This window comes from Pleurodeles waltl, chromosome 7 (genome assembly GCF_031143425.1).
Source record: "Pleurodeles waltl isolate 20211129_DDA chromosome 7, aPleWal1.hap1.20221129, whole genome shotgun sequence".
Taxonomy (NCBI): Eukaryota; Metazoa; Chordata; class Amphibia; order Caudata; family Salamandridae; genus Pleurodeles; species Pleurodeles waltl.
Window position 1 is genome coordinate 930,434,282 of NC_090446.1, and position 288,358 is coordinate 930,722,639.

General features: G+C 44.4%; 2 protein-coding genes across 4 annotated transcripts; one reads left to right on the forward strand and one right to left on the reverse strand.

The window, feature by feature from the left end:
- Positions 1-40,093: 40,093 nt before the first annotated feature.
- On the reverse strand, positions 40,094-221,314 carry FAM114A2 (family with sequence similarity 114 member A2). 2 transcript variants are annotated; one of them, XM_069199606.1, is made up of 14 exons: positions 221,078-221,314; positions 168,388-168,608; positions 167,395-167,491; positions 147,095-147,193; positions 144,470-144,579; positions 132,284-132,418; positions 109,656-109,814; positions 100,984-101,107; positions 81,841-81,920; positions 80,413-80,538; positions 80,185-80,324; positions 63,273-63,345; positions 52,004-52,057; positions 40,094-42,475 (listed from the first exon to the last, which is right to left on the reverse strand). In XM_069199606.1, the coding sequence occupies exons 2-14, from the start codon at positions 168,592-168,594 to the stop codon at positions 42,377-42,379; spliced, it is 1,503 nt and encodes a 500-aa protein (XP_069055707.1). In that variant the 5' UTR covers positions 168,595-168,608; positions 221,078-221,314; the 3' UTR covers positions 40,094-42,376. The 2 variants fall into 2 exon arrangements, with proteins under 2 accessions (XP_069055707.1, XP_069055706.1); XM_069199605.1 differs by lacking the exon at positions 221,078-221,314 and adding an exon at positions 220,825-220,951.
- MFAP3 (microfibril associated protein 3) lies at positions 221,294-231,622 on the forward strand. 2 transcript variants are annotated; one of them, XM_069199607.1, is made up of 3 exons: positions 221,294-221,464; positions 223,488-223,936; positions 226,271-231,622. In XM_069199607.1, the coding sequence occupies exons 2-3, from the start codon at positions 223,645-223,647 to the stop codon at positions 227,056-227,058; spliced, it is 1,080 nt and encodes a 359-aa protein (XP_069055708.1). In that variant the 5' UTR covers positions 221,294-221,464; positions 223,488-223,644; the 3' UTR covers positions 227,059-231,622. The 2 variants fall into 2 exon arrangements, with proteins under 2 accessions (XP_069055708.1, XP_069055709.1); XM_069199608.1 differs by having other exon boundaries at positions 221,298-221,474.
- The last annotated feature ends 56,736 nt before the right edge of the window (positions 231,623-288,358 follow it).

Genomic DNA, 288,358 nt, shown 5'->3' on the forward strand with positions numbered 1-288,358 from the left:
ACCGTCATGGCGGTCAGAGTGGTACATTGGCGGGTTGGCTTCAGCCAACCTGCCAATGTCATAATGTGGCAGTAAGTACCGTCAGCCTGTTGGCGGTACTAGCGCCACATTAGCTCCGACCGCCGGGGTCATAATGACCTCCATAATGTCGACCATGACAAGCACAGAAGGCCAAAGTTAAAGGTAATGTTGGCAAACTTTACACTTTGGAATAGGCCAATGATCACATTTATCTAACAGTAGTCATGATCTTGAAGAATGTCTTCGAAGCTATCAAAAGGAAAGGCATTTAGGAAAGAAGCCACATTGTCAGATGTTAGATCGATGACAGGATTGGCAGACGGATCCACAGAGCAGTAGTGCGCAACTGCCTCAGACGTAGGATCTCCTGTGACAGCAGCGCCATTCAAAGTGCCCAAGGGAAAAAGACAGTCCACCAAGGGAATGAACCCTCATTGGGAACATCAGCAGTTAATTGTCCACAGGAGGCACTGGCGGAATGGCAAGGCACACCAAAGGTAGATGATCAAAGAGGCACCAGGTGCAATGAAAGACTGGTTGCACACACCATAGGACTGGTCGGAATGACAATGACCAATCATGCTACAACTCTTCCAGCAACGGAGCACCAAAGAACTGTACCATGCGATCACAGCACAGCTGGGCTGATGGTAGTAGCTCCATCACTCCGCTTAGCTGGGAAGGTACAACCACTGCGTATCAGGAACAACAGCAGTAATATCCCGCAATCACTGCCAAAGTCAAAGGGAAGCCGCCAAACACACTGGAAACGAGTGAATGGATGGCTGAAGAAATGACTCCGAAGACAGCCTGGAAGATGGACACACATCCAGACCTGACAGTCTTAGGGAAATGCAGAATCCCTATAGTGCTGGAAGCATTAAATAATCTCGATACTAGCACTCCAAAATGCTTGGGGAAGTTGGTACTTAATAAGGATTGTATCTCGGCGGATGATCTTGCTACCTGGAGAGCATATGTCTCTCTAGCCTATGTCAACGCAACTCGTTTCTGGAACAGTAGCGCCTTTAGTCTGCTCAGCTTGTCATAATTTGCATTAGCAGTATCAATGTGAGGCCACATTTCTGGTACTCTTATGTCTTGTGTGTGGGGTAATAAAACTTGTCGACCTTAGAGACTGAAATTGCATAAGCAATTCCTGGTCTCATACTGCAACAGCTTTGGTCGTTTAGCACCACATAGCTTCCATTTGAAAGTACATGAAATGCCAGACGAATCAAAGGGACGGGAGTACCCTTCAGAAAACAGGCCAAGTTTGCAACCCCTGCATTGCAAATGCAATGAAGGGACACCTGTTTGCAAATCATTGAATGACTAACAGTAGTCTTACATTCACCTCCGCTAAGAAATACTTCTGTTTCGTCGTTCAAACATTTATATTCAAAGGGCAACTCCCACTCTTCTTTAATATAGCTACTGCCTAGCCACTTATATCTGCCCACAGCAAGATGTTTTAGGCATTTTGAAAAACGAAAAGGTGGAAATGGGCAGATTTATAATGTCATGTATGAGCCATACTGTCGATGGACTTTCTGCAATAGTGAAAGGCTCTTCTAGCTTTTCTATGTGAAGAATGGTGAAACTTGCTTCCATTTTAACCACTGTCTGTTGCTCCCTGGATAAATTAAAAGTAATAAACAAGTTACTGGCATACATATACTTCCGTGGGACATGGCAGTTTTTTTGGAATCTGTAGTGTCCAACCTAACTGCATGATGGAACCTCATAAGGAGTGCGTCCCCCGAAGGACCTTCTTGGCAGATTATTCAGTGTTCTCTGGACCCCATATAGGAGATGAAGCCAACTGTGGCCAGAACCTAATATTCTAGCTGTCAGGGACTGCTTTAGATCTCAATTCCTCCTCTCAATGACCAAATTTCCCTTGGGATGATAGGGTGAGGAGTAATGGAGTTCAACACCCGTTGTCCCCACGGTGTCCCTGAATGCCTTAGAGGCAAAAGCAGCACCCTGGTCCGAATGGAATGCTGCAACCGTATAGGTACAGATAAAGATCAGCAAGTCTTTCATAAGAGTTCGAGCATCAGCTGACCGCTGAGTTCATACCCACAGGAATCTAGAAAAGAATCTACAGCAGCTAAGATGTATTTGTATGCACCATCAGGTTGTAGCGAACCACAATGGTCCAGGTACACACATTGTAGTGGCCTGTTGGAAACTAAGAGGGATGTCTGGGGTGGACGTTTGATGTTTGAGCCCTTTATCTGCTGGCAGATGTCACAGCAAAGGACATATTGCTTGGTCTACTTATATAGACCTGGCCACCAGAAGTGTTTCTGTAAGAGTATTATTGTGGCCGCAATACCAGCATGTGCAGAGGCGACACCCTCATGCGCTGGTTTTATTAGATCTAATCTCTGGTCTTGGTTGGGGTTCACTCAATCTCCAACCCAGGAAGTGTTGCATAAGCAACAGTCTGTGCACTGATGTGGTAAGAGTATTTTGTAGGGTATGCTTTTTGGAGAGGATTGCCTTTAGCCGAAGCTTTCACATCAGCCAAAATTGAATTATCCAATCTTGTCTGAGAACGAGTTACTGCAGCCAAAAAGGCCGTGGCTACCTCAGATTTGGCTGCTTCATCAGCCAAATTATTGCCAATAATGCATACTCCTACACATTGTGGCCCAATATATGGACTACATGAGCACTCAGTAGCTTATCCTTCAGATCAGCACCCTCCCCTACAGAGTTCTGTGTTTCATGGTGTTCCCTTTGGAATCTATCTCTGAACCCGTTCAATCGCCAATGATTAAGGTAATCATTGTAGGACTGGACGCCATAGTATGAGTCACAGACAATCAAAGTCAGTAATCCTGGATCTGTATGTTCTAGCGCTAATATAAGAGCTTTAAGTTCATTCAGCTGAGCTGTGCAGTCCCCTACGGTCTGCGCATAGGTATTGTGAGGATGGAATACACCATTCTTCATCACTCCACTCACGGCTACGCAAGCAGCTGAGTATTGATGTTTGGTACCTATGGCTGGTTGTGCTGAACCATCAGTGTAAATCATTGAAAAAAAGAGGGGGGCAGGGAGATTAACTGGTCCAGTGCACATACTCCCAATCTACTATATAACACAATGAGTGCACTGTTCCAACATGTGAGGGTTATATTTGACCTCTCCCACTGGCACACGCTTATTCAGAAGCAATAGCCCTCATGCATCATCATCGGGCTCTGCTCCACATCAGACTGGAACTGCAATGTCTAACGGGGTCCTACAAGGGACCAACAAGCCAAAACAAAGTTTTTTTGTTTATCTCAGCACCAACAGCAGTCTTGGGTTGCTAAGAAGCAACTGGAGAGAATAAAGTAAAATAAAATTGGCTTGGGTACCTCCTCAATGTGAGCAATTGTTTAATGAAAAAGAGGGTCCGGTCAAGATTAAATACACAAAAGGAAAGTGAAGGGAAAATGATGGTTCCACACTTTCTATAATCGCAGGAAAAGAAAAGATGGCAGGGGCATTCTTTTAGCCAAAGGGCATAAAAGTAAACTGATAATGCCCATCAGGTGTAGAGAATGCCGTCTTTTCTTTTGCTCCAGGTGCCATCCTAATTTGCGAGTACCCTGCAGTTAAGTCAAAGGTACTTAGAAATTTGGCTGCACCCAACTTGTCAATTAATTCATCTGCTCTGGGTATAGAGTGTTCATCTGTCTTGGTGACAGAGTTGAGCCCTCTGTAGTCCACACAGAACCTCATTTCTCTTGCCATCTTTGGTGTGAGGTTTGGGGACCAAAACCACTGGGCTAGCCCAGGGACTGTCAGAGAGCTCTATTACCTCTAACTCCAGCATCTTGTGGAGTTCCACTTTGATGCTCTCTTTGACTTGATCAGACTGTCTATACATTTTGTTTTTGACATTTTGTTTTGGACACTCCTGTGTCCACATCATGGAAACACAAGTGTGTCTGACCAGTGGTCGAAGAGAAGAGCTCAGCATACTGCTGTAGGAATAGCCCACAGTCAGATTGCTGTTGGGCAGAGAGGGTGTCTGAATAGACAACTCCATCTACTGACCCATCCTTAGGTTCTGTTGAGAGGAGGTGAGATAGAGGTTTACTCTCTGCCTCCTGACCCTCATCACTAACCATTAGCATGGTTATGTCTGCCCTATCGTTATAGAGTTTCAGGTGGTTACCATGGATCACCCTCTTGGGTGTCCTGCTAGTGCCCAGGTCCACCAAGTATGTGACCTGACTCTTCTTTTCCAGGTTTGGGTAAGGGCCACTCCATCTATCTTGAAGTGCCCTGGGAGCCACTGGCTCAAGAACCCAGACTTTCTGCTCTGGCTGGAATTCTACCAGTGCAGCCTTTTGGCCATACCACAACTTCTGGAATTGTTGGCTGGCCTCAAGGTTTTTGGATGCCTTTTCAATGTATTCAGCCATCCTAGAGCAGAGGCCAAGCACATAGTCTCCCAAATCATGCTTAGGCTCATGGAGAGGTCTCTTCCAGCCTTCTTTAACAAGTGCCAGTGGTCCCCTTACAGGATGGCCAAACAGAAGCTCAAAGGGGAAAACCCTACTCCCTTCTGTGGCACCTCTGTAGGTAAAAAGCAGGCATGGCAGGATGACATCCCATCTCCGTTTCAATTTTTCAGGGAGCCCCATGATCATGCCCTTCAATGTCTTGTTGAATCCCTCAACAAGTCCATTGGGTTGTGAAAGGTATGGTGTGGTGAATATGTAAGTCACCCCCCACTCATTCCACGTGTGTTTCAGGTAAGCTGACATGAAGTTTGTACCTCTGTCAGAAACCACCTCCTTAGGAAAACCCACTCTGGTAAAAATACCAATCAGGGCCTTGGCTACTGCAGGGGCAGTAGTAGACCTAAGAGGAATTGCTTCAGGGTATTTGGTAGCATGATCCACTACTACTACTATGTACTTGTTCCCTGAGGCTGTTCAGCAGCTTGCTGCCTCAGGCCTTTAAGAGTGGGACAAATCTGTTTTCCCTGGCATAGCTGTGCCCCAGAGGGTCCCTCTGGGCCCAAGAGTTCTACCTGATAAGGCTCCAGCTCCATGGACTCAGTTCCTTCAGGGGATAAGACAGCTTCCTGGGAAGAGAGGTCTTGTTTTCTTTTTTTGCTGTTCAGAGGCTGGTCCCCCAATCCTCTTACCTTTTCTCTTGGAAGGTTGGGCCATTATTCCAGGCTCCAACATTTCTTTTTCACCCTGTGCTCTGCTCTGTGCTCTGGTTTTCACACACACCAGTTCACGGACTCCCAGCATGGCTGCATGGGTTTTTGAGCTGAAGACTCCAGATTATTCCCTAGCAAGCATTCCACTGGAATTGCAGAAGAGACCATTACCAGTAACCCCTCCCCATTCTAAAGTCACTATAGCCATGGGAAGGACCTTAGTCACATTGTCAGCATTGGTAACTTTATATGTTTGTCCAGCCAATTAATGTCCTGGGGAAACCAGTTTCTCTGTCACCATGGTGACACTGGCACCTGAATCCTTCTGGGCTTCTACCTTTGTCCCATTGATTAAGAGCTGCTGCCTGTATTTTTGCATGTTAGGCTGCCAGGCAGCCAGTGTGTCTATATGAACCCCACCCTCAGAGACTAGAGTAGCTTCAGTGTGAACCCTGATTTGCTCTGGGCACACTGTTGATCCGACCTGGAGACTGGCTATTCTAGTACTAACTGGAGTAGTGCTAGTGGGATTTTTCTTGCAACAGGCTTCGTCTCCAGTTTGGTGTCCATGCTGTTCACAGTTGTGATACCAGACCTTCTTGGGATCAAAGCTTTTACCCTTATAACTATTTGTGGACTGTGAAGAGGCTCAGGCCCACCCTCCTGAGCAGGTTTTTGGGGCCCTTGCAAAGACTCTTTGTTTTTGTCCTTAGGTGTTGTACCACCCTTTCCCTGGGAGGCTTTGTGACCCCTTTCTTTTGCTCACCCTCTGTGGAAGTCTTGGTCACCCTAGTCGTGACCCAATGGTCTGCCTTTTTTCCCAATTCTTGGGGAGAAATTGGACCTAGGTCTACCAGATGTTGATGCAATTTGTCATTAAAGCAGTTACTTAACAGGTGTTTCTTCATACACAAATTATAAAGCCCATCATAGTCCTGCACTCCACTGCCAGTTATCTAACCATCTAGTGTTTTCACTGAGTAGCCAACAAAATCAAGCCAGGACTGGCTCTAGGTTTTATGAGCCCCCCTGAACCTAATTCAATACTCCTCAGTGGAGAATCCAAAGCCCTTAATTTAATCAGGGTAGCCTTCATGTGGTTGTAAGATTCTGCATCTTTACCAGAGAGTGTGAGGGGTCTATCCCTACACTTACCAGTGAACAGTTCCCAAAGGAGAGCTCACCAGTGAGATCTGTTTAACCTTTTAGTTGCACAAGCCCACTCAAAAGCTGTTTACCACTTAGTGATATCATCCCCCTTTTCATATTTTGAGACACTCTTTTTGGGGATTTTTAGGATATCAGTATTTTCCCTGACCCTATTTGTATTGCTGCCACCACTAATGGGTGCTAATCCCATTTCTGCTCTCTTCCTTTCTATAGCTAGGGGTTGTTGCTCCAAAGCTAACCTTTTGGCCATCCTTGCTAAAAGAATGTCCGCTTCATTGGGGCTGTCCCCACTGTTCCCAGATGAGATGGACTCCCCTGTGGAAGATCCAGATCCAGTGAGTTCTATCCTTGGAGACAGGGATTTTGAGACCCTTGTCTCCCTAGTTAGGTGAGGACGGGGAGATTATCCTCCTGATTTCTAACGTCTTCCCTGTCTGAGTAGAGTTCTTCCTCCTCAGCAGGGTGGTCAACGATGTACTTTGCCTAGAGCTCCCAGAGCTTGACCTTGGTAGGGTTGGAACCTGTTTTAATCTTTTTTCAGCTTACACAGGGACCTTAACTCCGCATCCCTAGATGGAGGTAAGGGGTGAGGTTGAGTTCCACCACTTTTTTCTCTGAGTGGATCAGTATGTTACTAAAAGTTGGAATTACTTTTTAGGAACTTAATCTACTACTTGTAACTAACTCCTAACTTAAAAATAACTTTTAAATCGAAAAAGAGATGCTAAGGGGACTTAACCAAGGCCTTAGCAGGACAAAGCTTAGAAAAATATGCCAAATTCAAAAATCAGTTTTCTAACGGCAAATTTGGAATTTAGTCATGTGATCAGATATTGGCTGATTAATCCAGCAAATGCAAAGTCATAGATCCCACTGCTGCCACCAATGTAGGAAGCTAGCTCTGTATTCACTATATCAAAATGAGATATAGTGTGCACAGAGTCCAGAGGTTCCCCAAAGGCTTAACAGAGGCTAAAGTAGATAATACAAATGCTCTCTTTTATGGTAGTGTGGTCTAGCAGTTAGGCTTATCAGAGGGTAGTGCAAAGAATTTGTTGTACACACACAGAAAATAGAAGAAGCACACACTCAATTACTTAACTCCAGACCAATAGTTTTTATATATCAAAAATATCTTTTCTCTTCAATAGATTCGTATTTCACACATGTATCAACAGGACTTTGTTTGAAATATTGGCAATAATCTGTTTTTGGACACACTGCAATTTTAAGAAACAGTTCCTGGGGGAAGAAAAGTTAGTTTATTTTACAGGTAAGTACAACACTTACAGTTCCAGTCTCCAGGGGTTAGGAAGTCCACAGGTTGGGGTTCAAGCTAACCTCAAACACCCACCACCAGCAACACGGGGCCAGCCAGGTGCCAAGGTCCAAGCGTAGGCAAAATTAACATGGACTTTTATAGAGCAAGAGGGCACTAGCTTTCAGATCTGCAGGCAGGTAAGTACTCGTAACTTTGGAGGGCAGACCTGGGGGGTTAAGAGGAGCACTGGGGGGCCACAAGTAGGCACCAAATGTACACTCTCAGCAGCACTGGTGCAGCCGGGTGCAGGGTGCAAACAAGATGTAGGGTCTCCAAAGATTCTATATGAGGGGACCCTGGGGTTTACTCAGAGGCTGCAGGTGAGGTCCAGGTGAGCGTCTCGGGCACACCACCGGTTGGACAGGGAAGAGGGCGGCCTGATGAACGTGGCTGCACCGGGTGTCTGTTTCTCCAAGACCTGGGGGCTGTGGGTACAGTGGGTCCTTTGGCGTCAGATACCTTTGTCCGGAGATTTCACCATCGGGGGGTCCTTGGAATTCCCTCTGCAGGCGTCGTCTTGAGGGGGTGGAGAGGTCAACCCAGGGTGGGCACTTGCTCGCAATCGCCTGGGGATCCTCTCTAGCTGATTGGACCACCTGGACACGAGCTGTGGGCGTTGGGTACAAAGTGGTTAGGACTTATGCAGTGAGGTGGGAGACCTTAGTAGTTTCTTCTTGGACACGGGCGCTGTCCACAGGAGTTCTTGGTCCTTCGGGTGCAGGGCAATCCTCTGGAGCTTAGCATAGGTCGCTGGTCCTGCTGGATGTGTTGCTGTTCTTTTGCAGGTTCTTTGAAGCAGGAGACAGGCCGGTAGGGCTGGGGCCAAATCATTTGTCGTCTTCCTTCTTCTCTGCTGGGCGTTCCAGCTAAGCAGTCCTTCTTCTTGTCAGTTTGTCAGGAATCTGATGACTTGGATTCAGGAAGGCCCTTAAATCCTAGATTTAGGGGCATTTTAGGGGCCAGAGGGCAGTAGCCAATGGCTACTGTCCCTGAGGGTGGCTATACCCTCTTTGTGCCCACTCCCTCTGGGAACACAAACCTAATCTTATTGGTCCCTATCCTTAAAACCAAGATGGAGGATTCTGGAGGGAGGGGGGTCACCTCAGCTCTGGACACCTTAGCAGTGTTCCTGGCTGGGTGGTGACTCCTCCCTCTTTTTCCTAATTTTCCCGCCAGACTTGCCGCCAAAAATGGGGCTTTGTCCGAGGGCGGGCAGCTCCACTAGCTGGAGTACCCTGAGTCACTGTAATCCAAGGCTTGAGCCCCTGAGGCTCACCGTCAGGTGTTACAGTTCCTGTAGGGGGTTGGGGTGTGAAGCACCTCCACCTAGGACAGGCTTTGTTTCTGACCCCAGAGTGCACAAAGGCTCTAACCCCATGTGGTCAGAAACATGTGAAAGTAGCAGGCTGGCACAGACAGGTCAGTCCTACACTAGCAGTCTGGTTAACATACATGGGGCATCTCTAAGATGCCCTTTGTGTGCAATTTTCAATAAATCCACACTAGCATCAGTGTGGGTTTATTGTGCTGAGACATTTGATACCAAACTTCCCAGTATTCAGTGAAGTCATTATGAAGCTGTGGAGTTCGTAATGACAAACTCCCAGACCATACACTCAATATGGCTACACTGCACTTACAATGTCTAAGAATGGACTTCGACACTGTAGGGGGATATTTCTCATGCAGCTATACCCTCATCTGTGGTATAACACACCCTGCCTTAGGGCTGTAGGCCTGCTAGGGGGGTGACTTACTTATGCCACAGGCAGTGGATTGTGGGCATGGCACCCTCAGAGGGGTGCCATGTCGACTTTGCCTATTTCTCCCCACCAGCACACACAAGCTGCAAGGCAGTGTACATGTGCTTGGTGAGGGATCCCCTAGGGTGGCATAATACATGCTGCAGCCCTTAGGGACCTTCCCTGGCCACAGGGCCCTTGGTAACATGGGTACCTTTTACAAGGGACTTAACTGTGTGCCATGGTTGTGCTAATTGTGGAAACAAAGGTACAGATTTTGAGAAAGAACACTGGTGCTGGGGCCTGGTTAGCAGGATCCAGGCACACTTTCAATCAAAGTTTGTGTGGGGGGTAACCATGCCAACAGTGACACTTTCCTACAGTTGTCATCTGCTAGATAGATGTCATCCACATAGGACAATGCCTCGGGATCAATTTTATGCAGTATTGATGTTACATGGGCTGGGAACAGCCCTGGGCTGTTCGTGTAGCCTTGGGGTAAATGGCAAAAGCATTTTTGTGAGCCAAAGGAGAATGCACTCAGGTCTGACTTTCGTGTGCTATGTTTTGGCAGAAAAAATCCATTGGAGATATCCAAGGTTGTTTTGCATTTTGTACGCACTGTTGGTAATTGGTGCAGTGCTGTGTGAATTTTGTATTGCGTATGTGTGGGTATGACTATTAAGGTTCTATATCTAAGACTATTCTGTATGAATGGTCGTGTTTGGCAATGGAGTTATTCATTGCAGAGGCACAGGGCTCAATTACTCCCTGGTACTCAGGCTGAGTGAGGATGTCCCTCACAGGAGCTTTAGCTTCGTGTTTGAGGCTGAGGTGTAGACCTAATAGGTATTACATGGTAAGGAGAGTCCTTATCCCAATCTACATGATTGCAGTATAGTGCAGAAGCCTGCGCTAAGGCCCAATTGACAGCGTAGGCTTGCTTTACCACTTCTGGAACGAGATCAGAGAAAGAAGGCAAAATGACATGTTCCCCATGTGGGAGCTTACGGACGTGCTTAGGTGGCTAGTCCCTCTCGGCCAGCAGGATATCATAACTAAGTTCATCCCAGAAGATCACACTAATGGTGTGCTCTATATCTCCCTCAATATGGATATTTAAATCATAAACCTTGTCGGGTGGGAGAACACACCCGTCTGCAGTCTCGGCTGCAGTAAAGTGGCTGTTTGCTGTCACATCCAGATGATCTTTCAGACTCTGGTGACATATTGTGACCTCTGTCGTGCTGTCTAGAAGTGTCACTGCCCCCGTCTTGTTCTTCAGAAATGTTCTCAAGTGTACTGGCATTTTTAATGGACAGTGCAGCCACATTTTTCTTTTTAAATTTTGGCTTTTGTTAAGGGGGACTTGTCTTCTTTATTGTCTGAAAACTGTGATGAGTCTTTCTTCTGTTTCACGTAGTCAGGACATCGTTCTGACTGGCCCACTATCACGCTACGTCTATCCCGTGCATTCTGAAAGGAACGAGAAGGACATGAATCAGTATATCTGTCAGGAGCTTTTATATTCTCTCTACTTCTGAGATTATATCTCCTGGTGGAATTCTCCGGGTGTGGAAAATCTGCTCTCTGACTTTGTCTTTAATTTGTTTTTGTTTATCGGAGCACTTTTTAGAACCCTCCTGTGCTTGTTTAGTACCTTCTTTAAGAGTGGTACTCTGTATTTCAGGCTTTTTCAGCTTGGCTCCCTAACTATCCTGTCTTATAGTGATATAGGTATCGAAAATAATTTTGTTTTCCCTGTTCCAAGTGTGGAATCGCTCTGAGCCGCTGGCGTATAGCCAACGCTACCGCTTCCCCTTTAATGATTCTGAGTATGATTGAGGAGACTGCGTCAAAATTGCACATTAATTTCATCCCCAAGTCCAGGGCTGGTGCAGCCCCGCGCATATTCTCAATTTGTTTTAACACTTCCGGTAAATTGGCAAGTGTCAGGGTATCATGTGTAGTAGTATAAATTGCAGCGAAGACTGTACCCCATGTGGCGCAGTCATCCACCGTGGGAACCATCCCAAAGGGCAAGCACATTGTAAGAATCCTATGTTTTTCCTGTGGTCCTGTATGGGGGAAACACAGCTTCCAGATGATTTGTTTTCTGTGCTATCAAGAATGGGATTTTCTCTTGTTCTGTGGGTACCTTACCCATGATAGAATGTACTATTTGTGGGTTACTCCCAGTAGTAGCCAATTGGTATCCAGCAGGAGCTGGTAGTACTGGACGTGCTGATGTTGTGTTCAGAGTTTGCATTACGAACTGAACAAGTCATCTTTGCAGCGTTACTAGCTCAAGGTATAGATTGCGCAGATCAGCTGCCTTCATGTTTTGTAGACCGGGGTGAGGTGTATTATGTGGCAAACATAGGCCATGTTGGTCCTTCATTACCTAAAGGACCTAATCTCAGGGGTTGTGTTACGTGTGGTAGGGCGCCATTAAACCAGTTCTGATGTTCTTGAGTAAGTAATCAGGATTTCAAGATACTGGTATGCTTGCTACCGCTGAGGTACGTTTGCAATTCTGTATGTATGGAACATGAATGATCTTTGGTCTTCCTCCAGAAGGGTGAGCCAAGAGTAGAATGTTTTTGTTTGGTAGGCTTCACTAGCTTCTACTATGAATGTGACATCCCCTCCCTCGTCTGTTAAGCCACGTGCTACTAGGTAAAGTGTTAATGCTTGTCTGGCATTCTCAGGAATCTCTATGGTGTTAGCCATATTGTGTAATGGGTAAAGAGATGTAACACCAAGTGGGGAGAAAGTCCTTTTAATGGTTTGAGCTCAAACAACCTACAGCCTTGTTAGGTACTCCCTGTTCAGCTGAGAAGGATCTTCCCCCAAGACCACGGATATCTCCATATAATGGTACTTAGGGTACCTGTTGTATATGAGACAGTGATAGGATATCCGTAAATTATTGCCTAAACACCATCATGGCACCATGTTGTAGTTTGACTCTTGCTCTAGGCAAGACTGCTGGTTTAAGGATGACAGCACGTTTGTTTGTAGGCGACTAGGCCAATCCTGCAACAAGTTGTAACTGTCGTCCCAACCCTCTCGGCTCACAAGCAGTACCTCACCAAAAACCCAAAAACCCAAAAACCCAAACAGTAAAAGGTGATTTGTGGCAGCCTTTACGCATGGACTCAAGAGTGCGACATATCAGGGAGGTTGTGGTTAAACAGAGATTACCCCTTTCTCACATGAACAACATGTCTCATTCAAACACAGGCAATGAAAAGAGATGCAGTAACGTTTTCAATAGGTTTTATTAACAAGACTGCAATCTATGATAAATTGTATGATGCAATGATCAGGATAACGAACAATGCAAGAAACAGAATGATCAAAATGAGAGTCATGAATACAAAGACCCCCCACCATCTTGCAATAACATAAGGTGTAAACCAGGTGTGAAATAAACCCTAATGCCCTAGCATGATGAACCTAATCCTTAACCTGAAGAGAGGTAGGTGTGTTAAACCTAATCTGCTGAGTACCATGTCCATGAGAAGAGCCCTCCAACCCTCACTACCTTGGAATGAGGTCTCTAGATAAGACTCTGTGGGGACACGAAGACTTGGTCAGCATGAAGGTGATGTGTAGCATAGATAGCGTCAATGGCATCTGGTAGGAATCCCTCTGATTATCTTGTCTATGTGAGATGTATTTATACAGATCTTGTAGGACCCCTGACGCAGGTATGTTCCCAAACAATAGATAAGACCGGATGCTTGGGGTGGCAATTATATAAACAATTCCCTGAAAAGGTACATTATGTTACTGTCACACGAAAGTACATAATGTGAATACCTACGTATCTCATTTATCTTTGACGCTGATAGTGACGCCTTTGCAGAATAGCAATGATAATGTGAAACCAAAACATCTTCTAAACTATAAACATGGCAACCGTTTTGGAAGAAAGAAAGAAATGTGCTAAAACAAAGCAAGCTAAGTAGGTTAAAGGTCACTAGGTGACGGGGCACAGGCCTGCAAGCCAAAGGCTAAGCTAAACTCCTGATTTCCATTAAAACTAAATATGATCTACTACTGAGTCTGCTTCCCTAAAGAATACTATGCTTCTATTAGCACCTTGATTGATTGTTTTGTAAAAGGAAGAATGCCCATAGAGTGAAGAATTTTGAGTCCGGTGAAACTGTCAAGGATTTTTGTCCATCTCTCGTCTTTTCACGTCAGCATTGGGCGCACTTGCTTTCAATGAGCTCGTTTTGAATTCAAAGGTGCTTGAGGTTTGGGGGATCATATTTCCAGTTGTACATTGGTGTTCAAAGATTTTTTTTAGTGGTATTGTAGTTGTGAGGAGTGTGCTGATGTTGTGCTGTGTGATGACTGCAATTCTAGGAGCATGGAGAAGTGCAGAATGCATGAGTCAAACATGTTGTTCTGTTACAGGTGCGTGCACGCTAGTGAAAGTGTTGTGCATCAGGATATTGGTGTTTGCAGGTGTAATGTGTGTGTGATTGGACTGGGTATGAACGTTGAGCTCTGATGCACATGGTGTGGACCTCAGATGCACGAGTTCTAATCCATGGCCATCCATGGCCCGAACAGGTTGAATCAGGAAACAAAAAAGTGTCTTTGGCACACCTGGCAATAGCAGCTTTCTCATGACTGAGTTGACAAAATTAAAAGTGAAACGCCTGATTGACTAAAGTGTCCTGAAGCCGGAATCAAGTAACATTCAGAAACGGCTGCTGAGGCAACGTGACACTGCAAAAGTGGTGCAAACTTATTTTGTGTGCTTTGTTGGTGTTAAGGCACCATTTCACTTTGTTGCCATACACACTTAATGGACACTAATAAAATGTCTTCTTTCTTTCCACACTTACACAGCAGCCTGCGTGTTAATTAAGCACAAGGGACAGGCGGTGCTTCTCTCTGCCTCCTTGATCCAATCAAGTGTTCCAGGCGGTATTGCTTCCTGCGTTCGCCACATGCTGCTGGTTGCTCTTCTGCTTCCAATTTTACTGCCATTCGTCTACCAAACCCTCTTCATCAATCCACTCTCCATACATCATCCATTCCCCATTCATCCACCATAATGTATCCCCACATTGACCACTCATGTAAAATCAATCATCCAAACACTCCCAATATACATTTCACCACCCATAAGTCACCATCCATCCAACTTGCAGTAATCCAAACTAACAATCAGTACACCACCCATAACCACCTATCAGCAGAGAAGCACACTCTGTACACCCTATGTCTACCTAAGCACCACACACATACACACAACCATCTATCATATACACACTGTTCACATGCACTGACAGACACACTCACCATAGGTCAACTCACGCGCACTCCCTCCATAAATCTATATATCAACTCGACCCACACAGTCACCCATTCTTCAGCGTATATCAACCATCCATTCTTTCTCCACCCACCGATCATCCATTTTTCAACCATTGGTTCATATGCTTTCACTGAACATTAATTTCTTCACTATGCACCATCCATCCATTTACCACTCTCCATCCATCATTAAATGTACTCCTTCCAATAATCCATTATGGGCCATTTATCATTTTCTATGCATTGACTAGTCTGTAAATAGGCATTCAACATTCTATATCCATTGGTCATCCTACATCCCTGCACTGACCATTCTCTAATCATCCCTCATTTCCAAGCCATTCACTATTATTCATCTATTTTCAGCATTTGCTATCCACTCATTCATCCTTCCCTATCCATTATTCATCACCCAGCCACCATTCTCCATGCATTCCTTCTCTTTCAAGCTAGTCATCATTTTTCCACCATCTACTCATCACACAGCCATTACTCACATCTGTGTGTTGATCATTTCCTATCAATCTGTCAATTCACCCATCTCCAACCACAAATACTCGTTCGACCATTCCCCATACATTCACCATTCTCTGGTCACTGCTTCACCATTTTCTATTCATCCACCATTATCCACCCATTATTCAGCAGTCCTAATCATCCATTCACAGATATCCACCTAACCATGAACCATTCACCAGCCTCCATCCATCCACTGTTATTTATACACTCACCGTCTATCCATTGTCACTAGCCATTCTCCACCTATGGGCACAAAAGTCTTACGCATGGCTTGTTAAAGCAGTGCTACACTTCCCCATTCTATATGTTGTTGGCATCCTTGTGGTCTTCCCCAGTAACCTCAACATTCATGTCAGCCTACCCAGGGTACTTCCATTTTACTGTTGTAAGCCATCAGAGTTGGGCTCTGATGATGAGGTCGCACCCAAAGAGCACCCCTCTCTATCAGGATGGCTACTGTCCCCTCTACACTGGTTATGAGAAACTGAAAGTGGTAGCAGCGTAATCTGTAGTCAGGGGTATAATCTGCATTCTCCCACAGCTAATGTCCTCTGGCTTTCAACATGCTTTGGGTATGCCTTTGCCATGTGTCAAGCATGTGTTTCACTGTGTGATGTTGGAATGCTGTTTTTTTTAGTCCATGTGTATGTGCTGTAAACTAGTGGAAGGCGCCATTTGTTAGTGCACACTCAGATAGAGACTGCTTTCTCTAACAGTAAAAAACGCCCATTCGCCTTTACTGGTTCATGACCCACATCCTCTCTCTAATGGCATCCTAGTCTGCAGCTATTCCACATAGCACCTTAGTTAGCCTAAATCAGTCTCAGAAGGTCAGCAGGATACATGCCTTGAACATGAAGTGGTCTTGCTAGGATGATAAAATCCAACTTTGGAAAGCCCTGATAATTCAAAAGGTTGACAGGTGTGGACATTAGAGGAAGAGAAGTACTGGTCCCTCAACCAGCACTCGGTTCAACCTCAGAGATGTGACAACCAAAAGGTGCTATGCACCAGCCCGGTTGAGGCAATTAAAGTATCCAGGGTTGGGTCTGGGCTGCCATTATTCCTCAGGACTAGGACGACCTGTGGAAGGCTCCTTTAAGTAAGCTGTGGAGAGCACAAACTTGCCTGTTCAGAGAACTAGAGTCCCCTTCCAGGAGGAAGTGATCTACTCCACATTTGACTCCATGCTGATTAGAACATTATACTTACCAGGAAGGGCGGGCATTTAATTTATTTTGGGTGATGGGTCTTAGGGCATTTAGGCTTTCAGGCTAGATGTGTCAAGTGCGTTCTTTAAGGCATGCCCATCTAAAAAATGATGAGCATGCCATAACGAACGCACTTGACTACTACTGCATAACGAAACTAGGAGGCCTAAACGACTTATTTTGAAACAAAATACGTCCAGACAGATTATAGCTGTGTAGGCTGTGGGTCTCCTTGTTTTTTTTGTGCTGTCTTACTATGGGTAGCTTTAACTGTCTGTCACAGACAAACTTAGAGCAGGCTCTGTGTCCGATCCCTGCACAAGATTGGCTTCCTATTCTATTTCAAATTCCTGCTGCAGGTTCAATGGCTTTCTTCCCTGTTCTTGTGTTTATCTGACGAGGGAGTATTTAGGTTTCATGTTGCTTTTTGATTAGTTGAGTGTATCATTAAACTACAGATATCAGGAAACTATTTTTGTTTTTGTTTTTGCTCCAGGAACCAACAATCTGCACCCAGAAAGAAGACTCTTCCTGCAACATTGTTTCCACGGCTCCTTCCAGCTTCTGCAACATTTCGCTGGCTGTGCATCCTCTGAGGGCGGCAAGTCTTCAGCTTGCACAAGAAGGAATCTCCCTAAGAGTGAAGGAGTCCCTCCCCTGCATCCGTAGGCATCTACTTTAATGACGACCAGCTGCGTGGATATCGTCTCATCCTGAGCTGCATCACAGGAAGTGGTCCGGAATAGTCCTCTTGGTCCTCTTTGCCAGCTGTCCAACTTTGGTGGAGGTAGCCCTTACCTTCCCACGCAGGAGGGTACCACCGTGCACCGCATCTCTTGCAGCTGCCAAGGCTTGTTCGCATCTTTTCCAAGGGATATTCAGGCTGGGTGTAGGTCCAGCCCCCAGCACTCCTTCCTGCGATGCACAGCCCTCTGCATGGTTCTCCTGCAACATGGGACCCTTCTCCAGTTGTGCTGCGTGGGCTCTTCTGTGACTCCTGTGTCCCCGTCCTGTGGGACTCCTGTGGGTGCTGCCTTTGCTCCTGTGGGCTGTGTCGCTGAGGGTCCCCTCTGACTCCCCCTCTTTGATTGAGTCCTCCATGGCCTTGCTGGTGTCCCTAGCTCCACTTTTCGCCAACCACAACCTTTGCCTTTGCCAATGCTTGTTGGTTGATTTCCTCCACCAACACCCGACTGCAATCCTTCTTCCAGTATGGAACAACATCTGCATTCCTCAGGAACGCTTCACCTACTCCAGGCCTGCAGTGCTGACGTTCTTCACATCACCTTCGACCAACTCCTGCATCCACAGCTGGGTGCGCAGTAGCTCCTACTCCTCCTGGACTTTTCTGTGACTTCTGGACTTGGTCCCCTTCTTCCACAGATCTTCCTCTTCAGGAATCCACCGCTGTTTTTTAGCAGTCTTGTCTGGGTGTTGCATTTTCTTCGTTTCCTTCCTTTTGAGTGGTATGCGGAAAACCCACTAACTTACTCCTTTTCTGCTGGTCGCTAGGGGGCACTGTGGTACTTAACTTTGGGGGTTCCTAGTACCCCCTGCTCCCCTCTACACATTCCACTTACGTACGTGGGAGTCATGTGTTCGAAGTCCACTTCTTTTTAGTATATTGTTTGGGCTCCCCCTAAGGTCACTATTGCCTAACTGCATTTGCACTCTTTTCTATCACTGTCTATGCCTAATTCTGCTAACTAATGTATATATTTAGTGTGTTACTTACCTGCTATTAAAGGGTTGCCTCTCTAGTACTTTTTGGTATTGTGTCACTAAAATAAACCTTTATTTTTGTAAAACTGAGTGTTTTCTTTCATGTGCGTAAGTTTGGTGTGACTACAGTGGTATTGCATGAGCTTTGCAGACATCCTAGATAAGCTTGGCTGCTCATCCACAGCTACCTCTAGAGAGCCTGGTTTCTAGACACTGCCTACACTACATTAATAGGGGATACCTGGACCTGGTATAAGGTGTAAGTACCTTAGGTACCCACCACACACCAGGACATCTTCCTACAATCTCTATGGTAAGCTTAATGATTAAGGAGTTAAATAGGTTTTGATCAGGCAATTTTTCTTTATCACATGCCACAAAACGTTTGCCGTTGTGCATTTCGAGGAAGCTATTTTCGTTTGGTAGACAATTTGTTTGGGAGCCGCACTGGCACTCTGTTGACTCTTTTCTTGCTGGTAGCAGGAGCCCTGAAACTGGATCTTTCTCTGCTCCCTGGAGATTTCATTTCAATAGAAGAGGCAAGTCTTTGGTTAGTTGTCAGTTCCTTTGTGTCAAGCTTTACCAAAGATAGATGCAGATGTGAATACTTCACAAGAGAAAGAAGAGAAAAACAGTGACGAGAAAGAAGAGAAAAACAGTGAAGGGAAAAATAACACAGAAACACTTGGTGAGGTGTTGCATTGTTAGGAACACCTGCATTGACTGTCATCTGTTAATGGCATGGACCTCAGTCAGGGGATCAAGGGCGTTCTAAATAATAAGGTACAAACCAAATGGTCAGTCCGCAAGCATTACAAAAGACAAGCTGGTGCACAGATTAGCATACATGCCAACAGACCCGATTTTCAGTGCTAAAAATGGCTTAATTTTGGCTGTATCGCCTGGCAATTAGCTCTGCTTCAATTGAATTAAAAGGAAGAAATACATTCTCCTGATTCTTTTTTAAATTTCCCACTTACCTCTTCTAAATGTCGGCATGTATGGACTAGTTACCCGCTTTCAGAGTTGGTAGCAGGAATTAAACCATGGAAAGACAAACACATAAAAACGTAAAGGCAACCAGATGTGATGGAAAAGGGGCTACCAACCCAAGGGGGAACTGGGAAGGAGGAAAACAACCTGTGCTATGTAGTTAAGTACTGATTAGACTACTCTTGACCTGGAGTAGACCTCTAACATAGGAAGCTCCCTTCACCACAGTGGTTTGTGATCTAGGGTTTCATAGAGGCCATTGGCCAGTCTTCCAGTTCCTTCCTTACTTACTCAAACCATGCGATTTGACAGCTAAATTGCATTCCATGGATCTAAAATGTGTTACCATGCTGAAATGTCTCTGTGACCTCTTCCCAGCTCACGTATTACCTGCAATCCTGACACATCTTGTACAGCATGTGCCACAGTAGGCCTCACTAGATATTACAGTATTAAATCGCAGCATGTAGGCAAGAGATCCTCTGCTGTCACCATTTCCCTATTATTTGATGGATGATGGGGCTGAGGTCCCAAGAATGGCTTGCAAAGGGTAAGCAACCAGTTCTTTTTGCTGTCCTACCTTGTCTTTTCCTCAACTGAAATCCCCAATCTCATGTTTCTGTATTCTAAATATTACCAGGAACGTTCAACATTAACACTAGTTTCTACTGGCACCTCGATAGCGGAGGAGCCCCAGAAGCGCAGAGGAGGGCTCCAGTGCTATCTCCCAAAGGGGACACCGGGAGAAAAACAAAATATGTGACATCAGCCAGCAAAATTGAAACTGAATCCATCAATGACACCATCCTTCCAGTGCCCCTTCAGTTACTAAAATGTTGCAGGTCAGTAGGGTTTAGAAGATCCAAGGAACATTACAGGATGTGGGCAGAAAAAGATTCTGCCTAGGGACCACAGTATTAATCAGATCCAATCTTCCTAAAGGTGTGCAATTTATTCCTTCAACAGGTACTATTTTGGCTTCCAATCTCTTTAAAAGATTACCCAGCAATACCTAGCAGACGTATTTGCAGTGCCATGCATAACCCTAAAGAGGTTTAACTTCCAAAACAAAGCTGCACCTCAAATCTTCAACACAAGGCGTCAGCTCCGAGTGAAGAAAATAATGCGTGCAAAAATTGGGAGAGAAGACCAAGTGGACATCTCGCAAATCTTTTTTAGAAGTACTCCTTTCAAGAAAGCAATGATCTCAGGCAGACTCCTACTGTCTGCTTTATAGGACTACACTCCTTTAGGCAAGTCAGGATCCAAAGTGTCTGATGTGTAATATCTACATACTGGAACAACAAACTAAAGCAAGAGTTGTCAGACCGTTTAATACTAATAATACATATGGATATGTAATAAATAAGCACTCCTTCTGGATACAGCCTATGGACTCCTTTCTCCGCTTTAAACTTTTTGACTGGGAAGGGATGTAAGCTGGCAACTGAGTAGACTTATTCAAGTATGATGCAGTCACTATCATAGATTTCACTGTCACAATGATCGTCCTTCAAAAAAATCATTGTAACACAAGTGTGCAGATTTAAATGTTACATGCGTTTGGGCACAGTATTTCTAATAGATATATAATGTTGCCAAAGATTCCCCATCTCATTAATATCCTCTACACACCAGACTGGACCAAGAAACTTCAAACGCCCTCCAAAAATGCCAGGTGATTCCATATGGCCCCAGCAATAACTCTGCCTGTTCTGGATGGTCTACCATTGGAGTACAGAAAGTGCCAACTGGAACGCTGGCAACAGTGCCTAATACTTTTTTCACACACCTTCAAGTCGTGTGGAGAGGGGCCAGTACTGCATCAGCAAAGGCAACAAATACAACACACAGTAGGTTTGCACAGTACAGGATCTTCTTCTTGATGGCACAGAATATGTTTTATGAAGACAACTCACTTATTCTTCTGATAGATACATCTTTCTGGGGATTCCTTACCTTAAGAATGAGTCCCAAAGTAATATCTTCCAAGAGGCAAGACTGAGTCATGCTGGTTAACTAAAGAAATTATGCAGTGGAGACCTGGCAGTATTGGTTAGCAAAAGTATGCAAGGATGACTAAAAGGCTATCCAGTTCATGTCTAACAGAACACCATGAGGAAAGTCAACACAAGATTCAAATCCCACTGATGAACAATAAACTGAGTGGGAAGAAACAAAACAGTAAACCTTTTAGATAACATGCAACTAGTGGCAACTTAAAAAGAGAATGTTTGTCAGGGAGACACAAGGAGGAGCATAGTGAGGTCAAGTATTCTTTAACAGTAATTCCTCCTGGACAATAGACAAGAGTAAAATTGAAAAGGCTTGACAGATATGGGGGCAAACTTCACGACTCACACCAGTGAACAAACATTTTTCAATGACCATCAATAATCTGGTTTCCTGGCTGCCATGATGAAGCCTGAAACTTCAAGTGGTAATCAAAAGGACTCTAGCTGGCACTGCAGTATCTATACACATGCAGCGATTGCTATTGGGGACTGCAGTGGAGGATCTGAGCGTCCTCCTACGAGAGCAAGTCAACCAAGTGCAGCTGAGGAAGAGGGGGGTCAAATGCTGAGTGCCAACAAACTGTTGTGTCAAATCTTCCTCGTCCAGTCTGTGCTTGATCTTTCTGCACCTTCTGTAGGGCCTTTGCCAGAAGTATTATTGATGGATATGCATATTATAGACCCATGGCCAGAACAAGCTGAAGGCATCCCCCAGAGAACCATTTAAACTGAACTGTATTGCACAGAGTTGACCACACTTTCAGCTATGGCCCATGGAAAAAAAATATAAGCAGGGATACCACAATTTGGAAAAAATCATGTATGTCACTACTGAAAATACTGAATGAAGTTCCTATTTCTGGTCCTCAAAGAAAAGGAAACTCAGAGCACAGGCTCTTATGCAGAGGATCTGCAAGGTGTAACACAACTTGGAAGCTACCCTGTTGCTTAGTCCACTGACCCAGTCGAATCGACTCCTCCTAACAAAGAGTCCACGACCCCATGCTGCTCTGTTTGCTGATATAATCAACAGTGGCGGTGCTGTCGGACAGATCCCGAATGGCGTTCTTTGAAATGAAAGCCATTTATGGCAAGGACCATTCTGAGCTCTAGCACATTTAAATAAAATAGTTGCTCCAACATGCACCAAATGCCATATGCTATCATATTAACTAGATGGATGGCCAAGTGCTAAGAAAAGGAATCCATGTCTACCGTAGCCTTTTGATGCAGAAGGTTGAAGGTACAGCCCATCAACAGGTTGGAGACACATTTTCACTAGTGCAGATCCAGATATACTCGCTTCTTGAAGATCTGCACCCTAGCTCAGAGGCTGTTTCATGCACCACTGAAGGGCTTTTATCTGCCATCTGGCATGTGGTACCAAGAAAATGTATGTGGCCATCAGCCCTAGCAGGCCAGAACTGAGATCCATGCCTGAGTCACAAACACCTGAATCATATCACTAATTGCCAAAAACCCTTAAGAAGAAAAGGCCATTCTGTGGTTCATGTTAAATACTGTTCCTATGAATGACAGCCTCTAAGTGGCTGTCATTCATAAAATTGAAAAATTAGACTGGGTGTAATTGTAAAAGATTCTTGACCAGCACTAGAGAACTCTCCTTCCCCAGCCTGTCATACAAGCATGGAAACACATGAACTCTAGATCTCTGCAGTGAAACTGCTCCAATTGTCAGGTAAAGAGAAGTAACATTTTTTAGGACTCAGGGTGGGCTGAGGTAATGGGAGGTAGGGTTTTTTGTTTAAAGTTCAGGGACAGGTAGAGGTAGGTAGGGTGTTTTCAGGATTCAGGGGTAGGTAGCTGAAACATAAACAAAAACATATATAGTTCTATAGACATGGCTAGAACATGGGACACATTATTCGGTTGTTTCACACAGCCGGAACCCTCACCACCGGGCAGTCCAGAATGAACCCTGAGGGTGTTGTTGCCCCCCTTACCTGGAGCGAAATTAGTCCTGGAGACCCTATGCACAGTTTGGCTTCCCTACGCTATTACATCCTGCGAGGACAATCGCATCCCCTCGTTCTACCTTAGCACTGTCGAACCACCAACCCACCTCAGGGCTTAGGTGACACAATATTATGCTGCTGGACTGCCCAAAGGTGGTAGATGTGGTTCGGGGGTGAAGTAGGTGTGGGATGGCAAGGACTTCAATGCAATAGACAGCGTAATTACAACACTTCGATTAGCTGTGGAAAACCACCGCCTATGAGTTGTTTGTGAATGCTAATAAACTCTGTTCCAAAGGTTACAGGAACGTTATAGTTAGGACATAGAATTAAAAACAAAAACCTTAGAAATTCACTAAAAAAACAAAGGTTACAGGGACATTATAGTTAGTTTCAGATTTTACAAGCACAAAACCATACAAATTCAGCTGTTAGAGTTATTTCAAGTAACTATAACTTGTGCCGTAAGATAACTATAACTCGCACCCTCGCCATGCACAGTTTTCTCATCAATAATTTTACAGCAAATGTTACAGTGATATTATCAAAGATGTCAAAGAAGATGTCTTGAGTGATGTAATATCTTGGTTAATTAGCAGTGCATGGCGAGGGCACGCGCTTTAGTTACCTAGGGCATGAAAGTCCCTGTTCTTAGCTGGGGTTTCTTTAATCTTCCCAAAAGATACAGAAGAAAAAACCGGTAGGAACTTAAAGGAGGGCAGGTATACAAAGAAATAAAGCTTGTGCTCTTTTACCTCTACCACTGGTTTAGGTACAAAACGCTATGCTTCCTAACTTAGTATTTTGGCCTATCTTGGTAAAACAAAAAGGTTGATACATATGTTGCGATAATATATGGTATAGTGCATCAAGAAGGTTGCATGAATAACAGTGAATGTGCCGAGAGAAAGTTGTTTGCGGATAGACCCTTTATCGTGCTCGGAAAAGGCTGTTCAAGGATATTCCTTAGTGTGCTCTGTAAAGGTGGGGAGATGCTCATTTAATGTGCCCACCATTAATTCTCCTCCCTTCAAGACTGCATACGGTCAACCACCTGGCCCAGCCTTGCTCCTCCAGGAGAGTCTAGCCAATGGGGTCCTTGGCTCTCCTGCTGCCTTCACGATCTCCTCTGTCTGTTTCGGACTCCAGGAGCTCTCATCGGGTCCTTGCTGTTCGGAACAACGCAGGTCCGGGCTGCGAGTCCTCCTCCTCTCTATCTGCTTCTTCTTGGGTGTTCAGGCCGGGTCAGTTTCCTCCTTCTGCACCTCCTGGAGCTCAAGTCAGTCATCACTTTCTCCTACCTTCCTCTTCGTGTTTGTCCTTCTTTTGTTTTTGTGAAAGCTCCTGAAAAAGTAAAAGTCATTCTTTGGTTTCTGAGCAGGTCTGGCGTTTGTCTCTGCCCAACAGCTTATTTCGGGTAATTCTATGTCAGGACCGGAGGCTCAGATTATACTTCTCTTTCTTTACTACTAAAAAAAAAGCAGTCAATCACAAAACAGAAAAACTTCAACTACATTTCCCATTATGCTTAGCACAATATGTCCACCAATCACATCTCTCCAGACCCTACTAGAGTCCCAAACAACCAGTGTTGCCAGATTGGGCGGTTTCCCGCACAAATGGGCGATATTTTTCCCATTTGTGCGGGAAAAAAACCCAATTGCGGGGACCCCGATTGTTGGGCTATTTTTAGCCCTGTGTGCGCTAAAATCGCGGCGGGGCGGCGCTGCCGCGCGCGCAGGAGGGACTGCAGCCGGCGGGGGCAGGAAGCAGCGTGTGCGCCGCGCCAGTGCAGTGTCTCAGGGGGCTGTCAATTGGTAGCGCTTTCGCGCGCTACTAGATTGGCGGCCCTCTGCCCCACTGAGAGCTCATGAGCTCTCAGTGGGGCAGAGGGCCGTCAATCTTGTAGCGCGCGAAAGCGCTATCAATTGACAGCCCCCCTGGTGCGACACTGACTCCTGGGCCAGCAAGCGTGAAAAATTACCTCAGATGGTGTCACTTGTTCTTCATTGGTGAGGCGATTACCACACTTTTGTTGGTGGCGAGCTGAAGCTGCCACCGGACCCACATATGATTCAGAGCCACAAAAAGCAACTGTGATCCAGAAAGTTACAAACTGTAAGTTAAACTATTTTTACAGCCCTTGACTGTTAGCGCTGCAATGTTGGGTTAACTATGTTGGAGATATTTGCTGCCATGTTGGGTGGGCAAAATTGGTTTTGGGAGCAGTTACCGGGGCGACTCAAATGTGTGCACAGAGGGAGAGCTCCTTATGTCACAACCTAGGTGTTTAAGCCACCATTTTAACTTTGTTAACAGGGCATTTCAGCAGCATAACCATTGGTGTTTCAGTGTAAGGTCCTGTGACCAGTAGAAACGTCGGGGCCCCAATGTGGCTGCCATTTTTAATTGGGAATGTTTTCACAATTTAACACACCATTTTAGATTGGGATCCTCAATGTGGTTGTTGGCAGCCATTATATATTTGGAGCTTTACACAGTGATCAGTGCTGCCATTTTGAGTTTGGCTCTGTCAGACATAACGCTGTGAAACTAATATCTTTTTAAAATAGAGTGACATTTTGAAGTAGCATCACAGCCATCATTGTCTTCTATGGTCAGCAGCAAGTGTACATTTGGTTACTGTGTTCAAATTATAAGCAGTCTGGATACATTGGGAGCAGTGACATGCACAGCAGTAGTAGTGCATATATGCATATTTACTTTTCAATGACAAACAACTGCAAGGCCTTTACTAGCACTATATATATATATATATATATACATATATATACATATATATATATAAGTCATATTTACTTTAAAAGGTACACTATTATATGGCGTGCCAACTTCTGATTTTCCAGTGATGGGCACACTTACATGCTCTGTTCCAACTATCTCCTCGTCCAAAATTACTGTGATACACACACTATTACAACTTTATAGTCAATATCAACTTTACAGTGATTAACCCACTTATGTATTGTGTGTCAACTCCTGATTTCTCAGTGATGCACACACATACATTTTCTGCTCAAAATAATTCCTCACCCAACATACTGTGATACGCAAACTTGGTATTTGAGTATCAAGTTTTGCAACACAAATTCCTTATGAGGAAACAACAGGTTGTGGAAAATGTGGATATGTCTGTGTCCGCACTCAGAAGACTGGTGGCAGATTCCCATTTTGCAAATTTTACAGATCAGTTGGTTCGTGACCAGTTTATATGCCACTGTACAAACAAGGCAATACAGCAGAAAGGTACTGTCTTTAGCTAATCCAACTCGAGACAAAACATTGCCTCTAGCTAAAAGTAGAGAAACCTTGCAGATCTCTATGAAAGAAATGGAAGAGAAAAAAACGGAAGTGGTAAACATTGTACAGCAGGAAGAGAAAAAACAATGATAAGGACTCTGTTTATTCCAAAGATGTTGCAAAATCAGAAAATAATTTCTTTAAGCAAACAAATATGTGTTTTAGGTGCGGAAATGTAACACATTTCAGAAGTGGGAAACAATGTCTGGCAAGAAATGTCATTTGCAGAAATTGCAATAAAATGGGTCATTTCACCAAAGTATGTCAAAGCCAGAAGAAACATACATGTAGGGTTAACGGTGTAGTAGCAATCCTTGAGGAAAAAGGTTGTGATGGCCACTTACACAAAATACAGGGAGAACTCCAGGATATGGTTTTAGTGGGTAGCAAAGGTGCAGTGAGTACAGGTGATCCTTCAACCTCTGAGGACCCATGTGCGGAAATCGAGATAGGTGACAGAGCAGTAAAACTGTTATTGGATTCGGGAACTTGAATAACTATGGTCAGACAAGAGTTACTCGATAAGCTTTGGCTGGGAAGAATTTTAGAACACCCAGATCATGCACCAGGGTAGAGGTAGCCCGCTAAAACGAATGTAGGGGTAGTGCCTGAGTACGTCCGAAGGAGGCAGGAAATGAGTGAAATGTTGGTCTGCTGCCCATTTAATGAAAAGTCCAGAAAGTAGAACAGTAGTAGAGCAGACTGCAGATACACACTGGGAATGCTAGATGGCTACTTGCATTTCACCTTTATCTACCATGTGCATCTGAAAGGCAGTGAAAAGAACAAAGGTTGTGCTTTGAATCCATTTGGGGGGTGTTGATTATCATAGGTTAATGACTGAGCTAATGTAGCAAATGTTATCTTTGCATGTTAGGGCTGACATATTGGGATTAACAGGACTTGAACTGTAAAATGCAAAGGGAAAACAGCATTGGGTCTGCTTTCCACAAACTTGAGTTCGGCATGAAAAGTTGAGTAAGTATGAGGGGTAGTCCATTAAGATGTATAACTTTTTGCTGTTATCGGTGAATTGTTGCTTTATTGTAAAACCAGTTTGAAAGCTAGAGCATAACTCTTGCTTAACCTTGAATACGAGGGAGTTGCCATCCTTTGGCTCATTCCCCATTTCAAAACATGACAAATCCAAAGAGTCAATTGTCTGCCTGAAACATATTCACATATTTGCTTACAATAGAAAATAGATTTATGCTTTAAAATGTTTGCTTCAGCCTATGATTGCATTAGTTCAGTGTTAAAAGTTTGGGCTACTTTTTGGGCTGGGACCGGTTCATTTGGGCTTACTTTGGGCTGGTTGTTCAACAGCTTTGGGCTATAGAAGGCTTGTAAAATCTGGCAACACTGCAAACAACTCCTCTTTCTTTGCTGCTCGAGCAGGGAAGATAAGTGCATCTCACTTCCCTTACATTTCTCTCTATTTACATATGATGTTGTATAGGTTTTGCGTATTAGCTCGAATTATTTTCTAGCAAAGTATTGTCACCTTCGTATATTATAATAGATAGCATTGCACTCAGTATTTCTTTCCTGATCGTGCATCACTTATTTTGTGTTACTGGTAAGGGCTGTGGTGCGTCCGCATTCCCGTGTGTCTCAATTTGCTCCGGCCGGCTGCCTCCTGTCCTGGATAGCGGAAGCAGCTGGGCTCAGAGGAGTGTCGTGGCAAGTCAGTAAGCACAGCGTGCCGTGCGCTGGGTGGTTTCTTCAAGGGATTTCCCCTGCTCACTCTGAATTAGTGCCGGCCCGGAGCCTTCCCCTTGTCAGGTCCGGGCGGAAAGCAGAGGACTAGCGCGTAGCCCTGTTGGGCTATCCTAGTAGGATTGGGCTACGTGCTGTCCTACATTGGTTTATCCTCCTCCAGTGCACTGACAGGAGGACGCCAGGAATAGCGCGCATTCTTCGCATTCCTGGCTTCCTGTCAGCGAGGTAGACACCATATTCAGGCTGGAAGAACTGAGTTGGCCCTGCATTTGAGCCGAGTGCACGCTCGCGTATATCTTTATTTTTCCTCACCTTTGTGGCTCCCTGGACGTCCTCCTTCTAGAGGGGCTGTAATAATTAATAGACAGCTTTCGCTGAGGAGCCAGTCTACTTTTCTTTGCACCAGGGGTAACTCGCCCTGAATTTTGAGTGATTACTGTACTTTAACAGATCTTTAATATGACCGACTGGGTGCCCTTCGAGGAGGAAGAGTATGGGCAATACTATGAAGGCGGTCACCTCTTGAGCGACAGTCTGTCTGAGGCAATCAACGCCTCGGCTCAGCAGTCAGTCAGCAGGGCCCTTGAAGCTTCTGTCCCTCGGCAGATCAGTCAAGCATTGGTGGTGGCTCTAAAAGCTTTAATGCAGCAATTAGAGCACTTCGCTAAAAACCAAAGTCTAATTTTTTTATCAGAGAGTAGTTCAGCGGAAGGGAGTTCTTCCCTTCCTGGTACATCTAAGGACGCCCCCCTCTCTTGGCCTCAAGATGGAGCCATGGCTGCGCTGCACCAACCCTCTTCAAATGACCACCAATATTGTTCTCCCCCTTCCACGTCCAGATGTTTCCAAAGGGGTGATCAGGCTTCATCTGATTCTGACCCCAGTGATTCTGAATCCTCTCACTCCAGCACCTCCTTGCGCAAGCGTAAAAGAGCAATGAAGTCAGTTTCCTCGAAAGGGCAAGAGATTTCCATCTCCCCTCCCAACCCATTCAGTTTAACCCGGAGGATATAGTGCACCCGCGTTCAGCAGATTGGGCCCCTACGCAAGCGGAGTATTTGCATGATAAGCTGCGCAAGAGCTTTAACAAAGAGGTCTGCAATAGGTTGCGAGCCAAATGTCCTAGGCCCGAAATCCCGAATAAGTTGGACGAAACGCTCGAGATTGATGCCAGCATGTTAACATTCCTGAAGAAATTCGCTAAAAACGCGAAGAAAAGGATCGACCAAGCCTGGCGCTCCTGCCAGGATAAGCTTCTGGATCAAACAGGCCCTCTGGTGAAAATCCTCGAGATGGCTTTGAGAGCCAGAGAAACTGGTGCCCCTATTGATCCCCACACCCTGGCCGAGTGGACTCAGAGAGCAATATGTCTGTTAGGCAACGCCAACTGCGCCATATCGTCAGAAAGGCACAAATCCCTCCTCATGAGGATCGACTCCAATTTGACAGAGCTTGCCACTGCAGACGTGGGCCCTCTGACCGAAGGTCACCTCTTTGGCAAAAAGTTCGTAAAAGACATTGCAAAATATGTCACGACATTTACTACTTTGGACAAGGTGAAAGCTAATTTAAAGAAAGTGTTTCATTTGGGTATTTTTGGCCGGGCCGGACGAGGCAGGGGCCGCTCGTCAGGCTGAGCATACTTTCAGGGCCCCCAGAGAGGATCCTTTAATCGAGCCAAGATTACACTGAGGTGGCACCTTCTTCCCCTTTCGCTCCCGCTTCAAACGGTGCAGAGGACAGCGAGGAGGCACAAGGGTTAGCCCCCCTGCAGGTTTCTCAGCAGGTAAGGCTTCTGGATTCCTCTCTAATCTAGTTAGGGGGTCAAGTGCAGTTCTATCTTCACAATTGGCTCAGAGTAACTCCGGATGCTTGGGTGTTGCAGACTATGCATGGCTTTCGCTTAGAATTTTACCAAACTCCACGTCAACAGAATCCTCCATTCCCTTTGTGTTTTTCCCTACAAGAGACCAACTTTATAGATCTAGAGGCACAGGCTTTGGTAGAGAAACGAGCGGTGGCCTTTTGCGAATCACCACCGGCCGGGTTTTGCAGCAACATTTTCCTTGTTCAAAAGCAGGGAGGAGGGCACCACTTAGTGATAAACCTCAAAGAGTTCAATTATTTCATTCTTTATCAGCATTTCAAGATGGAGGGCCTCCATCTAATTCCCGATTTACTCCAAACAGGAGACTGGTTAATATGTCTAGATCTGAAGGACGCTTATCTAACAATCCCCATTTTGCATCCTCACAGGCGGTTCCTCCAATTCAGATGGAAGGACAAATGGCTAGAATATTTGGTCCTGCCTTTCAGACTTTTCTCAGCACCCTGGTGCTTCACCAAACTGCTCAAGCCGGTGGTAGCTCACTTGCGGGAGAAAGGGATTCGGATGATAATATACCTAAACGATATTTTGATCATGGCTCAATTTCAAGAGTTGGTGAAGCAACACAGTTTCATGACAATTTCTCTATTGCAGGATCAGGGGTTTGTTTTAAACGAGAAAAAGTTGATCCTAGTACCCACCAGATAGGTGGAGTTCCTGGAGTTTGTAATCAACTCAGAGACTTTGCAGCTGATCCTTCCCTGTTCCAAATTTCGGGACATCAAAAAAGAGTTGAGGGAAAACCTAACGCAATCCTCACTGTCCCTGAGAAAGATAGCACGTTTTGTGGGCCTTTTGGCTGCCTCGATTCAGGCGATATTCCAGAGACCCTTACATTACCAAGCCTTGCAGAGGCTCAAGATTCAACACTTGCAAAGAGGTATGGCGTATTCGGAACAAGCTCCCCTGACAGAGGAGGTCAGGACAGAACTCAGGTGGTGGTTGACACAAGTAGATGCCTGGAATGGAAGGGCTATTTTCAGTTCCCGACCGGAGGCAATCATAGAATCAGGTGCCAGTCAATGGGCTAGGGAGCCCGATGCAGGGATATCTCCATGGGGCGCAGCTGGTCCCAACAGGAACTCTGGCTTCATATCAATTGTCTGGAGTTACTAGCAGGATCCTTTGCAATCAGGTCCTTGTCCTCCAGGAAAGTCTTGTGCTCCATTCTATTGAGGATAGACAACATCCCAGCAGTCCACTATATCAACAAGTTGGGCGGTACGAGATCCCCCCTGCTAGCGGAGATAGCCAAGGATTTTTGGCACTACTGCTTGTCCCACAGGCTGGGTGTGGTAGCGGAGTATATCCCGGGGCAGTCCAATGTAATAGCGGACTGAAAATCCAGGTACCTCAAGGATCACAGTGACAGGAAGCTCCTTCCCCAACTTCTCCACCTGCCCCAGGAAATTTGGGGTTGAAGCAAGATAGATCTCTTTGTCTCCCGTCTGATCCGACAGCTTGAGGATTTCTTCAGTTGGGGACGGGACCCAGTCGCAAGGACCACGGATGCTTTTTCCCAAGACTGGTCACAGGGCCTCAACTATGCTTTTCCCCCTTTTGTGATGATTCCAAGAGTAGCAACTCACATCAGGAAGCAGTCGGTGGAAGTAATTTTGATCACTCTGGTTTGGAAGACACAACCGTGGTTTCCACTGCTTCTGGAGTTAGCCTTTGACTCTCCCCTGTTCCTGCCATGGTCTCGGGACATGCTACTGGTTACCCAAGGAGAACTGCATCCTCTTGTGGTGGAGAGGCAATTGCACCTGATGGCCTGGAGGCTTTCAGGCAACAGTGGTGCTTGCCAGGCATTTCAGACACGGCTACAGTTTTATTAGTAGAGCATGGGTACCGTCTACTGGGAAGAGATACTCCTCAGCATGGAGAGCTTGGTGGAGTTGGTGCTTGGGAAGGCACGTGGATCCCGTGGCGGCAGGAATAATGGAAATAGTAAATTTTTTATCGCAAAAGGCGGCAGAGGGCCTATCCTACAGGTCAATAAATAATTTCTGTTCCGCCATCTCAGCGGGTCACGGTAAAGTCAGTAATAATCCGGTGGGAATGCAACCTGTCATTTCTAAGCGTCTTAAGGGCATTAGACTTTCTAATCCTCCGAAGCCAAAATATAAGTTACTGTGGGATGTTAGCCTAGTGCTTATGTTGTTTGAGAGATGGCCCGATAACAATTGTTTGTCTTGGAAGTGACTATCGGTTAAATTAGCAATGTTGTTATGCCTTGCAGCATGTCTACGATCTTCGGATGTGAAAGCTCTGGACCTTGCAGGTAGAGTGTTTATACCGGAAGGTGTTTTTTTTCAATATTACTAGAAGGACGAATAGAGTACTTTGCATATCCTTTCAGTACAAAATTGTGTGTAGTGAATTGTTTGAAACAGTATGAAGAATGTACTAGAGTTCTCAGATCAGATGTGGAAGGTCAATTACTGATTTCATTGCAAAATAAAAACTTTCCCACCGGTGTCTGCTGCGACCATTGCCAGATGGTTAAGAGGAGTGATGGACGAGGCAGGGATTGATGTTAAGCAATTTGGTGCTCACTCAATCAGAGGAGAAATGGCTTCCAAGTCTGTTGAGTTGGGAGTGACAGTGCAGGATATTATGAAATCAGCTGATTGGTCTTCAGATTCTACTTTGAAGCAGTTTGATTACAAACCGGTGGGTGATACAGCAACAAGAGTTTTTTAATCAGCTTTGAACGAGCATAATCTGAGCCTCCAGTCCTGACATAGAATGAAAACTTTGCTAGCATTCGCGCCAAGAATTTTCAATTCTATTAAGGACACGGAGGCGAGGATTATCCCACTCGGTTGCTGATCTGATAATGTACTACTACGTCAAGGTATAAAGAGTTATGTATGTGTAATATCTACATTTCCTTCCTTCCCTCAGGTAATGTCAAGGTGATATAGTAGGAGTTACCCTATTGTTATGTCTGATTTTCTTAGGAGCAGAACAAAAAGAGGAAAGAGAAAAGGTTTTGCCTAGCAAAAGGTTGATGTGTCCGAGTTCGATATCGGGATGGATCGAGGTGTTTCAAGGACATTTGTCACGTTGAAATCCTGCAAGTCTGTTGGAAGCAGTTTATGATCCAAGTTTTGCTCCTCTGTGAGTAAGAGGAGTTCAAGATGGTGTTAGGGACTCTAGTAGGATCTGGAGATATGTGATTGGTGGACATATTGTGCTAAGCATAATTGGAAATGTAGTTGAAGTTTTCCTGTTTTGTGATTGGCTGCTGTTTTTTTGAGTAGTACAGAAAGAGATGCATAATCCTCGCCTTTGTGTCCTTAATAGAATTAAAACTTCTTGGCGCGAATGCTACCAAATGTTTCAGTCTTCCCCCAACTCGTGTAAACCTCTTGAACCAGACAGTACCATATCTTCCTAAATTCAAAATTAATAGGTTCTGAAATACTATTTAAAACTCTGTTGTCAGAATCACTTATATTACTGAAAATGAATGGATGGTGTATACCACTTGGCAGTCCCAAGGGACCAGCATCACATCTCCAAAAGCACCCTTCCTCACAAAAATCCTAAGTGCAAAATAGCAGACACCCTGCGTTAAGATGAGCTGCACCTGTGAATATCCCGTCTTAACAATTTCGAAAAGCATGTCAGGGTAAAGATTCCACTTGGGCAGAGATGTCTGAAGCCAACTGAGAACATCCGGTTGGACACTCGTCTACCCTAACAAATGAGCAGCTCAGATATGGATGGCCCTGAATTAAGCCCTATGCCCAGCATCATAGCTTCTAAGCACAGCCCTTGAGAGCGTAGTCCAATGCCCTGTTGACATAATGCATAGTAGTAGTTTTGTCTGCCACCATCAGCTCCTGGATGCTTGCATATGCTAAGGAAAAGCTGGAATTGCCAAACGGATCACCCCCAACTCTTAACAGACATTTTTTGATCTGTTTCCTTAGGCCACTCATAACCTAGACCTCCAGATGTACTTCAGACCCTATTGGAGAACCACTATCACCACTTAAAGCTGATCATCCAGGATAATCACATATTAACCCAGGGTTATGTAAGTCCTACTGACCGACGCCCAGCAAATATTATTAGGAATCAAGGGCAATAAGTTGTGATGTTTATTTTGTCTATTGGACAAGTGGGCCAAACCTCCTGCAGCTTAAAACATTTAGCTTTAGTTTACAGTACCAGAGAGGGGAGATAGATGATTGTCTGCCACAAAAGCATGCTTTGTATCCATATTTGTAAGATGTTCCAATTTGTATATATGATACATTCATGCAAAGCTGTTACTATTAGGGCGTGTGCCATACGGAAATGCAATGAACTGCGATATTAGCTTTTATTATTGAGAGTGTCTTCAGTATAAAAATGTGTACATATTTGCAAAATGTAACAATGTAATTCAACTAATAATGCTCCTAGAATGCTTTATGACTATTACCTACAGAAGTATTAAAGCAAGATTGGCGATTGTTCACTTTTAAAAGAAAATGTACACAAAACATGCAATTTAAAAAAAAAGTTTTAATAAACTCTTGTGCACCTTTAAATACCATTTTCTTTAGTAAAACATGCTTGATGCATGCCAATTTTTCAAAAAAGGTTAATAATGGTGAATCAGTTTAAAATCATTATGGGCAACATGAAAATAAATTAGGGACCCAATTCTTAAAGAAAGTGATAAGAGTGAAGTATATGTCCTTGCATGGATGCCCATTACGACTTCTAGGAATCCACAAGTTTACAGAAACAGGCCTAGAAACTGCAGCCCTGACATACAAGTACACTTGTTTTTATGGAAATCAGAGGAGCACATGCAAATTCACTTTCCCTACTAGAAATGGTTTTATACTTGCCCTTGTCAGAAGGAAATTTCCAACTTTTTCAGCTGTATGAGGAGATTGGAGAGGAGCTGGTCCCTTACCCTTAAAGATAGATTTTTGTGGGTGGGCACAGAGTCACAGAGCATTCAATCCCTGAAACTGCTTCCTGCCTATTTCCAGCCAATTGAAATAGATCTGTGGAAAAACCAGACATTGGTAGAAGCTCTTCAAAGGCCAATCAGCTGGATAATATGATATCCCAGAAGGTAGATCTTTCTAATGTCTTTCCTAACATTTCCTCAAGATAGTTCAAAGGGACGAGGGAACAAAAAGAGTCTTACTAACCTGTAGACTGAGCTCTTGTGTGAAATAACCAGATGAAACCCAGAAACCCTGTCTATTAAAGCTCCTCAAGGAACACCTTGAAGACTTACTGACCCATTCCAAAATACATGAACGGCTAACTTTTGGACAATCATGATCTAAGCCAAAGTTTATTGCCCAGTAGTCTCTTGTGCCTTTGAAAGCCCATCCTTGTGCCAATATATTGGTAAAAAAGATTCAATACTGGTAGTCATCTAATACAAACGTTTTACAGCCAGTATCTATACTCCCTCATTCTCTCAATTTCCATGAGCTCTGAGATTCCAAAGGATGGTATCCAGTTATGGCTCTAGACCAGAAAAAAGTATGGCTGCAAGCAGTAAGCTCCAGTCTATCATTTAGTGAGAATCAATTTCTAGATGGCCACCAATTACAAACGACACTCCAAGATGGCCAACAAATGTCAACACTAATCCAGTCTGCTCCTTTCTAAGACCAGTCCCTATCAGGTAGTCCTTCTTCAAAGACCAGCCCCTTCCTTTCAGGTTGTTCTTGTTTTACAATATATAAAAAGCAACCAATCAGAGTACTGGTGTGCTGCAACTCCTCCGCTTGCTCCTGCCTTTGGATCTTTCACTCCACTTCCTGCACTGCCTCAGTCCTGTCTCCTCCAGGTGTGCCCCAGCTGTGTTTCAGTCATGCTAGCTTCAGCTCTGCCCCATTGCTGGTCTTATTTCAGCTGTGCTCTAGGTCTGCCAGCTCCAGCTTTGTGCCAGTCCTGGTATTACTCTAGCTTTCCTCCAGCCTTGATCTTACAGCAGCGCTGCTGCAAGCATTCCAGTGCTATCCCTAGCTCTGCTGCAATGCTGGTCATATCCAGATCAAAAACATCAGCCTCGCGAGAACAGTTCTACTACTGAGGCCCCGCGTTTTTCTCACTGTGCTATCTTGCACTCCTTCCTAGAGGGCTTCCTCTCTATAACCAGTGTTAAAACTGAGCCAAACAGTATGGCTTTCTGAATGGGTCCCCTTTCTTTGGAGCCCCAGAAAAAGAGGTGATGGATTGATCCTTACATTCAGCCCTTGATAATTCATCTGACAAGCACATGCTTTAAAGGTGGGGGTTAACAAAGGAGCGTGGCATGTGCCACAGTTAATCTCTCCATGACTTCTAGCTATCCTGACCTCCACCAGGGTGTCTAGTTTTCAGAAATGTCTGGGTTTGGTGGGTTCCCCTCCATGGCAGGTTAGCCAGGGCCCAAAATCCCCAATAACTCAGATCACTCAGTCATTTTTCTTTCACATTGTTTCATGTTTCCATGTCTCATTTTAGAGTGTTTTGTGTTCTGGGCTTTAGGGCCAGCCACATGAGTGAGGCAGCATTTTAGCTGAGTCACGTGTGGGAAAAGCTGGGTGGTTGGAAGTTGTGGATCCCAACAGCTTCCAGAAGTTTCTACCCAAAGGTAAGGAAAAATTGTGTTTTTAGCCTAGGTTTAAGATTTTCCAGGTCTGCTGAGTAAAAACATTGTGGGATCCACATGAGTCATACAATCCTGGGCTCCCGTGCAGTCTAGCTATCATTTAGTAGGTTTTCCTGGGTGGAAGCTGAGCTAAGGCCTAAATTCCACATCTACCCACATTATAAAAAGAAAATAAAAGTGCCAAGTTTGCTAGGTGAAATGAGAACACATTTTAGGGTGTTTCGTGTTGTAAATGCTAGGCCCAGCCACAGAAATGGGGATTGGTTTTATTGGAAGACGCATGGGAACACAGAGTAATTGAATATTTGTTATGGCTAATTGGACTTCTCTACCCTTTCGGCTTTCAAATGTAAGCAATGTCAAGAAAGAAGACATTTTGCAAAATCCACACTGAATAATATGATAATATGGGTAACCCAAAATTCAGAGATGTACAAATAGCCACTGTTCCTCAACTCAGTACTTGTGCACATTTAAAAAATTCATAGGTTTTCTCTATACCCATTTTTTATTCATTATATTTTACCATATGAATTGCTGTATGGTCAATATACAATGACAAATCTTTATAAACTGCTGCTCAGTTATTGGCTCTGGGTATCACATGTTTTTTTATATAGCCACAGCCAGAAGTGTCTATCACACATGATGACATATTGTTTTTACAAATCAGCTACTGTGACAAAAAGTTACAGATATTGATTTTTTTTTATAAATCGGCTACTGTGACAAAAAATTACAGATGAAAACATTGTCACCAAGGGCTTTTTTTCCTAATCATATTAATTATTATTTTTTATTTCAACAATTATTTTCTTTGGGAAAACCTTGAACGATCTACACAGATACCCTTTGCTGATTTCAGAATTGTATCTACTTTTCAGAAATGTGTAGCTTTCTGGGATCACCCATGGATTTCACATCTGTTTCCACCACAAACTGCGAGCCAATTGAACCCACAAACATTAGGGGACAGTTAAATACCTATTAAGAAAATGCTAATCCTGAGGTATTTTTATACTACTCTGCTTATTCTTGAAAGCTGGGAAGATGGTAATCATAGTACAGTAAACCTTTTGTTGATGGGATTTTCTTTTATTTTTATTTTAAATAACAATTTCTTTCCCAACACATTTTTTAAAAACATTTTTAATACATTTGGCTATTTTCTCAGTTCCCTCTATGGGAAGCCAAAATCCACAGAGTACCTTTAGAATCCCTATGATGTTAGGGAAAAGGGATACAAATGAATGTGGATGCCTTTTATGGACACAAGTTTTGAAGGTTTAACCACAGACTACCCCAACCATCTAAAAAAAAAGGCTCAGAACCACCAGGGGTGGGGGTGTCTGTTGGAGTCCCTGGCTGTCAATTAGTTAAAACAACAAACAGTACCCTTAGTATCCATTGTCTTAGGCCTTCGATTCTGATAGATATAATCATGTTTGGTTTTAGACAAATCTACAAAAGAAAACTTGAAACATTACAAAATATCTGAAAATGCCTTATGTACTCTTCTTTCCTCAAATATTAATTCAGGGATTGTCTGGTAGTGTGAAATCAACTTGTTTAGTGCTTGGGTTCCCCATTTTTTTCTCCATTTGAAAAATACTTTTTCACATGGAGACATTGCTTTCCTTTTTATAAATAGGTTTAAGTGTGCGTTAATGTTGAGAATACATATGGGGAATGTTTGTGAATACCCACAAAGTTCCAATTTTGTGAGCAACCTCAACATTTCCAGTGACTGGCCTTCACCAATTCCCCAGAGAACGCACACTTTCTGTCCGCTTTACTTTACTTCTGAATGTGGACAATCCTGCAAGTAGAAAAACCTGCAAACTGGCCAATTTCGCGTATATGTAAGTATGTTCCGCATTCATTAATACTGACAAATTGGCCAACCACGATCCGTCATTCGCAGACATAGGTGGCACTATCAACGCACCCTACATTTTAATTAATATGTGCACAATATTTGTTGAATGGGGCCCCCTTCAGTAATTCTCTTTCCAAGTTTCCTCCTGCACCGTCAATTAGCCACTCCACAATGTGGTACATTTCTCTCAGACATTATGTAGGAATGCCAAACAACAGGTGAGACTCAGATAACATCTCAAAGTTAAACCACAGCTTCTCTTGTCTGTCTGTGCTAAAAGGAATACTTAAAAATAATGCAGAAATGCGCAGCACTCGTATTACACAGTGCCCTGTTGTAGATAGACATGTAATGAGACTTCTGTACAGCACTACTCTTTGTGCTGTTCCATTGACCTTTGCAGCAACTCTGTGCCTTGTTGAAGATGGGTGTCAATGTTGTCAATTGCCACATAGATACCAAATGGTTCCATGGCATGTGTGACAACCTCGGACAGTCCTCTCTCTTGAACAACTCTTTTGGAACTTGTATATTTTATTTCCCTATTTTGTATGTATTGGCTCAAACATTAAAGCATACATGATGATGTTGGATTTAAAGCCAGGACTAGCTGAAGGTGTTGCAAATGACATGGGGTGACTTGGCTGGCATGTCGCATTGTTACTGATTGTGCACTGCTGCGATGCCTCTGCATACCTGGAGACCACACTGCTGTAGATCACTGTATTGACTGTGCAGTGTTTTAGTGTTTATGCTGTGAGTCATTGACGAGCTAAGCTACAGCTTATGACGGTAGGAATGCACACAAATATTGTATGTATATAGCAATATAGTCTACTAGTCACTATATTCCCATGAGCACGGTTCCCAGGTGCACTGGCAAATGATGCTGCCAACGAGCATTCTGTCCAAATAATTCAACGTGGCTCTAATGTCCTCCAGAGGAAGGACTGGGGTGGTCCAAAATGAATGCTAATGGAACAATTCATACCGAAGGTTACAACAATCAGTTTGTGGATTAATACGATAAGGATACCTTTAACTAAGAACAAGTGTATAACCACCATGAAATGTGTAGAAGATTAATAATGAGAAGAGATTCATGATAAAAGCAAGAAAGCATTAAATGGTTTTTTTCCCCACACTGGAGTCATGTTGAATTATTTGGGCAACACACTCACTGGCAGCACCATTCGCCAGTGCATGTGAGTGAGTACAGTGACCAACAGAATGACTGAAAGCGTCTTTGGTTTGAGGACACACCCAGTGAGCACGCCAAGACCTTGAGCAACTTGCTTACATTCAAGACCTTTAAGGAGTGCACAGGGATTTAATATTTGATATATAGCAATATAACCACACAAAGGCAATGTTGGAAACAGCAATGCACGATCAAAGAAAACAACAGATCTGTAGGCAAAACGAAACTCACTCACAAAAATTCAGTTTGGTTTATTTCGACTGATAATGGGAACACATGGGGAGTTGAAGGTGCAAAAGGCACAAGAATATAATATTTTAATAACAATATTGAGGAACCCGAAATGTAATGACAAAGACAACAGAGGCAACACATGTAGAAAAGGTCTGCCATCCAAAATGCCATCAGAAGGTGAGGGAAATTCCCTAGAATATGTAAACAATAGACCGAGGTTCGGGCTATCGCAGGGAGAAAAGAGGTTACAAAATGGAAAAAGAAGTTGAGGGAAATCCCACACCAGAACACTGAAAATCACTGGTCTGTGTCTTCGGGAACAGGAAAACAGTTGCATCATGGAAAGTGCAGGGCAAAAGCCTAAAAGCAGAGCAGTCAGGTGGCACACTGGCTGCGTGGGGAGCCTCTGACCAAGCAGAGATGTGAAAGATGCCGCTCCATCTCCCTCTGCCCCATTCTGCCCTCTCCACAACCCACCGTCTCTGGCAGGACAGGTCCCAAGAGTGATAGAATAAACAGGCGAAGGTGATAGAAAGTGTGACATTTCACCTCTGCTCGTGGGTGTCAAGAACAGCAATCCAGCAGGGTACAGTGTGTGTGATTTCTATCAATATCTAATGACGATTCTGTACAGATGTGTAAGGGGAAACACGTGTGATACCTCTACTTTCATATGCCTTAGCCAATGTCTCCCCAAAGGTAAAATGATTAAGATGTCATCCCCCCTCCACAAGGGTGAGGTGAAAACGAAGCACATTGTCGGAGCCCTCCAAACACCTTCCTTAAGGTTTGATCAAGTGGAGATTCAAATGCATGCACAGTCAAAAATATCTGTTCCCCACCCAAAGCACAGCTGTCAGGACAGGGATATGGTAAACACAAAGTACAATCTCTTCCCCATTCCACCCAACACTGTTCACATAGGGTGACCGCATAAGAGACATGGTGAAATACAGTGTAAAAGGTCTCCTGTTTGTCCCATCTGGTTGGCACTATGCAGGGCAAATGCTATGCTCTTCCGAATTGTCTTGGCAATGTACACCACTCGAACACCATGAATCAATTGAGTAGTACAGTCTTCCTGTTCACCAATGAGTGGGCTTGCATTTCCAGGCACACCTGAACTTAAAATGAAAGAATATCACTCCTCTGCGTCAGAAGTCAAAACCAACATGCTCAAAAGATGGAAATATGTTACAAAAATGATTTTTAAGATAGTCTGTCAAATCAAGCCCAGACAGCTGATAGTAGCAGACCATGCTGGGCACCAAAATCGACTCCATAATTGAGGACTGTGAACTTTCAGAATTCAGACAGGGGCACCAAAAATAAGGCAATCTCAAAAGAAATTATGTTCTGTAAGATTTACATTGCCTCGAATGTGAATACATGTAGCACATCATAACCCATGAAAGGAATCATTTTGTTGTATGTTAGTACAGAAAATATAAAGTATGTGCACAATCATGGACAATTCCCAACTTTAAAAGAAAATGTATCTCCAAGAATGCTACCCGCCCCCAAAATAAACACACAAACTGCCCTGACAGTAAAATTCCACCCACCAGTCTGCACGACTGAATCTCGGGTGGCAGAAGCGCCAGCAGCGTACAGGGCATGGAGAACTCTTTTTGTAGGTCATTTTCACTTGGTGGGCAGTAAAACTTAAAAGTGAGAACGTAACGTTTCAAGCTGGGAGTCCCAACTCAGCAACTCCCCCTTATTTACAGGGTTACACGTAAATCCCTGAAAGCTGTTAACAGAAGAAGTCTAGTTTGAGAGAAAGGTTCTCTAAAGTAGCGGGCATGTGACGCATGGGGCATACATCTATCTATTCTCCATGCATGCATGTCATACTTCTCCAAGTTGCAGCAACAAGAGATGATCAGCACACCTCTCATGGTGGTAGCTTGCCTTCCGCATGGGAAGAGAACAGCGTCTTTATATGTATGCACAGCAAGAATGGTGCAGGATCAAAATCTTCATGTCTGCATTACTGCAGACATTGTGGAGCAGCAACTTTCCAATTGTAGATTTTTTTGTGTACTACTGTTACCATCTCCTCCTCCCCTCACATCACATGGGCTACTTTGTTAAGTGGCAAACTACCTGCACTTTTCTGGATTCTCTATTTCTTGTTACTAAGGGAGTGGGAGCTCTCTCACTCAATACGTATGCTCTTCCTCCCACCAGGACCCTCATCAGACAAACAAACCCATATTGAGCAAAACGATTTAGTGCAAGGAACGTTGTGATTCTCTCAGGATGCTGCCTGGAGCCCTCCCTCACTGTAAGAATTCCGTCTGAGCCTGAATGTGAGAGACCTGCAGCACGGGCAGCAAGAGCTGGAAAGCATCCTGGACGTAGGAGGCACTGTTAGAAGCCTGTGAAAGAAGACAAAAGAACGCAAGGGGTCACTAGTAAATCTGCCATTCACAATCTGAATTCTGTTTGATGAACACCCTGCAATTAAGTATGGTGGAATATCAATCTAACACTCAGGTAAGTGGTAAAGCAACTGCGGCCTGGCGCATCGCGCCACAGTCGATATTATGTGAACTTGATGAAAATATGAAAACAAAATTGTTCGTGATGAAAACAAAGTAAAATACCTACGGAGCAAAGTCTGTTAAATATAAATGCTTAAGAAATCATATTCTGATCCATGTCTGACAGAGGGCAAAAGCAGCACCAGAATTGTCTAAGGGGTTCAGGGACTTGGATTTGAAAGGAGACTTTTAGGTTGCTTTTTCAGGAACAAAATGGTTCTGAAAGAATAAAATGGACGCACAGGTGTTAGGTACCAGACAAGGACGCAGGCTAGAACTAGAAAAAAATAGTATTAAGAAGGTAGAGGGTCTGGGAGTACAGTAAAAACAGATAACACAAAGACGTGTTAAAATATGCCACTAGGACAGAGGTTTTGGCATGATGAGCAAGAGGCTGGTTCTTTATATAGTATACCAAAATGAGGTATACTGTGCAAAGAGTCCAGTGGACATAGGCTTACTCTAGCAATTCCATTCCCAAGGTGCTATTTAAGGGGGTAGTGTGGTCGAGCAGCCTTAGGCTTATCAGACAGGAGTGTTAGACATTTACCATAGGCACACAGTCAATAAATGAAACACATGACTAGATAAGGAGATCAATATCAATTTATAAAAATAACAGGGATCTTTAAATATATCTTTGGGCAACAGAATGAATCCAATCAGGTAAGCACGTTTTGCTAGAAAAAAACCTTTACAGGTTTGAAAAGTCAACAGTGCAATTTTCTGAAGCTGCAATGTCACCCTAAGGGGGAGAAAACATTAATGGCAAAAAGGTACTACAAAGCAACTTAGAGGACTAATCTTCCAGAGTTAAGGTGAGTATGGGGCAGGGTTTTAGCCCACACCAACATGTCACCTCGGGCAGCACTGGGGCGGCCGGGTGCAATGGTGCAGTTCAGCGTCGGGTGCCCCATGGAAGTCAATAGGGATCGGTCCGGTCACAAACATGCTGCAGGTAGGGACTGGTGATCAGTCTGGGTGAACCAACAGTGGGGTTTAGTTCTTGCGATGCTTGGGGATGTATGGACACCAGTGGTCCTGTTCTCCTGGGTCCAGGGCAGTCAGGTGCAGAGGCTTCTAGGACTGTTGAGTTTTTGTCACTGGTGACAGTTGCATGGAGGGTGCCTACAGAAAGCGGCTGCAGGAGTGGACTGGGGGTCCAATCCGACTGAACCAACAAGTGTCAGGAGGATCGGGGATGTAAGGACACCTGTGGTCCTCTGCTCCTTGGTTCAGGGCATCTGGGTGCAGTGAACTGTCAGATTTCCGTCATCCGAGGCGCTCATTGGGGGGGGGGCTGTAGAATGAGGCTGAAGGCTGTGGCCTGAAGGGTACAGAGGGAAGACCCACGATGGACTTTGTCTCTGCAGGATTTGGGGACCACAAAGGCACTGTGGGCCCACTTCAACTCAGGCTATGGGGCTCGGGTGCAGTGGTACTGTCCGGTATCAGGTTCTGGCAGTCCAGATTCCACATAGTGTCTCTTGGGGTGCCTGCAAGATGCAGGGAAGCAGTTCCTGGATCTTGGGTGAAGGTTGGCAGTCCTCCCGGGCTTTTGGAGGGACAGGCAGCTCCAGCACTCTAACTACTCATTTTCCCACCAGTCCAGGTGCCAAATGGGCCCCGGGTAAAGGGGGTCACATCTGCTCTGAGGGAAGCCAGAAATGGATACCAAGGGTGGTGAGCACTTTGAAGCCCCCTGCCTTGGAATGCAGCTTTTCACGTCATCCTGTTGGGAGGGGTGTGCCAGAATAGGCTTTATTCCTCACTGCCCAAGAGTGGAGGATCTCACTCTTGGGTTCAGAAAAATGTCTGTTGATGGTAGGGTGACTTAAACTAGTCGGCCAGTACATCAGCCGCTGTTAGGTTTTTCTAAGGTGCACTCTGGGTGCATGTATTAATAAATACACCACTGGAATCTCATAAGAGATGTTTGATACCAAACATCCCTAGTTTCAGTGAAGCCATCATGTAGCTGCTGTGTGCCATGTCGTGTTTTCACTTTTAGATGCACCAAGACACGCAGCCTGCAATGGCAGTGTGGACGAGTTAGATGTGGGGTCCCGGAGGGTGGCACAATACATGCTGCAGCCCTTGAAGCCCCTCTTAGGTACTGATGCCCTAAGTAGCTGGGGTACCATTTTCTATGAATTTACAGAGGGGGGAAAAGGTATTGACAACTGGCGAACAGTTGTAAAGTTCTAGGGAAAGAGATCTGGCACTGGGGACCTGGATAGCAGGAACTCAGTGCACATTCAGTCAAAATTGCATCATATACTAGCCAAAAAGTGGGGGTAGCCATGTCAAAAAGGAATGGTTTCTTACCTGTAACTCCAGTTCTCTCGTAGGGGTATTTCCATGATAGTCATAAGCACTGAATAGTTCCGCGCGCCTGCGGGGACCCCGGAGCACTGTAGTGTAGTATATTCTTAAGTGCAATCATCAGCTCCTTGACAAAAAAGGTCTGTGAAAAACACTTAAGAATAACAATGTGCAGCCTATGTGAACAGCTACACAGGCCAAATTGTTAGAAGAAAAAACAGTTGTAGTGTAAATTTCACGTTTAAACCTCTATTTATTCTATAAATACATAAATAAATACATTCTCATATTTTATTTACACCTCTCATGAGAATAAAACAATGTAGGGCAGTGTAGCCCATAGGCTGCCATTATACAGAATGAAAATAGAGCTGTGCCTTTAAGAAAGTAAAGTCTTCCTGTTTCCCATCATGCACAGCAAAAGGCAGTTGCCTCAGTTCTTTTTTGGAGGCTATTAACCTGACATGAAGAAAAAACAAAACATTTGTTGGAGTACCAACCTCCATAATATTCATATTCTATGTCAACTCCACCGGGGAGGAGGGAGGGTTGCTTATGACTATCATGGAAATACCCCTACGAGAGAACTGGAGTTACAGGTAAGAAACCATTCCTTCTCTCGTAGGGGATTTCCATGTATAGTCATAAGCACTGAATAGAGTAGCAAGCCCATCCCCATAACCGCGGTGGAGTAGATATAAGAATACTGAGAAAAACATGAATCATGCAAACAAATTCTTGAGCAAAGCCTGTCCAACCTGAGCATCTGCCCTAGCGTCTGTATCAAGGCAGTAATGCTTAGTAAAGGTATGGACCGACCTCCAAGTGGCAGCCTTGCATATTTCTGCCAAAGGGACATTTCTCATCAAGGCTACAGTAGCTGCTTTCCCTCTGGTAGAGTGGGCTTTTGGCCTACCACCAAGGGATTTGTTTGCTAACTGATAACATAACATTATACATGAAACAATCCACGTGGATAAAGATTGTTTAGATGTGCCCAAACCTGTTCTGATTGGGCCATAGTTAATAAAAAGCTGTTGTGATTTTCGTAAGCTTTTTGTCCTGTCCAAGTAAAATTTCAATACTCTCTTTACATCCAGAGAGTGCAGAGTTCTCTCAGCAGGAGTAGCTGGATTCTGAAAGAAAGTCGGTAATGAAATTGTTTGGTTCACATGGAAGTCGGAGACTACCTTAGGTAGAAATTTTGGATGAGTTCTCATTACCACTTTTGCAGAATGAAAAACCGTGTAAGGTTCCTGAGCGCAAAGGGCCTGGATTTCGCTGACCCTACGCGCTGACGTGATTGCCACCAGAAAAGCAGCTTTCCATGTGAGATGCTGCAGCGATGCCTTGTGTATCGGCTCGAATGGCGTCAGCATCAGACGTGATAAGACAACGTTCAGTTCCCATAGAGGAGAAGGCTTTCTAATGGGAGGAAAAACCTTCTTTAAACCTTCTAGGAAATCCTTAATAATCGGAATCCGAAAAAAGGACGTTTGTGAAGGACTCTTTCTGTATGCCGTTATCGCCGCCAAGTGAACTTTTATTGACGACAGTTGTAAGCCCGATTTTGCCAAACTTAACAAGTATGGCAGGATAGATTGTTCTCCACAGGAAACCGGGTCAATGTTGTTGTGTAAACACCAAATGCAGAATCTCTTCCACTTGCTTGCATAGGCTGATCGTGTGGAAGGGCGTTTTGCTTCCTTCAGAATTTCCATACAGTCCTGAGGTAGGTTCAAGTGTCCATATTGCACTAGCTCAGGAGCCATGCTGCCAAACTCAACGATGAGGGGTTGAGATGAGATATCTGCCCTCTGAACTTCGTGAGAAGGTCCGGACGATATGGTAGCCTGATGTGTGGTTTGAGTGACCGGTAAAGAAGGTCTGGGAACCACCACTGGCGTGGCCACTCCGGAGCAATTAGGATCATTTTGGTCTGAGCATTGGACAGCTTCTGGAGGACCGCCGGAATCAGGGGAAGCGGTGGAAAGGCGTAAAGAAATGCTCCTGACCAGCTTATCCACAGGGCATTCCCCAGTGTCCCTGGATGGTAATATCTGGAGGCGAAGTTTTGGCATTTTTTGTTTTCTGGGGTTGCGAATAGGTCTGTAGAGGGGGTACCCCAGAGTGCGAAAATGGAATGAACGACGTCGTCGTGTAGTACCCATTCGTGGTTCTCGTTCATTACCCGACTGAGGGCATCCGCTTGAACATTCTGGATGCCGGGCAGGTGAGTTGCCACTAGCGACAGGTTCCTGGCTAGAAGCCAATGCCAGATTGTCTGAGCCTCTCTGGATAAAATTCTGGACCTGGTGCCTCCTTGTTTGTTCACGTAGTACATAGTGGCCACGTTGTCTGTCTGAAGAAGGAGAGTTTCCGTTCTCAGAGAGGGAAGGAAGGCTTTGAGCGCAAGGTGGACTGCGCGAAGTTCCAGCAGGTTGATGTGATAGAGACTCTCTCTCTGTGACCACTCGCCTTGGACTCGAAGATGTTCCATGTGCGCCCCCCATCCGAGCAGTGACGCATCTGTTACGATGGTTTGAGATGGAGGCCGTTGTTGGAACGGAATCCCCACCAAGAGATTGCTGGGTAAACACCACCACTTCAGGGATTGTAGGGTGTGAGGAGAAAGAAGGACTTTGTTCTCCCAATCGTCCCTCAGTTGACACCACTGATCCTCTAGATTTTCCTGCAATGGTCTCATATGGAGGCGAGCATTGGGAACCAGATGGATACAAGACGCCATCGAGCCCAGTAGAGAAGCTATTATTCTTGCAGTGGCTTGAGGTCTTTCCTGCAGTTGTTTGCACTTTTGGAGAATCGATAACCGTCGTTCCTCCGAAGGAAACACCTTTCCTAGCCTGGTATCTACAATGGCCCCTAAGTAATGCAACCTCTGAACAGGTGTTGCTGTAGATTTCAGAAGATTGACTTGAAGACCAAGTTTTTGTAGCAGTTGTAGAGTCCATTCGAAATGCTGCTGAGCCTCGAGACAGCTGGAGGCCTTTATGAGCCAATCGTCTAGATAGGGGTAGACGAATATTCGCTGTTTCCTCAAGTGGGCGGCTACTACCGCCATGCATTTGGAAAAAGTTCTTGGCGCTGATTTTAGGCCGAAAGGTAGAACTGCAAATTGGTAATGGCGTTTTCCGACGGTGAACCTTAGGAATTTTCGGTGTTTCTTGGTTACTGGGATATGAAAGTAAGCGTCGCAAAGATCTATCGCACATAGCCAGTCGCCCTGACGTAGATGTGGGTAAATTTGGTGTAAGGCTAACATCCTGAATTTTTCTTTGCGAATCCATTTGTTTGCTGTCCTCAGATCTAAGATGGGACGAAACTCTTGTTTGTCTTTTTTCGGTACAAGGAAATATCTCGAATAAATCCCCTTCCCTTGTTGGCTGATGGGAACGGGTTCTATGGCTCTTTTCTGCAATAGGATATTGACCTCTAACTGCAGAGCTTCGAGATGGTGGTTGGCTGTTTTGGGTGGAACAGATGGTGGAGAACTGGTGAATCTGAGAGCGTAACCATGTCTCACAATATTCAATACCCAGGCGTCTGTTGTGATGCGTTGCCACTCGTCCAGATGATTTGAGATACTTCCCCCTACCGGAGTGGGTAACGGAGGAGGGGGAAGCAAAGATTCAGGGCTTAGACGTGGGAGCTTGTCGAGGTGTCTGGGTCTGAGGTGTTGAACGACCCCTTGTCGACCTTCTGGAGAAGCCCCTCTGATGCTGCTGCTGCTGTTGCTGAGGGCGTGAAGACGTCCAATGTGGAGCCTGATACCTGTGGGTGAACAGTCTTCTTTGATATGGGCGGAATCCTTTTCGCTGTTCTTTAGGTCGCTCCATGCCTACCGCTTTCAGGGTATCCAGCTCCGACTTCATTCTGGCCATCTCATCATCGGCATGAGAGCCGAACAAAGTGGAGCCTGAGAAAGGCAGGTTCTGTATCCTCTGCTGTGCTTCGGGTTTAAGCGATGTAAGCCGCAGCCATGCATGTCTCCTGAGCGCTATACCATGAGCATAGTTATGTGCGGATAGTGTTGAAGAATCCGCTGCAGCACTTATAATCTGGTTAGAAACCATAGCTCCCTCGCTCACGACACGACCTCTAGGAAATCTTCCCTTTTGTCCCTAGGGAGATGCTCCGCGAACTGCAGTATAGAGTCCCAGAGGGATCGATCATATCTCCCTAATAAAGCAGTGGCACTGGCTGCTTTCATGGTGATGGATGCCGTCGAGCATACTTTTCTTCCTGCAGCATCGATCTTTCTACTCTCTTTGTCTGGGGGAGCAGAGGAAGACGGTGACGTCGAATGCGATTTCTTCGCTGCCACTATAACTACCGAGTCTGGTACTGGGTCCGACCTCAAGAATAGAGGATCTTGCTCTGGTGGACGGTACTTTTTAATGAGTCTGGAAGGAGCAGACTTTGTTGTAGCCGGCGTCAGAAAAATGTCCATTGCTGGCTCAATAAGTGGAAGTAAAGGTCGTGAAGATGTCCTTTGATGCAAGGTCTCAAAGATCACTGATGTCGATGGGGCCGGAGCTGCTAGCGGGATATTCAGCTTGGTTGCCCCTCTTACTAAGACCTCCTGAAATGTGTTGACATCATCTATGGGAGACACTCTTGGGGACGGTGAGTCCGATAAGGTTGGAGAGTAGTCTCGTGTGGACGATGAAGAATGTCCATGATGTGATTCCTGACGACGGTGCCTAGAGGTAGATGTACGCCTCGAGGAATAACCAGAACGCCCTGCAGATCGCGTTGGAGTCCTCGGAACAGGTTCTGGAGGAGGCGCCGGAAGAGGAGCCGTAGGTGTTACCGGCGTCTGTGGTAACGGCGACTGCCTTTGCGAGAGCTGTGGCGATGCTGGAAGTAGGATAAGCGAGGCCGAGGATTCCGAGGTTGTATAAACCCTTCTAGGCCTCTTAGATGGTCTTCTCGACGTCGAAGCACTCCTTGACGTCAAACTGCGGTGACGGCGAGTGCCTCTAGACGTCGACTCGTCTCGCCGCTGAGAACCTCTCGACGACGAACCTCGACGTCGGTGCAGTGACAGTGAACGCCTCCGACGGCGAACACTCTCTCTCGACGGCGATCTCCCTCGCCGTGTGGACGGCGAGCCCGACTCGGATCTCCTTGGCGTTGACTGTGTTCGCCGTGTCGACGGCGACCCAGATCCTCTCGACGTCGGGTGTCTTCGCCGCCTCGACGGCGAAATAGCTGTCGACGGCGAACGATGTCTTTTTCTCGCCGGCGAAGCACTCCTCGATGGCGAACATGTTGGCGCCGTTCCCTGCTTCGACGTCGACGCTCTCGACGTCGTCGGAGATCTATGTCGTTTTTCAGCAGGTCTGGAAGGAGTCATGGAGGAAACAGGTTGAGCCCTGGTAGAAGTCTGACCTTCTCCTCGCTCTGTAGTGGAATGGCCACTTTTTCTCCTGTCCTCTCTCGCCTGAAGTCGGATCTTCTCTCTATCACGAAGGGTTCTTCTAGAGAAGGTTTTACAAATGTCACACGACTCCGGTTTGTGGCTGGATGGAAGACAAATTATACAGACCCTATGTGGATCTGTTTTAGCCTTCTTTCTTCCACAAGAAGGACATTTATCAAAAAGTGAAGGCATTTCTAACTAGAAAAACCTCAAAATTCTGTCAGAATTTAACAGAAATCAGTAGAAAATGATCACTCAAAGGTAAAAACGTCGAGTGAAAATGAAATTCAGAAGATATTTCAATGAATTTCTGTCACAAAAGCTTTTGTGAGGTAGAGCTCAATGCTTCAGGGTCCTGTCAGCAGGAGCCGGAAAAAAGAACTGAGGCAACTGCCTTTTGCTGTGCATGATGGGAAACAGGAAGACTTTACTTTCTTAAAGGCACAGCTCTATTTTCATTCTGTATAATGGCAGCCTATGGGCTACACTGCCCTACATTGTTTTATTCTCATGAGAGGTGTAAATAAAATATGAGAAGGTATTTATTTATGTATTTATAGAATAAATAGAGGTTTAAACGTGAAATTTACACTACAACTGTTTTTTCTTCTAACAATTTGGCCTGTGTAGCTGTTCACATAGGCTGCACATTGTTATTCTTAAGTGTTTTTCACAGACCTTTTTTGTCAAGGAGCTGATGATTGCACTTAAGAATATACTACACAACAGTGCTCCGGGGTCCCCGCAGGCGCGCGGAACTATTCAGTGCTTATGACTATACATGGAAATCCCCTACGAGAGAAGGGGCACTTTCCTACAATGAATGTGTCATACATTTGAAAGAATAGCTTTTGTTAGGATTACATGCATATACACTGGCCTCAATCATGCTCATAAACCTTTAAAAACAGGGTGGAGACTAGAACAATGTTTCAGTGACAGGAGGGAATCTCAATGGGAGGGACTGGCAGGCATTTAATTTATCGGCGAATGTTCTTGTAATATTATTTTTTTCCACAGGAAACAATGTGCTGAGTTTGTGAAGAGATGTTATTTCAGGGAATGTTGTCATTACATAATTAATTGTCTCCCTGCAGAAGAAAGTGTAGGAGCTGTTGTGAATTTTTTTTTACTGAGAAATGTGTAACTCTGGACTATCTGGAGCTTTTTGTCAAAGAAATGTTCTGAAAAAAGAAATTCTGGAACGTGGCAAAACCCTGCTTTTAATATAGTGCACGCATATGCAACCATTATTGGCTATGATCCGCATTCTATATTTCATTTCTGATACTGGGATGTTGGTGCAGACAGCATTCCACTCGGGATTTTTCAAATCGTTTAATTACGTGACTCCCTTATTCTTTGAAGTCTTTACTTCGATTTTATTGTGACTCGTCATCCATGTTAAACGTGCTTGGGTGGGTTATAATTTATATGCATTTGATCGGACTCCACAGTGCCACTCCATATAAGACTTTTACCACCCATTGGTGCCTCCAAAGCCAACAATTTTAGGTAACCCTGTTTGCAACTGCCTTTAAACACTCTCCCAGCTTTATGCCATTTGTAGCAGATAAGAATTTTCAACATACCTCTAAAAACACTCCTGTGATTAACGGGTTAAGAACATCCGCCTTCTCCTTCGCCTGCAAGCAGTAAACAGAAATATTAAAGCAGAACATACAAGGGAAAACAGTGGCAGATGATAAACTGGATCTGCAGCTTTCTGAGAATAGCGTGGCGCGCTGCAAGACTCAAAATAAGAGCGTGTCTGAGACAGAGAGCATATATGTGTATTACAGACGGGGAGTGAGAAAGAAAAAAACCGAGAAGAGGATAAAAGCACCAGAGCGAACAAGGAGGAGAAAAAGCATTAGCGAGTGAAAAAATGAGAGCACAGGAGTGAAACAGAATTAAAAAATGAGAGCAGAGGATGTCTTCTTATGACAGAGAGATAATAGAACGATGATGTGAATGGGAGGAGTAACGCAAGGCGTGAAAACCCCGATTTGTTTATGAATACTAAATGTAGCCTCTGCATAGCCTGCCTAGGTCTACTCACATTCTGCTCTCCGATTCATAACCGAGCGTATTGGTTAACAGCGAGACACCCTATGATTTGTGCGATGTACATTTCCTTAGAGCAAATGCGTCAGTCACAGTTTCTGACAATACACCTCTAAATTCAAGAAAGAATTACGCAAGTTGTTGCTAAATGATTATGTTTGTGTACCCAGCAACCCCTAGCTCATGCAACTCCAATGCGTTCTTCAGTCGTAGTTCTTAAAGTAAAAGTATTGATTAGAGAAAGATCTAATGAAAGGGCTGACTGCCAGAATTAGCTATGGCTCCTCCCGGTACCTTCAACCTTAATTTCTGTTGGGCCCAGATCCCCCCCCAGCACTCTGGCGTTTTCAACCTCCTTCCCAGAAGTCATGGCTGCTAATCTCCTACTGGAAAACGTGTTAAAACAGACTGTGTTTAGATTGAGGGTCATATGGCCAAAATCTTCAGCGAGAACCCTACTCTCACTCTGCAGTGGGTCAAGCTGGCTTCTGGTTGTCTCCAGCTACAAAAGATTGTGCTAAGATGGCAGTATTATTTGGAATGAAGATCCTCATTTGGGAAAGTCTCTTTCACATTATTCGCCGGATACTCATCCTCATCTTGCTTCTGGCATGCTGCTCAAAATGTTGCCATTTCCCTAATAAAACATGTTCCATTTCTGTGCTGTGGTTGGCTTTCCTTTGTGTGTCAAAAAGACACTTATATGGAAATCACTGTGTTTTCTAAATTATACCAGAACATGAAATTAATGGAACACCCTGTCTTCCATGTAGGAAGGCAGGCTGAGCTGAAAAGAAAATATGAATTACCCCAAACCCTTCTGTAGCCTGTAGTGCTGTAGATTCACATTCTTTGCATACTCCTGCCACCTTCTGTTGGGTGAGGAGAAATGCAAGTTGTTTTCTTTGTAGATGTCTAACAAGAGCTTGTGGCTCATCCCTTAGTCCACAATGTACAAGGGCAAAGACTCCACCTCATACTGTTTTTCCCACTGAGGAGGTGAGTACTGTAATTAAAGCATAGTGAAGGTAAACAGAATATATGTACTGTGTATTGTGAGTACCAGCTGGTTAATGTGAAAAAACTGTGAATCAGCATTTGCTTCAGGGGAGGGGGTGAATATGAATCTACATCACTTCAAGCTGCAAACAGATAGCTAGAGGGAAAGTTAATATTTCTATTTGTAGCATGTGTTGCGGCAGATACACCTACTTTGAACACACTTTGAAGCAGAACCTATTAAGCGTAGGGTACCAAGCAGATGATGACATTTGAAAGAAGGTTCTTAAAACAGTTAGGGCCTGATTACAACAATGTGACGGATATACCACCAGCCGTATTACGAGTTACATAGGATATAATGGACTCGTAATACGGCTGGTGGTATATCCGTCACTTTACTGTCACTTTTGGAACGGATTAACACCTCCTCCAAAGTTGTAATCGGGCCCTTAGTCTGTTGATCTGCTTGAATCTCAACACAGTAATGCTTAGTGAGCATGTGTGTTGACCACATAGCAGCACTGCTAATGTCTGCTATTGGAATGTTACCCAAGGCAGCTCCCTTGTTATGAGGGGAATATGCCATAGGCACTGCATGTATTGTGTACTTAGCTTTAGTACAGTGAGTTTGAATATACTTGATAATTCATGTCGTTATGCCCCATTACAAAAGACGTTTCCTAAGTGAGACTTCGCGAAGGAAAATGGACAGTCACTCAGTGCTGCAGATGGATTTTGTGATATCAGTGTAATGCTTCAGTACACTTTTGACGTCAAGTATGTGTGTGTGCGCATGTGTCTAATGCTCTTTCCGCCACTGACTGGGAAAAATATATGTTCTCCGTTTTGCTTCGAAGTGTTACTGGAGTTAAATGAGGATGAAACAAAGCATATGTTAATACTGCCTTTCACAGATGTAGCAAGTAGCAGATGATATCCTTAACAAGCACTTCAAGTGGCCTACGTGTTTTTCTAAGTAGTTCAGAGCAAACATTTTCCGGATTGCGTAACAGGTGCATATGGTGGATTTATGTGCTTCACGCAGGTTTTGCATACACTAAATTTGGAAATTTAAGGTAATCAAGTCCTAACATCTCAAGTGGCAGATTGCTAGTTTCATCTCCCTAATATTGAAGTTGCCCCTTGCACAGTCTGAGGGGGGCTGGTCTCAGTGGCAGCTTTTTATGTAGATGGAATTACAGCTCTAGAAGCATAGGATACCATGGCTGCCTTGGCCAAGCGCCACGCCCAAGCTGGGGGTGACAAAAATAAGGGTCTGGATGTCTGCCTTATTTCCCTCATTATGTATGGGACCTGAGGAAGTGGAGGGAAAAGTGTAAGCAAAGATCCCTGATCAGTTCATCCAAAACATTTCCATTGGACTTAGGTACCGATTGGCAAAGCTCTGGCATTTTGTGTTTTTTCGAAGGTGACAAATAGATTGACCATGGGTGTACCCCATTTTTGAAAGTTGTAGTAAAGTACTTGGCAATTCATGTCCCATTCGTGGACTTGTTGATGCGTTCTGCTTAGCAGCTGTGCAGAGTCATGGTTCTCTACAGGTAGATGTGCCTCTAACAACTGAATGTGTTTGTGAACGGCCCAATGCCATTTTTTCTGAGGTAGTACTGAGAGCTGGGTCAAATGAGTCCTGCACTGTTTCTGGATATAGTAAATAGCAGTCATGTTGTCTGTCTTTAGGATTACTGTTTTCCCCTGAATGATGATGTAGAACACGTTGTGTGCAGTTAGACTGCTATAAATTCCAGGTTGTAATATGCTGATCATGTGTCCATGTGATCTGGATCATCATGTGGTTGAGGTGTGCCCTCAAATGGATAAGAAGAGCATCCAATGGTTGCCTGCAGTGGAGTGCCGAGAAATGCTCTGACCAGTAATACGTTCTTCTGTTCCACCATTTTAGACTTTGATGCACAATGGACTTCACCAATACCAGAGCGTCTCACTGGCCCTCTGCTAGTGACCACGGCCTTGTTAGACACACATGTAGTAGTTCACATTAAGCCATCACCCCCACCAGTTTAATTACCACTGTGGCTGTAATTGGGCAAGATGAATGAAAAAAGGCAGCAACCTCTGAAATGAAATAACCCTCTCCTGGTTTTTTGTAGTCTTTCCCTGATGAAGTGCTTAGCGTGGCCTCTAAAAGTGGTTGAGATGGAGGGATTGAAGATGCAAAACTTTCAAATTGACAGAGAACGCCAGGTTGAACAACAGCATGTTGAGTGTGTGCCACGCATCGTTAATGGCTGCTGCCCCCAGCCAATCGTCCAGGTACGGAAATACGTGAATGGCATTGCGATATATGTGCTGCCACTTTCAAGCATTCAGTGGATACTCAGTGGATACTCAGTGAGCCGTTGTGACCCAGAATGGGAGAAGTTTGAACTGGCGGTGTTGTCCGCTTACCACAAAATGCAGCTAGTCATGATTTGCCAGATAGATGTGGATAGTGATGGGGAAGTAGGCATCCCTGAGGTAGATTATCACCATGGAGTCCCCTCTGCAGACGAGCAGAATGATATCCTCCACAGTGGTTATTTTGGAATGCTTGAACATATTGTAACGGTACAATGGCCTGACGTCTAGGACAGTGCAAAGAGTTTCAACCTTTTTGGGGGGATGAACAAGTAAAGGAACTCATTGGCTAAAGTGGTGTGGGGACATCATATTAATGGTACCTTTGGGAAGAGCACCTGTACTTCCTGCTGCAATACTCTCAGATGGTCTTGATTCACTGTGTGCAATGATGTGGTATGTTTTGTTGTGTGAAACACCAGGCTGTACTCCTGCTGTACCACAGGAGGAACCATATGCTCAAGATTATTTCCTCCCATAACAGAAATAATAACCTTATTATCCCTGATAGGTATAGTGTTACTGGGGGCGGGGAGGATGATGGGTTAGTCTTTCTTTGGAGGTAGAGACTCCCTCACTGGAGCCATCTCTATCCCACCTCTGCTATTTCCATGGCAATCACCCCTGCAGTAGGATTTGGATGCCTGGCCTCCTTAAGATAAGTGGTGAAGTCGTAGCCTTGGTGCACCTCTGGTCTGCTGCCTGATAAAAGCAGGCTTGGGAGTTTGTGTCAACAGGGCACCCATGTCCTTAGCAGTCTCTTCTTGATTTTCGCAAGCATACTGTCTACTTAATGGCCAAACAGCTGCTCTCCATCAAATGGGACACTAATAAGGTGCTATTGCACCTCAGGCCTGAACATAGATACCCTAAGCCACACATGGAGTTGCAACATGATGCTGATACTTTAATGGAGGCAATGTCAGCAGAACCTAGGCTTGTTCATATATCCACAAAAGAGATAACTGTCTCCTCCACAACAAGATCCTGTCCCTTTCTGCAGTATGTCTTTGGAAGGTGTTTGAACAACTCCTCGGTCTCCTCCCAGTGATATTTATCGTACTAAGAGAGCAGTCCAACAGAGTTGGTGATTCTTCACTGGGTGGCTGACGTCTACCTACCCCTGCCATTCCCTTCTTTGCTTCTCCCTTGGCGCCTCGGTGCAGGCTCCTTTCGTGTGCAGAACCAAGGAGTCTGAAAGGGATGTGCCCCTTGATGAAGGCTGGGTTGTCTGAGACAGGCTTATGCTTCTTTTTTGACACTCGTACCGTGCCTGGGTCCTTGAAGGTTTTAGTACTGCACTTGATCATATTTTTGTTCAGTGGCAGGTACTGAACAGATATCTCAGTCTTGAAGAGTTTCTCCTCCAAAAAGTCATCTGCCTCCTTAATGGCATGCAGGCTAACTTTGTGGTGGTGTGTCGTTCTTTCAGTAAAGTGTGAAACGCTGTGGTGACATCTGCGGCTAATAATAGATTATGATACACTGTTCCAAAAGAATAGGGAGAAGGAGTAAAAGAGTCCTGATCATCAGGAGCAAGAGTCCTCACACACCATACTTGGTGTCATGCTTCATCATCGGACAGCTCCTCGTCAGACCGGCGCTGCAATGTCTGACGGGCTCCCCCCGAAGGGGGGCTCTTTGCCAGAGGTCTTTTGTTTGGCCGATGATGCCGCGGAGCCAAGTGTGGGTCCGTGGGGAAAGGAAATACAAGAGTAAAGGATAAAATTGGCTCAGGACCCTCACTAATTATTTTTATTCTTTGATGTTGGGAGATGGCCAAGATTAAAAAATGGCAAGGGAGTGCAAATCGAGGTAATGCTCAAGCACTCACACAAGACAATCGAATAGAGGAAGTCGGTAATTATCCGAAATTCCTTAATATGCGGTCGACATGTTTCGCGTCTTCTTATGGTCCCAAAAGGATCCTATGACGCTTCTTCAGGACCTATTAAATGATTGGACTTCTTCAATTGAAACCAAGGTGAAAAAATGTATATGTATAGACTCCTGCAATCTATCGTTTACAGTCAAGACGTCATCAGTCACTTACTAGGATGAAACAGGACTGGCTTTTTCCTATCAATCACCCATCTCCACTAGAGAAGGGGCTTCATGGGATCACGTAGGCCTGATGCCCGATACACAACAATTTTGTGTATGTGTCGGTGTCCTAACGCAGCACCTACCCTCAGGCTCCGTTCCCGGATGAGGGCGTCAGGGGCTTTAATGGAATAGGGCTCAAAGTCAACATTGTCTTGTGGGTTGACATGGTAATCCTTCTAAAGATCCTCCCTGGATGGCCGAGGCTCTAGATATAGGTTGTGTGGGTCATAGGGGACTTCCTTGATCAGAGTCCCTGTGGTCTGAAAGGACAGATCGCTGCAATGGCGGTGTCTGTAGTCATGGCAAGGTTGGGGTATGACAGGAGGGTATTGTTGTGGGAGACTGGTAGTCTTGTCTCTACATTTCTTCGGATCGGATAGAACAGTAATTCATCTTATATTTGCTCTTCAAAGATAAGCTTCCTTTCTAGCACTGGCTGCTGTGAGTGGGTGTCCTTCTGAAGGGTTGGCCAAGAGAAGGCTCATCCCTGTGGAGGGATGGATTAATATTCTATGCTACCTAACATAATTTCCCCGGAACAATGATGTAGAACACGTTGAGTGTCAGTAGGATTGCTATGAAAACCAGTTAATAATATGATAACCCTGCTGAGCCTGCGTCCAAGGGATCTGGATCATCATGTGGTTGAGGTGTGCCCTTCGATGGATGAGAGGAGCATCCATGAAAACGGTTGCTGCAGTGGAGTGCCAAGAAATGCTCTGCCCAGTAGTACTTTCTTCTGGTTCCACCATTTTAGACTTTGATGCACAATGAACTCCACCAATACCAGAGTGTCTCACTGGCCCTATGCTAGTGGCCACTGCCTTGTTAGACACATGTAGTAGACATGTGTAATTCTGCATGCAACACTATACATTAGGCCATCACCCGCAACAGTTTCAATGGCCATGGAAAGGTCTAGTGCCTTGTTAGACACACATGTATTGGACATGTGTAATTTTGCATGAGGCACTACACATTAAGCCATCACTTCCAAAAGTTTCAATGGCCATGGGAAGGCCTAGCGACTCGATCTAGGTGTCAAGACATTTAATTAAGCCAGCTTTGGGGTAGATTTGTGAGTCAATGTCTAAGTAGATTTCGACTCAGAAAGTTGTTTGTTGATGACCTGAAGCCACGCTGATGTCAATGGGTGCCAAGGATCGGCATCCTCTATGTTTCTTGGGGCCAAGGAGGTCTCCGGAGTTGAGGGTTTCCAGGGCCTGAGCCTGAAGGGTGGTGGCTCTTTTGGCTTGTCTCAGGGCTGTGCTCATCCTCACTACAGACTTTTCCCAAGGTCAATCCTACCTTCACCCCTCCTCAATCTCCCCATCTGTCCAACTCGTGGTCTTGATATTCTAGGTGGAGAAAAGAACTCATATTCAGATGGGTATCGAAGTTGCATTCTATGATGGGCACAATGGCACTCCCTGCGATACTGGATAGTCATTTTATTTGAAATGCCTTGCATGCCAAGCAGGTGGACTCTTCGTACTCTGGGGATAAGCATAGCTTACAGACCCACAGATGACTGGACCTTGGGCATGTGCTATTACAGCTTGGACAAAACTGGAAGGGCATTTTCTTTTCCATAACACCTTCCCCTACATTCATTTGTAATACAACCAGAGCCGAAGCGACCCTCTCATCAATGCACTAGGTGGTTTTTCTATTGCAGGACCAAGGTCCTAGACACCTGGCACCAAAAGAAACAGAGAAAATACTGAGGGTCTTGGAGCTTGAGCTCAACAGTGTGAACTTAATGGTACTGAGGGCTAATGAAGCTCCAATAGCTTGATATCTATAGCGGTTTCAAAGAAAAGCAAACCTCCATACCTAACACTGGATGGCAGGAGTATGCAAAGCACATGCATCTACAGCAACACATGCTACAAACTCTTTGCCTCCTGCCCTGGGCTGAAAAGGTCACAAAAATTGAGTGTAAAGCAGTATTGAGAAAAAAACATGGAAGTCTTTGACTAGAAATGGCAAATTTCTGAGGACAAAAATAGTAGAATAAATTCCAAAAAGGTGTGACTGAGCAGAGCTCAGCGGAGACTCTCTAGCACGACTTGCGGTAAAACATCTGAGGCACTGGAGATTCTCACAGGAGTGTTCTGGGGGTAGAGGTAGCCTGATTAGCTGAAACCTGGTTTGGGTCTTTTTCCTCAAAAAGACATGAATAGACTACTAATGCAATAGGCTTTAGGCCTGTATCCACTATCATAACACTGCTATTGTAATAAACCGGGGACTCCCATCTCTACGACGGGGAATGATTCAAGCATGTGAATCTGTGAAAGTTCCAATACTGGAGTAAAGAGCAGGATCCTTTTTACCAAGCGAGATGAACATTGGAAATGACAATTCACTTCAGCACCATTAATGGAGAAGATAAGCACAATAACCTCAGTCACATTGATCAGTCTAGGATTTAGACAGGCGTCCACAATAACAAGATCATCCCCTAGTGGCTAATCAGCTAACCAGTGTTCAATTAGTGTCAGTAGACCCAAATGGGACTGTTTCTGATGGGGCTGGGACACTTTGTCCTACCCAGTAATCCCACTGCTCAGCTAGGCCAACTGAGAAATGTACTGTGCTTTAGGTCCATGCCCATCCCTAGCCCACACCCAGGCATTTCCTCATGCAAAGCGTGGGTGATACAATGACATCACATCATCATGGGTGTGTCACCTACACACTGAGTAAGGTGTTCCTACAAAGTATGGAAACCAGTGCGCACATGCTGCTGGGCTGCAGTGTGCTGGGCTGTTTGGCTCTCTACAAACAGATGTGCATTCCCTGAGGAGAATGACAGATCTGTCTAACTCGCAGCCTAGTATTAGTAGGCAGCAGCTGCATAGCAATTCTCTTTGCTGTGGTGTCTGTCTCTCCATTCAAGGCTCTTTAACAGTTCTCTGTAAATAAACCTGCAAAGCTGATTTATTCTCATACCATATGAAGCCACTGCAGTCATTGGGTTCCCGTGGGTTGTCTCTGTAGGGGAAATAACCTGATGCACTAGGTCTTATGATAATTCACTTCACAGTCACTGGGGACTTCAAGATGCCACATGTGCGCTTCAAAGGGATAGTACTGGCAGGCAGCCACAGAATGTTAAGTGACATAGATCAGGAATGCACCCACGGACATGTGGTACACAATTACATTTAAAAGAAAGGCTCATTAGACACCACACAGATCAGAAGAATACTGTCTATAAGATTATGCATGTTGCTTATTATTTGTTCTGACTGTGCGTTGCACTTTACTTTGTTAAGGACTTTATTTGCAGCTTTGGGGATTGTGCAGCTGGCCAGCGGGTGATGCCACTGGTAGACATGGCAGAACTAAGAGTGAATGTCAACAACACCACTAATGGAAATGGGAGGTGCCAGGGGAAAAAGGAGGCAGTATACATATTTTGGGCACCTTATTTTTATTTACTTAGTTATTTTACAATTAAGTACTGCAGCTAAACAACACTTGACACAAGATTGTTTGAATGTATTTAATGAAGACTTTTTCCCCAAGCTAACCACTACATATTATGTGAATTTATTGTTGTCTTTTTCACTAACACGTTTTTAATCAGAATACAAATCCTGCCCCCTTCAGGTCTTTTTGCAAGGCACATACATGATTAAACCCTTCCCATCTGAATTTATTTTAATTGTACCAGTTTTATGCTCGGATCCTTCATGCTTCTAAATCAAGGTTCAACATTGTGATCCCGGGTGCCACACGTTTTTGGAGCATTTATAGTTACCTGCCTCTTAAACTACATCGGGTTAATCTGATACTGTTTTGAGTTGAATTCGGTGCATCAGTGTACATTTCAGGCCATGTTCCCACAAGGGAGGTGACTGTGTATTTTCCTTCATTCCCTGGGTCAAAAGAGCATGAAAACTTTGAACAGCGGTGTCAATGACATGTGAGACCACATGGTTTTCAAGGAATGAAATATATGTTTTAGAATTAAGTGCTTTTTGTCCGTGATCCTGAAGATGGGAAGGGTAACGTATACTGTTCATTTAAAAAACAATGTTGCAGTTTCCCTCCCAGGCGTGTTCTCTTAAGTGTAGACAGCGGGAAGCCAAAACGAGTCCTTATGTTTAAAGGTTAAACATATGAGGCGGGTGCCTCACTCCTGAAAGGACTCTTCTCTTAGCACGATCTGCTGCAGTGCTTTAAAGTGTTAGAAACAGGTTGTCAACATTGGAATCGAGTGTTTGCTAATAATGGGACAACAGTACCAACTGGAACTTAAAAAAAGATCAAGAGGGAAAACCTGGGACCCGTTTAGGTAGGAAGGACACTACAGTGCATACAAAGGTATTCTGTGCACAATGGACATCCTAGGAAAATACAAGGTTTGACTGCACTCTCTGAACTGATACATTACTTTTGTTCCAAAAAAGGTGAGGGATAAAACTGCAAAATCCTTTCCATGCAAAAGTGTACATACATTATGGGTAGAGCAGAAGAGATGATCTTTAAATTTTGGAAAGCACTTTTCAGCGTGTGTTGGAAGTCAAGTAGAAGGCTGGACAATGACCTGAAAAGGACCTAACTGTGCAACCCATTTAAGGAACATTTGTAAGCTTTTTAGTCATGATTTATCTTACATTTAATTTTACAAGGGTCATCATATTCGTTTTTGGCTAATAAATAAAATAGTATTTTTACGTTTTATAAACTGATATTTGGGAATTTACAACACAAGGTGGTGCTGCAACTCCTGATCCTAAAAAATTTTCTGGTGACGCAAATGCCACAAACACCTTTTTATTCAAGCAAGGAGTAGTAAGGTCAAATAAGCATTTATGGTATACGTTGTCACAGTGTATACGCAAGCAAGGGACTACACTCTGCAGGTTTGAGAATGAGGGGTGAGAATATGTATGTGACTGCTTGTTGTACTGAATCATCACGACTGAATCTTTGTTATTTTTGTTTACATAGTTCTTTGCAAGATATTATGTACTGTAGTCCCAGTCAGAGATAGGGGGAGGGCTTGTTACAGTAGGCAACATCCACCGTCTGCCTCATGACCATAGCAACTTTAATCATCCCAAAATGAACTAATACATTTTAACTGAGATCGTATACTGTGAGGGCTGCATTGATCTCGGGTGGAATGCTCCAGGGCTAACACATGAGAAGGGCACTAAATGAATAATAAAACTTCATGCACAAAGAGCAAGGACAATGTCATTTCACAGGCAGTTTAAGGATCCTCTGGTCAGGTCAACCAATGAGACACCTAGGATTCAGTGGTTTACGCCATAAAGTTAGCCTTACCCCAGCTGTTGTCATCTTTGAGGTGATCTGTTTTGATAGGCAGGATAATTCTTTGCACAGGAGGATGGTCATCCTGCCAAAACAAGGGTTCCATGGTTAGACTAACAAGCATGCTACATAGCTCACAATTAATAGTTGTGGTCACCTTGGATCTGAACCCCCTTTCAGTTACTAAATAAGTAAATATGCCCCCTAGTGGCAGAACCGGAAGCTGTGCTAAAGTACTCAAGTAGAAGGGCGTTGTGGTGTACTCTGTTCCCTCTCTATATGTACCTGGCTGTGCCTTGGCCTCCCCGATGACACCTGCATTTCTCATATTTCAGTTACAAATTTAGTCAGATGAAAAGAAATAACTGAATTTCCAAAGTTGAACAATAGCAAGTGGGCCTGTGCGACTAGGAGAATCAGCGCAAATACAAGTTAACAACTTACAATGAATAGTGTGTCAGGCCTCCAGATCTCCTTCCAGATCCAGGTCTCCTGTTTCAGACTCAGATGATAATCTTTCATCTTAATCTCCGACTCTGCCAGCCCCTTCCCCATCTCATGTCCCTCTCATCAACGAGATTATGACCGTTCACTAGGTCCTAGCCAGAGGAATGCTTAAACTAAACATTCCCCTGGAGGCTACACTACCAAAGGTTTCTGTGAGTCTAGAAACTTTACTGCCGAGTGCAGCTCCAACGCCCTTACTGCCTTTAGCATCGGGCCTGCAACACGTTGCAAAAGAAAAATCCCTTACCTCTGCCACTAAAACCTGCAGCTGTGTTCCTCTTGAAGACATATACGGCACCACAAGAGGATCCAGACTTCCTAAACTGAACTGAAACCTGAATTAGTTATAGTAACCTCAGTAAGGAGAAAACTTCACCTCCAGAAGCTAAAGCTCCACCAGAGCGAAAAAGCAAACGTCTGCGTGCTACTGGTAGAACAATCTGTCGTACACAGGTACACATTTAAAAAATACCCCTGCAGCACTTCTTGTAAGGTATGAGAAGTGCAAACTTATATCAATGACCTGCAGAACATCAGCAAGAACATTTTGCTGAAATGCTGCATGAAATGGCACTGGTTGCTAATCAGAGCAGTAGTTCATTCAACAGATTTGGTAGTACAGGATACTGTCATGGAGTATTTATTCGCACACCATTCTTGCTCTACCTTAAAGCCACAGGGAAAAATTATGAACCTCTCATTTTCGGAGCCTGCTTTGTTTGGACAACACACGGAGGAAGATAAAATAAAAATGAAGAGCAAAGTGGATATTCTGAGGTCGGTGAGCCTTGCAGAAAGGAAAATGTTCATCTAACAACAATTCAAGGTAAAAGATCAGAGTTATTACCAATGCAGAGTTCAACCCCGTAACCCGTGGCCTTTTCATCCTCAACAACAGCAATACCGTAAAGGTCAGAGATACCCTTACCAGAGAAGGTTGTAAAAATCTAAATCATCACAGATGAGACATTCCTCTTCCAGAGGAAGGCACTCATATGGAAATAGACAGTGACAATCTTATACCCTCATCTGTTTCCCACTACCTTCTATTAGAATTGTATCTTATGGATAATCTCTACGTTTCAAGGACATTCCAACAACGCTAGTTCCTCCAAAACCAACATTGAAGCATCAGATTCCCATTCTCAGGAAAGAAACATATATTGTATTGAAAAAGTGGTAACAAGGTCAGTGCTATCAGATCAATAGGTCCAAGGATTTTACTGTGGGTATTTCCCTGTAGAAAAAGGAGACATACAGACAAATATCAGACCTGCGGTTGACAAACAAATTTATCAAGAAAGAAACATTTTGGATGTTTAACTTGCATCAGATCGATCTGCACCTGCAACACATGGAATGGGTGTGTGCAACAGATCTACAACATGCACATTTTCACAACCTAGTTGCAAAGCCTCACAGAAAATTCCTCAGATTTGTTGTAGGAAACCACCGCTATGAATACACAGTCCTGCCTTTCTGCCTCTAGTCTGCTTCTCGCACATTCTCAAGTTGGGCAGTGGTATCAGCCCAGCTATGAGGGAAGAGAATTTTCAGCTAACGTCCACAATCCCACATTCAGAAAAAAAGAGAAATATGGCTTTGTGGCATATTTGAAACTTCTCTGCTGCAGCAAAACAATTCCTAGCATGGTGGTGCAACAATAATCTGCTCAAGGAAGTTGACTCTCTGACAGAACTACTGTCACAGAGCATAGTAACGGGTATCTCCTTGTCAGAACGGGGTACTCAGGTACAAAAAATTGACAGTACATAGGCATTGCACACTCAAGGAAGCCTAAAACCACAAACAACCTTGACATGAGTGCAGTCCACCTGGCCCTCACAGCTTTTCTACCATCCTTGAAGAAGAGAGAAAAATCCAGATTCAAAAAGACAACACCACCACTATGCCGTTACCTGAAAGCACAATGAGGCACCAGGTCAAGATTGCTTTCCATTAAAGTACAGACAATATGGCACTGGGCCCCTAACAGGGAAGTGACACTAACAGGGGTGCACTGTTAGGAACAATGAAACAGCAAGCAGACGTTTTTAGTTACTATTACGAAGAGTCTCATAAGTAGATCCTGGACAACAAAGTCTTACACAACATCTTCAGATAGTGGGGAACACTGCTGAAGGAAATCTGCCTTTCCTGCTTGGTCACTCCCAGTTGTTTGCGTTTTGGTGGACCCTATATTTTTGCTGACTTTAGAACTCTGTGCACTTTGCAACTGCTACCCATCAGTAAAGTGTCTGTGCTCCCCCTTTCAACATGGTTGACTTGGTCTATTACTGATTGGTACACTTAACTTGGCTGTACATCCCTAGTGTGTGATCTAAAAAGTGCTCCAAGGGCCTGAAAGGTAAGCCCCACTGTAAGAAATTGGGTTTTTGACTGAGGAGGATGAAACCCCTTCTCAAGCAATAACATAATTCTTGTCAGGACGAAATACAAAAGGCAATAAATTAACCTGTCCTGTGTTTAACTATCTGGTAGCTTGGCACAGAAGCAGTCAGGCTTAACTTAGAGGCACTGTGTTAATTGTTTATGTAGCAAACAAACCATGATAAAGTGGAAAAGCACAGGAAAAATCCCAAACCAATTTAGAAACATAGAGAAAATGTTAATAAATAAAATGAGACCACAATTACAAAAATCCAATCAGTAGAACCGGAAATATACGCAAATTTAAATGTTTAAGTAAAAACAGCACGACAAGCAGGAAGGGTTAATTGTGTGTGTCAGGTCGCGCCATACCAGGACAAAGTCACAAGTTCAGGCTGACTGCAATGAAGTGCTGTCTAGATACAGGGACCAGGTTAGTCCCGCTGCAACAGGTACCGCCTCAAACATCCGGTACATAAGAGTTCAAAACTCCGTGATTTCACAGGAGGAGCATAACTGTCTGCTGGGTCAGTTTCTACCTCTCCAGAGAAACTTTGCCTATATAAAGGACTATGAAGCAGAATCTGAAAACTGAAAAGGAAATTGATGGAACAAGCCTATTCTACAAAAGTGCTGAATAGGGCATATAAATGTGCTATAAAAAAACCACTATAGAGAAGCATGCCTTGAAACCAGTACAAATCCCAACAAAGACAAGTTATGTGCAACAGAACAAGTTACTTACCTTCGGTAATGATTTATCTGGTAGAGACATGTTCTAGTTGCAGATTCCTTACCTTTAGAATTTTCCCCAGGCATCAGACTAGATTCGGAGATTTTTCTTCGAGCAGTACTCTTACACGGCATCAGGTGGCGTCGGTCAACTCCGCATCAATCATTGGTGTCGTGGTCACCTTGATGACGCCGGGGTCGAACACAGGCGCCAGCCTAGCACGCTTATGTCAGTTTCTTTCAACAACTTTCCACGGCAGCAGCGGGGAGCCATGAAGAACATCTCCTCTGGCATTCAGAGAGCCTGCCAGATGTTGAACCACCAGGATTATGCCCTGATGTTCCAGCCACACCTAGAGGCGCATAATCTCTTGACAAAGAGTCAACTACCCCACTCTGCCCTGCTTGTTGCAGTACCACATGGCGGTAGAGTTGTCCGTGAACATTTGCACCACTTTCCCTTTTAGAGAGGGAAGGAATGCTTTCAATGCAAGCCTGGTTGCCCAGAGCTCCAAAAGATTGATGTGGAGTCTAAACTCCGCCAGAGACCAGAGACCTCTAATCTCCGCCTCTCCCATGTGGCTGCCCCATCCTAGAAGGGACGCATCTGTCACTACTGTAAGATCTGCCGTTGGCCCAATTGCGATTCATAAGCCACCAATGAAAGGTCTTTTGCAGTTTCTGCAGAGATCTGGACCATGCTGGAGAGATTCCCCTGATGCTGCGCCCTTTGGAACTTCAGGTCCCACTACAGAGTCCGCATATGCCATCTGGCATGTGTCACTGGCAGGATGCAGGAGGCCATGAGGCCCATCAGCCTCAGAGTCATTCTCAGCGAAATCCAGGATACAGGCTGAAACATCAGAATCATAGGCTGAATATCCTGGACTCGCTATTTGGGGGGATAGGCCCGAAACTGCACTGTGTCCAGAACAGCTCTGATAAAAGGGAGCGTCTGAGAAGGAGTTTGGCGTGTCTGCAGTTTACAGCCAGTCGTCAAGGTAGAGGAAGGCTGAAACCCCTAACCAGCGCAGATGAGCTACAATCACCGCCATCACATTTGTGAACACCCAACGGGCAAGAAGCGCCAGTGGGCAGACAAGACAGGTATATGGAAGTCGGCGTCCTGCAAGTGCAACGCTAGCATCTAGTCTCCTGTGTCCAAGGCAGACAGGACCTGAGCCAGAGTGAGCATTTTGAACTTCTCCTTCTTGAGAAAGGTCTAGGATAGGATGTAGACCCTTGCCCTTTCTGGGCACTAGAAAGTAGCGGGAATAACAACCACAACCTACTTCTGGTGCATGGGTCCCTTGACCAAAAGGCAGTATCCCCTTCAGAATATCTGTAAAACCCATCTGTCCATCGTGATGGACTCCCAGTGGGGCAGGTGATGGCAGATCCTGCCCCCAACTGGTCCGGAATGGTAGAACAGACTAGGAGGGTTTTGGGGCTGCAGCAGGGGTGGATTGGACAGCCCTCTGGTTCCCTGTCCCACGAGCCTGTGGGATTCCGCGTCTCCAGCTGCACAGTGGCTGAGTGGCATGTGTGGCTCAGTGGCTGGCAGGGAAAGGATGCAACAAGAGGGGTGAAAAGTGAACTGTGTTGGGAGAGGGGAAGCCACGAGGCCAAGGGACAGAGCTGTAGCCCGGGACTCACTGAACCGCTTGAGCGCTGAGTCCGTTTTTTCTCCAAAGAGACAGGTGCAATCGAAGGGCATGTCCATGAGAGACTGTTGGACATCACTTGAAAAACCATACATCCTCAACCAGGCGCGGTGCCTCAAGGCCACCGTTGATTCAATCGATCTGCCCAGTGAGTCGGTTGTGTCCAGCCCACAATGAATCGTGAACTTAGCTGCATCCCTCCCATCAGCAATGGCTTGGGAGATGATGGCCCGGGCCTCCTCTGGGACTATGGCAATACCTGCATGGCCGTATCACACAATTAATGGGTGTAACGGCCCAAAAGGCATGCAGTGTTCATGGACTGCAATGGCAGACTGGACGAAGAAAACATTTTCTTCCAAAGTTGATCCAATCTTTTTGATTCCCTATCCGGGGAGCAGATGGGAATGAGTCAGAGGAAGAAGAAGCCTGAATGACAAGGCTATCAGGCTTGGGGTGTAAGGACAGGAATTTAGGGTCGTTAGGGGTGGGCTGATGGTGGTGGGCGATTGTCCTTTTCACAGGAGCCCCTATGCTGGGTCTGGACCAAGTACCCAGAAGGACAACGGTGAGGGCTATATCAAACAGAAGGCGAGGCTCTAAATTTGAAGCCCCAGGATGAAGCACCTCCATCAGGAGGTTAGTCCTGACTGCTACAGAAGGAAGCTCAAGGCCAAGGACCTCAGCCGCAATACTGACCACCATGGGACATCAACGTTCTTCCTGCGTCACATCAACCAAGCAACGGGGTGAAGTTGCAGAAAGTTTAGCTTTGTTTGACTTCTTCTTGTGACCCGAATGTTCAGAAGATTTGGAATGGGACAAGGAGGAGTGGTGATGACTCCGCAAGCGGTCTCGAGCTCCGGGCCATCATGAGCTTTAGGGACCGCTCCCTCAAAGACTTCGGGTCATGGCCCGGAACTCGGAGCACGACTTTGGGTCTCGGTTGTGCTCCAGACTCCACATACACACCAGATCGAGTTCTGTCACCGACACCATGGGGTGACAGGCATCGCAAGGTATGAAGCCGGTCTTTCGAGACATCCCTCGATGCATCAAAGAAGTAAAAAAAATACGTCAAATTTGGTAAAAAAGTGACCAAGGTAGCTCTCTCCAGATCTGCGCGTGATACGGAAAGAAAAGAACTGAAGTTAGCACGCCGGGTTGGAACCTATGTATGACCACGATGTCATCAAGGCGACCATGACGCCAACGACGGACGCAGAGTCGACCGACACCATCTGACGGTGCACAAGGGTTCTGCTTGAAGAAAAATCTTCGTATCGAGTTTGACGCCTGGGGGAAATTCTAAGGTACGGAATCTGCAACTTGAAATCTCGTTCAGTTACATACTTCACAGCCTCTAACAATATCAAACAAAACCATAAACAAATACTGGCTTATTTTGAATTCAAATAAATTGGGCTTGGAAAAACCCATGTTTTCTTTAAAATAAAGTGCGAGTATCAGGGAAATGTTGGTACATACAAGACCAGGGTTATGAAAAAACACATTGGGAATCACACTTTGGGGTTTGCCTCCAATGGAAGGCCATTACCCACGTGGAAGTTGTACTTTTTGACATCTCACTAATGTCACAAAAATGGGAGACCTAGGTTTAAAATATCCATGGATACTGAAGAGACACACAACGTGCAATTGAGAGAACATCATATGCCGGATTACATGCCCTTGTGGTCTGTGGTATGTGGACATGACCACTAGGAAAATCAAGATAAGTCCAACTGACCACAGAAGCAACATTTGTTGCAAAAAGAACACAAAAAATGCAAAGACATTACTGCTTAAGTGAGAACAACTTTGGATTTACACACTGGGTGCTAATTTACACTTATTAAATGATTAAATTCAATGTCATTACATAAATAAATATAATAATATATGTAAAACAGCTAAAGGGTTATATGTCCTTCTATAGGCCTGCATTTGAAGAAGTGAAGATACTGTCAACATGGTGGTAGAAACTCATTTTGGTTATAATTGACAGCTACTGGATAGTGAGATTAAATTCTACTACGATACAATAACTAAATTACATTGAGGGAGACAGCAGAAGAGCTCTAAAAACACAGTTGTGGTAAGATATTTGGATGGCACAGTGAGCGCTCTAGCCTGCGAGTAAGTAGGACTTGAGTTAATACATCCTGCCACATGATTTAGAGAGTTGATTTGAACAATATACTGTGTTGTGCCTTGGGGCACTGTGGCAAGGATAGTGCACTAGTAGGAAAGTTGAAATGTGTGTGGCTTCAGCACAGCATGTACCCAAACACACTGAAGAGTAGGAGAACTCTAATAACAACATTTTGAGCCAGATATTCAGATGGCAGGGAGAGCACACAGGGCTGCCAAGTTTGTATGGCCAGGTCATAATACATCCTGTCATATGAATTAGAGGATAGGTTTGAGTAATATACAGTGTTGTGCCATGAAGTGCACTGCAAGGTAAGTGCACTAGTAGCTAAGTCGAGATGGGTGTGGCTTTGGCACACCACGTCCCGAGAAGTACTGACCGAGGACGTTCCCACCTATGAGAATGTCATGAAAAAAACAGAGCAGAGGATTAGCAGCATTGACAGTGGGAGATATTCTGACAGTGATGAGCAGTATCTGTCCCTTAATGAAGTAAGTAGGGTCACAATGGTTAAGAGGTGTGCCTAAAAAGGAGAAAGGGCCCCGGGGGATTGATTTTGCTTTTCTGCAGCATGGACCGGAGTAGTCATGCGCAATACACCGGTGTGTAGAATGTCTGTAAGGGTGTACCATCCTCGCTCGTGAACTGGCGGTGGATTTTAGACTACATATGAAGCCTAACATAGAAATAACTGAAGAATGCAGAATGTTGCCACAAAATTGGGAAGTTTCCCCAACATGTATAAGACAGCATGGGTTCTAGCAAACCAAGCAGATGACTTGTGTTTCAGTGTGTGACTACAGGGCAATGCCCCTAGATCTTCCTGGGTTGAGAAAGTTGAACTATTGTATGGCCTGCATAAAACGAAGAGGAAGACCTATGATTCTTTTCACGTTATGGGGAACCATCACGGATTGTTTCACATTAATTACCTATGCTGTGTACCACTAGTATTTTTGAACTGCACCAAATGCTAACAGGGAGGCATTACTATCATCGGACAGAAGTACATTTACCACTTAGTGAGGCAATGACATACGTTTCTCCCTTCTGGCCTTCACTGTTTTGCTTTTACCATTTTCATTACAGAGAAAACCTTCAGGAACACCAGCAAAAACCTATCATGAAATTGGATGACTATTAAACAGATGTGGCATTGACAGATACTGACTTGGACTAGTTCACTCATGTAAATGAAGTTATGAAGTACGAATCTCTGGTCTTTACAAAGGGCGACGACCCAAGAGGGTGGTAGGAGCATGGCTAAAACATAGTGACCAAAAGTTGAGATGGTAGGGTAATTAAGACCCACTGACTTTCTTCATTTATTTTAATCCTGCACGAAGGAATCCCCAAATAAATCAAATAGATTGGTCATCCATTCTAGCCAGTTTTAACTATACCTTTGGTTATTTAAGCCCTCTTGATGTACTACTCCTTCCTTGCCTCTTTGTACTATGTACAAATATTACATAACGTTTTGTAGCTGCTCAATGATGAAGCATGCCACCGGAGTGTGGGTGAAGGCTTTCTGAAACACAGATGAAGGGTCTTATTTTAATGTGTTAATCATAATTGTTCTATTTCATCAATGCTTAGGTGTCAGACGAGTTCAGAAGGGAGGCCGGTTGATGTCCTTTTCCTATCTTTTCTTGGTTGGGATAGGAATCTCAACTGACCACAGTCAAGTGTCCAGGACCTGGGGAGGCACTTGTTGGGGAGAAAGAACCCACTCCAGCAGAGGCCAGCAGGGCTCAGGCAGGTCCAGTAGCAGCAGTCAAGCAGGTGTAATTGCAAGTTCAGGCAGGGTCAGTTGCAGCAGGTCAACTGGGCAGTTGCAGGGTGGCCTCTGGAGCTTGCTGTATTCCTGTAGTTCAGAGCAGGAGGTTAGCCAATGACCCTTGGAATCACTCAGGTTAGCCTGTGATGAAGCTGGTCCAGCCTTCCTTCTCAGAGAATAGGGCAGTCCTGAAGAAGCAGAGCAGTCCTCTGAAGAACAAGGCAGGCTTGATGCTGAAGGGAAGTCCTCTGTGGAAAAATGCAGTCCTTCTCTGATGCCCACAGGTCCAGAAATGTACTGATGAGTATTTATAACAGATGCTACCCTTTGATGTGGGGAAATCTTCTAGTCTCCCCCTCCCCCCAACCTGGTTCTGGAAATGTACCTTCTTCCCCTGCCCATACTCTAAAAGGTCTAGGGTGAAAAAGGGCTGGTGTCAAGTTTCTTTTTGACTGTGCTGGAGGCAGCCTTTAAATCCTAAATGAAGCAGGGAACAGCTCCGGCCTTCCCATTCTGGCGGGATGGTCCTCTCCCAGCTACACCCATGTACTACTGCTCACTGTCTTGGGCCCAATAGGTATTCCTGAAGGAGACGCAATCAACAGGCCCAGGCACCTGGAAACTCCTATAAGGCCTCAGAAAGTTTAGGGCAGGAAAATATCAACTTTCTAAACGTGGCATTTTCCAAACTGTAATCTAAAATCCGAAGTTACTATTAAAAAATATTTTAAAGAGGATTTTAAATTACAACTAATTTGAGTCCAAACATGGTGTGTCTACCGGCTCCCAATCAAAAGTTCGCACTGTAGCAAATGTAATAAGGCAACCCAAGGTTATCCTGTGGAAGCGGTAGGCCTTACAGTAGTGAAAAACATATTTAGATGTTTTTTCACTACCTGGACATGTAAAACTTAAAAACATATGTACTAATTTCTAAATACAATTCACCCTGCCCTACAGGCTGTTTAGGGCCTACTTCGAGGGTCACTTATATGCATTAAAAAGGAAGGTTTAGTCCTATATTGCCTGAGCAAATTGCCAGCCTAAAACTGCACTACAGCAATGACAAGCCTGAAACACATTTTAAATGGCTACTTTTAGTGGGTGGCATAATGAGTGCTGCTGTCTACTAGTAATATTTAATTTACAAGCCCAGGGTACCATGGTACCATGTATAAGGGACTGGCAAGGAAACTAACTGTACCAATCCGGTGTAAGCCAATTGTACCATGTTTTAGAGAGAAAGAACAAACAGTTTAGCACTTGTTAGCAGTGATAAAGTGCAAATAGTTATAAAGCCCAACAACATAGGGTTCAGAAAACAGGAGTAATGAAGGCAAAATGTTTGGATGTGACCCCGCCGAGAGGGTTAAGTCCAACAGCCAATCTTGGTCTGCAGAGCCTATTGTGCCATCCACTACTGTGGAAAAGCAAATATGCTCAATGCCTGCGCAGTGTAGCCTGACTGGTGCAGTGTGACCTCTTAATATAACTCTTTTTGACATGGAAAATCATCCCTTTTAAATATAAAGGAGTCACCCCAATGGAAGCCATAGTAGGCCAAGCCAAGGTAGAGTGTACGGTACTTAAAGCGGGACACAGAGTAAAGATTAAAATACAAATACTCTCTCAAGAATGGGGCCAGCTAGAAAAATATTATAATAACTATTAACTGTATGGTGATGTTGGATTTGTAATAAATATTAAGGAAAAATAACTTCTGGAAAGTTGCCAGTCACCTGCCTAAACTGTGGGAAGGCTAATTAGCATAAGCACCTACCTGCTCTCACCTTGTGCACAGCTGTGAATAGGTGTGAAAAAGGTAAGAAACGCCTCAGAGGAACAAACTATAGTCTGGCCTGAATGGGCAGAGGTGAGCTCCCTGAACCCCACAGAATATTCAGAGTGGGGGCTGGGAGCATACTTTCTGACACTGCAGTCAAATAATGCTTGATGGGTCTATTGAGCCACATGTAACACTTGGGGCACACTTGAAAGGGAGACAGCAAGATGCCAAGACAATTCTAATGTATCCAGTCTGGTTGCTGGAGGACCCTGTTTTTTTCCAGTCTACTGACTCTGGGTTTGTTGTGAGTACAGTGCTTGTGTCAAATTGGATTTTAGTGTTAGGTGCGAGACAACACTAGGACTATCATAATATACTTCCTACACCCCCTGCCCAGGCCAAACAAATACTTTTGCCATCTTGAAAATGTAATGACAATGGCTTTTTGGGTTTGTTTACAGTAAGGCAACCAGGAATTGTTGGAAAGGTGATTAGGTTGACTCTTGGGAACTTTTAAAACATTGTTTAGCAAGGGGCCAGGAGTCACCCACACAGACTAGTTAAGGCCAACCATGAATGTGGCCCCTCCCGCACCCCCTTCAGAACACTTTGTAGACGTGCAGAAGATAAGATTACTGGACTTTCTGTCTTTGACCTGGGAGGAGCCTTGAAATCTGGACTTTTTCCCTCTTGTACTCAGGATAAAGATGTGGACTCAAAGGGTCAGTTGGCTGACCTCTTGGGTGGCTAACTGGAGACAAAATAGCTGCAAGAGGCCTTTTCCTGGAAGTACCCAGCTGATCAGTGGCAACTGGACCTGAACTAGACCCTGCTGTGGGACTCAGACCTGACACCCTGTGAGTTTCCAAGTGCCTCCAGAGGGGCTCAGAAGTGTACTTAGGAGGTTAATTGGAACTTAAAGACTAAGGGCCTCATTCCGACCCTGGCGGTCTAAGACCGCCAGGGCCGCGGGCAACGGAAGCACCGCCAACAGGCTGGCGGTGCTTCAGTGCCCATTCTGACCGCGGCGGTAAAGCCGCGGTCAGAAAAGGGGATCCGGAGGTTTCCCGCCGGATTTCCCCTGGCTGGGCTGAACCTCAATGGCGGCGCTGCTTGGGATTCCGACCCCCTTCCCGCCAGCCTGTTTCTGGCGGTTTTGACCGCCAGGAACAGGATGGCGGGAACGGGTGTCGTGGGGCCCCTGGGGGCCCCTGCACTGCCCATGCCACTGGCATGGGCAGTGCAGGGGCCCCCTAACAGGGCCCCAGCATGATTTTCACTGTCTGCATAGCAGACAGTGAAAATCGCGACGGGTGCAACTGCACCCGTCGCACCCCTGCAACACCGCCGGCTCCATTCGGAGCCAGCCTCTGTGTTGCAGGGCCTTTCCCGCTGGGCCGGCGGGCGCCCGCCGGCCCAGCGGGAAAGTCAGAATGGCCTCAGCGGTCATCTGACCGCGGAGCGGCCATTTGGCGGTTCCCACCAGGCGGGTGGCGTCCGCCGCCCGCGCGGGTCAGAATGACCCCCTAAGTCAGAAGGTAATTCTTTGAAGAGTACAAACATGGTTAGTGTATCCGAACCACGTTCCCTGTTACTTAAAAATGTATATAACCAGTTTCCTTGATTGGATTGCTGTCATCTTTGATGTCATTTTGTTTAATAAATTTTAGTCTATGTTTTTTAGTTGGTTTGGGGATTTTTTTATTGCTTTGCATATTGACTTTTTGACTTTTTCCAGCTGCATACTTTACACATTGCTGTAAGTCAGGCTTGTTTGATCTGTGTCATAGCTACCAGTAGTTGAGCGGAGGTTAATTTAATGACTCTGAGGTTCACCCTGACAAGGGCTGTGATTATTCACTGAGGTAAATAGTCACCCACCCCAAATACCAATCCAATTTCTTACAACATTCCATAGACGTCTTCACAATAGGAGAAATAAAACAGGAAATGCAGAGACTTTACATCTGGGCTACCAGAAAGGGGTCTGTAAAGAGATCCCTTTTGATCAGTTACTCAAGATGAACTTACCTTCAGTAACACTCTACCTGGTGGATACTCTATCTAACTGCAGATTCGTCACCTTGTGAATATTCCCCAGTGTCAGATTGGATTTTGAAACTTTCTAGTAGTACTCCTCTCCGCCGGTAGCTGGCACTGTGCAGCTCCGTGCTGATGCCATTCTACTTTGAAAGGGATGAATATTTGCATCACCCAGTGTTTGCTTTGTAAAAATAAATTAATGTACCAGGGCTCTCATCAGAAAGCTAATGTAGCTTGACCACTTATTGCCCGTGCCAGCGCTGCCAATGACAGTACCAACACAACTATTAACTGTCACAGTCTAGAAGTGTGATAAGTCAGTCTATTTCAGGTCCCCAGAGCTATAAAAGTGGCTTGGATGGCAATATTCATATTGAATTAATAAACAACTGTTGTTATGTTTGAGTCTAAATTAGACACCACCAGCGTGGCAAACTGTCACAAATGCTGGTCTTGACAATTAAGTGCCGATGCTAAGCACCGAAAACCAGTCTCAAATTAGGCACTGGCACCATGCATTCACATTGACATCAGTTGCTTTCTCAGGCTATTAGTGCCCTCAGACGCGGAGCCCATCAGCAGACTGGTATCACCAGTGAGCAGATCTCTAAGCTGGGACCCTTTAAATGAAAAAAAGAGTCATGTTACAGCACTGGTAGGAGGAAGCGTCAGTGGGGGAGATAGAACATCCACCAGAAAGAGTGTTACCAACTGAAAGTAACTTGCTCTTCTGATGGACACTTCTAACAGCAGATTTCTGACCTTGGGAATAGATACCATAGCAATACCACCCTAGGTAGTGGGTCTGTAAGTTGGCTCAGACCAAAAAGACCTGTAGGACCAAGTGGGCAATATGTTCCTCTCGCGGACCTGGCTGTCAAGGCAGTAGTGCTTAATGAACTTTGTACTGATGCCTATGAGCCTTTTAACAAATGTTTTGGACAGGTACTCTTTGAGCTGCTGCAATTGTAGAAAGCTTGGCTGTTCTGGAAGGAGCCTCTGCGACTTCTGGAGTCAGTTGCTTCACCGGAGCACGGGAGATGTTTATGCGGAGAATGATGCATTGGGAGATAGTCCATTTTTGCATGGATTTGCCTTTCTTCATTCCTGAGAACCCTACAAAGACATGATCACCCACCCAATAATCTTTGATGGAATCTATTTAAAAGGTTAGTGCTAAATTTGAGTCCAAACAATGCAGAATATATTCCTTCTTAGAGGGATGAGATGGAGCAAAGAATGCTGGAAGGGTTATAGCTTGCCCGATATGAAATGGAGTGACCACTAACAATAGAAAGGGAGCATGGGTAAGGGAAAAACATGTGGTATAAGATTGAATGACAGAAAGAACCTAAAAAGAACCTATACCTTGCTCACACACCTAGCCTAGGTTATGGCCGACGAGAAAAAAAAAAATCAGTGTTAAAATTGTTAATAAACTCCTGTCCAGCAGCTAAAAAGGGGTGATTCCCCGCAGGTTGGTAGTGTGCCACAAAGGACACACTAAAGTAGCCTGGAGACTGATGCCAAAGGGGAGTGGGACTGGGAAGTTTCCCACCTCTGGTGGCCTGGCCGGGGTCTGCTTGATCCCTTCCCAACCACAAAAGGGTTGGGACGCTTACTTTGGAAGCAGTGGGCCTTGGCATTGCCAGTACGTAAAACATCTTGAGTAGTCTCGAAAGGGGCAAAATTGCTAAGGGTGCCATCTTGCCACAGTGTAAAGGCATAAGGAGTGTGCCACGGCATGGCTTTCTTTGAAGTGCTCTAACATGTAATCAGCCTTCTCGTCAAACAGGAAAAAATTGTCAAATGGTATATTCATCAAAGAGGCCTGCACATCACCATGGTGCCGAAAGCACTACACTAATGCCGACTGCTCTGCTCCAATAGCTGGTAGCGGTGAGGATAGAGCAGACGATATATTTGGCTGCATCCTGACTATTTTGGATGTTTTGAGCCAGGTTGGCCCAAAATTCCTCAAGGACTGCCGGCAAGATCTCACCAATCATGTCTCAAAATACATGGGAATAATTTGGCACTGACTAACTAGAGGGATAGGCTGGCTGAGGGAAACATCTGTTTCCTGAATGCTTTGGTTGTTTTCAACTCTCTGTCTCGGGGAGTCATAGGGAATGAACAGGGGATTACCCTGCTGGTGGAAGCCTGAACCAGCAGACTTTCTGGCAGAGAGGGTTCTATGTCAGGAAATCAGGACTGCTTGGAGCTGGCATGTGGCGCTTAGCAACCTGCCTGTTTGCCATTGGACAGGAACCCAGATTAGAGCAGATTCCCATTACAGTGTCTGTCAGGGCTTAACTGAATGGTAAAAGAGGCTCAGAGGAGGTCTGTGCAGGTTGCACGTATTCCCTTAAAACATTATGTTTGACTTCCATAATTGGAAGTTATAAATCAAATACCACTGTCACATGTCTCATCACCATAGGAAAGGAGGCACTCTTATGTTGGAGGCTCAAGGGGAAAAAAACGACCTAGTGTCCTGGGAAATGTCCAACCCATTTGCTACTGGAAGTCTATGTACAGATTGTCATCATCATAGTGTTGGGGAAAATAATCCTTGTCATCTCCATTATCATCTACAAAGGCTGGATGACTCACCTTACAGTCAGACCGAAATGATGTTGGAGCAGTGGGGTGTAGCACCAAGGCAAACACATCGCTCTGTTTGAGCTGGACTGAACTTCGGCCAGATGTGTTGGTATTGCTTCAGGATGTGACCTCAGTTGTGGCCAAGAGGAATTTGCTCAGAGGCAGGTAGAAGTGTAATAAAGGGATCTTCATCCAGGGGTATCAGGGCCGGCACCATGTCTAAAGGACTGATGTCGATTTTGGTGCTAAATTGGATGTTGGCTTTGACACCAGAGAACACAAGCATGATTCATAAAGCACAGCCGGCACACTGGATGGGCCTGCATGCGATAAACTGACTAGAGCCCCCTGTGGGTAATTGAGGCCCATAGGCACACCAGAGAGAGCCAGAAGAGTGGCAAAGATTCACAACATGGTCTCTCTAAAAGCTTCCATCTGTTGCTGTGCCGACAATGACCCTTAAAATGTGATGTGCATTGGGATCAGTTACAGAATCAGTTCAGCGGCTAGGGACCAGAAGCGAGAACAAGATACATCTTAACAACCTCTGAAGCTGAGAGTAGCAGGACTGGGATGAATTCAGCTTGGTATTCTTGTGTTTACACTTCAACTTAGCAGAATACTTACACAGTAGCAAGGACCTGTCACAGGAATAGCCTTTGAATTCGAGCAGAGTAGGAATTCTGAGACTTCTTTCAGTGTTTGGCAACATATGGCTTCAATTTGCATTCCCTGATCACCTTTGGATTCGTAAGGCCACACTCTTCGCAGGGCCTGGGAATCATGCCCGATACCCAAACACCAGAGGCACACCCTGTGGGGATCTGCTGCAGACATTTGACTGCGACAGTTCCTAAAAGACTTAAACCCTGTAGTTTCAGAAGGGGAACTAGATCACTTACACACAGCCAACAAAGAAAAATCTGAATTTTTAAGATAAAACTCAACTGGCAAGGAAAAATTAGGGAGCAAGCTCTGGGTCCATGTATAAAGGCCCAGAAAGAAAGGCAATTTCCTCAGCATGTAGAGGTGACACTTATGTAGCTCAATCATCACTTTCAGGGCTGAACCAAGTCAACCCAGAGCCACATGGCATCACACAAGGGAGCAATGCTGATTAAATCTTTCTGATTCAGTCTGGTTCCTGTGGATATTATACAAGTGAGGAATCTGTGGTTAGAAGTATCCATCAGAAATTTGGGCACAAAAGGGGAAAGTAAGGCAGAGACTAAATAACGAGTTCTGAGGATGGGACTCACTGCGACAGGGTTTTTGCTCGGGCGAGTGCAGCCACTTCTTGCTTCTGTTCATGTAAGACCAAAGCAGCTGTCTTATGGAAGGTCTCAATGGAGTATGCAGTGAGCTCAGCAAGGCTTCGAATGGCAAATACATGCATATCCTGTAAGAGACATACAGACAACAAAATCACTGGAATCTCTTTCAGTTGTCAGGCTCTGTGCACATCATCCCTTAATGTACTTCATTACCTCAACGGAAACTATTGCCTCCTGTGCAGCATCTTCTGAGACTGTTTCCCTCTCGTCCTTTTGCAACTCCTCTGCTGACATCTCCACGTTCAGTGTACCCATCCAGTTCTGGGCAGAAGTCCTGGCCTGGGAAAGATTACGGAGAAATATGTGTGCTGCTCCTCAAAAGCCTGACAATCTACATAACTTCCATTTTCAGGTCTGCCTCTGTCAGATGCCACCAACAGGTGCTAAACCTTTCCTCCATTCATCAGCTACATTTAAAGACCTGAAGCAAATGAACTTAAGTCTCAGCCATGTTACTGTGATATCAGTTGTTTTTTTACCCTCATCGCCTCAACACTAGAGAAAATGACTCCTTGTGAAAAGAGCATTTGGCACATCCATTGCATTTCTGGCGTGTTATCTTCCCAATTGTGTGCTTTAATTTATTGGCACTGAAAAGCCAAAGTATGATACAAATAAAATCTACTATTGCAAAGACTCTGTTCAACCAGCATATTTGCCCAGGAACAGCCACTCTTAACTTCTGCAAAGGACAGGGCATGTTCAACTCGGGACCAAGGACAGCAGTGTAATTCAATGCTGATACACAGCAGTGCATCAGTCAGATGACCGGGACAACTATGACTTCACCAGGATAAGCAAGTCTCATCAAAGAGCTGTGGACAGCAGAGCCTCAGCAGGTGTGGGGGGCAGCACACCGTCATGTTCGGATCAGGGACAGAATAGCAGCAGCCAGAAGCAAGGGACAAAATAACTCAGTCCGATGAACAACAACCAAACTCAGCCAAGAATTAGGAAAAGTGAAAGGTCACGGAAACTACACCTTTCTCTAGGACAACATTGACTCCCCTCCACTACAAGCAGAATCAGTAGAGCTCCAAACAGGATCCATGGACTGGGCAACGTAATCCATGGAAAATTCAATACTGCCTCTGTCATAGGTCAGGAACAATTCATCTTCAGCAATGGTATGAAGGCATCATCGAGGGGCTTGTGCATACCCAGCTGGGGTCAGGCAAGCACAAAGGAGTCTCATCCAGTCATTGACCGCACCAAAGTCTCAGGACCTGAAGCAGGGACAGACAAACCTCAGCCAAAGTCCAAGGGCAGTCTTATAGGTCAGACACAGACATAACTATTATTCAGTTCAGAACAGACCCAGACAGGGGCTACAAGCAGAATAAACTCAGCCACATATCAAGACCCTTACAAAAGGAGAGAATATGCTTGAGCTCAGGGTTAACCCAGTCTCTGCGCAATTGCAGCACTGACTCAGCAAATGTCAGGAAAATGCAACAGTGGACACTAGTCATGGACACAACAGTTGAATCTAGAAGTCAGTAATATCAAGCCTCCTCTGCCAGGCATCACATAGCTAATTCAAAAAAACATTTTTATACAGCCTGGCTATGGGTCACTCACCCTTGCCAGTTTCTCTGGTCTGGTAGATACATGCAGTTCCATGAACAGCTCAGTTAGTTCACGGGTGAAGTCCTCATTCCCTAGAAGATGACAAAGTGATAATGGTCAAACACAAGAGCACAAATGTGCAGCGGAAGACACACTGTAAACCAGCAACTGCAATACATGAGTTATAGACTTTAAAATGATAGTGGACAAAATTATTTGTAACAGGCATCGCAAAATGCTCTATAACTAAGGATTTTTTACAAGATGTGGTAAAACAGCTTTTGTGGCACGAAACAGCATCTAAAAACAAACCAATTCTTCAGTGAGAGCCATTATTAACCTGGATATTGGAAATCTCAGTCATACTCATAACCTTTAATAGATGACACAATTACAAGCAATGATAAAATGAAGCAAAAACATCGATGAACACAGACACCCATGGTGTAGACACATTTTTAAACTTAATGCTTAAGGAGCAAACTAAGGAATGATTTGAATGAGTCAAAGCAGACACTTAAACCAAGGCAAGTAGTCATGTAAGTAATGCATCTACTGGAAAAACTAACCCTTACTTAAACAAAGGAACCATGACAAGTCCCCAAGCACATACATGGAAATGTTTTCATGGTGCAGATGTGCACAGGCACAAATAGCAATGAAGAAGACACACACATGAACAGTATAGTGCACTAGCTACACTCAGTAACTTTGAAAAGAATATATGTAGTCTACCCACTTGATTAAGAGACACAAACACTCGACAATGAGATGACTGGACAGTGAATTAAAACTCTCCCCCGCGGCTCTAACTGACATGTTTTCTAAGCTCATCGATGTACAAAAGTAAGTTCAGTGGAACTGATGAGAGTGGGTTGCATCTGAATTTCTGAAAGACGTCAACAATGGAGAATTACATACAATACTGGGGTACAAAATTAGTTACTTACCTGTAACTCCAGTTCTCCAGCTTTGGTAACTGCATTCTCATGCTTGAATCATTCCCAGTCATTAAGATGGGAATCCCCAGCAGCTGTAACTAGAGGTAAAGAGTGTTAAATGGTCCACAGACCTCAACAAATGTGCTTGTTATACAAGCTATACATATTGTTTGGAATAAAGCGGGAAGCAGGCTTTCTTTTACTGAAATAGGTTGCAAAAGCCTGCCTGTCCCACTCCGGAGTCAGCTGCTGTATTCACGCCCACGTAGTAATGTTTGGTGTACATGTGACTGCTCTTCCGGGTCACTGCACGACATGTCTTCAGAAGTGTAGGAAAGTGGAGTATTATGTAATGATGCTGGTTAGGCTTCACTATAATACTCTCAGAATAACCAAAAGATGATTCTCAACAATAAACCCTTAGCGCAGTCCAGAAAGTGTGGCAAAGAGCAGTCAGGCTTTACTAGAGGAACATGTATTAAGCATATCAGAGTACCAACATGGACGATAAGTAATTGACATGACTCGCACGAAACACATCATCCATTTATAAAAATCGAGAAGATTTTTATATAATTTTAGACACCAAAACAAAGCAAATCAGTTATGTTTAACTGGAGGTATGGATTTTAAAGTAGGGGTATGGCTACTAGCCCAACAGCTAAACCACCCCTAATGTGACCACATCCAGGGGCTGTGGCACCTTTTCTATCCAGAACCCTCTATTTTGCCACTTTTCAAGATGGCAAAAGTCTTCCTCGGCTGCACAGTCCAGGCTGCCACCATAGAGGTGTGGCTAGCCTCCTGAAGATGTAGGCAACCTAACTGACTTTCCTACCTGCCTGGGTGCAAATGTGCCTGGGGGCAGAGGGGTGGCCTTTGTCCTCCATTGGTGGACAGCCTGTTTGCATATCAGAGGTGATGTGCCCTTTGAAGCTCACCACCTTGATGTGCCACTTCACTAGCCTTCCTGGGAGTGTGGGAGATGTGACCTTCTTCCTGCCCAGGCCGTTGTCCTGACTCCTGGGAGTGTTAGCAACTCTGCCCAGGGGGTCAGAATCCTGTCTTGGTTGCAGCAGCTGCGGGCTGGCAGTCAGAGCACAGGAAAACATGAGTGGACAACCTCTAAGGTTGCTTTCTGGGTCCATGCTACATCACCCTCAACAAGATTTTTTTCAGGAGTGAAAAGGCATGTTGTTTCACACCAAACATGACCTACTTTGGCAGTGCCATAATGGAGTTGGCGACTTTGGGTTTGCCCGGGTGCCAGCCCATGTTATCCTATGGACCGTTGTTCACTTATAGTAGGCTTTAATGGAAAAGGCCACTATAGGGATATATAAGGTTGCACTTATATGTCCACACCTTTATTATAATGCACCCGGAGTTCTGAGCTCAGGAGGCCTACCTTAGGGGTGAATGACATAATTAAAGACAGTGCTGGGGCTGTGCCACACATGGTGTGGGCACAGTCGAGTTCGAGCAGTGTGCACTGCTCTCAGTCTGCAAAGGCGGGCCTGATGTTGTTAGTATCACTTGGGCCACTGAGTGGCACAAACAGTGCTTTCGGTACTGGTCACCCCTTTAAGAACCAGGCCCTGGTAACCATTAGTGCAATATACTAGGGACTTATAAGGGGGTTAAAGTACTCGCTAAATGGGGATAACGACTCACAGTTTCCAATTTAAGAAGGCAGTGCTGGCACTGGGGCGTGGTTAGCAGGCTCCAGTGCACTTTCAGAGTCATAGCTAACAGCATCAAGAGCAAAAAGTGTGGGGGAGGTCATCCCAAATGGGCACTTTCCTACATGGCCCTCCACTCCCCATGACAATAGGTGAAGAGCATCTAACCTACCTTCGTTGGTAGTTCTCATCATGTAAGTGGACAAACTTGGAAAGGCCGCCTGCACTGGCATGGTCAGTCCCAGGGCATGGTCAGTCCCAGGTCTGTGTTCCACTGTAAAGTCCATGCCCTGTAGGGAAATGGACACAACAGTTTGGGGTTCTCTCCTCTCATCTGTATCAGCCACCTGAGAGGCCTTTGGTAGATTTGAACACTAAAGTGAGTCCCAGACAGGTAGGGTCTCAGCTTCTTCAGGGACCAAACAACAGCAAAGGCTTACCTCTCAATGGCACTCCAACGCTGCTCTCTAGTGAGGAGCTGCCTGCTAATATAGGCAACTGGTTGATCCTGGCCCTCATCATTTGTCTGTGACAACACTGTCCCAATCCGCTGTTCAGAAGTGCCTGTCAGGACAGTGAACTATTTCCCATAGTCTGGTGCTTTCAGGATAGTGGCTGAGCACATAGCTATTTTCAGGGTGTCAAAAGCCTTTTGACATTCAGTGCTTCAATGACCTTCTTAGGCTGCTTCTTTGAGGTAATCACAGTGGAAGGGGCCACAATGGTACCACACCCCTTCACAAACCTCCTATAGTCCCCAGTTCAGCCAAGGAATGACCTAACTTGGGTCTAGGTTTTGAGAGCCTCCCAATCCAGAATGGTCTGGATTTCGGGTTGGAGAAGTCTCACTTGGTCTCCACCTACAAGGAGGCCCAAGTAAACACCAGAACTTTGCCCTATCTAGCACTTACTGGCCTTGATAGTTAGGCATGCTCACTTGCAGGGCTGTAAAACATATCTCAGTTGGACCAGGTGACCCTCCCAGACGAAGCTTAAGACAGCAATGTCATCAAGATATGCTGCACTAAAGGCATCCAGTCCTGAAAGAACTCTATTCACCAACCTTTGAAAAGTAGCAGGTGCATTTTTCAGCCTAAAAGGCATCACTTTAAACTAAAAGTGTCCTTCAGGGGTAGAAAATTTAGATCTCTCCTTTGCTCCTTGGGCTAGTCCAATTTGCCAGTACTCTGAAGTTAAATCAAAGGTACTGGGGAAATTTGCTGCATCCAGCTGATCAATAAGCTCCTCTGCTCTTGGTATGCGGTGGGCATCAGTTTCACTGTCTGCAGTTAATCCCCTGTAATGTACACAAAACCTCATCTCTACCCTTTGAGTGAGCTTTGGGGGCCAGTACCACTGGGCTAGTCCAGGGACTGTCAGAGGATTCAATCACCCATATTTCTAGCATCTTGCTTACTTCAGCTTTGATGCAGGCCTCGACTTGAGCAGACAGACGATACATCTTGTTTTTGACAGGAAGACTGTCACCGGTGTCCACATTATGGACACATCAGGTTGTCTGACCAGGGAAAAAGAGCGCTGCAAACTGTCTGAGGACATGCCTGCAGTCAGCTTGTTGCTATGCAGTGAGGGTGTCAGACAAAACAGCACCTTTCACTGAAACATCTTGTGGGTTTGTTGATAGCAAGTCAGGGAGGAGTTCACTCTCCTCCTCCTGTCCTCCATCACTGACCATCAACATGATCATGTCAGCCCTGTTGTGGTTTGGTTTCAAACGGTTTACATGAAGCACCCTCAGAGGGTTCTTAGGGGTACCTAAGTCTACCAGGTAGGTGACTTCACCTTTCTTCTCCGTAACGGGGTTGGGCCCAGTCCACTTGTCCTGGAGAGCCCTGGCAGCCACTGGCTCCCCCACCCACAACAACTGACCTGGTTCATACTCAACCAGTGCAGCCTTTTGTTCATTCCAGAGCTTAAGAAGCTTCTGTCTTGCCTACAAATGCTTTTCTCATGTACTGAGCCATGCGTGAACACAAGCCCAGTACATAGTCCACTATGTCCTGTTCAGGTTGTTTGAGAGGTCTCTCCAACCTTCTCTTACGACACTCATGGGACCCCTTACAGGATGGCCAAACAGAAGTTAAAAAGGGCTGAAGTCAACCCCCTTCTGAGGCACTGCTCTGTAGGCAAACAAAAGGCAGCATTACAGGACATCCCATCTCCTTTTGAGCTTTTCAGGGAAGCTCATTATCACGCCTTCCATGGTTTTGTTGAACCTCTCAACTAAACCATTGGTTTGGAGACGGCAGGGGGTGTTGAACTTTAAACTTATGCCACATTAATTTCACATAGCTTTTAAGTATGGACAGATTAAATTTGCCCCTATATCAGACACCACCTCTTTAGGAAACCTGACCCGGTGAAAATTCCAAGGAGGGCTTTGCCACAGCAGGGGCAGTAGCAGACATGGGAGGAATTGCCTCTGGGGACCTAGCTGCATGGTCTACTATCACTAGAATGAATCTGTCACCAAATGCAGCTGGAGGGACACGGGGACCAACAATGTCAATCCCTACCCTCTCAAACAGTGTCCCAACCACTTAAAGTGGACTTATGGGAGCCTTTGGTAGCCCCCTGTCTTGCCACTGGCTTGACAGGTGGGACAGGAGCAACAAAACTACTTCACTTTCTCAGACATCTGGGGCCAATAAAAGTGAGCGACCAGTTTCCCCCAGGTTTTGGTGTGTCCCAGATGTCTAGCCAGGGGGATGTCACAGGCAAAAGTTAGGATGAACTCTTTGTGCACTTGGGAGACCACCACTCTTCTGACTGCCCTTGGTTTGAGGTCCTTGGACTCGGTATACAGAAGCCCAGCTTCCCAATAGACCCTGTGAGTGCCAATGACATATCCTTCTTCTTGACTTGCAGCCTGCTACCTAAGGCCTTCAAGAGTAGGGCATGCCTTGTACCCTGGGCATTGGTCCTCTGTGTATGCCCCCCTGCACTTAGGAGCTGTTCCAGGTCCGGCCAGGCTCCATCAGCTGCAGATCCCTCCTCAGGTATCAGGGCACACCCCTCAGGGAACTTCTTCCCCTGATCCTGTGACCTCTTTGTAGCTGCCTCAGCTGTCTTCTTGCCCCTTCCCTTGCACGTAAGGCCTGGGCTACTGTTTCAGGCTCTAAGTCCTCTTGACTTCCCTGACATGCTGCCTGTGCTTTTGTTTTGTCACACATACCCATTCAGGGGACACTGAATTTCTGCATGAGCCTTCCTCTCTAAATCTCATCATTCGGAAGTTTCCAGCTAATTTCCCAACAGACAATCTACTGGGATGGCAGGGGACACAACCACCTTCTTTGGGCCAGTGACTCCTCTCCACTCTAAGCTTACCACTGACATTGCATGGAACTTTGTCTCGTTGTAAGCACTGGTAACCTGATGACTGACACCAGGTATCATTTGGTCTCGGGAAACCAGTCTTGCTGCCACCATAGTGATACCGGCACCTGTATCGCTCAGAGCCTCTATCTCAGTCCCATTGATTTTAGGCATGTGTGTGTACTTCTCCAAACTTGGAGGTAAGACTGCTGCGGCTTCAATATCCACCCACTACCCAGGGAAACTACAGTAGCCTCAGTGTATTTTCTGGCCTTTCCACAGTACACCTCCACCCCACTCCTATGCTAGCCAGTTCATTGGGCTGTCTACCACTGTGGGACTTCTTGGGGCATGTTGCATCCCCTTTTTTATGCCCTGACTGCAGACAGTCATAGCATACCCCAGCCTATTGGGCTCCCAGTTCTTACCTTGATTCCTTTTTTCCCTTTGAATGGGAAAAATTTGGGGCCCACCCCTGAGAAGACTTTTGGGGACCTTAACAGAACTATTTCTTTTAATCCTTGGTAGTGCTCACCTCCTTCCCCTGCTAGGAAGTCTGAACACTGTTCATGGGGTCACCTCCAGCTTGGGCTTTCTGGTTCTGATTTACTTGTCAGCTATTCTCCCCAGCTCTCTGGAAGACAACTCAGAATCTACTAGATGCTGTTGAAATTTATCTTAGCTACAATTGGTTAAAATGTGCTCTTACATTGTCATCTAAGTAAACAGCAACCAGGGGTAGGCACATTTGGATAGTTCAGGGTGCAGATTTTAGATCGAAGGATGGTGCCTTGAATTCACACTACTGTCCCTCCACTGCTTAGCAGAGGTACTCCCTGTAGTTTTGGTATATGAGTATGTGGAAAGGGCCAAGGAGTTCAGGAATTTTGCTTCATGAGGCATCAGCAGGATATCTTGGGGTTGTATTTCCATATGAAACAACTGTTTGTTCAGGATCTTGTTTAGCTTCTGGGGGTCTAGAATCGGTCTGAATTGCCCTGTTTTCTTTCGTTCTAGAAAAATCTGTAATAGAATGCATGGCTTTGCTGGGTTCTCTGAACCATCTCTATTGCTCCCTTTAGGAGGAGAATTTCCTACTGAAGCTCGCTTGAGTGATGGTGCCGTTCCTTCCTGGATGGGCAGACATTTGGACTCAGTACGAACTACAGAATGTGTAAAATTTACCACACTCATAAGTTCAATGTTATGGACTCCCATGCAGGGGGCAAAAAGGGAATTTCTCCCCCTGACCTGAGGAATTGGAGATGGTAAAGGAAGCAGCTGCCAATTGTAAAAACATCTTTAGAGTCACCTGGGAACACGACTACGTGGTACTCTTTCTTTGTCTGGCAGATCTGCCATATTCTTTGTCTATGGTTCTAGCTAGATTTGTAGTCTTGATCATATATGGTAAGATTTAGGGAGGGAGAGGGATTTGATCACTCCTGGCCTCCATAATGGTTGAAAGCTCCCCTGAATGCTTGGGCCATTCTTGAGCCACGAAAAGTACAACCAGATCATCTAAACTGTAAAGCCCAAAGAGACTTCTTAGTAACCATAGATGTGCTGATGTTTTGCAGGGCTCTAAATGCTTCCTAAACAATGTAAGCCCTTCAAAAAGAATATTCAGAATTGTGGCTTACACGTCTGGGTGGAAGGTTGTCAAGCTTAGCATTCCTTGGCTTCTTAAAACAGCTGTCCCTGCCAGATGACATATTAGCACCTTTCTTTGTGACTGGTTTGCCAGCTTTCATCATGTTCTCAAGGATGAGGTTGATTAATGGCAAGATGTCACACCACATCGGACAGTTGAAGAGGCTCAAAAATGTTAAAGCATTTACAGTTTTGATTGAGGTTGCTACCATGGAGCTAACTCTACCGCCCAAATTATCTATCTGCCGGCTGTTCCCTCAGGTGGTGCCGACGAAGGTGTGATAGGGTTCTTTGACCTACATTAAGCTGCTGACACAATGACTGGTTGCAGGTGATGTGTAGGACAGGGTGGAGCTATAACTGAGGCCCTGTACTCCTGCTTCAGATGCGGTTCTGCCGGATCCGTACCCAGCATTATTATCAGTTTTAGCCCCCCTGATCATACACAAATCTAGAATGGGAACTGACCTCATGGAGTTGCGTGGCTGTTCCTGAAATCAGAGGAGACGTTCATGCTCCACTGAAGCACTCACAAGATTGAATCACTGCCCATTACATCAAAGTACGAAAGCAGACTAGTATGCCATCCGGGGGGAGTCTGGATGAACAGGGGATTTGTTTCCTTCCATGGATAAGATGTAATTGCCCTACAATCCGCTGCCTTCCTGGTCTCACTGTGGGAGCCCACCCTCTTCCTTCAAGTCTGTGTACCACTCTGAATCCGACAATCATGCTCCCACATGTCTTTAGGTGTTGGTAGGACTATCTGCTCAGAAATATTTCTGGGAGGTGTCTCTGGCAGTGCAAGAAGTGAAGGTAGCATGGGCACTCAAGGTGGTGGTGGCCCAGATTGAGCAAATAGTAGGAAAATTGCTGGTTGCCCGATAAGCTATAGAAGAAGCAATGTTGTCATGAACACAAAAGGCATTTGCATAATTCCAGGCTCCCTGTAGCAACAATGTAGCCAATATGATGGAGGGCAGTTGTCAGCTACAAAGGATTGTGGCTAACAGGCATATTTTGGCAGCCTTTTTCTCCTTCTAAACAGACTTCTTCAAAATTGTTTATGTAGCTGTGCAGGGATGTATACAGTGTCGGAGGCAACATCCTGGTCACGACATCAGCTTACAGCTCAGATTCCAGAATCTGGGTGGACAAACTTGCCATCACTTTCATTGGTGAAAGGCAGACTGGAGCAGAAAATGTAGTCATTGGTGAGGTAATAGACATTGGTTCTAGACTTCTCTTAGACTGGTTCATTAGCAATGGTGGGCAGGATAGACATCCTTGCAGTCAAAAGACAGTGGACTTTTCACTGAGAGGGAAGTCATTATCGATGAGGACCTGGTCATCAATAGGGTGAATGCTGACAATGATCTCTTCATGATCGCCAACAAAACTTATTAGATAGGTTTTACTTGAAATGTTGTAAAAAATGGAAGTGTGTTCTTTGTTGTTATCAACAATGGAGGTTTATTCTTTATGTCAAGGAGGATGTTGGCAGTGTAGACAAGGAGGATGGCTACTCCGTTGGCAGTGTAGACAGACGGTTAAGTCACGGCATCAACAGATCTGAATTTCCACACTTTTTTCCCATAGGCTGACAGGCTAATGTTTGCCTTTTCTGCTTTTCAGGGGTAACTCCAGTTTTATGCTTTGAGGATGCGGCGGTAGGTGCTTTAGGTAGGAAGCCAAACTCTTCAATTCCATGTTTCCTCTTTTGCGTCTCTTTTGTGGAAGTGCTTGGTGAAGCACCCTTCACAGAATCATTTTCAGAAAATGGGGCATCCCTTTTTGAATGGGGTATTTCTTTTTTACTTCAGTAAGCAAAATACCTCCTCTCACTATCCTTAAGAGTCTTGGAGGAAGGAAAGATTTTAGAGGCGTTGTAGCAAGATAACTTTTGAGTTAGATGAAGGGAATAAATGCAAAGCACATACGGATCATCAGCGCAAACACCATACGGATCATCAGTATAGATCTTCTTTTGACCACAGTATAATTTGAAGAAGGATTCTTTCTGTCTGAAGGGTCTATCTGGCTTGGAAAGTTGAGATATTTTCACAGAATTACCCTCAAACACCTTACAGTGGTCTGGAAGTTAATAATAGGACTAGTTCAGTTTTGTGTAGATAAAGAAAGTATCAGAATAAAGTCACGGAGGGGAGGGAGTAGAGCTCTTCTCTGGGAGTCCCTCAAACACAACATGCAGTAAAGATCTGAGCTACAGTGTAGGAGTAGGGAAGCTTGTTCATGTTGTTTCAAATGAGGGAGATGTGCTACTAAACAAACATTGTTGTTTAGGCCGATTAGCATTTTAACACTGTTTAATACTAGTTATAGATAGATGTGAACATATGTAAGATCCAAAGTTGGAGAACATTTCTCCTCTCACTGGCTCTTTCGTAGACTGGCATGCTTGAAAAGAGATTAGCAAAGCAGTTTACCACTTACAGTGGAAGACAGAAATGGGGCGTACCTTATGCAAATAAATCCTGGAGCACTAGATATCCACTGATATCCCCACCATGGACAGCAGATTGAGACAATGCTGCTCAAGAGTGAGTGGAACTCCTTGTTGATGCTCTGTAAATGTCATTGATAGATGCTCCAGATAATAAGACTGTGGTAGCCTGACTACACTGGTGGAGAGAATTCAGACACTTCATGCAAACTGCCGTTTCTTCTGGAATAAGTTCAAGAAATACATAATAAAGTAGCTTGAGACACACATTGCTTTGAGAAGACTATCCCCTTGTTAAATCAACCAAAAGACATAAAAAGCTGGTCAGATTTTCACAAATCTCTTTAAGGTAGGATTTGAGGCTTCTGAAGCATTGCACTATATCCAGTGAATGAAATGACCTTTCTGCCAGGGAAAAAACTACCCAGAGACACTTGCTCATTCAAATGAAGGGTTAAAGGAACCTTAGAAGTGAATCTGGGAGTTGTTTTCAGAATTATTCTGTGGCTCCGGAAACAAAGGTAAGGCTTTTGTATAGAAAAGGCCAGTATCTTGCTAACTCTTCTGATGGATGTCCTAGCCAATGCAAAAACAAATGTTCATAATAAATGCTGAAGGCTGGACTTGTGCGTAGGCTTTAATGGAGTCTTCATCAAAGCAGCCAAAAAACTATTCAGTTTCTACACTGTGCTGACTTACTAATTGGTAGAAATGTCCTAAAATGTCCCTACATTAATTCTTTTGTAATCCTGGGTGAGAATAAGGACAGTGTCTCCAGTCTTCTCAAATATCTAGTTGTAGCCAATACATGAACCTTGATGGATGCATACCTGAGGCCTGACATTGGCAAGATTAGAAGATAAGAAATGAATTGATAGTGGGCCATTGACATTAGATCTGGATTGGTAGGGCATTTCCCAAATATCAAAACAAGTCCATTTGCAAGCATATGTGATCACTATTCAGGTAGCCCTAGAATCTGCCGTCAAAAACATCTATGATATGGTTAGTAGTAATAGGGGACCCACAAAGATGTATATAATCAATGTCCACCATCAGAGAGCTATCTTCAGTTGAAGAGTGATCAAAATGTCATCCAATTGGCGAATAATTTTAATCCACTGCTTGTTCAGCTACTCTTGCCTAAGCCTCTTTCAAAGATAACACTGTGGTACAAGTTGGATGCAAGATACATAGTAGTCATCACACTTCAGGATTAGATAGAGATGCTAAAGCAGCTTTAGCACTTTTGCTCTCTTTCCTTGGATGAATATATTTTCTCTTCATGAGTTACAATTCTGGCACTAAGACTTTTAGGTCTGTCAGAGGTTTAAGTACTGGTTTCCTCTTGTTTACTGCACCTAAAGCATCTGGAGTATTCAATGTCTTTCAGACTGCTTGGGGAACTTGATGAGGGACAGGGCTCATATTAACCAATCATTCAAACATGGATACATTTTGAAACTAAACCTTCATGAGTAAGCAGCTATGGGTGCCATTCACTTTGTAAAAACATCAGAGGCAGACCTGAGGCCAAATGGAAGGGCTTTGAACTGGCAATGCTGTCCATCCAATAGGAAATTAATATTCAGTTGATGTTTTTGGACATATGGCCATACTGAAATATGCATGTTCTAGATCCACCTGATGCAATAAAGAAACTCACACTTATCTTTTTAGTTTTTTGCTTTGTTACCACCCAAAACCCTTGGTTTATCAGAAATGTGTTTACACCAATGTGAAATAGGAAGGATCTTCATTCCCTCTTCTATTTTGTAATAATGGAAAGATCCTGGAATGAAATCCCAGGTTCCTTTGTGATCTTGGCACCTTCTCTACAGCATACTTGTGGCGTTGCTCTAAAATTTCTGCTTTCCGTTCTGACAGATGCCTGTGCACTTTCCTCTTTCATAGATTTGGAGGACGTATGATTATAAACAACAAAGTATGTCCTTTTGGAACAATGGCCAGAAACCAAGCATCCAATGATTCTGAAGCCATTGTTTTAAAGATATTTTTAATTGGTTCAGGGCTTGAAAAATCCACTCAACCACTCGCATTGTCGAGTCTTATTTGATCAGGTTGAGCTATTTTTAATACTTACTCGACCCTTTTGGCAAGTTGACACTGAGCAGGTGTTCTGTCCAGTTGAAAGGTGGAGGGGCAATAAAGGATGCCTTTAAATCTTGTTCTTATGTCACATTTGCTCTGTGTTCACAGACAGGTCAAAAGTCAGTTTTTCCTACAATTAATTTTCCTTCTGACTGCAGAGTTCCAAGACTTTGTAAGGCGAACTGTGTGACGTGCTGCTTAGAATGTAAAATAAAAGGATATAGTGTGTCAGGTTTTTTCTAACACACAACATTTAAATAACTAAGTCAACTGTGCAAACATTTAAAAAATATATCTCAGTAGTTGTGAAAGTCCTTTGTCAACATTTCTGTGTGGTGAAAAAATTATGTAATAGGATGAAAACAAATCAGAATACTTTACATGTTGATGTGCAAAGGATATGTTTTCTGAAACCCAATTGCTAATACACTACATAGTTGTATCAGTAAGGCTGCAAGTTAGTGGAGAGGTTTTTGGACATTTCTTGGAAGGTTACTGTGTGTATTTGACAATATTTTACCACATCATGGTTTAGTAACATATTTATTAAAAGTAAGGGGCATATTTATACTTTTTGATGCAAAGCTGCACTAATGCAGTTTTGCATCAAAACGTTTAGCACCGGCTTGCGCCATTCCTCAGCGTCAGCCGGCAGCCATATTTATGGAATGGCGCAAGCCAGTGCAAAGGGTCGGCTACCGTAAAAAAAAATATATATGATGTTGCCCGGTTGGGGTGGTAGTATGGGAGAAGGGGGTTTTGCACCAAAAAATGATGTTAGGCTGGTTAGGGGCAAAACAAATGCCTCTAACCAGCCTAGTGTCATTTTCTGACGCAAAACCATCCATACCACGTGGCTCCTGTCTTGTAAAGGACAGGAGTCATGCCCACTACCCTAATGGCAAGCACAAGGGACCAGTGTCTCCTGGGCATGGCCACTGCACCCTGTGCCAAGCAGGGGGCCCTAAGTTTGGCCCCAGATGGCACTTCAATAATAATAAAAAAAATGTGCTTACCTATACTTACCCTACTTACCTGGGGTGGGGTCCCCCATCCTCTGGTGTCCCTCTGGTGTGGGTGGGGGTGTCCCTGGGGCTTGAGGAGGGCACCTGTGGACCCATTCCATGGTGCTTAACCCATGGAAATGGGTCCACAGTTCCCCAAACGCATGGTCTGAGCCAGGCGTGCACCATTATTTAGCCCCTCCTGCCACCCGTGCATCATTATAGCACGGGGGATAAATATGGGGGTAATGGGTTAGCACCATTTTTTAGATGGGAATGCCTACCTTGCATCTCATTGACGCAAGGTAGGTTCATGCATCTAAAAAATGATGCAAATTCCAATATTTTGACGTTAGATGGGTCTAATGTCAAAATGTAAACATGGAGTTCGTTTTGCACCAAATTTGTGTAAAAAACATGACGCAACTTCAGCGCAGATGGAGTATAAATATGTCTCTGAGTGTTTAAACAAACTGAGAAACACTCCTGCCCTGATGGCAATGTTGTTGGTAAACTAAAAGTAGTCCTAGGTTATGTGGGCTAGACCTCATGGGTATGTGGGCTAGATTTTTGTGATGCATGCAGGAAGCTTTAGTCTACTTAATAAAACAAGAGGTTTTTTGTACTGCAGAAATGCTGAGCCCACATATTTGAAGGTGCAATCATATGTGAGAATTAAGAAAAATGTGACTCTGTAAACTATTTGCCTAGGATCACACAATTTGAGACCCATTTGCGGGTCAAGTACATTACAGTTTGGTCAAGTAGATTATTTAAGCTACTCGACCTGCAGGTCAAGTAACATTTTTATGATTTTTCGAGCCTTGTGGTTACATTTAAAATTTATAGTACAGAAACAAGCAATAAATGCTGTCATTCCCCAACTTTTGACATGTGCCCTGAAGTGACTGTCCGTCCTTTTTCACAAAGTTATTTGAAAAGGATTAAATAAAAAAATCCCAGTATCCTCCCCTCATGGAAACATTGTCAGTATCTGTATGTACCAAAGTCATCATCTTCAGAGGAGTCCTCACGTTTGCTCCTCTTTTGCTCCAAAAACATATGTAGTAGGACATCTAAATCGCGCAAATCGTCATCCACTTTATCATCCTTTCTGCATTTCCGGAGGTGCAAAGCCTCTGTAATCACCCACTCACTCACATCTCACACCCATCCTTCCACACTAGGGCCGTTTAGCGCCATCCAAGTAATGCCAACCCACCTCCTCTACACCAGGAGTAGTAAAAGGTGCAAGAATGTATTCTCCTTTTTCTCATACTTAGGCTTTTTTAAAGTCTCCTAGGAGGCAGACCATCAGATTGATGCTAATTACAGTCCCCAATGGCGTAGTCACTGGGTTCACCACAGCATCTCAAAAAGCGTTGACCAGGGGGCAGTGCCAGGCGAGTTGCAGGAACGAGGCACAGGTGCCAACAGCTATGACAACTTCCAGGCTTGCTAGGATCTATCCTGTGCAGTAGCACAGGGTAATGTAAGTCTGGTGAGGGTAATTAAAATGGCTGATTTAAATCTTGCATTGGAAGACACATTCTGGACTGTAGAACAAGTCCAACTCCACAGGGTATCGTCAAAGGGTGCCTCTAATTCTTCCTCCCAATCGACCCTGGCCGGGAATAGACTATGGGGTTTGTCAGCAATCAAGGTCCTGTACAAATACAACACTAGGTGACCAGTGCCTCCCAGCTCCAATAGACCCTGCAACAAAACAGAGGTGGGGGGACAGCCGGAAATGCAGGTCATATTTCTATTGCGATGGCTGTGATACTGGCATTATTTAAAAATTGTCCTGGCCTATTCCCAAATACCTGAGCTGCTTCAAACGTAATCAACTTATCATCAGGGTACAAGTCCCCTAAAGTCTTGGATCCTCCCTCCCGCCAGGCAGAGATGTCAACCATGGCCACCAAGGTACAATAGGCCGGCAGTTCCCACAATTTTAGCTCCTGGGCAAAAGGATGTCTAAACAATATTGTCTTGACTGCTTGAGGTGATCTCATTTGTTAGTAAGGTAAGCCACCGGTGACTCGGTCCACCCCCTGAAAACAGTAACTGAGTAATGGAATCATTGCGTGTCTCAACAGCTAGCAGCACCTTCTCCCAGTATTCCCCTTCCAACAACCAATGTGCGGCATGCTGGAGCTGTAATGCAAGATAGTACATTTCCAGATCTGGCACCACTAGGCCACCCTCTAACATGGGCCTAGTGGTGCCAGATCTCGTGCCACTCTACTCCTTCCACCTGCCCAAAGAGGCATCGTAAGAATAGGATGCAATTTCCAAAACACTGTTTGAGGAAGTATATCAAACGAGTGCAACACTATATACAACCAACAAGGCAACAGGACCATTTTTGCTGCAGCAACTCTTCAGTGGGACGGTGCTCCAGAAGTGGACCAAGGCATTCAGTCCATCAACACTCATTGTAGCATCGTCACTGCGAGCAGTGCGCCCGCCTTGATCCCCAAGTAATGAAACTGCTCAGTCTTCCATCACAAGGGCAGAGAAGGCAACTCGGTTGGGTCCCCCTCTGCTGTTGCACTCGGGGGGGCAAGGATTTATTCTTTATGATCCTAAGACCCGTGATCTCTTCAAATGCGTCCAGGTATCAGAGGAGTAGAGGCAAGGACTCTCAGAATGGTAAGATAAAAAATCGTATCAGCAGCACAGAGAGGGACCAGATAGTTCACATCCCCACCCTGATTCCCCAGTCTGCCATTTCCAGCCAAATCTGAATTACCAGTGGTTCTATTCTGCAGTCATTTTTGATGGAAAATTTTAATTACACCACACCGTGCTTCCCTGCAACTCTCTCACTGCCAGGGTTGATGAACAAAATTACCTCCATTTTTGGTAGTGGGCTTTATTTTGGAATTGTCGTCTAGAATAGAGCACCCTGACCTTGCACTAAAGATCCAAAAATACCTTGCAGAATCAGTAGCAGTTTAAAGCAATTGTAGTGCTTCAGCCACTTGTTTCTAAAATATATTATTGCTTTAAAAGGCAGATCCAGAATTCTTACCTGACCTTCATGCTGATGAGAAGTACATTTGAGACGTCTGTACCTTCTCATCAAAAGCACTGATACTTATGTGGCGGAAGCCCAGTGTTGTGGTATCTACTGCAGAATCAATATGCAACTGAGAGGGTTGCTTCCTTACTTTTAGATTCGCTAAGGCTTGAGCCTTATCTTCTTTTGGCAACACCTGGGAATACTAGTCAATGTCATTCCACAATTGCCTGCCATATCTGGCAAAAACTGTGGATACATTTTCTACTTTAATGCTGGTGATTGCTACAGCATTTACTCTCTTCTCCATTCTATCCTTTCTGTGGCCATCCTATTCTGGTAGTATCACAAAACGATCAGATTAGTTTGACATTTTAGCATCACTGTGAAAATGACTATGTGTAATTTCTATCCAATTTAACAGACCTGCAAGAGCTGTATCTGGTGATTTATATCTTTTCTCTATTCTCACTAGATGGGCAGAGGAAGATGTAGGACTCTTCATATATGGTAGATCCCCCTCTTCCCATAAGTGGTCTAACATGGACACAGAGCATACTGTTTTTGTAGATTTCTCTTTTAAGTCATTGAAAACATGACTGTTCAGTCGCAGTGATTTGAACCATGAATATGTGTGAAGCTATTTTAACTAATGCATGAAAATGCCTTGTATCATCTGTAGCTGAGCCTGATGGTGCAGGCTTCAGGATTCATAATCTAGAGCTGGAAAGCCATCCCATTCAGATGCCATGGTAGCATCTGGATCACTAGCATCTTGCTGGTCATTATTAAGCTCATCAGCCTCACCAACAAATTAGTCATCTGACACACTCCCATCATAGTTGTTGCCACTGCCATTATCTGTTCTATTATCATTACCATTTGCTTTCCCCATAATACATGGTTCTGCTATTGGTAATGCTGTTTAGACATAACTGTACGAGATGAAGACAGCCAGAGGTACCTGGGAAATCCATGGCACTGGAGGTACCTTTTTGACTGCTTATGGTTCATTAACGACTTCTGGTTTGTGGAGTTCTAATAGATCAGTAAACCTGTCTGGTAACTTCAGCATATAGTTTTGGGCAAATGTGCAGAATATATTCTGAAGAGATGTCAACAAACCAGAGGCACCTGAACTACCGCCAAACACACAAGGCCACTTGCTCATGGCTGATATTGAGTCAAGAATGCATATAAAGTCACTAATTCCGTATAACATATCGAAGGGAGATATCTTCAGATCTTAGAGGAGGCAAGAATTGAGTTTTAAACTGCCTGATCAGCTTACATCCTATTGGTAGCAGCGTGCAGGATACCATGTGAGCACCACTGTTTTGTTATTACCTACTAGTTGGAGTTTGTCACTTGGCCACACATTGGCTGCTCCAGACTATACAACGGCTACCAAAGTTCTTTATATGTGAAGCTTTCAATTTTAAACTTCCTGGACTAGCAGTTCAATGGTACAAGTTATCTGGGTTTGAGAAAGCATCAACCTGGTTCACATGTCCCTCCTGCTTGTCTTCAGCCTGTTCTTGATCTACAGTAACCATAGTATCCAGCAGTAATAATTCCAATAGTTAGAGAAACACAACCAGAGGTGAAATACCTATTGATTGCATGGACAGACTAACATTAAAGGAGAGCATGTCAGCAAAGAGAATGTTGGATGTGCAACCAAATAATGGCTTCTAGCCCACTAAGGAACTCTCCCAATCGAAAGAGTGTACAGTGCTCAAAAGAAGCAATGACGCACGTGTCGGCGCAGCTGGCAATGATCTGTCAGTCAGCATGTCAACAGTAAAAGTATCCTCTGTTGACAAAGGATGCTAGATGTTCTACAACAGAAATATGATAAAAACAATTAAGACGCAGCAGAGCAGGACTGCGTAGAATAGAATAAGGCTTAGTGCTTACATAAACAAAACACTAAGGGCGTCGTTTTGAGTTTGGTGCAAAGTGAATAATTAGGTGTTAAAAGTTTTTAGTACCTGTTTTGAGTTGAATGCAAATAATACTGACTTTCATATTTCTGGTCAAATAATTTCCCCTAAGTATTATCTGGAGCAGAAAAAGCAAACAAACCTAAGTGGTATGGATAGTACAGTGCATGAAATATGGAGCAAAAACCATCTCCAAACATTACCCGTCACTGATTACCACAAAAGTTAATAGTGGATGGAAAAATACAGATGATACCATCCAACCACAAACAATATTGATACCAAGATGTTTTTGTATCAGTTACAAGTGAAACACTCAGAACGAGGCCACAAGTATTTTGTTTCATAATTTGAGTTTAATATTCTGGAAATATTCTTAACAGTCCTAAGTATGAATGTATGATTTTACAATGCATGCAATTACCACACATGCATTTTCCATGCAGCTGCCTTTACCACGCATGCCAAGAACATTTGAGTATATATAATTTTTATTTTAAATAATTTATATTAAACCCCATACATAAATCTTAAAAATCATCTTTGCATCTTTTTACCCCTGCCCACCCCAAACCCTCAAATTCCCATTACCACCACCCACTCTTAAACAATAAAATTACCCTTACCTCCTTCTATCAATGTGAAACTCTAAACCCTAAAATTACCCTTACCTCTCTTTGCCACTACCCACCCCAAACCCTAAATTTACCCTTAACTCATTTTACCAATTTCCAGCACTAAACCCTAAAATTACCCTTGACTTTCATTACTACTGCCCACAACAAAACCTCTTTTTCAATAACATATTAATTACCTTACCTGCATGGTAACACTGTGGAAGGTAGTGGTACAAATACTTGCATGGTACATACCTAGGTGTTAAAGGCACTGCCTAGCAAAGACTGCGTTGTAACGACTGTCTCTCCCTAAATACAAACTAGGTAAGCCAAGCCTCTGCCAAGAAGAACGTGTGACTCTCACAATACCGTGCCTCTCTTCTTCTGCTTCTTCATCAAAGTCCACCAATGAGAAGGCTTCCTTCAACTGCTGTAGCACTAGCTTCAGATCCTGGAGTTCATCTACTGCCTCGGTGTTCAGAACAGATCGGACCTGTGCAGAGAAAGGGGAGTCTTGGAGGAATAAGCAAATTACAGGATAACATACCACACAGTTGTGAAGGGCATTCTATATCAATGGGACAGATGGTGTAGCATCTGTTACCTGAAAGTTTTTTTCTGGAAGTTATGTTTTCATTTTTCTCCAGGCTGCCACTGCTCTGTGTTTTGAGACAAATACCATGCTATTCTCTAAATGAGGGGGGATAGTCGCTAGATGTCTAGATCAATGATGGCAATAGCAATGCCTAAATTAATCTCTGTTTGCAATCTACAAATATTAATTTGACTATTTATGATGCTTTTAGAATGTTTACTGTTGATCTTTACAGGGCGATACCAACTCCGAATTACACTTCTTGTTTGTTAACTTGAATAATCTGATCTTGCATAATTGTTATATTGTCAACATTTCATATGTGAATCATGATTTTCATGAGTCAATTTTACTTCACCCCTAATTCGTTTCAGACCAATAGGTCCTTCATCGGGGAGATCCAAATCATGGTAGAAAGCAAACTGTAGATCAAAATGAAACAGGAAAAAATAACTTGTATAATCAGACAAAACAGGAAACTCGCATTTCACTTAAAAACACTTGATAAAAAAAGTATTGCAAGATGGATCCTGCAAAATGCAGCTCATGCATTACACTGAATGTTGGACCTGGCATGCGTGCTGTGGTTTTTCCCCCTCACTTTTTGTCTTCAACTCTCCTGTTTTGCTGAATTTGCTTTTGCTAGCTCTAGGGCTCTGCCCACTGTACCACTGCTAACCACTGCTAAAGTGCTTGTGTACTTAGGTGGCCCTTTAAAACTTGTCTCAGGTCTGCCATTGCAGCCTTTGTGCACAGTTTTAAAACTGCCATTTTGAACTGGCCAAAATAACGTTTGCCAGGCCCAAAACGTATTTTTTAATACACATAAGTCACCCCTAGGGTATGGCCAGGACAGCCCACAGGGCAGGGTGCAGTGTACTTAAAAAGTTGGACATGTATATTTTAGCTCTACATGTCTCAGTAGTGAAAAACTCTTAAATTCGTTTTTCACTACTGCAAGGCCTACCTCTCCCTTAGGATGATACTGGAGTTACGTTATTACATTTAATAAGCTATAACTTCCAAATGGGAACAGGTAAACAGTTCATGTTTGGTGTCTTTGGAATTATAACGAAAAATACTCTCTGATGGTAAAGTCAGTTTTTAATTAATATTTTGAAAATGCCACTTTTAGAAAGTTGGCATTTCCCTGCCTTAGCCTAGTGCCTGCAGCCTGTTTCTGGGTCACATGACTGGGTGTAGCTGACAGTTGGGATTTGTACATTCCTCCTAGACAGCCACACATAATAGAGAGCTTGGATGTGCCTTGATGGACCATCACTGGCAGGGTGGGAGAGTGTGGAACTGGACAAAGTCCTACCTATACTTGAATAGGTTGTGTCCTGCCTACATAAAAAGGGCTGCATACCCCCTGTAGTTATTCAGGAGGCAGGAAACCTGTGCACTTCAAAGGGAAACCTCTAGAAGCTTCTCTAACTACCAGAAAGCACCTGTGCTGCGACAAAGAAGGCCACTCTGCTGGATTGCTGCTGTAAGGGAACTGTTGCCCTGCTGTGTTGACCTACTGCCCTCATGCCTTGGAAAGAAGAACTAGACCTGTAACTTCATTTTGAACCCATGACCTTGGAGTGACTCAAAGAGCTAATTTGCTGGCCTCCTGATCAAAGCCTCAGGGGCATAAAAGGTCCCCCAACAGCTCCTGGACCAGTCTTCAGCAAGTTCCTGGCCTCCAAGTGGGGCCTCTCAGGCCTCTGTGACCCTTGGTGCAGCTCACAGGCTCTTTAATTCAAGCTTTTAGGTTATCTGCACCAGAACCACACTACTTGCACCAAACATAAGCCTGAGCCGCCACCCGCCTGTTCTTCTCACAGCAGCATCAACAGTCTGCAGAGAACCACCAACGCACAGCTTCAGCCCCCATTCTGTATCATGACACCCAGTCTGCTCTTCGCACCATGCCGACTAACGCCCGTGACGCTCCCCTTCTTCCTTGCGACCCTCTCCAATGTGAACAGGACTCTTGGCACAAAACTTTGGAAGGTAAAACTTCAACTGGACTAATCTGGGACTGTATCCGACCCGCACTCTATTGCGGTCAGCCTGAACTTTTGACTCTGACCCAGTCCAGAGTGACCGGACAGCCACGATTGACGCTTTCTCGTTTTGGGTGTTATTTTGCAGTTTATTCTTTAAAAATTCATAACTCTGGTTCTACTGATGTCATTTTGGTCTTGTTTTGTTCATTAGATTCAGCTCTATTTTTCTAACCGGGTGTGGGATCCTTTTTCTGTGCTGTTTCGACTGTTTTACTGTTTGAAGTGTTGCACAAATACTTTACACATTGCTTGTAAGTTAAGCCTGACTCCTCTGTGACAAGCTGCCAAAGGGTAAGCACAGGTTAATTTAGGGTAAGCACAGGTTAATTTGGGGTTTGCATCTGCCTTACCCTGACTAGGACTGTGGCTTCTTGATCAGGGCTCACACCCTAGTAAACCAGAAACCCAGTTTCTAACACTGTCATATATAATTGATAATCAAATGTATATTATCTGTTTACAAACAACTGTAGGGTTAGTAAACTATATCTTTGTCACAGAAACCAGCAGTGTTCTTCAGCTGAGTACTCATTAGGCAGAGGGGGCCTAATACGGCCTCAGTTCTAGAAACATTCTGATATTTTTGGTGGAGGAATGTCATTGGGTTTAGGAAAAGCCCTCAAACCACAGCCAAAATTAAAAGCCATGATATTAAAATGTCTGCCATTTTCTGTCCACAAATGTAGATATCTGGCAAGAGATTTTCTGTGAGAAGCAGCTGGACAAAAGCATGCTGTACCTGCAACCTCGGCAGAAAAGAAGCACAATCATAAGTAAATTAATAAATGCCCACTCTGGACTATTCTAACTCATTGTATGCTGGCCTTTTCAAGTACTTTCTTCAACACCTCCAAGTTGACCAAAACGCAGTGCTGCAAATTGTGCCTGAAAAAGCCAGAACATCTTTCTGCAAATTACAAGGCTCTTCACAAGATCCCATTTCAGTCTACCTCCAAGACAAATTGGTAGATAATATTCCTAAGAAAAATGTACTTATGTATGTACTTATATGTATCAAGCAGTCTTGTTATATGAACTGTGCGATCAATACCTCAAGGTATCAAACAACTCATTAATCTAAGCCAGACTTGATTCTCAAATCAAAATAATGTAAAATGTTACAGAGTGCAGCGTTTATAAAATTGCCACTTTGTTGCCTTTAGTCTCCTATGCCCTAAATGGGTGCACATGGTGTCTGTGCCCGAGACAGCTTTACGCTGTCCTGGGGTGACATGCTAACAACTTCCATGAGAGGATAGAATGGAGGCCTGTACAAGACAAAAGTGTTACCTTTCACCTACAGGATGTCACATGAGCTAACTTCAAAAGGAAAAGCCACCTTTAAAGGGCTAATGGGAAATATCTGGGAGAGTGGCTGCTCAAATGTTTAGCTAGACAGGCTGGCAGTAGGGACGGAAAGGAGAAACCATTCGCCAAGCAAGTTTTCCAGGGTCGTGTAGCCCCCTTGGTAGCCACACCTCTGGGTTGGGCTAAGGACCTCTGGGTGCCAGGAGAGGAGTTCTGCCATGTTGGAATTGGGCAGAATGGTACATCTTGGGATAGCCAGATGCCACACTTTGCAGGAAGTGGTCATCAAAGGGATGGAAACTGATAGATCATGGAATGCCAAACGCATCCTACGCTGAAGGCATTTTCTGAGCATTAAAAGGGTGCCCCTGGCACCCCAAACTCAGATCTTGACTGCACTGGAAGGAGAAATGAAGAAGGTCTAACATGCTGCACCAAGTTCCTGGTGAAGAGAGGCTGCACCAACTTACAGTACACCTGCTGGCTAGAAAAAAGAGAGGGTCTTTGCCTGCTGTGTCCTGCTCAGGGAGAAGTAGTTTCCAGAGCTCAGGTGAAGCAAGGGATTCCAAGGGTTAGTTGGGTGACATCCTGTTCGCAGCACAGGGCTATAACAACTGAAGAAGTCTGCCACAGGTGAGTGGTAGCCCAATGACCAGATCGCAGCTCCTCGCCGTCATTCAGTAGCACAGACCGAGACCCAATGCTCAGAAGTTGCACCCGAGTCTGCTGGACCTGGGAGAGCCATCAGAGTGAAACTTGGTTGCCCAGAAGGCAAGCTACAGCCCAAAGGATTTTGAAGTGACCGCGACACTGGACTGGTAGCCCTATACTTCTGCCAGGCTCAAGAGGTCCTCGAGGGGCGTCAACCCATGTGGCCAGGACCACCTCATCAAGCCCGTGGACCAAGAAGTAGCTGCAGGAAGAGATTCCTGTTGACTATGTAGCATCCACAGCATATTTGAGCATCTTCAGCATCCTGTAGCCATCTCATTAGGGCCACTTCCACAGGAGTCTATGGCAAGGAGATAAAGTGCCTGGAACTGACTAGAGTAACTGCTTCTCTGAAGGCCTTACTGGTCGACTTCACTCGCTCCCTGCCAGAGTTGGTTGCCCAAAGTAACTCCAACCAACTGCAAGACAACTAGTCCAACTTTTTGATGAAAACGTTTCTAAGTGTCAAATGTGTTGAATTTACCAATGCTTGTTAGCAGCTGAGTTAAAAGCTGTGAAATAACGTATCTTTTAAATTCTGCATCTCCTGGACCCTCCGGTGGATCTCTTTTGTTTTTGTGCCTAAAAATATACAAAAATCTGCTTTATTTTTTATAAATTGGAGTTGGATTTCTTGAGTGTCTCAGTGTTTTCGAATTCAATTGTTTTGGTGCTGTTTAAATGCTTACACTTGCTCCTTTGTGTAAGCCTTGCTGCACAGAGCCACAGTTAATTAGAGGTGAGCTAGAGGGGTTAGTAAATGAAACCTACTGATCTTAAAGGGGTTGGTAAGTGTATAAGATGGTGAGGTCGCACACCCACATCATATAATAAACACCATTTCTTCACAACAATTAAAAAGCATGTTCATGCCACTCTTAGAATCAGGATCTGGCGAGATGTAGCAGGTGTAACTCAACACTGTACAAAATGTATTACTAGAATTCGTTTTCTGGTACATTCATTTTAGTATTAGGGGTGGGAAAGGAATTGTTTCAGATGGTATTGCCATGCAAATTACATTCAATAACTACAAACTCAAGGGTTTGGGGGTATTGGTAAAAATCTTGTACATAATTTACCACCCTTGGAACAAATTAAAATGCATTCTTGCAAAAAACAGGAGTGTTTCAAAGATGGAAAAGAGAAGAGAACACTCCCATTTTTCACATACAGTGGAAAGGGGTTCTCAAATCCGAAAATACATTTACATTAAAAAAAAAAAAAAAAAAAAAATTGTGGTTCAAATGCACTGATCCGTTCTTTTCCTCATGTGATCCATAAATATTCATGAAATGACACGTGTGAATGGAAATCCATGAATATAACAGATTCCTATATGCGGTCCTGGGAATGTTTGTGAATCCTAAATAAGTTTGTACATACTTCTGGTTTATTGTATTCAGTTAGGACTCCATGACTCTGTCTGGTAATTATTAGCAGTTTCCTTACTGGTCATAATTTAAGATAGAAATAACCAGCAAGACAGTTGCGATGTCTGAAACTTCCATGAAGTGTCCCATCGGACAGTTCTAGCTCACACACAGCACTTTTCATGCATCAACAAATATCATCTTACTCACCATCCTCACTGACATAAGATATACTATATAAAAAAAAATCCATGAGATAGCCTTTTATTTGAATCAGCATAGACAAAAAGGATAAAATATCAGACAACCACACTGAGTAGCACAATTGCATAAATAAGCACACTGAAGGCATGCAACATCATACCATAGAAAACACATGTACTACACGCAAACCCATTTTCTCTGACTCGAAGACACTGGCTGAAAATACATATAAACAACAACAATCATCCAACAGACTCCCAGAACATACCGTTTAGGCATTTGCCACACTACCTAAAAAATCCCATAGGTACAGTGTAGGAAACTTGCCGCTTGTTTGCAGTACCACCCTATCCACACTTTTTGCCTGATATTTGATTCTAACTTGACTCAGTGTTTGCTGGGACCCTACTAACAAGGCCCCAGCACCACTGTTCTTTCCCTAAGCTGTACCATTGTTTCCACAATTGGCATATTCCGGCACAAGCTAAGTCCCTTGTAAAAGGTACCAGCAGTACAAAGGGCTCTGTGACCAGGGAGGGTCACTAAGGGCTGCAGCATGTATTGTGCCACCCTGAGGTACCCTTCACTAAGCACATGCACACTGCCATTGCAGGTTGTGTGTGCCTGTGGGGAGAAAAAGGTGAAGTCGACATGGCACCCCTTCCAGGGTGCTATGCCTATAAACCACTGCCATGGCATAGGTACGTCACCCTTCTAGCTGGCCTTACAGCCCTAAGGCAGGGTGCACTATACCACAGGTGAGTGCATAGCTGCATGAGAAATATGCCCCTACAGTGTTTAAGTCCATTCTTAGACATTGTAAGTGCAGTGTGGCCATATTAAGTACATAGGTTAGGAGTTAGTCATTACAAACACCACAGCTCCATAATGGCTTCCATGAAGATTGGGAAGTTTGGTATCAAACTTCTCAGCACAATATACCCACACTGATGCCAGTGTGGATTTATTGTAAATGCACACAGAGGGCATCTTGGAGATGCCCCCTCTATTTTACCCAACCTTTTAGTGTAAGGCTGACAAGTCTGTGCCACACTGCCACTAACAGACAAGTTTCTGACCCTATGGGATGAGAGCCTTTGTGCTCTCTGAGGTCAGAAACAAAGCCTGCTGTGGGTGGTGGTGCTTCACACCTCCCCCCTACAAGAACTGTAACATTTGGTGGTGAACCTCAAAGGCTCAGGCCTCATGTTACAGTGCTCCAGGGCACTCTAGCTAGTGGAGATGCTCTCCCCCCCCCAAGACCAAGCACACTTTGGCGGCAAGTCCGGTGAGAAAAATTAGGCAAAACAAGGACTTCAGCAGCAACCACCCCTAAGGTACCTAGAGCTGAAGTGGCCCCCTCTTTGCAGAATCCTCCATCTTGTTTTGGAGGATAGGGACCCATAGGGTTAAGAATGTGCCTCCCTCCCCAAAGGGAGTGGACACAAGAAGGGTGTAGCCGCCCACACGAACAGTAGCCATTGGCTGCTGCCCTCTGACCCCTATATCACCCCTAAATCTAGTATTTAGGGGCTCCCTTGAACCTTACTCACCAGATTCTTGGTGACCTCAAGAAGAAGAAACAAGAAGGAAGAAGAAGGAGGACTGCTAAGCCGACCCCAGCAGTGAAGATTCCAGACAACAACTGACTTTGCCCCAACCCTGCCGGCCTGTCTGCAGCTTCAAAGAACCCTGCTCCAAGAAGGCAACACATCCTGCAGGAACAGCGAGCTCTCCAAACTTCAGAGGACTGCCTGCCCAGATGAGGACCAAGAACTCCAGAGGACAGCAGTCCTGTTCAGAAGAAATCATCAAAAGGACTCCAGAACCACCCCGGATCCGCGAGTCATGTCCACTCTGCATTCAAAGCCCACAGCCCGAGTCCAGGTGGCCCACCAGTCCAGAGGAGGTTCCCCAGGTGATTCCGACCTGGAGTCCACCCTGGGTTGACCCCTCCTGGCCAACACAACGATGCCTGCAGCCTGAATCCAGAGGCTCCCCCTGACTACAACCGGATCCAAGGAAGATAACCGACCCCTGCACCCGCAGCCTTGGAAAATCCGACGGACGGTCCAGCAACGTCCAGCGTGTGCCTCTCCTACCTGTCCAGCTTTTGGTTTCTCAGAAATGACCTCCTGGACCCAGCCTCCAGCATCTTTTGTGACCCCCCCCCCCCAGGCCCTCCGATTGAAAAGCATTGGGCACCCAGCTCTGTGCTTGCAACCTGCACTTGTGTATTGGTGTAATCCTGTGCCCCCCGGTGCTGATATAGACCCCTCAGGCCTGTGTCCTGGAACCGTGGGTATTTACCTGCAATCTGCTTTCTCCCAAGCACCCCCAATCCTCATAGGATTCCGCTACAAACCCAATGCCAACTTCGACCTCTGCACCCGCTGGCCCGTGTTGCTGGTGGTGCAACGTTAACCTGTGGAAATCCTAAAACCTGAAGACTGGAATCGTAAGTCGTGTACTTACCTGTTTTCTGAGCTAACACTTTTCCCCTCCTAATACTCTATAGACTCCTATGGAAAATTGCACAGACAACACAGACCACCACAAAAGAGAGCATTTGTATTATCTACTTTAGCCTCTGTTTAGCCTCTGGGGAACCCCTGGACTCTGTGCACACTATATCTAATTTTGATATAGTATATACAGAGCCAGCTTCCTACATAGCGCACTTCCCTTACAATAAGGAAATTTCACGCTTGGTGATGGGTTGGCTAAACAAAGGTGATTATCAACTCATCCATTTTAGATGTACTGCAATGGGCATACATACCACCTTCCTACCTTGGCTTCACTTTCCCTAGACAGCATTTCCAAAGCCTCGAGGTGGGCGAGCCCCTGAAAATCATCAAAGAGCACTCCATAGTGCGCCTTCCTCTCAGCATCTGGCTCCAACTCGTTACCTGTCCGCTTCTCTTCTTTCTCCTTTGCTTCTCGCAGGACCTGGGATTAAAAGGGATAACAGGAGAAGGGAAGTCTTAACTGCAAATGTAGAATTTTACATTTTTGCTGCCCTCTCAATTATCACTTCAGGGAAAGCAGAAGACAAACTTAAATGCCCATTTATAGCCAAGAGAAGTTCGGGATTTGCAATGGCCAGGTTGTGAGTATATGGAACAAATCTATTTATTTTAACAATTATTAAACAACCGAGGTGCCATAAACAATTAAATAGCTAAAGTTAAATTATCATGTTATCTATGTAAAAACAAAACAAACAAACACTTTTTTTGGGCAGAGACTTGTGTGCCAGAGATTAAAATGCGCTGCTGGAGACATCACTGGTAGCTGGAGGGTCAAATTTCATGTAACAACTTAACAAAAACGTATAAATTGGACAGCATAAACAGACCTCAATAAAACAACTGTGCTCACTTTGTGTTTTTTTACTGTCAAAAGATCCGATTTTTTACAAACCCTGTTTGTAGTTCTCAGAATTTAAACACAAAAGCACCAATCTTGTCTATCCTTTAGGCACCTCATCTAATTGCAAGGTTAGTGGCCTTCAAAATTTCTAAATTTTATACCCAAAGCAGTATCAAACATAACTTGTAAATTGTCAGCAATGTTAATTAAAATATTTCCATTTACTTTGAAAAAAGAAGAAAACATATAGAATTTTATGGTATGTAAATGAATCCCCTTGCAATATAAACACAGTTGGAGTATGAACTACTGACACTACTGGATACAATTGAGTCCTTCTCTGGATTAAGACAGTTTTACTATTTTGAAAATCAAACATATAATCCCACTATTTGCTGGTTTGCTGAGTAACAAGATGAACGAACACACTAATTGGCTTCACAACTCAAAGAGAATTATTTGTATTCAACATGGCTGGGACTGTATCTCAGAACATATTGTAGCTTACAGCACTTACACCAGACGTGGGATAGTCCACAGTCTTCTAATGTTACCCACGAGAATTTGCAACATGTATAGGTATATTCTAAGCTCAAACTCCTTAGAAACCAGGGCATATGGATTACAAAAAAGATTTTCCCTATTTTTTTATCAAACATCTCAGTCTGGCAAGTCCATATTAGGATAGGTTAACAGCTCAAGGAATGTCATGTATACTAGGTACAAGACGCGAGTCGCAGAGATAGCTGACAGTGCATGGCGATGGTAGGACATGTGGCTAACAGCTGTATGTGCTTTAGACAAAATAACGGCCTAAAGAGGTCTTGATTTAATGTTTTGGGCACTCCAAAGATGAACATTTTCTTTTTCTTAAACCAAGAATAGGTTGACAAATCCAACCTGGAAGCAACAAGTTTGATTAAAAAAAAAAAAAAATAGGGCAATTTTTTGGCACTTTCAATAGTTCTTTTTTTGTTAGATACTTTTTTCTGCATTCCATGCCCTACTTCCACGCCCACTTTCCTTTTCTTGTCCAAACGTCTTCTGGTCTTTCCCATTTTACTCTTTTTTATAATAGACCACTAAATCCACTCCTGTTTTACTCCTTCTTACGCACCCCCTTGCTAACATTAACTTTGAGCCTTTTCTGCCAACTCCTGCTTTTCTTTTTTACCAACCCCTTACTCATTTACTTTACTTCGTTTTTTTAAATTTTTTTACACAATATCCTTACTTTCCTCCGTGTTTTTACTAATCTTTTTGACAAGCCCCGCAGAATCTCATTTCCATTCGTCAGGCTTTCTCCATTTTCAAAACTCATCAAAATGATGAATTACCATAGCCAACGATCCCCACCTGCCATTAACAGAAACAAATAACAACCTGCTGCCAGCCAAACAGCGTCTTTGTCATGAGTTGCGACCGTCTAAAAACACACACTACAAGATGTGTATAAATAATACCTACTTTGGACCCCACCTTAAGGAATGCCGAAGTTGCCTAGCAGACTGTCTGGATTTCAGAACGATTTTCGTATATAAAATTGTAAATAACAATACAAAAAAAAAAAAATCAATAGAGCCCCGAATTTTGTTTTGTGTGGAAAGAAACTTTCTGCAGTGCAGTCTGTCTGTCTGTCTGTAATCTTCCAAAAGCGCGTCTGCGTTTGCACCAAAAAAAACACATAGGCTCAAGCTAAGATATTGGTCTGTATGCTACTGAACGTCCATTATGTTCTGAAAATTACGGACTGAAATCTCATTCTTTCCAAAAATGGGTTAGAGGTAATACCTTATTGTAAGGAAATGCCTCCTTGGCATGGTTACCCCCTGACATTTTGCCTTTGCTGATGCTAAGTTATGATTTGAAAGTGTGCTGAGGCCTGCTAACCAGGCCCCAGCATCAGTGTTCTTTCCCTAACCTGTACTTTTGTTTCCACAATTGGCACACCCTGGCATCCAGGTAAGTCCCTTGTAACTTGTACCCCTGGTACCAAGGCCCTGATGCCAGGGAAGGTCTCTAAGGGCTGCAGCATACATTATGCCACCCTGGGGACCCCTCACTCAGCACAGACACACTGCTTGCCAGCTTGTGTGTGCTAGTGGGGATAAAAAGACTAAGTCGACATGGCACTCCCCTCAGGGTGCCATGCCAACCTCACACTGCCTACAGGTATAGATAAGTCACCCCTCTAGCAGGCCTTACAGCCCTAAGGCAGGGTGCACTATACCATAGGTGATGGCATAAGTGCATGAGCACTATGCCCCTACAGTGTCTAAGCAAAACCTTAGACATTGTAGTGCAGGGTAGCCATAAGAGTATATGGTCTGGGAGTCTGTCATGCACGAACTCCACAGCACCATAATGGCTACACTGAAAACTATGAAGTTTGGTATCAAACTTCTCAGCACAATAAATGATCACTGATGCCAGTGTACATTTTATTGTAGCATACACCCCAGAGGGCACCTTAGAGGTGCCCCCTGAAACCTTAACCGACTACCCGTGTAGGCTGACTGGTTTTAGCAGCCTGCCACACACCAGACATATTGCTGGCCACATGGGGAGAGTGCCTTTGTCCCTCTGTGGCTAGTAACAAAGCCTGTACTGGGTGGAGATGCTTATCACCTCCCCCTGCAGGAACTATAACACCTAGCGGTGAGCCTCAAAGGCTCACCCCCTTTGTTACAGCCCCCAGGGCACTCCAGCTAGTGAAGTTGCCCGCCCCCTTCGGCCACGGCCCCACTTTTGGCGGCAAGGCCGGAGGAGATAATGAGAAAAACAAGGAGGAGTCACTGGCCAGTCAGGACAGCCCCTAAGGCGGTCTGAGCTGAGGTGACTCTGACTTTTAGAAATCCTCCATCTTGCAGATGGAGGATTCCCCCAATAGGGATAGGAATGTGCCCCCCTCCCCTCAGGGAGGAGGCACAAGGAGGGTATAGCCACCCTCCCAGACCTAAGCACACCCCTAAATTCTGTATTTAGGGGCTCCCCAGAACCTAGGAACTCAGATTCCTGCAACCTAAGAAGAAGAGGACTGCTGAACTGAAAAACCTGCAGAGAAGACGGAGACACCAACTGCTTTGGCCCCAGCTCTACCGGCCTGTCTCCCCACTTCTAAAGACACTGCTCCAGCAACGCGTTCCCAGGGTCCAGCAACCTCTGAAGCCTCAGAGGACTACCCTGCATCTAGATGGACCAAGAACTCCTGAGGAAAGCGGCTCTGTTCCACAAATACTGCAACTTTGCAACAAAGAAGCAACTTTGAAACAACACACGTTTCCCGCCGGAAGCGTGAGACTTTGCACTCTGCACCCGACGCCCCCGGCTCGACTTGTGGAGAACAAACACCACAGGGAGTACTCCCCGGCGACTACGAGACCGTGAGTAGCCAGAGTTGACACCCCTGAGCCCCCACAGCGACGCCTGCAGAGGGAATCCCGAGGCTCCCCCTGACCGCGACTGCCAGCTTCAAAGACCCGACACCTGGTAAAGGCTCTGCATCCGCAGCCCCCAGGACCTGAAGGATCCGACCTCCAGTGCAGGAGCGACCCCCAGGTGGCCCTCTCCCTTGCCCAGGTGGTGGCTACCCCGAGGAGCCCCCCCCTTGCCTGCCTGCATCGCTGAAGAGACCCATTGGTCTCCCATTGAATCCTATTGCGAACCAGACGCCTGTTTGCACACTGCACCCGGTCGCCCCGTGCCGCTGAGGGTGTTCTTTTTGTGTGGACTTGTGTCCCCCCCCCCGGTGCCCTACAAAACCCCCCTGGTCTGCCCTCCGAAGACGCGGGTACTTACCTGCTGGCAGACTGGAACCTGGGCACCCCCTTCTCCATTGAAGCCTCTGCGTTTTGGGCACCACTTGGACCTCTGCACCGACCGGCCCTGAGCTGCTGGTGTGGTAACTTTGGGGTTGTCCTGAACCCCCAACGGTGGCCTTCCTTGGACCCAAACTTGAACCCCGTAGGTGGTTTACTTACCTGCAAAAACTAATAAACACTTACCTCCCCCAGGAACTGTTGAAAATTGCACTGTCTAGTTTTAAAATAGCTATATGTAATTTGTGTGAAAACTGTATATGCTATTTTGATAATTCAAAGTTCCTAAAGTTCCTAAGTGAAGTACCTTTCATTTAAAGTATTGTTTATAAATCTTGAACCTGTGGTTCTTAAAATAAACTAAGAAAATATATTTTTCTATACAAAAACCTATTGGCCTGGAATTGTCTCTGAGTGTGTGCTCCTCATTTATTGCCTGTGTGTGTACAACAAATGCTTAACACTACCCTCAGATAAGCCTACTGCTCGACCACACTACCACAAAATAGAGCATTAGAATTATCTCTTTTTTGCCACTATATTACCTCTAAGGGGAACCCTTGGACTCTGTGCGTGCTATTTCTAACTTTGAAATAGTACATACAGAGCCAACTTCCTACATTGGTGGATCAGTGGTGGGGTACAAGACTTTGCATTTGCTGGGCTACTCAGCCAATACCTGATCACACAACTAAATTCCAAAAATTGCCATTAGAAACTGATTTTAGAAATTTGAGCTATTTTTCTAAATTTTTAAAAGTCCTGCTAGGGCCTTGTGTTAGTCCCTATTAGCATTTCTTTTAGAGTTTAAAAGTTTTGTAAAAGTTTGAATTAAGTTCTAGAGATAGTTTTAGATTCTTAAAAAGTATTCCAACTTTTAGAAACATAGGCGGTCATTCCAACCCCTGGCGGTCCGGGGACCGCGGATGCACCGCCAACAGGCTGGCGGTGCATCCATGGGCATTCTGACCGCGGCGGTACAGACGCGGTCAGAAACGGAAAACCGGCGGTGTCCCGCCGGTTTCCCGCTGCCCTGAGGAATCCTCCATGGCGGCGCTGCAGGCAGCGCCGCCATGGGGATTCCGACCCCCTTACCGCCAGCCTGGTTCTGGCGGTTTTGACCGCCAGAACCCGGCTGGCGGTAACGGGTGTCGTGGGGCCCCTGGGGGCGCCTGCAGTGCCCATGCCAATGGCATGGGCACTGCAGGGGCCCCCTAACAGGGCCCCACTAGGATTTTCAGTGTCTGCATAGCAGACACTGAAAATCGCGACGGGTGCAACTGCACCCGTCGCACCCTTCCCACTCCGCCGGCTCCATTCGGAGCCGGCATCCTCGTGGGAAGGGGTTTCCCGCTGGGCTGGCGGGCGGCCTTCTGGCGGTCGCCCGCCAGCCCAGCGGGAAACTCAGAATTACCGCGGCGGTATTCTGCCGGTGGAACTTTGGCGGGCGGCCTCCGCCGCCCGCCAAAGTTAGAATCACCCCCATAATGTCTAATGCAGATAAGAATGTGATGGAACTCGACATCACCCCTTACCTGAATCTTAGGATGAAAGAGTTAAGGTCTCTCTGCAAAATAAAGAAGATTAGAACTGGTTCAAACCCTACCAAATTACAGCTCCAGGAGCTTTTGGCAGAGTTTGCCAAGAGCAACCCCTCTGAGGATGACCTCACAGAGGAGGAAACTAGTGATGGGGAGGAAGTCCCACCTCCAGTCCTAGTTAGGGAAGCCAGGGCTCCTCTAACCCTGGTTCCGAATGTGACAGTCAGATACTGGTTCTCTCACAGGAGAGTCCAGCAACTCTGGAATCATTGAGGACAGCCTCAATGAAGAGGACCTCCGGCTAGCCAGGATGGCCAAAAGATTGGCTTTAGAGAGACAGCTCCTAGCCATAGAAAGGGAAAGACAAGAGATGGGTTTTGGTCCCATCAATGGTGGCAGCAACATAAATAGGGTCAGAGATTCTCCTGACATGTTGAAAATCCCTAAAGGGATTGTAACTAAATATGAAGATGGTGATGACATCTCCAAATGGTTCACAGCTTTTGAGAGGGCTTGTGCAACCAGAAAAGTAAACAGATCTCACTGGGGTGCTCTCCTTTGGGAAATGTTCACTGGAAAGTGTAGGGATAGACTCCTCACACTCTCTGGAAAAGATGCAGAATCCTATGACCTCATGAAGGCTACCCTGATTGAGGGCTTTGGATTCTCCACTGAGGAGTATAGAATTAGGTTCAGGGGGGCTCAAAAATCCTCTAGCCAGACCTGGGTTGATTTTGTTGACTACTCAGTGAAAACACTGGATGGTTGGATTCAAGGCTGTGGTGTAAATGATTATGATGGGCTGTAAAATTTATTTGTGAAAGAACACCTGTTAAGTAATTGTTTCAATGATAAACTGCATCAGCATCTGGTAGACCTAGGACCAATTTCTCCCCAAGAATTGGGAAAGAAGGTGGACCATTGGGTCAAGACTATGGTGACCAAGACTTCAACAGGGGGTGACCAAAAGAAAGGGGTCACAAAGACTCCCCAGGGGAAGAGTGTTGAGACATCCAAAGGGAAAAATAGTAAAGAGTCTTCTACAGGGCCCCAAAAACCTGCTCAGGAGGGGGGGCCCAGAGCCTTTTCACAATCCAAGGGTAAAAACTTTGATCCCAAAAAGGCCTGGTGTCGTAGCTGTAATCAGCCAGGACACCAAACTGGAGACAAGGCCTGTCCCAAGAAAGGTTCCACTTCTAACTCTACTCCAGCTAACACTGGAATGGCCAGTCTCCAAGTGGGATCAACAGTGTGCCCAGAGCAAATCAGGGTTCACACTGAAGCTACACTAGTCCCTGAGGGTGGGATGGATTTAGCCACACTTGCTGCCTGGCCCCCTAATATGCAAAAATACAGGCAGCAACTCTTAATTAATGGGACAAGTGTAGAAGGCCTGAGGGATACAGGTGCCAGTGTCACCATGGTGACAGAGAAACTGGTTTCCCCTGGTCAATACCTGGCTGGACAAACTTATCCAGTCACCAACGCTGACAATCAGACTAAAATACATCCCATGGCTATGGTAACTTTAGAGTGGGGAGGGGTCAATGGCCTGAAACAGGTGGCGGTCTCCTCAAATATCCCTGTAGACTGTTTGCTTGGAAATGACCTAGAGTCCTCAGCATGGGCTGAGGTAGAACTCAAAACCCATGCAGCCATGCTGGGTATCCCTGAACTGGTGTGTGTCAAGACAAGGGCACAGTGCAAGGCTCAGGGTGAAAAAGTGGTGTTGGAGCCTGGAAAAAGGGCCCAACCCTCCAAGAGAAAAGGAAAGACAACTGGGGAACCAGTTGCAACACAACAAGAAAAAGAGAACCTCTCTTTTCAGGAAGAAGGTCTGCCCTCTGAGGGAACTGAGCCCATGGAGTTAGAACCTTATCAGGTTGAGCTCCTAGGCCCAGGGGGACCCTCAAGGGAGCAGTTGTGTAAGGGGCAAGAAACCTGTCCCTCTCTTGAAGGCCTTAGGCAGCAAGCTGCTGAAGAGTCCAATGGAAAAATAACAGGAACACATAGAGTCTATTGGGAAGATGGACTCCTTTACACTGAGGCAAGAGATCCCAAACCTGGTGCCACTAGGAGAGTGGTAGTGCCTCAGGAGTTTAGGGAGTTCATTCTGACCTTAGCTCATGATATTCCTCTTGCTGGGCATTTGGGACAGACCAAGACGTGGGAGAGACTAGTCAACCACTTCTATTGGCCCAACATGTCCCAGAAGGTCAAGGGGTTTTGTGTCTCCTGTGCCAACTGTCAAGCCAGTGGTAAGACAGGTGGACACCCAAAGGCCCCCCCTCATTCCACTTCCAGTTATGGGGGTCCCCTTTGAAAGAGTGGTCTCCTGTGCCAACTGTCAAGCCAGTGGTAAGACAGGTGGACACCCAGAGGCCCCCCTCATTCCACTTCCAGTTATGGGGGTCCCCTTTGAAAGAGTGGGTGTGGACATAGTGGGTCCACTTGAACCTCCCACAACCTCAGGGAACCAATACATACTAGTAGTAGTGGATCCTGCTACTAGATACCCTGAAGCAATTCCCCTTAGGTCGACTACTGCCCCTGCAGTAGCCAAGGCCCTCACTGGTATTTTTACCAGAGTGGGTTTTCCTAAGGAGGTGGTGTCTGACAGAGGTACCAAATTTATGTCAGCATACCTGAAACACATGTGGAATGAGTGTGGGGTGACTTACAAATTCACCACACCATATCATCCACAAACCAATGGTCTTGTTGAAAGGTTTAACAAGACATTGAAAGGCATGATCATGGGGCTCCCTGAAAAACTCAAAAGGAGATGGGATGTCCTCTTGCCATGTCTGCTTTTCGCTTACAGAGAGGTGCCTCAGAAGGGAGCAAGGTTTTCCCCCTTCGAACTTCTGTTTGGCCATCCTGTAAGGGGACCACTAGCTCTTGTGAAAGAAGGCTGGGAGAGACCTCTTCATGAGCCTAGGCGAAATATAGTGGACTATGTACTAGGCATACGTTCCAGGATGGCAAAGTACATGGAAAAGGCAAGCAAAAACAAGTTTTGGTATGACCAAAAGGCTGCTATGGTTGAATTTCAGCCAGGGCAGAAAGTCTGGGTTTTGGAATCTGTGGCTCCCAGGGCACTTCAGGACAGATGGAGTGGCCCTTACCCAGTGCTAGAAAAGAAGAGTCAGGTCACCTACCTGGTAGACCTAGGCACTAGCAGGACCCCCAAGAGGGTGATCCATGTGAACCGCCTCAAACTCTTCCATGACAGGGCAGATGTGAATCTGTTGATGGTAACAGATGAGGACCAGGAAGCTGAGAGTGAACCTCTCCCTGATCTCCTCTCCACAGACCCTAAAGATGGTTCAGTTGATGGAGTGATCTATTCAGACACCCTCTCTGGCCAACAGCAATCTGACTGTAGGAAGGTCCTGCAACAGTTTGCTAAGCTCTTTTCCCTAACGCCTGGTCAGACACACCTGTGTACCCATGATGTGGACACAGAAGACAGCATGCCTGTCAAAAACAAAATATTCAGACAGTCTGACCAAGTTAAGGAAAGCATCAAGGTGAAAGTCCACAAGATGCTGGAATTGGGAGCCATTGAGCACTCTGACAGCCCCTGGACTAGCCCAGTGGTCTTAATCCCCAAACCTTACAACAAAGATGGAAAGTGACAGATGAGATTTTGTGTGGACTACAGAGGACTTAATTCTGTCACCAAGACAGATGCCCATCCCATTCCAAGGGCAGATGAACTGTTTGACAAACTAGGTGCTGCCAAATTCTTAAGTACCTTTGACTTAACAGCAGGGTACTGGCAAATCAAAATGGCAGCAGGAGCAAAAGAAAAGACAGCATTCTCCACACCTGATGGGCATTATCAGTTTACTGTTATGCCCTTTGGTTTAAAGAATGCCCCTGCCACCTTCCAAAGGTTGGTGAGTCAAGTCCTTGCTGGTTTGGAGTCCTTTAGTGCAGCTTATCTTGACGATGTTGCTGTCTTTAGCTCCAGCTGGCAGGATCACCTGGTCCACCTGAAGAAGGTTTTGAAGGCTCTGTAAGCAGCAGGCCTCTCTATCAAGGCATCCAAATGCCAGATAGGGCAGGGAACTGTGGCTTACTTGGGACACCTTGCAGGTGGAGGCCAAGTTCAGCCACTCCAGCCTAAGATCCAGACTATTCTGGACTGGGCAGATCCAAAAACCCAGACTCAAGTCAGGGCATTCCTTGGCTTGACTGGGTACTACAGGAGGTTTGTGAAGGGATATTGATCCATAGTGACAGCCCTCACAGAACTTACCTTCAAGAAAATGCCCAAGAAGGTAAACTGGGCTGTAGAATGCCAACAGGCCTTTGACACACTGAAACAAGCCATGTGCACAGCACCAGTTCTCAAAGCTCCAGATTACTCCAAGCAGTTCATTGTGCAGAATGATGCCTCTGAACATGGGATAGGGGCAGTTTTGTCCCAAAAAAATGTTGATGGCCTTGACCAGCCTGTTGCTTTCATTAGCAGGAGGTTACTCCCCAGGGAGCAGCGTTGGAGTGCCATTGAGAGGGAGGCCTTTGCTGTGGTTTGGTCCCTGAAGAAGCCGAGACCATACCTCTTTGGTACTCACTTTGTAGTTCAGACTGACCACAGACCTCTCAGATGGCTGATGCAAATGAAAGGTGAAAATCCAAAACTGTTGAGGTGGTCCATCTCCCTACAGGAAATGGACTTTATAGGGGAACACAGACCTGGGACTGCCCATGCCAATGCAGATGGCCTTTCCAGGTTCTTCCACTTAGAAAATGAAGACTTTCTTGGGAAAGGTTAGTCTCATTCTCTTTCGTTTGGGGGGGGGAGGGTTGTGTAAGGAAATGCCTCCTTGGCATGGTTACCCCCTAACTTTTTGCCTTTGCTGATGCTAAGTTATGATTTGAAAGTGTGCTGAGGCCTGCTAACCAGGCCCCAGCACCAGTGTTCTTTCCCTAACCTGTACTTTTGTTTCCACAATTGGCACACCCTGGCATCCAGGTAAGTCCCTTGTAACTGGTACCCCTGGTACCAAGGCCCTGATGCCAGGGAAGGTCTCTAAGGGCTGCAGCATACATTATGCCACCCTGGGGACCCCTCACTCAGCACAGACACACTGCTTGCCAGCTTGTGTGTGCTAGTGGGGATAAAAAGACTAAGTCGACATGGAACTCCCCTCAGGGTGCCATGCCAACCTCACACTGCCTACAGGTATAGATAAGTCACCCCTCTAGCAGGCCTTACAGCCCTAAGGCAGGGTGCACTATACCATAGGTGAGGGCATAAGTGCATGAGCACTATGCCCCTACAGTGTCTAAGCAAAACCTTAGACATTGTAAGTGCAGGGTAGCCATAAGAGTATATGGTCTGGGAGTCTGTCATGCACGAACTCCACAGCACCATAATGGCTACACTGAAAACTATGAAGTTTGGTATCAAACTTCTCAGCACAATAAATGATCACTGATGCCAGTGTACATTTTATTGTAACATACACCCCAGAGGGCACCTTAGAGGTGCCCCCTGAAACCTTAACCGACTACCCGTGTAGGCTGACTGGTTTTAGCAGCCTGCCACACACCAGACATATTGCTGGCCACATGGGGAGAGTGCCTTTGTCACTCTGTGGCTAGTAACAAAGCCTGTACTGGGTGGAGATGCTTATCACCTCCCCCTGCAGGAACTATAACACCTAGCGGTGAGCCTCAAAGGCTCACCCCCTTTGTTACAGCCCCCCAGGGCACTCCAGCTAGTGAAGTTGCCCGCCCCCTCCGGCCACGGCCCCACTTTTGGCGGCAAGGCCGGAGGAGATAATGAGAAAAACAAGGAGGAGTCACTGGCCAGTCAGGACAGCCCCTAAGGCGGTCTGAGCTGAGGTGACTCTGACTTTTAGAAATCCTCCATCTTGCAGATGGAGGATTCCCCCAATAGGGATAGGGATGTGCCCCCCTCCCCTCAGGGAGGAGGCACAAGGAGGGTATAGCCACCCTCCCAGACCTAAGCACACCCCTAAATTCTGTATTTAGGGGCTCCCCAGAACCTAGGAACTCAGATTCCTGCAACCTAAGAAGAAGAGGACTGCTGAACTGAAAAACCTGCAGAGAAGACGGAGACACCAACTGCTTTGGCCCCAGCTCTACCGGCCTGTCTCCCCACTTCTAAAGACACTGCTCCAGCAACGCGTTCCCAGGGTCCAGCAACCTCTGAAGCCTCAGAGGACTACCCTGCATCTAGAAGGACCAAGAACTCCCGAGGACAACGGCTCTGTTCCACAAAGACTGCAACTTTGCAACAAAGAAGCAACTTTGAAACAACACACGTTTCCCGCCGGAAGCGTGAGACTTTGCACTCTGCACCCGACGCCCCCGGCTCGACTTGTGGAGAACAAACACCACAGGGAGTACTCCCCGGCGACTACGAGACCGTGAGTAGCCAGAGTTGACCCCCCTGAGCCCCCACAGCGACGCCTGCAGAGGGAATCCCAAGGCTCCCCCTGACCGCGACTGCCAGCTTCAAAGACCCGACACCTGGTAAAGGCTCTGCATCCGCAGCCCCCAGGACCTGAAGGATCCGACCTCCAGTGCAGGAGCGACCCCCAGGTGGCCCTCTCCCTTGCCCAGGTGGTGGCTACCCCGAGGAGCACCCCCCTTGCCTGCCTGCATCGCTGAAGAGACCCCTTGGTCTCCCATTTAATCCTATTGCGAACCCGACGCCTGTTTGCACACTGCAGCCGGCCGCCCCGTGCCGCTGAGGGTGTTCTTTTTGTGTGGACTTGTGTCCCCCCCCGGTGCCCTACAAAACCCCCCTGGTCTGCCCTCCGAAGACGCGGGTACTTACCTGCTGGCAGACTGGAACCGGGGCACCCCCTTCTCCATTGAAACCTATGTGTTTTGGGCACCACTTGGACCTCTGCACCTGACCGGCCCTGAGCTGCTGGTGTGGTAACTTTGGGGTTGTCCTGAACCCCCAACGGTGGGCTGCCTTGGACCCAAACTTGAACTCCGTAGGTGGTTTACTTACCTGCAAAAACTAATAAACACTTACCTCCCCCAGGAACTGTTGAAAATTGCACTGTCTAGTTTTACAATAGCTATATGTCATTTGTGTGAAAACTGTATATGCTATTTTGATAATTCAAAGTTCCTAAAGTTCCTAAGTGAAGTACCTTTCATTTAAAGTATTGTTTGTAAATCTTGAACCTGTGGTTCTTAAAATAAACTAAGAAAATATATTTTTCTATACAAAAACCTATTGGCCTGGAATTGTCTCTGAGTGTGTGCTCCTCATTTATTGCCTGTGTGTGTACAACAAATGCTTAACACTACCCTCTGATAAGCCTACTGCTCGACCACACTACCACAAAATAGAGCATTAGAATTATCTCTTTTTGCCACTATCTTACCTCTAAGGGGAACCCTCGGACTCTGTGCATGCTATTTCTTACTTTGAAATAGTACATACAGAGCCAACTTTCTACACTTATGTTTCTATAAATTATGTAACAGTGGTTAACGTCTATTTCTACCCCGTTAGCAATGTCAATTAACAAAATTAGATCGCATGCATTCGTTTTTACTGGTCTATAAAGAGGAAAAGTAACTAAACTGTTATACATATTGCATAAAGATTGCACATGATCTACTAATTGATATACATATTGATGATAAATTGTTTAAAAGTGGGAAAGGTATATGTTACTTACACTGTAAGCATCTGTTTGTGGCATGTTGTGCTGAAGATTCATATGCTGTGCATCTAGTTTTGGGTCCAGGTGCAAGTTGTTTTTATTTGAAATCTGGATAACCGGTTTGGCTTTGGACGTCCTTTTGTCATTTTTGGAAGGCCGTGACCAAAGAGTGGCCCTTGGAGAGTATAATTCTATAGCCTTCACTCTTCCTTGTTGAGTTTCCCAAGGTTCATCATTAAGTCCAGCGCTATTTATTATCTATGTGGCTATCTAGTAAAACTCATCTACTCTTTTGGTTTTGCCCGCATAGCATATGCTGTGTCTATCTCCAGAAATGTTGAGGAGGTCGCTGACTGATTCGACAAATGTATGCAACACATTGTACACTGGACGAGAAAGAACTGCCTACAGTTAAAGTCACAAAAAACGAAGTCCTTCTTTTTGAGAAAGATCTTTCATTTTGGAATCAATCCTGGTGGCCTCACTCTCTTGGTCTTCCCCCTTTATTATATTTTAAAGTTAGGAACTTAGGGGTTATATTTGATACCGTGTTATCCTTTGTGGACCAGACCAACAAAATAGCCCAATCATGTTTTTTCATCAAAATGCTAATAAAGGTATTACCTTTTATCCCTCCCGAAATACAAAAGTCAGTGGTTAGCTCTCTAGTTTTATGTAAATTAGATTACTGTAATGCTTTATGTAAGAAAGTCCCACTGTTGGCATGGTTACCCCACCCCCATTTTTTGCCTAGTGTTGATGCCAACTCTGATTGAAAGTGTGCTGGGATTGTGCTAACCAGGCCCCAGCATCAGTGTTCTTTCCCTAAAACTGTACCTTTGTTTCCACAATTGGCACAACCCTGACACACAGTTATGTCCCTTGTAAAAGGTACCCATGGTACCAAGGGCACTGGGTCCAGGGAAGGTCTCGAAGGGTTGCAGCATGTATTATGCCACCCTAGGGGACCCCTCACTCAGTACATGCACACTGCTTTGCAGCTTGTGTGTACTGTTGGGGGGGAAAAAGACCAAGTCGTCATGGCTACCCTCTCAGGGTGCCATGACCCACAAACTTCTGCCTGTGGCATAGATAAGTCACCCCTCTAGAAGTCCTTCCAGCCCTATGGCAGGGTGCAGTGTAAGGACTGACCAGTCTGTGCCAGCCTGCCACTTTCAGACAAGTTTCTGACCACATGGGGTGAGTGCCTTTGTGCACTCTGTGGTCAGAAACAAAGCCTGTCCTGGGTAGAGGTGCTTCACACCTCCCCCTGCAGGAACTGTGACACCTGGTGGAGAGTCTCAAAGGCTCAAGCCTCGGGTTACAGTGGTCCAGGGCACTCCAGCTAGTGTCGCTGCCCGCCCCCTGGCAGAGCCCCACGTATGGTGGCAAGTCCGGTGGGAAAATTAGGGAAAACAGGGAGGAGTGACCACCTCAGCCAGGACCACCCCTAAGGTGTCCAGAGCTGAGGTGAACCCCTCCCTGCAGAATCTTCTACCTTTGTTTGGAGAACAGGGACCAATAGGGATAGGAATGTGCTCCCAAAGGGAGTGGGCACAAGGAGGATGTAGCCACCCTCAGGGACGGTAGCCATTGGATACTGCCCTCTGACCCCTACCACGACACTAAATCTAGGATTTAAGGGCCTCCCTGAACCCAGCTCACCTGACTCCTGGCGACCTACAAGAAGAAGGACTGCTAAGCTGAACCCCCAGCAGAGAAGAAGGAAGACGACAACTGCTTTGGCCCCAGCCATACCGGGCTATCCCCTGCTTCAAAGAGCGTGCAAAAAGACCAGCGATGCGTCCAGCAGACCCAGCGACCTCTGCCAACCCCAGAGGACTGCCCTGCACCCAAAAGGACCAAGAACTCCTCAGGACAGCAGCTCTGTCTGAAGAAACTTACAACTAAGGACTCCCACCTCACTCCGGATGCTTGAGTCCTGACCCCTGTGCACCCGACGGCCCGTGTGCAGGTGGTCCACCCAGCAAGAGAGTGTCCCCAGGCGACTGCCAGCAACTGCCCACCCTGGGTTGATCTCTCCACCCCTCCACGACGACGCCTGTAGAGGGAATCCCGAGGACCCCCCTGACCGCGAACTCCAGACGAAGATATCCGACGCCTAGAAAACACACTGCACCCGCAGCCCGCAGGCCTTGGAGAAACCGACCCCCGGTGCCTCATCGTTCAGCAGGCAGCCCTCCTCCCTGTCGGGCCAGTGGTGTGCTTGAGACCCCCCAGACCTTGCCTGCAGCCTTTGAGTGACCCGTAGGGTCTCCTCATAGACCAGCATTGGAAACCTGACATCCTGTTTGCACCCTGCACCCGGCTGCCTCAGTGCTCCTCTAATCCCGTCTGGTCTGCCCTCTGAGTCGCAGGTGCTTTCCTGCTGGCTGACCGGATTCCGAGTAACCCCCTATTCTCCATAGGAGCCCACGTTAATTTTGCTCAACTTTGACCTCTGCACCTGACAAGCCCAGAGTTGCTGGTGGTGGGTGTTTGGGGTTAACTTGAACCCCAACCCGTGGACTTCCTAAAACACGAAGACTGAGACTGTAAGTGTCGTACTTACCTGTAAACAGATCTCATTTTTCTTCCCTCCAGGAACTGTTTAAAAATTGCAGTGTCCATTTTCAAAATAGCTTTTTGCCAATATTTCCAAAACTGTATTACTTACCTATTTCAAACAAAGTATTGTTGATACCTGTGTAAAGAACAGGATCAGGATCATAGGGATCCCAAGGGTCTGTGTCACCCTGAGGACCCTCTAAACCCCCAGTGAAAAACTGTGGAGAACCAGAGGTGTGTAATCCCCATTATGGGTGATGGGGTCAGGGGGCGGGAGGTATTTGGAAGTCGGGGTGGAGGCTGTCTGCTTGGTCCCAAGGTTCGGATCGAAACAGAAATGATCTCTAGGTCTGAAGAAATGGAAGTCACTGACGCAGCTTTGGTCGTTGTGACCATTTTCACGTTGAGTCGACAGAAACTCAAACAATTTTTCAGTACCGACCATGGCCTGGTAGCAAAGGCAAACTGGCGACCCCAATAATAGGATGGAAAGTCTATTCAAAAGTCTTTGGTTTAGCAGAAGGGGCCATAGTACGCATGTGCTGGGCAGAAGTGATTTTGTGGCTTTCAAATTTGATGTTCGACTCAGAGCTATCCTGTATGGAAAGCCCCCCCCCCCTTCCTGAGCATGCTTCTCTCTGAAGATGTCAAGGGTATTGTCCAACACTTTCTGGACTATCTCCAGCCGATGAGCTCTTTGATCCCGAAGAGTCTTCTTGGAGCGGAAGGACTTACATGCGCCGCAATCGGCCTCGCAATGGTGTGCACAGAGACAAAGGTTGCACACAAGATGTTGTCAATGTGCGGGAACTTGGAGTGGCACGGAGGACAGAAGCAGAATGGAGTCCATTCCATCACGGAACCATTCCCATTGATGACACATGGAAGGTGGGCCTGACGGTGGACGGCATCATTGTCCGACAGGGCAGCGCCTGCTGACCCTCGGATAATGATCCCATTTCCTTCAGCCATTTCCTGCCGGGTTTACCCGCCAGGGATAGGCTGGCACCTGCACTGCCCATGCACTTGGCATGGGCAGTGCAGGGGCCCCTGTGCAGTGCCCCATCGCGCAGGATCTGCGCAATGGGTGCAGCTGCACAGAGGCATTGACAATGTCCCGGCCAGGCATTCTGCTGGGCCGGCGGGTGGAACCAATGTTTCCGGCCGCCGGCCCAGCAGAATGTTTATTATACGGTGGGCAGGGTCCCAGGGGGGCTGGCGGTCTATAGAAAGACCGCCAGCATGAACACAGCGGTGTCAACCGCCGTGTTCATAATGAGGGCCAATATCACCGAGAGGAGGAGTCACTCAATCCCATGACTTTAAAGACTTCTTTGGAGAAAAACAACCTGAACCACTACACATCCAAAACTAGATGGGTAGGAGTATGCAGAGCATGTGTATCTACAGTCAGGCATTCCATTGATCCTATTATTATTGTTCTTTTTTGTTTCTTTTCAAGAGCATAACTTTGCTTTATTTTATAAATGCTTAAAATTAATGTTCTTAGGTGCCAGGAACACAGATGAATTAGCCCTTCCATCTAACCAAGACATTCAACATACATTTCAAAGGGGCTTTAACACAAGTGAAGATCCTGAAGTCACTAGCGACATGTGGGATCATAAAAACATATATAACAGTTATACTTTCTCAATTACTTAAAACAAAACACAACAAACTTAATAATACAAAAATCAAATTACAATTTCAGGCAAACGATAATCAAAGAAAGAATTTCAGTTAGGTGTGAAACAAACGTGCTTCGTGCGCAGGCAGCTGTGACATTGTGAGTGCATACAACAATGAGTGTACCACAGAAAGATACATAAATACGGCCCAGGAATTAAGAATTAATTACAATTTTATGGGTCCATCATTGGTGTCAATGTTTGGATCCACTATTAATAAGGGGGAATCATGATCTGGACTCTAATCAATATGAGCCTGTGTTTTGCTCTCTGTAACATCTCCCTCATGTATTATCGTAATAGTTATGCTTACTCTAGGAAATAAGCTGTAAGACAATGACTGATTCCTTACTTCAGCTTGTATTATATTCCTATTATTAGTTTTATTTATGTATGCCTTCCACTTTTCTGTTTCGCTATACCTTTAAGTAATCAGACGGGCCTGGTTTAGAGTTTGGCGAAGGGGGTTATTCCGCCACAAATGTGACGGATACCCCATCCGCCGTATTACAATTCCATTATACAGGGAGTGCAGAATTATTAGGCAAGTTGTATTTTTGAGGATTAACTTTATTATTGAACAACAACCATGTTCTCAATGAACCCAAAAAACTAATTAATATCAAAGCTGAATATTTTTGGAAGTAGTTTTTAGTTTGTTTTTAGTTTTAGCTATGTTAGGGGGATATCTGTGTGTGCAGGTGACTATTACTGTGCATAATTATTAGGCAACTTAACAAAAAACAAATATATACCCATTTCAATTATTTATTATTACCAGTGAAACCAATATAACATCTCAACATTCACAAATATACATTTCTGACATTCAAAAACAAAACAAAAACAAATCAGTGACCAATATAGCCACCTTTCTTTGCAAGGACACTCAAAAGCCTGCCATCCATGGATTCTGTCAGTGTTTTGATCTGTTCACCATCAACATTGCGTGCAGCAGCAACCACAGCCTCCCAGACACTGTTCAGAGAGGTGTACTGTTTTCCCTCCTTGTAAATCTCACATTTGATGATGGACCACAGGTTCTCAATGGGGTTCAGATCAGGTGAACAAGGAGGCCATGTCATTAGATTTCCTTCTTTTATACCCTTTCTTGCCAGCCACGCTGTGGAGTACTTGGACGCGTGTGATGGAGCATTGTCCTGCATGAAAATCATGTTTTTCTTGAAGGATGCAGACTTCTTCCTGTACCACTGCTTGAAGAAGGTGTCTTCCAGGAACTGGCAGTAGGACTGGGAGTTGAGCTTGACTCCATCCTCAACCCGAAAAGGCCCCACAAGCTCATCTTTGATGATACCAGCCCAAACCAGTACTCCACCTCCACCTTGCTGGCGTCTGAGTCGGACTGGAGCTCTCTGCCCTTTACCAATCCAGCCACGGGCCCATCCATCTGGCCCATCAAGACTCACTCTCATTTCATCAGTCCATAAACCTTAGAAAAATCAGTCTTGAGATATTTCTTGGCCCAGTCTTGAAGTTTCAGCTTGTGTGTCTTGTTCAGTGGTGGTCGTCTTTCAGCCTTTCTTACCTTGGCCATGTCTCTGAGTATTGCACACCTTGTGCTTTTGGGCACTCCAGTGATGTTGCAGCTCTGAAATATGGCGAAACTGGTGGCAAGTGGCATCGTGGCAGCTGCACGCTTGACTTTTCTCAGTTCATGGGCAGTTATTTTGCGCCTTGGTTTTTCCACACGCTTCTTGCGACCCTGTTGACTATTTTGAATGAAACGCTTGATTGTTCGATGATCACGCTTCAGAAGCTTTGCAATTTTAAGAGTGCTGCATCCCTCTGCAAGATATCTCACTATTTTTGACTTTTCTGAGCCTGTCAAGTCCTTCTTTTGACCCATTTTGCCAAAGGAAAGGAAGTTGCCTAATAATTATGCACACCTGATATAGGGTGTTGATGTCATTAGACCACACCCCTTCTCATTACAGAGATGCACATCACCTAATATGCTTAATTGGTAGTAGGCTTTCGAGCCTATACAGCTTGGAGTAAGACAACATGCATAAAGAGGATGATGTGGTCAAAATACTCATTTGCCTAATAATTCTGCACTCCCTGTATTTTATGGAACTCATAGATCCCACCCGTGATCTGCCAGATGGCCTTTGGTCAGTTCATCCGCTCTAGAATTCAAGGACCCTGCGAGGGAATCAGGAGCATGCCCTGGTACTACAGCTAGGCAAAGCATTCTGCCAAAAATTCCAGGACCCCACTCCGCCTGTTTGCTGAAGTACCACACCTCCCCCTGATGGACAGTAGGAAGGTTTTCTGGGCCAGACAAATGGCCCGTAGCTCCAGGAGGCTGATGTGAAACTGGCCCTCCACTGGAAAACTGAGTCCTGTAATCTCAACCTCCTACAAGTGACCTCCCCAACCTATCAGTGATGAGCAGGATACATTGTGACCGGTCAGCAACCACTGAAGCTCTTCCATCAGTACCTTTGAAACCTAGATGGTGTTGGATACGCAGCTTTGATGCTAGGCCAACTCAGACTTAAGGTTTCACTGGTGGGCTTGCATATGCCACCTGGTGTACTTGACAAAAAAGATGCACATAGCTAAGAGGAGCCTCTCTCACCTGGATCCAGAAGAGAGCCTGAAACCTTGTGATCATAGCCTGAATGTCCAGGGCTTGTCGATACAGAAGAAACGCTGTAACCTCCACTGTGTTCAGAATTACTCCAATAAACAGAAGTCTCTGTGATGAAATCAGGTGGGGCTTCAGCTCATTTATAGTAAATCCAATAGATGTTAGGAGTTCCACTGTCATCTGTAGACGGACCACGGCTGGCTGCAGTGAGCCAGCCTTCAGCAGCCACTGACCTCTGAAGATGGGTCGTGACCTCCATCATCACTGTTGTGAACACCTGAGGGTTATTGCCGAGACCGAATGGGAGCACAGAAAACTGAAAATATTCCTTGCTCACTTTAAACAGCAGCTAACCATTGTGGACTGCAGGACGAGTGTGTGAAAACACTCAACCTGCAAGTCTAAGGGCACCATCCAATCTCCTGAGTCTGGAGCAGATAGAATGCAAGCAAATGGGAGTATCTTGAATTTGAATCAGGGTCGAAGGTCCAAAATAAGTATGAGGCCAAAGTCCTTTTTTGGGATGAAGAAATAGCAGTAATAACAACCCCAGTCTTTTTTCTGAGTTTGGTACCCTATCTATGGAACTCTTGGAGAGCAACAGGTGTACCTCCTGTAGCAGGACAGACAGATGCTCTGCATAAATTAATTCTGGTGTGGAACTGGTAAAGGTTTGGGAGGCGAGAAAGGGTAGGGCATAGTCTGTCTCAACAATTATCAAGACCCATCTGTTAGATATGATGGACTGCCAACCCAGGAGGAAGTTCATAATCCTGCACTCACTGGTTGAGCAAGTCCTACTGAGATCACAGTAAAGAGGTTTGTTGGCCGTTGTAGCAGGAGAAAAGGAGTTAGAAGAATGATGCCCCTGCTGGCCTGCCAGTTCGGGCTCTAAAAGAACTGGGCAGTCTGCTTCATCACTGGCTGGGAAGGCTGTCTCAGCCTATATGCCAGCCATCCGGATAAACCCCTAAGTTTCCAGAACCGGTTCGGAAACTATTTGGCAAGGGTCAACAGGGTGCATAAGAAGCTGCACTTTTGTAATGTCACAGCACATAGGTTGAGTTTGAGCTAACATCTGTTCGAGATCCATCATGGGTGTGGCAAAGGATTATCCACTTTTGGCCTCAGAACTGGCGTCGGAGTAGCAGTAACCAATATGGGTATCTGGCCTGGGGTGGAAGTCGGTACAGGAGTTAGTACGGATGCAGTAACAACTCCTGAGGGGCAGAGAGCCCAAGGGAGAGAACCACACTGGCGGCAACCCGACTGTAGACCCCAGCAGCATCAAGGGGCCCAAAGGTGCACCAGAGGGACCCGGAAGCACAGTGAAAATTTGCAGAAGGCCTCTTTGAAGGCCTCAATCTGCTACAGGGTTACTGACAGCTCAGAAACTTGGGGGACATCATGAAAAATTGAGGAATCGACTCCATGGGCAGTCAATTCGACAGACTGCATCGGACATCTTGATGCCCTCACGCTTGACATTTAGAGTCAGAGTACTGGGATGGAATTGTGCCCTACTTCGATTTCTTTTGCTAGTGTTTGGACTTCGAAGTGGGCTTAACTGAGAGCATTGAGCTGGAAGTAAAGCGAAAAAGGCCAGTGACTATCTATGTAAAGGCAGAATTTTATTCTGGTATTTGGCAATGTACAACTTTGCCTCTCAGTGATATTGCAACACATTAATGTACCTACGATTCAGTATATGAAGCTTGTTAAACAAAAATGAAACCAGAAATTTTAGGAGCTTCAGGAGCTGAAGGCTTACAGCTCATGTAGACATACAGTTTGTGGCCCTTCATACTTCAAACAAGCAGGTCAGTCAGTGCAGTACAGATCCTGGTCAGTCAGTCAGTTTGGAGAACAGATCCTGAATGACAAGAACTTAGGGTTAAATTGTGACACAGAATTAATGAGTCACTAGTGGGAACTTTGAGATCAATCCTTCTGTTCATTTCGGTCAGGATTGCCCTTCGTTATTCACAATGCTAGATGGATAAGATTGTTTACAAAGCACAATTTGCAGGGTTTTGTCATTAATGCTAGATCTGCAGTATGTTAGAGGGTGAAAAACAAAGCAGAAGACCCAAACAGTTTTCGGACAAACATTAGCTAAGTGATGGTGGGTATCTCACCTGAGATAAGGTTGAGTTGCGGTTCATCAGGCCCTTGGTCTTCTTGAATCCTGGGTCACCCTCTGCGATAACATCCATGGTTTTCTTGCCAATAAATTCAAGTGCATCCAAACCTCCACTGATGACACTCTTACCCTGAGGGAAGTGACACAAATTCAACAGATCTGCACCGCCATCTGTACAGCATTCACAATGTATCTCTGGAATTGTCACACCTAGAACTGGAGCCAACAGGGTGCATTTTCCTTAACAACCATCTCCACTCACTGAACCCTACAAGCAAGGAGCTTCCTATACCATAACAAGCATATTCAGCCCTAGAAGAGAGAAAGTATGTATCCCCATTACAATCACTTCATCATCCAGTTAGAGATGAGATGTTTACTCTATCTAGCCAGATTCATAAACATTCACATGAATGTGGCTAACCATAGACTTGATTTTGGAGACCATCTGTTCCTAGATGTGGCAGACATCCCTGACCCACCATAATCTTTATATGAAATGCTCTGATCCCCATGCAAGTCTTCTGATCCATCCGGTGCTAGAAAAGGCACTGTATCCCTGTCACAATCTCTCTGTATACCCAGTCCAGCAGATGACAGTTTCTGTATTCTGTGCCAGGCCCCTATAATATCCTAGTTGTGCTCAATCTTCAGGACATGCCAATAGCATTGTAGCTAACAGCTATCAGAGACTGTACTCTTTTACCAGCTCCCTATTTCATACAGTTCTATGGAGTTCAACCCAAAGTGACAAAAGTGCTCTCCTTAATTCAAAGTACAAATATATATATATATATATATATATATATATATATATATATATATATATATATATATATATACATATATATATTTATATATATACACATGTACACAAAACACACACATACATATGTAGTGTATGTGCATGTGTGTGTGATCACACGGGTTTGTGGGTAATAGTATATCTTTAATTTCGTGAAATTAACCCTTTGACTGAACTAATGATTCAAATGGAGAGGCATGCAAATAAGGAGAGAAGACAAAAACAAGTGAAATTCAACTTCAGTTGTGGGAGTTAAACTCTGCAAGGCAAATAACCAATGTATTTCCTATGTATGATGAAACAAGAGACGTAAGTATGATTAGTAGGACAGAAGATGGTGTGCAATGGAAATGGTTAACTCCAGTTACATTGGACCTAAAACAATCTTAAATAATTAATGCATTAAGGACACAGTTTGCCAATTACTGTCCAACAGGGAACTTAAAATATTTTTGACTTTTAATGAAGAATTGGGATACACCAAATTATAGGATGTTAGCACAGAAAACAATCCCTTCGTATAAGAAAGTATTTAGACCAAGTACTTTGTGATTTTCACGGTCTGGCTTGACAGTGTAGCTGTCACCAGACAATTCAGTGATCATCACTAGAGAGGGGAATTTGCTCTGTCCACGTGTTGGGAGTCAGGAGTACATGTTTTTATTGGGCAAACATTGTGTGCTTCCATAAAAAAAGTGCTTACACTCCATGTAGCTGTGACCATTCATTTTTATTTATCCAACTGACTAAGCTTGAATTTCAGGGGCACACCCATGATATTGAAATGCTGTTGCAGATCATGTATGTTGTTTTTCTCTGGTAGCAACAGAGATGGAAGGGAGCAGTCATTAACCTACATGGATGTTGAGGCCTGGCTTGAGAGTGCAACTTTCCACCTGACTCTGTAATCTACACCAATAATATTCTACAGTTATCTGCTTTGGCACAAATGCATATCTAGTCCAATGTTATTTACCTGTAATGCTTCACATTACCATACAAGAGACCTACTGGCATTGCCAATGCTTATTAATCTTTTCATTACATGCCTTTCCCTTCTCGCCCTTCATAAAAGTTTAGCATTACTTTCATTTTAACCAACAGGTGACTCTGCAGAAGAATCTACCTCACTCCCTTTACATTTTATTTAGGACCAGTATGTGCATCAAAGTTAGAAAGACTTAATAGTTATTTGTTCCCAGTTTCTGGCTCTATTGTAGAGCACCCTTTTGCTCAGTACCCTTTGAATTCATTTTGCTTCTGTAAGTCTACATGTTTTGTTGTGATTATCATCTGTAGATGTATTATCTTTATTTTTAAATATATTAATCTAATTTGCATGTTACAACATACAGTACATGAAAAGTATGCATTATATGTGCATTCGGTACAACACTTTGCTATACTTATACATTATATATATTTCCCTGATGATGCAGTCCGTCTAATGCTGAAACAGCATTATTCATATTTACAGAGACTTCCCACCAATCTTAATCCATTATTATCAGCAGCAGCAGAATCTGGAAGATTTACTGGTTTGTTAAATTATTACATTATTTTATCCACATCAGTTATCTTTGGACTGGTGACCATACCTCTTTAGGCACGGTTGTGGCAGATAGCAAGGTGAAAAATGTTTCAGCGTTTAGGTGACACCTTGATATTCTTTTTAATCATGTTTTTAGTACAGCCTCCGTAGACACAACAGTATGTGCATAAATCTTTTGACGGATTCCCATTTCTGCATGGCTGGAATTATGGCTTCCGCGTTAGATTTTTTGTCCATTTTGTACAGTTTGGAGATCCACCTTTTGCTTTACTCTAGGTTTATCCTTTGGTTAGCATTTTCAATTCAGGGGTGGGGAGGTGGTTTCTTCAGGACTTCAGTGTAGTGAGCTTTAACAGTGTGTCATAATTTGAAATATGTGAATATATCCAGGGTGTCAGTGTCCCGTTCATCCAGTGCAGCTACGGCAGAAAAAACTGAGAAGTACTGAGTGCTAAGTATTTCTGTAGTATCACAGGGCCACGTAAGCAGTATGTTTCCATACAGTGCTTCATATGAAGTCATTTCGAAGTGCTGTAAATAACGTTACTAATACCAAATTAAATTCCATCCAACTTATATCGAACAAAAATATGATGAAATGCTGATCTGGCCTTGCGATTATTCCAAATCATGACCACCAAGGTCAAACCAGATGTAAGTTGTGAATGTTCAACTCATCAAACCACCAATGTCTTCTTTTTTTTTTGCAGAAATATCATGCATGCCCTTGACTTTTCAAATTATGTACATAAATATGCACTTCACATGCCACTTATCCAAATATTTGTTGTTTTGCAAGTAGATCACTGACAGTGCTGTGGTTAGGAGTTACCTCTGCTGCCATGTGCCTCATCGACTACAATCTGCCTTGATAGTGCAAACCCGTAATGCAAACTCTTGGGCAGATAGTAAGAGAACTTCTGCAGAGTTGGATGCAGAGTTTTACAAAGGCAAGGTTTATCTGTGCGATTATGAGTGGCATACCCAGTACTGGGCAGAACATTCCTGAGCTACTGAATAATATCTTTCCGGGTCTAACATGGAAAAGCCAAGTTTTTCAAAGGGAAGAATTACTATTTCTCATCTTAATCAGACTTGTTTACCAGCATATATCAGCCTCTTTATTGGTGTGTTTAATGTACTAAGCTATACATGTTAGCAAAATTGGTATGTTGGTGAATAAGTACAGGAGTTTAGGGAGGATGATCGTTTTAATTGACGCTATCCTGCCAGCTATGGACAGGAGAAGACCGTCCACAGCTCAATTTGGGTAGTCATTTCAGAACCATAATTGTCTCTTATATCAGCTTATTATTATGCATACATATCTGATTGAGTCATTAGGCCAATGTGAAGCATATTTTATTTCTACTGGTCTGTGCACGCCACTATCGATTATGTCTCAAATTTATCTTAGATTATATGTATTTCCAAATATAGTGCAGATTTTACAATTCCACGTACCAATGAAGTGAGGTTCACCGCTGGGTCTTTTGTTTTCTCTTTTAGAACTAGTAGGTCATCATCAGTGTACACTGACACTACGGGTCTCCTGTCCCTAAAAGCTAATCCCCTCTGTGAGTTATGTTCTCAGTTCAATGGTTTCATTGCAAATGAGAAGAAAAAAAAAGTAAAAGTGAAGAGGAACAGCCTAGAATAGTGCCCCTGGTTAAGTCTAGTGACGGCAACAGTTTACTACTAATTTAACACCTGCATTTGGGCATAGTAATTTGAGCTAGTGTGTACCAAGACATAATCTATTCAATAGCATATTTCGAAAAGGCAGTTCAAGAGAATCAAATGCCTTGTTCACATTAAAAGAGACCCCGATTGCCAAAAGATCAGGATCTATCTGATATATAATGGCAAATAAAGCATAGTTGTTGTATGTAGTTGACCTAGCAGGCATAAACCCGGTCTGGACAGGGTGCACCTTTCCCAACATAATGGATGTCAAATAGTTAGCTATGACTTGTGCTAGTATTTTACTGTCTTAAGAGTGGGTGGTAGAACTAGGTCATGTGTGGGTCTTTACCAGGGTTTTGACAATGTCATGAGTAGTGCTTCCTGAGCTGTTTCAAGGTGGTGTGCCATTTCGAAGGACTTCATTATATAGTGCTAATAAGTTCAGATTTAACAGGTCTGTATATGTTTTGTAAAATTCAATTGTGAGTCCATCTGACCCAGACGACTTTCTATTGGACAAACTATTTATAGCAGCTTGAATGTTTTCTACAATGAGGGGATCATTTAATATTTGTATGTCTGCAACTTCCTCCCAGGCCATGGTTAGGAAACCTAAATATTTAAAGATTCGGCCTGTCATGTTTGTTGATTTGGAGGTGTATGGTTGCCTGTAGTACTGAGTTAACACGTCTAAAAACTTCTCATGTGGTATATACACTTTCCCCTTTTTGTACTGTTTATACATGTTATAGTACTAATTTTGGAGTTCTTTTTAAGTAGCCATGCAATCATTCTGCTGGCAGTTCATTGTCACTATATCAGCAGGCCTGAGCTTTTTTACCCTTTCAGCAGAATCCTGGTTTTTAGTCATTGTCAGATTTATTCCAGCCAGCATTCAGTATAGAGAGATTTATTTCTGGGCTTGGTTTGCCTTCCAATCCTTTCAATCTGGCTTCTAATCTGTATAAATGATCCAATAACTTTTGGAGTATCTTGGTATGCTTTGAGATGCGTGTCCCTCTAATGACAATCTTGAAGGCATCCCATAGCATATTTAGCTACTGTGTTTATATTGCATATAAAATGTTCATTGATGGGTTTAACAATTCCTGCCTTGAGTGACATGCCTCTCAGTGCCTTAGAAGGGAAACTCCTGAATCTCATATGCTGGTTAGTATTAGGAGGCTCCAATCTCATCAAAGTAAGTAAATGTTCTCCAAAGAGTGTGGAGTAAATGGCATACATCTGAGATCCAGAGCAACAATGAGTGTGAACATAATCAAAAATCTATATGGCAGAACAAGTCATGCACGGACCAGTAATGAGAGTAGCCCCTCTAAACCCTCATATATCTCTCCATATGTTCTTCAGTTCCAGAGTTTCAAACTTGACCAAATAGTGTTATTATTGAGTGACCAATCTATCACAGCTTTGATAAAGTTGCCACCCCAGATAATTCTCTAAGCCTCATATCAGTTATTTCGTATAATGCATCATGGGATGTGCTAGGGCCATACACATTAATCAATGTGAACGGGTTATCCTAAAGTGTTCATATGACTATCAAAAATTGACCTGAAGAATCACATTTAGTGTTGTTGGGTTCACAGTATACAGTTTGTTTTATATAAGCAATGTGCATAGACTTTACAATGGAAAACATAAAACAACGGTTTCTATGCCATTTGTTTGCAAAACATTTGGGAGTGTTTGTCCCCAAGTAGGTTTCCTGCAGTAAGATAATGTCAATGTCAACTTTGTGCCTGCCTATAAATGCTTGCAAGAGTCTTAGTTTGTTTGCATTATTTAACCTCCTGACTTTCCAGGTCAATAGGGTGATCAGTATGCCACGCCACACAACATTTCTGCTAGTCTGCAACGTCACAGACGTACGGTGATTATTGTGTGTTGCTACCACTGGTGTCTAATGGCACTATTAAGTGTGCTTCTATCTGAATAGGTAACTGTATATAAACAGATTCCCGTTTCCATCCGCAGCTATTCATTTCTTGATCCTCTCCCCCACCCCACACGCACACTGAGTTCACCAACCTTCAGTGAGCATAGAATTATCTGGCCGGGGTACCACTTTACAGCTCCAGGTAGTCACAGTGATGGTTGCAGCAGGTAACAAATAGAGACTAGACTCTACGTACCCTTTAACCCACTAACCGCCTACCAATCAGTATTTCTGGTGTTCTTAGACTGATTACATTCAGCTGCTTAGAAAACACATTTATGCATATATAAAGAATGACTCCTATCACCTACAGTATAGTACTTGACAAGCATGAGAAGACTTTAAAGTAGTCCCTTCATCTGGATTGGAATCAGCCTTTAGGGTCAGGACTCATCAAAATGTGTCTCTACTGCCTTTATTAGTCATTGGAACTCATGTCATATGTATTGCATGACTGTTGTTGGAGTCATGGGGATGTGTGTGTTTTTTCTTTGCTGTGCTTGTTGAAGTGTCAACGGTGGCTCACTGAACATTTGTGTTTTACCAGTCATGTTTTTGAGCATAGGGTGTACAGCATGGCATAATGCATTTAGATGGATTGCTGCTTTCTCTTTCCATTGATAAATTAACTTGTGTTGTAAAGTCTTGAAACAAGGAAATCTTGGAACCTTCATACCTTACCTCTCCTTTCTCAAGTGCTAGTTTTGCGACCATGTCCCTGTCCCAATAATTTAACAGCTGAGCTATTATCAGTGACAGGACTGCCCCAGGAATTGGTTTCAGGGTCTGGGCTCGGGGGGCTCTCTCAACAGTGAGCACTGTGTAGAATTCATCCCTGCTGAATATTCCGAGAGATGAGTTTCAACAAAATATTCCATATTTCCAGTATTCGTGAACTCTGCGATCTCTGTGATGGGTATATTGTTGCATCTTGAATGTGCTTCAAGGTCTTTATTTTTGACTCTCTTGTTCTCCAGCATTTTCTCACTGTAGGTGGACCTTTCACAGTTGTGACATCATCTTCTATATGTGATATCCTTCTCTCCACTATATCAGCTCCATTTTCTGGTCACTCATATGATCTGATATACTGTCCATATGTGATAAAATGCACATCATTTTTATCATCAATGGAGTGTAATCTATGTTACATATCCTGCAAGATCATTGTTGGAAAGGGCCCTTTTTGCAGGGTTATCCACTTTTGTTTTGCCTTCTTCTTCCTATTTTTTCAGATCTGTTTTTACTGGTTTATTGTCTCTGCACACTTTACCACTCCAGATCAGTGCTAAAGTGCAAGTGCTCAATGTGTAAATTGTATTGGTGATTGGTTTGTCCATGATTGGCATATTTCATTTACTAGTAAGTCCTTAGTAAAGTGCAAAAGAGGTGCCCAGGGCCTGTAAATTTAGTGGGCCTGCAGCACTTATTGTGCCACCCACAAGTAAGCCCTGTAAACATGTGTCAGACCTGCCACTACAGTGTCTGTGTGTGTAGTTTTGCACTGCCAATTCGACCTAGCAAGTGTACCCATGTGCCAGGTCCAAACCTTCCCTTAACTACATGTACGTCACCCCTAAGGTAGGCCCTAGGTAGTCCCACGGGCAGGGTGCAGTGTATTTAAAAGGTAGGACATGTACTGGTGTGTTTTACATTCCCTGATAGTGAAATACTGCCAAATTTGTTTTTCACTATTGCATGGCCTATCTCTCCCACAGGTTAACAGAAGGACTGCCTTTAAATATCTTTTAAGTGCCGTTTCCCATTGGGAGCAGATAACGATATGGAGTATGGAGTCTCTGAACTCACAATTTACAAATACATCTTTTGGTAAAGTTGTATTTTAGTCTGTTTGAAAATGCCACTTTTAGAAAGATTCAAGCTAGCCTGGCTGATGAAGGGTGATACCCTGAAACCGGCTCCAGAAAGCTTGTTTCTGGTTCAGGGAGGACCTGGCTTGGCAGATCAGGCTGGACTGTGCCCATGGTGAACAGGGTCAAGACTGATTTGTATATGGCTGGGTCCAAACTGGAATGGCATGGAAAGCATAAAAAACTGATGGATTATACCCAGATCTGTGACTGGGGGGTGAATGTTTGATTTGTTCTTTATTCTGTCCATCATCTGTTGTTTTTACTTTTAGAAAGTGGGCATGTTCTTGCTTAACCATTCTGTGCCCCTGCCTGCCTGTGAAATCCATGTCTGGGTCACACTGATAATTGAGCGGTTTGTGAATTCCTTCTAGACAGTAACACAAAGGGAGCTGAGATGTGTCCTGCATATCCTCAGGAGTCTTCCTGGGCTAGATTGGGGAGGGAAGAGCGGACACCTGCACCTGAAAGTACTGTGCCTGTCCTCACACAACGCAGTCTCCAACCCCCTGGAGTGTGTCTGGGGCCAGGCCTGGGCAAGACAGGATCTTGTGAACAACAGAGACTTTCCTTTGAAGTTTGGGTACCTCAAAGGCAGAAATGAGTATAACTAGTGGACCCAAAACCCCAGACTTTTCTACCAAGGATAAGACCGGAAGAGGTGGAGGAGGAGTACTGCTCCTTTGCTGTGTGCGCTTTGCTGGGTTGGCCTGCAGTTGTTGTTTCTGCCTTAAAAAGGGCAAAGAATTTTCTGTTTATCCTTCTTGTGAAGTTTCTCCAAGGGCTTGAAGTAGAGCTTTCTTCCTGTTGGAAGTTTCAGTGATGTCAAAGACTTCAGGTTCATCTACCTACAGCACTGGGAACTGTGTGTTTTGTGCTGCAACAGAAGAAAAACCACCACCACGCCGTCAACGACACCGCTGCGTGCATCGTGACCTGACACCGCCGCATGAAGCCATGCTCCGCTTCGCACCACAACCCTGGTCTCACCTCCGCTGCCGCCACCACCTGATGCTGTCACCGAGCTGCTGGTTGCATCGTGACCAGTGGGCCCCGCACTCTGCGTCGCCTTGCTCACACTGCAGCCTTGGCATCCCCGATGACCATGTTCTATGCGGACTACAATGCCGCTGCCTGCACTGTGGCCTGAGGACACTGCTTGTGAGGTACACGAAGCACTGTCTCGTCCCACACCGCAACCCCAGTCCACTAGTGCCATCGACTCCAGCAACTACGATGCCGCTGCCTGCACTGCAGCCTAGAGACACCCCGCGTCACCCCGCCCAACACCGCAGCCCTGGTTATACTGACATCACAGGATGCCATCACCGAGCCACTGGCTGCAAGGTGACCGGTGCGCACTGCACATCGCATCGTCCTTCTTTTGCAGCACAGCCCTGAAGTCATCAACGCAAGCACTCCTGACTTCGTTGTAAGCCCAGAGTTCGATGTGACTTTAAGGGTCCGACGACCCCTGCACAGACCTCAGGAACCGACGCCTGCTGAAAGCAGCACCACCACACTCTGGATGTCATCGCAAGGATAACAATGCCCTACACTTCCAAGGTACTGTTTGCGGGTCTTCCTAACACCGTAGCTGGCCCGCGACCCCGTAGTCAGCCTGAACTGCTGGATTTGTTGTTCATGACGCTGTGATAGCCCCACACAGAGCTATCGACTTCAAGGAACTGTATTTTTAAGTTAATTCTTTCCATATTCATATATTTATTACTGTATGTTGGATTTTTCTTGTTTGGGATTTGTTTTACCCAGATACATATTGGCTATTTTGTCTAACACTAGTGTGGTGTGCTTTTGTAGTGTTTTCACTGTATTACTGTGTGTTATGTTAACTCCTTGTTATCTATTATACCCATCTTCGCACCTTTCAGATGTGGGATTGTGGTATATGCTTTATAGAGTTGATTTAACTAGTGCAATAGCATGGGTATCAGTTGCAACTGGTTACCACACCTCACTAGGATTCTTGTATCAGATTCCGTGGATGTGATGGCGTTTCTAACATGGATCTCCACTTCTGGGTCATAGGCTGATTATTTGGGTTCACCCAGTATTCAGAAAATCAACAGCCAGGGAGACTGTTTTACGTGTACATTTGCCATTACTGTATGAAACCCCAGTATTGCCTCCATTAAGCTGTTGTAATGGGGAGGTGATACAAATATTTCTCCCTTATGAGTCGCTTCGAGTTTCAGTACCAGGTCATAAACAATGACGGGCTCCCCCCCCCAACACCCTCCCCCCTGTCTTTGAATGGAGGACCAGCATCTAGCATGGTGTCCCTCAAACATCTGAAATGCAATCACTGCCCACCGCTGAATTCATGAAGAATGACCAACAGATTGGAAGAGGTGGGCCTCCAGAGAACACTCCTTTGCCTCAGAAGCGGACCCATTTATATGAAAGTTAGCGCCCAGGGCTCTGATTGTATGTCCAGGCTATCACCTCAGCCCATGTGGTGTCATACAGCTTCTTTTCCGTTCTGCTGCAAGCCAAGAAGCAGAAGCACCATCCATCCTGCTCATGAGCCTCTTTGTGCAGGTGGTGCCTCACCAGTTCATGTGAGGGCAAGTCCATCCTTCCCAGCATCCTCACCACACATCCCCATCGCACAATGCAGGTTGGTCTTATTTTGGGGCTGGCAATTATTATTTCCCCTGCAAGCAGCCAGGCAGTAGCTCTGTGAGTACGACCACCACAAGAGCCGCAATGCCCAGGTCATGCCCCACTCATGCATGCATTAACAAGCCCCCACCTCGCCTAGCCTTCTTACTAAATTGTGTGGCTTGGCCTATTTTTGAGGCAGTGAACAGAGCGAAGGCCTTAACCTAAGCTGCCAATGGCAGAATCAAGATGGTATGGGCACATACTTTCACCTCAACCATCTATGAACTTATAGCTAGTATCTGTATGAGCACAAAATCAATTCTGCGGGATTATAACAGACTTCTTAGGTGGTTGCAGGACCCCCAACCCCCACAGTTAGGGCTTCTTTGTGCAGTATTCTCTGTATAAATAATCTACATTGTATGGTTGGAGCCCATGTTAAAGTTCTGCATAATATTTTGTAAAGACCCACCTGACTTGTTATGTCTATAAAAAACTTACAAAAATATACATGGAAATGTGTTTCAAATAAATGCTGTGTTATAACGCAGTGTCTTCACCTAAGTAAAATAGGTAAATGTATTCTGCTCAAGGAACTCCGATGAATATAAGGACAAATTAATTACCCTATGTGATTTGATGAGTTAGTTACATTCATAGACTGAATGTTAAAAAATAGTTAGATTTATATTTTGCCTTACAATATAACTGTAAAATGCTGCATACGCCTTTTGCTGATAGTGTGTTTATTAATATGAAGGGTGTTTGAAGCCTGATGGTATGATATAGGTTTTCATGTGACTTTAGTTGAGTCAGATTTGAGATATGCAGTATGGACTAGATTCAGTAAACTTTTCACTCCAGGCTTAAATTATGCTAATTCCTAAAACACACGCAGAAAAAACGTTTGTAACTAAGCCCTAGATGATTCAAGTAAGTCCCAACGAGCAGTTCTAGAGTTAAAATATTCTATGTGCCACGAAACTCTGTTAGGCATCTAGCCTACGCATTTAGAGAGAGTGGTTCTCTCACACTGCTATTTGTTCCTGCCACACTGCATTACGTATGCATCATATAAAACATCTTAAATTAAGGCATTTACAAAAATCCTTACGAAATGCACTTAAATATACAACAGATTTGAGTGAAAATGCCTTAGCCCATACCAGAGAAATTACTGACATTAGTCAGTAATGTTTTGCTTTTTTCCCCAATGTAAAAACACCTAGGAACTATACATCTGTAAATGTGGAAAAACTATATTCATACACTTCAGAATTCTATTCTGGAGTAGTTTCACGTGTGCTGATGGGTGGAAAAATATTATGGGAATGTTTGTGAACGTCAACAACGCAACAATTGTGTGCTGTCTATATTTCCAATGACCACCATTCCTGGGATGACTTGTTCTTACCTCGGAGCCTAAAGTTACAGGGGTGAAAAAATTGCAATTTTTCACTCATGTAAAATTAAGCCTTATTAACAGTCCACTATCGCAAATGCAATTTTCATTCATAAGAATTATCTGTCCACAGCCTCATTTATAGATGGAAATACATTTTGACAGATGCACAAAAATGTAATGGGGCCCATTCTGAATATCAAAGAGACATATCACATTGCACTGACATTTTCACTCAGGAAACCCTGATTTCCTGATCCCCTGACCACCCACTCACCGTGCTCTGAACAGCCGTAGTGATGCTAGAGAACACACCAAGAGCTGAACTTCTGGGAGACGATACTCCATCCTCTGAAGTTAGACTTGAAGCTTCACCAGCAGAGCTTCCTATAATGTGAAACCGGAGGGATGGAAAACGAATCAAGTTCCAGAATCGCTGGGCATTAGTACTGTTACTCAATCAAGTGGTCCAACTGCTTGGAGTGCCAAGACCTCTAACCGAGACTACGGTGTGCTCTCAAGCCTCATCTTCAGCCCTGCTTTGGTCACACTTACCTCTCTGCCAAGGGTACATCTGCCACAGGCTTCCAACCCCTGCTGTCGTCTCACCGACTAGTGGACATCTCTCTCATTTGATCACATTTCACACTATGCTAGACACAACCACTTCCTCACTTCCAACTTTTATTTCAAGCCCACACTATCTTTTAGCCTATTTCATACTCTTCTACACTCCTTGCAAACCATTCAGGTCTTGGATATGTGCTTCCAGTCCAAAACAGCCTGCAAGCAGCCTATCATACAAACCTGAATCAGTAGGCCAATCTGTGTGTGTGCCTTAGTGACAATGAGGCAGAGCAACACAGCAGCTAGTTACTGCTCAATGCTAGAAATACTGATGTGCTGCTGCCTGGTGCAAAGGGGCGATTAATGTAAATGGTCTAAAGCTACACTGGTCATTCCAATGCTTTTTTAAGCAACAAATGACTCTAGGAGAGAATATGAAGAACATGGGCTTTCCACTGTGTGAAGATCTTTATGCTAATTTCCAAATTAGGCCACATGTCCAAAAGCAGCCTTTTTTAATCTATTTCAATGGAGAAAAGCCTTCCAGCTCATTCCAACTGTAAGGAAGCCCCTTAGTATTGGGCCTGGTGAAATCCAGGCTGTATTTTTCTCGATTCCCTGTACACAGGAACAACGTACCTCATTACTGATCTACATTCTACAAGTGGCACAGAGTGGTTGCATTAAAGTCTACTTGCTCTGCTCAATTGCAAAACATTGTCTTCCGCTCTATCTCAACAAGCCTAAACAAAATGTTTTTCTCCTCTCAAAGATGTCCTCTAATAAAGGTCCTTTGGTCCATCTCCCTTAACAACTGCCTTTTGCAAGAGTCACGAGTGCTCTTAAACAGAGCTTTTTATGAATCACCTAAGCTGAAGCCCTTTCATTCAAAGCTCAGATTACTGTTAAAAATGCTTGTGTTCTCAGAACTATTTAATCGATTTTCTTTACTTAGCAATGGGAATTGGCAGCACCTTCAGGAGCATAATGCACAATGTACTATACACGTGTCATCATCAGTATCATCCTCTTCAGTTCTCAGTCTGGATCACTGCCTTGCTTGAATCCTCATCATCTACAGATTCAATTTCTTTGCCTGGCTGCTTCCCATCTCTATTCCTCACCAGCTAATATCACCCCTTCCTGGCATAAAAGTACCACCCTTCCTGCTGCTGTGTGCTTCACAGTTCCTTCCCCAGCTCTCATCTACCTGCCTGGCTTGACTCTTCCTCCCCTGATGGTATCTCCCGATCTTCTTGCCTCACATCTTCCTTGTTGTCCAGATCACACATCATTCTCTGAACCACCTTCTCCTGCCCTATCCCTGGCCAACTGTCAAATTCTCTCCCCGACTTGCAACTATGTCAGCTCATCATTTTTCTCCTCAAGCTCTATGCCCTTCCAACCACTGCTCACCTCTCCCGAGCTCCACATTTTCAGCATGGCTCCTTTATTGCCCACAATAAACTGCCAAGTTTATACACACTTCCCTGACTCACATTCCACTTAATGTCTCATTTATTCTCCGGACCAAAGCTCACTTTCTGTCTGAATCTGATCTAATTCACAGACTCGCGCTTCCCTACCGGCAGCTGCCTAGTTCATTTCTTTCCTCCTCATTCTCTACTTTGTGCACAGATCCTCTCAGCTCACATCCTCCCTCTTTTCTGTATGCTTGGACATCAATCTGGCCTTCATCTCCCTTTCCGTCTGGCTATGACTTTCCTCTTTGGCTAACGCACCCTCTTTTCCTGATACACATATCCCTTCCCAGCTACAATATAACTCTTTCTGGCTTTCTTACCTGACTAGTTCAAATCTTCTTCATTTGAATCACATATATCTCATTGCTACAGAGTTCACAGCCCTTCCCTTGGCTCCCAGGTCCTTCCCTTGCATGCATGTTTACATCACTGTCTCTGGCTCGTATCTCCCTAGGTAGCTCACAACTGACATCACAACACATTCTATTGCTTGTGTTTCTCACATGCTTACACCTGCATCCTTTCCAGATCAACCTTCTATCCTGGCTCACATCTTTCTCCATGGCTAACATTTGTTTTCAACGTTCACGCATCATTCTCTCCTGACTCCCAGCTCCTTGCCACAATGGCTTACATTTACCTTCCTGGCTCACATAAACCAACTTCTCCTTTGACTAATAGCTTGCTCTCAAGCTTACATCTTCTGATAATTCTAAATCTGCCTCACCTTGCATTATTCACTTTTACATCCCTCCGTAGCTCGCAACCCCCTTCCCCTTTTAGCTTGTCTCTCCCAAAGACATTTTGTGTCACAGGTAATGCAGTCTCATTCCTATGTTTGCATGCTTCACCTGCTGTATGCTGGATTTGGTCCTCTGTAGAGATCTCACTTGGGCTTGGGATACCAAGGCTGGCTTCTGCCTTCTCAATGGCGCTAGATATTCCGTGACCTGAGAAACGGAATGGACACAGACTTAGGTCCAGCAATTTGGGCAAGCTGAAGGCTCTGTCCAAGGACAAAGTGGTAACAGAACACTAAAGGACACATAACTCTGGTACCAAATAATAGAGGATGCACAATACATGTGAGTGTAAAACATCAGTGGACACAAAACATAGGTGGATGATGCACATTGTTGGAGGCACAATTCAGTGGACAGAATATAATGGAATAAATGGAGCGCATTGCCGGGTGGACACATTGGTGAGTCCAGATTACTATGGTAGGAAATGCCTATAAGAAGAACATTGGTAGACAAACTACTGGCAGTCAGAAAACACTGTTAGTGAAGAACTTTGGTATGTATAAAAACAAGTTGTGAAGTACACTGGTCGGTACAGACGTTTTTTCAGGACAGGCTGCAAAGCCTTTGCGTTGAGTCTTAGGGCTGTTACTGGTTAAAGGGCAACACAAGTTGGTCGTTTAGCAGTGGTGTTAAAGGGACACAAGTACCGGTGTACTCCAAATAGACCGCCACATCAATCCCTTTTTGCACTTGACGAAACATGAGTGGTAGAGCTCAGCAATAAAAGCTTATTTCAAGAGGTAGTAGTGGGTTACAAACTCATACAGCACGATGCAGTAGTAACACACAATAAACACAATATACAGTCAGAAGTATTACTTACAAAACGAGACGCATAAATATTGCAATTAAAATAATGATGAGCATAAAAAAGTAGACACCCTACCACTTAGGTGAACAAATCAGGATTCTATACTCCATTACAGCATTTGTGCTCTAAGGTGCAATTAGTTGAAATAAGACTGAGTCATGTGGCCAGTGTTACTCTTTGCCCTGAGAAGTCCCTGAGGTTCTACAGCTTTACATGAATATCTATTATCGTTGTATATTTTGTTCATAAGTATCCTAGCAATGCTGGCAGAAAGAAAAACAAGTACTGGCAAAGACTGTAGGGCTGGCCTTGACAAGCTGGTATGTTGATTACATTTTTATTGAAAGCATGTGCCTCAAATTTAAAAAACTAAAATATATTGCTGACTAAGTGTGGCAATATTCAGACCCCTGTGAATCAAAGTAGGTGAATCCACCTGAGCGAGACCTTGATGCAAGTGGAACTACAGGCTCACCGGCCAACTGGTGGATCCATGCGACATGAAAAGCCCTTATTACTTGTACTGAATATTTTCCCACCAACTAGGTAAGGGAATTCTTTGTCACCAAGAAGGTGAGATATTCACTGTAGCATGGTCTGATTCTGCAGTGCGTATAAATTGGCGATCCAGTAATTACATCCTCTATGGGTAATAGGGATTAAGCCTCTTGGTCCTGATTACTGCCACTGGGAAGAGTGGCCAGAAACATGTCAACTTTGAGAAACAGGGGCCAGTGCAACACTAGTTTCTACTTGATCTTCCCCTTTTTTAATCTGATAGTCTGGGGACTAGAATAAAACTAGTCGTGCCTTACCAGGCAGGCATTTTTAACCTTTTAAAGAAAACCACTCTCATTTATTTCATTATCTACTTCATTTGGTATTAAACGTCCAGTGCTCATGTGTCTCTCATTGGTAGCAGCATGCCCCGTTCTGTAGTGGAATTGAAGAAACCCTATGATGAAGCATGCCACCAACAAGTAACCCTGGTGTGTGAGGGTTTTCACAAAAAACTAAGTGCTTTATTTACCTGTAGGGGACTGTGGTAGGCTATTGGCGGTACAGAGGACTCTGAGCCGTATGTATAGGGTGAAAATGTATTATAGATTTAGGCAGGTGAAGCTAAAGATAATGTAAAGGTACTGTGGTAACAACAATTCCGGTTGACTCTTCCTTGTCTTTAAACGTCTCTGTTCTTTGTCTTCTTTTAGGTCTGGAGGGCGTCCGATCATGCGGTCTCCCCGTTGGTACCGGAAAAAGAACACAGGAGCAAAACAAAGGTAAGTCGGTTGTGGGGTTTTTGTGTGGGTTTTAGGGGTTTGGCATGCAGGAAGGGAGGGAGCTCTTGATATAGAGGTGGAGGTGTAGAAATATAGGCCCGGTAGTGAGGGGTGAGATGTTCTGAGTACTTGTGACAAGCTCTCTCTCTTAGTGCTCTGTCCAAGGGTTCACTCTTCTAATTCTGTTCTCTGTGCTCCCTTTTCCCTGGCCCTCCTCAGTCCCTCCCCTCGTTTCTCTGCCCCCCTTCCTTGTGCTTTTAAATAAAAACTAGGTTGTCGACCTCCTAATAAGGACCGTACCTTGGTAAGCCACGACCCTCCAGGGTAATGGTGGGAAGTGGACGCCTCCGAGTCTCGGCTTCCTTTTGGATCTTCTCCGCAGGGTTCTGGAATCCGCTCCGGTCCGTTCTTCTCCCTTCTCGGCGCGCGGCGTCTCTGTCTGCTCCGTCTTCCGCGTTCCTGGCGAAAACTCCTCCTCCTCTCAACAGTCCGTCCTCTCTTTTGATCGGGAAACCCGGAAATCCGGGTCTGAAGCGTCTGTAGGCGTTCCCATGTCACCATGGGAATGCAGGAGTTCTCAGAGTGAGGCGCGCGAAAGGCGCCAGCCCGAGGAGCTGCAAGATGCGGTCGAGGAGACCCGTCTACAGGGACATATGTTTTTTTCTTTACAGGCAACACTTTTTCCACATATAACAGTTGGGCTCCTGTGGTTCGCAAAAAGTTATCTACATTTTTAAAGAAGTATTATTGTCCATTGGATCAAACTCATATCTTTGAAACTATTTGGTCGGAAGAGATGCTTATAGAAGAGAAAAGACCTGTGAATTTGTTAAGCCACCGAGACATTTGAATTGACTACTCCAGACACTTCCAAGGCCACAGTCTACATGCAACAAGAACAGAAGCTCCTCTCTTTTTTGCTATTTTGCATTTGTATTTGAGAAAAACAGACCTTTTCGGGGCCATTAACTTTTTATTCCATGTCCCTTTTGAGACATTACATGTTTCTTCATTCTCTTCTAATCATATGATCTTCACCTGTTTCCTATTCGGATGCTGTTATAGGTTGTATAATAGGTTTCAAATTATTTAAGGAGTGTCGGTTGTTTGGACTTTGATACTCAGTTTCACCAAACCGTATTCCTAAATACTTAGATTATGAATCTATGTGGAGTCAGTTTGTCTGCTGTTGGGGTTATAGCCCCCAATTTTTGCTTTATTTTTTATTTATTTTTAAATAAGAATAAAAATAAATATTGGAAGAAAAAGTAACCTTCATATATAATTTTAATAGAACATTACAGGTTCTTCCTGTCAGGCAGGTGTACTTAGAACAGATCTAGATTTCTCTTATTTCAATTTAATAGTTCAAATAAATGGTATTATTAGTTTTGAAATATTGTAGCATAACTTTCAAAACAAAAAGATGAGAAAAATAAATAAAAAAGGCTAAAGAATGTAGTGAAATAAGCAGAGAAAGTACTGGACCACAACCAGCTCTTTTGCTGCAGTAAATGTCTTTTTGGGTGGATGTGCACATGTGGCCAGGCAAAATGCCACCACTCGAAGTACAAGAAACTACGCCAATGGCTCTAGTGGCTCATCCACTGCCATGGACTGTATGCTGTGGTGGGAGGAAACTTAATATCAATAGCAGCTGAAGGAAAGCCCTTCTTCTTAGTATTAATTAATATATTTATATTTATGCATTTTTTTGTATTAAGTGAGACTAGCATAATAGCTGATACTGTCTCCAGGCCATACCGAGAAGCTGCTCTGAAGTGTCTGCCCTTGTCCTAATTTCTACACTGGGCCTGCTTGAAAGGAAGGTGACACTGCAGGTTCAGACCTGCTAGGTAACTTCTGCGTAAAGAACAGTTGTAAAATTATCAAAAAATCCACAAAAACACACAACCCACAGAAATACTGAAACTGACAAAAGTGCTTAGGCTGACACTGTTAAAGTTAAAGTTTCTTCAAGTGTCAAGGTACTGGGACATCCAGGCCTGGTACAGGGTGAGGACAGGTGTTTAGACATAGATTTAGAGCATGCAGTTTTGCAGTTAATTGTCTACCATGTTTTCATAATCAGTTATATCAGTACAGTTCGAAAATGGAGAAATTGGGCAAAAGGTAGATTCTCTCAGAGAGATCTAGGGTGAACGCTTCAGAATGCAGTGATCCCACCTGCTCTCCCACCAGTGTCTCCTCAGACCGTCATTGAGTTATGACATCTATCGCGCCATATTTTCTTAATAGATATACACAACATGAGCAAACCTAAACATAATTTCACTTATAATAGAGAATATGATTTTATCAGTTTTCTACCACTGATAAGATTTCTATATAAATCTGTAAATGTGTGCTATCTCTAGTCTATATTGCCTTCATAGCCAAGTATAGTTTCAACTTGCCCTATCATATTTACCCTCGCACAGGGCAACGCAATTCTTTTTAAAGCCTGCACACTTTCAGGTTTCTGAATAGAATTGGTCATTTCCACTGGATTACGCTTTGTTTGGAAAGACAAGCGTGGCTCCCAATGTTTCATTCGGGGCTATGCGGCCCCTTCAGCATAAATTCCCCATATGGCACAGTGTGTGGCGTAATTGTGCTAGTACTGTGTAGTTCTGACGGGACACACAGCATAGCACTACTTTTAGCAGTTCCCAAGACATGTGTATCAGTTCGGATGATAAAAGGATGCATAGGTAAGCCTGTAGGACACAAACGTGACAAAGTAAGCGTGGTAAAATTCATCATCTTGGGTGAGACAAATTACGTGGGTTTAATACCTTAGACACATTCTCCACAGTGGCAAATGACCTAGTGGCTACTAGTGTTTGTTTGTCAATGTGTTCTTTTGGGACTAGATTTGCTTGCAAAGGGGACTGCCCCATAAGTCCTCCTCAATATGAATGAACGTACGTTGTTTTTAACAACATGACACCACTCAGCTCACATAATTTAAGTATGATGTGGTTTCATCACTGCCACCTATGAATTTAAAGAAAATGTTCTCCAATTTAAGTAATGTGCGATGTATGTGTAAACTGCTTTGCTTGGAGCCTTTGAAAAAAGTATGCTCATTGTGCTCCGCACATGGGTGCATCTATGAGATCCATGTAGTTTTGCTGTATGTGCTAACATTCACTCCTATATCTGTCAAGTGTGTAACTACAGGGGGTGTCCCATTCCGCCAAGACATAGGCTGACCAATATATCCTAAGTTAGGATAAGTAGGATTAATGTGTGTGTATTCACTGTTTTCACAAGGGTAGTGTGTGCTGTGTTCTTGCGATTTTTCACAAACCTATACAACTACTTTTAATTTTGACAGCACACATATAGTGCATGTCCTTGTTGTAAACATATACAGAGAAAGATCCCACAACATCCAAATCCATCCCTTGCCAAATCATAAAATCCAGCCTACTAAATGGCTGCTGCTACAAACCTATGTCAGAATTCACTATGGTAACCCTCTGTCCCCTTCTCATAAAGGCATACTTGGTGAAGAAAGTGTCCCTCGACAGCAGTGCTAGGACGACTGAAAAAACATTGAAACAGGTGTCATCACTCAGATAGGTACACAGTGTCTTAAGTGTGGAATAGAGGGACAAACAGACAGTGTATGTCCACACAAGAACAAGTTGTGAACCCCCTGCTTTAGAAGCTACATCAGGGTGGGATTCTTTAAGGGCCTCTCCTGTCTGAAACTCGCAAAAGCTCATAATTAATGCTGTAAATGAATCCAGGACCAGTTGAAGATCAAGCAGAGCCAAGGAAGAACGAAAGACTGATTAAACAGGCATGGGAAATTGGGGGTGGGGGATACTGAATGAGACGAAGAGTAAAAGGAAAGAAAGATGGATGACAGACTGGGTGGATGAATGAGTGGGTGAAAGGGTGAGTGCATGGATAGGTAAAAGGAGGCAGAATAAAGAGGTGGATGGATAGGTGAATGGATGGACAGATCAAAGTAAGGCAGAGTAAAAAGATCAATGGATAACAGATTGGCTATATCGCAGAGTACATGGATGGACAGTTGGACGAGTGGAAGAATGGATAGATGCATGTATGGCAGAGTGGGCGCGTGGATCGATGGATGGCAGAGTGGACGGATGGATTAGATTTTGAAAAATTGGCCGATGGATGAAAGAATGAATGGATGACAGAATGTAAAGTTGAATAGTGGATATCAGTCTGTGTATGGAAGGGTGGAAGAATGAATGGATTGATTCTTGGACCAAAAAGTCAAGAGAGCTCTTCTAGGGAGGGTTAGGTTCACTTGCTGTGCTCGCTTGGTGCCATCAGAGCTTTAGTTCAAAGAGGGGAAGAGGGGTATTTTAATTTGCTGGCTACTCTCTTGGTCGAAACCCTTGTATAAAAGTACCACAGATGTAAGTTGTGTGGGCATTAAATACAGAAACACCAATCTTAGTAACAATATATTTCTAAGGAAAGTCAGTATTGATAGGCAAAAGGCTATGGGGCAACTGAACAGAGAATGTCTCCAGATGGTAATAAGCCCAAGTCTGCGCATGTGAAGACAGATGGAAGGATGGGTCCCTATTACTTGCAGAGGCTGAGACAAAGACAATTTCAACTCAACAAATATTTCTTGAAGTAGGCAGATGTGTTTCTTGACTGACAGTAAGAATCTTGCAGCATCTCAATGAACCAGTGTCAGAATGCACTCATTTCAATTCCGGATCCAACTAGAGCAGTGGTCTTCAAACTTTTTAATGCCGCGCCCCCCCAGTTGAAAAATAAAAATCATTGGGCCCCCCCTCAGAATTTTTCACAATTATTTTAGAAAGATGGCAATGTTTAAATAGGTCTAAACCTATTTAAACATTGCAGTTAAGTACTGTTACCTTTTTAAAACTGCAATAACATGCTTTTGCTTAAAACAAAGGCATGTTATCTGTATAATATTTCTTTTGGCCAGAGTTTGGCGCCCCCCCTGGGATCACTTGAGGCCCCCCAAGGGGGGCCCGCCCCCCAGTTTGAAGACCTCTGAACTAGAGAGATGAGCTGTTCCGCTCTATATCCACAGCCAACAATATACAGTAGGAATATGATAGTCAGCTGTGGACCAGGGGAAAGAGGAATTGGATGTTTTCTGGGCACAGATGTCTAATCAGGCTCATTCAATCTCAGAGAATATGATGCATATTTAATACCTTATCTCTGTACTGAACACACTATCACATATGATAAACCTCCAAAATATCTCTCTCCCTCAGACACTCTGGGGTACAGGTGGAAGGGAACTGAAATATAAACAATATCTATGCAATTGATAATACTGTGCTTACTGCATCAACTCACTTCCTTTTCTGATTAGACAACTACCATCTGTTTTGAGAGTACATTATCTCTGGGACTTACAAACATTGACGGTTGTTTTGCAGACTGCAATATAAATCAATATTCATCAGAAAACACAGCTCACAGCGGTACTAATAAATCTCTTCCCTACCTAAACACACAATACTACCTTAACGACAATAAATGGATCTGAAATTTCAAGTCTTTAAAGGTGAAGTGGGCCCTAACCATTTCCCCATGGAAATTACGATCGAAAATCTGAAAACAAAAAATCCTCTATAGTCGTTCGAAATGAACTCAGAAATAATAATTTGAACTATTTTAGTTTTATTTCCGCTACATAACATAAATCCTTACAATACTTATTTGCATTCAGCTTCAAAACAGCTTCAAAAGGGAAACTAATAATCTCCAGGGATTTCGCAAGTTGAGATCCTGGCTGCGTCAACAAAGTATGTTTAGTGCCCAGCAAGGACATTCTGGACCTCAAGGAAACTCGATATTTCCAAAATGGGTGATTTAATTCCCAAACATTGAGAGCTCTGTGGATTCATGTGAAATGTAGTCTCATATGCAAATGCCTATGGATAGTGTGGATGCGTTCTTGTTCGGACAGTATCTGACTCGGGCAGTTCAAATACACAAACTGTATTATCTTCCTTGGTATGAACATAACTCGTCAGTCAAGAATGTATTATATCTCTATTTCCGTGGTAGGAATCAATGCTTTCAGTCAGGAATTCATTAAAGTCTCTTTTCTTCGCAGGAACACACTGAGCAGTCAGAATGTATTTTAATGTATCTTCCCTTGGTAGGAAGAACCCTCAGCAATCAGTCGGAGTGAGTATTTTTTAAATGCCTCTCAAAGTTCATTAAGCTTTGAATCACATTCATCCTCCAAGGGAGAGATGGGGCTCTGGTCAGCGAACTCGCTGACAGTTTCACATCACCTCGCAGACTGAAAGTTTTCACCCTCTTACATTCTTATTGATTTAAATACATCCGCCCCTTTTTCCCTATGGAACAGTCCCGGGTACATATCAGCCCCCTGTATTTGGTCTTTTCATGTGGTTGGAATCCTTTTATTGGCCAAAGCCACACCCTCGCTTTCAAGAGTGCCATTTTCAAAAAATGGTGGAGGAGTTTCGGCCAAATGCTGTGTGGCCAGAAGGATCTCCCAGACAGGTAAGGTAGGCTAATTTCCATAGAGGGAAAGCGACTCTCAAGTGCTCTGAAAACCTTTCCTGTGTAAATTGGATGAGGCCATAACTTATGGTCGGGCGATGAAACCACTGTCCATCACTGCTCTTTACAATACCTCCTTTCACAATAAGTTAACTGGTCTCAAAATGCTTCTCCAGAACTGTGAAGCCTTTGTTCCAAGTAGCACCATCTCCCGGGTGCTCGGTCATCGTTTTCATCCCTAGAATGACCATAGTACTTAATAAGTTTGGATAATTATGGTGACGACAAAAGGTGAGCCTGTGCCAACTATCATGACAACCAGACGTGTTTCAAACACTTATTTTATAGCGCAGATAACCGTCATGCCTGGTTAAAATAACCACCATGTGAATCTGTACAAATAAAAGGGAATCAAATGTGACCTGGGTGCGTGGCCATGATGGCGAAGAGGTGAAACGACTCTCTCGGTGCTCCCTTGACCGACCTGACGATCAGGAGGCATCCCATGTACCCAGATCCCTCGAAGTACACAAGGGGACTCACAACGCTGCACTATGGCTGATAGTCACCAACGAAGGGCAGAGGTATGCAGGTTGCTGTGGCATCTCCCAAGTTGGCATCGTTCTCAGCTGAGTGGGCAGTGAGGAGGTGATCAGGTGCCAAAAAATAGGCACTGCTGTGGCACTCAAGGACTTCCGCTTCAAAAGAGGGGAAAAAGGATCCCGAGGGAGGAGGTGGCAGTGAAGTGGACCAAGGCTGGGTTACACTGGGCATTCCCCCAGCAGATCACAGCGTGTGGTCGAAGCGAGGTGGACAGAGTGACACCTGCTAAGAAAACATCAAGAGATGAGAGTGGCTGAAGCACTGAGCGCTGGCTTCCACGCAGATGGAGACGACACAAGGGCCCTCTTTTTTGATTTACCTGCCAATACAGATAAGGCCCTGCAGTCGGTGGCAGCCCATAATGTGGCTTAGCAGTGGCCTGGGCCACGTGTACACAAATGTAGGAAGCTGGCCTGGTGTGAGGTGAGCACTTATGGTGTTATCACCTTATACCAGGTCCCGGTACCCCCTATTAGTGAAGTGTAGGCAGTGTCTAGGAAGCCAGGGCTCTCTAGTGGTAGCTCTGGATGAGCAGCCAAGACTTATCTAGGAGACAAGCTTATGCAATACCACTATAGACACACAGCACTCTCACACATGAAAGAACTGCAGAGTGTTTAAAAATAAAGGTACTTTATTAGGATAAGACAAATACAAGAATACTGAATAGACAATCCCCTAACTGGAGGGAAGTAAACACACTATTGTATACACATTAGCAATCAGTAAAGAGCATAGAAAGCAATAAGCTTGGCAAAATTATAGGTCATCAATGAGGACCCTAGAGGAGGGTCAAATACTACACTAAAAAAGTGGAATGTGAAAGGCAGTCCCCACCAAAGGAAGTGGAATCAGTAGAAGGGAGCAGGAGGAACCAGGAACCCCAAGAGATGAGTACCAGAGTGACCCTCAGCGACCAGGCGAGCAGAGGTAATTACCTGTTTTTTGCCAAAACCAGCAGGAGGACTTTGGAAAAGGATTATGCAAGACTCAGCCAAGACTGGAAGAACCCAAAGGTGGATCCTGACAGAAGAGGACCTGCAACGGAAGGGGACCAAGTTCAGTTTGTGGTGGAGTGTCTGGCTGTGGAAGGGTCCTGGTCCTGCATCCACAGAAGGGTGGGTAGTCCACCCTTCTGTGGATGCAGGACCCGGTCGACGGAGGACGAAGAAGGCCAGCAGTGCAGCTCAGGAGTTGAAGAGAAGTCCCAGAAGTGATGCAAGTGATGTCTCAAGTCGGCGGTCTAGATACAGTCGGTTAGTGATGCTGGAAAACCACCAACAAGCCTTCGCAAATGCAAGAAATGGGGAAGAAGGTTTGCAAGGCTGAAGAGGCCCAGCAAGGTCCAGGGGACTCAACCCCAGGAGGGGACTCCGGGGTGACCCTCAGCAGCTGGGAGAGTAACAAGAAGAGAAGGCAGCCCCCACAGATAACTCACTGGTAGCAGGCACAGGAGTCGCAGTGAGGCCCACTCAGCACACCTTAAGAGAAGTCCCACACAGCCCGAGCAGCAGGCAGGAAACTGTGCTCTGCAGGAAGGAGTGTTGGGGCTATGCGGAGCCTGAAGATCCCTTGAAGGAGGAGCAAACAAGCCTTGTAACACCTATTTCCAAGGGAGAGGGTGTTACCTCCCTCTCCCACAGGAAATCCTTTGTTCTGCCTTCCTCTGTCACAGCTGGTCAAGCAGCAGGAGGGCAGAAACCTCTCTGAAGGGGGGAAGCAGCATTGGCTGCCCAGAAAACCCCAGAAGACTGGGAGGAGCAATGCTGGGGGTCCTATAAGGAGCCCCCAAAGTGCATGGAATCATCCAACCAATACTGGCAACAGTCTTGGGATATGATTCCAACATGTTTGATACCAAATATGCCCAGGTTCGGAGTTACCAACATGTAGCTGGACATGGGTAGTGACCTGTGTCCAGTACACAGGTAAAATGGCTTCCCCACACTTACGAAGTCTAGTGTAATGGAACTGGAGTTCGTAGGGGCATCTCGGCTCACGCAGGGGTGCTCTCACACACAGGGACCAGCACCATGCCCCTGGGTTGAGAGGGCCTACCATAAGAGTGACTTACAGTGACCTGGTGCAGTGACCTGGTGCAGAGGCTGCAAAGGTAGGCCTGCAGACACATTTTGCATGGGCTCCCATGGGTGGCATAATACATTCTGCAGCCCATGGGGAACCCCTGGTGCCCCAATGCCCTGGGTGCCTAAGTACCATGTACTGGGGACTTACATGGGAGCACCAGTATGCCAATTGTGGGGTGTGCAAAGTCATAGGCAACACAATTTAGAGGGAGACAGTACAATCACTGAGGTCCTGGTTAGCAGGATCCCAGTGAAAACAGTCAAAGCATACTGACAGCAGGCAAAAAGTGTGGGTAAACATGCCAAAAGAAGGTACTTTCCTACAACATATGCTCACACTCACCCATCCATAGTCACTCACAGCCATCCATTCAGAAGCACATGCACCTACAGCCACTATTCGCAAGCACATAAACACATACACCGATTCATATCACACAGTCACAAATACACCCATTCATACATGCATGCACACACCCTAACATTAAACAGGCATTGGCAAAGTGAATAGGTCTTGCCTATGCAAGAGCTATTGGCTTTACCATTATGTTTGAGCCACGATGCACACCAGCCAGACTGCTGTTCAGCATGACTAAAAGTTAGTGGGGTAAAGAGAGTATCATGGAGTTCTGTAAAGTGGAGAATATTAGAATGTTATGAAGTGGCATAGAATGGTGTAGAGTTAAGTGATGTAGAGTGAAGTGGAGTGTCATGGAGGCAACAGAGTTTTGTAGAGTGGAAGGGCATAGGTTGGAGTAGATGTGAGAGAAGTGAAGTATAGTACAATGGAGTGACATGGAATGTCGTGGAGTAGTGTAGAGCAGATGGCGTAATAGGCATTGCGTGGAATACAGCATAGTCATGGAAAGCAGAGTAGATTTTCATAGAATGGAGTAGTGTAGGAGCGTTGAATGGCATAGAGTGGAGTAGAGCCTTGTAGAGTTGAATGGCTTAGAGTAAGTGGAGTGGCATACTGTGGAGTGGTGCAGAGTTGAGTGGTGTACAGTGGAGTGCAGTGACATACAGTGGGGTAGAGTAGAGTGGCGTAGAAGGGTAATGGCATCCAACAGAGTGATATAGAGTGGAGTGGGGCAGACTAGAATGGAGTGGCACAGAGTAGAGTGGTATAGAGTGGCGTACTGTGGAGTGGTCTAAAGAGGAGTGGAGTAGGGAGTAACGTGGCATAAAGTGTAGAGTGTCGTAGTGTAGAGTGGCATGGAGTGGAGTAGAGTGTTGTAGAGTTGAGTAGAGTGGAGTGGTGTACAGTGGAGTGGCGTGGAGTGGCATACAGTGGTGTAGAGCAGAGTGGCATAAAAGGCTATTGGCACAGAATACAGTAGTGTAGATTGGAGTGGGCCTGCCTGGAATTGCATAGAGTGGCTTTGAGTATAGTGTTGTAGAATAGAGTGGAGTAAAGTGACATGAAGTGTAGAGTATCGTAGAGTGGAGTAGTATTGTAGAGTGGCATAGAGTGGAGTAGAGTTGTAGAGTGGAGTTGAGTGTCACAGAATGGAGTATAGTTTAATGGAGTAGAGGGTCATAGAGTGAAGTATTGTAGAGTGTCCTAAAGTATTGTACAGTGGCCTAGAGTAAAGTGGCGTCAAGTACAGTGATGCAGAGCAGATTGATGTAGAGTGCAGTGGTTTTGAGTAAAGTGGTGTAGAGTGCTTTGAGAGCGCAGTGACGTAGAGCAGAGTGGAGAGAGTGGTGCAGAGTAGAGGGCAGTGGCATAGAGTGCAATGGTGTAGAGTAGATTGTTTCAGAGAAGAGTAAAGTGGCATAAAGTGTAGTGGTTCAGGGCGGAGTGGAGTGGTGCAGGGTAGAGTGCAGATGTGTAGAGTGGTGTAGACTGCGGTGAAGCAGACTAGATTAGAGTGGAGTGGAGTGATGTAGAGTGTTGTGGCATAGAGTGCAGCCGAGTGGCACAGAGTTGAGTGGTGCAGAGTAGAGTGCAGTGGCACAGAAAAGAGTGGTGCAGAGAGCAGTAGCATAGAGTACAATGGTGCAGAGTAGAATAGAGTGGCATACAGTGCAGCGATGTAGAGCTGAATAGTGAAGAATGCAGTGGTGCAGAGTAGAGTGGTAGAGTCCAGTGGCAGAGAGGGCAGTCTTGCAGAGCAGTGTCGTAGAGTACAATGGCGCAGAGTGGCATTGAGTACAGGGGCTGAATACAATGGTGCAGAGTAGAACAGATCAGAATGGAGTGCAGTGACTGAGTGCAATGGTGCAGAGTGGCATAACGTGCAATGGCATAGAGTGCAATAATGCACAGTAGAGTGGTGTTGAGTTCAGTGGCTGACAATGCAGTCTTGCAGATTACAGTGGCGAGGAGTGCAGTGGTATAGAGTACAGTTTCATAGGGAGGACTGTTTCAGAGTAGAGTGAAGTGACAGTGGAGTGGTGCAGGGGGCAGAGGTGGAGGGTGGCGTACAATGCAATGGTGTAGAGTAGAATGGCATGGAGTGCAGTGGTGCAGAATAGATTAGAATGGTGTCAAGTGATGCAGAGTGTAGAGGTGTAGAGTGCAGTTGAGTGGAGTAGAGTTTAGTGGTCTAGAGTAGATTGAAATGCATACAGTGGTGCAGAGTACCGTGCAGTGACATAGAGTAGTGTCCACAGAGTGCACTGGAATAGAGTGCAGTGGCACAGAGTGTAGGGATGAAGAGTAGAGTAGCATAGAGCGGATTGTGTACAGTGGAGTGGCTCAGACTGGACTATTGTATATATAGCAGTAGCGAAGAGTGCAGTGGTGCACAGTAGAGTGGAAGAGTGTATTTGCATACAGTAGAGTATCGCACCAGACTCCAGCAGTGCTAAAGCCGGCCCAGGTGGTAGGCTGCATTTGTTTTACTGGACTACGTTCACCTATTTTATTGTTGACAATACACACATACACCAAATAGTGTAAGAACTATATTTTGACATAGGCAGGATGTTCAAGGCTTTAGTGTAAATAATGTACCTGTTTCCAGTTTTCTGGAAAGCAGTAATCTGTGTTGTCTAGGTTTTTATGGCACGGAACTACTGCACGTGTTGTTCATACTGAGGCTATTGCTCTTTAAGTGTAGTTGTGTAGGCTATACCTTTTAGCTTGCCAATGGGTGTTATTATTAAAAAGGTTTGGTACCCTGACTTGCTAACTGCAAACAGAAATATTATTAGACATTCACTAGAAGCCCCAGTGCTTTGATAGCAGAACCTCAACATGAATATTTGTTGCCACAGAAAGTGTGTGCACCTCCTTCCTGCAGGGCTGTCTTAAAGGTTATGGTACAGCGTGGTATACTGGAGCACAGGAGGGGAATGAGAAGGCTCCATCGGGAGAGTAATCTTCGTTCCTCTTGCTTATCTATAGAAGCTCTCACTTTTAAGTCTCAGAAAGAAAAGTAAATATCAGCTCCCTTTGAAAAAAGAAGGGGCAAGGACAGGGATGAACTCAAGCTGGACAGCCTAAAACAAATGAATCCAGCTGATAGTGCGCAAGGAAATGTGAGTTACAAACTACAAAGCCAATGGTAGGTAAAGGGCAGAATGTTTTTTCCAGGTAAGCTTTGTGAAGGTCCCCAGGGTTTCTTCAACAAACCAGACAGCTGTGCTTAGGCTTTGACCCAAAAAGGTATGTATCAGGCACTGGCGGTGATAGCAGGACCAGCAGTGGGGGTGGCAGGGTGGAGGACACATGGGGGAAAAAGCAAGGGAAGGATCTCGACACTTCGGTGTGGAAAACAAGAAGGTCCCGCCACTCCTCTCATTGGCTAATATTGGTGCAGGACCTTCTCTTACTCATCACAAAGAGGTATGAGTTCAGTGAGAGTTGCTGACTCCACCCACTCTGTGACAAGGCATCACCAATTGACAGTCAGCCCTGGACAAGTCAAGGATGAAAAATTAAGCACCCAGGTCAAAGAGCCAGGGCACCAAGACAACAAGCCCCAACAATGAGGCTTTGCATGCACTGAAACTGCCTTTGGTGACTGGAGCCAATAGACCCCGCTACCGGGTGGCGAAACCGTCAAGAGTGCAGAACTTCTGCCATCGCATACATCCATGTCAACAGACTAAGTTGTACACCCAAAGGAGGTGAATGAATGATTCCCACAGACAGTAAATTGCCTTATAGGGACTGGGTGACCTAGAGAGACCCATGCATATTGGGGCTACCATAACAAGAGGCCTCTGTGGGTGGAGATCTCCAGAAAGAGGCAAGAAGGAGGCATTCAAGAGAGAAAAAGTGAGGGTTGACTAGTGCCCAATAGTCATGACTGCTGAGGAGCCCCATATAGGCACCAAAACATGCAATTTAGTCTCTGAGAGTAGGACAGATCTATGTGAGAACTTACAGCACCCTACATGGGGGCAAGAAGGAAACAGACAAAACCCAACCACTCTGAGAGCAGGGGAGAGATCTGGAGTCACGATCACCATGGAGCAATGGCATCTGCTTGAATCAAACAAGACCAGTCTGTAAAGGAATCGCTTTGTAAAGCTACTCCTTTTAAAGTGGCCAACAGTCAACTCAACAAGCAAACCAAAGATCATGTCAACAATCACTTAATGGATCTGGGTCACCAAATTACAATGCAATTCTTGGAACACTTTTATGGAAGTTTCAGAGAGGACCTCATAGCACTGCACGACGATCTTAAACAGGAACAACAGGAAGCAAAATTATATATTATTAACATGTATCAAAGAGTCTTCAGCCTCGAGGAATCTAATGATGGAAGAGAAGAAGTAATAAAAGTGATCAAAGGGGAATTGCTGCCTCTCTGGGAGCAAAACATCTTCAGGAGAAACTAAAAGAAAATAGATCAATAGGATACCCTGAGCATTAGGAGTATTACGAGTTGGGGAATAGGAGCAGATATGGAAACCTTTTCACTTAAGATTCTTGGGCTCTTTATGCCCAGTGCAGTCCACCTCACCCTGGATACAGCCCGGTCCCTATCGTGCTCTCACTTTACAGTTAACTTAAAATCTTTTATGTAATGTAGAAACTTTTATTGGCGATTACCTTTTCTTCTGGTATTTTATTTTCCCAGAGTGGCGAGCACCTGACAACAAGGGAATTGCTCAAGATATTATCTCAAAAATCCACCATTTCTGGATGAAGGTAAAGATTACGGCAGTAGTAAGGAACTAAGAGAGCTGTATGTTTGAAGGCCATCGGTTCCACATCTACAAAGATTCTGCAGGGATCAGACTATATAAAAAGGATATACTTCTATCCTGTGACAATGCCTACAGCAAGACCAAATTCTGTACAAATGTGGACACCCCTGCAGATTTGATTGGACTGGAAAGGCAAACATAAAAAGGCCAAATAGCTGGCAGATGCACATAAGATATTGTTCCATTGGCACTAGTGGCAACTCTTTGGCGGGGGTCCTACTACTCAACTGGTAGGTTGAAGCCCCCAAACAAAAAAGAGAATGATGGAATGTGGTGCAACGGCAACTGAACATCAAACCCTGCCCAGAGACAATTAAAAAAAGAAAGTGACGAGGTGACTGCCACCACCGATGAACTAGAGGACCAGAACTTCAATCAACACCAGACACTGGAGTCACAGGGGAAACGGAGACGTCCCCAGGTGGCCCAGCATGTGCAGAAGATTCAGGCGTCGGGTGATGGGACAACTTTGGGCCTGGTGGGAAGAAGGGGTGAACATTTATTTTCCAAACAAAACACCCTTCACAGAAACGCATGGTATGGTGGGAGGTCTTCAATTAGAAAGTTACCAGGTTTGTTTGCACCAAAAATAATGCCTGGAATACTTTTCAGATATTCGTTGTAGTACTAATGTTTTAATAGGGGGCATACATACTGACAATGGCAGTTAGAGACGGCAGTCCACAGTCTCTAACATGGCAGGTCTAAGTTATGAACATAGTGAGATGAGCTTGCTCTTCTGAGTCACTAAGATCTTTCAATAAAGGTTACAGTATGGCTAAATAGATAAAACTCACATCTTAGATGGTAGGAGGTCTTATCACTTCTGCCAAAACAATGAGTATTGCAGGCACTCACCAATTTACAAGGGGACATTCATTCAAGAGACAAACCTACCTCAGAGAAGTGTATGGCGGATGAGTGCATGCTTTTTCCCACAACAATATTACTCCTCTACCAACTCCAAAATTAAGGAACTGGGAATCTTACTATGTCGACATGCAGGGTTCTCAGCAAGAGTGTTGGTAAATGACACACTGATAGGTCGCAACATTTCTTTGGTGTTCATATATGGTCCAAATCAGGGGCAGGAGCAGCATTTTCGGCACATACTCCGCAGGTTGATAGGTTTAGCCTCAGGCCACCTTACTAATGGCAAGTGATTAACATATGGCTCTGCATGGCATCCTGGACTGCTCTGATACTTAAGAGAGAGACACCCTCATCCTTTCGGTAATGGGGCGCCCCTGGCTCAATGATCAAGGGCTGGTGGGTGACTAGCATCTCTTACACAGAGATGACCAAGATTACTCACATTACTCAGCAGGCCACAAATTCTATGTCCGAACATATTTTGTATTTTGTGACTGCCTTTTGTTGCACATGGTCAGGGAGGATGGGATTGGGGTGATGTCACTTTCCAACCACACTCAAATAATTTGAATTCTCAGGTCATGGGCCGAGGTAGGGAGGTAGATTTGGGTGGCATTTCAATGGTCATCTACTTAATGCCAGGGTGGAAAGCGAAACCGTTCAAACTTGAATCAAAGAGTTTATAGCTTTCACGGACACTCAGGACCGTAACACAGAGACCTTGTGGAACTCTTATGAAAGTCATAGTGCCGACGATCTCCAAGCTAATCTAAGAAAGTTGGAAGGGGCACAAAGACAACTCACTTTAAAAGGATGTTGTGCCAAATAATCCATGCCAGGGGCCAACTAAGACCCCTCAAACTTAACTGAATATTACCTAGCACAAATCCAACAAAACTACTACGAGAGAGTAAAAAGGTCGGGAGACCACTAAAAGCCAAACTAAGAAAGAAGCAGGTCCAATCCCACAATGTGGCTATTAAAACCCCAGATGACAAGCTCAAAATGGTGAGAACAACAAACGAAAAGCACTGCACAATTTTACCAAGTGCTGTACTTCGCTGATCAAGGGAATAATGCTGCTATTGGGCAATTCCTACAGGAGTCCAACCATAGCAAGGTGACTGCAGACCAGTGGACCAGTCTAGAATCCCCCACAACAGAGAAAATTAGCTTAGCTGTCAAATGCCTTAAACTTTCCAAAGCACAAGGCCTAGATTGATTCACTCTTGTCTTCTATAAGAACATCTGGCCAGGGCCAGTTTTAGTGCTGGTGGTGCCCAATGAGACTATTCTTTTTGGTGCCCCCCCCATGATCTCCTTCTCCACGGATTGCTTCACTACCACCCTCCACCAGTGCCTCCCATCTCTCCATAGCCCCTCTCTCACATACATTTAATCTATTTTAAAGTGCTGGTTGGAGTTGGTTTTACTAATAAGAATGTATTTCTACTCAAACAAAGCCTTTTCAGTAATATTAAGAATAGATAATGAAAGACAGAGGAAAAACACAATCTATACTATGGAGTTTGCATACAGCTTTTGAAGACAGTTCATAAGTTATTGTGCTATAATAGGATTGTAACTTAAACTGCAAATAACGAAAGGATCTCTGTGACAAAAGCAGCAACTTACTGAGCTATCCACATTAAATAAAGTCCTGTTATCTGCGTAGTACACATTCTTTCTCCACTACTTTATGATGAGTCAGACTGCCACAATCTCTCTCCTACAGGATCATTAATCACCAGAATTATCTTGAAAGTTTATTGTTGCCAGAAATCTACTGGACTCCCGGAAAATTCTGCAGCAGCTGCTCATAAACCCTTGTTTATTCTAAAGACAGCGCCCCACAGGGTCAGCACCCAGTGCAGATGCACCGGTTGCATCACTACATAGTCGGTCTTGCTTTTAACCTATCTTGTTGCCCTTAATGGCCAACGTTGTTAAAGACATCCCAATCCAGGGCGCAGTGACGCACTCCATGTCGGCGACACATGTATCGGTTATACTTAAGAAGAGGAACAATTATAGGCCGCTTTTCTTGTTGAAAGCAGATATTAACACCTGCTCCGAGCAGACGTTAAAGGGAGGCATCTGTTGATTACAATGGGCTTCTGGGTGCTTTGCAGGATTAGCATCAACATTTTTTAAGCTAATCCTGCAAAGCGCCAGACTAGCATCCAAAATTCTGACACTAGTCCCCTAACTACCGCCATGTAGCGCAGTATTTTAAGTACAGCACACACATGGTGGTGTTAGGGGAGCGCTAATGGGAGCAAGAAAAGTGGTGCAGCACTGTGTGCAGTGCCACTTTTTTTCAAATATGCCCCATAGGGGCATATTTAATAGCCCCTAGTTCCATTCCAACACCACGTTAGTGAATGTTTTTTAAGCTAATGTGGCGTTATAAGGCCAAAAATGCTGCGCCCTATTCACAAAGTGGCGCAATGCGGGCACTGCGCCACTTTGTAACCCCTTTGTGCTACATTATGCCTGCGCCAGACATAATGTATGCAAAGGGGGCATCCCACCGTTAGTGGGGCCAGAAAATTGACGCAAAGAAATCTGCAGCACCACTTTTCTTAAATATGCCCCATAGTTCTGTTTTTTGCAGCTGGCATATTAACCCTCTATGCTACTTCATGTTGAGTCAAAGCTGCCACTAGGCAAAACTCTCATCTCTCTACTAGCAGGAACATTAATCACAAGAGGTATCTTGACATTTTAATTGTTTCTTGAAAGCTAAACACAAGGAACATTTCAGCAGGTGCTTTTAAATCTTAAGTTTCAGAAGTTATTGCTAAACACAGCGCCCCCTGAGGTCAGCGCCCGGTGCAGTAGCACCGCTCGCAACGCCCAAAAGCCGCACCTTCTTGGAGGCTTGGTCATTAAGGACTACTCATACAACAAGACTGTCCTTGTGACAACACCATTTGGTACAGAACCTTAGAAATTACTATAACGCCTTTACCTTACATTACCACACCTTACCTACTGTAGCCACTGTGGCTGTAGCAGACGACAATAATGTCTTCCCCCAGTTCTCCCAGTACCCCCACGCAGTTGGAGACGTAGAAGAAGAGCAATCCTAGGAGAAAAGCCAACACAATAATCAGCTTTCACCAGCAAGCAGGCCAAAGTGAGTGCCTTTGTTTAGCAAGTCAAAACATTAATATGGGAATACCTGTAATAAAGAAACCATGAATCCTAGTATAGATATAAGCACTAGCTAGCGTACCGTGCTGCTGGAGAATGCTGTGCAAATATATCCAGTACGTACAGAGATGGATATTTGATGAATAATTTTGAGTTTATAGGCGTTTATAGGAACTTTCTTTTTTTCCAGCGATACACCTTTGAGAATACAATATTTCATGTTAAAGAAGGCTTCATGAAAATATTATCAAGAGAATGAAAATGGTGTTTGTGGCAAACATCTTGTGCTCATAGTCTTAATATGGTTGGTATAAAAATGTACTTGACCATTTCCGTTAGGTCACTTGGGTATGAGTGTGCAGCATGAAACTTGTAAAACTTCATATAACTCCTTTATTTTTATGTATACTGTGACAGCTAATGTGCATTCATTGTCTTTTCTATTAGATTTTATGCTCGAGTTTTATTGAGTCTTTGATGAAATCTTTATCAGAGAAACCACAGCCATTCAGTGTCCTCTGGAGGGAGATTTTCAAAGACTGGGAGATATCTCAGCACTCAAGTGGATTGGGATAATCACACAGCCCCACCAGTTCGTTGATTACTGCAATGTGCTGATCAGATGCTGCACCACTAACGAGTGTTTTGAATAGTAAGGATGCAGACAATATTGTCCTTATGTGTTTTCAAGCTACTGTTGGCTGCTACAAAAATAACTGAAACGAAAAAGGGAGTGGGTAGTCTTGTTCTTTCATGAAATGTACAGCAAGCCATGGCTAATAAAGGAGGTGATCGGGTATGAACAATGGATATATATGTGCTACCTGCCTTTTCAGAAGCTTTTGAGGTGTCCTCTAATGGTGCTGGGTCAATGCATGCTTTCACATCAGGCCTTTTTCGAGTGCTGCTCACAAGCTCATAGTCACTTGTTTCAGTAGTCAGGGTGCTGCTGCTGGGGGCATCATCTGGGCCATCCATCTGGCTTGTCCTGTCAACAGAACTTCTTAATTCCTCTGGGCTGTTCTGCTCAGTCATCGTGAGCACATCTCCTGCAAGATTTTTAAAGCAAGAATGGATCATCTGGTAACCGTCACACAAAGGCTCTACACTTCCACACTCCCTAGAACAACATATGAAACCAATTCAATACTGTAAATTAATAAGTCTGCCTTTAAATGATCCTGTCTCAAGACTACAGCTCTTCTGTGGTCTCTGGGTCTGCTTTACAATACCGATGGAAGTATGGAACCCTTAGTTATGATTTCCAATGCCTACAGTTTCTCTGTACACATGGCAACGATTCCCAAAATCCCAACAACAATTAGCCCAACTTTATACACTACAACTCTAAAAATTCCAAAATTGTCTGCTGTCTTTAGGTAGGAAATACTCTCGCCTGTGACTTGCCTTATTTTATGAAACTTGCCTTGTGCAGTTAGTTCATGCAGCTACTTGGAACTGCTTATAAGCAGAAAGTAAGTGCCAAAGGCTCTCTTTTGTGCATTTCGTCCAGTAGTTTTCTCTTACTCAGGGTTGAGTATCACATTTTACCACGAAGGTAGTGGCATATTGCTGATTCTACCAGAGCTGTTTTCAAGCTCCTATAAGTTCTAGCTTCCGGCAGCCTTGGCGGTCCTGGTGGAGAGCTACTTTATGCTCATCTTTCTATGTCATGTGATGGAAGCTTTCAGCTCTCTTTTCCTGACTCTTGCCAATAGTTCTGCCTCAGTGTTTTACATATGTCCCACTACCCCCATCCTTTTAATGGAATCTCCACCTTCTGCTCCTGTTTTATTTCCTGCTCCACAGATAGTTATCTACAATCTTCTGCCAGTTATCTATGCTTCTTTCCTCACGTCTGGTCATTTTCTGTCCATCACTTAACTACAGTAGTTTACCTCAAATAATTATTTTTGTGCTTTAAGCCTTAGGACCTTACACAAATTGCACAACTCATGCCCCCTGAAACGAACTTCCCTAGTGTTCTGTAAATTCACATAGCTATCCAGTGAACAGTCAGCCTGTTAATTTTGGTCCATCGACCAACTTCTCCTTTTTTAGTCATAGCTTAGGACTAACACTCTCTCCTCCTCCTTGCTCCACCTGTTACACAACTTTACTTCTTGCTATGTTGGACCTTCTGTAGTAGGCAAACTAGTGTTGTAAACACACCACTGTACATTGGGAAATAATGCTAGATATGTGCGCCATGGTTGGGCAGAGTCTGACGCAGAGAGCGAACTGAACAGAACAGAGTGCACAGCATGCATATAACATTTGTGTTCACAACAAAGCGACTCCAAAGTTCCCCCGCCAGAAGACCGTACCGCGGTCAAAAGACCGCGGCGGTCATTCTGAGTTTCCCGCTGGGCTGGCGGGCGACCGCCAGAAGGCCGCCCGCCCTCCCAGCGGGAAACCCCCTTCCACGAGGATGCCGGCTCCATTCGCGATTTTCAGTGTCTGCCAAGCAGACACTGAAAATCAATGTGGGGCCCTGTTAGAGGGCCCCTGCAGTGCCCATGCCAGTGGCATGGGCACTGCAGGGGCCCCCAGGGGCCCCATGACACTCGTTACCGCCATCCTGTTCCTGGCGGTGAAAACCGCCAGGAACAGGATGGCGGTAAGGGGGTCGGAATCCCCATGGCGGCGCTGCAAGCAGCGCCGCCATGGAGGATTCCCTGGGGCAGCGGGAAACCGGCGGGACACCGCCGGTTTCCCGTTTCTGACCGCGGCTTTACCGCCGCGGTCAGAATGCCCCCGGAAGCACCGCCAGCCTGTTGGCGGTGCTTCCTCCGTCACCTACCCTGGCGGTCTATGACCGCCAGGGTAGGAATGACCCCCATAATCTTGTTTAAGGATATTCAACTAGGCATACCAAGTGAAAAAGGTTTTCAATACGTACAGAAATATAAGAAGGAATAACAATCCATTTACTTTGCCAAAATTCACCATTTCAAAACACGATTATGCTTCATCAAAATGATTGGCCAGAAAAAAGCAGAGATTAATAGTGCTATGTCCTTTCTGATTTAGCAGACCAACTCATTAAAATACTGCAAACATTAAATAGGAAGTATAGAACAGTTGTGGGAAATAAAAATATTTGTCCATGTAGCAAATACTATATAAACTGAACTCTTTATAGAAGGCCAGGTTTCAAACATATGAGCTGTTAGTATATCATAAGTGTACGTACTCTATTCACTCATCTATCTTTCCAACTGATGTAAGGGTCAGGATCTTTATCTCTGTGCAACCTGGACCTACCCAAAGCTTTTCAACACTTTAACTTATACGTTATGAAATTAACTCAAAATGCCAATGAAACACGTTGCATCAGGCTCTTGAGGTCACAAATCGATGACCCTCAACTCTGTTACGATTTCAACAATCACATGCAGGAGCAGACACAATGACATTGCATTAGCCCAAAGAAGCATTGGCAAAGTCCACAGGTCTCACTTTCAATATCTACTGGCTTTGGCAATGTTTTGGAGCCATGTTGTGTACCAGCGTGTCTGCTGTGCAGTATGGTTAAAACTAATTTTTAAAAAGTGCTATAATGCAGCTGGTGTCTGGAAGCAAGCACATGGACAACAGAGGGTAATTAAGAGCAGTTTGAGGACAAGCGTACGGACAACTGAGTGTTGGGTGGTGGGCTGAGCCAATTACCTGGACAATGGTGGGAGGAAGACAGAGGGGGAGATAAATATGATGGAGTGGAAGGACACAAGTCATGTGTCTATGCTCCAGAAAAGGGGCAAACACATAAAGAAGAAGCAAGGCTATAAAAGCTGACGAATAAGAAGCAAGCAAATGAAAGTTACAATGAAGCCAACCAATGGTGAGAAATGGGTGGCCTCTAAGCCCCCACATGGTAACAAAAGGTCTCGCAAGAGACTGTGCATGTGCTGCCTTATGCGAAACCCAATATTCTAAAAATGAGTTCTTGTTGGCAACCGCAAATAAAACCATGGGAACTTGGTATAATTTGATCCTAGTTTTATAACTGATAAACATTCTATTCTAGGGCCAGATAAGATGAAACCCCAGGAATTATCCTTTGATACAACAGTGTCTTTGGAGCCACACATTTAGCAAATCTCTGAATCCTTCTAACATTATGTGAAATATCTGAGAAAGGCTATATGTCTCTTCTGGGAGCATGAATGAACAGCAGTGGTTATAATTACATCAAATATAGAATAATGTATTAGTTTACCTGCCAGTACCCCAAAGTAGCTTACATACCGCTTGCAGGTACTCCAGAATATATCAGCAAGACCTATGATGAGTGAATTTGATGTTCTTGCAGAGACCTTACTGGTTGTCAATTATGGAGAGAATGCAAGTTAAGCTTTTATCTTGAAGATACAGCATCATCCATATTTATGCCCCTTCTCATCTAAAGAACGGGACCATGTCATCCTACTCCAACTCTTTACCCTACCATCAATTTTACCACAGTATATGTTTCAGCCTAAGCAGAAAGTCCACACTCTGTTTCATCCGTTCCAAAACTGGGGAACTGCTTGCCTTTGGAAATGCATAAAGTTATTAGCTTGTTCAAAGTGAGGTAGCAAAACCTCGAGCACAGTGCTTGATTCCCTTGGCACGCAGATGTCTTACTCAGGTTTGAGTGATTGATAAATTGGCTAGGAGAGGATTCAATTTTTTTTTAGAATCAAGACGAGCAACTCAAGGTAATACAGTTACTTTGTGTTTGAGCGTACAGAAATCATGCAGCACATATGAAAAAACAGACAAGACGTACCTAGTAAAAAGTGATTAATTCTGTGGTAAAATACATGGCTATTTGCTATCTGGCATTTGTGCCATGTACCGTTTTCTCATCAATAATGTTATTGCAAATGTTGCAGTGATAATATCAGTGATGCCATAGAAGATGTCATAAATGATGCAATAGGTGTGTGGCGTGGGCGCGAGATATAGTTACCTTAGGGCACAAGTCATAGTTACTTGAAATAACTCTAACTTTAACAGCTGAATTTTGATGGCTTTGTGTGTTTAAAGTCAGAACTTAGCAATAATGTCCCTGTAACCTATGTTTTTTTCTGTGAATTTCTATATTGTTTTTAATGTCCTGAGGGGTTAGCCACAGTGCCAGGCCTGCGGCCAAGCCCTACAGCCAACCCCCTGCATGCATCCAACCCTGTGCCATGCACGGCCTCTTGCCATGTGTGGTGGGGGTTATCCCAATTCCCTGGAGGCATCCAATCCTGTGTCAGTGTGCTGCGGGAGTGGCCGCAGGACCTGGCCTGCACCAGGCCCTGTCGCCATATCCCCGCATGCATCTAACCGTGCACCAAATAGAGCCTTCTACAGTGTGCAGCAGGGGTTGGTTGCAGTCCCTGGCCTGTGGCCAGGCCCTGCACTTAATCCCCAGTAGGTCCCCTACCCCGTACCAAGAATGATCTTTGAAAGTCGTCAGCGAGGCGCTGTGGCCAACACCTCTGGGGCACCCAGGGAAGGGGGGTGGGGGCTTGGTTGAGAGTTTGAAGTACAAGTTCAGTGACATGAGCATCAGTGCCAGAATGCATCCTGACCTGCTTATTTATACAAGAGGCCTCAGCTTTGTGCAAAATTTCTACCCAACTGGAGTACTTTCTACTGGCTAATTTGTAAGTGCTACCTTGTTCGGTAAATGTATACTGCATATTCCACAATACATGTGCGATAGTGAGCCCAAGGTAACGTCTCAGGTGACCTTGTGTGTGGCCGTAATTTTGGTGATGTGATTATTCCTCAAGTCTTCATACTGATAACATGAATCCTGGTGTGGCGAAAACAACATATCTACAAAGAGGCGAATATATATACAACCTCCTCACCTCGCATGCAGCCAACCCTACGCTGTGGCTCACATGGTGGTCTGACGCCGCGGTGAGCGTTGCAGAGGATCCTCAGATCCTCACGTGCACCCCCAAAAACATTTTGAGGTGATTTCTCCCCTCAGAGACCCCTTCATAAGTCCTTTGGAGTCAGGATACTTCTTACCCTGACCCCTTCTATCATTTTTACTGTTTATATCCCCCCCCCGGGATAGAGTCACAATACAAAAGTGGTGGGCACAACTTTCCTGTCAGCATTGCTATTCGTGCCTGGATCCATGGATCCAATGCGGTGGGTCCGCATCTCTAGATATACATTATTTTTTTTTCTTTAATAACTCCACAACTACTGAACAGATTTACACCAAGTTACAAAAAGAGATCTTTCTGGATACAGATCTAGCTTTCGGCCAAATTTGGTGCAATTCCATTCAGTGGTTCGGGCAGTAGTCATGTCTAAAATTCCTATGGAAAACTGCATTGGGAAAATGTGCTTTAGGACCCCCTCCCCCTTTCTTGGACCCCGCTTGACAAATCACCCCAACGGCACCAAAGTTATTAGCAAAACAAAAAAAGGCGGCCTGCCACTTCCTGGGCCCATTACAGCCCCAGGGGCACCACCTCTCTGGGGCCAGGCCGACTTACCAAAATTTGGAGGGAACCCCCCCCCCAAGCCATTTTCAGCCTCAAGGACCACCACCTCCCTGGGGCAGGCCCTGCAAATACAAAGAGAGGGGGGACGTGCGGCCATCTCCCTTGAGCCATTAATGGTCCTCGAGACCACCAGCCCCCAGGACCTACTCCCTACGCCTTTGGGACTAAGACCTTTGCTTTCGCTTTGTATGGGCTTTAAAAGTAAGTCTGCTCCCAACAGGCGTGAGCAGAACAACTGCTCCCATCCACTGGGAGCACACGTATCTGTTTTCCTTCCCGCTGTCAAGCAGGCAGGAAAACTGATGAAAAAATTGCCAATTTTAGCCCTGAGGACCCCATTCCCCAGGACCCTGACACTTAATGCTGGGTGCCTTGCTCCATCCAGGGCACCCAGTGTGCCACTTGAGGTGTGGAGCTGGCAGGGACCATGGGGCATCGAGCCATCCCCCTCTCCCGTGGTCCCCAACCGTGCAAAATGGGTGCCCTGGATGGAGTAAGGCACCCAGCATTAAGTGTCAGGGTATTTGGGAATGGGGTCCCGGGGCTATAACTGGCCCAAGGATGGGGGCCACATACCCTCCCCTTACAATAATGGGCTGGACCGCAGGGATCAGCCCAGGGAGGGGGGCTGTGTGCTCTCACTCCCCTTTTACTAATTGCCCAGGCCCCTGGGGACAGGGTCGCTGGGGCTATAACTATAACTTGTGCCCCAAAGTAACTATATCTCACGCCCTCACCATATACTGCTACTTACCCCACATTAGTAATGACATCTTCTATAACATAATTTATAATCTAACTGCAATATTTGCAATTAAAGTATTGCTGAGAAAACTGTGCATGGCGGGGGCATGAGCAAAGTTACCTTCTGGCACGATTTTTGGTGTCTAGAGATAGGTATAACTCTAACTGTTGAATTTCTATGGTTTTGTGTGTAAAATCTGAACCAAACTATAACTTCCCACTAACTTTTGTTTTTTTTGTGAATTTCTAAGTTTTTTTTAAATTTGATTTCCTAACTATAACATCTCTAGAACCTTTGTTTTTTTCAGTGAAGATAGATAGATTAGACAGGCAGACAGACAAGATAGATAGATGGATAGATAGATAAATAGACATGCATATATGACTTGGGGCCTGATTTAGAGATTTAGAGTTTGGCAGACAGGTTACTTCATCACAAACGTGACAGATTTCCCGTTTGCTGTATTACAATTCCCATAGGATATAATGGGATCGTAATACGGCTGACAGGATATCTGTCACATTTGTGATTAAAAAAAGCATCCACAAAACTCCAGATCAGGCCCTTAGTCTCTTAAGTCTCAATCAATTACAGGAGTACATTTCTAAGTCCTCCAGAACCTCAGGGGTGGCACCCAGACACTCAAACGGCATCAGGCAGAGGCCATGAGCAGGGTTCAGTCCCGGTCCAGTTGCCACTGGTCAGCAAGGTACCTCTTGCAGCTTGTTGTCTCTGTGTCGCCACACACAATGACCTCTGTTGTCCACTTCTTTGTCCTGGGTAAAAAGGTGAGCAGGCCCTGGTCCCACAACAAACAAGCATTGGCAAAGCTAATAGGTCCTGGCAACAGAGCTACTGGCCATGTCAATGTGAATGTCTTTTAGTCATGTTATTTAGCAGCACATCTGTTGTTTAGCATGGCTAAAACTCACTTTAAAAAGCACTATGATGCGGCCAGCACAGGCCACGTTCTAGTGCTTTTTTTATGTGAGGTTGGGATGTGGGTGGGGGAAGAAAAACAGTCAGAACAAGTATTATTACTGTGCGAAAAAGTATTGTATTAATAGCACATTCAGTGCTATGAGCAGTCATTGTGCCCAGACGAAGTATTTTGGTAGCAAAGTATACTATTGAGGCATTACACTGAATCGGGCAGTTAAGTCAGGCTAATTAGGTGCATACAGCCCATTTCGTGCTGTGGGCGCTCATTAGGCCAAGATAAATTAGGTGTTGAGGTTGCATCGTATGTTTGGGCAGTGAAAACAAATTATTTGTAAAGGAGGAGTCTGGGGGCTCAGTTGGCTGATAGGAAACGGGCATGGTATGCCCTCTTATCCGTCAGGTATTGAAATAATCTTCAAACGGTGTTCTGTTAAAATGCCATTTTTAAAGGGGAAGTGATTTTTAGTCCCTCTACAGTTTTGTTAGAAGCGTCCGGAAATACCTTAGAGCGTTGTTTTGGTTGCCATCGTGGTGTGTGGTCAACTTGTATATGTGGTAATGAACCTATGGTAATTTTGCCAGTTCGGGACTAATTTGATATTGCTCAAACAGGTGCCCTTAAAAAATAGCATCTGACTTGTGATGGACAGCAAATGTGATGAGATAAGAACAAGATTTAACAGGCTGCTTTGCGAAATAGAGCTCGGAGTGACTAAGAACACAAGCCCTCCTTTGAAGTACTTACAAAGAAAGAAAAAAGTAGTTCCTAAAACAGTTCCTAAAATAGGACCAGCGGATGGACAGTAGTAATTCGTACATGCTTTTGGGATGACTAAACACAGGAAGAGGCATGATGCATGCATGCCATGTACAAATGGAGAGAAACAGTATAAGAGCAGTGATGGAACCAGCAACTAGGAAGCAAATGGGTAGCCTAAAGTCCACAAAGTATATATAACATGTCTCGAAGAGACAGCGCAAGCGCAGTCTAGCCGAGACCTAAAAATGAGACAAAAGTCTGATAAGACAAAGTAGGGCCCTTCTGCAATCAGACAGGGGATACACAAGAATTCTTATCTGGTTTTGTTTGATCCCTTTCAAGAGAAAAAAGCTGTGCAAGTGCCTCAATCAGGCCTTTCCGACAGAGTCTGACAATGTGCATCCTGCACACATCCCCCACCACCACTAATGCCAGATGTCCCATTCTAGCATAGTTCACCGATGTATAATGTCCTTTGTAAAATATCTTTAGCATTATTTCCAACTGCGTACCTGAATATACCTAAAGTGTTCAGACTCTGGAAATTCAAGCTCAACTTTTACATGTCTTGAACTCACCTTGGTCAATGTCCCACTTTGAAAAACCATGTACCCTAAATTGTGGGCTACAAGGCCTACATAGGGGTGTGTTATTAATAAAGGAGGCCTTTCCTTGTTAAAAAAGGGTTACTCTGGGGATGGCACAATAGATGCTGCATTCCATAAGTTGTATTTAACTTCCATGCGCAGGGTGCATTTTCTACGCCATATATTAGGGATTTACAAGCAAGTTAAATCTGTTAGTTAGGAATAAGCCAATTTAACCATGTTCGTAGTGAAACACAGGCACTTTACTCCTGGTAACCAGAGCAAAATGAAGAGAGTTCCAAAGCCGGAAAAAAGTTGAAAAATCTTGAGTGGCCATGCAGAAGAGGCAGATTTGCTGCAAATGTGCATATGGGAAGTATAATGCATTTGCAAACAGTGGGAAATTTTACAGTATCTGATGTTCGGCATGTTTGCTGGAAATTTACCCCTGTGGGTTTCCGACGGCAGTATCTACAACAGATACAAATTTGACACAGAAGAATATGGATTTGTAATTTGACCTCAAGTGTTACTCAAATATGCGCCAAAAGCTCAGGGGCACACAACGTATCTCTTTGAAGCTGGACGGTACACATTAAGCATTGGTAAAAATGTACATGTTCTCTCCATACAATGGTTTCCCCACTTCCACGGTAAATGAAGAAAGGGCAACCTAGAGATTAAAAGGAATCTGGATACAACATAGTAAAAGCAACAAGGGTTCCTATCATAGACATGAAACAAAACTGTTTTGAAAGGACTTATTTTTTTCACAAGGTTTAGAGGACACACTCAACCCAGCTGTAAATGGCAAAACAGACATGTTTTACAAAAGCAAGTGCACATCAACGACAAAGCAGCAGATAATGCAATTCTGTAAGAGTGCAACACAAGACAATGGTGTAAAGACTAATAAAACAACTGCATTTGATGTCCAATAGCAAGTTACATATATGCAGATCCACAGGAACTATGCAGCACAGGATGATTAAATTATGCATTAGTGCTGACTAGATTATGCTGCAAGAAAAGATAAATTATGCTGTGTTATTTAATTATTTTCTTGTTTTTTTTTATACATTAACACTTGCTGAGGAAAGGTTTCATCTCATTGATACCTGATGAAAACCCAACACAGCAATAAGCATTGGGAACGCTGCCATGAGTCTTCCACTATAAAGCAACATGCTTATTCACATTTTTTAAAAACTTTTCATCAGTTTAAGATACAAATATTTTTGTTAACATCTGCATATCATGCAGCAGCTGATGGTTTATGTGGCAAACATGTAAACACCGCAAAACTGCATAATTCTACTGCTTCTTTACTCAAGTGTCAAACATGTATTAAGGTCTAGAACCTAAATTGTTTTTGATAATATGTCTAAAAAGGATGCGGACATCACTAACAAGTTGTTAACATTTCAATCCATGAGAGGCAATCGGCAGATCATCAGGATAAGGAAGTCTTTTTCAGGCACCTGAAGTAATGGAAAACAGGATCCAGTGGAGTCAGTGCATTTATAACCACATTATAAATTGTTAAGTCTACTGGAGAATTTGCTGCCAACAATGAACAGTGATAGCTTCTGTCACTTACAGTTGCGGCTCGCGCTAATTAGAAGGGGCGGCGCACACAGGTGGTGGGGGGGAATTAAATTAAATAAAAAAATAATTAAATTAAAAACAAACACTTACCTTACAGCAGCGCACCACTCTGCTTCTCCGTCTCCTTGCTGCAGGCAGGCACAGGCTTCCAGCCTGCCCTGCGCCAATCCTGACGCTGCTTAGAGCAGTGTTAGGATTGGCTGGGAGCGCACAACCAGGGTGCTCCCAGGCAGACTGCGAGCCTGTGCAGGCTCTCTCCAGCCCAGCAACTGTGTTGCTGGGCTGGAGAGAGCCCTGTGTGCATGTGTGTTTGGACCGCCCGAAACAGCCGGCCAAACACACGTGCTCTGCATTGCTTGTCACACCTGTGGCCATGCCGCTTTTCCCCAAAAAAGATCATAAACACAGTTTATGATCTTTTTTTGGGAAAAGGTTTGCAGCTGCCGCTGCTGACAGGGGGCGATGCTCCTCCACCCTTATGGAGGAGCAGCACCTGGCCACTTTTTTAGCTTGGCAGTTTTTGCACGTTATGTGTTCTGTCGCTCATCTCACAAAGCAGGCCTTACTTATTCCAACAAACCTGAATTTTCTAAAGAACTACATCATCATTGTGCCTTAGACTACTGAATTTATTTGTAGGCTAATATAACATGCCTCCACCCACAGTCATTCTGCAAATGAAAATGTAGGTTTTCTACATAAAAAGAGTATACACAAACAGTGATAAACAGGACATTGAGGCCAGACTCACCATAAAATGAGATTCCGATTCCTCACTGGGGAATGCTGTTGTCTATTAGGCAGGCTATGAGATCTCTTGTGTCAGCCTAGAACAAATATATTACAGCTAGGACTAGGAAGGCATGTAAACATATTTTTAAACACTCTTACGCTGCCATTTGAAATGTGTTTTAGAGGTGGGCACACAAATTTGAGCACAATAGGATTTAGATATGATTCTCTTTTAAAAGACAGAAACATTCTCCCTAGATCTTAAGGAGCATGGGTATGTTGTCCCACATCCTTGGTGCATAGATGGAAGAGGTCTGCTTCCTTTATTTCTTATACTACTTAGTCTCCAGTTTGCTGCTGTCCTGGCTGCAGTGTGCAGAGAGCTACCATTGATGTGGAGCTTCATGGCAAGACAAGCAGAGGTGCTGGTTGTGATAGCTTGGTAAATGATGCATCTAGTCATGAACATGGTGCAGGATGGCAAGGGTTCCACTAAGCAGGTGGTGATGTGATCATATTTCTTCAGCCTCTGGATCAGATATACTGCAGCATATAGGAATCCATTTAAAGGGGACCAAAGTGGGGTTTGAGATACCACTGGGCAGCATGTTACCACACTCTAGATGTGAGGGTATGAGGACTGGAACAACAGATTGGAAATCACTTTCTGGAAGAAACAGTTTCAATTTATTTGGAAGAGATATGTTCTAAGGCTGTCTTTGTTTTTTGGATTTTCTGGCACTGTGCTCCTTAAATGAGAAGTTGGTGTTCATTGTGACCCTGTGTTCTAGAAAAGTTGGATTTCAAAGCTGTCAAGATTCATGTGCTGGAGGGGTGCACCAAGCGTACCCTCAGTACTAACAGTGGACTACTGTCCCAGACATGAGTATAGCTCACAGAGTAATAGTGGCAGTATAACAAGGTTAAAAGAATTAACAGTGTGACCAGTCGTTTTAAGCCCAAGACCTACTGGCTCACCTTTGTAAAGTTCTGCTTCGATGTGCAAAGCTCCGACCCTTGCGCAGACATCCAGTGTGTGTTAATTTGTGTTTGTGTATTTAACACATTTACAGTGTGAATTAAAAAAGTAATGGAGGCCAGAATGATTCATTTAGCGTTCGCCTGACCTGGCACAAGATGGGTGTGAGAATTGTGCTCCCAGAACCTTATTGCTGTCTTGCCTGTAGATGGGGGGTGGGGTAGACTTAGACAGTGAAGTGTGGAATGGAGACATGGCTGCATTTACAAAATCCATGAGCCTTTCGAACAGCGAAAAGCTGCAGATTAGTCTTCAAGTACACCAGCATTTGGTGAATGATACACCCTAGCATTTGGTGAATGGTACACCCTTGCATTTGGTGAATGGTGACGGGTGGAACTGCAGACTCTGATGTGAAAGGTCAGGAAGTCTCTAGGCAAGGCATGGCCTTTATCTTTCCCGGATTACTTGTGCTGATGATAGCCAGGTGCAAAAGCCTTACACCTCCTTTGTGCCTCTGTTCCGCCTCCTCCAGGTTCCACAGAGCCACTGGCAGTGAGAAAATTCAATTTCGTAAAGGCTGTGTCTTGAGACTGCCTGGAAAGGACACTTGAAAGAAAAACCAACCAAAACAGGTTGAATCAGTGGATCTACCTAAGCCCGAGTCAAGCTACCTTTGATTGGCCTTAGAGACAGGTGAGTGTGTGGCGAGTGTAGCACTTACATGCAGCAGCATTGAGAGGCACTGACTCGTGCAGGTTCACTGAAGACTGCAGTAATTAGTACAAACATTTAATTAATGTACTTTCTTTTTTTAAAAGATATGCAGGTGTTTAAACATTAACCTTAAGGTGTCTACTGATGGCTTGTTGAACACTGAGCTAATGCATCCCCACATTTCCTCCATGAGAAGCCTGCATTGTCTGGGCCTGAGAGTTTACTGCAAAAGAGGATGTACTTGGCCCAGTCTGCAGAGACTATCACAACTGAGGGCCTTAGCCCCTGCCTGCCCCGCAGCCTCACGAATGGGGCATGACACACATGAGCAGAGAACGATCTGTTACCTTTCTGAGGCATCCTGAGCTTTCTTCCATTGTACAAAAATGGCTATATGATTGAATTCAACAATGTGTTCATTTAATTAACGATCCAAGTAAGAGGATGAACAGAAAACAGCACTTCAAAAATGGTGAAAGAAAGTTAATGCAAACATTGATTATGCCTGACTATAATCAAAGTGTGCAATAAAAGTAACATATAGCACTTTTTTTTAAACATAAGAAAAGTGACAAAACTAAAATGACCTTGCAGAGTTTTGAAGCTCTACACTCACAGAGATATTTGCTGCACATACTCATCCTAATGACTAAACTGTGTACAAGTTCTCATTAACAGATTACCAAGTATCAACACCTGCCAGCACCCAAAATGGGCTGATTCTTAGAGCTCCCAACCCAGCCTTTCCCTGCAGTCCAGTCGAAGTGCAAGTTTCTTGTGGGCCAGAAATCCCTATGCCAATGTGTCTCCTTCTGAGGCATACAGGATTGTTTGCCCTTCCCCTTCTCTATAATGCCTAAGACCAATAACTTTCATTGGGCTCGACAGACAGTGACTAATCCAGCTATCTTCACAATGATGGGAGGGCTTGAGTGACAGAGGACCAATCTGTGACGTCATGGAGCGAGAGGGCCAACATTTCCGCTGCCCGCAGCAAAGGTGTGCTGTGGACAAAACCTAAGACACCGACTTTTCATGGTGCAAGTGCCCAGATGCGTGTCAATCATTTTTCACCCCTTTTATAGATCTACATCATGATCGGTAAGAAGTCCAGCATAGCAGAGATGAGTTTTTCAAGCCACACACTACTTTGTACAGGATAGATTGTGGGGATGAGTCAAATGGGAGGCCCTCCTCTAAGAGGTCGCCCTCACCAGGTGACAGAACTTTGCTGAAATCTATTCAGCCCATCTACACAGTTCTAAAACTGTCAATATTGAGTAGGTGGTCAGGGCCCAGGAGGTGAAGTTAGAATTAATTTCATGGAGGACTTTAAGGTAAATAATGTCATGTCTGGAAACACAGACGGGATGAGTGATTTAAACACTGAAGTTGGTAGTATCCTGAAAATGGGTGCACAACAGAAGGTCATGGCGAACAGATTCAAAACTTAGAGAACTAGGAGGTCCGTCATCGATCCAAATCAGTGAACTTCAGCAATGTAGTCAGCTTCGTGTGAATTAACACAGACAAGAATGAAGGGTTTAATTCTATCTTCAGAGTACAGGCTAAATACACACTGAAGAAACAAAATCAGCAACTATGAGCATGGAGAGAAGATGGGCCATTCACTGGTGAAACAACTGTGTCGAAGAGGATCTCTCTAAGCTGCATCTACACTCAGGAGAGCAAAGTATTCTGATCACTCACTCAATAACTAAAACAGAGGAATATGCGTCATACTTACATTCATCGCTGCTATAAGGAAGGGGTGAGGGGTGGGTGGGGGTGAGGAGTTTGAACAGTTAAATAAAAAAAAAAGGAAAAGAAAAAAAAAAATTACCTGCCCTTTCGTGACACACCCCTCCAGCCACCTCGTCTTCTCTCCCCAACTAATCACAAAGCTGCTTTCATGCTGTGTAACAGCCGCGACTGGCCTGAGCACACAGAAATGCCGCTCAGGGGGAGAGTGGGGCAATGCGCTTGGTCTCCACTCGGCTGTAAAATACAGCCGGGTAAAGTGTTTCTAAGTGCACATGTCAGCTCGGCCTGCCTTGTACGGCCGGCCAAAGTGACATGCGCACTTAGAGGCACACATACCACTCCTCCTCCACTTGGCGTGGAGGAGGCTGGTCCCCCCCTGCCCTATGAAGGTGGAAAGATGAAGGGATAATAAAATATTTGTATTAGCCATTTATTTTTCTGCTTTTCGTCAGTGGGGCAACACTCCTCCGCTGTAGCGGAGGGGCCGCCTCTGCATACTTTAAGACCGAACACAATGACACGGAGCCACAAGAGGAACACTTCTTATTGAGGGAAGGGCAAATTTGAGGAGGAAATAAACGGAGGAAGAGGTTAACAAGGCGAATGAGGAAATGACAGCACAGAAGACGCCAGGAGAAAGCGGCTTCCCAATTAATTTTTACAAAAGTAATAAATGCTGACTGGCAAAGCTTCAGATGTGGTGTTTATTAATGCTGAATCAAGTGGGACAGTATGACCTGATTTCACCCTTAATTTCAAAACTTGTAGAGCCTACTGATGTGTTCCAGTTACTACACAATTCCATTGTTAAACTCAGATATAAACATATTTCTAAAAGTATTGGTAAAAAGGCTCAAGGTACATTTTACATCCCTAATACACCCTCCACAGATGCGTTTTGTTCACCACAGGTCCTCTGTGGGTAACATGTGAACCCTTTTTCACATACTACCATCTGCCTAGATGCAAAGGCAACTTTTGACTGTGTTGAGTAAGAATACTTATTGCAGGCATTAGAAATATCAGACATAGGTTCTGATTGTATTAGGAAAAACCATTGGTTGTATCACAGATCAGTGATTTGCATAAACTGTGGGGTTTATGTTGGAACCATTCCCCTCTGGATGAGACACCAGGCAGGGATGCTCCCTCTTTTCACTACTGTTCTTAATAGCCCTTAAGCCTCTGACAGTGGCCTTTCAACAAAGGAATAGGGGGAATCATGACTCTGGAAGCCCAACCTGAAATGTTTTTGTACACCGCCGATATCCTTCTCAAGCTGTCAAATGCCTCCTCATCAATATCTACCTTAATGACAATCATCAACGAGTTCTCTATCATCACTGGCGACAGGATCAATTGGGACAATAGTGAGGCCCTACAGTCATGTTCAGTTCTGATTACTTATAACGCTTGTGACGTAAAATCCAGAAATAAAGATTTCAACGAGAAACAAGGGCATCTAGAATTCCCATAAGGAGAGCGAGTGCTGCTAGTTCTGGAAGTGGTGTTTCTACAGTCAAATAAGCTTCATGTTGAGAGTACTGCAGACTTGAATGGAAGATGTGTCTCAAGAAGGATATACATTTGCTGTTCTCGGACCTCAGCCCAGACAACTTTGCAATGAAAAGGCTGAGAGATATAAACAACTTCCAAACCTATGTGTCCATTTACTACCTCCTAAAACTCAGGGTAGACCACAGCAAAAGTGTTGTTTCTCAGAGGTAGAGGCAGCAAAATCCTTAATAACTTCTGTTAGTGGACTAAGGCTCCACTGCAGCAGGCACCAGTGGGATATGTGTTAACATGTGGACTTGCATGTGTGTGAGGCCTTGAATCCCCAGAGTAGGCCACCTGCTGAGGGGCACACGGGGTGCAAGGAAACCACTCATTAAAGATGCTTAATGTAATTTGTCTTTTCTCCTGTTCACAATGTCTTCAACTTTAATTCACAATGGTTTGTTGTGGTCCTTCCTCTAGTGTGAAACGCCACAGGTGTAATCAAATAAAAATACTTTAATGAAAATTGTTGGTCTTTTTCTGTAGGAGACGTGTTTGATAGTGCCTTCCCACTTCCATGGGTACGCAGTTTTTCCTTTTTTGGCTCACTAAGTGGTGATTTGTAATGAAAATAGTTAAACTTAAAAACTTACTGAGGGTGGGCAAGGAAGGAGTGGTGGATGATGCAATAGTTACTGACAGCTCTACAAATGAGCAGGCAAATGCAGATCAGGTTACCTATCTCATTTCTGGATCAACCTTTTGTCACAATAGCTTTACTGTGACAAGGCTGCTGTAAAAATGCAAGCCAAGATTTGTTGGACTACCTGGAAGCCAGGCCAGAGCGTAATTATTTGTAGATATTTTCAGATATAAATGGATGATGTTGTGGAAAAAAGGGTACAGAGCAGAACTTGAAAAGTAACTTGAAGATATGTGTTGTGATTACATGCATAAAAGCCTCTTCCTGAATGTTTTTGGCAATGACTTGTAAAGATGATGTATTGTGCAAACACTGAACTTAAAAAGAATAATATGAGAGTTACACAGAAAAAAGTAAACTGCTAATTCTCTGACATGCACTAGTAATTTGATTGAGAAATTAATTCTCAAACAAAATCACAAATAAGGAATGAACTAAAAAACCTACGTTTTGGTGAAAAATTGTTTTTTTTTTTATTTTATGTTGTTTAATCAAAATATGGAAAGAGATTGGTATAAAGAAGTACTGGCAAGGCCAACAGGTCGTTTTTTAATTCAGATAACTAAGGTAACAGCATTACTGAATGTATGTGTAATCACAATAATGCCACACGTTGGCTTTTTCAATCGTTGGAAGGTGGAACAATTAGTGCTTAATTTATGCCAGTGGTTTCCAGTGTTCAACACATTGTCTATATTTTTAGAAGAGAATATAGTTGGAGAGTTTAGCTGTTTGTTATACTTTTAAACAAATTATCAAACTAGGACGTCTAGGCCATCTCTAGAGTTTGCGGTGACCTGCAATAGTCCAAAATGCCACACTTATTTGAGTGTGATTGTTAGTATGTAATGCTTGTGCTGGCACTCAATAGTAGCAAAAGGAGCTGTGGGTTGTGCCAACTGCAGTGGATGGCAGTGAAATAACTCTGGCAGTGGAACCTATTTTTTTCTTTACAAAATTAGCACTGGGGAAAATGCATGGAAGGAAGGAGAGAAGAAAGGTGGTTCTGTGGAAGAGTAGGAATAAAGTGAGTAGGGTCAGAAAATGGCAGGCCTCAAAAGGACCAGAGGGGTGAAGAACAAGTTACTTACATTTGGTAACACTCTTTCTGCTGAAAGCTCTACCTAACTGCAGATTCCTCACCTTGTAAATATTCTCCAGGCGTCATACTGGATCCAGAAACTTAACGTAGCACACCTGTGTGCCAGTAGGTGGCGATGTGCAGCAATAGAAGTGACAAGCGGAGCCGCATATAGGCGCCACCTATGCCAGTGACGTAAGTTGTTTCCATAGGTTGACCGCATCCTCAGGGAACTTTTTAGATGGCACACGAGCACAGTTCACAGAAAAGGGGAGGTGGGAGGGCGTCCCCAACCCGGGAGCGATGCATCCATGACCACCCTCAGCTCTGGAATGGGTTAGGAGAGGGATCTGACAATGACCCATTCTCAGTCCAGCAGTCACCACTTCTGGGCTCTCCATTTCCGGAGAAAGGCACCAAACCATACTGTATCCAGAATAGCTCAGATGAAAGACAGCATCTGCAAAGGAGCCAGGTGTGACTAACTTAATGGCAGTAAAGGCTCTGTCAGGACCTGACAAGCAGAAGTGCCTCCATCAAAAAATTCGTTTTCCCCTACATAGACAGGTAGTGGGCAGGTGTAAGTCTAAGACTTCTGCTTCCCTTTGCGGCGCTTTCCTCCATAGTAGGACCAAGGGGACACACAATTGGTGGAGGAGCAAACGTGGGTGGTGGGGGTAGAAAGGGAGGGCAGTTGTTTTTTACTGGCAGGACGCCCACGTAACCATGCTGCAGCTAAAGCCTGGTTTGATTTTTCTAGTTGGAATTACCAGCTATAAAGAAATTGGGTATGGTTCTCCCAAACCTAGAAAAATCAGGAGTGGAACAACTTACCCACTCTGAATCAGGGAGAGTGAAATTCTATAAGGTTATTTTCGTTCACCTCACTTTGCATGAGAGGATGTGTTGTTAGTGGGCGTGAGACCTGGGCACCAGAGGCTACCCGCTCCAATCGCATCAACTGGAGTGTTTCCCACTGGTATCCTGAGGCCTCAGTACTAATGGACCCAAACCTGGATAACCAAGTACTCCTCTCCAGCACTTGACTCTTCTCAGGATAGCGAGACAAAGCAGTCCAAGGCTTACTCAAAGAGGTGAGGTGGGTTTAGACATTCAGAATACAGGTTACACTGTACTATCAGCTAATAAGATCAATATCCAGTCAGTGCATTACTTTTTAAAAATAAAAGTACTTTAATACACATAAGAGAAATATACTACACATAAAACTAGGATGAACAGGGAAAACCAGACATCTCTACAACCTTCTGGGCCAGAGGTCTGACCCTAACAATATTATAGCGTCTAGACGCTATGCACTATACAAACACAGTTAGCATGTGGACATACAATTAGCATTGCATATTAAAGACCATGTTGCACAGGATTGCTGTCATCCGCTAGAGCCATGATACCAATCCTTGCATGGCAATGGTGTAGTTTCAGCATATGAAGTGAAGTAAAGAACACAAGTGCCCTCCCATCTTTAGCAAGGACACCACTGTAGTGGTGTCAGGGATCTGACCACAAGTACCTGATGTCTTGCCACAGTTTACTGGAATCCCACTAGATCAATAGCCACTGGCTAGCTGTAAGAGTATTAGTTGGCCAGATTGCCACATGTATCATAAAGAGAAAGGTAGGGGGCCTGTACGACAGGACACTCTTCCCTAGCTACAGATTTTAACTGTAAGTACCACAGGTTCCAACAGCACAGGGGAGAGGTCTGGGCAAAGTTACCTCAACTTCAAAGGATTGGTGGAATCAAGCTTCCCCATCTCCCTCGGTCTCTGTTGATGTGCTGCAAGCTTCCTTATTTTGAGCAGCTGTTTGCAATTTCCTTGTCTTCCACACCGATGCTGCTCTGCACAACAAGCCTCACAAACAGCTGGTCCTCTGCTTCCGCATTCAGGCTGTTGATTGATCCTTTTGCTCTTTCAAAGCTGGCAAATTCCTTCACAGCAGAATCCATTCATCACATAGAAACATTTCAAGTTCAGATGCATTGAGCAAGCTTCCTTGCCTTTACACCACGGGTCCACAGCTGGCTTCTGTAGATGCTTGTTAAAACCAAAGACCAGTCTTGAACAACCACAGACCACTTAGGCCAGACTTTTATCACCTCTGATTGACAGGCTGATCTAATCAGAGGGTCTGCTACTTTTGAATCCCGGGTGCCCCTCCAATCATGAGACCTATCTGTGTCTCATGCTCACTGCATGTACAAGGCGTACAAGGGTGAGCTATTATCCTTCAGGGCAGGTTATTGGTATCAGCCTGGGCTATTCTCCAGAGAGGAATTTTAATTAACTAAAGAATAGGAGGCACCGACCAACAACCATCCTAGCAGAATTAGGGCAGCTAAACACAGATGTGAGAAATTGTCTAACCCAACCCACCAGACTTCTTCAAGGAATAGGAAGGGGCACATGGGGAGCTGTAATGTCAAGCAGAACAGCTCAGCTCACATTAAACACAATGGCTCACCTCACCATTCTCCCCTAGGGAACCTATTGCCTCTCAAACACACATCCCAGGTAGACAAAGGCAACAGCACCATAGGCAAAGGAGACTGCACAGACTTGATCAGGAGGGTGGCTCCCAACCCCCCCCCCAAATGGTACAAGGATACAGGTATCCCTGACTATAGATTTATTGCTGCCACCACTGTCAGTCTATCACCGCCTTGGTAGGGAGGGCAGTAGCCGCTCCCTGTGAAATAGGGGTGCACTATGCTTGCCCCCCTCAAGCTCGGAGCTAAGTTCTAGGGTCTCAGTCCATGTAAGCAGGGATATCCTCATTGGGCATACAGGTTTGTCATGTTCACTGAGGTAGGGATCCAGAAACCATACAGCAACTTTTAAGTGACTTGCCTGTAGATCACCATAAGGCAGGGGAAGCACGCTCTCCAGAGACATACAGAAGATTTACCGTTCCAACAGTGGGTTTCCTAAAGTATTCCATAAAAGGAAAAAATGAGCAAGAGAAATTTAAAAGAGTGTTTCTCAAAATCATACATCAATCTATGGAATATGACTAAAAGACTTGGCAGGGCCAGGAAAGAAGGAGCAGAACAGGCCATCTGGAGAAGTCAGCATTTTGGATGGAGGGAGAAGTAATTCAACCCAGCATAAGACTGGGTGAAGAGGGGCTAAGCAGCAGACCAAGCTTGGATCCTGTCCTTGAGAAACCTAAACTAATAATTATGTGATATAAACAGAAATGAAGTGTACTCTGATTTATCAGTCTTATGGTCTCCACCCTCTTCTCTTTGCCAGTTTCTTTTCTCCATGTATTCTCCTCTCAACCCTTAAGGAGGCACAATAATACATCACGTACAGCAGGTCCCATGGTGAGGGGGATGCTCTGAGTGGCTGGCAGGGCACAGAAAAGGCACCAAGTGAGGCAACAGGGCTCTTGGCAAAAACAGCACCACCCAATCATGGTGACTACTGAACCCTTTTGTGTGTCAGCGAATGCATAAAATCTGAGGGAACCTAAATGCCCATGCTCAGCTGACTGCATGATAATCTTGGTGTTGGAAGAAATGCTGATGGGTGGTGACCTACAGAGACTGCTGAGGTGGAGGATGAAGTATTTCTTCTGATGGAGGATGTAGTGAGCCTCAGCCAGACCTAAGACTGGAAGCACGAGATTCTGGCACAGCCTTGCTCCCACTCCAATCTAAATTGACATGCTGCAACAGACTGGAAGTGCCTTAATGAGACCGTTGTGACAGTGAAAAATGGATGGGGTGTTGACCTTCGTGACTGGGCCTCCTCCCCTTTTGATTTGCCCTCCATAGTGGGGGACAGTAAGATGAGCTGGAGCAGGGAGATAAGCAGATGGCCCCATTGGTGACCCACAAACACAGAACAGACAGTGACAGTGGAAAGTGGAAAGAAATTGGGTATGGTTCTCCCAAACCTCCATGGTGGGCTTCCAAGGCAAACATGTAGACCATGGCTGTCACCAGCTACTGTGATCAGAGTGGGAGTGAAAGGAATGGATCTGGGGCACCTAAACGGACCTAACTTGGACAGAATAAATAAAAGAAGTGGCAAACAACTGTTTTGATCATGGCAAGTGGTCAGTTCCCATCATCCTGTCCATTGGAATTAGTTTGCTAACTTTTGTCTCAGCTGCTGCTTTTCCCAGGAGCAGAAAAATAAAGGACTCAAGAGAAAGGAGCAGGTCCTGAGCAATGAGACTGCAGCCTAGATCCTCCAAAAGCAGGAGGACAATTATCAGGCTAAGAATCACGTATTTCCAACAGGATCCCGACACAGAGTGGGCATAGGCAAAAAGAAGTACAAGAGCAGAGTGATCTAGGCTACTGATTGGTCTGCTGGGAATTCTCCAGAGGAGGCAGTGCCCAGCTTTCTGACAAAGGGATCACTGAACTTGCACTGACATGGTATAGACATGCATAAGGTTTCAGACTCAAACATCTATGACCCCGTCGACTGCAAGATTTCATTGCTTCTGACAACCCACATAAGCACACAGTCACTTAACGTAATTCGAACTGAGACGTCTTAAGGGAATGAACAAGGGGTGGAGGGCACTCTGGATAGCAATTTGGTAAACAGAAGTGGCACTAATTGAGCATCCTTGACACCTCCACTGCACGCCACATATGGAACGGTTACAGCTGGCACAAGAGGCAAGGTGGACGGTTAAAGACATACTCCATAAGAAACAGTCCACAGAGAAGAATGAGTAGCATGCACTGCAAGCAGAGCTGCTACTTGAAGGATTGCTACAACCTGAAATAGAAACACTGGACATTACCCAGTACTATTTCCATCAGTCCCTACCAGAAATCGAAAAACAAGGCAGAACAATCAGAACAGACTTCAAAACTTGCGTTAAGGAACCTGAAGGTGATATCTCCTCTTGGAGTGCAAGTCAACAAGATTGAAAAGACAATAAATACACGGTCTGAATAACAAAAGAAGATGCAAATAATGCTTCAAACCCATCAATAAAAAGACAGGGAACTAAGGATTAAGACTAACAATTTTGAAAACAGACCATGGATAAACAACATATGAATAAGAGGCATACCAAGGGAGCATAAAGGCTAATCTATCTAAAACATTGTGAGAGACCTTTTGCATTTGAGAAGCACCAAGTATGAGAGCAGGAGCACTGAAACACCAGCCCTCCATCAGCTATCAAAGAGTTCACTTCTTTGAGGATAAGGAGCAGTTGATGGTCGTGACTCGTAAGAAAACTAAATTGTCATTCAACAGACACACATTCCAGTTAGTTTAAAATCTAGCTCCATGAATGGCAAAAAGTCGAAAGAATTTAGGTCCATCACTGACTTCTTCCGAGACCGCAAAATTCCATATTAATATGACAACCCCTTCTGCATCATTTTTATATGGTACAAAAAGGAGGCAATTGCTAAAACACTGACAACAGCTAAGGAGATCTTAGGGCTGGCAAAACAGATGACTCATGTTACAAAGGTCTCACTTAGGGGAAAGAGGTAAAGTCATCTTGGAGGGGATGTGATCCTCGAAAATGTTAAAGGGGCTCACACAAAACCTTTGCCATAGATGACTGCTGCTTCAAAAGAAGAAGTGAATCGCCACCTGAGGAAATCCACAGAAGCAGAGCCAGAACTCTGGGGTGGTACTGGCGCACCTTCCAATTCTAGACTTGTATGCTGCAGCTAAATACACAGGATTCCCATCACACTATGCAGAGATACGTTTAGGTTAATGAATAGTCAGGTTTGAGAGGGTTCTCAGAGAGTCCTCGTATGATAGATATGATGCATTTTCTCTTAGGGACTGTGCTCTGATTTGAGTTTGGGATGTGACTTCCAACCACAACAACTGTTGCTGAAACAGTGCCCACATATTTGTTATAGATCGGTTTTAAAGATTTGTTTGATGGGGATTATGTACAGCCAGTGAATACACTTCCATGGTGACCAGAAAATGATATGCCCTCCGTGCCGAGCTGGAGCATAAAGGAAGAAGCAATATCTTAAGATGCCTTCCAAGAAGCTTAATTTCTGAAACTTGTTAACTTTAATACATTTAATATAAATGCACCAGCCAAGCATCTGGCAACTATAAATATGCTCAGGTAAACAGAATGTGATATTAACATATTACAAGAAACCTACTTACTGAAAAAAATGTTGGTTGTGTCTCAAAACTCATTGGTCTCCCACACAATGCGCCAGATGTACAAAGATTTTTTCTTGTCGCAAAAGGTCAGATTTGCAGAATCCGTCCGTTTGCCGCAAGAAAAAAACATTTCTCAATGTACAAACCCAATTTTGAGCTTCGGTAATCTATTTACCGAGTAGCAAAAAGGGTTTGCAAGTCACAATTAGGAAGGGGTGTTCCAAGGGCATCCCTTCCTAACAGCTAGTCGCAGTGGTACGTATGATTGTCTTGTGACCGTGAATGCGGGCTCAAAACAGTCGCAGTTAACACCAGTTTCCAATTGGTGCTAACCCATTCGCAAACGGAAATGGGTCCCTGAGGGATCCCTTGCCCTTTGTGAATGGTAGCAGAAATAATTTTTCAGAGCAGGTAATGGTCCCACGGACCGCTGCCTACTCTGTAAAAATGAAAAGAAAACTTTTCATTTTTTTTGTTTGAAATGCAGTCTGTTTTCCTCTAAGGAAAAACAGGAAAGGAAAACGGACTGCATTAAAAAAAAAAACTGCTTTATTTTAAAAGCAATCACAGACATGGTGGTCTGCTGTCCCCAGCAGGCCACCATCCCAGTGAGTGCGGCCATTCCCAACAGGGTCGCAAATTGCGACCTACCTCATGAATATTGATGAGGAAGGTCATATGCAACTCCATTGGGAATCACAGGGTACTTAACACTTGTACATTTTGTTTTGTGACTCACGATTTGTACTTCCTAAACAGATTGCAATTTTCGAGTTGCAAAACAAAAGGTTGTATATCTGGCCCAGTAACTCTCTTCAAGCTCTAGTAAAACTGCTGGGGTTGCAATTCGCTCTCAAAGATCTGACATGAGGTCTTGGATTGGTTGACTGACAACAAGGGGCACCTAGGTATTTTAAACAATAAACGAGTTATGAAAGGTACACAGCAAAAAAACACACACCTAACTGTAACTAAGATAGGTTTACTAAGACTACCACCACTGATAAAGCAAATGGACCTTTTGACTGGAGGCATGTTCAATCCGGTTATGATCTTTATTAGGGATAGGTCATATATGAGATTGTCGTAAACTGAGCCTATTTTAAAGGAGTGCATGGAATGGCTCCACAAAATGTGGCTTGTCAAACGACTGGAGGTCCAAACATTCTAACAACATTAACAATGCTTTTTGATAGGCAGCACACAGAACTTCTGCATGCATTACTCTCTTCAAGACTAATGCATACACCAAGTCATATCCGGGTCTGGAAAATACTATGCCAGTCACTAGAAGTAATTGCACCATTTTGTCAAAAGCTTCCCCAAGACACAACCCTGACCCCTTTCCTGTTCTCATTTACACCAACTGTAGGGAATCCTTACTTTGCTTCAGCGATGGAAAAGGAAAGGTTTGGTGAGTGCCTTAAGAAAGGATGGAGGGGAACACATGTTTGATTAAAATTGTCTTAACCCCTTCAAAACACTGAACTAGGAAATAGTCTATCATAGGCTGAACGTTTCTGATCACATATTCTCAGATTCAACACTGGGGCGGTCATTCTGACCGCAGCGGTCGGCGGTCGCCGCCCACCAAGCGGTTCCCACCGAAAGACCGCTCTGCGGTCAAAAGACCGCGGCGGCCATTCTGGCTTTCCCGCTGGGCCGGCGGGTGACCGCCAGAAGACCACCGGCCGGCCCAGCGGGAAAGCCCCTTCAACAATGAAGCCGGCTCGGAATGGAGCCGGAGGAGTTGCAGGGGTGCGACGGGTGCAGTGGCACCCGTCATGATTTTCACTGTCTGCAAAGCAGACAGTGAAAATCTTTGTGGGGCCCTGTTAGGGGGCCCCTGCACTGCCCATGCCAGTGGCATGGGCAGTGCAGGGGCCCCACGACACCCGTTCCCGCCATCCTGGTTCTGGCGGTGGACACTGCCAGAAACAGGCTGGCGGGAAGGCGGTCGGAATCCCCATGGCGGCGCTGCAAGCAGCGCCGCCATGGCGGATACCCTGGGCCAGCGGGAAACCGGCGGGAAACCGCCGGCTCCCCTTTTCTGACCGCGGCGTTACCGCCGCGGTCAGAATCGCCCAGGAAGCACCGCCAGCCTGTTGGCGGTGCTTCCGCCGCCCTCCGCCATGGCGGTCATGGACCGCCAGGGTCAGAATGACCCCCTGGGTATTAAAACACTCCATTCAGGTTACTTCCTCAAACATTTTATGCAATTTGAAAGATGGATACTCGCAATAGGAGACACAAACATAATACTGGAACTATACCAAGTTTTACTACATGCACAACCACTGCTTTTCAAACTACTTTTATAGGAAGTTAGAGATGCACAACACCACCAATAAGCATACATTACTCAACAATCAAGAAGCAGAGCATGACGTTAGTTACAAAGACAGGTTGAAAGCAACACTGTGAAACAGGCGAGTATTACCATCATATATCATAATAACAAAGCCTGCCTCTTATCTATGGTGGCAAGAATCAAAACGATAAGCTTTGTGGAACTGAAATGTGAAGAGGGAAATGATCAACCAGGGGAAGGGGGACAAGAAGGTTAATACAATAAAACGTCAACAAACAATATTCAGGTCAACATTGCACAAAGTTAAGAAAGTATGGTATCAAAAAAGATCAGTGGTCCAGTGTTGGATTAAACTAGAGCCTAGGAGATTGCATTGTGGAGAGGTCGGCAAGGTACAGTGTTATGCGTGTCAAATTAACAACTCCAATGCCTTAAGTCTAGGTGAAATGAGGCAGGTAAATTCTAAGTGGGAGAGGTGGGCTATGAGATGGTGCCAAATTTTACCAAAGCTCGCATCCATGCCAGAAAATGTATGAGTAAGTTGCTCTAGTGCCATGAACTGCCAAAGGTGTGTGATCCACTGCAGCAGCTAAGGAAGGAATTGTTGCTTCCAGACAAGGGCAATCAGCTGCTGCGCTGTATGCAGCATGTAACTGATGAGCATCCAGTCGGAACAGGTCATACTGTTCAAGCCCTGTGGTCGCAGGCCCAAGATAACTACGTGACGGGTAGCAGGATAGGGTAGACTAAGACATCCTTAGTGTGACAGAGGATTTCCTTCCAGAAGATTTGAATAGGGGGACATGTCCACCACGTATGGATAAAGTAAAAAATAGCCTGCGCACATCTCTAGGAAAGCAGAGAGGTGCCCAGGTAGATAGTTGACAGCCGAGAGAGAGTATATTACCATCGGTACTTGAGTTTATAGGCCATTTACTTCAAAGAGAGGCTACGGTATATTTGGGGAATTTCGGTCCACAAAGTGTCCCATTGCTTAGGCTGAATGTCTACTGCCAGGTCTCTGTTCCATTGAGATTTGTATGTGTGTGGGGGCATGCTTGTGGAGTGTTGGAGAGTGCGGTAAGTGTTCAAAATGAGTCATTTTGTCCCGCTATATGTCAGAATAAATGTCTCGAATGGAGTATAGGGGCAAATGACTGCCGGGTAAGTTGCGGGGTGTAGCACCCAATGTCGCAACTGTAGATACTCCAGCCGGGTCCTGTCTGAGAGGCCATATTCCTCTTGACATTGCTCAAAAGTTTTAAATTCAGTGCCCCGGAAAAAAAACTTTCAGTGTCTTGCAGTCTTTGTCAGTCCATGCCTGAAAGGCTTGGGGAAAGAGTGCCTGTGTAAATGGTAGGTTGCGGGCGATCAGGTTGTTTGGGGAGGGGAAAATAGTCAGTCCACGCGCCATTGCTTGCCTATCCCAGATTTCAAGTACTGTTTGAGTCGGAGTTGCTGCATATGCGCTGCCGGACGGGCATGCCTAGGAAGCCAGGCCAGGCCCCACAGGGGTCTAAAAGTCCCAGCCCTGTCCATGTGAAATCACTTGCATTCACTCTCACGTGCCACACAGGCATACATAAATCTCAGATGCGCCAGGCAAGCCCCACCCATCTCTCGCTTGCATTAGAAGTGTGGAGTATATCCAAAGCTTCTTAAAAGCCCCAGATAAATAAATTCAGCCTGCATTAAAGTCGCTGTATGTCTTCTTGGGTTATTGGGGTAGGAAGGTTATGAAAAAGGTACAATACTCGCAGGAGAATGTTCATATTGACAATATTGACCCTAGCCAGCCATGAGATGTAGAGGTGCTTCCAACGCCGAAGGTCATCAGCTAGCATGCGGTGTAGAGGAGTCCAATTGGCTGCTGACCAAGTTGCTAGGCGTTAAGTTGAGTTAAGGTCGGCCTAGGTATTTAATGTTGGGGACCAATAAAAGGGTGCCAACTGCTGCAATTGGGGCACTTCTGTGGCTGAGACGGTCAAGTTTGAGATGCTAGATTTCACCATATTGAGCTTAAAGCCAGAGGCCTCCTGAAGACGCGGAGACATGTCACTACTGCTGGAAGTGAAACTTCAGGACGGGTCAGAGTGATAACAAATCATCAGCAAAAAGAGTGACCGTATGCATATGGACCCCAAATGGTATTCCTTTAATAGCCGGTGTTCGGCGAATCGTTATCGCAAGGGGCTCAACCGCCAATGCAAAGATTAGAGGTGATAGAGGGCATCCCTGAATAGTTCCCCTGTCTATGGCAATGGGGCCTGAAGCACGTCCATTTACCTGCACCCATGCTGTTGGTGCAGTGCAGGAGGCCATGAAGGAGGCTAGTCAGTACCAGTCTCAGTCCTATTTTCTGGATAACCAAGTGGGTGAAGGCCCTGTCGACTCTGTTGAATGCCTGCTCTAAACACGTCATCGGCGCTTTGGCGATTGCGAATGAACCCAACCTGGTCAGGGTCTATTAGGGATGGGAGATAGCGCTCTAGCCTAGAGGAAAGAATCTTGGTAAAAAAATTTGCGTCTGTATTGAGGAGGGCGACAGGACGGTATAATGAACACCGAGTTGGATCCTTGCCTGGTTTCACTATCAGGGTGATGGTAGGTGCCTCAGCCATGGTCAGGGTAAGGCATGAGGTAGCTGCAAAAGGGTTGAATAGTCGTAGCATATGGTCACCATGTTCAGGGAGAAAACCCTGTCTGCAGTCTGTCTGGCCCCGGTGATTTACCCAATGGAAGGGTCTTAAGAGCCAGTTCAATTTCTTCTAAGGTAATTGGGCCATCAAGCTCCTCAGCATGTCCAGAATGGAGCAGGGCCCAGTCACACGCTGCCAAATATGAGTCAATGCAGGTTTGGGGAGTAACTTTTTGGGTATATAGAGTTTGATAATTGTTATGGAAGGTAAGACATTTGCAACGTTCTGTTATTGCCTAACCGCCTGAGGGCAAACGAAGCTTGGCTATATAGGAGCGTACCTATTCGAGGTGCAACCTGCATGCCAGGAGTGCGCCCACTTTGTTGCCACCCTCGTAGTAGCGTTGTTGAGGGTCAGCAGTGACCGTTCAGCTTTATTAGTTCCATGTGCCTGAAACTGGCCTCTCAAGAATGCTAGCTTTCTCTTTTGCCTTCTGGAGCAGTTCGACTTATCTGTTTGTTTTAAGGTCGCTATGTCAGCAGTCAGTCCATCCTCCACAAGTCTCACTTCTCTACTCCTGGCGATAGCTATGAAGGAAATAAGTCCTCACAGAGTCGCTTTAAAGCCATCCCAAAGCACAGGGAGGGCCACGTTCCAGTCAGTGTTAAAAGCAAAGTATTCGGTGATGCCTCTGTGTACTTCTGCCAAGTCTGCATGATCCCAGAGTAGTCAAAGTGGCAAAAAACATCACAGAGTTTCCGTCATGGAAGAAGACAACCTAGGCCAACAAAGAGGAACATGCGCATGGTCAGAGATGGATATGTTTGAGATTTTGTTGCGTTTAATGTGCGAAGCAGCGTGTGGGAGATAAAGGTATGGTCTATGCACGAGTATATAGAGTGGACATGCAAGTAGAAGGAGTAGTCCCAGGAGTCAGGGTGCATATGTCTCCAGGCGTCTAGCAGTCCCAAGGTTTTGATTTCCATTTTCAACTGTGCTGACATTGCCCCAGTCCCCTGGTAAGTAGTAGTGTGGTGATCGATTGTTGGGTCCCTAAGTAGGTCGAAGTCTCCTCCAACTATCAAGTCCCCCTCCACTGCCTTTAGCTGTTCCCTAAGAACCCGCTGAATTAAGGTATCTCGAGACATGTTGGGTGCATACAGATTTAATACAGTGAGGTTAGCCCACCCCTCGACGAGATGAAGAATGAGGTATCATTCCTCCTTATCTCTTGTCACTTTTGCAATGGTGCGCCCTAGAGCTATTTTACAAAGTACTCCTACTCCTGTCGTTCTAGTTGCTACAGTGGCCCAGTGACAGATGGGTAGCACGGGTGCGTCATGTGGTCTTTATCACCCCCTCTCAGGTGTCTCTCCTGGAGGAAGACTAGATAGGGTTTGTCGTGCAGAATGTATCCCCAGATTTGCTACTGCTTGTTCAGTGAGTTCAGCCCACAGACCTTTAGAGAAAGAAGTTTGATACCAATAGTGAAGAACATCATATGTGAGAGGAATTTTCACGCCTCGCAATTATTGCCAGGCCAGCCCACCCTAAAAGAGCCCTACCATCAAAGGTCAGAGGGAGACCAGACAAGGAGGTTAAAGCTGTTAGAATAGGTTTAAGATACCAAAGCACTTACAGACATGGGAGAAAAAAAACATTAGCAAACAACAGATAACAGTTGAGGACCAATCAAGTCCAACATGTGTGATCGGTTTCCATGTAGACCAGCACTACAATGTCTGAGTCTCGTTCGAGGCATCACCCTCTCGCCTACTGAGTTGCTGCACGGGCTTCATCATGGTTTAGTAACAGTTCAGCTCTAGAAGAGGGTGTGCCACCCCGGGCCACCGACCGCCATCGGAGCAAAATATGGGTCACGGCCCTGGTCATTCATGAGGTTCACCCGGATAGAGTGTGTGTTCATCCCCAGCTTATGCTAAAGGTCATGTTCATGCTGCCGGCGCTGTGCAGGGCCCCAGACAAAGTAGGATTATGTGGGCCCCTGATCAAGGGGTGTCTGCAGGGATTGCAGTCTGAGAGACGGTTGGAGTCAGGGTTCGCAGATGGTGTATGATTTCTCTTTTCACCTCTTGAGTCACTACCTCGCTGGGGCTCTTGCCAGATCATTTGTGGCTTGCTGTGGACCAAAAATGTTTAGAGCGGGGCTTGTGTGTTGCGTCTTCGGAGGTAGATTGTTGTTTGGTAGGTGGTGAGGCAAGACCCAGTAGTCACTCCGCTTCACGAATATAGAGAAGAGCAAATGGATGTCCCCACTGTTACTTGATGTCCATGCTCTGCAACTTATCAGTCACTGCTTTAAAGTGTTGTCTGCGTTGGAGTGTTATGGAGGGGAGGTCCTGATATAGTTGTATGGTGTGCCCCTGAACGACCAGCTTGCTTCTTTCTCTGTAAAATAGTGTAGGCGGGTCAAGATATCGTGAGGCGCACTGGAACGACCCGGGCATCAGCCGTTCGATGGGCACAATCAAGGATGGGTAGGTTGCATCAGAATCTCCACAGATAGAGTTAAGAAGAGTCGCCGTGAACACCATTATGTCTGGGCCCTCTGCATCCCATGACACCACTTGGATATGTATTTTATTGCACCTACCTCTGTTCTCAAGGTCTTCCTGCTTGGCCTTAAGCTCTATGCGTTGTTCCTCAAGGGTGGCAATAGGTCGCCAGACAGCCTTTTGATCCTCCAAGCAAGCATCCAGGGTGCACTCTAGGTCATCAACTTGTTCTCCTATCTAGGTGATGTCTTTTCTGACTTACCTAAAGCAGGTTGTGGGGTCAGTTTTAAGCAAGCCAATTTCCATACGGATCTCCTGTAAAAACTGCACCATATAGTCTTGTGTGACTGCGACCGTAGAGGAAGGCGTGGTAGAGGTCTAATGGGCACGATGCAGTTTGTCCTTGTCTGATGCTCCAGGTTTGTTAGAGGGTCGGCCGGTAGAAGCTCTTCTAGGAAAGTCAGATTGCGTGCTGGGTACAATGATGTTTAGGGGGTAGGCCGGTAGGAGCTTCTCTAGGAAAGTCAGATTGTGTGGCAAAAGGAGAAGTGCCAGTCTAATAGCCAAACAGTCAACAAGTGCTGTAAGCTAGCAAGGTTGTTTACAGCAGGCCCTCTTCCGTGTGCAGGGATAGTGGCCAAGAGCCGCCCTCCCACTCCTCTGCACCAAATAGTTTATGGGGCCTCTGTGTGATTCCTCCCTAGTGGTCTTTCCAGGGAGTGTAAGTTTTTTAGGGCCCCAGCAAGAGAGTCCTGGCTACCCCCTACGGTGTCCTTAAGCCCCGCGGCGTAGTGAAGGGCCCGGGGATGATGAGGGGTATGCACCAAGGAGGGCAGTGATCAAAGCCCTATAGTCTTGTCGCGGCCCCGGGGTCAGATGGCAGATGATGTCTCCAAGTGCTCATAGGAGTGGTATCTTGTGGTGGTACCCAGGCTTTATTGCAGTGATAAACAGTGGCGGGCCTACCTTCCTCCTTATCGCTTTGGTTCTGGGCCCCCTCTAGCGCAGTAGAAGGTCTGATATCAGTACAGGAACATGCACCTAGGTAGGCGCGGGTGCCTGGTAGGATGGGGACCCGCTGTACCAGGGAAGGTGGCAATTTGGTCTCTGGAGGGCCCACCTCCATTTCTGTAACAGACAGCAGGCAGCACCATCCCCCCCCCCCTCAGGGCTTGCGGGAGCAGCAATTTACACCAGGGCCAGGCGTCAGTGTGGTGCCGAGATGCAACAGGCCTCTCAATGCTCGGTGGGCCCACCATGGCGATAGGCCACTCACCTCCTCCAGGGAAGCCCCGGTCTCCCTAGCTCCTTCATTCAAGTCATCCTTGGCGCTGCTTCGCAGGATGGCCGGGGGCTCCTAACAGCTAATCCCCTAACACCAGCAGTAGTAGGGAGCCGGTGTGTCCCTGGCAGAGACAAGCTCCCTTCCCAAGGTGGCAATGAGCCCGTGGCCACACAGGTCGTAAGATGTCGGCACTCGCCTGTTTCTGATGGCCGCCGCTTCTTCCAGCATTCGGCCGGAGTTGTTCCTGCCCCTTATGGAAGGGACTGATGACTGGGGAGGTTCTCCGTAGGCACCCGCTACGTCTCGTAGTGCAGGACCTATGTCTGGTGCTTAGGATGATGGTTTGTTTGCAGCGCAGAGCCCTTTAAGACCACTCACTCCACTGCTTGCTCACTCCATTGCTTGCTAAGCCACGCCACCCGCAACCACTTCCAAAATGTCAGAGCAGGAGAGGTGGCAGACTCAACAAGGGTGCTTACTTATTGATCAAGGATATACGGCCTTATTTAATAGGCTATGATCAACAGCCAAAAGCATGAGAGCTAGGGAGGCAATGGCTAATCCGGTACCATGCTGACATCATATACTAGCTAAGCTACATGACTTGAACCATATTTAAAGGGCTGCTGCACAGGATGAAGAAGGATAGGCACATTCGTGCATATCCTGACCCAAACATCTATTCTGACATACGTGAAGCCGTTCCAAACAAACATGTCTAGATTCTCATCCTACATATTGCTACATCTTCCAAGTGGACAGTCTTATCCACTGGAACCGCTCAAAGGAAGGCAGATATCAAGGGCACTTTCAGCAGCAAAGCAGGCTGTCACTACACTCTGGGTAAAACTGAAGAACTAGAGGAGAGCAAATGGCACTGACAATTCTGGTAACTTCTAAGAATGTAAAAGAAAGCTGCAGTGTTGGAACAATATGGAGACAATGCGAAGCAGACTGTTCTTCGTTCTTTAGTCATCTGTCAGCGGACTTTTGTCAAGTTACCTAGTCCAGATACCTTAAAGTACTACTCATTATACCAATGGCCACCTCAGCTCTTCAAGAATAGATGGAACCTTGGGGTGGGGGTGGGGAATCAAGGTAAATACAATGTTAAGCTGTCATAACATGTGGATAACTGTCCGTAGCTTAGGGTCAAGAAGTGGGTATGGGGGAGGGTGAGTGTGAGTTTTTTTCTTTAGGGCAAGTCTGTTTCTGAAATGGTATATGCATATGGTGAACAAAATCTTTCCTCAGTGGTCCGTGGGTGAAAGTGAGGCATAAGTAAACTAAATCTTCAATAAAAAGATTTGATTCTAAACCAACTTGATGGTATGGCACTCTCAAAACATTCATTGTAATTTACCTCGCTTCACCATTCGGCAGAGGATGGCCATTTACAATTATGTTCTTTTAAGGGAGCATACATCGGCACAGACTTACTGCCCCCTTATGTTTTGCAATAAAAGTAACTAAAATCCATTCTGCAGCATCAATGGGCTCAATTATCTCATCACCACTGTTATCCAGCAATTCTTTCAATGTCTTAGTCACCCCTAGAGAAACAGTTTGCACTTGATGTGCTACTCGTCTGACCTTTCTTTAAATAATTTTATGTTAAAATCCTCTACACAGCCAACCTTATCCTCAAATACTTTGCCAAATTTCAGGCATGATCTAATCCACTTCACTTACTTCGGAGTCCTGCTATTCCATTAACATTACAAGTGTTGTTGTACCTTGTCTTAATACCACAGCCGCTCTATCCTGTTTGACCCATTCCATTATGTCTCCTCCTTTTTCAGCCACATATATTTTTGTATAAATACCCTCTCTCTCTAAATTTTCCACAGTCCACAAAGAATCCCAATATCTTGATACTGTCTTCCCCAAATGTCACGGCACTGATGTTGGCAAGGTAGAAATGATTAGAAACAAATGTCACAAGGGAACCTGAGTCAGCCAATATACTTTATAGCACATGACCAATATTCACAGCACAAAATGACCCCAATGTGTCTCTATCACACCACTTCATCATTCTGTTCTACTATCAACATTCATTTGATATGTTCTCATCTAATTTGCTTTTGTCTTCTTTCAAACAATTTAGGTGTATGGTATTATCATTTGCCCAGCACATTCTAAAAAAGCATTGGCAAAGCCAATAGTTCTCGCCCATACAAGGGCTATTGGCTTTGGCGTTTTGCCATGTTGTACACCAGTGTGGCTGCTGTTCAGCATGGCTAAAAGTTAGTGGTGTGGATTGTCAGAGTGGAGTGTGGGAGTAGAGTGTCATAGAGTGGATTTGCTGGAATGTTGTAAAGTGGATTAAGAGGAGTAGAGTGTCGTAGAGTTGAGTAGAGTGAAGTAGAATTCAGTGGTTGAGTGGCAAAGAGTGTTGTTGAGTGAAGTGGAACACTGTGGAGTGGGTCGGAATGGACTGAGGTAGTGGGGTGGATTGGATTGGAGTAGAGGGAGGTAGATTGAGTTTAGTGGGGCGGACTGATGTGCTGTGGATTGGAGTGGGGTGGACTGAAATGGGATGAGGTAGATGGGATTTGAGTGGATTATAGTGGGGTGGAATTGATTGGCTTGAGGTGGGTAGTTTGGATTAGAGTGCTATGGGTGGGGTGAAGTGGGGTGGATTGGACTGGTGTAGATAGGATTGGAGAGGGTGACTGGAATGGATTTGAGTGGATTAGATTGGGGGTTGTGTGAATTGGGGTGGATGTGGTGTGTATTGGAGTGGGGAGGGGTGGGATGGATGGATTTGTGTAGGGTGGACTGGATTGGATTTGAAGGGTGGATTGGGGTTGTGTGAATTGGGGTGAGGAGGGGTGGGCTGGGTGGATTGGAGTAGGGTGGATTGGGATAGAGCACGTGGATTGGAGTAGAGTGTGGTGGAATGGAGTGAGTGGGGTAGATTGGAACTGGGTGGATTGGACTTGAGTGGGTGGATTGAAATGGGGTGGAGTAGACTGGGGTAGGCTGTGTTGAATTGAATTGGGGTGGATTGTATTGGGGTGAATTGCATTGAGGTGGACTGGAGTGCGGTAGGGTGGATGGATTGGAGTGGGGTGGACTGAACTGGGATGGGGTGAGGTGGATTGGATTGGGGTGTAGTATGGTGGATTGGAGTGGAGTGGACTAAACTGGAGTAGGAGGGATTGGATTGGAGGAGGTAGTCTAGCTGGATTGGAGTGTGATGGACTGAACTCGGATAGAGTGGAGTGGGGTTGATTGGAGTGGGTGGATTGGATTGAAATAGGGTGGGGTGGACTGGAAGGGTGGATTGAATTAGGGTGGACTGCAGTAAGGTGAAGTGGATTGCATTGGCGTGGGGTGGGTGGAGTGGAGTGGATTTAATTTGAGTGGGGTGGATTGGATTTGAGGGGGTAGGCTGGCTGAATTGGAGTGCAATTGACTGAACTGGGATAGAGTGCAGTGGACTTGATTGGAGTGAGGTTGATTGGAGTGGGGTGGACTGAATTGGGGTAAGGTGGACTGGACTGGGGGGTATCTGATTGGGGTGGGGTGGTGTGGAGTGGTTTGGAGTGAGGTGGATTGGATTGAGAGGGGTGGATTGGATTGAGTGGGGTGGACTGAGTGCTGTGGATTGGATTGAGTGGGGTGGACTGGACTGAGTGCTGTGGATTGGTTGAGTGTGGTGGACTTGATTGGGGTGGGTTGGATAGGGGTGGGATGCAGTGGATTGGAGTGGGGTGGGGTGGATTGACTGAGGGAGACTGAACTGAAGTGTTGTAGTTTAAGGTGGTTTGGATTGGGGTAGGTTGGACTGGGGTAGGGTGGATTATATTGGAGAACGGTGGACTGGGGTGGTGTTAGTGGACTGGAGGGAGGTGGGGTGGGATGGATTTGAGTGGGGTGGATTAGCCTGAAGTTGGTGGATTGGATTGGGGTGAGGTGAGGTGTGTTGCATTGTTTTGGGGGAGGTTAGACTGGGCTGGTTGGGGTGGATTGGACTGAAGTGGGGTGGGCTGGATTGGTGTGGGGGTGGGCTGGACTGGTGTGGGGTGGGGTGGATTGGAATGGGGTGAATTGGGTTTGAGTGGGGTGGGTTGGATTGGGGTGAGGTGAGGTGGCTTGTATTGAAGTAGGGCAGATTGTTTTGGGTTGGAGTGGGTTGTTTGGGATTTGAGTGGGACCGATTGCAATGGGTTGTTTTGGATTGAAGTAGGGCAGAGTGTGTTGGATTGGAGGGGGCAGCTTGTATTGTATTGGAGTGAGGCATATTACTTTGGATTGGAATGAGGCAGATTGTTTTGGACTAGAATGGAGCAGATTGGAGTGGGGCGGATTGCTTTGGACTGGAGTGGGCAGATTGGAACGGGGCAGACTGCTCTGAATTGGAGTGACAATTTAAAAAAAGAACAGTTGATGGAAGGAATGCAGAACAAATCAAACATTCACCCCCAGTCACAGATCCCGGTTTAATCCATACGTTTTTTTTGCTCACCATGCCATTCCAGTTTGGACCCATCCATATGCAAATCAGTCTTGACCCTGTTCCCCATGGGAACAGTCCAGCCCGAACTGCCAGATTAGGTCCTCCCTGGACCAGAAACAAGCAACCTGGAACCGGTTTTGGGGTATCACCCCTCTTCAGTCAGGCTAATTTGAATCTGCTGGCATAGTGAGCACGGGGCCCACATCTGGGCATACCCTTCCCACTTTGGGTGACATTTGCAAAAAGAACAGTTGATGGACGGAATGCGGAACAAATCAAACATTCACCCCCAGTAACAGATCTGGGTTTAATTCATCAGTTTTTGGATTGGAGTGGGGTGGCGTGGGGGGGGGGGGGATGACAGATGGGAGTGGGGTGGATTGGATGGGAATGGGAAAGATTGGAGTGGGGTGAATTGTGATGGAGTGAGGTGGATTGGATTGGAGTGGGGCATATTGTTTTGGATTGGATTGGGGAAGACTAAAGTGGGTCGGACTGTATTGGGGCAGATTGTTTTGGATTGGAGTGGGGCAGATTGAAGTAGGGTGGCATTGAGGGGACAGATTGTTTTGGACTGGAGTGGGGCGGATTTGAGTGAGGCAGGTTGTTTTGGATTAAAGAGGCGCAGACTGGAGTGAGGTGGACTGGAGTGCGGCAGATTGTTTTTGATTAGAGTGAGGTGAACTGGACAGGGCAGATTAGATAGGAGTGGATTGAGAGGATGGAGTGGAGTGAGTTGGACTGGATTAGGGTGAGTGGTTTGGACTGGAGTAGGGTGGATTGGTGTGGGGTAAAGTGGGGTGGGTGGGTCAGACTGTATTGGGGTGGTTTGAGGTGTACTGTAATTATGTGTTAAAGCATAATTTCATGAATTACACTTAATAAAGAAACAATATTGCATTGCAATATTTCAAACAATATAATTGTCATCTTTTGAGAAGAGCGCCTATGAGCAAAAACAAAAAATAAAACATGAGTTAAAAGCGAGAAAAGAGGACTTGGCAAAAGAAAAGAAAGTTAGCTACAAAAAAGAAAACTTTGCAATTTTGTTTGTCCTGCTGGGCACATTTTTGCCAATCACAAGCCTTTTTTTGCAGGGCACTAGAAGTTAAAAAGAACCAAACACTACCTCGATCTCAGCGGGAGCAGCAGATGGGCACTTAATAAGTTGAATCCATGAGTGGTTGGTCCCTGCGCCACAGAGAGGAACGGAAATGATGCCAGGCCTGAAGGGGACAAGTTACAAGGCTGTAAAGAAGAGTGCCACGCAAGCCAATAAATGGTGAGCGACAGGCAGGCTCCAAGCCCTTTACTGTACACAAGAGAGTCTTGCAAGCAAGACCATGCGCTAGCGCAGGCACTAGCAGGCTTGACCCTAAAAATTACCTAGTCATCTGAATTTACAGCATCTTTTGTTAACATCCGGAAACCAGGCACTATTTTCTTCATGTGTTTGTGAACTACATCAATAACACTGGGTTTGAAATACACTGCTTCTATCTTTCCATCTCCTCTCCTATTTCTTCACTTTCTTTAAGGAACTGACACTAACGTTAGTGTGCCATGCACTGTCTCTATCTACTGATAAGACTCTTGCTGATACCACAGATCTGCCTATATATTTAGCAGTTGTCATTGTCTCTTGTAAAGCAAATGATCAAAAATCTTTGGGCCGTCTGATCTAAGGAAATTAAATAATGGGGACATTTAGGCCAAACGTCATATAACATTGTTCCATTTCTGTGCAGGCTTTTCCTGGTTTGGTAAAAATAAACGTAGTGTTAAAATATTTAGTGACGAGGATGCCCTCATTCTGCCAAAAATGCAGTTACTCCTTATCAGTCACGAGGATCCATTCATCAGTGTGGGTTTTTATTTTTGTGTAAATACTGGGACTTGCTTAGTTGGGAACAGAAGTCTCCCCAAGCCTCTCCCAGAAGGATTCCGGCTTAGGGACAGCACTGCAATACTCCAGGTGGAATAACAGTAGGCCATCAGGGAAGTGTTTTTTGAGTGTTGTGGGGGAGCCTCCGATGGGCATGGGTCAACTCTCCCCCCCCCAAACACACACACACTAAGAGGCAATCGCCCACACTAAGGGTCATCCCTCTACTATCGGGCCTTCTGGTGGGGGGGGCAATCGGGCATCTGAGCAGGGTGCAATCACCCAAACCCCGATAACTGAAGACAAGGTGGACATTTTGTTTTTAGATCGTTCCTGCCCATGGGCTTTGGGCCTGCACCCGGCCAGGAACCTTAACATATAGAGCACCACTGGAAATGGAAATACCCCCTCTGCCATGGATTCCTGATCGGAAATCGCGATTGACACAGTGACCACCCAATCGGGATTCTCACCAGAGGATTTTTTTTTGGGGGGGGGGGGTTCAACCCTCTATAGCATAAGGGGTGACCTCCCAGTAGGGTGAAAATAATTGGGTTGTTTCCTTTCCATTGCAAGGCTGACTAGGACCCCAGCAGGGTGAGATCACCTCATGCTCTCCAAAATGAACATTTTCAGCAGACAATGTTTAGCCAGCTGTCTTTACCCACTTATTTGTTGTTGTGTCACACAACAGTATAATACATGGGCAGTAGGTCAGCACTCTTCAGTGATTGGCTACCTGCACTGTGAGTGGTGGCATTTAAAATATAAATGATTTTCTGCGAGCCCCCTTCATTCACTGGGTGTCTTCGACCCACTATAGCATGGGGCAATAGGTCATCCCACTCCAACTATATGCTTAAATAACTGTGATTAATGAGTTATGGTTTCAGCCCGCCCTTTTCATCCATTTGTCTTGTGTCATTCCTATTTGTCTCAGACCATTACAGTAAACAGCATGGGGAAATGGATCAGCACACTTGCCCATTAGCAAAATTCACAGAGTGATGAGACTGCGTGTATAAAGGAATGCTCAGCCAGCCCTCTTTATCCACTGGGTGTCTTCAACCCACAACTGCATACAGCATGGGGTAGAGGGTCAGCCCACTTCAGCCACTGCCTAAATTCATTATGATTGATGGCATTCTATATGTAAAAAGGCTTGCTCCAGCTCTTTCATCCATTGGTCTTGTTGTGTCATTGAAATTGGCCTTCAGCCCAATACAGCATACAGTAACGGGCAGGGGGTCAGCCAACTTCAGTCACTGGCTAACATCACTGTGAGGTATGGGGATCCACTCTTTTACAAGACCACATATACTCACAAAGTAGTTACCAGTCATTGCCAGGGACTACTATAGCAATAACTTCTTTTGAGACCAAAAAACTGCATTTAGTTTGCCTTCCTGTGTGTTTCAAGCTGAAGTACTTTCTTATTTATTTCTCTTGTAGGTTTTTCATGAATTTGGTGACCAAAGTCTATGGACAGAAACATTTTTAAATAGTTAACAGAGAGAGTATCATTGCATGACTGCTACCTAGGCCCTAACTCAAATAATGGAGGAGAGCTCTGTGGCTTGTTCGGATACCGAAACTGCATCTGAGAGACTGTATCATGAATAAGAACCTAGAAGTGATATTTCAATTGGTGGAGTTCCAAAAACATGGTGATAGCAGTTGTGATTTTGCTTTGCAAGCAGAGGGAGCAGCTGGTAGTCAAGTCCAATCTGGAATACAGGCAGATAATGCAAGGAACAGAGCACAGGGAGATTGCTCATTTGGCAGACCCCTAAACAGATTTCAGTCATAAATTCCCCAATTTACTGGAGAAGCTGGATGAAAAGTCAATATTGCAAATGTTTTGTCCATTGACAACTTCCAGCTTTTTGTGGCTGAAGTATCCGTGAGGAAACTGTGCACAAATATGCATGGCAAACAGTTACTGAGGGTTCATGGGGGAACCCTTGTACCTTCTTCTAGGGCATGCCTGACTAGGGGAGTTGAAAAAAAAAATCCAGGCCATACATTCATTAATGGAACAGTGCACCAACCTAACAGTACAGTCTTTCTGGTCTACTTGTGTGGTTTGGACATTATTAATTTTCACACTCGTCATGATCAGAGATAACTTTTTGATTGTGCAGCATATATTGCATTTCAGAATTCTATTGTATTTCCCCCGGACCATCCAGACCATGACAGGTTGTCAAAATGTAGCCTTTTGTGGAACATTAATTTGCCAATTTTACAGGGATTTATACTCTTGGAAAGAATATAGTGGTCAACTGGCTGTTGATCTGACTAAAGCCTTCTGCTATTCAGGCAGTACATACCAAACAAAGGAGCTTGCTATAGCATCAAGCTATGTGTGCTGTGCAAGAGCTTCACTGGTTATGCATACAGCCTGAGAGTATATACTGGGAAGGACATCACTATATAACTTGCATGTTACCCTTCCACACTAGGAATTAGTGAAAACAGGTTTCCAGTTGTCTCCTTGCATCATTTATTCAGTCACAATGTTTTCAAAGGGTGATTAATTATAGTTTAAAGTTGCAACATCTATTTGTTCATATTGCTACTTGAATACAACATTGAATTTCCTCCTTCACAAGACAAAGGTGTTTGCATTGTGCCGACTAGAAAATTCAGGCAATACTCACTGTTATATCACATTCTTACTGTTCCCATGGATAAACATTTACCTGGGATTGGGAGGCAGGAAGAGGGGAGCTTAGTATTCAGGAAGGTTTGTTTGAAAACACTACCTTATTTACTTCTGTTTTATAACTTACTTTATTTCTTATATTTATTAGTTGTCAAAACTTTCAAAAAAAGAATTTACTTCATGCGAGTAGATACTGTAAGCCGTGTGGGTCACATACCACCCTGGACACAACACACACCTTAGGAAATAAACTTAAGATTTCACTTTTTCTGAGACATAAAGATCTTAGATATAGACATCTCTATATACCATAAATGAACCCAATAGACTCCGCAAAGGTTCTAAACATTCTTATACTTCCACCCATGACAAACCCCTCACAAAATATTAAGATAATATTGTGAAATGTCAAAGGGATTAACCACCCCAACAAAAAAAGAAAAATCATAGACTACTTATACAAACTACGGGGAAACATTATACTTCTTCAGGAAACCAATGTTGACACTCAGACGTCACATCACTCAGAAATAATAAGTTTTCCGACATGCTCCTCTGCGTTGGGGAAAAGAATGATGTCCTAACTGTGATCACTAAGTAGTCAAATATAGATATAACATCTAATCTGTAAAATAAGTTAGGGAGATGGGTAATCTCAAAACGCTCCAAAAATAACAATGAGTTATTTGTACTGAATATCTATGTGCTTACAGCTGATGATTCTTCCGTCTGGAATAAACACTCTGCCCAAATTAAAATGGTTCTAGCCTCTGCCACAATTATCTTGACAGGAGACTTTAATTTACCACTTGCCCTCATATTAGACACAAACTCACAATGTACATTCCAACCTAATAAAAACAACAGAGCTCTTAAAAACCTATGCTCTAAATCCAACCTTATTGACGCTTGGGGAACGCAACACCCAGATGAAAGGGATTATACCTTTTACTCTTTCCCTCACAATTTATACTCTCGCATTGACTAACCTACTAATCTCAGGACATTCCCTCAGAATAGCTGACCAAACAACAATTGAACCAAGAGTGATATCAGATCGTTCCTGCATAACAATGTCTATCACTGACCCCTCTCCAAACCAAAAACAATCACAATGGAGGTCCAATAATTAAATACTCCAACATCAAAATAATATACAAATTATTGAAGAATCAATAGAGAACTTCCTTGAAGACAACAAAGAAGAGGAATTTACGGACCTCACCAGATGATAAGCCTTGAAAGAGACAATTAAAGGCATGATCACTAAAATCAGATCCAACATGAACAAAGAAACTAACAGTAAGCTCTTAGAATTAGAAAAACTAATTACAGAACTAGAAAAACGCCATACCTCTTCTAAAGATAATCTCACATTAAATGAGATTGCAAAGAATAAAATATGAATACAACAAAATTATAAGCACAAGAGCAGGTATTTTGCTCAATAAACATAAAAAGCATCAGACGATGTGATTCCGTTAAAGTGGGCAAAACCTTAGCATTACATCCGAAACATAAATTGCAAAAATACACCACTGTTTGCACTAACCCTAATAAAATTGCAGAGGTTTTTTTTAAAGTTTTTACCAAAGCCTTTATAAAAATAAAAATAAAAACACCTCCCTGGATCACAAGAAATGTGAACTATATCTAGATAAAGCCAAATTACCAAAACTATTAGAGGGCGAAATGACAGCAATCAATAGCAAAGGAAGAAATAGCCTCTGTTATCGAAAAACTTAAAACAGGTGAAGACCCTGGCCCAGACAGATACAATGGAAAACATTTTTAACCCTTCTCTACAAAAATTATCCCTTGTTTATTAAAACTCTATAAACACTTCCCTAACTCTGGGCAAGTCACTGGCACGCCTGCAGAGGCTATAATAACTGTTATTCCCAAGGAGGGTAAAGACACCTTGCTTCTCAAAAACTACAGACCTAGCTCCTTAGTTAATGTGGACTACAAACTGTGTGCCATGATAATCTCACCGAGACTCCATAAATACATATCTCAACTCATTCACCCCTCACAGGTTGGCAAGAACAGATTATCTAGCGACAACACATGAATACTTTGTCATGTCCTAGAAAAAACAAAACTTGCAAAGACCCCCACAGTAGTAATCACACTTGACACCGAAAAAATCATTTGATAAAGTTGATTGGAGCTACTTGGCCCTCAGAAAATTGAATCTTGGTGAATCTCTGATACGTATGATTTTGTCACTATACACAAACCGACCGCTGTGGTTAGAGCGGGGGGCACTATCTCTAGCACATTCCCCTTGGAACAAGGGAACAGAAAAGGCTGTCTCCTTACACCACCTCTCTTCCTGTTAGCATTAGAACCATTCTTATATCATTTGAGGGAAAATAAGGGACTATCAGGAGTATCGTTCTGCAATAAAACTATAAAAATAGCTGCATATGCAGATGATATTTTAGTCATTACTGAAGATGCACCCACCTCAATTACTGCCCTAATAATATTGATTCAAGAATTTGCGGATGTATCAGGGTATGCACTCAATAAGTAAAAATCTGAGGTTGAACTCCTCCATAATATAGGAAGCAAGGAAATCCTAGGTGATTCGGGTCTCATCTGGCAACCAGGCTGCATTCAATATTTAGGAATATAATTTTCAAATGAGCTCATTACCTCTTTCAAATATAATGAAGAATCCTTACTTAAAAATGTATACCACTTTTAATACATTTTTATGGCAAGCCAAGAAACCTAGAATCTCACTCAAATAATTCATGCTCCCTTTAGGACATTGGTGGTGTGGGTCTTCCTAACTTCAGGAACTACCAAACAGCATATCTATTCAAGCAAGGTACTAACTAGTCCTTGAGGAGACAGCCTATTTACCAGTCTTGGAAAGCCTAAAAAAAAACACTGGCGATATGGCTCATATGTTATTACATTGTCCCCTCCTCCAGAATTATTGGGGCAACATTTTTACATTTATCAGAACCCCACCCTAAAATTCTTGTATATCGTACTTGGTCAACTAGACTCTCAAATAAAAAACAAAGGTGATAAATCTCTGCTAAATGTAATGCTGACCCTATCTTGCAAACTGATTCTAAATAACTGTAAGGATTATAATGTAATGTCATTCCATATGTGGCGCGAAAGGCTCACATTTCTTAGAGGTGCAGATAACACCTCACTACAACTCTCTCCTTGGCCACCACAACACAGACCTATGTGGTACTCACTTGGTGCCACTTCATTTCATTTTGAACTACCATAGACCTAATTACCTTATATTTGCACTAACTACTGAACCATATGAACACTAAGCAAACTTTTGTATCCACTCGCTGATTGTACGGACTTATATGAATTAATTTAAGTGTTGACTCTTTATTCTACTGTGCAAATAAGATTGGTTAGTTATGATACCTTGTCCAATCTAAAGATGTTCATTTATTGCTCTACTCTTTTGCTTGAAATAATCACACAATACAATGTACTACTTATATAATTGGTCATATGTTCTTTATGAGTATATGATATTAATAAAATGTAATCATATGCACAGCTTTAACCCTCTTCTTTTTTGTTCCACATCTCCTTGCTTGTGCCTATGATATCAATATTACCAATGCCTCATGTTTTACAATGACAAGCACATTCTGCCTCTTGCTTATTTTTGTTCTTGCGTTGTCTTAATGTTGTTTTTTTCTGTGTATGAAGATTAATAAAGACTATTTGAAATCAAAAAAGGAATTAGTGAAAAGATTATGCTGGAGCTTGTGCAATCACTCCTTCATAAAAGTTATAAACTTTATGTGGACAATTTCAATACAGGAGTCTAGCTGTTGAGTGAGGTGGCACTGTGACTTGTAACACAATTCAAAGTCACTGCAACGGATTCCTTTAGGAGTCTGCCTGTAACAAGCTCCGACAGAGTCAACAAACTTCTGTCTAGAAAATTCTCAGCTTGGCAGAAAGTACAAGTGCTAACTACAGTTCACAATGTGATCACAATGAGATTACTTCTCAGATCACGGTTTGGGATCTATGGCAGACATTCACAAGCCCCACAGTATACATGATTACAACAAGTACATGGGCAACACGGATAACAATGAACAGATACTTAATTCAACCTTACAATGCAAGCCGCAAAACTCAGACATGGTATAAGAGGTTGGCTATCCACCTAATCCAATTAGCATCAGACAATGTGTGAGCTGTCTTGAGTCAGACTACCTCAGGAAGGCTGGTGTCCTTTCTTGACTATCAGTTGGTCATAAGTGATAGTCTTACTGCTTTAGAAGCAGTAGCCTCTAGATCGTCTGTTGTGGAGGATGCAAGGCCACAGATTCTGCACTCTGCCAACTGTATGCCTGCACCAGAAGAAAACAGTTGCCTGTAATGCTGAAACATAGTCTGCACTCGGCATGGAAAAAGGCAAGAGAATCATTATTACTGCCCCCATCTCTGCCAGGTCTGTTTTCCAACTTGCTTAGCTTTAGAGCACACACAAGTGAGGTTCTAGGAAACTGACTTAAGTGAAGCTGTCAGCTTAATAGTAAGTATGTGACTTTAAATGGCTCTGCATCGATAAAACTGCCAATGGGCATTCATTACTTGGCTAGGTTTGCAGCTTTCAAATTGTTCCATATAATTTGGAAAATCTTTGTAATAGTTCTCAAACAAAGAAGTACTATTGGCCAAGGCTGTTTTATTCTTAAATTAGATTTGAGCCACTGTGCTGATGAGCGGGGCCACAGGATCATACTCTGACATCACCCACAACTTCTTACCACACAGCAGAGGGAGCTCGAGTTAGCTGAGAGAGTGTGTTTAATGTGCATGAACGACAACTGTTCCTGAGCCCAAGCAGGTTGCCATGGTAGGAATTAGAAAAGGTTCACTTGGCCTCCCACACACCATCAGTCAGGACTCAGAGGGAGACAGAAACATGAAGATATCACCACAGATTAACCTAAGCTTCTTTCCATAAAGGTCTTGTTTAGGCAGAAGGTGGATGATCATGGTAGGAGTGACCTCTGAACCCACCAAAACATGCCTAGGTCCTACTTGTGGCCTGCTTGCTACCTTCATCTTCCAACACAATGTAGTGGGTGTTCTCTCCAGCATATTACAAGTGCATTACACTGAAAGCCCTGGCATAACAGTGGATGGGGGTATATCCTTCCTGTTTTTAATTCAATGACCACCAAACTCTAAGGTCCTTAGTCTTTCTGGAAGTGTTTGTATGAAAGTAGGAGAGTGTGACCAGTATGTTTAACCTACTTTTAAAATGTAGAAATGCTCACACTGTCTGAGTAACAGGTCACAGGTTTATACGACATCCCACAACTTACTACTACACACCGGAAGGAGTTGGATTTAGTGCAGCAAGTGAGCTAAAGGCACTTAAAAGCCAAGTCTTCCTGAGCCTAAGCAGGCTGAGGTAAGGAAGCATCAGTAAAGGCTCATGTGGCCTCCCGCAAAATATTATTCAGGATTTAGAGAGAGACAGAGACATGAAGAGATAATCAAAGTATAGCCTAAGCTTGTTTTCATAGGACTCTTGTGTAGGCAGAGGCATAAAATAGAAGTGACGCACAAATCACTGCACGCATCACTGAGCATATAGATCATACTATAAACTCACACCTCTCTAACCCCGTCTACAAGCTGATATGTAAACTCTACACACTTGTAGCACCTGTCAGTCTTTACAAATACCAGACAGCACAGAATATCCCTATTGCTAGCTGGGAGGATCCAATGAGGAAGCTTTTCATGCCATGTAGGTGAGGGTCCATCTTACTTCACATTTTTATCCCAGGATCAGAAACAAATTTCAAACGCTATTTTCTATCTGTAATATATTTAATACTTAAAATGTTACTCAACTTATCATTGTCACTATTCTCTTAAGTAAAACTATTTTTGCCTTAATTATGTGGTTTCTTAATGAGAGAGGAAAGATTTGACACACCATCAAGTGCGAAGCTACACAAAAGGGGTACCGTTTATATTGTGAGGAGTGTGAGAACACTACATGGTAGGAGTTTTGTTGATCCCCCCCACATTCTAGAAGTTTTCCTCACAGAACTTTGAGGAAAATATGAGAATTTAGCCTACATTTGATGTTTGCAGGGCATTCTTAGTGAGAAAAAAAGAGTGGGATTCACATGAGTTACACCACCCTGGACTCCCCTGGGTGCCTAGTTTTCAGAAATGTCAGGGTTTAATAATTTTTACCATGTAGTTGAACCCAGGTTCCAATACTGAAGCCAACCAGACCACCAAAATTTTGAAGGCAAGAACTTGCTTTCTCTATGTTTGTTTTTTCAGTCCTTTCCTGTTGCAGGCACTAGGCTCCGACACACAAGTGTAATAACTTTTTTCTCATAAATAGTGTGAGAACACAGAATAACAGAACGTTTGTTATTTCTCCATTTTGAGGTCCCAAATTCAAGCTAGTGTGCAAAAAGTAACAAGATTTTGCAAAATCCTCTCTAAATAATAGGTTACCCCAAATTTTACGAATAACCACTATCCCTAAGAAAAGTCTATAGGGCACAATTGAAAAATCATAGGTTCCATTCATCCATTACCTTTAACCGCATGCATTGATCCATGGTCGGAACAAAATGAAATATCATTATGAGCTGCAGCTCAGTTTTTGGATTCGAGTATCCTGTTTTTAGACACACAACAACACTGTATATTCCTGGATACAGAAGGGCCTGATGGATGGATTGGTTTGTTACTTTTGTAAATCAGCCATCGGGGTAAAAGAAATAGAGGTGAATAGGTTTTTTTCTACTTATATTCCGTATTTTGTTTTATTTCAAAAACTAGTTTCTTTAGGTAAACCATGAGTATTGTACATAAATGACCCCGTGCTGAATTTGGAATGATAACTATTTTCAGGAAATGTATAGCTTTCTGAGTTCACCCCTGGGTTTCACACCTAATTTCACCACAAACTGCAATGAGGCAGAAACTGCTAAAAAAATAAAAGAAGGAAAGAATTACCTACCACTTCGAAAAATACAAAGAAAATGTGGTATTTGTTTTCTACAACTCTGCCTATTCCTGAAAGCTGTGAAGATGGTGATCTAGGCATAGCAAGTTTTTCACTGATGCCTTTTTTTACAAGACAAATATTTTTGCAAAGCACATTTTCCTTCTTTTGGCCTTACAAATCTAAAATGTTACTATATTTTGCTTATTTTCTTGGTTCACTCCAGGGGAATTAACAAACCCTGGGTACCTTCTTTAGAATCCTCAACTTGTGGGAAAAGAAGATGCAAATTTGGTCTAGATACTGGGAAAGGTTATGAAGGCTTAAGCTCAAAGTACTCCAAACACGAAAACAAGGGCTCAGCGCTGAGTCTGGAAAAGACTCAGCAGTTAAAGGGCTAATAGACATTAAAAAGCTAAATATCCTTTTCTGATCTGGTGAGTTAGCATTCAATGGTTATTGCCTTTCAGCATAGTTTGAGTACCTGAAAAACTTGCTGATATGCCGAAACTGGTCACATCCACTCCTGCTGTACCCATGCCTGGTAATCATGGGTGCATAATCTCAAAGGTCAGCGGCTGCTGTTTTCAAAAGGGTGGCCACGCTACTTATGTTGAGTAACATAACAACACTCCACCTTATGCTGTTCTGCTCTTGGGTGGCTCTTGTATTCAACATGTTGCTCTTCTGTACGCAATGACGTGTTACACTGATGAGCAGGCTATCTTCAACGTGTGCTTGATCTTTACAGCACCTTTCCTGTACATCTGCACACTTACTCATTCCTCAATGGTGTGCCTGCACACTTCTCCGGAGACACCAAACTAGAAGCATATGATTTAGTAGTTAGGCTCACATGCTCAGCCAAATAATCTGCTTGTTGCCAGTACGCAATGTCAGTGTATAACCGGATACAACCAAAGAATGATGATCTGACACATATGGCTAATTATTAAGTCTTGGAATATCTGTATTCGTTAACAAAAGATGCGCAATTTACAAACCGACGGGTAGGAAAATGGGAGTAGAACTGGAGATGTCACCTATGTTCTAATGGGATGCAACAGTTTTCCATTTAGGAAGACATTGGTAAGAGCAGATAGTGGTCTGTGGTCAGTTGGTCGAAGCACCCTTCACAATGGCAATGGAGGCTGTCCCACAGGGACAGCTTCTCTTTTGTGAAATAGATACCATCCATTTTCAGGTGTCAGCTGCTCATCAATGGTTTATGACTGTAACAGTGGTCACAAATCATCAATACATTTATGTGCAAATTACAGATAAGAGGGGGAGGTGCTCTTTCCCATTCTATTTGTAATGCAGAGCCAAAAGCCATTTTACAAGTCAGAAAGAAATAGTCTTATTCCCAAATGATGCCCAATTGGATAAGTAGCTGCTAAGCTGCATTAGTTTTTCCTAGGACCTGTCACACAAATCAGTTAGATTATTCACTTGAGACATACATTAGGAGAAGTAAGCGGAGCTTTAAGCAGATTCTTAGCGAAATCTTTGGATCACTTATACCTTCTATAGGTGTAGCTTTAAATAATACAAAGCAGTGATTCTCAACCTTTTGAAATCTGTGGACCCCTACTTTATCATTACTGAAATTCAGGGACACCCAAATGAGTCATTACTGGAAGCCAGGGACCACAGCCTAAGCACTGCCAATGATTTGAACCGCACAACAATACACAAAACGTATAGAAACAAGCATTAATCAAACAAATACACAAATGATAACACGTTTTATTTAATTTGAAAACAAATGTCAATAAAATATATGCATTTTAATAAGACCGTTGAAGCTTTTCTAAATATAATTAAAGCCATCCACCATCCAAACTATATTCTGTTTGATGCACCTGCACTTCTACCGCAAATCAATCTGAGGATACTAATTTAATTTTTATCCTCCAATTTTAAAATTCCTTGACATTTACAGTACATTTTAAAATGTTCAATTGTACAATTAGCCACTTGATGTATATACGCAAGATTAATCTGTTAATATAATTTTCTAAGCAGTCGCGGACCCACTGAGGAGGCTTTGCGGACTCCTAGCAGATCCCAGACCACAGGTTGAGAACCACATATTAGAAAACTATCTAGTTGATCGACTTGCAACTAATACTGCAGGAGCGCTGACTGTAATTAATAAAGAACTGCTTGCTATAAGAGCCATGATTATGCAAAATCGCCTTGCTTTGGATTCACTCCTTGCAAAGGAAGGTGGAGTTTGCAAGGTCATATATGTTCAAGAATGCTGTGCACACATACCTTGCATAGTTAACTAGCTTTGCAGCTACAGCACAAACATTACAAACATAATGCATGAACTAACTGAACTTGAAGCGATAGGCACCTGGGAAGTAACAGGATAATTTTTCAGTTCTAGTGCTAGAGGAGTTATGAAGATAGGGGGGTGGCTAGGTAGGGGTGGAGGAGGAATTTTTAAGTTGCTATTAACACCTCGTTTTATCATACTAATTGGACTTGCATAAGTGTTCATCTTTTTGAAATTTTGCAAAGGAATTTCATTACAGAAGCGAATGAGGTGTGGGTACAAGAATCTGTCAGCAACAAGAAGAAGAAAGTGGAAAAGGCTTGATGTTAAGGGTGAAGAGATGCAAAGAGAGCTTTACAACACCCTGAGGGATCTAGAAGAAATAAAGCAGAAGGATCCAAAATTGATGGATGATGCACTGCAATAAAGAATTTGCGTGATGTTTAAAAATCATCAGCGGGGGATTGTGAACATTGATTTTCTGATAACAAAAAGAGCATTGCAATTTGAGCTTATGCTAACACTAGCTTGTGTCTACACTGACCTCCACCTTGCCTCAATGTCACAAAAGTCCCATGATGAGTGTTGTTGATTCTAATTCTAAATAAACTTAACTGGTTTCTTTTGTACAACAGAAAGTATTCTCGGAGAAACTACCATGTCACTGTGAATCAAGGATAGTTCTTGCTGTCCCAGATTATGTGAAGTATCAGCTCAACTGTGGAGTCATATCTGTGAGAAAGGTTGAACCTCTATTTTCCACCACAGTGGAAAAAATATTTGTATTCTATGATAAAATGTTTCTTCTAGAATGTTTCAGATTAGTTCAAGCCCTGAGAATGATATATTTCTACAAAATATATGAACCTCTTTGTCTAAAGTCCTATATAAAACAGTGTGGATTGGTTAACCATTAGGTTAGATTCCCTATACCCATTCTTAAAAGACAAATCCATGCTACATTTCATTGAGGGTTATACTGAGCTCTTTGTATTTATGACACATGCCTTGCTGCTAATTTGCTTATGGCACTTTATCTATACTTACAAATTGTCTCATAATGCATTGAATACAGCCTTTTTGTCTGTCAATCTTATGAGAATGTCCCAGCATCATTGCATCAATTTAACAATCTAGTAGTGAAGGGTCCAAATGAGGAGCGCCAAAGTCTATATCAGGCACTACACTTCTCCCGGTCCTAGATGCTGATGCATCTTATGAGAAGATAAATGAGTTAGAAATGTTTGCGTCAACAGTGACCAGTGCTGGTTTTTAAGCACAGCGCTGTACGTCAGCTCTATCGCTAATAAGCAACTTGAGCTCCCATAGCACCTAAGAGGTTGAAGAGCGCTAGAATGTGCACAAATAATGCTTTTTAGTGTGATGGTGCGGACACCAGCACTAAAATACGTTAGTCTAACCTCTGATGCGTGGTTCTTGGCAGGGCTGGGGGTCCTAAGGCGCAGTCGCCACTGCCCTGAGGAACAGCTGTTGCTACGGGTCAACCAAGTCCCCATCCCTGCCACGCTACGCAGTGAGTGCTGAAGGACAGTCAAGCACCACCCCCGAAGAGACGTGGCAAAGGAGTCACGCCCCCTCGAGAGCAAAGGGCGCGGAGCCCCTCTGCACTATGACTACATGTGAGGATCGTAGAAGGCGGCATGTCATACTCACTTTCCTCGTGGCAGCAGTATGAGTCTACACAAGTGATGCTGAAAGGCGGCAGTGTACAGTGAATAGTGCTTGAAGGGACCAGAGGATAAGACGCGCCTGTGACGCTATGTACAGCTCGGGTGGCTTCTGGTTGTATAAAGGAAACTTCTTGGTAGAGACGCAGAGCACAGGAAGCTTGTAGGAAGCGATTACAGGAAGCGACGCGTAGGTGACGCAGAACAGGCCGGGTGGCTCTCGTCCGCGGAAGTCTACACTCACTGGGCCCTTACGATCAGAAGGCGTATTTGCTGCCTCAAACCTGGACGCCGCTCGCTGTTAAAAACAGGAAGAATCAACCCATGAAGGGCCAGGAACAGGTCAACCTGCGGAAGGCAGTCTGTGCTAGAGGTACCGCTTGGTATGCTCGATTCGATGTCAGCGGCTGTAGTGATGTGCCTAGTGTTCTTTTCACCCCTGTCTGTTTTGCTTATTAGGGATAATGACCTCCCTCGACCGAGAATCGATCTTAGTGTCTAATCGAATATTCAGAATTTGAGCTCGCTCCCGATAACTCCCGATTTCTGAGAGAGGTCACCTAATACCTATGATATAACAACAAATGTTTAGCCTGTGCTCACTCCACAGCGTGAACGCCTGTGTTACTTGTGGAGTACTACAAAGAGTATGTTTTGGGGGGCGTACAGCATAGTCCGTCAGCTAGCAACTGCACTCTGATTGCATTTCAATCGAATCAAATAAAGGGAATTTTAAATACCTACGCGTGCTCAAATTAACTGTTTCGCCTGATTCTGAAAACTATCTGTGTTATCCTCACTAGGAATGCACGAGAGTTGAGGTAACAAAAGTTGCATGAAATTTCAATTGCGGATACGTATTTGAAAGCAAACGCAGGGCCAGTCCATATATATATATATATTTTTTTAAATGAATCTGGTCCCAGCATGGTGGGACAGATTAGTTGCCAGACGCACATTTCGGGAGGTTTTAGATAATATTAGGACCAAACTTTGGTTCGAACAGGTGATGAGCTGCCAGAGGTGTGGATAAAAAATGATTTGTGCTTCAAGAGAAAGCTACTGGGACGAGATAGCGTTTTTGTGTCAGCAGAGATGATGCACGTTTACTTTCAAGTTTCCCCAGTCCATGCTTGTGTACCCCACCCAGTACCAATCTTTTTCATATACATCCTGGACATTTAGTCCTGCTTGTACAACGGGATTACAATCCCCGGAATGTAGAGTTAAATTCAGATGAGCTACTTAAACATGGTCTTGGGAAACTTGAGAGCTGTATATGAATTCTTAGTAATTTCTGTATCTGTTGGATGTTTCGTTTTCCCATAATCTGATTGATCCATTTTGTCACAATGGCAACAGGAACCTTCAGAAAGAAGTATGAGGGACACAATGGCCCTCATTACAACATTGGCGGTATTGACCGCCTACCTCCACGGCGACGGCCACCAACATACCGCTGCCGTGGCTACCAGCCGTCCACGTGTTTCATGACCGCCGACGGTATACTGCCAGAATTCTGGCAGAACACCGCTGGCGGTCATGGCGGCGCTGCTGTCAGCAGCCATGCCGGCAAAACACCGCCGACCGTATCATGAGCAATGATACGACCTGGCGGTGTTTTGCCGGCAGATACCGCTGCCGCCAGCAGCGTCGTGGACCGTCTCCGGCCGGAGGACCCCCTGAAAGCAGGTAAGTTGGGTACTCCGAACGGAGAGGGGGGTGTATGTTTTGGAATGCGTGCATGCGGGTGTGAGTCATGTTGAATGCGCGCCTGAATGAGTGATTGTGAGTGTTGTGAATGCATATGTGTGACAAGGTATGTTGGTGTGTGGGTATGTGTGCGTGGTGGTGGGTATGCGTGTGTGCATGTGTATGTATGGGTGTGGGTGTGTATATGTGTGGGGGGCAGGAGAGGGAACGTGGGGGAGGACTCTGGGGAGACCCCTATCAGTGTCAGGGAAGGGATTCCCTGGCACTGATAGTGGCAGTAAGATTGGCACGAAAACCATTGCGGTAGGCCGGGTTGTAATCCAGAGGGAGGGATTGTGATGACCGCCGGGCTAGAGACCGAAGTCTCCAGCCCAGCAGCTGTTACCACCCTGGTGGTCACTGTGTTAAAGTGGCGGTTTTGGATGGCGGTAACCACCATATTCAAAATCCCATTTTTTATATATATATATATATATATATATATATATATATATATATTTTTTTTTTTCTTTTACCACCGGCCTGTTGGTGGTGTTACCGCCGCTTTAACACCGACCACCAGGGTTGTAATGAGGGCCAATGTGTTGGAACCTTTCTGTTTTATGCGTCTCATTAGGATGATTTTGTGATAGAAGTGCAAAATCTAACGGATATGCTGTATTGTTTTCTTTGCTCTCTTTTAGGTGCCAAGCGTCCAAGATGCATTGGTGATGGGATGTTCCTCTTCTGAAACCTGATGACACCATTTAACATATTCCTGCCTTAGTGAATTTTCCCCAGCGCTCCCTAGGCCCGGCCCCAAACTTCTTTCTCTGCTCCATAAAAAATTGTGTCCTCTCCATGGAGCTGTTGTGCTACATTTTCACTTTTTTGGCCTTTTCTGGTCTCTCTGCTGTCATTGCTGTGGAAGATCCCCCCACCAATGGAACGTATCTGGCCATTCCCCTCTCCGTTTCCAATCACTCAGCGTCTCGTCCCCACCTACAGCTGATGGCCGATTCCCCAACACACCATGACATAATTGCGAAGGAAGGCACAAGCACACGGATCAAGTGCAGCCTGAACACCAGTAGGCTTGAAGATATCCAGTGGTACAACTCTAAGGGTCACCTGCTGCGTGAAGCTGAAGGAGGTGAGCAATGTCATGGTGACACCATCTGTAAATCAGAGCCACCTCTTTGATGTGTGAAAAGAAGTTTGTGAACCGAATGCAGTAAAATAACGATTCTTACATGCAGTTTACATTAGAACTACCTCATCCAGTATAGGAATGCTAAAGGTACCTGATATATATTGTGATTTTCTTTAGTTAATTAGTATAAGGCTAATTTACTTGAACACAACTTCACGGTGTTAAGAAGAATACCTTGTAAAAGACTAATGGAAAAAACAAATCAAAGATATAGGGAGGACGAGGCTCAAAGTGTGCACCAAAAATGTAATTTACGTTTTTGTTAAAAAGGTGAAAGAGAAATAAAAGAAACAAAACGAAGGCTGTCTGCTACTACACAGAAAGGCCTAGAATATTTTTTTGGCCTTCTTTTGCATCCTTAAGGCAAACAAAAATCAATTGCACCACGGGGCTACTTTACTCTTCTAATTCACCCTTGTAATATTTGGGGATTTTTTTTTTAACTTTCTACAGATATTCTTGGACTGGAATTAGTAAATCCTTTTGTTCTATGCACAGAAGGATATCGCCACCAAAGGAGAAAAGGAATGAAGCGTCATCTGTGGAGGGTATTGAGAAATATTGATGAAAGATAAGGGATAATTAGGGTATGAAAGGTGACAACTGCATATAAATGCATCCATCAGACACTCACTCTGACATGGCACATAGTCCCATTTACACCCGCTTTCCCTCGACAGGGCGTCCTACCCACCCCTGATCCCTGCTCATTCAGAGATCTCACACCCTGGCACTACTGTTTTCTCACCACAATTGGTGACTTGTTTCAAAATGGCTTCTCACCATCGACCAACTCATTAGCAACTTCACCCTCCCCTAGGGCCAACACCTAAGGTTCCATGAACTGCGCCTCTCCCCGCCCAAAGGTCCATCATCCATTTCGATCCTCCTACTCATACCGTTATCCAATCCCTACTAACTATGGGCATAGGCTGCGTCCTTATAACATGGCACTACAGGCTTTAAAGGAGCACGCAGGGGCCTTACTCACATCACTCAGAGACAAGTCGGAAATGGACTTTGGGTGAATAATGCACAACGGAAAAGAGCTCTCAAATTCCCTCACAAGGTCTCGTGCAACGCCCAATTTAAGAGTGAAAAAAACACTATGCTTCATAGGGCCTATTTCATGCCACACCAGCTTTAACCGCTTCTTCCACACGGCCTGCCTCGGCAGTCCGCCATGTCAAGAGTTCTCTGACGGCTTCCAACACATGCTATGGTCTTGTCCCTACCTCTCCGTGTAATGGCAGGGAATTCACAAAATGCTATGCAGAGTAACAGAGCTCCCATACATAAGCACCTGGGAGTCTCGTGCCTTTGGCATATTCAGAAACAGCAATCAAATAGCAGTCCAGGCACGTTTCGCAAGCCTCCTGCTACTTCTAACTAAACGCACCTCAACTGGTACATGACGCCCTCTTCGACTACTTCCTCCCAACACCTCTGCGATGACGACCTACCCTCATGACCCCAGAGTTACAACCCTGCCTGTGGCCAAGCACCCCTCCCCAGACTCCAGCTAGCCAAAGGGCCCTATTGTCTACAAAAGTGTCCCTGCCTAACACAGTTTAAAATGTGTATGAAGCCAATGTCCATAACATGCTAGATGTACTTTACAGAGGCTTGTAAAGATGAGGCAGCTGGAAATCCCATGGCTTGCCAGAGTGAGAGGTATTAAAATGAGCTGCGTTCCACATTTACTATATGTTGTTCACACTTTTCCTCTCCATTTTTGCTAAAGCCCCCACCGAAATATATTGCAAAAGTTGATATCCTTCTCGCGTAACAATTAGTCCCTATGTGAAGCTCAGGGAACCCTATTTAAATCAACTTCTGAAGGTTGCATTGATTTAAGAAAGATATTTAAGCTGCTTCTGTTTGATAGTCCACATTATGCTTTGGAAAACGTGACTGCAATTCTTCATAACAAGTTTAATACATTTGAAAGGGCGTAGACAGCCTTTACAACTTATGTCTGAAGAGATATAACGGCAAAAGTGTCTGAGTTATATATGTTGATTTGATTGAAACAGAACAGTCTGTTGAAAATCCAAATTATGTTTTTATACCTTCCAGTGTTACATTATTCGATGTATGATCTGCATTTCTTTCCATGGTATCCAATTAAGTTTATTTCGTACAGTGCATGTCACCAGTCTCTGCCACCAAATAAACTATAACTTTTTAAGGGAATTGTAGTTAATCTAAAGTGAGAGAACTGCTCATATATTTGATATAAAAACGTTTTTTTTTTTTCCTTTTGGTCATTAGATGGAAAGTGGTTAATTTCAGAGGACGGAGCTCTCAACATCACCAGCATAACGTTTGCCGATCGTGGGAGATACACTTGCTTGACACAAAGTCCCAATGGCACTTCGGTGTACACAGTCACCCTCCGGGTTATCTTCACGTCTGGGGACATGGGTATTTACTACATGATTGTGTGCCTGGTCACCTTCACAATCATCATGATCTTAAACATCACTCGCCTTTGTATGATGAGCAGTCATCTCCGTAAGACAGAGAAGGCCATCAATGAGTTCTTCAGAATGGAAGGGGCTGAGAAGCTACAAAAGGCTTTTGAGATAGCTAAGCGAATTCCTATCATTACCTCAGCAAAGACCCTGGAGCTGGCGAAAGTTACACAGTTCAAAACCATGGAGTTTGCCCGCTACATCGAAGAGTTAGCTAAGAGCATTCCTCTACCCCCACTCATCCTCAACTGCAAGGCTTTTGTGGAAGAGATTTTCGAAGCTGTGCGGGTGGATGACCCCGACCAATTAAATGAGGCAATGAAGGAGAACCAAGCCATCGGTGGAGCGATATACACCATTAACCCCGAGCTAAAGCGTAGCAACTCCCCAGCTGGCGACTCAGATGATGGCTCTCTAAACCAGGACGGCCAGGAGATTGCTGTTCAGGTATCCATCCATCCTCAGTTCGAAACACAGAGCATAGATACTACTGCTTCACGTGACAGCTGCCACTCGATGCCCCCTGAGGAGGCTGTGACTCTGCTGAACTCAGCCAAAGCCACAGGGACTTGTGCTGAATCCTAATTCAAGGTTGCGAGCAGACACAGGTCGTGGATGGACAGGCTGAATGTGTTGCACAGCTGCATCATCTATTTTGCACAAAGGTCTTGATTTGTGACACCCTATGAGTCATTTGTTCCTAATACATTTGAAGAATCTACAGCCCTTGAAAAATCCTGGATTTAGTACGTGCGGTATGGAATATTGATATAAAGTTAAAGCACAGATTTCACTTCGACTTTTGTCCTGTGAATGTTTTGATGCTAACTTTAATGGACCAGGTTTTCAGTTGCAGTAATCCTCTTCAAGTAAAACACTTTGAAAAACCTCAACACAGGAAGTAGTGCTAGATCTGGGATGGGGGGGAGGGGGGGGGGGGTGTTTCTTGTCAATCTGTTTTTGAGCTGGTGTCCTCCTGTCCTATGATCTTTTGAAATTATTTCATAAACCCCATGGGTGGGAAAACTTACCTTAAACATGCTTTGGTTCCATGGGTTCTGATATTTTATTTAGAAGAGGATTCCTGTTGTTCATAGTTTTTCTGACTGTTAAAACACATCACATGCAATACTAGAGCTAGTATAATGAAAATTATTAAACCCTGTGTATAACAGAAAGAAATGGAAACATCCATGGATTTGGTGTATCTTCAATGAGTTTAGAGGGAACAATCTGTCGAGGCCCTAATATCTCACACCGAACCATGCAAAGTAGTATGAGGCAGTGAGTTAAAACTTTTCTACTTTAGAGGCAAGCCTACTAAAGAAGATGACAGAAATATTTTCAAAGGTATGTTCTGTCTTGAGAACTCGAACAAAATAGAAAGATGATGTGTCCAGGTCAAAGGAACTCTATATGTATACAAATATTAACTTATTTAAATATTGTTTTTGGACAGGTCTGACTTTGTATAGTTCACATGTTCATTCCGGCTTATCAGGTTCCCCTTTCATTTTAAAATCTTAAATTTCACTTTAAATGTCCTAGTGGCTAGTTCCCACTGTAGAGGTTATGTGCTGGCTACCCAATGGGAACTGATTGGGTGGGGGGGAGGAGATGAAAGCATATGAACCCAAGGACCATCTGCCACAGTCATCCATACACAATGATTGAAGGCAGTGGTCAGTGTAGTATTGGAAACACATTATCATAGTGACCCACCCGCACGCTCATCACCTCCCTACGTTCCCCCTTCACCACGTGGCCTCTTTGTTGTGTGCATATATATTTTCCTCAAGTCACGGAAGCCAGGGCTGTTGTTTAGCGCCAAATAAGTCAGACACACGGGGGCAGCAACGATCTAAAATCTTCTTCAGAGCCCCAGGAGGAAAAACTGCTCAGATCATGACATCCTTGTTTCCTCAACTATTGAAACCAGCAGCGGAGAATTCGAGACATACTGTTAATGTACCAAGCCATTGTACGATTCAGCAGGTCGTCATGGTTCGTTTTATTTCTCCAGGTCAGGTCAGGAACACAAACAATGGCCCAGTATTGAAAATGCAGTAACCGAGAGCCCTGTCTTTTTAGGGGAAAAAAACTCACATTGCAAGGAAAACATGCACAGTTTCACAGTTGCAGATCAGACTGAATTAGTTGTGTTTCTATTTTTCTTTTTCTATGTTTCATCACAGATGAACGTATTCTTTTTTTAATTAATGTCTCGAACCTTATGAATATTACGGTGAAATGCTGCTAGTTTTCAATTCTTAACAGCACCTAGGATAGTCCTTGTTGTACCTCTGACCTTCTCATAGAACCAGGGCAATCTCCCCACCTGTCGGTTATTGTGAACATTTACTATGTAGTAACAGAAGCCTGAATCGCTAATAAGAATTTGACACCACACAGCTCTTGGTGTGCTGCTGTGTGGACCATTTAAAAATCCAAAGTTGGTCACATTGTGGCATTTGTGAAGACGAGTGAGCAAACAACAGGCCAAGAAAGATGAGCAGAGCAGCCAGTAAAATCTAAAAGGTAACAGACGTTGGCAAATAAGAAGCAGGTAAAATGAACATATGAGTAGAATGAGGAACAGCACCAGGAACGTCAGACAAAGGATTAGGGCAGAAATAAAGCAAACAGATGACCAGGAGAACCAAGAGCAAAAACCAAAGCATGGAATTAAGAAACATAATTACAGTGAATCGAGGTGACACTGAAGAATAGAACATGGAAATAAGAAGGCAACTAGGAAAACAGAGCAACAGAGCGAGGATGAGGTAGATGATCTAGAATGAGAGGATCAGAAAGACGAAAGAGGTTACTAGAAAATGCAGGTGTAAACCAGAACTGGATAGCTGGGATTATGCAACAAGAGGTTAGTTGTAGTACCAAATTAGGAACTCTGCCTTCTAAGGTGTACCTCAACTCATAATTAGAGCTGGAGAAATTTTGGAGGGTGCCTAGACCTTTTGGTGTACATCTGTGTTTGGGCAATGTTTTTCTTCCTCCTGAATATCTATTAAAAAATATATATCCTTTCTCTCTAGTTTCTATCTAAAGTGGAGGTCGCCAGGGTTTTATCCCCCATGCAGCTTGAAAGGCATTACCTATGGTGTTTGTGAGGGACACAGATGCTTCTCAAATACAAATTCAAAGCATCGCTTGTTCTGTTTTTGCAGACTGTGACCTGTTCAAGCCCCCGATCTTTGTGATCATTATATGTTACCGTTATACATTTGTCTGTTAAATGTTATACAGACGTGTCACATCTGAAGCAGGAGATTTTTTTCTTTGAGTGTCAGTCTTTTTAATTGACGGTCCTAAGAAGAGAAGAAGGGTCTCAAACGTCTCTGAATCTAAACCTTTTTCTTTGCTGACGGGTATAAAGAAACACCAGGAAGAACAACTTTACTAAAACCTGAAGTGGGAAGAGGTAGAAACTTGGTAGCGATACTCAAAGCTTTAACAAGCTTGATCTCAAAGGTGGCTTTTAGCCTTGTCACTTGTGCCAATTAGAATAATTCCGCTAGAAACAATAAACATCCCCCAATATGAGTGCGCCGGTATCTCTTTTGTGGTGACCGAGCCCTTGTTAACTGTTTTTGAAGGGGATGTTATGTAGATAAAACAGTCAAATGTTTCGAGGCGGCTAGTTTCTTTTTCAGAATGAGTGCTGCTTCTTCTCAATATCTGGCCACCAAAAGTACACCGTTACTCTGCCCCATATCGATGTGTTTGCTTTGCATTCTCATGAATCCCACTCTAACTGCATGTTTTAAGAAACTGGTGCCGCCTGTTCCTCTCTCTGTCGACTATTATCCTCTCTGCTTCTGTCGCCCCTTCTGCTGCATCATGTTTACATTTTGTGCATCCTCACACACTTTTTTTTTTTTTTTTTAATTACTCCTCTGTGTTCATGTGGACTTTGTGCCTCACCTGCAGCTCTGAACCTAATTTCTCCCACATCTGCGGTGGCTTGAATGTGGAGGGTTGTTTGGTTACGCTCTTTGCCACTCTTGAACTACCTACTCCAGTGACTAACGCTTTGATCCACAGTTGAGAGTATTTTATCGGCAAAATCTTCTTTGTCAACACGTGCGTGGTTTTCCTTTGAGCAGACAGCTATATTTTTTGGGAGTGTGGGGGACATAATGTAGGTAATATGGTCATAAGAAGTAATTTGAACTGAATGTACTAAAACTTGGAGCTGAAATTGTTTATTTTTGTACCAGGGACGGGAGATATTTTAAAAATTTTGTTTTTGGGAATTCTTGTGGCCCTACTCTGAATGTTCTTTACTGAGCAGCATCGTGTTGGTGTAATCTGATGAAGTATGTGAATCTTCAAAGCTGTTATAATATTGTGCTTTCCTCTTAAAAGTATATGGAAGTTAAACCAGTGATGTGTTGATTCACCAGAAGGCTGATAAGGACACAATGGGACCAACCAAGGATCACAGAGGTGCTACTGGCACTTGCAGTTAATAGGCCAGTTTGTATGTTTTTCCTTTGAGCAAGTCTTATTTTACCACAAATGTAGCAAAACGGGTCGTTACGCTTTCAGGGTAAAGACGTTCTTTTTTACATATATATATATATATATTTTCAAAAATATCTCACTTGAAAACAGGAGAGTGTTGAAGGTTGTCTGTATATGATCTATATTCAAATAATCCACATTGTGAATTACTTCTATACGCCAAATAATGCTTTTAGGGTAATAGCTTTTCTAAATATGATGGGGACTTCAGGTCATTCTAATATCTACAGTGGCTCAGAAATGTCATTTTTGTTCACACGTGTGAGGATCTTTGTGATTACCTACTGTGTCCTTCTCTTACTTTCTCTTGCCTGTATTTGAGAATAAATACAATATTGCACTGCCTTTTGTGCATATGCTCCATGATAAAATGTGCAGTACGATTGTCAGTATCTGAGAAGAGCTCAAGCATGTTCATGCTGTTGTCCTGACAATCATTTCTCCATTGAACCTTCAATACTTTAATTCCATGTTCTCCCTGTTGGTTGTTCTTTCTACTGCAAACACAGAATACTGTAATTGTCTTTAGGTAGCCATTGTTTTGTTGTAATAGTTTACGCATGAGCCTGAAAATGTACAGAATAAACGTAGATGAGCAAAACAACATTGGTGCAATGTCCCCTTTTCTTTATTCTTTCAGTGAACATTGGTATTTTTATTGGTGGTTTAAATCTTTCTTAATCAGTATGCTCAGGGCTGGCTAGTGCACATGTTGGTCTTGTATCATGTGTTAAGTGGCAAGGGCCACATTTTTACTGACAGGATTAGTTGTGTGCCAAAGAGGAGAAAATTGACCATTGTAGTGACCTGCCATGTATAATGAGCAGCATAAACCTTTGACGTCTACTGAAAAGTGGATTTTCCATCAGGCAGTGGTTATGACATTTGCCCCAGTGTTTGAAGCTTCCTGAAACAATTTAGCATAACGTAACAAAGGGAGCCATGGTTTCACAATGTAATTGTAAGAAATCCCAACTAAACTATAGGATTTCTTAAACTTTTTTTTTTTTTTAGTTGACATCGCCAGCATAAACAGCAGTAAGCCTTCACTCCTCCCAGCAACTGTCGCTCCAGCAACTGCTTCACCCTACATTCCAATGCATGTCACCTAGGCAACCTTCATTGTTAACATCTCCACACATCTTCCCCCTTTAACCCATTAGGTGCGGGCGTCAACCACTGGCCGACGCCCACACTACCTCCCTGATGCGGGTCATGACCAGTGGCTTACACCAGGGAGGGGGTTAAAAAAAAATCGCACCAAGTTTCTTTTTTTTTATTTTTGTTAAACCCCCGCGAGACACGGCAGATTTTCCGTGTCTCCCCCACCCGCCCCTTTGTGATGTCACAGTGTTGTTTTCCCCATCGGAGCAGGAAGCTGCCATAAGGCCGCTTTCTGCTCGGATGGGAAAACGGCCCCAAACAGCCTTCCCGACGTTCGGGAAGGCGTGGTATGAAATGGGAGACTCTCCCCTTATGTTTGGGAAGACCCGTATGAAAAGGGAGACTCTCCCCTTTCACACAAGGCCTTCCTGAACGTGTTTCCTGGCCCTCGATCGCAGTACAGCTGGGATAGAGGGCCAGGAAACACCACTAGACACCAGGGATTTCACTTTGGGGAGGGGGGGGTCGGCCCCCAAGGAAACCAAATACTAAATATATATATATATATATATAGAGAGATAGATCTATCTACATGGATATATCTATATATATCCATCTGTAGATATACCTAGCTACATAGATATATCTATATAGAGATAGATCTATATAGATATAGATATCACTTTTATCAATGCATGTGTGGTTTCCCTGTGGGCTGCGATCGCCCCCCAGGAAAACCAGACCCACATATAAAAGTGATCTCTCTTTTATTTATTTATATATATATATATATATATATATATATATATATATATATATATATATACATACACACACACAGAAAAAAGAGAGACGCTGCACTCCCGGAGACTGCTATAGACTTGTCATTTATTCCTCTTGATTTCAAATGAGGCTAATATCCAGCACCACGACGCATTTCGACTAATCTGTCTTCTTCCTGGTGGTTTCTGCCGTCATGATTTACGAGCAGCATTCTGGTATTTATAGTCCACAAGGTTCTTTCACCTGCAAGCAATAGAGGCACTTCTCCTATCTGCTGCACGTTCGTTTCTTGCTGATTAAAGGTCATATGTATTTGAAGTTGTTTTTAGTTTTCAGGATTTCTTCACGCTCGTAATGTACATACTTATGTAAAATAACATCTTCTTATTTGATAGTAACAATATGCTTTCCGTATCACATTTCCTCCAACTCGATGTTCATGACAAACGTGCATTTCAGATCCCCGTCTTTAACAGCCTCTGTGCTTTCAGTTTAAGTAAAACCTGCAATTTAGTTCCTGCTCGCCAAGCCTCATTGAATGAACTTTAGTGAATATGCAGTCTCCGGACCCCGATTCAGGGCCACATTAGCAAAATAGGATCATGTACAAGGCAGCACCTCACCATATTGTACGATGGGATAGTGCCTTACATAAAGATAACACTAGGCGCAATAGAAGTCAGTCCCTTTATCTTCCAGTGTAAGTACACACGCAGGAGATAAGTATCTCCTTGCTAGCTCCAAAGTTAAATCCTGATTCCGGGCACTGTTGCTGTATATAAGTTTACTTCAATCATTTTGTGTGTGTGTGTGTGTATATATATATATATTTGCCACCAGTTGTCTTGCAGTTGCAGCTTGCGTCTTCAAAGCAATGCACATATTTCAACTGACGCATTTCAACTGTAGCTTTTAAGCAACTATAAAAAAAAGTCAAGTAAATCTTGTGATAATGTTTCTGATACAAAAGGATCAGACTTTTGCCTAGTGGCAGTTTTAGTGTCATAAAGAACCACAGAAGGTTTATATGCCTGCAATCTGTATTTTATGCAAGTAGCGGAGTACATTAGTAAAGTCAGACATTACCTGCGTTATAATACAAATAAAATGTATGTGCGGGTGGGGGACGGCTATGGAGAGATGAAGGGCACTTTTGCTGGGTGGTAATGAGGGAATCCGAGGAGGAGGAGGAGGAGGACATGGGAGTTGGAGCACCAATAATGATTGTTGGACTGGGCGCAGGAGATGCTAAAGACTGTGACGAATGGTATGTGACAAGGTGTTTTTGAGTGTCTTGACAGAACATGATGATTGAGTGAAGAAGCGCAGGTAAGGTGGCCTCTACTTTTGCAGTTATCACACACACACACACACACCAGCAATTTTGTGACTGTCTACATAGGCTAGTGTTTTAGAGCAACAGTTTAGCCAATAACAGAGATGGCATCTTGATGGATGACTGCTGCTGACGCCGTCACTCGGGTTATAGAGGACAGGGCTGACATAGGATCAGAGACTGAGACAGCATCTGAGGGATAGGACAATGGTGCAGACTCTGGGAGTGATTTTTCAGGCGGAGGAGTCCTATTGGATAACTCCTCTTCCAGTAAATTATGAGGGAGGTGATGTGGACAGTCCTGCTGTCCCTTCGCAAGCACAGTCTGGGTTGGGCTAACTCACTATTGCCCCGTTGCACAGAGAGCAGGTGAATGCGGCGTCAAGCACAGAGAGAGAGTGCTCTCTTGGGAGCTCCCCAATTTACTTCAGCCCCAAATTCCCTTGCCCAAATTGTATTGTGGAGACAGCAAAATTATCTATCACAAAACAAACTGGTTTTTGTAAGGCAGGCACCTGTGTTTTTGGTCCTGGGTTCGGCGGCCCTATAGGGAAACATACTAAACCCAAACATTTCTGGAAACTAGACATCTGAGGGGAGTCCACAGAGGTGTGACTTGTGTGGATTCCCCATAGTTTTCTTACCCAGAATACCTGCAAAGCTGAAATGTTGAATAAAAACTCTATTTTTCTTGCATTTGTGTCACACAAACTACAGGAATATGCTGGGATCCACAAAATTCCTACCACCCAGTGATTCCTCACCTGTCCTGATAAAAACACTACCCCACTTGAGTGCCTATACCTAGTGCCTGCGTCAGGAATGGATCACCCTAGGGTCAACAGTTGCCTCATGTAAGGACCAACATTGACCGTTGTCTGATCTATTCCTGTCGCTGGCACTAGGCCTACCCATACAAGTGAGGTACCATTTTTATCAGGAGACTTGGGGGAATGCTGGGTGGAAGGAAATGTGTGGCTCCTCCCAGATTCCAGAACTTTCTATCACAGAAATGTGAGGAAAAAGTGGTTTTTTTGGGCCACATTTTGAGGTTTGCAAAGGATTCTGGGTAACAGAACTTAGTGAGAGCCCCACAAGTCAGCCCATCCTGGATTCCCCTAGGTGTCTAGTTTTCAAAAATGCGCAGGTTTGGTAGGTTTCCCTAGGTGCCGGCTGAGCTAGAGGCCAAAATCCACAGCTAGGCACCTTGCAAAAAACAGCTCTGTTTTCTTTAGCAAAATGTGATGCGTCCACATTGTGTTTTGTGGCATTTCCTGTCCCAGGCACTAGGCCTACCCACACAACTGAGTTACCATTTTTATCAGGAGACTTGGGGGAATGCTGGGTGGAAGGAAATTTGTGGCTCCTCTCAGATTTCAGAACTTTCTGTCACCGAAATTTGAGGGATTTTTATTTTATTTTATTTTTTTAGGTCAAATTTTGAGGTTTGCAAAGGATTCTGGGTAACAGAACCCAGTGAGAGCCCCACAAGTCAGCCAATCCTGGATTCCCCTAGGTGTCTAGTTTTAAAAAATGCACAGGTTTGGTAGGTTTCACAAGGTGCCGGCTGAGCTAGAGGCCAAAATCTACAGCTAGGCACTTTGCAAAAAACACGTCAGATTACAATGTAAAAATGTGATGTGTCCATGTTGCCTTTCCTGTCGCGTGCATTCGGCCTATCCACGCAAGTGAGGTACCATTTTTATCGGGAGACTTGGGGGAGCACAGAATAGCACAAGAAGTGTTATTACCCCTTGTCTTTCTCTACATTTTTTCCTTCCAAATGTAAGACAGTGTGTAGAAAAGACGTCTATTTGATAAATGGCCTGTAATTCACATGCTAGTATGGGCACCCCGGAATTCAGAAATGTGCAAATAACCACCGCTTCTCAACACCTTATTTTATGCCCCTTTTGGAAATACAAAGGTTTTCTTGATACCTATTTTTCACTCTTTATACTTCAGCAAATGAATTGCTGTATACCCGGTATAGAATGAAAACCCATTGCAAGGTGCAGCTCATTTATTGGCTCTGGGTACCTAGGATTCTTGATGAACCTACAAGCCCTATATATCCCTGCAACCAGAAGAGTCCAGCACACGTAACAGTATATTACTTTAAAAAATCTGACATTGCAGGAAAATGTTAGAGTAAAACGTGGAGAAAAATTGCTGTTTTTTTCAGCTCAATTTCAATATTTTTTTTATTTCAGCTGTTATTTTCTGTAGGGAAACCTTGTAAGATCTACACAAATGATCCCTTGCTGAATTCAGAATTTTGTCTACTTTTCGGAAATGCTTCGCTTTCCGGGATCCAGTATTGGTTTCACACCCATTCCTGTCACTAACCGGAAGGAGGCTGAAAGCACCAAAAATAGTCAAAATGAAGTATGTTCCAGTAAAATGCAAAAATTGTGTTGAAAAATTAGTTTTTCTGATTCGAGTCTGCCTGTTCCTGAAAGCTGTGAAGATGGTGATTTTAGCACTGCAAACCCTTTGTTGGTGTCATTTTCAGGGGAAAAACCACAAGCCTTCTTCGGCAGCCCTTTTTTCAATTTTTTTGAAAAAAACGAACTTTTAGCTGTATTTTGGCTAATTTCTTGGGCTCCTCCAGGGGAACCCACAAACTCTGGGTACCTTTAGAATCCCTAGGGTGTTGGAAAAAAAGGATGCAAATTTGGTGTGGATAGCTTATGTGGACAAAAAGTTATGAAGGCCTAAGCGTGAACTACCCCAAATAGCCATAAAAAGGGCTCCGCACTGGGGCGGGAGCCCAGCAGCTAAGCGGTTAATAATTACAAACAAATATTGAGAACATGCATAGGTAGAATTTAACCACACGTTAAGACTTTAACCAACAATGTACACTATTACAAAAATAAATTTGATAGATAGAATAAACATGTCAATAACGTTCCGCTTCTATAAACTATTGAAATAACTTTTGATGGTTTGTAAGCTTTGCATATATTACCTGTACTCCATGTAATGCCATTTTCTAACACTACTACATTGAGTTTAACCTCCTTAACCTGATTTGGATCAAAGTACTTGGTTTCGCCCCTGCAAACCATCCCATTCTTTCCTACCACCACCCAGTCATCACCTTGAACCAATAACTTTTTCACTCCTTTCATCAAGTTGTACGTTTCTTCAGACTTCTATTGCACATGATCAACTCTCCTTTTCATTTCCTCCTGATCAACCCAGACCATATAATTTTCACTTAGCCATAAAGAACAATACTTATTGCCCAGTTCTCTCCCCTTTAAAGTCACAAATGGTGCTCCTGTTGCAGAATGAGGAGTTGTTCTATGTGCCCGTACAATTCTCCTCAATTCCTTCCTCCATGACAACCCACTAGCAATGGACAACTGAACATTCTCCATTACAAGCCGATTGACCCTATCACCCAGCCCTGTAGCTTGTGGTCTGTAAAGAGCTCTTTGTCATGTGTGATTCCCATCCTCCTAAGATAACTTGTCATCTCTCTGGATCCGAATTGCTCCCTTTTGTCAGATACTGTTATCTTAGGAATTCCCTCCTGAAGGAAAACTCTCTCCAAAAACTAAGTAACATTGGCAGTATTTATCTCTCCCATTGTCTCCACCACAAGCCTTTTGGAGTGATAATCAGCAAGTATGAGAATATACTTATCTCTATAACCCAGTCTTTCTACTGGTCCAAAAAATATCAATAGCAACTCTTTCCCCACAGTCTTTCAGGAAATTTCATACACACCAATGGAGGTTGCCTCACCAACTTGGACTTATCACTGTTGTCACATACATAGCAATTCTTCACTATATCCTCAATGTCACAATCCATGCCAGGCCACCAAACTGACTGCCTCACCCTTCTTTTGGTCATACTTCACCCCAGATGCCCTTCATATTCAATGGCCATTATACGTGTACGAACACAGCAAAGGGGTACAATCTGTCATCTCCTCTTTACTTTACCCTCTCTTAACCCCTTCGCTGCCAGGCCTTTTCCCCCTCCTGTGCCAGGCCTTTTTTTGCCTATTTGGGGCAGTTTGCGCTTAGGCCCTCATAACTTTTTGTCCACATAAGCTAACCAAGCCAAATTTGCATCCTTTTTTTCCAACATCCTAGGGATTCCAGAGGTACCAAGACTTTGTGGGTTCCCCTGAAGGAGGCCAAGAAATTAGCCAAAATACAGTGAAAATTGTGTATTTTCGTAGAAGAAGGCTTGCGGTTTTCCCCCTGAAAATGGCATCAACAAAGGGTTTGCGGTGCTGAACTCAGCAGCTTCCCAGCTTTCAGGAACAGGCAGCCTTGAATCAGAAAACCCAATTTTTCAACACAATGTTGGCATTTTACTGGGACATAACCCATTTTTAAAATTTTTGTGTGATTTCAGCCTCCTTCCAGTCAGTGACAGAAATGGGCATGAAACCAATGCTGGATCCCAGAAACGTAAACATTTCTGAAAAGTAGACAAAATTCTGAATTCAGCAAGGGGTCAATTGTGTAGATCCTACAAGGGTTTCCTACAGAAAATAACATCTGAAAACGAAAAATATTGAAATTGAGTTGAAAAAAACATCAATTTACTCTGTAACTTTTTCCTGCAATGTCAGATTATCGAAAGCAATATACCGTTACGTCTGCTAGAATCCTCCTGGTTGCGGGGATATATAGGGCTTGTAGGTTCATCAAGAGCCCTAGGTACCCAGAGCCAATAAATGAGCTGCACCCTGCAGTGCGTTTTCATTCTATACAGGGTATACAGCAATTCATTTGCTGAAATATAAAGAGTAAAAAATAGCTATCAAGAAAACCTTTGTATTTCCAAAAAGGGCACAAGATAAGGTGTTGAGGAGCAGTGGTTATTTGCACATCTCTGAATTTCCGGGGTGACCATACTAGCATGTGAATTACAGGGCATTTCTCAAATAGATGTTTTTTTTTTACACACACTCCTATATTTGGAAGGAAAAAATGTAGAGAAAGACAAGGGGCAATAACACGTGTTTTGCTAATCTATGTTCCTCCAAGTCTCCCGATAAAAATGATACCTCACTTGTGTGGGTAGGCCTGTCGCCCGCGACAGGAAACGCCCCAAAATGCAACGAGGACACATCCCATTTTTTGGAAAGAAAACAGAGGTGTTTTTTGCAAAGTGCCTACCTGTAGATTTTGGCCTCTAGCTCAGCCGGCACCTAGGGAAACCTACCAAACCTGTGCATTTTTGAAAACTAGAGACCTAGGGGAATCCAAGATGGGGTGACTTGTGGGGCTCTGACCAGGTTCTGTTATCCAGAATCTTTTGCAAACCTCAAAATTTGGCTAAAAAAAAAACATGTTCCTCACATTTGTGTGGCAGAAAGTTCTGGAATCTGAGAGGAGGCACAAATTTCCTTCCACCAAGTCTCCCGATAAAAATGATACCTTAGTTGTGTGGGTGGGCCAGGTGCCTGCAACAGAATAAGGCCCAAAACTTGTAGAGATAGAGGGGATAGCACAGCGAGTTTATAAGGACATATTCTTTTATACATCTTTAGACGGACTCTGCTTTGGGGACCCACATAAGTGAGGTGTCATTTTACTTGGGAGACTGAGGGGAAAACTGGGGAGTAGGAATTTTGTGCTGGAGCGGTGATCCTACTAAGAAAAGTCAGGAAAATATACTTTTTTATGCAAATTTTGAGGTTTACAGAGGAGTCTGGGTAAGAAAATGTTGGGGGAGCCACGCAAGCCACACCTCCCTGGACTCCTTGGGGTGTCTAGTTTAAAAAAATGTCTGGGTTTTGTAGGTTTCCCTAGATGAAGGCCGCACCCAGGACCAAAAACATAGGTGGGCCCTCCCCCCCCCAAACACGGGTATTTTTGTAATATATCATTTTGATGTGTGCACATACGTCCGTGATGTGCCAAACACTAAAGTTGTGAAAAGAAACACACTTAGGTTATGTGAAAAAGACCCCTCACCCACCAACCAAGTTGGTGGCATGCTTCATCATCAGGTTCCCACCCGAGGCACCTATCGTGTCACAGGTGTGCTGCGACGCCTGATTACAGCTGAGCAGGTTGTCATTTTTACCACACATACTGGTTGGATTTGGCATGAGGGTGAGTGATGGTTCAGTGGATCAAATTTTATTAACAAGAGATTTCACAAAAATGAAATGCACTGTTAATAACTGAATGGCAAAAAACGGAACCAATGACTCACAGCTCGTGAGCTGTAAAGCCACGACAAGGCACCAACCGCTTTACAGTCCATTCACACACCTTTCATACATGACACGCACAAGACCATTCACACCGCCTGCCACGGGCCCAGCACATTACAACACTCGCATCGACAGACTGCGCCACTCAAGGGCCCATCACTTACATACGCCCACATGCCTGATACAAGAATAACACTAGCTGATGGGAGTGTGGACTGGCGTTTGGCTGGCACCGCCAGCCAAGCCCCACCCCAAGCACACTGCCTTCCAAGCCCCACCCCACGCACACCGCCTTCCAAACCCCATCCCACGCACACCGCCAGCCAATCGCCACCCCAAGCACACCGCCTTCCAAGCGCCACCCCACGCACACCGCCTTCCAAGCGCCACCCCACGCACACTGCCAGCCAAGCGCCACCCCACGCACACCGCCAGCCAAGCGCCACCCCACGCACACCGCCTTCACTTTTTTTTTGTTTATAAACAACAAAGAAACCACTAATTATAAAATAAGCACAAAACTACAAACACAAAAGCTCTAACTAAATACATGACAGAGATGCCAACCGTGAAACATATGAAAATATAAAACAGACAGCTTACGCTCACAGTATTTCCCAGGAGTTTTTTTTTGTATGGTAACTTCTATAACAGCTGGGCACACACAGCCCAGGCTTTGAAGGGCATTCGGGGCAGTACATCCGACTCTCCCTCCGGATTATTCTCCAGTCACATACTCTACATTTCTTTGTGGGCAAGTCTTTTTTGGGAGTGGGAGGAATGTGATCTGGAAAGTGCCGATCTTTCAATCTAGCCACATCCTCCACCACTTCTACTCTAGGAACTCTTGCCGGTTCCACCACATTAAGGGTTTCTATCACCGACTCCTGAAATTTAACAAATGTCATCCTTGACTCAGGTGAACAATCCTTGTATACAATAAAGGCATTAAAAGTTGCCAAATGAAATAAATGTAGGGCCAACTTTTTATACCACACATAAGACTTACGAAGAGCAGTGTAAGGTTCCAACCTCTGATCTACTCTATCAACACCACCCATGTGCCTATTGTAGTCCAAAATGCACGCAGGTTTGCACACTTCCGCAACCTGACCCCAAACAGCCACAGGGGAAGTATTCTCATCATGGATGGTCGATAGCATGTACACATCCCTCCTGTCTGAAAATTTCATAGCTAGCAGCTCATTATTCCGCAAGGCACTGCACTGTCCCCTCACAAGTTTCTTACAGACAAGCTCCCTTGGATAGCCTTCCCAGTTAGAACGGATTGTGACACAAGCAACAGTGTCCACTCTAAACAACTCCTTGAACAACTGCACTCCAGTGTAGAAATTATCTACGTACAAATGGTGACCTTTGTTAAACAGCCGTCTAGCAAGCTCCCACACAATTTTTTCGCTAACTCCAAAAGTGGCCGGACAACCAGGAGGGTCAATACTGGAATCCCTACCAGTGTAGACCCGGAAATTATACACATATCCTGTACTGCTTTCTGACAGGAGATACAACATAATCCCATACCGTGCCCTCTTACTAGGAATGTACTGCTTAAAAACTAAACGCCCCTTGAAAAGGACCAAAGACTCGTCCACACTTATCTCTTTGCCTGAAACATAGACCTCTGAAAACCGATCCACAAAATGATCAAGGACAGGCCTAATTTTAAAAAGACGGTCACAATCCGGGTGATCTCGTGGCAAGGCTAAAGCATTGTCTACAAAATGCAGCATACGAAGAAGAAGCAAATACCGATTACGTGTCATAGTTGCAGGAAATATGGCGGTTGCCATCAAGGGACTAGTAGACCAATAAGAAGCCAGTGACGGCTTCCTGATCAACCCCATCAAAAAAGTCAAACCTAAAAACCTTTTCATCTGCGGCTTAAGTCTGGCAGCGTTGTCCCGCAAATATTGCTCTGCATACACATTTGTCTGCTCCACAATCTCTTCCAAAAATACATCGTCCATAAACAAGTGAAAGAAATGGACAGGCAAAAAGTTTTCTGTATTAACTCAACACCCTGGGAGACCAGTAAATGCAGGTAACTGTGTCTGCTCCATGTTTGGGGCAATCCAGGTGTCAGGTCTTCTAATGGGAAACCCTTCAGCCCCAGGCTGCTGCACTCTTGGCTCATCAATGTCTTCCTCTAACACAGGCCCTTCATCTGCACTGAGAGTAGCTTCCCCATCAGAAGAATACTCTCGGACAGAAAACTCACTTCCAGAATCTCCTGCTTCCTCCTCTGCTTCAGATGCAGAGTCAGTGTCGTAATCATGGTCTGAAGATGACTCAAAGAGCATGCGAACAACCTGCTGAGCGGTCACTCTGCGGCTAGCCATGATCCTCACTAACAACAAATGGATTGCCAACAACAACTAGCACTAAAATAAGTAATAAACAAAGTGTAGCTTTATCACAAAGAGTTATGTACTACAAAAAACTATACCACTCACTTGCCTGAAAAAGCTACTCACCAAGCAACTACTCTGCACAGACACAGCAATCACCAATGATATCCCACTAAAAAGAAAAAAGAAAATAAGAGATATGACAACACAAACATCACTGTGCTCAAATCTAAGGACAATGTCAAACACACAATACTGCATTTAGTACACCACCTACAAACATGTCATTCATGCATGTCAACAATACTCCTTTGGAGTAAATTGCTTTCACTTACCTAAAACATGCAACTATGCAAACCGCAGGACAACTACTGCCAAAACCGCAAGGATCCACAGCAAAGGAAGCAAAAGCGTTGAACTAGAAGAAAAAGAAGAAATAAATTGTTATAATCACAAATACAAATACTTCGGCAGTTGACAAACACCCCACCACCAAGAACTTAGAAGTTGTCCCTGGTACCTAAGTGGATCCTGCCCTCCTTGGGGGTAGATGGACGTAAAAAAATTGGCCAGTCTGCCCCCAACGGGGGCAGAAATGGGCAACACCTCTGTGCCCCCTTTAGGGGGCGACCCTTCCCAAAGGGGACACCCCCAGCATAAAAAAAAAACAAAAAAAAAACCCTGGCGTATTGGTGGTTTCTGCCCTCCTTGGGGGCAGAGATGGCCAATACGAACTTTCCCCACTTTAGGGGGGCGACCGTTGCCCAAGGGGTGCCCCCAAACACACACCACACAATTCCTGGCGCCTAGTGTGCTTCCACCCCCCGGGGGCCAGATCGTCCAAAAAAATGTCTGGTCTGCCATCGGGGGGGCCGAAACAGAAAAAAGAAATAGCCCCCCAGGGGAGCGGCCCTTGCCCAAGGGATTGCCCCCAAAATAAACAATAAAAACAAAATCCCTGGTGTCTAGTGGATTTCCCCCCCCCCCCCCCCCCCCCCCTTTGGGGGCAGATCAGCCAAAAAATTGGTTGCCCCCAAAAGAAACTTTTCTTTACAAATCAATCCCTGGTGTCTAGTGGATTTCGCCCCCTGGGGAAGATCAGCCAAAAAAAAGGCGATCTGCCCCCAGGGGGGGCGAAACACTAAAAAAAATTAACCCCTGGGGGTGGGGGCGACCCTTGCCCAAGGGGTCACCCCCAAAAAACACTATAAAAACAAAATCCCTGATGTCTAGTGGATTTCGCCCCCCCCTGGGGGCAGATCTGCTGAAAAATCGTCGATCTGCCCCCAGGGGGGGGCGAAATACTAAAAAAATAGCCCCCCAGTGGGGCGACCCTTGCCCAAGGGGTCGCCCCCAAAAGAAACTTTTCACTAAAAATAAATCCCTGGTGTCTAGTGGATTTCACCTCCCCCTGGGGGCAGATCCGCCGAAAAAAAGGCGATCTGCCCCCAGGGGGGGGGCGAAACACTAAAAAAAAATGACCCCCGGGGGGGGTGACCCTTGCCCAAGGGGTCGCCCCCAAAAGAAACACACCTCTAAAAATCCCTGGTGGCTAGTGGAGATTCCTGCTCCACGATCGCGGGCCCTGACGCTGACGTCATCGGATTGCCGGGGGGTGCACAGCGGGGCGCGCTAGCGCTCCCCCAAGTTCCCGTGCCTTGGACGAGGTGACTTCGTCCAAGGCACACGGCAACTGTAGCCTTGGACGAGGTCACCTCGTCCAAGGCACAGAACGGGTTAAACCTAGTTTGTATTTTACCTTAAAGGACTCCTTTACTTCTTTGTTCATGCTATTTCATGTTCCCACCCCTGCACAGTTTTCCACCATAAGGGCTGTTTTCTCCTGCACAATTCTACTCTTCACTGCCCAAGGTCATATTACACCTCCTTCTCTGCCATCCACAATATCATGGCATATTTCTTCATTGCCTTCCTCTACCGGCATCCTTGACAAACAATTTGTAATTATATTTTTGCTTCCCTCTACATATTCCACCTCAAAATTGTATTCCATCACAGATAACAATCATCGCAAAATGAGTTATGCCACCTTCCAATTCTCTTCTCTTCCTCATTTAAACACGTTAATGGTTTGAGATTTGTTCAGGCCTTAAAGGTTAAACCCCACATGTAGAACCTGAAGTGATAGATTCTCCAACAGCAAGCCAAGGCCTCTCTTTGAATGACTGAATAGGTATACTCTGCTCCTGTAACCTTCTAGAGGCAAGTACAATGATACGCTCTTCTCCTTCCACAACTTGATACTAAATACTGCACCAATCCCAGCTCCACTCACATCAGTATTTAGTTATGTTTTTCATATTCATCATCCCATACAAATATTACATTTTTCTTCTTTATCTTCCTTCATGGCTCCACTATTACTGAAAAGTTCCTCATATATGCAGCACAATATTCTGCCAATCCAAGAAAAGATCTTAGCTCATCTTTGGATATTTCAGGTGCCATTTTTACAGTCATCACAATACTCTTCTTTGTTCTTATGCCATCAGCTGTTATTTCATATCCTAAATAGTTTACTTTCCTTTTCTCAATTAGCATTTATCTTTTTTAATCGTTAAGCCATGCTTGTCCAAATGCTTCATTACTTCCTGAAATGTTCTATCATGTTTACACACATCCTTCCACAAAATCAAGATGTCGTCCTGGAAGCATAACAACTCTGACATATCGCAAAAATGTTTTTCATCACTCTGAAATTCTGCCGAAGCTAATCCGAATGGCATCCTTTTATATCAGAAAGCTCCCAAGAGCGTCGCAAATGAGGTCAAATGTCTCAACTCATCGCGTGAGTTGACCTGATGATAGGCGGCAGACATATCCAATACACTAAAGGAAACCCTCCGCCATCATAGTCATCAACATCTTAGATATGTTTTGGAGAGGTTGCCTGTCTATCCGAATGTTTTTATTCAAATCCCACAAATTTATACATAAGCAAATTTTCCCTCATTTGGTGCTATTACTATTGGCACCAGCCACTCTGATAACACAATGATTGAAGGCAGTGGTCAGTGTAGTATTGGAAACACATTATCATAGTGACCCACCCACATGCTCATCACCTCCCTACATTCCCCTGCACCCGGTGGCCCCTTTGTTGTGTGCATGTATATTTTCCTCAAGTCACGGAAGCCAGGGCTGTTGTTTAGGGCCAAATAAGTCAGACACACTGGGGCAGCAACGATCTAAAATCTACTTCAGAGCCCCAGGAGGAAAAACTGCTCAGATCATGACATCCTTGTTTCCTCAACTATTGAAACCAGCAGCAGAGAATTCGAGACATACTGTTAATGTACCAAGCCATTGTACGATTCAGCAGGTCGTCATGGTTCGTTTTATTTCTCCAGGTCAGGTCAGGAACGCAAACAATGGCCCAGTATTGAAAATGCAGTAACCGAGAGCCCTGTCTTTTTAGGGGAAAAAAACTCACATTGCAAGGAAAACATGCACAGTTTCACAGTTGCAGATCAGACTGAATTAGTTGTATTTCTATTTTTCTTTTTCTATGTTTCATCACAGATGAACGTATTCTTTTTTTAATTAATGTCTCGAACCTTATGAATATTACGATGAAATGCTGCTAGTTTTCAATTCTTAACAGCACCTAGGATAGTCCTTGTTGTACCTCTGACCTTCTCATAGAACCAGGGCAATCTCCCCACCTGTCGTTATTGTGAACATTTACTATGTAGTAACAGAAGCCTGAATCGCTAATAAGAATTTGACACCACACAGCTCTTGGTGTACTGCTGTGTGGATCATTTAAAAATCCAAAGTTGGTCACATTGTGGCATTTGTGAAGACGAGTGAGCAAACAACAGGCCAAGAAAGATGAGCAGAGCAGCCAGTAAAATCTGAAAGGTAACTGACATTGGCAAATAAGAAGCAGGTAAAATGAACATATGAGTAGAATGAGGAACAGCACCAGGAACGTCAGGCAAAGGATTAGGGCAGAAATAAAGCAAACAGATGACCAGGAGAACCAAGAGCAAAAACCAGAGCATGGAGTTAAGAAACATAATTACAGTGAATCGGGGTGACACTGAAGAATAGAACATGAAAATAGGAAGGCAACTAGGAAAACAGAGCAATAGAGCGAGGATGAGGTAGATGATCTAGAATGAGAGGATCAGAAAGACGAAAGAGGTTACTAGAAAATGCAGGTGTAAACCAGAACTGGATAGCTGGGATTATGCAACAAGAGGTTACTTGTAGTACCAGATTAGGAACTCTGCCTTCTCAGGTGTACCTCAACTCATAATTAATTAGAGCTGGAGAAATTTTGGAGGGTGCCTAGACCTTAGGTGTACATCTGTGTTTGGGCAATGTTTTTCTTCCTCCTGAATATCTATTTAAAAATATATATCATTTCTCTCTAGTTTCTATCTAAAGTGGAGGACGCCATGGTTTTATCCCCAATGCAGCTTGAAAGGCATTACCTATGGTGTTTGTGAGGGACACAGATGCTTCTCAAATACAAATTCAAAGCATCGCTTGTGCTGTTTTTGCAGACTGTGACCTGTTCAAGCCCCCGATTTTTGTGATCATTATATGTTACCGTTATACATTTGTCTGTTAAATGTTATACAGACGTGTCACATGTGAAACGGGATATTTTTTTCTTTGAGTGTCAGTCTTTTTAATTGAAGGTCCTAAGAAGAAAAGAAGGGTCTCAAACGTCTCTGAATCTAAACCTTTTTCTTTGCTGACGGGTGTAAAGAAACACCAGGAAGAACAACTTTACTAAAACCTGAAGTGGGAAGAGGTAGAAACTTGGTAGCGATCCTCAAAGCTTTAACAAGCTTGATCTCAAAGGTGGCTTTTAGCCTTGTCACGTGTGCCAATTAGAATCATTCAGCTGGAAACAATAAACATCCCCCAATATGAGTGCGCCAGTATCTCTTTTGTGGTGGCCAAGCCCTTGTTAACTGTTTTTGAAGGGGGTGTTATGTAGATAAAACAGTCAAATGTTTCGAGGCGGCTAGTTTCTTTTTCAGAACGAGTGCTGCTTCTTCTCAATATCTGGCCAGCAAAAGTACACCGTTACTCTGCCTCGTATCGGTGTGTTTGCTTTGCATTCTCATGAATCCCACTCTAACTGCATGTTTTAAGAAACTGGTGCCGCCTGTTCCTCTCTCTGTCGCCTATTATCCTCTCTGCTTCTGTCGCCCCTTCTGCTGCATCATTTTTACATTTTGTGCATCCTCACACACTTTTTTTTTTTTTAAATTACTCCTCTGTGTTCATGTGGACTTTGTGCCTCGCCTGCAGCTCTGAACCTAATTTCTCCCACATCTGCGGTGGCTTGAATGTGGAGGGTTGTTTGGTTACGCTCTTTGCCACTCTTGAACTACATACTCCAGTGACTAAGGCTTTGATCCACAGTTGAGAGTATTTTATCGGCAAAATCTTCTTTGTCAACACGTGCGTGGTTTTCCTTTGAGCAGACAGCTATATTTTTGGGGAGTGTGGGGGACATAATGTAGGTAATATGGTCATAAGAAGTAATTTGAACTGAATGTACTAAAACTTGGAGCTGAAATTGTTTATTTTTGTACCGGGGACGGGAGATATTTTAAAAATTTTGTTTTTGGGAATTCTTGTGGCCCTACTCTGAATGTTCTTTACTGAGCAGCATCGTGTTGGTGTAATCTGATGAAGTATGTGAATCTTCAAAGCTGTTATAATATTGTGCTTTCCTCTTAAAAGTATATGGAAGTTAAACCAGTGATGTGTTGATTCACCAGAAGGCTGATAAGGACACAATGGGACCAACCAAGGATCACAGAGGTGCTACTGGCACTTGCAGTTAATAGGCCAGTTTGTATGTTTTTCCTTTGAGCAAGTCTTATTTTACCACAAATGTAGCAAAACGGGTCGTTACGCTTTCAGGGTAAAGACGTTCTTTTTTACATATATATATATATTTTCAAAAATATCTCACTTGAAAACAGGAGAGTGTTGAAGGTTGTCTGTATATGATCTATATTCAAATAATCCACGTTGTGAATTACTTCTATACGCCAAATAATGCTTTTAGGGTAATAGCTTTTCTAAATATGATGGGGACTTCAGGTCATTCTAATATCTACAGTGGCTCAGAAATGTCATTTTTGTTCACACGTGTGAGGATCTTTGTGATTACCTACTGTGTCCTTCTCTTACTTTCTCTTGCCTGTATTTGAGAATAAATACAATATTGCACTGCCTTTTGTGCATATGCTCCATGATAAAATGTGCAGTACGATTGTCAGTATCTGAGAAGAGCTCAAGCATGTTCATGCTGTTGTCCTGACAATCATTTCTCCATTGAACCTTCAATACTTTAATTCCATGTTCTCCCTGTTGGTTGTTCTTTCTACTGCAAACACAGAATACTGTAATTGTCTTTAGGTAGCCATTGTTTTGTTGTAATAGTTTACGCATGAGCCTGAAAATGTACAGAATAAACGTAGATGAGCAAAACAACATTGGTGCAATGTCCCCTTTTCTTTATTCTTTCAGTGAACATTGGTATTTTTATTGGTGGTTTAAATCTTTCTTAATCAGTATGCTCAGGGCTGGCTGGTGCACATGTTGGTCTTGTATCATGTGTTAAGTGGCAAGGGCCACATTTTTACTGAAAGGATTAGTTGTGTGCCAAAGAGGAGAAAATTGACCATTGTAGTGACCTGCCATGTATAATGAGCAGCATAAACCTTTGACGTCTACTGAAAAGTGGATTTTCCATCAGGCAGTGGTTATGACATTTGCCCCAGTGTTTGAAGCTTCCTGAAACAATTTAGCATAACGTAACAAAGGGAGCCATGGTTTCACAATGTAATTGTAAGAAATCCCAACTAAACTATAGGATTTCTTAAACTTTTTTTTTATTTTTTTTAGTTGACATCGCCAGCATAAACAGCAGTAAGCCTTCACTCCTCCCAGCAACTGTCGCTCCAGCAACTGCTTCACCCTACATTCCAATGCATATCACTAGAATTCTGTGGTCACCTAGGCAACCTTCATTGTTAACATCTCCACACATCTTCCCCCTTTAACCCATTAGGTGCGGGCGTCAACCACTGGCCGATGCCCACACTACCTCCCTGATGCGGGTCATGACCAGTGGCTGACACCAGGGAGGGGGTTAAAAAAAATCGCACCAAGTTTCTTTTTTTTTTTGTTAAACCCCCGCGAGACACGGAAGATTTTCCGTGTCTCCCCCCACCCGCCCCTTTGTGATGTCACAGTGTTGTTTTCCCCATCGGAGCAGGAAGCTGCCATAAGGCCGCTTTCTGCTCGGATGGGAAAACGGCCCCAAACAGCCTTCCCGACGTTCGGGAAGGCGTGGTATGAAAGGGGAGACTCTCCCCTTATGTTTGGGAAGACCGGTATGAAAAGGGAGATTCTCCCCTTACGTTCGGGAAGGCCTCGTATGAAAGGGGAGACTTTCCCCTTTCACACAAGGCCTTCCTGAACGTGTTTCCTGGCCCTCGATCGCAGTACAGCTGGGATAGAGGGCCAGGAAACACCACTAGACACCAGGGATTTCACTTTGGGGAGGGGGGGGTCGGCCCCCAAGGAAACCAAGTACTTAATATTTATATATATAGAGAGAGAGATAGATCTATCTACATGGATATATCTATATATATCCATCTGTAGATATACCTAGCTACATAGATATATCTATATAGAGATAGATCTATATAGATATAGATATCACTTTTGTCAATGTATGTGTGGTTTCCCTGTGGGCTGCGATCGCCCCCCAGGAAAACCAGACCCACATATAAAAGTGATCTCTCATATATATATATATATATATACATACACACAGAAAAAAGAGAGACGCTGCACTCCCGGAGACTGCTATAGACTTGTCATTTATTCCTCTTGATTTCAAATGAGGCTAATATCCAGCACCACGACGCATTTCGACTAATCTGTCTTCTTCCTGGTGGTTTCTGCCGTCATGATTTACGAGCAGCATTCTGGTATTTATAGTCCACAAGGTTCTTTCACCTGCAAGCAATAGAGGCACTTCTCCTATCTGCTGCACGTTCGTTTCTTGCTGATTAAAGGTCATATGTATTTGAAGTTGTTTTTAGTTTTCAGGATTTCTTCACGCTCGTAATGTACATACTTATGTAAAATAACATCTTCTTATTTGATAGTAACAATATGCTTTCCGTATCACATTTCCTCCAACTCGATGTTCATGACAAACGTGCATTTCAGATCCCCGTCTTTAACAGCCTCTGTGCTTTCAGTTTAAGTAAAACCTGCAATTTACTTCCTGCTCGCTAAGCCTCATTGAGTGAACTGTAGTGAATATGCAGTCTCCGGACCCCGATTCAGGGCCACATTAGCAAAATAGGATCATGTACAAGGCAGCACCTCACCATATTGTACGATGGGATAGTGCCTTACATGAAGATAGCACTAGGCGCAATAGAAGTCAGTCCCTTTATCTTCCAGTTTAAGTACACACGCAGGAGATAAGTATCTCCTTGCTAGCTCCAAAGTTAAATCCTGATTCCGGGCACTGTTGCTGTATATAAGTTTACTTCAATCATTTGGTGTGTGTGTGTGTGTATATATATATATATATATATATATATATATATATATATATTTGCCACCAGTTGTCTTGCAGTTGCAGCTTGCGTCTTCAAAGCAATGCACATATTTCAACTGACGCATTTCAACTGTAGCTTTAAAGCAACTATAAAAAAAAGTCAAGTAAATCTTGTGATAATGTTTCTGCTACAAAAGGATCAGACTTTTGCCTAGTGGCAGTTTTAGTGTCATAAAGAAGCACAGAAGGTTTATATGCCTGCAATCTTTATTTTATGCAAGTAGCGGAGTACATTAGTAAAGTCAGACATTACCTGCGTTATAATACAAATAAAATGTATGTGCGGGTGGGGGACGGCTATGGAGAGATGAAGGGCACTTTTGCTGGGTGGTAATGAGGGAATCCGAGGAGGAGGAGGACATGGGAGTAGGAGCACCAATAATGATTGTTGGACTGGGCGCAGGAGATGCTAAAGACTGTGACGAATGGTATGTGACAAGGTGTTTTTGAGTGTCTTGACAAAACATGATGATTGAGGGAAGAAGCGCAGGTAAGGTGGCCTCTACTTTTGCAGTTATCACACACACACCAGCAATTTTGTGACTGTCTACATAGGCTAGTGTTTTAGAGCAACAGTTTAGCCAATAACAGAGATGGCATCTTGATGGATGACTGCTGCTGACGCCGTCACTCGGGTTATAGAGGACAGGGCTGACATAGGATCAGAGACTGAGACAGCATCTGAGGGATAGGACAATGGTGCAGACTCTGGGAGTGATTTTTCAGGCGGAGGAGTCCTATTGGATAACTCCTCTTCCAGTAAATTATGAGGGAGGTGATGAGGACAGTCCTGCTGTCCCTTCGCAAGCACAGTCTGTGCAACGGGGCAATAGTGGGTTAGCCCAACCCAGAGAGCAGGTGAATGCGGCGTCAAGCACAGAGAGAGAGTGCTCTCTTGGGAGCTCCCCAATTTACTTCAGCCCCAAATTCCCTTGCCCAAATTGTATTGTGGAGACATCAAAATGATCTATCACAAAACAAACTGGTTTTTGTAAGGCAGGCACCTGTGTTTTTGGTCCTGGGTTTGGCGGCCCTATAGGGAAACATATTAAACCCAAACATTTCTGGAAACTAGACATCCGAGGGGAGTCCACAGAGGTGTGACTTGTGTGGATTCCCCATAGTTTTCTTACCCAGAATACCCTGCAAAGCTGAAATGTTGAATAAAAACTCTATTTTTCTTGCATTTGTGTCACACAAACTACAGGAATATGCTGGGATCCACAAAATTCCTACCACCCAGTGATTCCTCACCTGTCCTGATAAAAACACTACCCCACTTGAGTGCCTATACCTAGTGCCTGCGTCAGGAATGGATCACCCTAGGGTCAACAGTTGCCTCATGTAAGGACCAACATTGACCGTTGTGTGATCTATTCCTGTCGCGGGCACTAGGCCTACCCATACAAGTGAGGTACCATTTTTATCAGGAGACGCCCCAAAATGCAATGAGGACACATCCCATTTTTTGGAAAGAAAACAGAGGTGTTTTTTGCAAAGTGCCTACCTGTAGATTTTGGCTTCTAGCTCAGCCGGCACCTAGGGAAACCTACCAAACCTGTGCATTTTTGAAAACTAGAGACCTAGGGGAATCCAAGATGGGGTGACTTGTGGGGCTCTGACCAGGTTCTGTTATCCAGAATCTTTTGCAAACCTCAAAATTTGGCTAAAAAAAAAACATGTTCCTCACATTTTTGTGGCAGAAAGTTCTGGAATCTGAGAGGAGACAATTTTTTCAACACAATTTTTGCATTTTACTGGAACATACTTCATTTTGACTATTTTTGGTGCTTTCAGCCTCCTTCCGGTTAGTGACAGAAATGGGCATGAAACCAATGCTGGATCCCAGAAACCTAAACATTTCTGAAAAGTAGACAAAATTCTGAATTCAGCAAGGGGTCAATTGTGTAGATCCTACAAGGGTTTCCTACAGAAAATAACAACTGAAAACGAAAAATATTGAAATTGAGGTGAAAAAAACATCAATTTACTCTGTAATTTACTCTGTAACTTTTTCCTGCAATGTCAGATTATCGAAAGCAATATACCGTTACGTCTGCTGGACTCCTCCTGGTTGCGGGGCTATATAGGGCTTGTAGGTTCATCAAGAGCCCTAGGTACCCAGAGCCAATAAATGAGCTGCACCCTGCAGTGCGTTTTCATTCTATACCGGGTATACAGAAATTAATTTGCTGAAATATAAAGAGTAAAAAATAGCTATCAAGAAAACTTTTGTATTTCCAAAAAGGGCACAAGATAAGGTGTTGAGGAGCAGTGGTTATTTGCACATCTCTGAATTTCCGGGGTGACCATACTAGCATGTGAATTACAGGGCATTTCTCAAATAGATGTTTTTTTTACACACTCTCCTATATTTGGAAGGAAAAAATGTAGAGAAAGACAAGGGGCAATAACACGTGTTTTGCTAATCTGTGTTCCCCCAAGTCTCCCGATAAAAATGATACCTCACTTGTGTGGGTAGGCCTGTCGCCCGCGACAGGAAACGCCCCAAAATGCAATGAGGACACATCCCATTTTTTGGAAAGAAAACAGAGGTGTTTTTTGCAAAGTGCCTACCTGTAGATTTTGGCCTCTAGCTCAGCCGGCACCTAGGGAAACCTACCAAACCTGTGCATTTTTGAAAACTAGAGACCTAGGGGAATCCAAGATGGGGTGACTTGTGGGGCTCTGACCAGGTTCTGTTATCCAGAATCTTTTGCAAACCTCAAAATTTGGCTAAAAAAAAAACATGTTCCTCACATTTTTGTGGCAGAAAGTTCTGGAATCTGAGAGGAGGCACAAATTTCCTTCCACCCAGCGTTCCCCCAAGTCTCCCGATAAAAATGATACCTCAGTTGTGTGGGTGGGCCAGGTGCCTGCAACAGAATAAGGCCCAAAACTTGTAGAGATAGAGGGGATAGCACAGCGAGTTTATAAGGACATATTCTTTTATACATCTTTAGACGGACTCTGCTTTGGGGACCCACATAAGTGAGGTGTCATTTTACTTGGGAGACTGAGGGGAAAACTGGGGAGTAGGAATTTTGTGCTGGAGCGGTGATCCTACTAAGAAAAGTCAGGAAAATATACTTTTTTATGCAAATTTTGAGGTTTACAGAGGAGTCTGGGTAAGAAAATGTTGGGGGAGCCACGCAAGCCACACCTCCCTTGGGGTGTCTAGTTTAAAAGAATGTCTGGGTTTTGTAGGTTTCCCTAGATGAAGGCCGCATCCAGGACCAAAAACATAGGTGGGCCCTCCCCCCCAAACACGGGTATTTTTGTAATATATCATTTTGATGTGTGCACATACGTCCGTGATGTGCCAAACACTAAAATTGTGAAAAGAAACACACTTAGGTTATGTGAAAAAGACCCCTCACCCACCAACCAAGTTGGTGGCAGGCTTCATCATCAGGTTCCCACCCGAGGCACCTAGCGTGTCACAGGTGTGCTGCGACGCCTGATTACAGCTGAGCAGGTTTTGTCATTTTTACCACACATACTGGTTGGATTTGGCACGAGGGTGAGTGATGGTTCAGTGGATAAAATTTTATTAACAAGAGATTTCACAAAAATGAAATGCACTGTTAATAACTGAATGGCAAAAAACGGAACCAATGACTCACAGCTCGTGAGCTGTAAAGCCACAACAAGGCACCAACCGCTTTAAAGTCCATTCACACACCTTTCATACATGACACGCACAAGACCATTCACACCGCCAGCCACGGGCCCAGCACATTACAACACTCGCATTGACAGACTGCGCGACTCAAGGGCCCATCACTTACATACGCCCACATGCCTGATACAAGAATCACACCAGCTGATGGGAGTGTGGACTGGCGTTTGGCTGGCACCGCCAGCCAAGCGCCACCCCAAGCACACCGCCAGCCAAGCCCCACCCCAAGCACACCGCCTTCCAAGCCCCACCCCACGCACACAGCCAGCCAAGCGCCACCCCAAGCACACCGCCAGCCAAGCGCCACCCCAAGCACACCGCCTTCCAAGCCCCACCCCACGCACACCGCCTTCCAAGCCCCATCCCACGCACACCGCCAGCCAATCGCCACCCCAAGCACACCGCCTTCCAAGCGCCACCCCACGCACACCGCCTTCCAAGCGCCACCCCACGCACACTGCCAGCCAAGCACCACCCCACGCACACCGCCAGCCAAGCGCCACCCCACGCACACCGCCTTCACTTTTTTTTTGTTTATAAACAACAAAGAAACCACTAATTATAAAATAAGCACAAAACTACAAACACAAAAGCTCTAACTAAATACATGACAGAGATGCCAACCGTGAAACATATGAAAATATAAAACAGACAGCTTACGCTCACGGTATTTCCCAGAAGTTTTTTTTTGTATGGTAACTTCTATAACAGCTGGGCACACACAGCCCAGGCTTTGAAGGGCATTCGGGGCAGTACATCCGGCTCTCCCTCCGGATTAATCTCCAGTCACATACTCTACATTTCTTTGTGGGAAAGTCTTTTTTGGGAGTGGGAGGAATGTGATCTGGAAAGTGCCGATCTTTCAATCTAGCCACATCCTCCACCACTTCTACTCTAGGAACTCTTGCCGGTTCCACCACAATAAGGCTTTCTATCACCGACTCCTGAAATTTAACAAATGTCATCCTTGACTCAGGTGAACAATCCTTGTATACAATAAAGGCATTAAAAGTTGCCAAATAAAATAAATGTAGGTCCAACTTTTTATACCACACATAAGACTTACGAAGAGCAGTGTAAGGTTCCAACCTCTGATCTACTCTATCAACACCACCCATGTGCCTATTGTAGTCCAAAATGCACGCAGGTTTGCACACTTCCGCAACCTGACCCCAAACAGCCACAGGGGAAGTACTCTCATCATGGATGGTCGATAGCATGTACACATCCCTCCTGTCTGAAACTTTCATAGCTAGCAGCTCATTATTCCGCAAGGCACTGCACTGTCCCCTCACAAGTTTCTTACAGACAAGCTCCCTTGGATAGCCTTTCCAGTTAGAACGGATTGTGACACAAGCAACAGTGTCCACTCTAAACAACTCCTTGAACAACTGCACTCCAGTGTAGAAATTATCTACGTACAAATGGTGACCTTTGTTAAACAGCCGTCTAGCAAGCTCCCACACAATTTTTTCGCTAACTCCAAAAGTGGCCGGACAACCAGGAGGGTCAATACTGGAATCCCTACCAGTGTAGACCCGGAAATTATACACATATCCTGTACTGCTTTCTGACAGGAGATACAATATAATCCCATACCGTGCCCTCTTACTAGGAATGTACTGCTTAAAAACTAAACGCCCCTTGAAAAGGACCAAAGACTCGTCCACACTTATCTCTTTGCCTGGAACATAGACCTCTGAAAACCGATCCACAAAATGATCAAGGACAGGCCTAATCTTAAAAAGACGGTCACAATCCGGGTGATCTCGTGGCAAGGCTAAAGCATTGTCTACAAAATGCAGCATACGAAGAAGAAGCAAATACCGATTACGTATCATAGTTGCAGTAAATATGGCGGTTGCCATCAAGGGACTAGTAGACCAATAAGAAGCCAGTGACGGCTTCCTGATCAACCCCATCAAAAAAGTCAAACCTAAAAACTTTTTCATCTGAGGCTTAAGTCTGGCAGCGTTGTCCCGCAAATATTGCTCTGCATACACATTTGTCTGCTCCACAATCTCTTCCAAAAATACATCGTCCATAAACAAGTGAAAGAAATGGACAGGCAAAAAGTTTTCTGTATTAACTCAACACCCTGGGAGACCAGTAAATGCAGGTAACTGTGGCTGCTCCATGTTTGGGGCAATCCAGGTGTCAGGTCTTCTAATGGGAAACCCTTCAGCCCCAGGCTGCTGCACTCTTGGCTCATCAATGTCCTCCTCTAACACAGGCCCTTCATCTGCACTGAGAGTAGCTTCCTCATCAGAAGAATACTCTCGGACAGAAAACTCACTTCCAGAATCTCCTGCTTCCTCCTCTGCCTCAGATGCAGAGTCAGTGTCGTAATCATGGTCTGAAGATGACTCAAAGAGCATGCGAACAACCTGCTGAGCGGTCACTCTGCGGCTAGCCATGATCCTCACTAACAACAAATGGATTGCCAACAACAACTAGCACTAAAATAAGTAATAAACAAAGTGTAGCTTTATCACAAAGAGTTATGTACTACAAAAAACTATACCACTCACTTGCCTGAAAAAGCTACTCACCAAGCAACTACTCTGCACAGACACAGCAATCACCAATGATATCCCACTAAAAAGAAAAAAGAAAATAAGACATATGACAACACAAACATCACTGTGCTCAAATCTAAGGACAATGTCAAACACACAATACTGCATTTAGTACACCACCTACAAACATGTCATTCATGCATGTCAACAATACTCCTTTGGAGTAAATTGCTTTCACTTACCTAAAACATGCAACTATGCAAACCGCAGGACAACTACTGCCAAAACCGCAAGGATACACAGCAAAGGAAGCAAAAGCGTTGAACTAGAAGAAAAAGAAGAAATAAATTGTTATAATCACAAATACAAATACTTCGGCAGTTGACAAACACCCCACCACCAAGAACTTAGAAGTTGTCCCTGGTACCTAAGTGGATCCTGCCCCCCTTGGGGGTAGATGGACGTAAAAAAATTGGCCAGCCTGCCCCCAAGGGGGGCAGAAATGGGCAACACCTCTGTGCCCCCTTTAGGGGGCGACCCTTCACAAAGGGGGCACCCCCAGCATAAAAAAATAAAATAAAAAATCCCTGGCGTATTGGTGGTTTCTGCCCTCCTTGGGGGCAGAGATGGCCAATACGAACTTTCCCCACTTTAGGGGGGCGACCGTTGCCCAAGGGGTGCCCCCAAACACACACCACACACACCACACAATCCCTGGCGCCTAGTGTGCTTCCACCCCCCGGGGGCCAGATCGTCCAAAAAAAGTCTGGTCTGCCATCGGGGGGGCCGAAACAGAAAAAAGAAATAGCCCCCCAGGGGAGCGACCCTTGCCCAAGGGGTTGCCCCCAAAATAAACAATAAAAACAAAATCCCTGGTGTCTAGTGGATTTCGCCCCCCCCCCCCCTTGGGGGCAGATCAGCCAAAAAATTGGTTGCCCCCAAAAGAAACTTTTCTTTACAAATCAATCCCTGGTGTCTAGTGGATTTCGCCCCCCTCCCCCCCCCCCCCGGGGCAGATCAGCCCAAAAAAAGGCGATCTGCCCCCAGGGGGGGCGAAACACTAAAAAAACTGAACCCCTGGGGGTGGGGGCGACCCTTGCCCAAGGGGTCACCCCCAAAAAACACTATAAAAACAAAATCCCTGATGTCTAGTGGATTTCGCCCCCCCAGGGGGCAGATCTGCTGAAAAATCGGCGATCTGCCTCCAGGGGGGGGCGAAATACTAAAAAAATAGCCCCCCAGTGGGGCGACCCTTGCCCAAGGGGTCGCCCCCAAAAGAAACTTTTCACTAAAAATAAATCCCTGGTGTCTAGTGGATTTCACCTCCCCCTGGGGGCAGATCTGCCGAAAAAAAGGCGATCTGCCCGCAGGGGGGGGGGGGGGCGGCGAAACACTAAAAAAAATTGACCCCCGGGGTGGGCCACCCTTGCCCAAGGGGTCGCCCCCAAAAGAAACACACCTCTAAAAATCCCTGGTGGCTAGTGGAGATTCCTGCTCCACGATCGCGGGCCCTGACGCTGACGTCATCGGATTGCCGGGGGGTGCACAGCGGGGCGCGCTAGCGCTCCCCCAAGTTCCCGTGCCTTGGACGAGGTGACCTCGTCCAAGGCACACGGCAACTGTAGCCTTGGACGAGGTCACCTCATCCAAGGCACAGAACGGGTTAAACCTAGTTTGTATTTTACCTTAAAGGACTCCTTTACTTCTTTGTTCATGCTATTTCATGTTCCCACCCCTGCACAGTTTTCCACCATAAGGGCTGTTTTCTCCTGCACAATTCTACTCTTCACTGCCCAAGGTCATATTACACCTCCTTCTCTGCCATCCACAATATCATGGCATATTTCTTCATTGCCTTCCACTACCGGCATCCTTGACAAACAATTTGTAATTATATTTTTGCTTCCCTCTACATATTCCACCTCAAAATTGTATTCCATCACAGATAACAATCATCGCAAAATGAGTTATGCCACCTTCCAATTCTCTTCTCTTCCTCATTTAAACACGTTAATGGTTTGAGATTTGTTCAGGCCTTAAAGGTTAAACCCCACATGTAGAACCTGAAGTGATAGATTCTCCAACAGCAAGCCAAGGCCTCTCTTTGAATGACTGAATAGGTATACTCTGCTCCTGTAACCTTCTAGAGGCAAGTACAATGATACGCTCTTCTCCTTCCACAACTTGATACTAAATACTGCACCAATCCCAGCTCCACTCACATCAGTATTTAGTTATGTTTTTCATATTCATCATCCCATACAAATATTACATTTTTCTTCTTTATCTTCCTTAACCCCTTCGCTGCCAGGCCTTTTCCCCCTCCTGTGCCAGGCCTTTTTTTGCCTATTTGGGGCAGTTCGCGCTTAGGCCCTCATAACTTTTTGTTCACATAAGCTAACCAAGCCAAATTTGCGTCCTTTTTTTCCAACATCCTAGGGATTCTAGAGGTACCCAGACTTTGTGGGTTCCCTTGAAGGAGGCCAAGAAATTGGCCAAAATACAGTGAAAATTTCGTTTTTTTTTTAAAAAATGGAAAAAGTGGCTGCAGAAGAAGGCTTGTGGATTTCCCCCCGAAAATGGCATCAACAAAGGGTTTGTAGTGCTAAACTCAGCAGCTTCCTAGCTTTCAGGAACAGGCAGACTTGAATCAGAAAACCCAATTTTTCAACACAATTTTGGCATTTTACTGGGGCATACCCCATTTTTGCAATTTTTTGTGCTTTCAGCCTCCTTCCAGTCAGTGACAGGAATGGGCATGAAACCAATGCTGGATCCCAGAAACCTAACCATTTCTGAAAAGTAGACAAAATTCTGAATTCAGCAAGGGGTCATTTGTGTAGATCCTACAAGGGTTTCCTACAGAAAATAACAGCTGAAAAAGAAAAATATTGAAATTAAGGTGAAAAACACATAAATTTTTCTCTATGTTTTACTCTGTAACTTTTCCCTGCAATGTCAGATTATGGAAAGCAATATACCGTTACGTCTGCTGGACTCCTCTGGTTGCGGGGATATATAGGGCTTGTAGGTTCATCAAGAACCCGAGGAACCCAGAGCCAATAAATGAGCTGCACCCTGCAGTGCGTTTTCATTCTATACCGGGTATACAGCAATTCATTTGCTGAAATATAAAGAGTAAAAAATTGCTATCAAGAAAACCTTTGCATTTCCAAAAAGGGCACAATATAAGGTGCTGAGGAGCAGTGGTTATTTGCACATCTCTGAATTCCGGGGTGACCATACAAGCATGTGAATTATAGGGAATTTCTCAAATAGATGTCTTTTTTACACACTCTCCTATATTTGGAAGGAAAAAATGTAGAGAAAGACAAGGGGCAATAGCACTTGTTTTGCTAATCTATGTTCCCCCAAGTCTCCCGATAAAAATTATACCTCACTTGCGTGGGTAGGCCTAGCGCCCGCGACAGGAAACGCCCCAAAGCGCAACGTGGACACATCGACAATTTTGGGAGAAAACAGAGGTGTTTTTTGCGAAGTGCCTACCTGTAGATTTTGGCCTCTAGCTCAGCCGGCACCTAGGGAAACCTACCAAACCTGTGCATTTCTGAAAACTAGAGACCTAGGGGAATCCAAGGAGGGGTGACTTGCGGGGCTCGGACCAGGTTCTGTTACCCAGAATCCTTTGCAAACCTCAACATTTGGCTAAAAAAACACATGTCCCTCACATTTCTGTGGCAGAAAGTTCTGGAATCTGAGAGGAGCTACAAATTTCCTTCCACCCAGCGTTCCCCCAAGTCTCCCGATAAAAATGATACCTCACTTGCATGGGTAGGCCTAGCGCCGGCGACAGGAAACACCCCAAAGCGCAACGTGGACACATCCTAAATTTTGGAAAAAAACAGAGGTGTTTTTTGCGAAGTGCCTACCTGTAGATTTTGGCCTCTAGCTCAGCCGGCACCTAGGGAAACCTACCAAACCTGTGCATTTCTGAAAACTAGAGACCTAGGGGAATCCAAGGAGGGGTGACTTGCGGGGCTCGGACCAGGTTCTGTTACCCAGAATCCTTTGCAAACCTCAACATTTGGCTAAAAAAACACATGTCCCTCACATTTCTGTGGCAGAAAGTTCTGGAATCTGAGAGGAGCTACAAATTTCCTTCCACCCAGCGTTCCCCCAAGTCTCCCGATAAAAATGATACCTCACTTGCGTGGGTAGGCCTAGCGCCGGCGACAGGAAACACCCCAAAGCGCAACGTGGACACATCCTAAATTTTGGAAAAAAACAGAGGTGTTTTTTGCGAAGTGCCTACCTGTAGATTTTGGCCTCTAGCTCAGCCGGCACCTAGGGAAACCTACCAAACCTGTGCATTTCTGAAAACTAGAGACCTAGGGGAATCCAAGGAGGGGTGACTTGCGGGGCTCGGACCAGGTTCTGTTACCCAGAATCCTTTGCAAACCTCAAAATTTGGCTAAAAAAACACATGTCCCTCACATTTCTGTGGCAGAAAGTTCTGGAATCTGAGAGGAGCTACAAATTTCCTTCCACCCAGCGTTCCCCCAAGTCTCCCGATAAAAATGATACCTCACTTGCATGGGTAGGCCTAGCGCCGGCGACAGGAAACACCCCAAAGCGCAACGTGGACACATCCTAAATTTTGGAAAAAAACAGAGGTGTTTTTTGCGAAGTGCCTACCTGTAGATTTTGGCCTCTAGCTCAGCCGGCACCTAGGAAAACCTACCAAACCTGTACATTTCTGAAAACTAGAGACCTAGGGGAATCCAAGGAGGGGTGACTTGCGGGGCTCGGACCAGGTTCTGTTACCCAGAATCCTTTGCAAACCTCAACATTTGGCTAAAAAAACACATGTCCCTCACATTTCTGTGGCAGAAAGTTCTGGAATCTGAAATGAGCTACAAATTTCCTTCCACCCAGCGTTCCCCCAAGTCTCCCGATAAAAATGATACCTCACTTGCGTGGGTAGGCCTAGCGCCGGCGACAGGAAACACCCCAAAGCGCAACGTGGACACATCCTAAATTTTGGAAAAAAACAGAGGTGTTTTTTGCGAAGTGCCTACCTGTAGATTTTGGCCTCTAGCTCAGCCGGCACCTAGGGAAACCTACCAAACCTGTGCATTTCTGAAAACTAGAGACCTAGGGGAATCCAAGGAGGGGTGACTTGCGGGGCTCGGACCAGGTTCTGTTACCCAGAATCCTTTGCAAACCTCAACATTTGGCTAAAAAAACACATGTCCCTCACATTTCTGTGGCAGAAAGTTCTGGAATCTGAGAGGAGCTACAAATTTCCTTCCAACCAGCGTTCCCCCAAGTCTCCCGATAAAAATGATACCTCACTTGCGTGGGTAGGCCTAGCGCCGGCGACAGGAAACACCCCAAAGCGCAACGTGGACACATCCTAAATTTTGGAAAAAAACAGAGGTGTTTTTTGCGAAGTGCCTACCTGTAGATTTTGGCCTCTAGCTCAGCCGGCACCTAGGGAAACCTACCAAACCTGTGCATTTCTGACAACTAGAGACCTAGGGGAATCCAAGGAGGGGTGACTTGCGGGGCTCGGACCAGGTTCTGTTACCCAGAATCCTTTACAGACCTCAAAATTTGGCTAAAAAAACACATGTCCCTCACATTTCTGTGGCAGAAAGTTCTGGAATCTGAGAGGAGCTACAAATTTCCTTCCACCCAGCGTTCCCCCAAGTCTCCCGATAACAATGATACCTCACTTGCATGGGTAGGCCTAGCGCCGGCGACAGGAAACACCCCAAAGCGCAACGTGGACACATCCTAAATTTTGGAAAAAAACAGAGGTGTTTTTTGCGAAGTGCCTACCTGTAGATTTTGGCCTCTAGCTCAGCCGGCACCTAGGGAAACCTACCAAACCTGTGCATTTCTGAAAACTAGAGACCTAGGGGAATCCAAGGAGGGGTGACTTGCGGGGCTCGGACCAGGTTCTGTTACCCAGAATCCTTTGCAAACCTCAACATTTGGCTAAAAAAACACATGTCCCTCACATTTCTGTGGCAGAAAGTTCTGGAATCTGAGAGGAGCTACAAATTTCCTTCCACCCAGCGTTCCCCCAAGTCTCCCGATAAAAATGATACCTCACTTGCATGGGTAGGCCTAGCGCCGGCGACAGGAAACACCCCAAAGCGCAACGTGGACACATCCTAAATTTTGGAAAAAAACAGAGGTGTTTTTTGCGAAGTGCCTACCTGTAGATTTTGGCCTCTAGCTCAGCCGGCACCTAGGGAAACCTACCAAACCTGTGCATTTCTGAAAACTAGAGACCTAGGGGAATCCAAGGAGGGGTGACTTGCGGGGCTCGGACCAGGTTCTGTTACCCAGAATCCTTTGCAAACCTCAAAATTTGGCTAAAAAAACACATGTTCCTCACATTTCTGTGGCAGAAAGTTCTGGAATCTGAGAGGAGCTACAAATTTCCTTCCACCCAGCGTTCCCCCAAGTCTCCCGATAAAAATGATACCTCACTTGCGTGGGTAGGCCTAGCGCCGGCGACAGGAAACACCCCAAAGCGCAACGTGGACACATCCTAAATTTTGGAAAAAAACAGAGGTGTTTTTTGCGAAGTGCCTACCTGTAGATTTCGGCCTCTAGCTCAGCGGGCACCTAGGGAAACCTACCAAACCTGTGCATTTCTGAAAACTAGAGACCTAGGGGAATCCAAGGAGGGGTGACTTGCGGGGCTCGGACCAGGTTCTGTTACCCAGAATCCTTTGCAAACCTCAAAATTTGGCTAAAAAAACACATGTCCCTCACATTTCTGTGGCACAAAGTTCTGGAATCTGAGAGGAGCTACAAATTTCCTTCCACCCAGCGTTCCCCCAAGTCTCCCGATAAAAATGATACCTCACTTGCATGGGTAGGCCTAGCGCCGGCGACAGGAAACACCCCAAAGCGCAACGTGGACACATCCTAAATTTTGGAAAAAAAAAGAGGTGTTTTTTGCGAAGTGCCTACCTGTAGATTTTGGCCTCTAGCTCAGCCGGCACCTAGGGAAACCTACCAAACCTGTGCATTTCTGAAAACTAGAGACCTAGGGGAATCCAAGGAGGGGTGACTTGCGGGGCTCGGACCAGGTTCTGTTACCCAGAATCCTTTGCAAACCTCAAAATTTGGCTAAAAAAACACATGTCCCTCACATTTCTGTGGCAGAAAGTTCTGTAATCTGAGTGGAGCTACAAATTTCCTTCCACCCAGCATTCCCCCAAGTCTCCCGATAAAAATGATACCTCACTTGCGTGGGTAGGCCTAGCGCCGGCGACAGGAAACACCCCAAAGCGCAACGTGGACACATCCTAAATTTTGGAAAAAAACAGAGGTGTTTTTTGCGAAGTGCCTACCTGTAGATTTTGGCCTCTAGCTCAGCCGGCACCTAGGGAAACCTACCAAACCTGTGCATTTCTGAAAACTAGAGGCCTAGGGGAATCCAAGGAGGGGTGACTTGCGGGGCTCGGACCAGGTTCTGTTACCCAGAATCCTTTGCAAACCTCAAAATTTGGCTAAAAAAACACATGTCCCTCACATTTCTGTGGCAGAAAGTTCTGGAATCTGAGAGGAGCTACAAATTTCCTTCCACCCAGCGTTCCCCCAAGTCTCCCGATAAAAATGATACCTCACTTGCGTGGGTAGGCCTAGCGCCGGCGACAGGAAACACCCCAAAGCGCAACGTGGACACATCCTAAATTTTGGAAAAAAACAGAGGTGTTTTTTGCGAAGTGCCTACCTGTAGATTTTGGCCTCTAGCTCAGCCGGCACCTAGGGAAACCTACCAAACCTGTGCATTTCTGAAAACTAGAGACCTAGGGGAATCCAAGGAGGGGTGACTTGCGGGGCTCGGACCAGGTTCTGTTACCCAGAATCCTTTGCAAACCTCAAAATTTGGCTAAAAATACACATGTTACTCACATTTCTGTGGCAGAAAGTTCTGGAATCTGAGAGGAGCCACAAATTTCCTTCTACCCAGCGTTCCCCCAAGTCTCCCGATAAAAATGATACCTCACTTGTGTGGGTAGGACTAGCGCCCACGAAAGGAAAGGGCCCAAAACACAACGTGGACACATCACATTTTTTTATAAAAAGCAGTGCCTACCTCTGGATTTTGGCCTGTAGCTCAGCCGACACCTGAGGAAACCCAGCAAACCAGTGCATTTTTGAAAACTAGAAACCCAGGGGAATCCAAGATGGGGTGACTTGCGGGGCTCTGACCAGGTTATGTTACCCAGAATCCTTTGCAAACATCAAAATTTGGCCCAAAAAACACTTTTTCCTCTCATTTCGGTGACAGAAAGTTCTGGAATCTGAGAGGAGCCACAAATTTCCTTCCACCCAGCGTTCCCCTAAGTCTCTCGATAAAAATGGTACATCACTTCTGTGGGTAGGCCTAGCGCCCACAAAAGGAAATGGCCCAAAACACGACGTGGACACAACATATTTTTTCACAGAAAACAGAGGTGTTTTTTGCAAGGTGCCTACCTGTGGTGTTTGGCCTGTAGCTCAGCCGGCCCCAGGGGGGGGGGCAGAAATGCCCTAAAATAAATTTGCCCCCCCAACCCCCACCCTCCCCCGCCGGGAGCGACCCTTGCCTACGGGGTCGCTCCCCCTGCGTGACATTGGCACCAAAAAACAAATCCCCGGTGCCTAGTGGTTTCTGCCCCCTTGGGGGCAGGTTGACCTAAACTCAGCCAATCTGCCCCCAAGGGGGGCAGAAATGGCCTAAATACAATTTGTCCCCCAGGGGAGCGACTTTTGCCTAAAATTGGCCAATCTGCCCCCAGGGGGGCAGAAATGGTCTAAACACAATTTGCACCCCCAGGGGAGCGACCCTTGCCTGATGGGTCGCTCCCCATCTCTAAAAAAAGAAACAAAAAAAAAAAAAAATTGCCCTGGCGCCTAGAGTGTTCTGCCCCCCCCCCCCCCGGGGGCAGTTCGGCCTAATAATAGGCAGAAATGGCCTAAAATAAATTTGCCCCCCCAACCCCCACCCCCCCCTGGGAGCGACCCTTGCCTACGGGGTTGCTCCCCCTGCGTGACATTGGCGCCAAAAAACAAATCCCCGGTGCCTAGTGGTTTCTGCCCCCTTGGAGGCAGATTGACCTAAAATTGGCCAATCTGCCCCAAGGGGGGCAGAAATGGCCTAAATACAATTTGCCCCCCAGGGGAGCGACCCTTGCCTGATGGGTCGCTCCCCATCTCTAAAAAAAGAAACAACAAAAAAAAAATACACAAAAAAAAAATTGCCCTGGCGCCTAGAGTGTTCTGCCCCCCCCCCCCCGGGGGCAGTTCGGCCTAATAATAGGCCGATCTGTCCCCCGGGGGGGCAGAAATGGCCTAAAATAAATTTGCCCCCGCAACCCCCCCTCCCCCCCCGGGAGCGACCCTTGCCTACGGGGTCGCTCCCCCTGCGTGACATTGGCGCCAAAAAACAAATCCCCGGTGCCTAGTGGTTTCTGCCCCCTTGGAGGCAGATTGACCTAAAATCGGCCAATCTGCCCCCAGGGGGGCAGAAATGGTCTAAATACAATTTGCCCCCCAGGGGAGCGACCCTTGCCTGATGGGTCGCTCCCCATCTCTAAAAAAAAGAAAGAACAAAAAAAAAAAACACAAAAAAAACATTTGCCCTGGCGCCTAGAGGTTTCTTCCCCCCCCTGGTGGCAGATCGGCCTAATAATAGGCCGATCTGCCCCCAGGGGGGGCAGAATTGGCCTAAAATAAATTGCCCTCCCCCCCAGGGAGCGACCCTTGCCTAAGGGGTCGCTCCCTTTGCGTGAAATTCACGCAAAGAAAAAACTCCCTGGTGTCTAGTGGTTTCTACCCCCCTTGGGGGCAGATTGGCCTCATCAAAATAGGCCAATCTGCCCCCAAGGGGGGCGACCCTTGCCTAAGGGGTCGCTCCCCACCCAAAAAAAAAAAATGAAACAAAAAAAAAAAATGGTCCCTGGTGCCTAGAGGTTTCTGCCCCCCCTGGGGGCAGATCGGCCTAATAGTAGGCCGATCTGCCCCCAGGGGGGGCAGAAAGGGCCTTCCCGAAAATATGCCCCCCCTGGGAGCGACCCTTGCCCAAGGGGTCGCTCCCTTTTGTCAATAACAATAAAAAAAAAAAATCCCTGGTGTCTAGTGCTTTCTACCCCCCTTGGGGGCAGATTGGCCTCATCAAAATAGGCCAATCTGCCCCCAAGGGGGGCAGAAATGGGCAAAATATAATTTTCCCCCAAGGGGAGCAACCCTTGCCTAAGGGGTCGCTCCCCACCAAAAAAAAATAAAATGAAACAAAAAAAAATAAAATGGTCCCTGGTGCCTAGAGGTTTCTGCCCCCTGGGGGGGCAGAAAAGGCCTTCCCGAAAATATGCCCCCCCTGGGAGCGACCCTTGCCCAAGGGGTCGCTCCCTTTTGTCAATAACAATTAAAAAAAAAAGAAAATCCCTGGTGTCTAGTGGTTTCTACCCCCCTTGGGGGCAGATTGGCCTCATCAAAATAGGCCAATCTGCCCCCAAGTGGGGCAGAAATGGCCAAAATATAATTTTCCCCCAAGGGGAGCGACCCTTGCCTAAGGGGTCGCTCCCCACCTCAATAAAAAAAAATGAAACAAAAAAAAAAAAAATGGTCCCTGGTGCCTAGAGGTTTCTGCCAGGGGGGGCAGAAAAGGCCTTTTCAAAAAAAATGCCCCCCCTGGGAGTCGCTCCCTTTTGTCAATTTCAAAGGAAAAAAAAAAATCCCTGGTGTCTAGTGGGGTTTCAAAAGCAGGCAATCCGGCTTTTGAAACCCTCGGAGGGACTTCAAAGGGAAGGAAATACTTTTCCTTCCCTTTGAAGCCCCTCCGGGCCTCCCAAGTGATTGAAAAAGAAATGCTTTTGCATTTCTTTTTCAATCGCGCTGGAAGCAGAGCTTCCAGCGCGACGAGGCAGGCCCCTGTGACACATCAGCACGCGCGCGCGCGCTGACGTCACAGGTGGGGGTGGGGGGGGTCGGGGGTGGAAGGGGAAGGTCTTCCCCTTCCATCCCCGACTTGGGGGGGGAAGGGGGGTGCACGGGGGGCGCGCTAGCGCGCCCCCAAGTTCCCCTGTGCCATGGACGAGATGATCTCGTCCAAGGCACAGGGGAACTGTAGCCTTGGACGAGATGATCTCGTCCAAGGCACCCAAGAGGTTAATGGCTCCACTATTACTGAAAAGTCCTCATATATGTAGCACAATATTCTGCCAATCCAAGAAAAGATCTTAGCTCATCTTTGGATATTTCAGGTGCCATTTTTACAGTCATCACAATACTCTTCTTTGTTCTTATGCCATCAGCTGTTATTTCATATCCTAAATAGTTTACTTTCCTTTTCTCAATTAGCATTTATCTTTTTTTATCGTTAAGCCATGCTTGTCCAAATGCTTCATTACTTCCTGAAATGTTCTATCATGTTTACACACATCCTTCCACAAAATCAAGATGTCGTCCTGGAAGCATAACAACTGTGACATATCGCAAAAATGTTTTTCATCACTCTGAAATTCTGCCGAAGCTAATCCGAATGGCATCCTTTTATATCAGAAAGCTCCCAAGAGCGTCGCAAATGAGGTCAAATGTCTCAACTCTTCGCGTAAGTTGACCTGATGATAGGCGGCAGACATATCCAATACACTAAAGGAAACCCTCCGCCATCATAGTCATCAACATCTTAGATATGTTTTGGAGAGGTTGCCTGTCTATCCGAATGTTTTTATTCAAATCCCACAAATTTATACATAAGCAAATTTTCCCTCATTTGGTGCTATTACTATTGTCACCAGCCACTCTGATAACACAATGATTGAAGGCAGTGGTCAGTGTAGTATTGGAAACACATTATCATAGTGACCCACCCACATGCTTATCACCTCCCTACATTCCCCTGCACCCGGTGGCCCCTTTGTTGTGTGCATGTATATTTTCCTCAAGTCACGGAAGCCAGGGCTGTTGTTTAGGGCCAAATAAGTCAGACACACTGGGGCAGCAACGATCTAAAATCTACTTCAGAGCCCCAGGAGGAAAAACTGCTCAGATCATGACATCCTTGTTTCCTCAACTATTGAAACCAGCAGCAGAGAATTCGAGACATACTGTTAATGTACCAAGCCATTGTACGATTCAGCAGGTCGTCATAGTTCGTTTTATTTCTCCAGGTCAGGTCAGGAACGCAAACAATGGCCCAGTATTGAAAATGCAGTAACCGAGAGCCCTGTCTTTTTAGGGGAAAAAAACTCATATTGCAAGGAAAACATGCACAGTTTCACAGTTGCAGATCAGACTGAATTAGTTGTATTTCTATTTTTCTTTTTCTATGTTTCATCACAGATGAACGTATTCTTTTTTTAATTAATGTCTCGAACCTTATGAATATTACGGTGAAATGCTGCTAGTTTTCAATTCTTAACAGCACCTAGGATAGTCCTTGTTGTACCTCTGACCTTCTCATAGAACCAGGGCAATCTCCCCACCTGTCGTTATTGTGAACATTTACTATGTAGTAACAGAAGCCTGAATCGCTAATAAGAATTTGACACCACACAGCTCTTGGTGTACTGCTGTGTGGATCATTTAAAAATCCAAAGTTGGTCACATTGTGGCATTTGTGAAGACGAGTGAGCAAACAACAGGCCAAGAAAGATGAGCAGAGCAGCCAGTAAAATCTGAAAGGTAACTGACATTGGCAAATAAGAAGCAGGTAAAATGAACATATGAGTAGAATGAGGAACAGCACCAGGAACGTCAGGCAAAGGATTAGGGCAGAAATAAAGCAAACAGATGACCAGGAGAACCAAGAGCAAAAACCAGAGCATGGAGTTAAGAAACATAATTACAGTGAATCGGGGTGACACTGAAGAATAGAACATGAAAATAGGAAGGCAACTAGGAAAACAGAGCAATAGAGCGAGGATGAGGTAGATGATCTAGAATGAGAGGATAAGAAAGACGAAAGAGGTTACTAGAAAATGCAGGTGTAAACCAGAACTGGATAGCTGGGATTATGCAACAAGAGGTTACTTGTAGTACCAGATTAGGAACTCTGCCTTCTCAGGTGTACCTCAACTCATAATTAATTAGAGCTGGAGAAATTTTGGAGGGTGCCTAGACCTTAGGTGTACATCTGTGTTTGGGCAATGTTTTTCTTCCTCCTGAATATCTATTTAAAAATATATATCCTTTCTCTCTAGTTTCTATCTAAAGTTGAGGACGCCATGGTTTTATCCCCCATGCAGCTTGAAAGGCATTACCTATGGTGTTTGTGAGGGACACAGATGCTTCTCAAATACAAATTCAAAGCATCGCTTGTGCTGTTTTTGCAGACTGTGACCTGTTCAAGCCCCCGATTTTTGTGATCATTATATGTTACCGTTATACATTTGTCTGTTAAATGTTATACAGACGTGTCACATCTGAAACGGGAGATTTTTTTCTTTGAGTGTCAGTCTTTTTAATTGAAGATCCTAAGAAGAAAAGAAGGGTCTCAAACGTCTCTGAATCTAAACCTTTTTCTTTGCTGACGGGTGTAAAGAAACACCAGGAAGAACAACTTTACTAAAACCTGAAGTGGGAAGAGGTAGAAACTTGGTAGCGATCCTCAAAGCTTTAACAAGCTTGATCTCAAAGGTGGCTTTTAGCCTTGTCACTTGTGCCAATTAGAATCATTCAGCTGGAAACAATAAACATCCCCCAATATGAGTGCGCCAGTATCTCTTTTGTGGTGGCCAAGCCCTTGTTAACTGTTTTTGAAGGGGGTGTTATGTAGATAAAACAGTCAAATGTTTCGAGGCGGCTAGTTTCTTTTTCAGAACGAGTGCTGCTTCTTCTCAATATCTGGCCAGCAAAAGTACACCGTTACTCTGCCTCGTATCGATGTGTTTGCTTTGCATTCTCATGAATCCCACTCTAACTGCATGTTTTAAGAAACTGGTGCCGCCTGTTCCTCTCTCTGTCGCCTATTATCCTCTCTGCTTCTGTCACCCCTTCAGCTGCATCATTTTTACATTTTGCCCATTCTCACACAGACTTTTGTTCTATTTTTATTACTCCTCTGTGTTCATGTGGACTTTGTGCCTCGCCTGCAGCTCTGAACCTAATTTCTCCCACATCTGCAGTGGCTTGAATGTGGAGGGTTGTTTGGTTACGCTCTTTGCCACTCTTGAACTACATACTCTAGTGACTAAGGCTTTGATCCACAGTTGAGAGTATTTTATGGGCAAAATCTTCTTTGTCAACACGTGCGTGGTTTTCCTTTGAGCAGACAGCTATATTTTTTGGGAGTGTGGGGGACTTAATATAGGTAATATGGTCATAAGAAGTAATTTGAACTGAATGTACTAAAACTTGGAGCTGAAATTGTTTATTTTTGTACCGGGGACGGGAGATATTTTAAAAATTGTGTTTTTTGGAATTCTTGTTGCCCTACTCTGAATGTTCTTTACTGAGCAGCATCGTGTTGGTGTAATCTGATGAAGTATGTGAATCTTCAAAGCTGTTATAATATTGTGCTTTCCTCTTAAAAGTATATGGAAGTTAAACCAGTGATTTGTTGATTCACCAGAAGGCTGATAAGGACACAATGGGACCAACCAAGGATCACAGAGGTGCTACTGGCACTTGCAGTTAATAGGCCAGTTTGTATGTTTTAACCTTTGAGCAAGTCTTATTTTACCACAAATGTAGCAAAACGGGTCGTTACGCTTTCAGGGTAAAGACGTTCTTTTTTACATATATATATATATATATATATATATATATATATATATATATATATATATATATATATATATATATATATATATATATATATTTTTTTTTCCAAAAATATCTCACTTGAAAACAGGAGAGTGTTGAAGGTTGTCTGTATATGATCTATATTCAAATAATCCACGTTGTGAATGACTTCTATACGCCAAATAATGCTTTTAAGGTAATAGCTTTTCTAAATATGATGGGGACTTCAGGTCAGGTGGGAGGAGGGGGGTCGGCCCCCAAGGAAACCAAGTACTAAAAAAAAAATAGATATATCTACGTAGATAGATATATCTATCTACATGGATATATCTATATATATCTATATAGATATATCCATGTAGATAGATATAATCACTTTTGTCAATGCATGTGTGGTTTCCCTGGGGGCTGCGATCGGCTCCCAGGAAAACCAGACCCACGTATAAAAGTGATCTCTCTATCTATCTATCTATCTATCTATCTATCTATCTATCTATCTATCTATCTATCTATCTATCTATATCTATATATAATTTGCCATCAGTTGTCTTGCAGTTGCAGCTTGTCTTCAAAGCAATGCACATATTTCAACTGACGCATTTCAACTGTAGCTTTTAGGCAGCTATAAAAAAGTCAAGTAAGTCTTGTGATAATGTTTCTGCTACAAAAGGATCAGACTTTTTCCTAGTGGCAGTTTTAGTGGCATAAAGAAGCGCAGAAGGTTTATATGCCTGCTGCAAGAGCAATCTGTATTTTATGTAAGTAGCTGAGTACATTAGTAAAGTCAGCCATTATCTGCGCTATAATACAAATAAAATGTATGTGCGGGTGGGGGACGGCTATGGAGAGATGAAGGGCACTTTTGCTGGGTGGTAATGAGGGAATACGAGGAGGAGGGCATGGGAGGAGGAGCACCAATAATGATTGCTGGACTGGGCGCAGGAGGTGCTAAAGACTGTGACGAATGGTATGTGACAGTGTTTTTTGAGTCTCTTGAAAGAACATGATGATTGAGGGAAGAAGCGCAGGTAAAGTGGCCTCTACTGTTGCAGTTATCACACACACACCAGCAATTTTGTGACTGTCTACGTCGGCTAGTGTTTTAGAGCAAAGGTTTAGCCAATAACAGAGATGGCATCTTGATGGAGGACTGCTGCTGACGCCGTCACTTGGGTTATAGAGGACAGGGCTGACCTAGGATCAGAGACGGAGACAGCAGATACTGAGACAGCATCTGAGGGATGAGGACAATGGTGCAGTGATTTTTTCAGTCGTAGGAGTCCCATTGGATAACTCCTCTTCCAGTAAATTATGAGAGAGGTGATGAGGACAGTCCTGCTGTCCCTTCGCAAGCACAGTCTGTGCAACGGGGCAATAGTGGGTTAGCCCAAACCAGAGAGCAGGTGAATGCGGCGGCAAGCACAGAGAGAGAGTGCTCTCTTGGGAGCTCCCTAATTTAGTTCAGCCCCAAATACCCCTGCCCAAATCGTATTGTGGAGACATCAAAATTATCTATCACAAAACAAACTGGTTTTGTAAGGCAGGCACCTGTGTTTTTGGTCCTGGGTTCGGCGGCCCTATAGGGAAACATACTAATCCCAAACATTTCTGGAAACTAGACATCCGGGGTAGTCCACAGAGGTGTGACTTTTGTGGATTCCCTAAAGTTTTCTTACCCAGAATACCCTACAAAGCTGAAATGTTGAATAAAAACTCTATTTTTCTTGCATTCGTGTCACACAAACTACAGGAATATGCTGGGATCCACAAAATTCCCACCACCCAGTGATTCTTCACCTGTCCTGATAAAAACACTACCCCACTTGAGTGCCTATACCTAGTGCCTGCGTCAGGAATGGATCACCCCAGGGTCAACAGTTGACTCATGTAAGAACCAACATTGACCGTTGTGTGATCTATTCCTATTGCGGGCACTAGCCCTACCCACACAAGTGAGGTACCATTTTTATCAGGAGACTTGGGGGAATGCTGGGTGGAAGGAAATTTGTGGCTCCTCTCAGATTCCAGAACATGTCTATCACCGAAATTTGAGGAAAAAGTGTTTTCTTTTTTTTGGCCACATTTTGAGGTTTACAGAGGGTTCTGGGTAACAGAACCTAGTGAGAGGCCCACAAGTCAGCCAATCCTGGATTCCCCTAGGTGTCTAGTTTAAAAAAAAAATGCCCAGGTTTGGTAGGTTTCACAAGGTGCCGGCTGAGCTAGAGGCCAAAATCTACAGGTAGGCACTTTGCAAAAAACACATCCGATTTCAGTGTAAAAATGTGATGTGTCCATGTTGCCTTTCCTGTTGCGAGCATTAGGCCTATCCACGCAAGTGAAGTACCATTTTTATCGGGAGACTTGGGGGAACACAGAATAGCACAACAAGTGTTATTGCCCCTTGTCTTTCTCTTTCCTTCCAAATGTAAGACAGTGTGTAAAAAACAAAGACGTCTATTTGAGAAATGCTAGCATGGGAACCCCAGAATTCGGAAATGTGCAAATAACCACTGCTTCTCAACACCTTATTTTATGCCCATTTTGGAAATACAAAGGTTTTCCTGATACCCATTTTTCACTCTTTATACTTCAGCAAATGAATTGCTGTATACCCGGTATAGAATGAAAACCCATTGCAAGGTGCAGCTCATTTATTGGCTCTGGGTACCTAGGGTTCTTGATGAACCTACAAGCCCTATATATCCCTGCAACCAGAAGAGTCCAGCACACGTAACGGTATATTGATTTAAAAAATCTGACATTGCAGGAAAAAGTTACAGAGTAAAACGTGGAGAAAAATGGCTGTTTCTTTTTTTTTTTAGCTCAATTTCAATATTTTTTTATTTCAGTTGTTATTGTCTGTAGGAAAACCTTGTAAGATCTACACAAATGACCCCTTGCTGAATTCAGAATTTTGTCTACTTTTCGGAAATGCTTAGCTTTCCGGGATCCAGTATTGGTTTCACACCCATTCCTGTTACTAACTGGAAGGAGGCTGAAAGCACCAAAAATAGTAAAATGAAGTATGTCCCAGTAAAATGCAAAAATTGTGTTGAAAAATATGTTTTTCTGATTTAAGTCTGCCTGTTCCTGAAAGCTGGGAAGATGGTGATTTTAGCACCGCAAACCCTTTGTTGGTGCCATTTTCAGGGGAAAAACCACAAGCCTTCTTCGGCAGCCCTTTTTTTCCATTAAAAAAATATATATATATTTGTATCTGGCTAATTTCTTGGTCTCTTCCAGGGTAACCCACAAATTCTGGGTACCTTTAGAATTCCTAGGGTGTTGGAAAAAAAGGACGCAAATTTGGCGTGGATAACTTATGTGGACAAAAAGTTATGAAGGCCTAAGCGCGAACTACCCCAAATAGCCATAAAAAGGGCTCAGCACTGGGGGATGAGGGGGGGGGGGGCAGCTAGTAGGTTAATAATTACAAAAAAATATTGAGAACATGCATAGGTAGAATGTAACCACACATTAAGACTTTAACCAACAATTTACACTATTACAAAAAATAGATTTGATAGATAGAATAAACACGTCAATAACATTCCGCTTCTATAAACTATTGAAATAACTTTTTATGGTTTGTAAGCTTTGCATATATTACCTGTACTCCATGTAATGCCATTTTCTAACACTACTACATTGAGTTTAACCTCCTTAACGTGATTTGGACCAAAGTACTTGGTTTCGCCCCTGCAAACCATCCCATTCTTTCCTACCACCACCCAGTCATCACCTTGAACCCATAACTTCTTCAGATTTCTATTGCACCTGATCAACTCTCTTTTTCATTTCCTCCTGATCAACCCAGACCATATAATTTTCACTTAGCCATAAAGAACAATACTTATTGCCCAGTTCTCTCCCCTTTTAAAGACACAAATGGTGCTCCTGTTGCAGAATGAGGAGTTGTTCTATGTGCCCATACCATTCTCCTCAATTCCTTCCTCCATGACAACCCACTAGCAAGGGACAATTAAACATTCTCCATTACAAGGCGATTGACCCTGTCACCCAGACAAGTAGCTTGTGGTCTGTAAAGAGCTACTTTGTCATGTGTGATTCCCATCCTCCTAAGATAACTTGTCATCTCTCTGCATCCAAATTGCACCCTGTTGTCAGATACGGTTATCTTAGGAATTCCCTCCTGATGGAAAACTCTCTCCAAAAACAAAATAACAATGGCAGTATTTATCTCTCCCATTGTCTCCACCACAAGCCTTTTGGAGTGATAATCAGCAAGTATGTGAATATACTTATCTCTAGAACCCAATCTTTCTACCGGTCCAAATAATATCAATAGCAACTCTTTTCCCACAGTCTTTCAGGAAATTTGATACACACCAATGGAGGTTGCCTCACCAACTTGGACTTATCACTGTTGTCACATACATAGCAATTCTTCACTATATCCTCAGAGTCACAAACCATGCCAGGTCACCAAACTGACTGCCTCACCCTTCTTTTGGTCATACTTCAACCCAGATGCCCTTCATATTCAATGGCCATTATATGTGTACGAATACCGCAAGGAGGTACAATCTGTCATCTCCTCTTTACCCTCCCTTAAACCTAGTTTGTCTTTTACCTTAAAGGACTCCTTTACTTCTTTGTTCATGCTATTTCATCATCTTACCCCTGCACAGTTTTCCACCATAAGGGCTGTTTTCTCGGGCACAATTCCACTCTTCACTGCCCAAGGCCATATTACACCTCCTTCTCTGCCATCCACAATATCATGGCATTTTTCTTCATTGCCTTCCACTACCGGCATCCTTGACAAACAATTTGTAATTATATTTTTTCTTCCCTCTACATATTCCACCTCAAAGTTATATTCCATCACAGATAACAATCATCGCAAAATGAGTTATGCCACCTTCCAATTCTCTTCCTCATTTAAACACGTTAATAGTTTGAGATTTGTTCAGGCCTTAAAGGTTAAACCCCACATGTAGAACCTGAAGTGATAGATTCTCCAACAGCAAGCCAGGGCCTCTCTTTGAATGACTGAATAGGTATACTCTGCTCCTGTAACCTTCTAGAGGCAAGTCCAATGATACGCTCTTCTCCTTCCACAACTTGATACTAAGTACTGCACCAATCCCCGCTCCACTCACATCTGTATTTAGTTATGTTTTTCACATTCATCATCCCATACAAATATTAAATTTTTCTTCTTTATCTTCCTTAATGGCTCCACTATTACTGAAAAGTTCCTCATATATTTAGCACAATATTCTGCCAATCGAAGAAAAGATCTTAGCTCATCTTTGTTGGATGTTTCAGGTGCCATTTTTACAGTCGTCACAATACTCTTCTTTGGTCTTATGCCATCAGCTGTTATTTCATGTCCTAAATAGTTTACTTTCCTTTTCTCAATTAGCATTTATCTTTTTTAATCGTTAAGCCATGCTTGTCCAAATGCTTCATTACTTCCTCAAATGTTCCATCATGTTTACACACATCCTTCCTCAAAATCAAGATGTCGCCCTGGAAGCATAACAATTGTGACATATCGCAAAAAATGTTTTCGATCACTCTGAAATTCTGCTGAAGCTAATCAGAATGGCATCCTTTTATATCAGAAAGCTCCCAAGAGAGTCGCAAATGAGGTCAAATGTCTCAAGTCTTTGCGTAAGTTGACCTGATGATAGGTGGCAGACATATCCAATACAGTAAAGAAACCCTCCACCATCATAGTCATCAACATCTTAGATATGTTTTAGAGAGGTTGCCAGTCTATCCGAATGTTTTTATTCAAATCCCGCAAATTTATACATAAGCAAATTTTGCCTCATTTGGTGCTATTACTATTGGCACCAACCACTCTGATAACTCGATTTCTTGTTCTAATACACTCTCCAATTGTTGAGGCAATTGCTCTTTCATCTTATTCGGAATAGTTCTTATCTTATGGAGTACAGGGTTAGCTAATTTCTTCAAAATGTTCTTATGTGAACACATTTCTATAGTGTAAGAATAATAGAGCAACAATTTTAATTGCTTTAATGTGACTGCATGGGGAAATTTACCAGGTCCTGAAGCAACATCTGAGCAATATGTTTGCTACAGCACTATAAAATGTTACAGATATAAAATTGCAGGGCCAGTGTAAACAATGGATAGTCTGGCAACAGACGAGGAATATCAAGTCTACTATTAAAAGAATAAAAACAGTTCCCATCGTCATCTAATATTCATGAAGCCAAGAAAGTGTGAGAGTGTATGTATGAGGGACATGCGTACATCAAGGAAATTAACTATATTCTTTTTGAAAAGGAGTGAAGTTTTTTTTCTGTGTCTTCGTGCCATTTGCTAGTGAGTATGGGTTGGTGGCTGGTGTGTGGCAGGATGTGAGGTGTGTTTGTGTGCAAGAGAGATGTGTGCTTCCGCAAAGAAAATTTTATTGGATTGCATTGTAATAGTATTTATATAGCGCTTACTACCCCTGACGAGGCATCAAATCGCTTTTCGGTGAGTAGCACGCTACCCTGGAACCCAACAAGAATTAGTGATGGATTAGTATCGGGAAATAATGAGTACAGTGTTAGTATTATTATGAGTAAATTTGAGCCGCGGATATGAGAGTTTGTTAGTTAGATTGACGGGAGTAATGGAGGGGAGGAGGAGGAAAGAAATCCAGAAGTGTTAATTGGCAGTATATCCTTCATTTACTCAACCCAAAGGCTTGGGATGAGTACAGGGGGATGGAGGAGGGAAGAGTCTGTGGAAGGGTTAGGGAGAGCATAGTAGCAGGGTGAGATAAATGAGGGACAATTTAGTAGGGTTGTGTGGGATGTCATGTTTGTAGAGTGAGGGTTGGTGAGTTAGATGTGGAAGCGGAGGGAAGAGCTTAGGCAGAGTTATTTAGGAGATGAAAGTAGTTGAAAGGATTTGGGATGAGTCAGAGTGGGAATGGAGGATAGTTTGATAGATACATGACATATGATGATAGGTAGATAAGTGTGATAAGATGAGAGCAGGAATTCATAGATATCTAGTATAGCAACCCATCCAGGAGCCATGCAATGACCCATGAACATGCCAAGCACAGAAACAACATATACACATACATACATATATATATACACACACACACACACATACAAACACACACGAATACACACACATATGCACATACAATACATAATTAGAACCATGGATAAATATACTTAGTCAAACAGGTTTAAAGAGTGTGTGTGTATTTTATTGTTATGACCTAGTAGCGATACATATTTTCTAAAGAACTATACATAACTAGAAATACACACATACTCAGAAAAAAATATTTATCAACATAGGCATATGCAGTCCATAGTTGTTTGTTTGAATATGGTGATTATGAAGGAAAGATCCAACTCTTGAGTAGTTTTCTGAAGACAAGAAAGTTATCTGTGGCTCTTATAGTTGGGGGGTAACGAATTCCATAGTTTGGCCGCTTGAACGGAGAAGGATGTACCGCCTATAGTCTTTTTCTTGTATGGTGGTGTTCTAAGGCGGGGTGCCAATCTTGAGCGGAGGTTTCTTTGTTGGATGTATTTGGTTATTTTGTTTCTGATAAAAAGCGGCCCTGTTCCATGTATAGCTTTGTGGGTGATACAAAGCAGCTTGAAAGTGCCTCTTCTGGCAACGGGTAGCCAGTGTAGTGCTCTCAAGGCAGGGGAGATGTGGGCTTGTGGCTTTACATGTAATAGTAGCCTGGCTGCGGAATTCTGGATACGTTGTCGTTTTTTTTAATAATAGATAGAGATGATCCATGGTAGAGGCCATTGGCATAATCCTGTTTGGATAGTACAAGTGAGATAGTAGCTTGCACCTTTTGTGGAAATCCGAGGTGGCGGAAGATGCGTCGTAAAGTCTTCAAGGTGATGAAGCTTGTTTGTGCTAATTTGTCCACTTGGGCATTCATAATTAACGTGGAATCCATGGTGATTCCTAGGTTTTTAACTTCCTTGGATAATTGAGGAGGTGGTCCGAGATCGTCAGGCCAGACGCACAGAGGGTCATAATTTTTCCAGTCACCACATATGAGTATTTCTGTTTTGGAGGTATTTAGTATGAGATGGCTCTAGGTCATCCGCTGATCAACGGCTCTGAGACAACTGAAGATTTGTGAGTTTTCAGTGTTTTTGGGGCATTCTAATTTAAGTAGTATTTGTGTGTCATCTTCATAGTTGTGGCATGTGAGATGGAAATCATTTATCAGTTTTGTAAAGATATCATGTAGATATTGAAAAGCAAAGGTGAGATGATTGATTCTTGGGGGACCCCTGCTTTTGTGAGGTTGGGTTCGGACGAGAAGGGGGGGCAAGTGGATGATATTAGATCTTTTTTGAAGATAGGAAGTAATCCAGTCGAGAGCAATCCCTTGTATGCCGGCTTCATGGAGTCTTTGAATTAGGATGTAATGGTCAACCGTATCAAAGGCAGCTGAGAGGTCCAAGAGAAGTAGTGCAGCAACTCCATTGCGGTCAACTGTGTTTTTAGGATCATCCCAGATTGCTATGAGTGCCGATTCAGTGCTTCTTCCTGGGGGGGAATCCAGTTTGGAAGTCTGAAAGAATAGAATTATCTTCAATTAATTGTGACATCTGAGCGAATGCTGCTCTTTCTATCAATTTGCCCAGGAAAGGTCCATTTGTGATTGGTCTGTAGTTGTTGGGGTCTTGCGGGTCTAGGTTTGTTTTCTTTAAAAACGGTTGTGTGTATGCCTTTTTCAGGTCTACAGGAAAAGTTCCTGAAGTTAAAGAGTTGTTGATGATTCTTCTTACAGGTGTGGCAGCAGAAGTAGATAGAAGAATGTTCTTGAAGATTTGTGGTGGGCAAAGGTCAGAAGGGCAACCGGAAGGTCTGCTTGCTTTGACCAAATCCATAAATTCGCCTTGGGATATTTGTTTAAAGGACTGTAGAGGTTGGGTTGGTTTATTCTTAGAGGGTATATTAGGAAAGGGGTTGGTGCTGATGGTTTTCTTCTGTTTTAAATAGGTGTCCAATGTGTCTGCCATGGTTCTGTAGTGAATTACCAATTTGTTTGTGAAATCTTGAGTAGTGGGATGACTTCTTCCATGCATGTAGGTTTTCAAAATTCATTGAGAATTTTATAAAATTCCTTGGTTGTAGATTGAGCATTTTGAAATCTGTCTGAGTAGTACCTTATTTTATCTTTTTTGATTGATGATTTGTATATCCTGTTAAGTTTTTGTAGCTGCAGTTTGTCTTGACTGTTGTTTGTTTTGAGCCAGGTCCGCTGCAACTTTCTGATTTGTTGCTTTAAATTTTTAAGTTTTGTGTTTCTCCAAGGTGTTGGTTTTCTTTTGTTGTGTTTAGTTTTTCTGAGTGGTATTAGGATATCAAAAGCTTCCTGTAACCACTCATAAAGTTTTGGCACATAATTAATTGTATCTAGATCTGTGTTGGCTGTTAGTTGTGTCTGTGAAGGTTGGAGGATGAATGTACAATATATAGGAGAATGTATCTTATTGCAAAAATTGTATTTTGTTATGTGTATCCATGTCAGCCTAAATGTTAGTCAGTGTGTTACAAAGGACTCCTAAATAACCCTATTCGACCCTGGGCTCCTTATTTGTCAATGATACTAAGTTCTCTAATAATAGAGGTTAATTATAAAATAATTCCTTACTGGTAAAGGAATTACTATTGAAAACACAAAATCACTATGTACAGTCACATATTCAATATGCATATTAGTCACAAGGTATAACCATAGATGCATTTGTTGGAGCACACAGGTAAAATAAGGGAAAAAACATAAGCAGTTTTTCATTTATAAAAAAAATAAAACACACACACAAAACTCTATTTTTAGTTTATATTGCATAACAAAGTCCTTATTTTGAGTTCATGTAGAATGTTTCCTCACTCAGTTTAAGTGCCCATAGTACGCCCAGAGGTAGTTTCAGTGTTCCTTAAAAAAACAAAAGGAATTAAATAATTTCATTATAGTCCAAATTTTCAGTGAATGAATCTTGGTTCTTGATACTCCTTAAGTAATTGAACCTCCCCTTATGAAGTAACCCTCCTCATGACCAAGTACAAAGACTGACTTCATCAAAGCTTCAATAAGTATGCTGGTGCATATGCACTTGAGCCATGGCGTACTGCTTTCCTGGTTCAGTCTCAAGGCCCGACTTATAGTTACCTTGGGTCGCACGTTTTAGTTACTTGAAAGAACTCTTACTATAAATGCTGAATTTCTATGGTCTTGTACAAATAAGTTCAGAACCTAACATTCCTGTAACCTTTGGGTTTTTCAGTAAATTTGTATGTTTTTTAATGTATAGTAATTTTAATTGCTATACATGAATCCAACCACCGCTGTGCATGGCTTTTGGCCGTGTGTTGCAGGGGTTGGCCACCCCTTATTAGCACCCATCCTTGCACTGTGCATGCCCTTCTCCTGTTTACAGTAGGGATTCCCTGCAAAGGCTGGCCTGCAGCCAGACCCTGTGTCCAACCACCCAACCCAATGCTGTGCACTGCCCTTTGCGCATGCATGGCGGAAGTTGGCCGCGGCCTCTCTGGGTGTGAGAATAGGCATGAGAGGCTGTATCCGGGGTAAGAGTGGCTGCAAGATTGGGTGTGAGAGTGCACACATGTGTTTTACTGGGTGCGTCAATATGTGCACAGGTCTATGAGTGGGTGCATCAGGGTATCAATGGGTGTGTGACAGTATGAGTGGGTGCGTGAAGGTCTGACTGGGGCTGTGAGTGAGTGCATGAGGGTCAGAGTGGCTCTGTGAGTTGGTGCGTGAGTATCTGAGTGAGTGTGAGTGCATAAGTGTCTAAGTGGGTGTGTGAGTGGGAGAATTGATTGAAAGAGAGACAAAGTGAAAAAGTGGGGGAGAGAGTTTTTTTATGCTTTGATGTCTGATATACTTAGAATTAGTTATTTGTGTCCAACTTGAGATAAAAAATGTATATATGTATTTTTCAAATATAATTTTTTTAAAAAATAGAAGTGAGTCCAGCTGGACTCAAACTCAACCAAAACTCGGTGTGAAGGTATGTGACCTTCACACCAAGCTATGGGGTTTAAAAAAACAAAACAAAAATGTCAGACCTTTTTGGGCTACCTGGCAGTGCAGGCCTTAAGACTTCCCCCACGGGTCCTGCTGTCAAAACCCAAAGTGTTTGCTGTGGCTGAGGTGGGGGGGGGGGGGGGGGTGGGGGGTTGGGGGGTGCAACCCGGGACATAGCAGGAGCTGGTCCTGTGTGGGGGCGGTCCCCAGGGCCATTAGCATCTCCACGGCCCCCCTCCAGTGAGAATAGCTCCAAGGGGTGTTGGTCCCCGGGGCGCAGGAGTCCCAAAAGGACCTCCTTTCTTTTTATAAATATTTGTCCCAGGGGGTGGTGGGCAGCAAGAGGGCTGCGCGGCCCACCTGCAAATAAATTACCTTTTGCCGCAGGGGGTGGTGGTCCCCGAGGCAGCGGGAGGGGGCTGGGCAACCCCCCACCCCTGCAGATTATAATTAACACAGCCCTGGGGAGGTGGTGGTCGTCAGTGCAGCAGGGAGGCCACGGGCCCCGCCCCATATATGAAAATGAAAGTCCTGGGAGGTGGGGGTGGGGGGGCCGCTGGCCCCTGCTTATATAATAATGAAGCCCTGAGTAAGTGATGGTCCCCAGTGCAGCATGGGGGGGGGGGCACAGGCCCCTGCATTTTTAAAAATGAAATCTCTGGGGAGGCCAGGAGACCCCCCACAACAGTTTTAATACCTCCAGGACCTGGCCTATAAAAAACAATTGCGGGAGCCTGCGCTTGTGGTTTTGTGTTTTTTTTTTGGCTGTGAATTTGTGGCAAAATATCATTTAAAAAAATCTTTTTTTTTTTGTTGCCCCCACCAGTGTTAAGGGTCAGTGTAACCCTACAGTGGCCCCTTTTTCTTTGTTTTCTTCTTTTTTTCCTTTTTTTCTGGTACTTTGCTCAAGCCAAGTCCCAAGATGGCTGCCAACACTTCCTGGTTTAAAGTGTTGGCAGCCAATCAGAGCTGTGCATTTCCCTGCATGAGTTTGTCTTTGTTCACTAATACTTTGTGGCCAGAGATATACAAATTTGAATTTCCCTAAATTTCTCAAAAACTACTGAACGGACTTACACCAAATAAGAGTAAGTGTAATATACATACCGAAAGCTAACTTTCTGCCAAATTTGGTGTACTTCCGTCCAGTGGTTCGGGCAGTCAACATGTCTAAAGGTCCTATGGGAATTAACATAGAAAATGCAACTTTTTTGACCCTCCCCCTTTTTCCTCATCCCCTCATGTTTTCTTTAGAAACAGTCCTAACTATAACAACCTAGTGGCGACCAACTTTTTTTGGGGGGGGAGGGCAGGAGGGGTGGGGAAGGGTAGATATGTGTGTGTGTTTTGCTCTTATTGCCTATTTGACATCACTCAGAACGCCTTGGTGAAAAACATCCCTGTAACTCTTTGCTAAGGTATCACAACAGTTGATAACCAGAACTGTTTTTCAACTGATGTGACCTCATAAATACTTTCCAGGCCAGGTGACAGAGCTCTCTGACTGCCTGTCAGAGTAGCTCTGCTTGCCTGCTTTGTCAGAAAGCAAAGCTGCCGGAGGAGGAAGGAAGGAAGGCAGGGAAGTGAGTGTGTTTTGGTTAAGGATAGCAGGTAAGATATTTATTTTTCACATTTATGTATAGCTCTCCCATTATTCTCTGCCCCTGCACAGCAGTTGAAGGCAGGGGCAGATGATTTTGGGGGCCATAGATAACATAAAATTATAGATGGTAAAAAGTGAACTACAGGCATGTTCTTCACCTCAGGGTTCTGAGTGACATCATAGACCACTCGAGCTTTGCTCTCATTGTCTATTTGCCGTCACTCAGAACCCCTTAGTGAAAAACATCCCGGTAAGTCACTGTTATCCCTCTATAAGTCTATAAGTTAGTAGTATCAGTAGTACCTGTAGACGGACTAATATATTTTCAGTGCAGACATGCTAGTGTCCATTTGCAAGAAAACATTAAATTTGTCACTTTTTGTTTGTAATTGGAAACCTGCAACCTCTTCTCTTGAACTGTAAATATTGTATATATATTTTTTTAAATGGTCCCCTAAAGTAGCATTATTATGTAATTATAATAGCTAATGAACATTCCACACCAATAGCTGTGTATTACAGGACTGCCCCCCCACATCACGAAAACATTACTAATTTAATTGTGATCATGGAAGAGAGTTAGTTAGTATAAGCAGAACAGTGTCACTATAGTGAGGGCCAGTGGAAATATTTGTTTGTGCAGCCGCACCGTTTTTTGCATAATTATATATTTGCCACATTATTCATCATCTGCCACATAATCTGCTGAATTTAACAAAAATATTTTGTTTCTAGCTCAAACGATTGAAAAGTTACTAAAAACGCAGCAATGCATGTTGCCATGCAGTGGAAGGCCCTTTGTAAAGGTTGTCAGATCAAATGTATTTTGCTGATTGCTATATTGGGGGTGATAAACTGGTACTAATGAGGTGCAGCCAATGCCCTGACAGTGTTAAGAAGTGTAAGAATGAAAAATTAATGAAGTAATGTGTTATATTATATTGTGCACACGCGGGTTAAGGGAGCTCGAGCACTTAGTTGAGTCCCGAACGCGCTCGTGTGATAAGAAAACGAATGTCGAGTTTTGAGGTGGACGAGCAGTTAATGAGGGAGGTGGCACCGCTCCAGTAGGTCGAATAAACTGGATCTTAAACTAACAAACAAGGATCCCCGTGTGTTTTTACTACATTGTTTGGCGACGAGGAAAACCCGACCCATCGACCTACCGAGCGGCGTGTATAATATCCTTTGAGCATGCTGATGTCGGGCAGGACACGGTGACGAGGAAAACTGTCTCCCCTTTCTGGAACAAAGCCTTCTTTCAGGAGATTGAGGCGTGGCGTGTTCTCAATCCGTAGAAGCTGCTGGATTTATACAATTAAAGGGGAGTGCTTTAAAAGGGGAAGTCACTCCTGAAGCTGCCAGTTACATAGAATTTAAAGGTAGAGTCACCCATGAAGCTGCTGTGTTTATACAAATAAAGGAGAGTGTTGTTAAAGGAGAAGACATTATTGAAGCTGCCGGTTACCAAGATTTTAAAGGGGAAGTCACTTTTGAAGTTGCTGGTTTCTGCAATTAAAGGAGAGTGCCCTTAAAGGGGAAGCCACTCTTGTAGCTGCCGGTTTCTTAGAATTTAAAGGAGAAGGCACATATGAAAGTGCTAATTTTTGTCTGTCAATGTTCCTGGATGCTCCTATTGAGACTTAAGCTGACAACTTCTCGTTTATTTCTGGATGCGCCTGGACAAAAGCTGTGCATCGTTGTTTTATCATAAGATTTTCAACAAGCCCAGTGGTGAGTGCACTATCGCTGCGCACAGGGACACACACGTTTGGAATTTGTGCGCTGCTGCTGAACCTTTGGTTTTTTTTTGGGGGGGGGGTTTAAGCGTGGGCTCAAATATCTCTGTGAGCAATGGAGCACGTTTCAATTATTGCACCACCTTGTTTCCTTACACATCTAGGTACGCCAGCGATCCAGTGGGAAGACTGGATAGACATGTTTGGCAATTATTTGTTGGCGTTGGACAGCGAAGAGTTTACTGCTGTGCGTAAAAAGCAATTTTATTGAACTGTCTGAGTTCAGAAGCGCAGAGATTGTTCAAGTTTATGCCAGTGGCTACAGACAATGGGGCACGCATTTCAGATGAATATAGAGAAGCTAGATTAAGATTGAGCAATAGGTTTGCTAAAGAAACCAATGTGGTTTTAGCAAGGTACAAGTTTTATACCCAACCACAGAGGGTGGGGGAGTCTATTGAAGAATTTGTGACCAGATTGAGGGAGTTGTCAGTTAAATGTCATTTTGGGGAGATGTGTGAGGAGATGATTAGGGACCAATTAATGGTTCAATGTAAGAGCAGGAAGATTCAGGAAAGGCTGTGGGCTGCAAAGAATCCCAGTTTGAGAGATGCTGTTGACATGGCGAAAGTTGTAGAAGAGTCGGAATTGTGCATGAAAGAAATGGGAAGGTATGGCAATGGGAGTAGGGAGCAACAAGTTCTGCAGGGAGTTGTGGGAGATGTGGAAACCATAAGCAACAATGTGGCTGTAGTAGAAAAGAAAACACAAGATGTTCAGAAAACCCAGAGAATGAATGTGAACAAGAAGAGGTGCAACAGGTGTGGTAGCAGTTTACACAACAGTGAATTTATGGGGTGTTTTGCAGTGGGTAAGGAATGCAGAAAGTGTGGGCGTAGAGGCCATTATGCAAGGATGTGTGATGAGTGGTCCAATCCAAAAGCGGTGGCGGTGTGTGAAGATAGAGGTGAGATGGTGGACCGTATACTTAGCCTAGGCGAGGATGATAAAGTCTACCGCGGTAAGAGGAAAACTAGGCCCAAAGCATGGTTCACTGTTGCAAAGGTGAGTGTTGAGTAAATGGTGGATACTGGATCTAAGTACACAATTATTCCCAAAGATATTTTTATGAAGAATTGGCCACAGCTTGAGTTGAAGTCTAAAGATATTTGTCCTGGGGGCTACCAAGGGGGGGAGATTGAGATCTTGGGTTTCTTTTCAACGGTTATAAGCTTCAAATCAAGAGAAACCTTTGGCAAAGTGTATGTGGCCGAGTCCGGGCCACCAGTTTTGGGTTGGATGCACCAATACGACTTGAATATAATTGTGAATCCCAGAGGTGAAGAACAAATATTGGTTGTGGATGACGAGGATGTCATTACGATCCTGGAGGAGGTGGAGGAGTTGTTTCGAGAGGAGTTGGGAGAGTTAAAGGGTTATGTCCATAAAATTTGTATGAAGTAAGGAACTGTTGCGGTGAAACATAAAGTGAGGAAAGTACCTATGTTGTTAGGGAAGAGGTGAGCAAGATGTTGAAGGATATGTTGAAAGAGGGGGTGATTGAACCTGTTGAAGCTCCTGAATGGATTTCTCC

Excerpts from the sequence above, each read along its gene's own strand:
- FAM114A2 (XM_069199606.1), bottom strand. The coding sequence starts at position 168,594 with ATGACTGAGCAGAACAGCCCAGAGGAATTAAGAAGTTCTGTTGACAGG. Across the intron at positions 147,194-167,394 it reads AGCCACAGTGGCTACAGTAG|GTCACGGAATATCTAGCGCC; the intron begins GTAAGGTGTGGT and ends TCCGTTTCTCAG. Across the intron at positions 42,476-52,003 it reads TCACAGGAGTGTTTTTAGAG|GCTTCTAACAGTGCCTCCTA; the intron begins GTATGTTGAAAA and ends CTTCTTTCACAG.
- MFAP3 (XM_069199607.1), top strand. The coding sequence starts at position 223,645 with ATGGAGCTGTTGTGCTACATTTTCACTTTTTTGGCCTTTTCTGGTCTC. Across the intron at positions 223,937-226,270 it reads GCTGCGTGAAGCTGAAGGAG|ATGGAAAGTGGTTAATTTCA; the intron begins GTGAGCAATGTC and ends TTTGGTCATTAG.